Raw genomic sequence first — 285,569 nt, forward strand, 5'->3', positions numbered from 1 at the left:
GTCATACAATGCACCTAAAAATTCGCACTGTTTGGGGTGCGATTTAGAGGGGGGAAGCCTTGCTGCGGTTAAGAACATTTAATTGTTTACACATGTTTGCTTTGTCATAGGCAGGCTGTAGTGGCTTCTGAATAATAATCGTTCATATGTGTGCAGCGTTCTAGTTCTACGTATATACCAGCAGCTGTTCAATCTCCATTGTGGCCATTATTACGTATCTTTGTACCTTGAAACGCGATACTTTTCGAACAGCTGATGGAAAAAAATTGCATTGCTACGCTTCATTTAGTATGACGTCATAATGCAAGCATTGATTTGAAATCTATAGCCGTTATTCCATATCATTTATCGTAGAGTATCTGGCGTTATTTTGAATTGCTATGAAAATAACAAGCAAGAATTACTTTCACAAATGCTTTTTGAAACCGGAAAATACCAAACGATTGTATTTGAAGCTTCTATCGTGGAAAGTTCTAAGTGATTGTGTAGGGACAAATTTGATAAGCAACACACCTCCAACTCACATGACGATGAACATAACACCCCCCATCATAATTCAATGAATCAATGAACTATAGCCACTGAAGGTAATATTAGACCATTAGATTTTTTTCTGCAGAGAGCTTTTCAGACAAGTTGTTACTCATTGATTTGCCATGAAACTATACCAATTGCTTTCAGTAAATCAGTTGGTTTAAACAGTACAATCAGTCCACAAATCTATCGCCACTCCTACAGGGAAATCTATCAACAAAAAGTTTAATATATTAGTTATTTCCGAATAATTCATAATTCTAATCAAACATAATTGAAGCCAGAACGGCGTTAAATTCTTCATACAAAAAACTGACCTGCAACTTAATTACACCAGCAAATACCTTAATGAAGCTTGCAAACATTCGCGCGGCATTTAAGAACATTAAGTTGACCGTGAAGTGCTGATATTTCTTGGCTTATTAAGTGCATCATGCATTTTCCAACCAAAACGTCAATTCTCTGTATTAAAGAATATTGCATCGATATACCTGGTCAATGCATCACTAAACTGAAGTTAACCTGCTTAATACATTGTTAGTCACCTTCATTATTCTTCACTTACTCTTAACTACCAACCAACCACTTTAACTACACAAGTCAAATGAATGAAGGACGAACATTGGCAATGAAGGTTCGAGAATCGCGCGCAAATTCCAGAGCTGATTAGAGAAGCACAGAATTTGCCCTAAGTTGAATTTCAAGCGAAAATCTTTAATTGCCAGCATCTTGCTCAAAATGCCTAAAATTTTCTCCGCTAAGTGGCAGAGTTGAGCTGCACCAACAATATGAAACAGAGCGCCCATCTCGATTTTACTGTTGTCGACACTTACCTGCCGAGAGTCTGCATCTAGATCCAGAAGATGGAGCATTTATGAAGGAGATTTTAAGCTGACGCTACTTTGTTTTCACTCATTCAGAAAAAACATCTTTAAACATCTTCACAAAAAACATTTTATTTTGAAAAAAAGCGAAAGAACGTGCTGATCACGGACACCAGGATTGTTCGTATTTAGATCATGTTAAAAAGGTACAAGTTAAACTAAACCTATTCTGTGACAACCAGAATTAAATTTGCATAAATATATTTTCACAATTTTTACTTTCTGATCCCGCTTAATATCCCCAAAATCTTCATTTAAAATAATCGCTAATTATGGGAATTCCCCTAAACCGAAAATATTAAAACAGTTAGATTCACAGCGGTGTGAGAATTTTCGTTCTTTAAAATATGCAGTTTTGCACTTGGACACTGCTGGCCTAAAATGAACTTCTCGCGATCGTAATCAAGCGTTTCGTTCTACGATTAGAGGTATTAGCTTAAGGTAAACTTCAAAGATTCCGCATGTTAATGTAGTATTTATTGTTTGTCGCTAGATGCTCTATGCATGTTTTGCTTACAAGGAAAAAAAAACATTTCAGTCGTGAAAGGAGCAGCTCAAAAGCATCGCTCAAAGCATCACCGAAAATATCGCTAAGTTTGGGAATTCCTCCAAACCGAAAATATCGAAACAGTTAGATTCATGACAAATTTACAACATTTTTTGTTTAATATTCTTTGAAATTTGACGCAAATAAAATTTTTTAAACATCTTCACATAAAACCTTTATATTTTGCTGTGTTATGCTGCAACAATCACCGCTAAACAAGGTTTAATGAAATTCAACAATGATTACATTATGGCAAGGTAAAAGCTTCATAGTCAGTACTTACTTGTTCACAACATCACCAACCAATTCAAGTCTAAAATTATACAATAAGTCAGAAATAAGTAAAACCAAAATATATAACATCAAAAATTAGGAATACAAAATTATTTACGGAATTAGAAGCTCAAGAACGACTAAAAACATTTGACCCAAAGTTTTTACACATTTTAATATTTTTAAGCCAGGTAGTAAAATTAAAAATTTTAGTAAACGTCAAGTATTAACGCCAAGTTACCAAAGTAAGTGAGCAAAATGCAGCAGTTCAAGGTCTCATGACAGTGGATTATAGAAAATGACAAAAGTCTATTAAAAGTTGATAAATCTTTTTTTAATTTGATTCTTTGTTAAGTTTTATTTATGTATGAAAAATCTTTTGACTCATTATTATGAAACTTTTAAAAAATTTTATAACGCAAAAGATAAGGCTTCAGATTAAATATTGGTAGGAACCGTTGATTTTAGTACTACACTGAATCATTGAAACAAGTATACAAGAATAACAAGAATACATAAGAAACAAACATACAGTGTAAGCCGGTAATGTTTCATCAACACTTTTAATTACGCAAAATAAGCTATAGTTATCCAAAGTTAAACGTTTTGCTCATTGCTATAGGTAATGCAGCCATTTCAGTCATTTACAAATGCGCTTAAATCCTTTATAAGTCATTATTGGCACAATAATAACGTAGCCAAAAAAGCATAAAGATTAATATACTGTTAGTCCATTATAGCAGTAATAAAGCAAACTTGGACTTGGTGATGCGATGTTGAGAGCACAAATCTTGACCAAGTTGTGTTTTGTGAAAGAAAACTGCGTTGGTTTCAACTTTCTAGCAATGAAACAACGAAAGATGGTATTCAACACTGATAATGGTAATAATACTTTCATTAAAATGAATTTAGTGTGAAAAACAGAAGTACCTTTGTGTCGTCACTTTACGTCTGTGATCGGAGTATAATTGGAACGTTATCGTCGTCAAAGCCAAGGTAGACCTCTAATAGCTACAAATCAAAAGTTTGAATAAAAATTCTGGGTTAAAATTTACACAAACGTGACAACTAGAAGAAAAAAGTACCGGATTATTCAACTGATTTAACATCTCTTGAATTTGAGATGATTCATCTTTGTTTACATGTCGCTTTTTTTTCCTTGTTCCATCATCAGGTGCAGCGAAACAATTCCACATCCAAAGTTCCTCTTTGATTTTTGCAAAGAATGAAATTGGAGGAAGCTCTGAAAGAATACTGCCACCAAGCCACAGCACTCGAATCTGCGATGTAAAAATGATTTTACAATTTACAACTTAAATTACACCTTTTTGTATTTCTTACATAAAACGACTTGACTTTGACCGAACTTAAACAAGTTGCCTAAAATGAGTCCCAGTCCGCTAAAAAAGACCTTAAATAACGATTTTAAGTAGCTACAAAAAAGTAGATTTTAGATCCATTTAATATAATCACGGCAGGTGTTAATCACCTTATTTCAAAATAATTTTTAAATTCTAATTTAAATTTAAAACAATACCACGGCCTACGCTGCGTAGTGATAATCAAGATGAACTTGATGCCGGCTTTACAAATACCAAAACTTACCTATTATGATGTAGTAGATATAAGAAAGAAGTTTTATGCAATGCTACCAAATGTTTAAAAACAATCAACCACACAAACCCTTCCAGGCATTTTCATAATTGCAGAAATCACTTGTTGCGTATCATCAGGTGCAGAGAGACAACCGATCAAATAAACCTTGTTTAACGTTTTCTTCTGCCGAGATAAAACTTTACACAAGAGGGCGGTAGTGGTAGAATTCAAAGGCATCGACTGCAGGTCCAATTCTTGGGGAAATTTTTCAATCGCTTTTCTAGTCAATTGATTGTTGTTGCACTCAGCTATGTCAGACAAGAGCGACATATATCTGTGCTTGTCGTCTAAATGAAAATATTAGTTATTTCATTCTCTGACGAACGGCAAAAATTACGCGTTGTTCAATCGACCCCAATTATCTTTGTTTAAATTTTAAACAGCTTTTGCTGTAAATCTGTTACGTTTCGCATTCTTGAATAATATTAAACTCAAAAACGTTCTTTATTGTATCATTGAAGCATCTCAAACATGCAATAGCCTACTCTAAGAGAAACACATATGCAATACTATAACATTAACTTAAGGATCAGCAGAAGATTTTACAGTTTGTTACTTCTTTGAATTTAACGATAATAACAATGATCATTGTAATATTATTTAAGATTGTATCACCTTCTCTCCACGTCTCTAATGGAGTGAAATACTTCAGTTGTGACTCTAGTGCTTCAGTCAATATTCTGCTCTTTTTCTCCAAATCTAAAAGAAGTGATGGTCAGTGAGTGACGTGAGATGACAACTGAACTGAACTGAACTGAGAACTGTCAGTGTACGAGAGACTGATGAGTGTATGAGAACTGATGGTCATCCTAGCGTATGCAATCAAGAAAGACTAAACCAAACTGAGTATGTTTTAATTGAAAGAAAATAAAATTTTAGAAATTTGTTAATATATTTATATCTTCTTTATACTGTGAATATGTACGAGTAAAACTTTGGTAAGAAAATTTTTCACTGTCCGGGTTTGCCATAAACACTTCTCGAACTTTAGCGTAATTTGAGCAAATCTGAAGCTAAATATTCGATTTTATTAATTTTTGTAGGTTGGGTATTAGTTCGGTCCTTTGATGATTCAAGTTACAATAATAGAAAAACAAACTGGAAGGAAAAATGAAAGCTGAAATGAAAAGAAACTTCAATTGTTCAACTTCATTTGCAAACCTGCAGTAATTTGAAGATCTTCATCATTTTCGTAAATCCATTCCAAATCTTCATCATCTTCACCGCATAAAACACACGTATGCTTGTAAATATTTGTTCCAATTTATATATAATTATATATAATAATTTATATACAATTTGTATTTAATTTACATAAAATACAAAATATGAAACAAAACACATAAAACCAAACCTTTTTTCAAAGCGATGTCCAGCATGACCCCGCACGTGAACTGTCTCACCATCGACCAATGATCCAAGAAAAAAATACTTTCGGCAAAATCTTGGAATTCGATGACACTCATGCCCTGCAAGATGTGAAGAGCGGCGAAACACTCCTGTACGGTCTGATGGGTGAAATGCAACTTCCTTTCTCCTTTCATAATCTTCGCGCTTGCACCTTTGCGGTTGTGAAACACAATCACTAGATCCTGCACAGTGTCTACGTCTAACCCTTCCTGTACAAGCCTTCGTTCACTAATCACCACGGTCGAATCTCTTGTCGCATCAAACGCCACTTTAGCCATTCGTTGCATGTTTTGTCTCAAACCTCGTTGTCTGAAATTGCTGCAGTGCTGGAGGTCGGACAGAGCAGTGATGTAAACTCTAGTGATCGAAATCAGACCCGCAACAGGGATCCCAGACTCAGTAATGCATGCTCTTGCCACAAATTGGAGAATGAGTGGACTGAGGCAGAAGCTGTGCAGTTGAGGGGCATCTGACTTGATTTTATTCCATAGATTGTCATCTTTTGCTTTAATGTAACAGCGAAATAGCATCTTTGCATCTTCAGGAAGCAAATCTTGAAGATAATATGTGGCGTTTGGTCGCATTGCTTTGGGGATGGAAAGAGCTGCGTGAGGCCGTGAAGTGGCAACAACAAAAACATCTTTCAAAAAGTTTCCATTCCACACACTCGCAACCAGTCCACATGCACTCATTTTTTGCTCAAGATCAAACTTTGGAAGCGTTGGAGGCAGATTCCAGTTTACCTGGTCGAGTGCATCGATCAGCAGCATGCACTTATCTTGATTTGCAAGGACCCAATCCCAGATCAAATTCCTGGTTACTTTAGGAAGTTCTGAATATGGTCGGTCTATGAGAAGTTCACGAAGTGAGAGTTTATCATCATCACCATAGTCAATGTCAATAAATCTAGTATTCAGGCAGATGTGATGTGGAAATTTATCACATTGTTTGGACAAACGTTTGTAGGCAACCGTCTTTCCAGATCCGGGATTCCCCACCACCAGAATAAACCGATGTTCTTTTCTTTCTTCAATAAGTTTGTTGAAAAATATTTCCTGGCCTAGATTGAAATCTTTCTGCTGCTGCTGGACTTTCTTTTTTGACGGAACATAAATATCCAACATAGAGCTCTGCATCGTATAAATGTCCTCCTTCACCAACCGGGGATATACTCTGGGAATCGGGGAAGGATTAACATTTTTAAAGGACACTTCGAAGTGAACATCCTCTTCATCCTCATACTTCTTTTTGTAATCTTTAAGAGCTTTGATGGCTTGTTCACCTGCGATTAGTAAAGTGAAGAAGTTTAATTGAAATATATTCTTTGAAAAGTAAAGTTTAAATTTTCTAATAAACTTAAAATGTACAATATGCACAAAAGTATGTATGTCAAGTATAATTTGCTTTTAAGTTGAACTTTTAATCGTTCGCTAGCTTATTGGTGTCACTTATACTTCCTTAAAGCTAACGTGCATATGATATGTATACAAATATTCAAAAGCGAAAGAATTTGCAAATGATAAGTATGATACTTCACAAAACTGCCAATTTAATATCAATAAGAAACCGGCTTTGTTTGAGCAAACAAACGTAATACAAAACAACATCTGACAAAGCCTGACCTGCGGTTATGGCCTGACCAGTTTCTATTGAACTGGCGTGGGGTGATCCCGTGTGTTCAGTTGGAACTGCAGCTGGTTGTTTTGGCTCTGTCAATTTAGATTGGTCTAGTAAAAGAATACAACAAGTTACACAAGTTACAGTTTGTTAGTTTAACTTTGCATCACAAATGAGCAGGAAAAATCCTGTAACAATTGCACTTGAAGTTGATGGAGTAGATGAAATAGATGGAGCTAAATATACGTAAAAACTTAAATCTTCACAAGGAATTCAAGCTTCGAAACAATATAATAAGCCCAATAAAAACTCTGTAATACCATCTGAATCACTGATGTCCGTCTGCTTATATTCTCTGTTGTCTTGGTATTGTCTTCCATCGTGATGATAAATTCGAGGAGCATTGATTATCGTAACTGGTCCTGCGTCACGCAATTAAAAGCAAAGATTTTTATAAATATAGGATAATTTTGTTTCACTTTAAATCGTGTTGGTTTTATATTCGTAGAATCACTAATGTCCATTTTACTATATTCTCTGTTGTCTTTGTATTGTCATTTCTGGTTTCATTTAAAGATAAAAAATGTAATTTGCGTAGTAGCAGGAAATTTACACTGAATATCTTGTAATGTATTAGATACGCAGCTACAGCAAACTGGTTTTCATAAAATTTACCAACTCTGCTTTCAGCTACTTTGCTTGCAAGCTCAATCAAGTCTGGACGCATTGTATTAACAACACCCTGAGAGGATTCAGCACTTCCCATTGTTTGCGAGTTCCTACTTCCTCCTTCTGCAGTTACTGGATCTAAAGCAAAAATAAATGAAACCGAAAATCTTTGCCCTCATAGCGTCACATTTAACAAGAAATATCAAATCATGAAGCAAATACACAGAATTTATTTGTTGATTTCACACCCCCCACCAACAGGGATTCCTGCTTGCATCTCACCAGCACGTGATGTTCCCGGTTGTTCCCCTCTTCCACCTGATAAAATATTTCCATCGCCATCAGCTTGTACAGGTTTAGATTTATCTTCAGACAAACTCGGTTCTTCTGGCATTGACATGGTTTAAGGTGGCAATAATTATCTTAACTTACGTGCATTTGGTCAAACTTTGAAAATAACCGACCTTTCATGACAAATAAGCTCTGAATACAATCTAACTTAATTCATTTTGCAATCCAGTCTTCTTTAGGGAAAGCCACTTTTACACTATTACGTAGAAGCTTCTATTTGGCTGAAGAAAAATAATAGTAAGCTGTTTGATATTTGACAGCAATGGAAGCTTGTTGCGCTCTTAAAATATCAAAACGAGGCAACAACGCGTATCGCCTCGAGCGTATCGCATCGAGCGTATCGCAGCACGAACTTAATTTTGTTCCAAAAAATGACGTTTTCCATCGTCTGGTAATTTTAATGTAATCGATGGAAACAAAACGAAAACCGACGTCACAAAACCCACACGCGAAGCACTAATCTTGTTGTGGTTGAGATAAAATATGGTTGACATGGATTGTTAATTGAAAGAGTTGTTTGGAAGAAGTAGTTTTGTTTGATTGACAGTTCTTAAATATGTACAAAATCTTGACCGATGTGTGCGTAATATGGTTTGCGTCACTATGTTCGTTTCGAAGTCAACCAACAACAACTGGGAGATGTCAACGGGCAGATGCAGAACACAATAGAGTTTGAACTTTTTTTGTAAAATTATAAGTTATTTTCGTTAGATAAAGGTTTGGAAGTTGCTGCATACTCTGGTGACGTCACGATGGTTTAGCAAGTAAATGTGTTAAAATAGTTTCAGGAAATGACGCTTGTTTTATCAAACGATGGTTTCCAACTAACTCAGTATTCATAAATTAAACGTGACGCAAAAATGTCTTATTGGTGTTGAGATTTTATGGTAAACGTTCGCGTCAGATACGTGTCGTGGCTTGAAGCCGTAAATATCTTCTAAATACATAAAGCGCAAACAGCGACATAAAAGATTTTAAGCAAATGCAATTGTGAAAGCTTCTTTCAGACTACGTTTATGACTCTGAAATAATCAACACACAGATTTAGTCCTAAACCGAAGGTGACTTTGACGCTGTTGTTGTGCTGGTCTTGAAATTCTTGTAAAAACAATCTATCATTGCCCGGACTATGTTATGTGAAGTCATCTCACGATATTAAAGTGGCCTGTTACGTCATTGCTATTAATCCATGACGTACTGCCCACTCCTGAACTTGTACAAGTTGGCAAGCTATATTGAAGCTCTAAACTTCACTACTACGCTATATACTTTTTATGCTGTTTTACCGCAAAATGTCAAAAAAACAAATCCTGTTGTGCTCTGTGGTTTTACGTAAATATCGACAGATTTTAAGCTATTAAAAGCACGTAAAGGTATTAAGCAATTATCTCGTTGGAATACATAATATTCGTTACTTGACTGTATTATGCAAGTTTCAATTATCAGAAAATTTAAAAAGATCAGATTCTTATAAAAGATCACTTTAATAAAATTAACATTTTTTCTAATAACTCAGTTGTTTTCATAGTTCGACGTCAGAGGATGATTAGATTACGTAGCATAATCTGTCGCCACAAGTATCTGTAACGCGAGTGTTTTAAACTTCTTTGCGACCGGTCAGATGAAATTATCAACACTCTAACGTTAAAAGTTGAATAAAATTTGTGTTAAATAACCAAATAAAACATTTCCATATCAACATTTTTATAACTGGAATGTCTAAACTTTGTCTTTGACATCGCCCAAACAACACAAAAATATGCGATATAACATGGGATGGTCACATTCCATTAACAGCGCAAATAATTAATATACTGATGTCTTTGCGCATTTCGTGGTGAGCATCACTGCGCCCGCAAACCACGCTTTGGCTTTTCAGTGGAAACCGATTGACGCATGTTGCGGTAAAATTAAAATTAAAACCTGTTCTTTTCCAACAGCTCAAAAATTGCCAAGCGCTCGACGGTTAAATTGAAGCAAGTTGCAAGTTTATGATTGTGGCCTCGGTTTCATCAACTTCGTGGTTTGAAGGTTCAACACCGTGGTATGCGCTGCCTACACTAAAGTGGTCATATTTTTAACAACGCTAAATGTTCTTGTAAATATTATAGGCACAGCCTCCTAAACAGGCTAAGCTAGTCTTGGCTTAGTCTGTGGGCTATATTTTGTTTCCACAATTATAATCCAGTAGTTGAAATACTTTTGATTAAAATGATGATTTTGTTATTGTACAGAACACAGTCTTGCTGAGCTACTATCCTATAAATTAGCTCCTGCTGTACAGGTCTGGCTTTTTCTAAAATTAATCCCATTTGTGTTTTTTTAATCTATGTTGTTTGCAAAAATTAAATCATTTGTGTCAGATTATTGAACTCAATCTTTATCTGTCCTTATGGACGAATTAAGAAGATTATTTTGTGTAAAGACATGGATGAAACGAAGAATTTGCTAACACAATATATGGCAAACATGGTTTTTAACAGTGTACCTGCACTAAAGTGGTCTGAGTTTTTACAACGCGCCCCTAAATATTCTTGAACAATGCTTTAGTAATGTATGCTTTGTGCTGAAAAAGCATTGTGTCAGCTTTGATGGAAAAATAAGCAAAATTGTTTGCCAAAAAGTTGTCTTAAAATACAACAATATGAAATAAAAATTCTACCAAATTATTACCATTGTTAACACCTTTCTTGATTGTAGAATATTCTTATTACAAAAACTTTTTGGCCTATTAAACCAGAAAAACTACAATTGTGCGCCCATATTGTTATCTAGCTCCATGTAATTTGCAAACTTTATGACAAATATGTGTTATTGTGGCAAAAAGACAAGAGAATAGAATAAAATCATATACGGTAATAGCGCGTAACAGTTTGATCTTATTCTAATCCATAAAATGCTTTTGACTTTCCTTCAGAAAACACTTCATAAAATAGCAACACTAGCAATTACATGCGCGAGTGGCGAATATTTATGGCTTAAAGCGTTCGATTGATTTTTGGATGTCAATTTTCGTGAACACAGATTAAAAGTGCCGCCGGGAATTTGTTAATTTTAAGTTGATTTTCACGCCGCTGAATTACCATGACTAATACAAACTATTACAGAAAATAAAGACTATGTAATCACCGCTCGGCTGGAAAGTGAGATGTATGAGATGCAGCTAATTAATGATATATCAATTAATGCTGAAGCTATGGACCCATCCACCCTGTTCAAACGAACTTAACAAACACATGACAATGAAACGCTAATTTTACCAACAAAAATATGGGATTGCCGCAAGAGTAAATCACTCCGTTTATTTGGTAAATCTTAGCCTTGTCCTCGATGCACATTGGAAAATCAAAGCGATTAATTTCAAAATATTAATTCGTGACATCGTCTGGTTTGTCCTTTGTTAAAAAGACAACAACTTCCATCCAAGTCTTCAAAGACTACAACTTGCAACAAACTTTTCGCAAATTAATACCAGTATTGAGAGAGATTTGAAATTCTTGGACGTCCTACACCACACTATAAAGGAATCAAAACATGATCATCTTGTTAGAAATTATGTCAAACCAGCTGCCAGAGATTGGTTATATTTAAACGGCAATTCACATCACCTGAATAGAGTTGTCAGGGGAATAACTTATGGCAAAGCTCTTAGACTGCGCAGATCAATGAAAAAACGAAGGTTCTACAAAAACTGTAGAAAATCTTTAAAACAAAATGCCTTGCATCAAACTTTCTAAAAAGTCTAGTCTAGAAAATAATTCAAGACGTTAATGACCGGTCAAGAAGGTTTAAGACGTCAAACAACGCGGAGAATATGGACAACCAAGGACCACTGCGAGTTATCTGTGCTACGAGTTTTCTTAACTCAGTAAAACCAACAAACAAAAATAATACTCAAGTCACGAGCAAGAATAACTTACGAGCGCCCACGTTCACTCGGCACCATCTTGACAAACAACCGCCAGCTGGCACACGGAACATCAAACCTGGACGATGCACCAAGCTCATCTAAACCACGAAAGACCCGAACAACACACCAGAGTAGTTTAAACCATGCGGTAATTGCGTTTTACGTGGACACTATAGTGACCATCAAAACATGGTCGCAGAAACTAGAGTTGTAACTTCCCAAACCAGCACATTAAGTTAAGACAAGATGCTACATGTGGGAAATATAGCGCATTCGTAGCATCGTGTAAAATTTGTACCGCGCTATATGTTGACCAAACTAAAAACAGCTTCTCTACACGTTGAAATGCTCTTAGAGTATTCTAAAATTCTAAAAATTCTAACAAAATCTAAGCGATGGCAAAGTTGCGCCAAAAATACATCGCAACAATTCCCACAGGAAAGTTGTTGTTTATTGAAAAAAGTCCAAGTATTGCAGTTTGCTGCACGGTCACCATTATAAGACAGACACACCGGGAATTACCGTTGCGGAATCTAACCGGATAAGCAAGCTACTAACAAAACCAACAACCAACTAACTAACTGTTAACAGCGAAGGTACGGTAAAGGCATATTAAGATGTCGCTAATTGTTTTACGTTGATACCCAGATAAGATAAACAAACACTGTACGTAAGTTGTAATGAAATTGCAATGAAATGAAACGTAGTTAGGGTTTTCTCGGTTTTATTTTGCTTGATTTAGCCGGGACATAAAAGTTATATGGTTTTACCGATCTCCTTTCTGCTAATAGGCCAATTTACTTGCAAAACATAGGAACTCGTCTAACTAAGATTACGTCATCGACTTAATTGCATGTGTAATTTTACAAGGCAATAGATAAAGATATTCAACAATTCTAAAAAATACAAAAATGATCAAAGAACACAGAATAAAATGAGAAATGAAAAATTTTTTACTAAGCCTTAATTGGTAAAATACAGAAGGTATAATAAGATTTCGCTAATAGTTGTGCTTAGATACCCAGATAACATAAACAAACACTGTACGTAAGTTAACAGTTAAATGAAATGTAAATACAAAGTACAAACAATATTATATTATCAATAAAACAATCACACGTTCGAACATTTCCCACGATAACAGAATAATTGTAACTATAGAAAATTGATCATAATGTCGTTTACTCAAAATTGATCTAAACTGAAAATTTATTTATTTCACTTCAAACTTTCTTGGCAAGCTTCGACATTGATTTTGGCATCTTTCATATTTTCATCAGAATCTTGTTTCTCTCTTGGGACAAACTGACCTCTCAAAGCAATTTCTTTGTGAAAGAGTTCAACAGATTTTTGATATTCACCTTTGTTCATGTGACACAAACCTAATAATTTATAACATTCACACATTTTGTTTAATGGAGCGTTGTGTTTTTCGCCATGTCGAAGGGATGTCTTACTTTCATTTATTGCCTCGTCATAATCGCCAAGTTTGTATAAACACCAGCCAATGCGGTAGCAGCATTCTGCTCTTTGTATTTCCTTCAACGGGAAGTCACGTTGGTCTATATAATTTCGATAGACAATAGATTGTTTGTAGTCCTTAATTGCTTCGTGGTACTGTGCTAAATTTTGTTTACAACAGCCACTAATAAAAGACAGGTCGGTTCGAATCCGATAACTTCTACTTTCAGATAAATTTAAACTTTCAATTTCAGGTCTAACTTGTGCGATGAACTGAAGTGTTTCATGTAAGTGGCCCGAGTCATACAAACACCGGGCTTTGTATCTCATCACTTCTTTTTTCAACACTGAGTCATCAGAATTTATTTCAATCCACTCCCACAAGTGGAGTGAATTGCTGTATTGATGTTTGTAGTAATGAGACTTAGCCACACGATATCGCATCCATGATTCATCGTGAAATGACACAATTTGCGTTTTTTCTTGTAAAAAGCTTTCCCAGTCACTTATAACGCGGTCGTAGAGTTGAAGCATGTACAGCATTTCAAACTTGTCAACCGGTTCCAAAACAAGAGAGAATTTACGATCTTGCAGTTTTTCTTCACATCGGAGATTTTGCTGGAACTTCTTTGCGATTGCAAAGTAATTAACGAGACTTCTTTCTCCAACAATTCCCACCAGCTTGGTGAACACTTTGTTATTCCACTCGTCATAAAACTGATCTTCACCAACATTATCATTTTGACTTTCTTTTTCCATGTAAACAGTCAGACGAACTTGACAGCTCACGGCAATGGCGTAGGATAGAAGATGAGATGTTTCATCGTCAATTATCTTGTTGATTTTCAGTTGATTGATGATGACGAAAGACGACCCTTCATCAATTCCATGTAGTCTACCTAAAGCAGATATGAATAAAGTTGTGCTGCGATAGACAACTCGCTTAATGTCACATTGGCTAGATCTTCTCAGAGCATGGAGACTCCGAAATGCATCTACATTTTGCAGGTTTTCTTCAAGTTGTTTCATCAATGTTTCATGATGAGAATTTTTACCCTGGTGTAAAGTGACTCTAACACCATCTGCAAATGCTTCATATATTGATTTATCTCCAAACACGAAGCAGTGTTTCATTAAGATATCTGCCAAGTGATACCCGTTCTTCAGGTCTTCATCGCTGTCAAGATATCGCAACATTTTACTCACTGGTTTGATCAGTTCAGTTGTCCACGACTTTTTCTCTGTTTTTTCTATCCTGCCAAGGGGCATTTTGCAGGCATATGGCTTCATACCGTCAAATGAAATTCCACATTTTGTATGGACATCGTAGAACCAGCTGCTGCCGTCTTTCTTACTTTCATCAATTAAGCTTGGAATGCCAACACACGGTACAATTGTTTCCTGTAAGTTAAGTACGATGACATGGAATATGACAGAGAACCAACGGAAATACTCCAACACTTCTTGATAAATTTCTTTCTCCTGCGCGCCTTCCTCCAACAGGATAATATGCTCAAAGTCAGAGTAAGGAGTGATCTCACATCTGGCTAAAGAACCCATTCCAGCAATCGCGTATTTGCAAGGTGGTTCCCCCATTGTGATTTCGCATTGTTCAGCAATAAATTTCATCATGTTGTTATACATCTGAGTTATTTTTATTTGAACTGTTTTCATTTTTTCAATTTTCTGAATTTCTAATTTTCTTTGTTCATCTTTTTTGACGTCATAGGAAATGTTTGTTAAAGCTTGCAGGTCTTTTTTGGCTTCTTTTCTCATTTTTGAGATCAGCTTTTCAACATTCTTGGTTATTCCAAGTAAGTCTACATCAAAGTTTTTCGCGTTTGCACATTTCAGCAAATCGGCGCAAAACTTTTGAAGATCTTTTTCAAGTTCCCCATTTGAAGAATGCCTTGATAGCGCCGCGTTAAAAAGCGTGGCACTCCTTATCAAGTGCAATTTTCTTGTCATGTAGTGAACTTGCTTGCTTCTTTCCCAATAAATCAAAGCCATTTGATGGAAAATTGACGCCGATTTGAACGGATTTTTTTCTTTTCCTTTGTTGTCGCAGTTTTTTCTCAATTCCTTTGTTAATTTGAGCTCCTCCTCAGTAGAATGTTTGCTGGAAGAAACTTCCATTGTTTTGGTCCTGTTTTAGGTTGAAAACAGTTTGCGTTTGCTTATTTTGTCTGTTGTACAAAACTTTTGATCGCCGATTTCCTCAAAAGTTTGTGGCTTTGTAAATTTGTTCTATTTTGTCTTAAAACTGTTTGCTCCATTTACAAAAGTAAAACCAATAACAAGAAACGAAATTAGAATCTACACAACAGTTGAAAAACTTCTGTAAATGCAAACCTTCCTTAACCAAAATAAAAACAAGGCAACAAAGAGAAATACCAATAGCGGTATATGCTGAGCATCAGAATTGTAACAACCTTATTTTTAATATTTTAGGTTAACAGAGATTTTCAAAAAGATGTAAGAAGGCAAATTGTGCTTTACCTCGCCATGGCCTTCATAATGGTATTCTGTTGCATTTATCTCTGCATATGTAGCCTACTGGGTGTACTTTGCAAATCAGTCGACAAACTAAAGCATTTGCAAGGTCAGTGTACTGGGACACTTCAAGCAGTCAAGGCCATTGCTTTTAAATATTTTAATTAAAAATTAATTATTCACCTGCAAAACGAAAAGTCATTATCAAATAATACCAAAAATATAAGCCAAAACACTGTCAAAAAGAATCTCCAATGCATTTGAATTTCAATATCTGGATAGTCATCTCCAAAGTTTTTTAGTGTTTAATATACTGTGTGCCAACAAACATTTATATCCAACACCTGCTTTATTTTGGCTGTAGCTTCATTGCTTATTATTACGTAATAAATCATTTCACTCTAAGTAATAACTATCCGCGATAAGATCTGTACACGCCTTACCAGTCTTCTGGCCAACACACAGCATCAACTCTGCAGTCAACTGGCTGCATAGTCTACTGAAACTGTACACAACTTAAGCAATAACAAGACACAAACCATTGTATGATGTAAATGTTAGTTAAGAGTTCGGATTCTACTATTAGGGGTCAAACTCTAACATCTTTTTGACCACACAGCACCAAAAAGCTCAGAGATCAGCTCAGCTTTTACAAGCTAAATAACGGCTACCAAGTCTAACGAACGAAAAAATTACGAAGTTTCATCACGTAACGAAGTCCGCAACTCCCTCGCTCTTCAAACATTTCATGCTGATTTGCAAAGTCACTTACTGAAAATTTTGTTGTTTGCATTTCGTTTCAACCAAGTCGAGAAATATTCAGGTATAAAAGCACACTTAGTCATTAATGAATAACCACCGGGAAAGTGGACGGATGCGTGCTTTCATTAACAATAACAAAAAATGCTTCACTGGTGTACAAGTTCAAATCTAGTCAAAGTTTGGTTGGATTAAAAAGTCTTACACTAGAAAAGCATCTTCTATTAATTATCGATACATTATGCCTTCCGTCAAACATACTATAATATTGACATAATTCACATCACTGATAACCTTGAAATAAATCAACTTTGTTGAAATACCAGCCTGCTGTTTATCCAGGATTTGTTTTATATTCCATAGTCATGGCAATGTGCTTCGTGATTTTGTGACGTCATTCATTTGTGACGTCATCATATCACTTACATATGTGACCAAACCAGTAGTTGACCAAACTACTTTTATCTTGTCTAGTTCTCAGGCAGCATTTTCAAACATTAGTTTCTGACATCTATAGCAATTTTTAGCGCATTTAAACTGGGTTTTTCTGTTTAGATCAAAGTCATTAGATAAAAGACCCTTGAATATTCAGTCTGATTCTTTCTTCTATTCTCGCGCGCGATCATCGAGAAATTTCGATTTTCCGAAGCACGCTACTTGCGAATACGCTCATTACAAGAAGCTTCCATGGCTAATTCACCCTCATTCTTACATTCGGTTTGCGTTTTATGCTTCTGGTGCAAACAACGACATCCCTGTTCCGTGTTTCGTGCGTTATGACGTCATTATAACTGTATTCGCGTCTCACCGCGAGTTGCTCGAAGGCTCCATCAAACACAACGTTATAATTAGGGCCATTTTTATATGACCTTAAAAAATCAATAATATGACTTTATTTTTTGGAAAATATGACTTTATGTGAAAATCGTGTATTTTTACATGCGAACAACGTCACTCTTGGAAATAAAGAGTAAAACATACGCAACATAACAGTAATACACATCCATTTTTATTTTAAACCACTGTTGTAGTACAGTTTCATGTAGTGTGGAATGTTAGAGTCTTTGAAGTTACAATTTGGACGTAAAAATGACTTTAGTAAGGAAAATGAGCGCTCCGCAGACGCTGATGTGGGTTGACACTTCTGCAGTTTTGCATAAAGCGCTGGTGAAATGTTTTGTCTTTGAAGCTCCATAATTTGTTTCACATCGTTTTTGTCCAATCGCTTCTTAATGTAATTTTTGAGCTCAAGCGGATCTTTTCCGAAATCAAGGGCATTTAGATCAGCATGGCCCTCTTTGATGGTGTACGTACAACTTTCCATTTTGAGTATTAAGTTTGAAATATTGTTGTAGTGGAGGCATATTTTTGTTAACTGACTAGTCAACTTTGGATCGTTGACTGAATTTTTGACGCTCTTTACAATAACTCCTTCACCTTCCCATGCATTGACTATTTCTTTCACTTGTGGAAGTCTCTCGGCATAATATTGAGCAGCATTCAACCAGCTACCCCAACGAGTAGCTATGGGCTGTGGTGGTATGCCACATGAATCGAAATCGGCAGCTCTGCTTCTGTTCTTTGAGATACTTGCTTTCACTTTTGCAATCAAATTGTCTACTTCGGGGTAGGAGGCTTTTATTTTCAAGGCGCAATTGTGCAGTAGATGCGCAACACATGTTACATGCAGCAGTTTAGGATATACCTCTTTTAAGACTTTTCCAGCGCAGCACATGTAAGCTGCTGCGTCAGATATCAATAAATTCACTTGCTCTCTGTTAATTTTGAGTTCTTTCACCACATCGTCAAGTTCATGTATTATCTTCTGACTATTTGGCGATCTGTCTAGCACAGAGCATTTAACCAGAAAACAAGATTCAGGCTTGTCCAGTGTACCACAAAGCGTGTGCAGAAATTTTTTGCCTCTTAAATCTGTTTCATCCATCACAAAAAAACAATTATTTTTCACTCAATTTATCCAGCAGTTTTTGATTGTCTGCTTCACTCAATTCAAATACTTTTTGGTGACAGGCTGATTCAGAGGGTACAGTTTTTCCCAAATCTACAAACAGCTTTCTAATTGATGGATGTTGTACTTTTACCAATGGAATCTCACTTGATGCAAATGCCCGAACAAGTTGACTGGTAAAATCGTTTAGTTGCACCGGGTGAATGAATGCTTGTTGCAGAGCTGAGGAGCGGATCGTTCTTGCTTCAATCCCTTTCTTATGCTTGAGTGTTGCAAGATACACTTTTGGCATGCTGAACCAGATATTCTCTCTATGTCTAAGTCTCTGTATATATTTAACTGTTATATTCTTCGGTTTGCTACTAGTTGTACTGTATTTGTATATAAGTAGACCAAGGTTGAGCTTTTTAGCTTGCCTACCCACTGACTGAACTTCACATGACGTCCCACTTCAATGCACAGAAGTAGAACAGATTGTGTTGCAACACAATGCAATGTGTGACCTCATAAAATATAGGTCTGTGAGTGTAAGTGTTATGTATGCCAGTGGTCCCCAACCTTTTTGTCTCCGCGGACCGGTCTACGTTTGATAATTCTACCGCGACCCACTAAAAGGGTGGGGGAGACGCAGATTTTTTTAAATTTTCTTGTATTTGAACATGCATTCAAAATGAAATTGAAATTGAATTAAAACGAATATCAAGTGATTTAAATTTGCAAAATTTTCAATCCATCATTAAATCAATGAGAACCCTGAGCTTGTTTCTCTGCAACGAGACGATTCCATCTGGGGATAATAGGAGATAATGACACTCGAAGTGTCTTGCTAACGTCCAGGTTATTCCGTTGCTTTGTTTTGGTTGCTGCCATTGCAGAAAACCCCGCTTCACACATATAGGATGTCGGAAATGGTAATAGGCTTTTAAGCGCTGTGGTGGCGATCTCCGGGTATTCCGCCATGACCTTAATCCAGAACACTGGCAGAGTTGTTGTGTGGAACATAGCTTTAAGGCTGGCGTCATTTGCAATCTCCAGCAGTTGATCTTCTTCTTGCACAGACATGCTAGATTCACCTAGTTTGCTGGCAAATGGGTTGCGCATCCATTCTTTACCAGTTCGTCGGTCTTTTGTGCTTGGAAAGTAGCGCTCAAACTCTTTCAAAAGCAAAGACAGATGATCGTGCACCAACTTCGAAAATGAAGGCTCAGGCTCAGTTTCGCCCAACATCCCCGCTAATGTTTGAAACATATCCAAAATACCATTATTCACGCGCCTTCCCCACAACTCCAGTTTCGCTTTAAATGCAGCTACTTTGTCTGCCAACTTGAAAACTGTTGTCATTTTCCCTTGAAGGGAGAGATTGAGTTCATTGAGCAGCCTAAACATGTCACACAGATAAGCAAGTATTGCGACCCATACCTTGTCACTGAAATGTGCAACCAGAGGTGACTTCTTTTCTGAAAGAAATCTTTGCAATGGCTCTCGTAGTTCAAACACTCTGGTTAGCGATTTTCCTCGGGATAACCATCTTATTTCTGTGTGCAAGAGTAGGCGTCTGTGCTCTGCATCCATCTCCTCACAAAGTTGCTCAAACAAACGCGAGTTAAGGGCGTGTGCTTTGATGTAGTTAATAACTTTAACGACATCAGTCAATACGCTGTTCAATTCCGGAGACATTTTTCGACTTGCCAGCATTTCTCTGTGAATGATGCAATGAGTAGATTCACTCTCAGGTGCAACCTCCTTAATCCGAGAAATTAAACCAGACAATCGTCCGGTCATGGCAGCAGCTCCGTCTGTGCATATGCCGACACAAAAAGACCATTGCAATTTTCCTGATATATAACCATTCAGTGACTTGAATAGTTCTGCTCCTGTGGTGTTGGTTGGTAAGGATAGCGCACATAACAAATCCTCATGCATATCTTCCTGATAAAGATATCGTGCATAAACAAGTAGTATTGCGTTGTTGTCGACATCTGTAGATTCGTCAACCTGGAGTGCATACCACGGTGATGTGTTAATCCTCTCCAACAATTGTGCTTCAATGTCTTCGGCTATTTCTTCAATGCGCCTAGTCACAGTGCTCGCTGACAAAGGCACAGATATTATCTTTTTAACAGCAGCCTCCCCTAGTAGCTCACGGCAAATGTCTTTAGTGGAGGGCAAGATTAATTCTTCACCAATGGTGAATGGCTTTTTCGCCTTAGCAATACGGTTAGCCACCAAAAATGATGCTCTCAAAGCATTCTCATTTATTGTTGTAGTGACCCTCAGAAATTTTTCCTGTCCATTGTGTTCCCGTTTTTTTCTTTCAAAATACTCCAGGGGCTTGTCTTTTGATCTAGCGTGCTTGCTGTTCAAGTGGCGGAGCAGTTTTTACGGTTTCATTGACTCATTTGAGAGCCTGTTACCGCAAAGTATGCAGAGCGGTGTTGGTGCGTGGGTATCACCTGTCGCGATAAATCCATATTTCAAGTAGGACTCATGGTATTGTCTGTTAAAAGTTTTCTGTTTCTTTGATGTTGAAGACTCTTCTTCTGTCTCTTCAATGGACCTTTTCCCATTCACAAGAAAGCTTTCTAACGACGTCTGTTTGGTACTCATGTTTGATAAATTTCGACACTCAATAACTGACTGTTATAAAGATTTAATGAGATATAGCTTCACTAAAAATAGCTAAAATGAGAATAACTTCACCAAAAAAAGAAAGCTGAATTATCCTGGAGCTGCAATGCAGAACACGTACCAGAATTAACAAACAACTGAGATACTAAAACTGTACTGCTAAAAAAGAATAAAACTGTGCTCTCCGTAAATGTCCAGGTTCAAGATCATGCCAAAGCTCAACACTAGCAAAAATCAAAAACCCTGAACCTCAGCAAAAATACTCTTGAATACTGGCTAAATAACCCCAGCCTGTGAAAATAAAAGTTTGCGCGCCTCCTAAAAAACTGAATGTAACAAACTTACTCTCCTGATTAAAGGGCATCGGGCAGTTAGAATGGGCAAGGGATACTAAATTAGGAAGACTAGCTGATACACTCAAGATAACAATTCAAGAATTTTAGCATAACAAGGGCTTGTGATGTAATAAACTAAGGTTATTATGCGATAAAATGGCCTCTCCAGACAATCGATTTCGAGAACTCAAGCGTGCCTACGCAACAAAAGGGGTTCCCACACTAATTAACAGTACCCTGTGCGGACCGGTACCAACTGACCTACGGACCGGTACTAGTCCGCGGACCGGGGGTTGGGGACCACTGACTACATTGTAGGCTAATCCTAGGGGGTTGGGTTGGGAGCCTACATTGTAGGCTAATCCTACAGTTTGCCTTTGTTCAATCAGAAATTGCCTTACTTTCTTAGCTTAATTGCTTCACCGCTTAAATTGGTAGCCTACTTTTTATTTAAAGTATACAACGATATGACTTTATAACTCAAAAATATGACTATATAACTTAAAAAGCTGATTTATGACCTAACCAGGAAAATATGACTTTATATGACTTCATAACTTTCTTAATATACCTCATAGGGATGCGGTTTTTGCGTTAAAATTGATTTCACGACTTACTGATGCATAGAAAAAAATATGACTTAAATGACTTTAAATGGCCTTAGTTATAAAACTTATAATACATACCCGGTTCAGAGCCTACGAAACAAATAAACGCTTATCAAAGCGACTCTATAAGTTTAATCAAACAGAAGCAATGAAATACAAACCGACCTGACGAACTAAAGAAATCAACCTTGTCAGAATATTTACCTGGTTACTGATTCATATTCTACCCACGACAATGTATTTCGGGGATTTTAACCTTTTTACTCGTGTCGCGGAGTTTGTGTTTTCAGTTGATGAATTAATTTGTTTGTTACCATGTGCACCCGAGCATGACGTCTTTTGAACGCGCATACTTTACCTTTGTGACCATTGTTATAACTGATTAACCAAACGTGGATGGAATTTCGTTTTTGACGTCACTACACAAGATGAGTCACCTTGACTATTGTTCTTAACGGCAACGAGCTACAAGAAATATCCGCTTTTGAAACGTCAAGTTTTCAAACCTCTAAAGTCTAAAACAAGGAGCGCCTTCACTGCGTACCTTCAACGCCACCGTGCGACGGAAAATTTCATCTCACACGCGCTGCACCATGTAATATAATAATTCACTGTTTATCAAGTCCACCGGAACTGTTTAGCTGTGATCAACCAATAAATCATATCACGGAAACAGCAAATAAACACCAGATTAATCACAGAAAAGTATATTATTTTTTAAACATTGATAATTTAAAGTAGTAAAAGTACATAAAAACTGGCAAAACCTTGTCATTTTAATCCTGTCGTTGCATGAGAACGGAAAGTTGCGCATACGGGTAATTGTAGATCCTAGCACACAGGCCAACACTTGATAGCTAGCATGGTTACCTTGTTTAACTTTCGAAAAAATATCATGAGGCCTTTTATCTCACTCTGCCATTGAGTATAGAGTCCCCCAAAAATACGTTAAGTGACACTTGTTGCGTTAGACCTCAACATATCATCAAAAATTACAAAATGTGTATTTATTATAAAAAGTTGTTACGAAATTAAACCATTTCACAGTGGCAGCCGAATGAAAATCATGTGAATGCTGTAAACGACATAAACATAATAATCTAACAACATAACTGGAGATTTGCTCGAATCACGATAAAGAACACACTTCAACATTGACGTGGCATCAACTACACAAACTTCTTTCCGGGATAGGCCGTCAGCACAGGGTTGAGCGGTCGCTTCTCGATCCCGAAATAATGGTCGGAGTTAAGAAGGGGGCAGTCGCTAAACTCGATGACGTAATCGTAGTACAAGGTTGCAATGGTTGGCTGGCGAAGTGGTCCACCGGTCAAACCGTTGTCTTCCAGGGTCGTGTAGGGGGGCAGTCGTTGCTCAATGACACAATCCCTGGACATATTCAGTTTGAAGACAGAATTTACAATTTTTCACTGTTTCCGGGTCAAAGTATCGTGGGGATGGCGGTGTGGCTTGCTTTTAGGATGGCCTAAAGCCAAGACTATTTGTCTTACTGCTAGACTCCTATAGACAATTGTCTTTGACTCCGTTGCGTTTGCTGTCTCTATAATGTTTCTTCAAATCAACACCAACTTCATAAAGTCTAATTGTTATATTGTTCGAATAGGTTGTATCAAATTAGAAACATTTACACCATCTTTCCACATTTAAACCAAGCTATAACTCAAATTCAGTAATGATTCCAATTCCTAATAATTCAGCAATAACTTCAATTCAGCAGAACAGAAGAAATCTAAGAGGGACAAAAGAGAAGAGAAAGATTTAGACCAAACATTAGCTTTTATACTCCCATAATTTGACCAATGGGCGAGTGCCAAACTAGCCATACAATGACACGTATCTACGTGTCCATGTTACATTCTTAGCTTTTATCACAAAGAATTAAAATCGATTTACATCGGGTACAGAAAACCACTTGACACACTTAACTACGTCACATGTCGATTTGTAATTAAGATTGAATACGGATTACTAGGAACAATACACTTCAAATTTGCATAGAATTTAACTGGACACACAAAAATTGCTTAACAAATGCCAATTATAGAACTTGTTTATTTTGATTATATCCAAACGCCACAGCACCATGCCGCAGACTGATGTTCGTGGTTGCAAGTCTAAAGCATGCGATGTGCCGGCTGCAGTGTATATGCGTTATCTCAGGCGTGAAATCGTTCGCCAGGGTTTTGATATCACCGTAGTCGGTTTTGATTTGCTAGGACTTGACCATATAAACGTCAATTTCATGAAAGTTGTAATTAATTTCAGTTTCGTTAAAGACATGACGTTGCATTGCAAGTCACATATTAAGAGATAGATACTTGAATACCAAAACATTCGAAGCATTGACTAACACCAAATTGTAAACTAAAGGAAAAAATATTTTAAAGGCCTATAGAATAAAATAGAAAAACGACCTCACTCTCAGACTGAACAGGAAATTTCCGACTACAGTCAGGCCTAAACCGACATTTTATGACAAATTAAAGTGTTTCGGATTTCCTAGGTCTGACTAATTTGAAGAAGCAGAAAAATATGGTTTGTGTATTTTCTTTGCTTTGTGCTTTACTTTTGTGCCTCATTTTTATTTTGCTCGTGTGCTTGATTTAGTTTAAGTTTACAACACAAAACATGAATGAGATCTGACTATAACGGGATATGATTGCTAAATAACAACCATCGGCCAGGCTTGCTTGTTACCGACCGCAAAGTTTCACTTGCAGAGAGAGCGCGTGAGTGAAAGAATACTGGGATTCCACCCTGGTTTAAGTTCAGTGCAAATCAATATTGTTTCGACTGGTAAATTTAGGAAATCATCGTTCGTTTTAGTGTTGCCACTTGTTTTACTTTTTCTGATAGCACCTTGTTGTAGAGAAAATACGGACAATATTATAAAGGTGAAAGGTCAAAGGTCAAAGGCTAAAGGGTAATGAATTAAAGTTTGCTTGAAAATGTTGCACAGCTTTATCTACATGTCTTTAAAAATTGTATTACATAGAGAACAGTATATTTTGTGTAGCAACAGTGGTAACTGCATTCCCCAGCCAACACAATTAGACGACAGTCTGTGTAAACTAAATACGGTGAAAATGTCACTTCAAAGTAAAATTGAATGTGACTGACTCAGACAAGCTAAGCAAGTAACTACAGAAATGTATGTAACTGGCTTCAGAACTAAAACAGAGAAGTAAAAATATGAATCTTACTGCCCGCAATGCTGGCATGGCTTCACAGCAAATGGAGGAAAACCTTTGTGAATAAATTTATATCGGGACAAGGCCTGGAGTAGCAGGATTCGCCACAAGGGTAGATCCTTAATTAAACCACCTCAATCTGCTTACGCTAATAAGGCAGCTCACAATATAGAAGATTTGTAAAACAATGTAAAATCTGCAGTTCCGTCAATCAACGACTGTCGCTTGTTGCTTCTTTACATTACAACACAATGCAAATTGGTGGGGAGGAAATTCTTGTTAACTTTGGTTTATCTCTTGCTGTTAAAACAATAATGAATCATCACGGAACAACTTCATGGGGAAAAAGCGTGTGTTAGCGTCATAATTAACTCTGCCATGTTCGCAGCGCTTTAAACACGAACTGTCCACAACGCATAAGTAAACAAATAAATAACAAGAACATGGTTTCTATTTACAGTGATACCTCGTTAATCCGGACCACTTCGTTTCGTCAAAAAATGTCGGTTTAGCGGGGTATCCGGATTATCGGAAAGTAAAAAAATCAATCAATCTTGCAATCAATGCAGCACCGTGTTCAAAACGCAGTATGCACCTTACTCCAATTCTAAGTACCGACTTTCTGGCTGGACAGCAACTAAAATAAAATTATATTTTTTGTATGATCCAACCCAGTGTCGAACCCCAGAACCACCGTATTTAAGACGAATGCTCTAAGTCAGAAGTGACGAACATGCGGTCGCAAATCGGTTTGACAACCGCTCTTGCATTGCGAAGCAAGCAAATACTGTACAATATTTCATAGTATGACTAAAAAGCTGTGCGGCTGACTCAGCTGTAACTGACAAAGTGGCTTGCCACAACGAATAGGTTCGTCACCCTTGCTACAACGTTATTAATTTATTATGCAACGCAAGGTAATTGACCGCAACGTTATTATGCGTAGATAATCGGCTATTGTTTCGTCAACTAACTAGATAGTGTATTAGGACAATGGTGAATCATTTTCGCTTAACTGTTAATAATCCGGTTTATCGGATTTTATTGCTATTGATTTAGCACATTTGTTCCAAAACTTTTGTGTCGGAGTAAGACAGCGGGGTTTCCGGATTAAAGGGGTAAAATGCATAGGAAGAAATCCGTTCCCGTCAGTTTTGTGTCGGATAGCGGGGATTCCGGTTCATCGGGGTACGGATTAACGAGGTCTCACTGTACACTCAGAGTGTAGTTTCTTGTGAATTTATTGACAAATCGTCAACACATTACACAAATATGTCTACAAGTATAGAAGAAAATTGATTCAAACAAGAAATATATCCACACGCAAGATATAAACCAGGACATTTTCATAGTATGATGATAACTCGTTGGACAGGCAATGGACAATGCATACGGTCGATTGAGATGAATTTTCACAAACAGATAAGTTGTTCCTTCAACTGACCTCAACTTGACAAGGAATGCTTGTTTGCAGTTTGGTCGCACATGAAATGACACTTAGCAACATCTCATAGTAGTCAACGAAGTAATCAACAGTGGAAATGTTAGATATGGAAAGTCAATGTGTTTTGAATCCAAAATATTTAAAAAATTAACCGACTGTGTTTCAATTGTCCTAAGTAATTTTTATCTTTTAACGCAATTCTTGTGCAGATTTAATAATATTTTAAAATTCTCAATGATATATTTCGTTCGTATATGATCAAACGCCCCGCTACGTTTCGGTCCTATTTAAGGAAGCGATACCTTTCAATTACATCTGGATTACGTAAGCTGTTTACGAGTTTATTAAAGCCACTTTACCTTACTTTACTTACCACTTTACTTTACTTTTAAAGCCACTTTACCATGTGCTGTGCGTCGCGGTGTAACAACCGTCTGGTGTCGTGAGTGAGTCGCTTTGAGTTGAGATGATTGACGCAATACATCACGAAAATAGAGGAAGCGTTCATATGAAACGGCACGAAAGGGTTGATGAACTGCTTGTACAAGACTATATATGTTAAACTAAATACATTGTTTGTTATAATATACTTTTTTACCTACTGTAATCTGAATGCAGAATTAAATGGGTGAAGCCGTCAATCATGATAAATGCAGCAGAGGTGGCGAATTATTAGCTAGTAACTGGTTTTGAGTTATAGCGTTATTGAAACACTTTTAGTGTAAGTTTTTGTGAAATTTACAAGTTTCACCGTTTTATCTATTGCATGACAAACATCATGGCGTCTTCATGCCAAAAGTAGTACTTTGTGAAATTTACAATTAAAAATAATGTAAATGGAAGGCTGGAACAAAATTGATTTTTTTTGTTTAACACAAAGCTATCTATTTACGGATTTAGTTGCCGTGCTAGTTGTTACCTTCAATTATTACCTTAATTATTTTTGAGAACGTTTTAAGCATTTTCCAATTGGCACTATTTCCCATTCATTGACGTTCAGTGCTCTTCAACCATTTTGCTGTGGATCACCTTTCACTATTTATCAAAAACTTTGTATACCTCAAAAATAGCGATATTTAATTGCGTACAGGAAGTAAAACAAGCAAAAAACTAGGTGATTGGACAAGTGATTATATAAGTCTTATTTTGGGTTCAGAGAATGTAACACGCAAAAGTGTAAAAGCAAAAGTTGATTTGTCGTGTATGTGTAGCCTATGTATGTTGATAAGTCGTGTATCGCTCTGTGTGAGCACGTACTAAATCATATCGTTCGGAAGTTACATCAATTTGTTACGGACGAGTGATAATAGCACAACAGTAGGTCCGGTGAGAAGTTTACAAAATGTGCTGAATTGTAATCAACATGCCAATATATTGTTACAGTTGTGACTTCCACTAACACTGACTTAAGCTAAATACCCTTTGTGTATCATTATTCGTTTGTACCTACCCTAGGTTTGATCCGGTTGTAAATTGTAATGGATTGGGTTGCTGGTTACGATTGTCCAAATAACACTAGGCGACATTTTTCAACTTCTTTTTTATTTGTTTCAAATAATTAATTGAGTTTACCTAATTTGACTATGCTGATTCCAAATTTGCAGTCAGAATCCACCCATCACGTCACACTTTTTTGCAAAAATTGAATGAAAATTTTACTCAAAAACGGTTGTATTAAGGGCGCTTGTGCCCTATTACAGGCCAAGAGCTCCGTACGTGAAACGAAACACAGCCTACAAGGCGCTTAACTTTCTCAATTGGATTTGAGATTTTGTTAGCTTAAACCGTAACTCTCTAAACCTAAACCCTAGACCCCAGTAGCAAATAATTATGTTCATTTGCTCAATAAACTTTTGATTCAAACAACTTTTCTTTCTTATTTCTTATAGGTGCTTGGCATGAATTTTCTTCTTTTAGCTTTTCTTGCAGCCTCACTATTCTCGCAGTCGCGTTTCAGGCACCAACAGTAGTCCGCCATCATCGTTACATCCCATCGCCCTTGATACCGCGTTTCCATGGCTTTGATGTTCTGGTGAAAACGTTCACCATGCTCCTCACTCATGTCACCCAAAATTTCAGGAAAATTGTCCAAATGTGCGCGTAGAAAATGAACCTTTAAACTCATTAGACATCCAAGTGCTTGATAAGAAACCAACATGTTTTCTACAATATTTTGGTAATCCGGATCTTTAGTATTTCCAAGAAATTTAGATACAACTTCGGTGAAAGAGAGCCATGCTTTTTTTTCCACATCCGTCATGGTAATAAGAAATTGGGGGTCTTTGGTGAGTGTTCTGATTTGAGGTCCAACAAATACACCCTCTTTAAGTTTCTCGGCACTCAAGTGAGGAAACTTTTCCCGAATGTATTTAAAACATACACCTTCTTTGTTGAGAGCTTTTACAAACTGTTTTATGAGACCCAGTTTAATATGTAATCGTGGAAGTATAACATTAAATCTGTCGATAAGAGCAGGCTGTAAAACATTTTTATAGCCTGGTGTAAGATACTCCCTCAACGGCCACTCACGTTTAATCCAATGATTTCTCCTGTCTCGGCTGTCCCATTCACACATAAAACAAGGGTACTTTGTAAATCCAGATTGTTGACCCAGTAGCATATTTAGGACTTTAAAATCAACGCAAACTTTCCATGTATGAGTGCTATGTTGCAACTTCGAAAGAAAAAGTTTTATATTTTCGTAAGACTCCTTCATGCTAGTTGAATGAGCTACAGGGATAGAACCAAATTGATTTGTATTGTGCAACAATACAGCTTTTAGGTTTGACTTTGATACGCAAAAGCTGGCATAATGTACTGTACATGTGCTTGTATGTAGCCTGGTTTACTCACAATAAAATTATTATGACGTCAATATGATGTATAATGGCTATGACAATAGTAACTATGACCCAATAAGGAGGAATACTTCATAGAACAGGCTGTTATTAGTAGTGAAGTGCAAAATTTTAAATCACAAATTATAAAAAATCTTGACGTGATAGAAAAAAAGCGACTTCATATTCGTAATCAGCGTGAGCAAATTATCTTAGAAGTCACTATTTTTGCCAGAAAATAAAAATCATGTCGACCAGTGTAATCCAACCATTACAATGGTCATATCCAGGGCAAGTAATGAACTGGCTATTTAATGAGTGTCAAATTCTCAAGTAGTTAATATCTTTTCACGGCCAGGTTAATCTACTGATGTAGAAATATCAGATCAATTCCAATGATATTGAAACGTCAGCGTCAACTTCCAATTGAGACCTGGATGCGTGTTGTGATAAGATTCCTGACAGATCTCGGTAGCACTCTGATACTCTTCTTTCAATGGTTTTATTGATAAGTATTGCTTACAGAAGTACTGATAACTATAGACTTGATTACATTGCAAATAAGCCTATAAGGCTATAGCTAGCCTACTGTTGGTGGATGAACACAGAAATTTATCGTAGAACAATCTGAGTGAATGAAGAATGAATATACTGACAATATGTACCAGTATATACACGTACTACAGCGATATAATCGGTGGGCATTTCTCACACACATCGGAAGCTGGTCATAACAATTCTTCGATATAATTGGTACAAATTTGCTGAGATTAATCGGAGAAAATATACCAGAGCCTGAGAAACCTGGTGCTGAAACTTAGCAAAATTGTTCAAGTAGGTCCTTTACACCAACAATGCAACATGTAGCTCACCAGGCAACACTAGCCCCAGCCTTATCAAGTCCAATCTGCAACCAGCGACAACCCGTTCGCGGAACTCAAAAACACTCTTCCCCATCTGGAGACATTCGCTTTCCTTGGTTACTACTCAAAGGCATTCACCATGACAGGTTTCGAGCCACCAGTTCCTGTGAGACGTCACTCTCCACACATACCTGCAGACACGGGCAGCGTTTAACTTATTCTTAATGCGTTGTTATCTTATCGTATTGTAATTGTAGTTGTAATTTCCTGTAACCGTTAGTTATGATTTTTTGCTCACAACTTTAGCTATAATTGTATTGATAACTAAAAACGTTTCATGTGTGTAATTCGTATTTTGTTCTTAACGTTCTTATACTAAAACTCCTAAAACATTGGAAAATCACAAAAGCGTAAGAAAAAGCATTCTTTATTAATCTTTGGTAAAAATAAAAATATCTTGTCGCTATGAAACAAAGTTACGTCATGCATTTTGGCAATCAGCAAACAATGGAGTAAAACGATGATGACGTGAGCACAACAAACAAAAGTTAAAGCCACTTTACCATTTGCTGTGCGTCGCGGTGTAACAACCGTCTGGTGTCGTAAGTGAGTCGATTTGTAACTCTGCTTCCAGCAGAGGTGTAGAACTATTATTAGAGGTGGAGAAATTTTACACAAATAAATTCGTTATTTCCTTTACGTCATTAAAATGTAGGTAAACAATTAACTAATTGTAACCTTTGTTTATTGATGAAAACAATTTTTTCAAATGCGGCTTTAGTGGTCTAACTGTGGTTGTTTACTGGGATCATTGAATGAGTTGCACAGAAAGCGATAAGAATAACTTCCATATATTGATTACGTCACGCACTATATAACTAGATTGCATTGGGTTTTCGATTTGAATTTGTGTTGACTGATAGGGAATTGTTAATAATGGTTATAGGAAAGCGGGTAACGGTTCAACTGTATAGCCCCTTTTTAAAGCTTTTCGAAGGTGATTAGGCCCCAAGTTAACATGAACAGTTTATTTGGTGGACGAGGAACCGGCTTAGGCTAGTAGTATACATCTCTGATAAAAGCACTGTCATTTTAGTGTCAAAGCAGTCATATTGCTGTTTGACTCAAGTCCAATTAAAGCAATGCGTTTGTGGTATTCTGCAGATGATGCCGTTAACAAATGTTTCTTTCCGCAACATCATCCAACGAGCTATGCCTGCATCGCGAAAGAAAGCTTTAAAGATGGGTAACAAGGATTTCAAATCGTTGTAGATAAGTTCAAAGTTCCATGATGACGTCATATAAGTAAACAAAATGCGTTTAACCAGAGACTTAACCAAATTTATTCTATTGTTATGTTTGCGTTTGGCTGTCGTATTCATTGTGGTTTTGCTGATTGCTGGAAATGGGCTTGTTTGTAAAAAGGAAACTATTGCAACAACTTGATAAAATATTGTGTAGGCCTATAGTGATACAATCTTTACACTTTGCAATATTTCGCTTTAGTTCGATTGCAAGTGTTACACTTTGTGACTATGACTTTTATCCACTTGTGACGAAGCCTCCTTGGACCTTAAACTTAAAGCCTTGTATCAGCATCTACAAAATTGGAGCTTCGACAGAAATAAACTTTGGTAAAACAACAGGAATAAACTGCAAATTGATCAGAATTATGCAGATAAATGAGGACAACATTCGCTTTATATCATAAGATTTATTCTTTGTAGTTTTGTCGATCATTGTGATTCAAGTCAATTGATCGGAAAGTGTGAGTCGGGTCGCCCAGAGTGCACCATGCAGCTGACTGATGTTCGTGGTTGCAAGTCTAAAGCATGCGAATAAAATAAAATAGAAAAACGACCTCACTCTCAGACTAAACAGGAAATTTCCTACTACAGTCTGGTCTAAACCGACTTTTTATGACGAATTAAAGTGATTGGGATTTCCTAGGTCTGACTAATTTGAAGAAGCAGAAAAATATGGTTTATGTATTTTCTTTGCTTTGTGCTTTAATTTTGTGCCTCATTTTTATTTTGCTCGTGTGCTTGGTTCAGTTTAAGTAAACAACTCAAACATGAATGAGAGCTGACTAACGTGATATGATTGCTTCGAAACAACAGTTGGCCAAGCTTGCTTGTTACCGACCGCAAAGTTTCACTTGCAGAGAGAGCGCGTGAGTGAAAGAATACTGGGATTCCACCCTGGTTTAAGTTCGGTGCCAATCAATTCTATTTCGAGTGTTAAATTTAGGGAATTATCTATTCGTTTTAGTGTTGCGACTGGTTTTACATCTTCTGGTAGCATCTTGTTGTAGAAAAAATACAGATTTTATTAGAAAGGTGAAAGGTGAAAGGCTTAAGTGTAAAGAATTAAGGTTTGCTTGAAAATGTTGCACAGCAATATGCGCATGTCTTTGAAATTGTATTACACAGAGAGCAGTATATTTGGTTGGTTTATTTTGCATTGGCTTGATTTGAGTAAATTAATGTTTTTATATGATGAATTTCATTGTAATTTTCCTGTTATTGATCCGAGTTGAAATTATTAAATTTTTTGTATTTAGAATGTTCAGAGTTAGCTTTATACGTAACCAGCTTTTTACGGTTTGTGTTCCTTTGATAACAGAAAGCGTTTAGCTAGAAATTGAGCAAATTTTAATATTGTAAAGACTGAAATATTATCGTCGGACTAAAAGAAATTCGTATAATGACATTTTAGCATAGAAAGGCGCAGATATTTATGACTTTAGTTGATTTAACTTACTTAACTCTTCTATTACCTGGTGTTGTCCATGTATACCCGTCAATCAGTTAACGTCTTTCATTTTTAAAGAACAAACACTTGTTTAGTTTTGTTTGGTCTGTTTATGTAAATTACATCATATACGTGGATAGACCCACATGTATGATATCAAATTAACTTTAATATCATGGTGTTAAAAGCAGCATGTTTCTTATTGAGAACAGAAAACTGCAGTCCCAGTAAAGTGTAAGCTTTCATTTTTTAGTTTTGTTAGCACATAAATGGTTTAATGTATATGATGCCTATAACGCTTTGCTGATCGATAAAAAAGGACATTAACCGTTTATGTTTTTGTGCATAGTTGAATCGAATAGACGTCGTTTATAGACTTGAAATGCATCCATGAAATCGTTCTGACAAATCATATAATCTCAATAGTGTGACAAAAATGTAATTCATAAAATAATTATTTACTCGATTTGTTGTATTATAAAGTTGTGGCAAGTTTTAATACGATATGAAATTGTCTTTTATGATGTGAGTTGATTAATCGTCATGTTTACTCGACTGCTTGCGCAGTTTTATGACGTTGACTTTGTTGTTCTATCGTTGCCCGAAAGTGTTTGATTACATAATGTTTGATCACGTGATACACACTGGTCACACGTATAACTGATAACGAACTTGCTGCCACATTTCAAACTCTCGCCAGTGATTTCGTTGTCTTGCGGTGTCCCATAATTTTCTATATTTTACCTTTGTGACTTGGGAATTATTAAAGTATGTCATTCGTTGTCACCGCGAGCGCGTTCACGATGTAGGCGACTACCTAGTTATAGATATTTCGAGTTTCCTTTCCACATGGGTCCAATATATTTGAGCTGTTTCTTTTCATTGGTGTTAAAAAGTTTTTATTCTAGTGGGAACGGTTTACGGCGTTCACATTTATGACATGTCTATGTAGAAAACTCGAAGCCTTTTTTGTAGAACCAGATTTCCGCTGGTTTGATGTTGTGCCGAGTTTCCACCGTGAAGTTTCACGTTTTGTTCCGGGTTGTACAACAAACAATAGAAACACTTTGAGTGGACAGACTTGCGAAATGATCGAGAGTAGGTTGTTAAAGTTAAAGTGATTCAAGTTCTACTAATAGCGTAGTTGTTAGTAGACAAGGCATATTCTTCTGCGACATTTTCCCTTACAGCGACCGTTAGTGGTTACGAGAGAACAGAGACAATTGAACGAAGAGTTATATAAATGGGTAATTTGTTATTTCAGTGTGGTCACTAATAGTAATTACTCAGTGGTTTTGAGTTATAGGATTATTGAAGCACTTTTAGTGTAAGTTTTTATGAATAACTGGTAACCATTGAAGATCGCACTTCACGGTTTGTTGATGATAACAGTTGATGATAACAGTTTTTTCAAATGCGGCTTTAATGGTCCAACTGTGGTTGTTTACTGGGATCACTGAATGAGTTGCGCAGAATGCGATAAGAATAACTTTCATATTTTGTTTACCTCACGCACTATATAACTAAATTGTATAGCGTTTTTTCGATTTAAATTTGTAGTGACCAATAGGGAACTGGTAGTAACGGTTTTAGAAATACGGGTAACGGTTCAACTGTACAGCTTTTTTTTAAAGCTTTCAAGCTTTTCGAAGATGATTAGGCCACAAGTTAACATGAACAGTTTATCTGGTCGGTGAGGAACCAGCTTAAGCCTAGAAATATACATCTCTGAAACAAGCCCTGTTATTTTAGTGTCAAAGCAATAAAATTGCTGATTAACTCGAGTCGATTTAAAGCAATGCGTTTGTGGTATTTTGCAGAAGGTGCAGTTAACAGATGAGTTATTAGGTTATAAAATGCAGTTAACAGATGAGTTATTAGGTTATAAAATGCAGTTAATAGATGAGTCTTTCCGTAATTTCATCCAACGAGCTATGACTGCATTGCGAAAGACGACTTCAAAGATGGCGGACATGGCTTTCAAATCGTTTTGAATAAGTTTTAACTAAAAGGATAAATTTTGATAAGCTTAAGGTAAGGATAAGTTTTTGGTTCAGTTTTAACTTTCTCATCATGTATGCTGACGGCATATAAGTAAACAAGTTGCTTTTAACCAAAGCCTTAACCAAATTTTTTCTGTTGTTGGGTTTCTGTTTAGCTGTTGTCTTCATTGTGGTTTTGCTGATTGTTGGAAATGGGCTTGTTTGTAAAATGAAAACAATGAACATTATTACAATTATAGTATCGATTGTAACAGCTTGATAAAAGAATGGGAATAATGATACAATCTTTACACATTGAAACATTTCGCTTTAGTGCGTATGCATGTGTTACACTTTGTGGCTAAGACTTTTATTAAACTGTGACGAAGCCTCTTTGGACCTTAAACTAAGTTTAATAAACTTATATATACAAAGTTGGAGTTTCGATAGAAATAACTTTAGTGAAAACAGCAGGAATTATTTGCAAACTAATCAGATTTGTAATTATGCAAACAACAGAGGAAACGTTTTGGCAAGTTATTTGTTCTCCTCAGGTACATCTTGTCCTTCTCAGATAACACTCAGTTAATTCTCCGCGCTGTTAACAATGTTCAGAACATTTGTGGATAAAAGTCTTCCACATATAAGCTGGCAAAGAAATTGAAAAGAATCCATGATGTTTTTGATCGCCCTTACTAAACAATAAAAATTGTCGACCCACTTTGATCATTACGTCGCATGCTTCGTTGACAACGTAACCAGACGTCAAACCGAACAAGTCCAGTGCGTAGGATTAAAGCCGCTGTAAAGTAAGAATTAGGCAACATATTTTATAAGCGATCGAAAATATCTTGCCAACCAGACAGTAACTCGGCAATGGTCTATTGATAATGAATCAGCTATACGGTATAGCGGTGTATAGTTTGATGAGTATAACCTATACCTATTAAAACTCAGCAAGAAAGCAGGACAAAGTGTATGAACACTGGAATAGCATAAAATCAAGGAGAATTTCTTGGATGTAAATGCTTACTTTGTTTATATTTTGACTCAATTTTATACTTATTCTAATAACTCACAAAGTTTGTAATTCATTTAAACTATGCTAACTCAGCCTTAAAATATTTATGCTTATTAAAACAAATTTTGGCTCAGTGTGAAATTTTCTTAGAGGGAACACTGCATAGAACATCAATGTGGCTTAAAACCAAAATGTTGGAAAAAATTAGCATTTTTATTTCTACTTAATGTTTGTGCAGATCTAATAATGTTTTTAAATTATCAGTTATATATTACGTCTATTTATTATATCAAACGCCGTGCTATGTTATGGCCCTTGTTTAGGATGCGTACCGTTCCAATTACATCCGGGTTACTTAAGCTGTTACCACAACACACAATGAGTTTCTATCTGTGGATCAGAGTTTATTGTTACAGTGACGTTAAAGAATCCCTTTAAATGTGGTCTGAAAGCGGTGATTGCATTGAGGCGAGTAAATAATACATCAACATCAACGCTGTGAGCTTGATTAACGTAATGTGATGCTTAACCAGCTTTAGCGGTCTAAGGAATGTGAAATCCTCGCAGTCACATTAACCAACATCCTGTTTAGCTTTAGGATTGCACAGTTAAGTCACAATCGGTTTTTTGAACTGAGAAACAACATTTATCAGACTCTTAAACCCAACTACAGAGCACTATGAGTTGAATGGGCAACAAGGCCTTCGCAAACGAGCGTCGGCCGACGATTAAGCAATTCTATTCCGGTGAAGTATTGAAATATTACCAGTTTCCAGTGAAATTTTGCCAGTTTGTAAGAAAATGCGCAGATGCATTAAAGGTTTGTAAAACAGAACAACAGAAAAGCTTGGATCTTGTTCTAAACCTTGCATGAGTTTGTGTGTTCAAAGAAAGGTTTGAACAAAACGAGCGAATATTACTGCAGGTAGAAGATTAACATGAGCGGCCCCACCTTGCCAATCTTTTAATCTTGACTTCACCCACATAGGTTAAGCTTCCTGGACATCCAAAACCATATGAAATAACTCTGCCCAATCATAGAATTTCTGCAAAAGTGATTGACGTGGCTTTTTAAAGATACACGACAGCTATCAAATGTGCGGATAACATGTTCCGATAAGATGCTTTTCGTAAAATAGTTGCGGGTATGACTGCGGATCAAAATTAAATGAACCGAAGTATACAAACATTCCGGTGTGTCATGTAACATTTTAAATTGTATTAAGTGTTTTTGTCGTATTTATCTGGTTGCCTATGCGGATAAGAGGGCTTATGCATGCTCAATGTAGTAAGCTATATATTGTATCAGAACCTTTATTTTTGGGCCTGGTAAAGTCTTTCTCAACTTTTACCAACCGATGATTCCCAACCACTCGAACCCCAGTTACCAAACTTTTCTTGGTTTAAATTCTGATAAACTTAGGTTGTATTTATTCCTTTTTGTGTCGCATCATCTGAATTTGAATCTGTGTCCTAGGACGATTAAACAGATAAAAGAGTCTTATGTTACCGCAATCGTGTCGTTATCAGCTTCCTGATATAATTTCACTGTTGTCGTACAAAAGGCGATATTTTTTTATTCAAGTGATGTAATTATGTAATTGTGTACTTATGTAATTTTTAAAATGTAAGTACGTGATGATAATGTGATGACTGAAAACGTCATATGAATATAAGTTACTTCACACAGCGGTGATTACAAAAATCATTGCCAACATAACAGTAACATCCTTTTTGTGCAGGTCCTAAAAGATTTACTCTTTTGTAAGATTAAAAATGAAGTTGAACATTTTATTCCTGGTGATGCTTCTGACCTCAGCACAAGAAAGACCTCAGCTTTCATTTGATCAGACTCTTGAGCTTAGTAAGTAATTTGGTTTAAATCGTAAATTTATTGAAATGTTTTTTTGACCACGAGATCCGGATAGATCATTGGTTTCAATATAAGGATCATATAGGAAACCTACCGAGTAGACTAGTATACAAGCCTACATACAAAATACTTTAAACTAGCCTACTGTGATGGTGATTATTGAGTCACTGACTCATCGGTAAAAATTGTAACAATGGCAATTGAGATGTCGACGTCGAAGAAAGAAAAATTGGTTATCTCGGTTTCTGTATTTTATCTTGCTGGAAATTCAAGCGTACCGCTGCTTTTGTATGTCGCATCATGGTTATTTAAATTTTTGACTATGATTTTTTTGTTGGCTTTTAAATTTGGATTAAGTACACAATTTGTGCTCCAAATTGATTTCTTGAATAGAAAGAAATTATGACGTAATAATAAATCGAACTTGATTTTGATGTTTAGCGCTCGGTGTAAGGAGCAGAATTTTGTAATTATTATCAGTATTATATGACGTCTACCCCGTATAGCCAATTAAGAATGACCACGTCATGAACACCTCATACTTGTTGGGCAGGTGGGGATGGCGGTTTATCAGGAGGACTTATTATTATGACAACTTTTTGCTTTTCTTATAAACTTTCACATTTTCACTTTATGCTGATTGTTCGGGGGTGTGGCTGCCTGTTAAAGACAAGACATCAAGAATTGGACGTAACATACTTTCCTGCTAGCACTAGCCCGGTTTATCAATTGCGTGTTTAGAAAATATTGGTCGAATAATTTTGTGTTTGAATAAATTCCAGCTTTAGTTAATTAGTGTCTGGTATTTTGTTTAAAAGCTTTTGTAACATTCATTACAATTTTAACAAATATTTATATAAGCTTGATTGACGTCATATGCTCAAACAACGACATGTGACGTCACATATTATTGAATTTCGAAATAGGCGGTGTGCGTGTGTCTGTCCCTTGTCCGTTAGCCCTGATGACATGTGATGTAATATATGATAGTAAGATATAACGGAGGAAATATTCCATGCATGGTGATATTAATGCAAGAATATTTTGTTTGTGTTTAGATTATTGCCATTATTATTTTCCACGCTGCCAACCATCCGAGTTCAATTGAAAGTGTAAGGGTGATGCTATCATATATTACGTCACATGTCTATTTACGGGGATAACATTAGACGTAATATGATAGTAATACACACTAGCTTACAGCCGAAGCGTGGTGATGATTATACAAGAGTATTTATTTGTATTTAGGTTATTGCCATTATTACAGTCCACGCTGCCAACCATCCGAGTTCAACTGCAGGTGTGAGGATGATGCAATAGGGGATTCCCGTAAGTGCATACCGCAATCATGGGTCTGTGACGGGCAACCAGATTGCTTGAATGGAGCTGACGAAATTGATTGTAGATGCGATCCTGGCGAGTATCAGTGCTATGCGGGAGTTGGTATGAGGTTCTATCAATGTGTCAATGACAGCAGAGTGTGTGATGGAAATGAGTTGGATTGCGTGAATATGAGAGATGAGTTTAATGAGAAGTGCGTGAGAACATTCCAATGCAACAATGGTCTATATATACCAGTATTATGGAAGTGTGATAGATTTGATGATTGCAAGGATAACAGCGATGAAGATAATTGTGGTTATGCTGAGCGTAGGCCTACTCAAAACAGATGCGATTGTTACAAGGTAGGAAACGACACTTGCGGAGATGGAACGAGAGGCTACGATGATGAGGGTAAGTTGAATTTGTTGTCGTTGATTAAGCAAAATTATTAAATGTGTGCGGAAATTTAAATTATTTACTTGGAATTAAAATGAAAGCTATGTATCGCTTAATTAGATTTTGTTTGAATCATACTTTCCGTTCGACGCTAACTCATCAATAACGCATTAAACTTATTATTAACTGCTTTGTCAAATGAGATTTTTTAATAATATGACTTACTCTTGTTAAGGAAAGGGTCATATAATAACCGTACTAATTAAAAAAATATTGAAGTAAAACAAGAAACAGGGTATACTGTAGTTTGGAACTTTTAAGATTAACTTTATATTTTTCGATACGAGCTCTCGCAAGCATAAGCTTACTTCTTTAAATGTACAGTGAAATGGCCATAAAAAACATTATAAAAATTATAAAAAATTTAAATTATATTATATAATATTATACATTATATTATTAATATAATATAGTAAGATACATAATTAAATAATAATATAAGTTATTAAATATATAACAATATAAATATAAATAATTATATATTAATATTATTTGATATATTATATTATTAAAATATATAAAAATATTAATATAAAAATTAAAAAAATGTTGGTGAATGTTTGTTAATAACTTTTCTTTAAGTTTAATCGGCATTTCTCTATGTTGTTTGGCAATAATTCATTGTGACGTCATAGTGCTAATTGTTATTGATTGTGAAATTTTAGCCAAGCACAATATTGTGAATTAAACTTGTGTTAAAATTTATTATTAATTTGTTTGTTGAAGTCGGTTTATGTTTTGTATTTTTTTTATTTCGGTAAAAATAAGTCACCTGCTCTGTCGTAACCATATAAGGTTGACTCACTTTTTCCCATTTCCAGCCGATGTAAAGGCAAACCGGTTTATCCTGCGCCGAAATAATCCAAGCTCGGTAATAAGAATCCAAACTTAATTTGGCTGGGTTCCAAGTCATACCATTGATTTTAATTAGATTAGAATTGATCAGTTTTGTAAATGTACGGACATATTTGGCAGTTGGAGTGTTGGCAAGGGAATGTCTCCACCTATTCAGATGTGCCGGGTTGTTTTCTTAAATTTAGGAGGTTCCTAGGTTGCTTGGTCATGCTTTTGATATGAACTACAAACCCGTATCTAAATATTTCAGCAAGTAAAGCTCAGTTAAGTGACTGGTAACATGCACGAGTTTTTCACATATCTCTTAAGCATATTGCAAACGCTAATATCCGCCTTTAGTGTTGTCGAAACAAAAACTGTTTCAGAAAATATAACAGCAGTAACAGCTAGTTTGATTTCTAAAGTAAATTTTAACAAAGGACAAATAAAACAAATTGTTTATTGGCTTTATACCTGATGCGTAATTATTCGCAGATTTTCAGATATATCTGATGGTTTCTGACCTTTTTCTGATCATGGAATCATTAAAAGCATTTTTAAGACTACAGAACTCGACTTATAGGATTGAAAAATCAATAAAAGTTTAAATTTTGCGAGTCGTGATAGAGAATTGTTGCTAGAATCAATACAAGCCTTGTACAAAATAATAATATGCTTTTTAATTGTTTACTTTCGTGCACTTTGCAACACAAAACTACCTTCGTAGAAGCCGTTGCATGCGAACGTTTGTGAAAGTTCACTCATGTCCGTTACTTTCAAACAATTCACTGCTCAACGATCGGCAGCGTACATGTTCAATCTTCAGAACAATGATAAAATCAAGAATAGCCAATATCCAGAAGTGTAGGATTGAAGTAGGACAAATTTCGTACAAGGTCTTATTTACATCTACAAAAGAAGTTAAATTTCATACAAAATCATTCGTAAACCTGGAAGGACACCAATGTTTTCCCTGACTTGCTCACGAAAGTTTAAAACGAATTGTCTGGGGGCAACATCATTCGTGTACAACAGTAATCTCGTTAAAATTTGTGCCCAGAGTTTCTTTGTCGGACTGTTTAATATTACACCGCTAACAGGCGGTATGGGTACAATTGTACCCACATACGTTTTATATTGAAATTCCCAAGTTAGTTATACTTTTTGTACGGTGTGCCGTATTTATTGGTCGGAATGTTTAAATACTGTGCTCTACGGAAGTATCACACGTGTTGTTAGGCCACGTAGACAGTGGACAACGCCATATGATATGTTATTTTTGTGACCTCGATTATACTCAGACAAACAGCTCATTATGCCCCTGTACTCAACTTCCATAAATTTCCGCTGATATTGCACGGCATTTCACTCAGTCGAAATTTAGCATAGATTCATTAGCATTTATTGGAATCCTTATTGTTGCTGGTGTACACAGAAATAACAAAGATAATCTGGAAGATATGTGGAAAGTAGATGCTTTGCCTCTTGTACCTGCAGCTATGTCTCGAAACCGCTTCAAGATGATGCTCAAACAGCGAACGAAGACAACGAAGATACCCGTGCAGGGCGTGTGCAAAAAGATAAAGCTGCACCAATAAGAGATATTTGGCTCATGCTGAATAAAAATTTGGAGAGAGCCTACAAACCACATGAATGCATCACCATAGATGAACAATTGTTTTTATATCGAGGACGTACTAAATTTACACAGTATATACCATCTAAACCGGCTAAATATGGAGTCAAGGATTCCTGGGCTTGTCATGCATCTAACTTCTACCCGCTACATGGTCAGCTTTATACCGGAAAACCAATAGATGGTCCAAGACAGGTAAATGTTTGTGAGCGAACAGTTCCGGACCTGGTCTGTTTGTATAAAGGCTCTGGAAGAACTGTCACCACAGATAATTTCTTCACAGGTATGCAGCTAGCTAAAGTATTAAACACATGGGACATGACTTTAGTTGGAACAGTCAGAAAAAAACAAAAGGCTTTTGCCTAGCAACATGCAGCCTGCCAAGGAAAGGGCTGTTTACTCGACCAATTTCGTCTACCATCAAGATGCAACAGTCTGTTCATATGTGCCAAAGAAAAAAAAGTCAGTTGTGCTTCTATCATCTGTGCACATGACTGGAGAAGTCGAAGCGACGCAATCAAGCAAACCAGAGATAATCATTATAACAAAACCAAAGGTGGGGTGGACACGATGGACAAAATGCTGTGTGAGTACACGTAAAAAGACGGACATTGCGTTGGCCTTTGGCGTTTTTCTATAACATGATCGACGTCACTGGCTTAGCGTCGTTTATCATCTACACGGAACACAATCCAGAGTTTAGGAAAAAGGACCAACGGAGAAAGTTTCTGAAAGATCTTGCGAAACAGCTATGTATGCCTTCAGTGGAAGCACGCTGTAACAACCTGATGGTGATGAAAAATCGTTTCCTTCGAGCTACAGTGGAAATGGTTCTAGGACGACACACTGCGACATCGCCAGAAGGGACAGCAACTACCTCCAAAGAACCCCATGAAAGTCGTGGAGCTACACCGATTGTTGGCAGCTGCTATGCCTGCAGAGACCAGAAACGAAAACCACGTAAGACCAGGAAAATAAAGAGTATTACTTGTGAAACGGACTAAAACCACCTCGATTAAGTTTTCTTTCATATTCCTGTATCAAATAAATCATTTCTGTAAACTGTTTCACTCAAAATTCGAAAAATTGTCTTTGTGTTTTGTATTCTGGCGTCATTTCGATACAAAATGTGTATGGGTACAATTGTACTCATGCCACCTCTTAAGGGTGTAAAAACAACTCGATCCTCAATCTCGGTAACGTGTGAAGATTTTTTGCCGAAATTTATTCTGCATAATCTAACACAAAAATGTAGAGATGTCAGGAAATTTCAGGTCTCTCAGGTTTCTAGAAAAAAGACTGTCTTAATTTAAAATTGGAAAGGTTACAATTGTACCCATGCAGTCGGATGAAGATTAAATCTGTCCAGAGATTAAACCATCTGTATCTGTGCATGACTTGACACTATGATCACCAAAGCAAATGGATCAAGAATTGCAGCTCTCTGAATGTTTGTTGAGTCTAAGACCAACTGAACTGAACAGACAGTTGTAAATAATCGTATTCTAATTGCACAGCTTTAAGAGACAAAAAACTAAACTAGGCTGAAACACAACAAGTAAAATTAAACAAACCATAAAAGGAAACTGGTAATCTTAAAATGATGAATCGCAATCACGCAACTGAAAAGAACTGAAGAGAACTGAGGGGCTGAACTGAGAACATCATGGACGTGATTACGAGATATGCGGCGGAGCTACACGGGGCGTTGATTAATGATTGCGCGGGGCGTTGCATTAATCATTACACCAACCAATTCTGAAAAAGACTTTCACACTTGATGCCGGAAAGGACACAAACGTGTCGAAATATATCCGACATATACGAAAGAACTGATTCACAGAGAAGTGAAAGTACACCTAGAGTCCTAGACGATCGGGCAGACTAATGAACCTGTCAGACCGGTTGCGATCGTTGCAAAACGTGTTTTATTCCGACTTGTCCGTACACAGCTTTGCGATAACGAAGTAGGCTGACCTCTGATTAAATTTTTGGTGCATGGTTCTCAGTGAGAAAGGTCTGGTCACCATTGGCCTGGAACACCACTGCATGGTGTATATAAGACACAAATTTGTGACCAATACGTATATAGCGTTAATGTCAACACAGTATCTACAGATTAGTGGTAAAAGTGAAACAAAACATGTGATATAACTTATTATGTTACAAAAGCTAAGACCAACGAATGTGAAATACTATGTTCATGTAACGCGGTGATAACACTGGACAACAGCAAAATTATTCCTCAAATGAAAATAAACTGCCTAGACTAACTTTGGGACGCTGATTCCAAATCTGAAATCAGAATTGGTCTATCACGTCAGGTTTTCAAGATATGAAAATTCACGAAATTCGGATTTTGCATTGATTGGCACTATATTATAAGGTTCTACAGTACAAGGTATTGTGCAATTTTCTTTCCCAGCGAATTGTTGGTCATATTATGTCACAATGCATGTTATGTAAGATTAATATTGACATTATTTTGTAAATGCAATGTTCTATCTTTTCACAATTAATGCATTCTTGAATGTTCTTGGCCATGACTATAGAGGGGGGGGGGGGGGGGGGGGGTAAAATCGAAGACTCTGTGTGTTTTTGCACTGATGTTGATTCATTCATGTATGAGCTTGGCCACCAACACATTAGCACTGAGTGGAGACTGTTCATTGATTCTAGCAAAGCTAGTTTGAAAGCTGTCCTACTGCACAATGGGAATGAAAAGCCTTCTGTCCCTATTGCTCATGCTGTCGATTTGAAGGAGACGTACGAGTCTATGGAAACCATCCTACGGGTCATTAACTACCGGGCTTATAACTGGAACATATGTGGAGACCTTAAAGTTGTGTCACTTTTGCTCGGATTGCAGTTGGGTTACACCAAGCATATGTGCTTTCTCTGTTTGTGGGACAGTCGAGACGATGCAAACCACTATGACACAACTGAATGGCCAATGAGAACGGACTACATTGTTGGAAGATATAATGTTAAGTGCCAACCCCTAATTGATCCGAGCAAAGTGTACTTGCCACCACTTCACATTAAACTGGGCCTGATCAAACAATTTGTGAAGGCAATGGATTTCAATGGAGATGGATTCCTGCATATAAAAGAAAAATTTGGTGCAATACTAAGTGATGCTAAACTGAGAGCTGGAATATTTGTTGGCCCCCAAATACGTGATTTGATCCGTGACCCAGTATTTCCATTCAAGCTTAATTCAATTGAATTAAAAGCCTGGAATGCATTTGTACAGATTGTACAAAATTTTCTTGGGAAGTACAGGGCAGAAAATTACTCGGAACTAGTGGACAATTTGCTGGAATCATACCGCGAAATGGGCTGCAGAATGTCGGTTAAACTGCATTTTCTTCATTCACACTTGGAATTTTTCCCGCCAAACCTGGGTGATGTGAGCGACGAGCATGGGGAAAGATTTCACCAAGACATCTCTGTGATGGAATCGCGGTATAGAGGTCGATTTAACCCAAACATGATGGGGGACTACTGCTGGTTTCTTCAGCGTGAAACTGACACTGAACATACTCGAAAGAGCAAGTGTATAAAGCACTTTTGAGGGAATATAATGTTATTTTTGTCTGATTTAATTATCCTGGGTTGTGTTAAATTGTGCAGTATGATAATGCTGTTATTTTCAATAGAAATTACTGGGTTGATTACATGTAATGTTTTGTTCCGCTCAGCCAAAATTAGCCAAAATCACAGTTATGGGTTGTCGTGAGCATATATCATATCTCAAAAACGTGACGTGTTAGAAAAAATCTAAGACCAGATTTGGATTCAGCATTGCAAAATTAGTCTAGGTAAACTTGAAATGAGCGAGGAATAAAAAATAAGTTGTAAATTGTTGTCCAGTGTAATGGTTTTGTAACACGTTAAAGTAAAAAATGATTTGGCTGCTTCAACGTCGTAAAATTGCAAAGTAAAATTTCTTCTGTAGAATAGATTTCTCAAAAACGTTTTACATCTTAAAGTTAAAAGTTAACTTGGTTTTCAAATTATCTTGATTTACTACAAATATCATCAAAATGTCATTTATAAAAAATATTATCTGCACAAAGTGTTTCTAATTAATTAAAAATACCTTATACAGATAAATGCGATGGATATGCAGTCTGCCCAGATGGTAGCGACGAATGGAATTGCTCATCATGTCCCAAATGGAGGCCATTTCCTTGCCCTTGTAATAAAGTTGATGATTTCTCTTGTAAAGGAAGAGGACTTGTATGTTATAAGCATGATGGTTGGTGAAGTTTAGTTCTAAAGCGTGACAGTATTTAAAATAAGGTTAATTTTTAACAAGGTGTAAATCTTTGTTTCATGTTTTATTTTGACAAAATAATAATGAAGATTTAGACATGATGTTATGAATAGCTAGAAACTAGGTTCATTTACTAGAAAATATTTAGCTATTACACTACGTAACACAATTTTTGTTTGGCTACTTTTTTTAATGCCCCTTTATGAATTTTTGGGTGCTGAGTTCAAAAATCTAGTTAGTTTTTTCGTACCATCATTACTTTTTGAGATATTCAAATTTTGATGTAGCTGTAAGTACAGCAAATCGTGTTCTACTCTTGCAGTAGATTTTAGCTCCACATCAATGTTTTGTTTGGTTTATTAAACGCAAAAACCAGTTTAAAAACGTTAATAAGGAAGGCTTGAAGATAAATGTAACATAGTTTTGTCAAACAGTAAGAGTCGTTCAAAAATGTACTTTTGAGCGAGTTTTTCTTTTATGACTACTCCTGTCTTGCCTTACTAAGGACCAAATGTATTTTCCCATCATTACACTATCCCAGCGGCCTTTATATCGTTTTTCCATTGGCTCAATATCCTGATGAAGTCTCTCACCGTGCTCCTCACTGAAGCCACCTAGATTTTCTTGAAAAAAATCTAGATGCGAACATAAAAAATGAAGTTTGACAGACATGCGACAATCCATGTTTTGGTAACTTTTGATCAGTTTCTTCACCAACTCTTTGTAATTTCTGTCCCTTTTATTTCCCAAAAATTCATCAAACACACCTCGAAATGCTTGCCACGCTTCTTTTTCTGTTTCATTCATTTTTTATTCCAAGCTTTTACACTTTAACATTGTGTTTATCTGGGGACCAACAAATATTCCTCCTTTTATTTGGCAAGTGATGGTCTGGGAAACATTGAACAGATTTCTTGAAAAATTTGTCCTTGAAAATCCAAAGATTTGACAAACTGTTTTACCAGACCTAATTTGATATGAAGTGGAGGCAGTAAAACTATTTCCCGGCTTACAAGAGGTTCCCTAATAACGTTGTACATTCCTGGGTTTAGTTTTTCCCGTGTCGGCCATTAATTTTCTCATCTGATAGTGCTCACCGTCAGCTCTACTATTCCACAAGCACAGAAAGCAAGAGTATTTTGTGTAACCACCCTGCAGACCAAGCAAAATTCCCAACATTTTAAAGTCACCACAAACATACCACTTAAACTGAGTGTAATTGATTTTAATGAGCAGTTGCTTGACGTTTTCGTAATCTTCTTTCATCTGTAAGGAATAAGCAAGTGGAATTGATGGGTATATGTTGCCATTGTGAAGTAACACTGGTTAAGACTTTTGGTAGAACTGTCAATGAAACGCCGCCACTGAGTAGGATCATGATCTATTCCAACAGCACCAAACAGGCCTTCTACGTCTTTGCAATAGCAAAGGTCTTCAAAAACGTCAAAGTAGACAGAAAACCCCAAGTGCCTATTCCTGTGGGGGAGGCAGTACTCTTACTTAAATTTTTGCACTGTCTACTAGACATTTTGATTTCTACTATTTAAAAGATGAACTGAATCTAAGATTTACACAAGACTTAACTCTACAAAATGTAATCATGTGGCATACATCTCTTTGTAAACACTAAACATGACTTTCTAATGAGACTATACTGAATTTAACAGGCTGAGATAAAATGAAAACTGAGATAAGAAATAAAAGCACATTTGTCTGCATTTCAAACTTCCACTCCCATTCACTTTCTCAAGTAAATAGGACGCCCATTTACAACATGATAGTACTGACAGACACAGACCATAACCGTATAAAATACCTACAGTTAATGGAAAATCACAAAAACGGAAATTTTTGTATTTTGAAAACGATCGATGATAGAAAAAAACTGATAGCATTTTTGAAATCAGCGCTTGAAAATCATACAGATACACTTAATAAATGTAGCCAAACAAAAATTTTTTCAAATTTTGTTACGTAGTGTTATTTGATGTTTATTGTTTATTCTTGTTTGTTCATTCATACAGTTGTTTTTATGTCGTCATACAGATGCATAATGCAAATATACATCAGCTAATCACAGATAAAATCAACATGCAGTAAAATACATAATTGTTACGTTATTTCGTCACATAAGCTCCTATTATCCACAAGATCACGTAACACTGGTCATTATCAGAATATCTTAGGCTTGGTGCGCAATAATACGTTTCAAATCCACGTCTTCATAAACCAACTTGTCAGCGCTGACTTAGCAGTATGTATGAAAACCTCAGTGCATAGATTTAAAGCAGAGGTACCATCCATATAAGGAATGGTAGTGGCGGCCTCATCCACAAAAAGGCAAGTCTTGAAAAAGAGAATACTGAATCTGTTCAAATCAAATAATTGTTATCACTGTGCCGTAGAAAAGGTTAGAGCTGAAGAAAAAATATTGTCACAGGTCTGGTAGTCTTCCGGTGTTGTCGGAGGAATTATCGCTTAGCTCTCGTTGCGTTTTTCCATTGTGAGTTGTCGATGTTCTTTTAAATACGGTCGAGTTGCCTTTTATTTACGAGCCAGCGAATGCCACTTCCGGGCGTTTTTTTTTTCTTTTGAACTTACAGTGTATTGGACGAGCTATTTAAAGAAACTTCTTTCTATTGAGAAATCTTTTTGTTGTCGGTTGCCAGTTTTCTTTCAACAGGTATGCTGTACAGTCTGGAGTCTTTCAGGGCATTTGTTTTTTTATTACTGATGGCAACATGTCATTACTTGGCCTTGGTGGCTACTACCACATTGAAACTACGTAGATATACGCAATCACAATTCCGTCAGATGTCGCTTCTTGACCTTGCAACTTCATCGTCCCATCTTTAATTTCTTGTATGTCTTTACCAAGCGTTACTGGACTTGTTTTGTCTCGGGCTGCAAGGATTACGTTCAATCAAGATCTAAGAAACTTCCCACTCCGTTTAGTTGCTGAGTAATTTGGTTGAGTAATGCGTTGAGCAACGATCGAAGGTTAATGATTTGTGGACTTTCTTTTATCTTCAATGTCCGATGATGACAACAAGTTGATAAAATGTCCAGTTCAACACCAATGCCATTTGAATGTTATTTGATGGGTACATCAGATGGGACAGAACATCAAGCGCACTTATTCATTTTGTGTACGAATAGAAAGAATATGAGTTAAACTAAAATGTGCTAATCGAATTTCATTGTGCTTATGAACAAATAAATAAAAGACAATTTGTTTATTTTCACATAAATTTTGTTGGAATATTTTTAACCTATAGACTTATTGATAAAACTAATACATTGTTCATCAAAATTTGTCGTCTTTGTTTTTATAGATAGATGTGATACAAGTAAGGATTGCGCAGACTCATCAGATGAAATGAACTGTTCTTGTCCTGAAGAGAAATTCACCTGCTCTTGCTTCCGTAACAACTTTCCTACTTGCAATATGGAGAAAGGATGTATCTCGATGGATTACGTCAACGATGGACACTTTAACTGCCCTAGTCATAATGATGAACAATATATCAAATCATTTGATAAAACGAGTTGGGGCTTTTGCAATTTCGATGTTATTAAGTTAGAAAATGAAAGCTTTTGTATCCCACCTTGGTGTGACAATTCTACTTGTACAAATGTACCTTCCTTAGAATGTAGTAAGTATGATTGCAACATGACTGAAGCGGTTTGCTTTTCTTTCTGTTCTGATAAAAATACTTCAGCTAGCAACGCTATCAGAATATTCCAATGCACTGACCAATCCATAATCTTGGACCAAAACTTCTGCAATGGAAAGAAGGACTGCAATGACGGAACTGATGAAATAACTTCTCAACCTGGATTTAAGTGTTCTGCCAAGTTCTCAACCATTCTATGCGTCCTTCCTCAATGGAATCTATACGACGACATCGCACAATGTTACGATAATTCTGATCTTTGTTTCAGCAGTGATGGCTCCTTTCATTGCTTTAAGTGTCTCGACGATCGCCTGATCATCTCGCCTAAGCAAGTCTGTGACGGTATCATTGATTGTTTCGACTTTTCAGACGAATGTCTCTGCGAAAATCCATCTTTACCAGAATGTTTGGATCTCCTCTCTAGGTCATCGCAATGCAACTTTTTTAAACCCTGGAGCATTGATTCAAATGACACTTCTAGTACTTTGCCTTGTTTGCAAGTAGATAAAGATTTAAGGATTTGCAACAAAAAACATGGTGACACACTTGCTGTTCAGTGCGATGGAAGACCAGAATGCATCGACTTCTCAGATGAGTGCAAATCATGTCCCAATCCTCCAGCATTTTGTAACGATATTTGCCGCACTTACTTCACAATGGGAGATCGATACTGCGACGGTTACATTGATGAAGCATGGAAGTACTTGCAAGACACAAACTGCTCCAAAGGATTTGATGAAAGAAACTGTCCAAAACGATTTCAGTGCAAAGCTGGTGAAAAGGATAGCATCGACATCTTACAAAAATGTGATGGTAAGGAAAACTGTGATGATGGAATTGACGAAAAAAACTGCCCCAACAGGTACTACTGCACAATAAAGGTAGGAAATCTGGAATCAATTCCAAAGTCTTCAGTTCTTAATGGTAAACAAGAATGTGTTGATGGATCTGATGAGTTTATTCCTGGGTTATTCTCTTCCGCTCGTAATATGATTGACAACCTCGGTCTAAAAACATGGCTGTGGTTTGTCACTATACTTACCATTGTGGGAAACTTTTACGTCGCCATTATTTCTGCTAAAAATCTCAACGAACGGAAAAACAAAGATGCTTCTGTATGCAACCATATTTTAATCATCAACCTCACTGTCTCTGACTGCTTAATGGGTGTATATTTGATGATTATTTTAGTGAAAGATGTTCAGTATTCAGGCAGATATTCCGAATTCGATTATAAGTGGAGATCGAGTCCGATTTGTTCACTGGCGGGAAGTCTGTGCGTGATTTCCAGCCAAACTTCTTGCTTTTTCATGGCTATTCTTACTAGTTACCGCTTGTATGCTGTCTTATATCCATTCAAAGCTCGTCATGCTTCTGCAAAACCTTGGATTGTTGCTGCAATGTTTTCTTGGATAATTTCTTTTGTTATTACTCTCGTATCTAACACCACACGTTACTTTAAATCTAAAGTTCTTTTCCTTAACGAGTTTTCTTCATCTGATACAGTCACTCATGACTATGTCACAGACTTTGCTTGTCGTCTGGCCATTCTTACAAACACGTCACAGGATCTCGATGAAAATTCTTGGAAAAGTCTTCAAAGCTTTTTGAAGAATAAATTTCCTCAGTATTCTCCGAGAGGCGAGATCGGTTACTACGGAACTACAAGTGTGTGCATGCCACGATTATACGTTAACGGCAGTGATAGTTTCTGGATCTATTCCATTGTCATAGTAACTTTCAATTTCCTTTCTTTTCTTTTTGTGCTCTCTGGATTTACCTTAATTGCCTGGAATATGAGAAAACGTCCAATACAAAGTAACAACGCGCAGAAGCAAAATGACAAAATGAATCAACGAATCGCTCGCATCATTATTTCAGATTTTCTTTGTTGGGTTCCCATCTGCATAATGGCTTACGTAAGCGTGAGTGGAGTGAAGCTTCCAGGTGGAGTTGAGATATTCACTGCAGGAGTGCTCCTCCCAATCAACAGTGCATTTAACCCCATCTTGTACTCACCCTACATCGAAATGAATGTGAAATACTTGTGGAAAAGACTTCGCCCCAACCGTAACCAGCCCCCCAAAAGCGATGCGATTGAGCTTAACGTCATTTCGTAAGTATCGAGTTTACTGGATCAACTCCACCTAACACTCTCTTGAACATCTTATTTGCACTTGATTTCTTTACTAGGGTCTAATAGTGTGAGTTTAAGCTTCCAGGCCGCTGCTATTTTTCTTTGGTAGAATTGATTTGACTGAAGAGATCATTTTACAAAATATTTTGCCTCATATACATATGACATAAGAAAATTTTAAACAAAAGCAAACAAAGCAAAGAAAACGTATCAAATTTGCAATCATGCATTCGTTGTACAACGTACAGTGTATTTGTTTAAGTTGTTGCTGTAAGACGTTTATCAGAAAACCTGTAAATTTGTTGCTTTGCTTTCGATCTTATGTCGCTCTTCTTGTGAAAATCCTATGATATGAACATTTCTATGGTTTAGTTGTGTGTTTTATCATAAATACTTAATTATGTTATCGTTATTTCGGTGACCAGGTCAACCCTTGTTTAAATCTTTGCTTTCAGTTTCACGCATTCATTCATTCTTCTAAAGTATCGTTATAAATTTTATGGAAATAATTGTTTTAGTACTAATCAATATGATTAGTCACGACACGAATTTTTATTTGCTGACTGTAGATTAACGTTGTCTGACAGTTTGAAGACTAAAGATTTGTAGCGTTTAGGCGTTTCCTTTGTTGAACGAATATAAAGTTTCGACTTAAGTTTTATTGCAAAACCTAAGTGGAAAAGAAACCTGTCTTCTATATGGTATATATACATATTATATACCTATATACCTATATATTATATACATATATATATGTATATTCTATATATACGTTTTCGTTGCTTTTATTTGAAAGTCTATTTATTGGTATTTAAGGATTATGCGGTCGCCGAAAGTAGCTGACCCAAGCTGTGTTGTTTAAGTATATTAAGGATAGGTCTCCTTCGACTGGAGTCTGTCATCACAGCTTTTCAGAAAGTCAAAATGAGTCTAGACAGGTCCATCTGGCCGCTATTTGTTGCCGGTCAATCGCATAGTCATAGCCGTTTTCCACATTGATTATCTGGTTGGTCAAGAATTTTCTAAGGCAGGGAGGTTCCAACCTTGGTACGAGGAGATCAGGTCTCGGATACATTTCGTGCGGAAAATACTTTCGGTGTTTTGGTGCGTTGTATTATGCAGTGCAATCCTCGCAGCTGTTACAGTAAAATACACCAGAGTTTTATTTAAATGGGCTGCATTGCTTAAATAGCCACAGCATGAGATAAGTCGCACATCATTGAAGTGCAAGTCGATATGTGATTATTATGAGGTGATAATGCCTCTTTATGGCTAACGTCACAATATTGTGTGACGATACACACATGCAACGATTTCAGCTTTTTGTTGTAGGCACAAGGAGTCAAGGAGTGCGTTATTAGTGGTGCAGCAAAGTACCAAGTTGATAAGATCAGTAAATTATGTTCTGTGCTAATATTGGGGTTTCCTCTATTTGCGGCTCACAATGTTTTCCCCAAACCTTAATGTTGTAGCCTTGGCCTTTTATGTTTGCAGTTTTGGACTATTTTATTACAAATAGAAGTCGACCTGTCGCAGATGACCACAATCCAGACAGTCCATGATGGCTGGACAAATTAGCGAAGGTAAAATACCTCAGCCCACACAAGCACACGTAAATCGATATGATATAAGTCTAAGCAATACACTCAAACTGTAGTTATAAATATTAAGATGATATTTCAAACATTCCCATGAATAACGTTGCTATTTACTATCATCTTGGAAAGAGAAATTTTCTTGAAAAGCTATAAATTTCGACATTTATCACGCATTAAATGAATGAATTTAAGAAGCGCCATCTATTATTTATATCTTTGTATCTGGCCAATGTTACAATAATCTGTCTTTGTGTGAAAAATTGAAAAGAAAACTGATTCCATCTCGATCTAGACGTAAGAAATCTGACACGTCAGCACAGACGAAATAAAGCTGTTGTTACGTCATAGTACAGCGCACAGTTTCTATTGAAATGTCAATTTAATATTAATGTTATTTACTCTATGCAGGCAGATGAAAGCCATGAAAGATAACCCAGGTTTCTATTATTTGGAAGTCCGCTGTTGATGTTTGGAATATTTACTTCTTTATCTGACCTCTTACCTGGCAACGTTTGACAACTCGACACCAGATTTTATTTAGTTGCGTTATTTTTTGGAAAACCTTAAAACTGAAGAATAAGAATCAGCCATTTAAGGTTAAACACGTGCCATAAAAGTGCCAGTGTTTGAGACAAGCGCAGTAGAAAGCAAATTCTTTCATTTCTGCAAGCACAGACACTGGAACAAATGTTCTGCAGCTTAATATAGGTCAGTCTTCATATGTACTTCTTGACTGTAGCAAAATGTATTTATCTGGCTGCCTGTTCTCAATTATTTGCTGGGGCAATTTTTAAGGGTTTTGATTGTCTGGTAAGTTTGAAATAAATTTACCAGCTACAGGCGCAGATACGCCATTAATTAATTAGTGTTTATCTTGATAGGCGAAACCGGTGATTATGTATTACTGTCACGGGATTATTTTTATGCACCCGTTTTAGAGTCATCACATTATACACTGTTTTTTTCGCACCACTCTTATAGGTTGATTTGGTATTGTAGAAAAATATGTGGGCCAACTTCTATTTTTATTCGCATTGTGTCATTTATATGCATGCTCGTCAAGTTTTATGTTTGCTCAGGTGCTACCTTATTTTACTTGTTTATAAGTACAAATGTTTTTTTAGTCGATCTCTTGTGACGTTTTACATCGCTCCCTTTAGGGCGTAATCATTATTTAGCGTCCCACGTATTCACTCATTGCGTGGAATTTGTTTTGATGTGGTGTTGCGCTCGGCTGGTAAGTGCTGGTCGAGTGTTGTTTCAGTGTAGGTTTGGGTTTTATATAGGTAAGATGGGTGTTTTCATTGAATAAAATGATATTAAAAGTTCTTAAAGCAAACAGAGTTAATTGACTAGCTGTGAAGCGGCAAGATTCCTGGCTGAGAAAAAGTTTGGTTACAATACTAGCTATAACTTTTAATCTATAGTTAGCCGAGTGGAGCTACTAAAAGAATTTCTTAATTAGTTTCAGCAGTTTTATTTAACAATATTTTGTGGCTTGTGCAAAGCAGCTACCTGTAGTTAAAGAGAATTACAAAACTAACAAGGTGTTATTTAATACCATAACAATTACAAACGACTGGCAGAAACATTTACAACACCATGAAATAGTTCACTTGTTTTGTTTATTTCTTGAGCGTTCCTCGTTTCCCAGCTTTAGAATAAATTTTTTCTTTACAATAAGACGAATGCAACGCGCCTTGCTGAGCGTCAACTCAGTTGTAATTTTAGCAATTACAAGCTTGAATGCTTGTTCCAATGTCGACCTCGGCCCACAGAGGAGTCATGTCAATGCTTTATTCTCATTTGGGCGCCTTTCAACACGGAAAACATTTTTGTGAAAATCGATGGCAGTGTTAGACCTTCGGTAGCCTATGGTTATAAAGATTTTAGTACGAAGTCATTGCTAGGACAGATGCAGTGAAAAGTGGGGACTCCATTGATTCAATCATTAGTTGCGTGCGAACAATCAACAACAATCTATTGAAGTTTATGAACAAAATCGAAAACAATCTTAAGAAATTTGGTAAATACCTTATGGTAATGAATATTTGTGCACAGTATTTTATTAATTTTTTATTTTTCTGAGTAATTGCAGTGACATAAGATAGACTGTCTAGTTGCAATGTGCTTTACACAAGGAAGAGCGGTTTTATTGGTCGCATATCTGCTCGCGTTATATTCGGACGGTTGCTACATTGCGAATTGTCCGGGTAAAGACTATTACATCGGGAAAAGAATTTTGCCGGAAATGTTTTCCGCAATCGACAAAACCGGTTCCTCTCAGGATCATCTGTTGGAACGTGGGATAGCGGAGGTAAAAGCAAATTTAAAGTGAGACACCTCGCAATTTTTTTCAATATTTATTATTGCAAATTATGTTACTGCCTTCAGCAAACAAGTCCAGACTAAGTATTTTTATCAGAAATTACTGACAATTACAGGCCTACTTTAAGCTGTAAATAATAGACTATTCCCATAAAATGTTACGTGATGACGTGACAAATGAATTCTAAGGAGAATAGCCTACGTCATCACATTTTAGAAGATTTCTTTTTTTTTAATGTTGAAACTTTGCTATTAATTTTTAAGATCAAAATAACGTAAAGTAGATTTAAGCAAAACATTTACGTCATTGAATATTTTAATTAGAGGACTTGAATATAAGTTAGCCTGTATCGTTAAAGTTATACTATATTAGAAAATATTTATAATGGTTTATTTTATTTTATCAAACGAAAAATATTTGCAAAAAAATCCGGTTTCAACCCTTTCTTCACGCAGTGTTTGGACAATCCCCGTGCCCTGATATCGAAGCGATGTGATTTCTATGGAACGAAACTGTGCTGTCAGCTGGAAGACAATTACGGAGACATTACGTGTGATGTGACATCATCGTCCAAGGAAGACGCCTCAGAGATGAGAGGGATGTTGGAAGCAGCTGAGATTAGAATGAAGAAGCTCATCTTCCAAAGAGGGACTCCTCCTGGAGGAAAATATTGTCTGAAAATAGGGATCTGCTGCGTGGAAGGTATCTTCATCCCTAAATACTCAACTTTCAATCTTTAATCAAATTCCAATAAAACGCAACCAGACAAAGCATGTCCAAACTTGGTGTTATTTGCAAACAACTCAATGACCTTGATTGTTGATTATTTTGACAGACAAGTGCAAACTTGACCTCTCTTGCAGCGCTGTGACGTCATCGGTGGAGGAAAAGCATTCCGGGTTACCACTGTTGTTGAGCAAGTTGTTGGACGGGGAGCAAAGCTACTGAGCAACCGCTATGCTCTGGTTAAATGTTCAGGTGTTATTTGTTGTTCGATTTAAAATTTGATGATAAAAGCGAGCGTCAAAGTTGATTGTCTCTCTGCTGCTGCTTACTGAGCACGACATAAATAATTTTGACGTCGTTAGACAAAAAAGGGTTAAAAAATTTCACAATCGAGTGAATTTTTTGCGTCATAATGAGCGATTGGTAACAAAAACTTCCATGGAGCGAAGTCAAAGCTGAGATTGCTCTTCCATAAAATATTTGAAACACGCCGACATTTGGAACTCCGAACGCGGCAAATTAAAAACACGACCCCGTTGACAGTTGCCATGAATCTTGACAATCAAGATTAAACAAATGATGTCTGCAGTCGTACATTTATTCTATTTATACGAGTAAGTTCTCCTCGCCAAGCACAAGCTTTAAATATTTAAAAGCAACAATCACAAACATTATAGAAAAGATGTCACTCAAACACTAGGGTATGGCGAGTCTTATGATCTGTGCAAGGGACCGATCTAGAAACAACAAACACGTTTCAGTCGGCCGTTTCTACGCATCACAACTATTGTGCAGTATTTTTGTTCGACCATGGCACACGTAGTATGTACTTTAGCTAATTAGGTTACTCAATCCAACACTGAGTTAAGTATATGTACAGAAGGAGTAGGCTACATTGGTAGGTAAACTAAAAGTGCCCTAAACGTTTCTTATTTGTTTATATTTCATTATTACTGCTTTATACGGTATTCTAATGTTATTTTTTGACATGTTATTTTTTGTTTTCTACAAAGTTTTATAATTTTCACTGAATCTACATACACCTCTTGCATGCTGCTCCGTATTTATACTTTGATTGTTAATCGCCTTAGAAGGTTTTTTCGTATCGGATCAGGGAGCTATAGAAATTTTATTATTAGATTTTTACAATCCAGTATTGAAGTGGAACATCTTATTATTATTATACGAAGTCTCAAGAATTCTGTCCCAACAACTTGTTCCCGAAGATTAATTCTTTCAATTATTTTTAACGAGAAACAGCTTTGTTGCTTCGTAGTAAGGCTACCACTTTTATGTTCTGGTTGCCACAAAAGTAGCCGGTTAACTTTTTTATAACCTGCTTTCAAGGCAAGAGTTAACGTTTTACTTACTACTTGTGTTTAAAGGTTATGTATCGTGGGGTATTTCCCCGTCTTTGGCAACTTTGATTGAAAAATTTTTTTTCTGAACATGCTTTGGATCTAATGACCATGGTAACTGGGATCACGTCAATTGACCGTGAACAAATTCACCGGCGACAATTGGTCGTGGTCAACTGACCGGCAACAAATTGGCCGGCGACACAAATCAACCGCTACGCATTTTATTTTTATTTTTTACGCAAATTAGCATTGTTGTTTATTCAAATTATATGATTTAAGTGATAATATGATTTAAGGTCAGTTGGTTCTAGGTAAATTTACGTCACGGTCAGTTGTCCCCCGGTCAGTTGTCCCCGGTGAGTTTGTTCGCGGTCAATTTCCCACGGTTAATTGTCGTGGAACCATGGTAACTAACATTTGCCTGTTAGATAACTTGCTGCGCAAACTTTTGTATTGTATTAACTTCTGACCATGAACTTGAAAGTCATCGCAACAAAATACTTTCAAGTTTAATGCAGAAATGCAAAAAAGGGAAACGCCACAGCTGGCAGATTTACGAAAATTCCTTCTGCGAAAGTTGTGGTTGAAGCAGAGAGATGCCTTTAAAGTCGAAGAAAATCAAAGTTACCACAACATTTAATCACTTAACTTTGTTTGTTTAATCTGCTACTTGAAAAGTTACGAAGCTTTAAATCGACATTGTTCTTTACAAATAATTAAGATAGGTTTTGTGGCAAAAATTAATGGTATAGTTCTAACCCGTTTAATATTAACATAATGAGCATAATATAACTAAATATCAAGCGATTTTTGCAGAAAAGTTTCATCTTCTTGTATAGCACAAATGTGTATGACTCTGCTTTCCATTCTGAATCTATTTGAAAACTTTATCAATGAGATTAAATTGGAAGAGTATTATTAAATGCTGTCATTAAATTTTGGGGTTTATATCACCACAAATTTTCTTTTTGCGTAATTCTTATTTTAATCTAAATGTTCGGCCCCGGCTGTAGCCCTGTGTTTGGTTTAGGTCATTTTCTAATATATGACACCTTAGGTCCAGTATATTCTTGTCAAAAGGCCTTATTTCTTTGTTTATTTTGTAATGAAGTTAATTTATTTAAAAGAGCAATTAATCGAAAAATCATGCATGAAGCTCCCTGAATTTTTGTCTGTCACTTTAGCATGCCTTAGGCTATTATTTCGTAAAATCCTAATAAATTTACATATCACCAACTCTTGCAAAAAAAGACTGAAATTTTGGGCAAACAAAGTCAAATTTTATCAATTTAGGCTAACCAAAACATGCGACCTGCAAGTTTTTAACGCGCCATTTGCTAAGAGTAATCCCCGCACTGAAAAACTGCGGCTTCTTGATTGGTCTAACACATTTCAACAATTACGTAAGAGTGCAACAAACCATGGAAATCGCAAAATGTCAGCATATACAGCTCCTTAATCTATCCAAGTAATTATGACAAATTGAAAGATATTTTTGGCGGGCACTGTAGGATCATGCTTCTATAGGATCCTTTCGGAAATCATGTACGTTTTCGCTCTGATGGCTCTCATTTCTTGTGAAAGTATGCAGACAGAGTTAACATTTAAACATGATAGTGTTTTGTCATAGTTAAATCTTAGAATCAAAAACTGCGTCGTCAAAAAAGCAAAAAGTTCCCTTCCGTCATTCAACTGGCTTTAAAATTTCCAACACTGATCACACTTAAGCAATTGCGAATGGTCAGGATGGTCAGGATTGCAAAACTCAGAACAGGCCCTAGAAGCGATTGCTGATAGTGGTAACAAGATTTTTAGCAAAAACTTTTGTTAGAGTTGGGTTAAGGAAACCAAAATTTATAACACTCCACTGAATATGTGAGGAAGAACTTTTCTCAAATCTAAAACAATATCACGTCGAGGAGAAATCTGCTGTTTATTGAAACCAACGCAGAACTTGACCAAAGACTTCATTGAAAAAGCTCCCCGCATCAAAAGCTGCATCACCATTGCAACTTTCAACCATGAAGATGTAAAAGTTTGTGATCCAGTGTTAATTGTTTTATATGAAATCTAGCAACAGTGGTAACCTGATTCCACAGCCAACACAATTAGACGAAATAGTCACTTCAAAGAAACGTTAAATGTGACTGACTTAGACAAGCTAAGCAGGAAACTACAGAAAAGTATGTAACTGGCTTCAGAATTAAAACAGAGGAGTAAAAATATGAATCTAACTGCCCGCAATGCTAGGATGGCTTCACAGCAAATGGAGGAAAACCTTTGTGAATAAATTTATATTGGGACAAGGCCTGGAGTAGCAGGATTCGCCGCAAGGGAAGATCCTTAATTAAACCAACTCAATCTGCTTACGCTAATAAGGCAGCGCATAATAGAGAAGATATGTAAAACAATGTAAAATCTGCAGTTCCGTCAATCAACGGCTGTCGCTTGTAGCGTCTTTACAATACAACACAATTCAAATTGCTGAAGCGGAACTTCTTGTTAACTTTGGTTTATCTCTTGCTGTTAAAACAATAATGAATCAACGCAAAACTACTTCATAGCAAAAAAGCGTGTGCTGGCGTCATAATTAACCTTGCCGTGTTCGCGACGCTTTAAAGACGAACTGTCCATGACGCATAAATAAACAAATAAATAACAAGAACAAGTTTTTTATTTACGCTCAGAGTGTAATCTCTAGTGGATTTATTGAGACATCTTCATCACATTACACAAATAAGACTAAAAGTATGGAAGAAAATTGATTCAAAAAACAAATATATGCACACGCAAGATATAAACTCCGACGTTTTCATAGTATGTTAATAACTCTTTGGATAGGCAATGGTCAATGCATAGAGTCGATTGAGATGAATTTTCACAAACAGCTAAGTTGTTCCTTCACCTGATATCGACTTGACAAGGAATCCTTGTTTGCAGTTTGGTCACACATGAAATGACACTAAGCAACATCTCATAGCAGTCAACGCAATAATAAGCAATGGAAATGTTAGATATGGAACGTCAATGTGTCTTAAAACCAAAATATTGAAAAAATTAACCGACGGTGTTCTAATTGTCATAATTAGTCTTTGTCTTTTTGTCATAATTCTTGTGCAGATTTAATAATATTTTAATATTATCAATGACATATTTCGTTCGAATATGATCAAACGCTCTGCTATGTTTCGGTCCATTTTAAGGATGCGATACCTTCCAATTACATCCGGACTAAGTAAGCTGTTACCACAACCCACAATGAGTTTCTATCTATCAATGATCTATCTGTGAGACGTCACTCTCCACACATACCTGCAGACACGGGCAGCGCTTAACTTATTCTTAATGCATTGTTATAGTTATCGTGTTATCGTTATCGTTATCGTTATCGAGTTATCTAGTTGCGTTGTCTTATCTTATAGTAACTGTAGTTGTAATTTAGTATAACCGTTAGTTAAGATATTTTTTAACTATAACTCTAGTTGTATTGGTAACATTTAATGTTTCATGTGTGCACTTCTTAAGTTTCTCTTAACGTGCTTATACTAAAACTTTGGAAGACCATAAAAGCGTTTGTTTTGGGAAGTGAAGGAATGTCTTACATCTCGGGTTTACGTCATTTGACAGGTCTATTACGTCGAAACTCACATTACATAGTCTTAGAGATACCAATCCATCAATCATATCTTGTCGCTGTGAAAGAAACTTCCACCCTGTGACAAAAAGCCGACATGAAAGCGATCATCCGCACCAGCTCCTGCAAGATCAGTAAACGGAACAAAAGAAAATTAGCGGCCAGAAACACCACAGCGCTTCAAGCCGTGGTCATTCGGCTAAACACAAACCACAGCAGTAACCATCATCACAAAGCTACGTCATGCGTTTCGGCAATTAGCAAACTATGCAGTAAAACGATGATGACGTGAGCATAATAAACAAAAGTTAAAGCCACTTTACCATGTGCTGTGCGTCGCGGTGTAACAACCGTCTGGTGTCGTGAGTGAGTCGCTTCGAGTTGAGGAAATGATTGACACAATACATCACGAAAATAGAAGAATAGTTCACATGATAAAACACGAATGGACTGATGAGCTGCTTGAACAAGACTATATGTGTTAAACTAAACACATTATTTGTTATAAACACTGCACTACCTACTGCAATGGGAATGCGGAATTAAATGGGTAAAACCTTCAATCATGATGAATGCGGCAGAGGTGGTGAATTATTTCAGTGTGGTCGCTAATGGTAATTACTTAGTGGTTTTCGTTTATAGGGTTATTGAAACAATTTTAGTCTAAGTTTTTGTGAATAACCGGTAACCATGGAAAATCGCACTTCACGGTTTTCCGCTGTACAACACAGTCACTTCAAATTACACAAAAATGATCTATCTGTAGCTTCCATGTTTGTTTGTCACGATTAATATCGTTATTTCCTTTACGTCATTGAAATGTAGGTAAACAATGAACTAATTGTAACATTTGCTTATTGATGATAACAGTTTTTTCAAATGGTCCAACTGTACTTGTTTACTGGGAGTCTGGGACCATTGTATGAGTTGCGTAGAAAGCGATAAGAATAACTTTCATATATTGCTTACGTCACGCACTATATAACTAAATTGTATACTGTTTTTTTATTTAAATTTGGAGTGACCAATAGGGAAGTCGTAGTAACGATTTTAGGAATGCGGGTAACGGTTCAACTGTACAAATTATTTTAAGCTTTTTGAAGAGTATTAGGCCACAAGTTCACATAAACAGTTTATCTGATCGTCGAGGAACAGGCTTAAGGCTAGAAGTATATATCTTTGATAAACGCCCTGTCATTTTATTGTCAAAGCAGTCAAATCGCTGTTTGACTCGAGTCGATTTAAAGCAATGCGTTTGTGGTATTCTGCAGAAGGTGCAGTTAACAGATGAGTCTTTCCGTAATTTCATCCAACGAGCTATGCCCGCATCGCGAAAGACGACTTCAAAGATGGCGGACATGGTTTCCAAATCGTTTTAGATAAGTTTTAACTATAAGGATAAATTTTGATAAGCTAAGGTAAGGATAAGTTTTTGGTTCAGTTTTAACTTTCTTATCAAGCGTGCTGACGTCATTTAAGTAAACAAGTTGCTTTTAACCAAAGATTTAACGAAATTAATTCTATTTTTGGGTTATTGTTTGGCTGTTGTATTCATTGTGGTTTTGCTGATTACTGGAAATTGACTTGTTTGTAAAAAGAACTACTTTACTTTGTTCATATTTTGACTCAATTTTGTACTTATTCTATATTATTCTATCCTATATTATTTTGACCATTGAGCAGAAGCGAGATTTCTTATGTTATCGCAATCTTTAACGTCATCAGTTTCTTCGTATAATGTCATTGTTGTCGTATAAACGGCGAAATATTTTGATTCGTGTTTTGTAATGTATAAAATGTAAGCACCACGTCACTTCCGCGTTAATCTAAAGATGAGCGATAGATGTGTCTGAAACATGTCAGTGTTTGTTCGCAAATAATGAACATTGGAATCTTTCTGCTGAATGCAACACTTTGATGCACTGCATCAGTTTCGACCCTTCCCAAGTGGAATGGCCCATACACTTGTCACGGTCAAGGTTGCCCGCTTTTTACTCACTCTTCGGCTGATGCTTTTTGTTGTATACGGCCAAACATCGAAACGAATTTAAACTCGCTCGTTTAATAGTTTTAAATTGTGCTTAAACGATGCCAACATGACTGCGTTACAAAAAATTTAAAAATTCAGCTGCAACATTTATCAGCAGACGTAAAATTTTGTGCAGCATCAAACGAACAGTAAAACTGTGTTTCCCGCAAGCTAGCAATAATACAAACAATCATCTACAAATATTTAGATTGGATAATTAAAGGCTATGCAAAACTATTGTTTACTCGACCTTAGATGATAAAAAATTAATTTGTATTTAAAATGTCTTGACGCCTTAAAGCAATATGTAGATGATTCACGTCAATCGTCTAAAACGAGCAGAATCTAAACATCGAAGAAAAACTAGAAAGCACATAAAACTCATAAATAAATTTGTCGTTTCATGCTGCAGAATATGAATGTTGTCGTTGTGTCGTTGTACTTTGCTCGACAAGGCCTACAGTATTTTAGCCATGATCAATATTGCTCACTCTTATTTACTTACTTTTATTCTGTCATATTTAGATTAATGCGCTAATTAGCATTAATGGTCGCAGAAATTTGCAGAAAATCTGTCATAAGCTTTGCAAACAAGGCCGGTCTTAGCAAGCGCGGAGCTCAATGCAAGACCTGGATTTTGCCAATTTTAAATAATTTATTGTCATATTAATAATAAATATAAATATAAATGAAACATAAATATATGAAAAATATTTGTGTGATCTGCGCAAAATGAAGGCTAAATTTTTGTTTTGCTGCTAAGCAGCCCGGTGCCCAACGCATTCGCATCGCTTGCATTGACCTAAGGCAGGCCCTGTGCGCCGGTTAATGAACCGTTCGTTATTAAATTGGAAATCGGTTGAGACCAAGGACTAGATTTATTAAACAACGTCTATTGCATTGGGTAAGAAAGTACGAACTTTTTGACCTTTCGAATGAGCGCCATTGAACCCAAACTCAGTTGTTTAAAAATGGATACTTAAGAACCAAGATGACGAACGAAGCCTTAGAAAGTTTATTTCACTTATAATTTACACATGTCAAGTGAAGCATATTTACTTAGATTACATTGTTAGACGGATATTTACAAGAAAATCTACCAAAGTACGACTAAGTTTCTCGTTCAGCCATTTATTTTCAGTTTTAAAGACATTGCAAGACGACTTTAATTTAAAGAATTGCTTTTGTAATATGAGCGTGCGTTGTTATTTATTTTAGCTTTTAGCTTTTAGTTAGCTTTTATTCGATTAATTGAAAATAATCTCCATATATCAGAAGCCAAACAGAGAAACCAAACAATCAACCATCTGAGCACAACACAATAAGGTCGTCCTTGGAACTTGCTTCTTCGTCAATGAGCATATTTTACTTTTTACTTTTTGTCTGTTTTTGTTCTGATTTTCTTTGCTTTTCATAAAAGATAAAGAAAGATGTCAAGAAGTTTTAACTTTCTTGTATAAGTGTGAGTGCGATATAATGATGTTAATGTAACATTTTCTTTGTTCCTAAACTTGTTCATTGACTGAATGCTTTGGTTTTCTCATTTTATTGCTTTTTAGCTTCGCTTATGTTTCTATTAATGTCTGGTAAGATGGCTGCTGCTACCATGCTGAGTCAGTGCTGAGGCGTCGCGTCGACGAAACAATATGACCTCTACATGACCTCTAAACACCAGCATTTTTGGCAACCCTGTTTGTAAACGCGCTCGCTTTGCTGGTTCCCTCATTGGTGTGAAACTATGCCAACTCTTGTCCATTCCTGTGATGTGTGGTCGCGTGGTATCTCGATTATCACGTCATATGGTATAGGCTACTTCACACAGCGGTTATTACAAAGATCATTATCAACATGAAAATAATATCTTTTTTGTGCAGGTGCAAAAAGTTTTACTCTTAGGTAAGATTAAAAATGAAGTCGATCTTTTTATTGATGGTGATGCTTCTGGCCTCAGCACGAACAAGACCTCAGCTTTCATTGTATCAAATTGGTTATTTACGTAAGTAATTTGTTTTAAATCGTAAATTTATTGAAAAGTTTTTTGACCACGAGATATTCTTGGTGGATCATTGCTGGTCAATAGAGGGACCACGTAGGAAATCTACCGAGTAGACTAGTATATAAGTCTACTTATAAAGTACTTTAAACTAGCCTAGTGTAAAGGTGATTAATGAGTCACTGACTCATCTATAACAATTGTGACGATGACATTTGAGATTTCGACGTCGAAAGGAGCAAAACTGACAAGTTCGGTTTCTGTATATTATCTTGCTGGAATTTCAAACGTACCGCTGCTTTCGTATATCGCACAATGGTTATTTCAATTTATGACTATGATTGTTTTGTTGTTTTTTAAATTTGCCTAAAGTACATAATTTGTGCTACAAAATGAATGCCTAAAAGGAAAGAAAATATGACGTAATAATAAATCGAACTTGATTTTGATGTTTAGCGCTCGGTGTAAGGAGCAGAATTTTGTAATTATTATCAGTATTATATGACGTCTAACCCATATAGCCAATTAAGAATGATCACGTCATGAACACCTCATACTGGTTGGGCATGTGGAGATGGCGGTTTATCAGACGGACTTATTATTATGACAATTGTTTGCTTTTCTTATAAACTTTCACATTTTCACTTTATGCTGAGCGATCGTGTATTGGCTGCCTGTTAAAGACAAGACATCAAGAATTGGACGTAACATATCTTCCTGATAGGCGGTGTGTCGTAATAGGCGGTGTGCGTGTGTCTGTCCCTTGTCCGTTAGCCCTGATGACATGTGATGTTACATATGATAGTAAGATATAACTGAGGAAATATTCGATGCATGGTGATATTCCTGCAAGAATGTTTTGTTTGTGTTTAGGTGTTTGCCATTATTACCGTCCACGCTGTCAACCATCCGAGTACAACTGCAGGTGTGAGGATGATGCAGATGGGGATTCCCGTGAGTGCATACCACAATCGTGGGTCTGTGACGGGCAACCAGATTGCTGGAATGAAGCAGACGAAGTTGATTGTAGATGCGATCCTGGCGAGTATCAGTGCTTTGATGGAGTCGGTATAATATTTTATCAATGCATCAATGACAGCAGAGTGTGTGATGGAGAGTGGGATTGCGTGAATAAGAGAGATAAGTATTATGAAAAGTACAAGGGAGGATTCCAATGCAACAATGGTCTATATATATCAGCATCATATAAGTGTGATGAACTTGATAATTGCGGGGATAACAGCGATGAAGATAATTGTGATTATAATTGCCCACAACACAGATGTGATTGTTACAAAAAAGGAAACGACACTTGCGGGGATGGACTCAGATGCTACCGTGATAAGGGTAAGTTGAATTAGGCCTATTTCTTGTTGTTGATAAAACAAAATTATTAAAATCTGTGCAGAGATTTAAATTATTTACTTGGAATTAAAATGAAAGCTATGCATAGCTTAGTTAGATTTTGTTTGAATCATATTTTCAATTCGACGCTAAATCATCAATAACGCATTAAACTTATTATTAACTGCATGGTCAAATGACATTGTTTAATGAAACAATAAATACTTAAAAGAATGTTGGTGAAAGCGCCGGTATTACTTTTTGCTTTAAGTTGAAACAACGTTTGTTTACATTTTTTTGCAATACCCTACTACATTGTGACGTCACTGTGATAAGACCTAGAAATAGGCCTATTAGTTAAACACAGTATTGTGAATTAAACTTATGTTAAATTATATTTTTAGTTTGTTTGTTGAAGGCGGTTTAAGTTTTTTTTTGTTTAAGTTCGATAAAACTAAGTCGCATGCTCTGCAGTGTACTCTTTTCCACTCATTTCCAGGCTATGTGAAGACAAACCAGTTTCTCCTGCGCCGAAATAATCCAAACTCAGTAATAAGAATCTCACCTTAAAGTCCAAGTGAGACCATGGATTCTAATTAGAATAGAATTGTTCAATTTTGTAAATATACGGACGTATTTGGCGTTTGGAATGCCTTGCCTCTTGTCTCTTGCAATCTCGTATAAGCAACACAGCTCTTGGAGAATATTTCACTCGATTTTAAAAGTCCACTAAGGAAACGCTATCTACCTGCATCTGGCACCCAGAGGGCAAAGAACCAACTGTATCTGTGCATGACTTGGCACCAAAGCAAATGGGTCAAGAATTGTGGCCTTCCAAATGTTTGTTGAGCTCGAAAACAACAAATTATGAAAGATACTTTCGCACCTGCTGCCGCAGAAGAAACCAGTTAAGACACAAATAAGACAGAAATTTGTGACCAATGCGTATAAAGCGCTAATGTCAACACAGTATCTACAGATTTGTGGTAAAAGTAAAACAAAACGTGTGACATAACTTATTATGTTACAAAAGCTAAGACCAAAGCATGTAAAACACTATCTTCATATAATGCGGTGAAAATGTTTTTGCAACACATTAAGATAAAGAATGACTTGGCTGCTACACAGTCGTAAATCGGCAAATAAAATATTTTCGGTAAAATAAATATTTTAAAAATATTTTATGCCAAACGGTAAAAGTTAATTTGCTTGTCAAATTATCCTGATTTATTAAAAATACTTTGTGCAGTTGGGTGAAGTTCATTGCTAGTGTTAATAGTTTCGTGATTATTTACAAAAACATATTTTCACATTATCCTGACTAATTAAAAACACATCGTACAGACAGATGCGATGGAGCTCCAGACTGTCCAGATGCGAGCGACGAATGGAATTGTTCATCATGTTCCACATATGGACCACTTCAATGCGCTTGTAGTAAAGTTGATGATTACTCTTGTAAAGGATCCAGACTTGTTTGTTATAAGCACCGTTGTGGGTGAAGTTCATTGCTAGTATTAATATTTTTATGACTATTTACAAAAAAATATTTTCACATTATCCTGACTAATTAAAAACATATCGTACAGACAGATGCAATGGATTTACAGACTGTCCAGATGGGAGCGACGAATGGAATTGTTCATCATGTCCTTCACGACGGCCATATCATTGCGCTTGTAATAAAGTTGATGATTACTCTTGTAATGGAGGAGGACTTGTATGTTATAAGCACGATGGTGGATGAAGTTCATTGCTAGTGTAAATAGTTTTATGATTTATTACAAAAACATATTTTCACATTATCCTAACTAATTAAAAACACGTCGTACAGAAAGATGCGATGGAAAGGCAGATTGTCCAGATGGAAGCGACGAATGGAATTGTTCATCATGTTCCAAATGGGGGCCACTTCAATGCCCTTGTAATAAAATTGATGAATATTCTTGTAAAGGAAGAGGATTTGTATGTTATAAGGATAATGGTAGGTGAAGTTTTAGTTTTAAAACGTGACGGTATTTAATATTAAGCTAATTTTTAACGATGTTTAATTTCTTGTTTTAAAATGATTTACTTTGACAAATTATTAATGAAGATTTAGACATGATGTTATGAATAGCTGAAAACTAGGTTCATTTACTTGAAAATATTTAGCTATTATTTCATGTTTATTGCTACTCTTGTTTAGTCATTCATCGACTTGTTTTTATGTTGTCATACAGATGCATAACGCAAATATACATCGATTAATCACAGATAAAATTAACATTCAATAAACATGCAGTAAAACATGTAATTGTTACATCAATTCGTCACATAAGCTCCTATTCTCCACAAGATCTTAGACTTGGTAAACAATAACACGTTAATTCAATTGCACGTCTTAATAAGCCAGTCCGACTGCAATAACTCAGCCTTATGTATGACGACTTCAGTGCATAGATTTCAGGCAGGGGTTTCCATTCGTATAAGAAGTGGTAATGATAGGCTTACCATAATTTTGTGGCTTCAAAGCGGGACGCTTTTGACATATGACGTCACAATAACATTTTTATCGAAAACAATGAAATAAATAATAAACAAGATCACGAACTCTTCTTCAAGAAGTACCGGTACGCTAAACAGCAAAAACAATAATAAGAACATGGTAATGTTCGTGTATGGCTTCTATGCGGTATGCCTATGCTGACTGAATGCCAAACCGGGACGTTTGGCCGACCGATCGGGACGCCGGGACAAAACGTTAAAAAGGGGGACTGTCCCGGCTAAAACGGGACGTATGGTAAGCCTAGGTAATGGCAGCTTCACACAAAAGAAGGGAAGGCTAAATTCTGAAAAAGAGGAAACTAATTCTGTTCAAACCAAATTATTGTTACAACTGTGCCGCAGTAAAGGCGAGAGCTGGAGAAAAAACATTCAATCAGATCTGGTGGTTTTCCGGTGTTGTCGGAGAATTATCTCTTTGCTTTCGTTTTGTCTTTCCTTTTGTGAGTTGTCGATGTTGTTATGAATCCCTTTCCGGATGAGTTACTTTTTATTTACGAGCCTGCAAATACCACTTTAGGGCGTTTTATTTTCTTTTGAACTTAGATTGGACGAGTGCTTTTAAAAAATTTCTTTGAATTTAGATGAATTTTTGTTGTCGGTCGCCGGTTTTCTTTCAACAGATATGCTGTACAGTCTGGAGTCTTTCGGCGCATTTCCTTTTTTTATCACGAATGACAACATGTCATTTCCTGGCCTTGGTGCTTCAAACTAAGTTGTAACTAGGTAGATATACGCAATCACAATTCCGTCAGATGTCGTTTCTTCATCTTGCAGTTTCATCGTTCCATCTTTAATTCCATGTTTATTTTTATCAAGCGTTACAGGGCTTGACTAAAAACTAAACCTACCCACTATTCTCAGTTTGGTTTCTGAGTAATTTTAGTTGTTTAAGCTAAGCAAAGGTTAAAGACTAATGATTTGTGGACTTTGTTTTATGTTCAGTGTCCGACGATGACAGCCTGTTGATAAAATGTCCGGTTCAACAAAATCTATTTGAGATTGGAATGTAAGTAGAGATGTTTGGAAACTTGCCATTAGATAACCTATTTTGCCATAATCTTAAACCGTCGTTCAACCAATCACTTCCTCCATTGCATTTAACCCTTGACACCGTCCTTAACTGAAGTGATCGCCAGTTATACAGTCGGCTTTTTTCTCTTAGTTACGGTTGGTTTGCCGTTAGTGAACTTTAAGCTTAGAAAGTTTCTAAGCAAACTTTATTTAACTTTATAGGATAATAAATTTTCTGTAAGAGCTTGCTAGAAGCAAATTAATGTCAAAATACATCATCAGCTAACTTATTTTTGCGATGTGGAAATTTTAAACATCGCGTTTGGTGGGGTAATTTCCAGTCTAAAACAACATCGACATTACTGACCAACGATGGACCTATTACGCTTTTGATCTTGCGTGACGTGAAGCGTGAGCTTAAAACCTTACGTTTTCACTTCCTGTGTCGTTTGTTGGCTCAAAGTCGGCGTATTATGGTCGGCTGCGTGGTCTTGCAATAAAGAGGCAAGCCGACATCCAACAGGTTGTCGGTTTAACGATCACCGAGAAAATAATGACGTGTCTTAGCAAGACACTTAAACACGTGACGAAAAGAGCATGGAAGTTGACTTCACTCGGCTTCCTGTCCACTTAGTATAAATCATTCCATAAATACGATGAAAAAGTGCCAAGCGTTACAAGTATTAGGCAAATAGTAAAGAAGTAAGTAAGTAAAATTAAGTTATACGTACAGCTTACACTTCTGAATATATGATGTGTCCGGAACATCAAGCATACTTATTCATTGTGTGTACAAATAGAAAGAATATGAGTTAAACTTCAATGTGCGGATCGAATGTCATTGTGCTTAAGAACAAATCAATAAAAGACAGTTTGTTCAGTTTTCACATAAAATTTGTTGGAATATTTTTAATGTGTAGAAATTTTAATAAAACTAATACATTGTGTATCAAAATTTTGCGTCCTTTTTTTATAGAAAGATGTAATTACAAAAAAGGATTGCTCAGACTCATCAGATGAAATGAACTGTTTTTGTCCGGAAGACAAGTTTACCTGCTCTTGCTTCCTTAACAACTTTCCTACCTGCAGTATGGAGGAAGGATGTATCCCGATGGAATACGTCAATGATGGAATAATTGACTGTGATAGTGGTAATGATGAACAGTATATCAAGTCATGGGACAAACTGAGTTGGGGTTCTTGCAATTTTAATGTAAATAGGTTAGAAAACGAGAGCTTTTGTATCCCACCTTGGTGTGACAATTCTACTTGTACAAATGTACCATCCTTAGAATGTAGTAAGTATGATTGCAACATGACTGACGCGGTTTGCTTTTCTTTCTGTTTTGATACAAAATCTTCAGCTAGTAACGCTAACAGAATATTCCAATGCACTGACCAATCCATAAACTTGGACCAAAACTTCTGCAATGGGAAGGAAGACTGCAATGACGGAAGTGATGAAATTACTTCTCAACCTGGATTTAAGTGTTCTGCCAAGTTCTCAACAATTCTATGCGTCCTTCCTCAATGGAATCTATACGACGACATCCCACAATGTTATGATAAATCTGATCTTTGTTTTAGCAGTGATCGCTTCTTTCATTGCTTTAAGTGTCTCGACAATCGCCTGATCATCTCGCCTAAGCAAGTCTGTGACGGTGTCATTGATTGTTTCGACCTTTCAGACGAATGTCTCTGCAAAAATCCATCTTTGTCGGAGTGTCTGGATGTCTTTTCTAGGTCATCGCAATGCAACTTCTTTAAATTCTGGAACATTGAATCAAATGACACTTCTAATACTTTGCCTTCTTTGCAAGTTGACAAAGATTTAGTAATTTGCAAGAACAAACAGGGCGACACACTTACTGTCCAGTGCGATGGTAGACCAGAATGCCTGGACTTCTCTGATGAGTGTAAATCTTGTACCAATCCTCCATCATTTTGTAATGATACTTGCCGCACTTACTTCCCGATGGGAGATCGATATTGTGACGGTTACATTGATGAGGCATGGAAGTACTTGCAAGACACAAACTGCTCCAAAGGATTTGATGAACAAAATTGTCCGAAACGATTTCAATGCAAAGCTGATAAGAAGGATAGCATCGACATCTTACAAAAATGTGATGGTAGGGAAAACTGTGATGATGGAATTGACGAATTAAACTGTACCAACAGGTACTACTGCACAATAAAGGTAGGAAATCTGCTATCTATACCAAAGTCTTCAGTTCTCAATGGAAAACAAGACTGTGTTGATGGATCAGATGAATTTATTCCTGGGTTATTCTCTTCCGCTCGTAATATGATTGACAACCTCGGTCTAAAAATATGGCTGTGGTTTGTCACCATACTTACAATTGTGGGAAACTTTTACGTCGCCATTTTTTCTGTTAAAAATCTCAATGAACGGAAAAACAAAGATGCTTTTGTATGCAACCATGTTTTAATCATCAACCTCACTATCTCTGACTGCTTAATGGGTGTATATTTGATGATTATTTTAGTGAAAGACGTTCAGTTTGCAGGTAGATATTCCGAATTCGATTATGAGTGTAGATCGAGCAGAATCTGCTCATTGGCGGGAAGTCTGTGCGTGATTTCCAGCCAAACTTCCTGTTTTCTCATGGCTGTTCTTACCAGTTATCGCTTGTATGCTGTCTACTATCCATTCAAAGCTCGTCATGCTTCTGCAAAACCTTGGATAATTGCTGCAGTCTCTTCCTGGATAATTTCTATCATCATTGCTCTCGTATCTAACACTACACGTTACTTTAAATCTGAAGTTCTTTTTCTTAATGATTTTTCTTCATCTGATACAGTCACTCATGATTACGTCACAGATTTTGCTTGTCGTCTGGCCATTCTTACAAACACTTCTCAGGATATCGATGAAAGTAATTGGGAAAGTGTTCAAAGCTTTTTGATGGATGAGTTTCCTCAATATGCTCCAAAAGGCGAGATCGGTTACTACGGTACTACAAGTGTGTGCATGCCACGATTGTACGTAAATCCCAGTGATAGTTTCTGGATCTACTCCATTGTCATGATAACTTTCAACTTCCTTTCCTTTTTCTTTGTACTCTCTGGATTCGCCTTAATCGCTTGGAAAATGAAGAAACGCCCGATCAAAAGTAACAACGTCCAGAAGCAAAATGCCAAAATGAATCAACGAATCGCTCGCATCATTGTTTCCGATTTTCTTTGTTGGGTTCCCATCTGCATAATGGCTTACATAAGCGTGAGTGGAGTGAAGCTTCCTGACGGAGTTGAGATATTTACTGCAGGAGTGCTCCTCCCCATCAACAGTGCATTCAACCCCATCTTGTACTCGCCCTACATCGAAACGAAAGTGGAATATTTGTGGAAAAGAATTCGCTCCAACTGCAATCAACGCCCCAACAGAGATGCGATTGAGCTTAACGTAATTTCCTAAGTATTGAGTTTACTGGATCAATTCCACCAGGCAGACTCTTAAACATCTTCTTTGCACTTGATTTCTTTACCAGGGTCTAATCATGTGAATTTAAACTTCCAGACGTCTGCTCCTTTTCTTTGGTAGGTATTATTTGACGGAGGAGATCATTTAATAAAACCTTTTACATTCACAAAATATTTTTATGTAACTTCTTTAACAAAATTGTTTTGTTGTTGTTTTGGCTGATGGCTTGTATTGTCGTGTATATAATCAAATTTTGTCAAAACTATTTATAGAAAAATTAAAAATTAAACAAAAACAAAAACAAAAAATAACAAAACAAGAAAAGTTTATCAAATTTGCAGTATTTGTTGTGGAGTATGTTTGTACAGTAAGTATACTTGTAAGTATATATTATATTTATATTTACCTTACAGTATATCCGTTTGTGTTGTTGTTTCTGTAAGACTTTTATTGGAAAACCTGTAAATAAGTTGCTTTGTTTTCCATCTTATAACGCTCTTCTTGTGAAAATCTTATGTTATTAACATTTCTATCATTTTTAAAATATCTTATGTAATTATTATCATTAGAATACGTTCGTGTGATTGGACTTACTATTATTTCGTTGTCATCAGTGATGTTGGTTGAATAATTCCCCATTCTTATATTTTATTCATACTCTCCTGAATTTACAATCATTTTATTCAAGATAATGTGGATGTCAAACATTTAACGTAACAATGGTTTGTGTCGATTATAAAGTGGTTCAGTAACGACATATGGTGTCTGTATTGAAATGTAAGAAGATTGTTTATTGGCATTCGACATGTTGGAGTGACATGATAGTGTATATCGTTTTTGATTTATCAGATGGCGTGCATTGCGTTATAATTATATATATTTCGCACAAAAAAATGAAATAATAAAAAAATTGACAAATAACAAAAAAAATTTAAATAACAAAAATAACAAAAAAGTTTTTTAGAAAGTATTAAACCAAAAAAATAAAAAATAAATAATTAAATCATTATTTGCAAAAAAATGTTAATTTTTTATTGTGTTTGCTTTGGAGTATGTTTGTTTAACAATTATTGTTGCTGTAACATGTTTATTATTAAACCTGTGAATAGGTTGCTTTACTTTTTAAGTTACGTTGCGCTTTTTAAAAATTGCTTTAAATGACTCATAAAACAATCATAGTAATACGCATAATTTAAAGTAACCAATCAAACAGAAGCATAGATAACTAAGCTACATCATTTCAACTTATGGAGATTGTTTATATAAGAGACGTCACTTCTATAACAAATTGTTTTATTTTTCATGCTTTGTTGCTCTTACTTGTCTTGCCCTGTATTTAATCGGATTTGGTTGAAACAATTTTAAAACATAAAAGAATATTAACAAACAATCAAAGAAAGTTAATCAAATCTGCAATCATGTATTCGTTGTACAATGTACTGTATATTTAATTTATTGCTGTAAGACGTTTGTTAGAAAACCTGTGAATACGTTGCTTTGCTTTCCATCTTATGTCGCTCTTCTGGTAAAGAACCTATGATATGAACATTTGTATGATTTAGTTGTGTGTTTTATCACAAACTCTAATTATGTTATCGCTATCGCAGATAGCATGTTTGCTGATCAGGTAAATTCTTGTTTAAATGTTTGCTTTCATTTTCACGCATTTATTCTTCGACAAAATTATTAAAAGATTTTGGAAATAATTGTTTCTGCACCAATCAATACAATTTGGCCACAACACAGATGTATATTGTCTGATTGTAGATTGACGCGGTCTGACAATTTGAAGACCAATGATTTGTGGCCTTCGTTGAACGAATACAGAGTTTCGATTTTAAATTTATAACAAAGCTAAATTGTTAAAGAATCAGGTCTTCTATGTAGAGTATGTTACGACTAAATCATCTAAAGCTCTCCTAGACTTCAGTATTCCGTAAAAAAGGAGGAATTGTTAAAAAGTTGGTTTTGTTTGAAAGTGTATTTAATGATATTTAGGGAATACCCCATCGCCGAGAATAGCTGACCCAAGCTGTATTGTTTAAGTATATTAAGAATAAGTCTCGTTCTACTAGAATCTGTCATCACAGCTTCTCAGAGAACCAAAATGAAGGTTCTATCTGGCCGCTACTTATTACCGGTACAAACGGCAATAACTAGCGATAACTTCGAGAACGATAACGGCATTAACTATGATACAAACACACGCAGATGTAACTACTACATGCTAATAGTGGAACAATTTGGTAACGCAAGGCAATATATCTCCGGACAAACAAGCATGATCGGCCGGAAGTTAAAAAATAATTTGACCAGGATATGATTTATAAAACTTAATTGCTTTACAACAAACCCATCGTGTTGGTTTAAAAGGAAATCGACGCTTATCGTTTTTGCAAGAACTTCCGCTCATTAGAAAAAAGTGTCCACGCGGCTAAACTGCCGACAGGTTATTGAGGCAAATATAATTTACATAACAAGGAAGTTTTTTCCACTCTTGAATTGACGAGAGCCCTTGCTATAACGCCAGTATAGCACCTGAAATTTCAAAACCGATTTTTCTACAAATGGCAAATCATAGACTTTTCTGCAAAAATTGTGCTCTAGTTAGATAATAGCAAGTCGGCGTATTTTTAATATTTAAAAAGTGAATTGTTTGTAGGAAGCCTTTAGAATCGTTTTGTGGGTTTTATTCAGACCACATCTTTATATCCAGTGAAATACAAGAGCAAGTCTTCGAACATTTGCGCATAACCTCGGGTAAGTAAAGTTGGTATCAAGCCCACGACAGAGTGGGTAAACGCAATTTTGAAATGGCATCGTCCAAAACATGCAAAGATTTATAAGACAATACCTGAGCGTTTACATGCGTTACCATCGTTACCTCCCCCATATAGTGCCATCGGCTGGGCACTTACACGTGATTGCAGCCAAACCGTAAGACTAAATCGCAAACTTTGAATGAACTGAGCACGCGATAAAAGATTTTGAGACCAATAAAAACAAAATGGCGGAAGCAGCACTTTAATGTTCCCGATCGCCGGATCAGAAACAACATCGACAGTCGACGAATACGGCTCATGGTAAACAGCGTGATCGTATCGGATCGATCGTCATCGATCAACGAATGTTTTTTTTCTGGCTTCTGGTGATCTAATCACGTGCTGTAACACAAGGGCAATATATATCACAGAACAAGCAAAAATAATTAATCGACCAAAAGTTAAAAAATAACTTGATCATGGTACGATTTATGAAACTCAATTGCTATTAGACAATCTCTACTTTTTTTTTTAAAAGGAACTCAGCGCTTGTCGTTTTTGCAATTTCTTTCACTTGTTTCTACTCTAAAACGAAAGCTGAATTTAAAGCTCAGTACCAGCTTGTTTCCAACCCCAACTTGAACAGTTTCTGACCTTATATTAAATCGGTATAAATTAAATTTTGGTTTATGGTACCTTACGAAAACGCTTATCCTTTAGTTAATTAATTATAATTAATGGTAATTTCTGGTAATAATATACCTTTAGGGTAACTACAGGTCACCTGATGAATCGATGATTAGCATTGACTTGGCTGCTTTTGAAACAAGTCTCACTTTGCCTCAAATCTGTTTTAATCTAACTATTTTACTTCTTTTAATTTCCGATGGACTTTACTTGACTTAGTCCAGAATAGATTTCGACTTATTCGCAATTCTCTCAATTTATATTATTTATAGTGCAAGGAATTTATAGTTTGGCTCGATGTTAAATTGTAGGATAGCCAGCCAACAATTTATTTTTCAATATAACGCGTTCAAAGAATGCGCCTTTGCCGCTAACACTAACTAAAGCCCACTAACACGACTTTTACTTTGTCTGAATGCACGTTGTGAAATAAAAGATGTCTTTGTGTGACTAATCGTACCTACGCCTCACAGCGGTTGATAAATCAATCCTTCACAACAGTTGCTATGGACGCTTTTTTGCGTACGTGTTTAGACAATGCTGATTCTTTAAACCCTTGAAACAGATCTTTCAAATCTTCTAACACCGATAAATATAAGTATCACCTAACTAAAGGTGTGTGTAAGGATTATGACGTAGAAGTTATAGAAACATGCGCATCGTTAATAAATACGCATTACAGTTGAAATTATGCAACCTGAGAAATTGTGTTTATGTTGTAATCACAAGTCCCAAACTTCCCTGAACCTTTTGAGACTAATAGGCTGCAGGTTCACACAATTTCCTGTCTTATGCAAAGATGTGCACAATGTACATGACACAAGTCATAAGCGTTTACCCATATCATTTCTTCCAGTCTAACTTGGATTGTTTTCTTCGTGCTGCTCAAGTCTGTGTGTGGTGATTTTACTCTAGTCTTTAGTGGACTTATAACAAATTGTGAATTAAATGAAATGAGCGTTTATATGCATATAAACTACAATAATATATAATACTATATACAATAGTATACTGCAATATTATCAGAAATCTGCTTGCGGAAGATTTCACGACCGATAGATACGAGACTCATTGAATAAAGTCAGAACAACTCATGCTATAACCACGTATCCATGAACTGTAAGTGTAACCCAACACCAACCGAAAAAATCCTAGTAGGCCTCTTGTCGTCACGTTATTATTTCCAGTAACTGTAAAACTTTTCCCAACTTCTATGCCCAACAGTGGTGGTACATCAGCCTAAACCAGCGCTTCCCAACCGGTGGGCTGGGGAGCTCTTAAAATATTACTATTTCTGGTAATTAACTGATATTCTATAGTTTCCTATTGATTAGTAAATAGTCAATAACCGTAAATAATCCGTGAAATGGGGACCATGAATCTGCCCATCGTTGCCCATCAAAACTACGAAAACTAAAAATAAAATTTTCAGTAAAAGTGGGAAACACTGGCCTAAATAACCTACCTTACTTGTTTCAGGTATTGGATATGACCTCATACAACGCAGCCAACAAATCTCGCTGTTTAGGGTTTTTTTTTTGCGGTGGTTTAGAACTTTTAATTGTTTACACGTGTTTGCGTTGTCATAAGCTGGCTGTAGTGGCTTCTGAATAATACTCGTTCATATGTGGGTAGCTTTAGAGTTCTACGTATATACCGGAGGCAGTTCAATCTCCATTGCGGCCATTATGACGATTCTTTGTAACTTGAAACGCGATTCTTTTCGAACAGCTGATGGACAAAAAGTGCATCGCTACGCTTCATTTACTATGACGTCATAATGCAAGCATTGATTTTAAATCTATAGCCGTTAATCCATATCATTTATCGTAGAATATCTGGCGTTATTTTGAATTGCTATGAAAATGACAAGCAAGAATTACTTTCACAAAAGCTTATTGAAACCGGAAAATACCAAACGATTGTATTTGAAGCTTCTATCGTGGAAAGTTCTATGTGATTGTGTAGGGACAAATTTGATAAGCAACACACCTCCAACTCACATGACGATGAACATAACATCCCCATCATAATTCAATGAATCAGTGAACTATAACAACTGAAGGTAATATTAGACCATTAGATGTTTTTCTGCATTAAGCTTTTCAGACAAGTTGTTACTCATTGATTTGCCATGAAACTATACCAATTGCTTTCAGTTAGACAGTTGGTATAAGCAGTACAATTAGTCCACAAATCTATCGCCACTCCTACAGGGAAATCTATCAACAAAAAGTTTAATACATTAATTATTTCCGAATAATTCATAATTCTAATCAAACATAATTGAAGCCAGAACGGCGTTAAATTCTTCATACAAAAAACTGACCTGCAACTTATTTACACCAGCAAATACCTTAATGAAGCAAACATTCGCGCGGCATTTAAGAACATTAAGTTGACCGTGAAGTGCTGATATTTCTTGGCTTATTAAGTGCATCATGCATTTTCCAACCAAAACGTCAGTTCTCTGTATTAAAGAATATTGCATCGATATACCTGGTCAATGCATCACTAAACTGAAGTTAACCTGGTTTTATAAATTGTAAGTCACCTTTATTAATCTTCACTTGTTCTGAACATTCTTCACTTACTCTTAACTACCAACCAACCACTTTAACTACACAAGGCAAATGAATGAAGGACGAACACTGGCAATGAAGGTTCAAGAATCGCGCGCAAATTCCAGAGCTGATTAGAGAAGCAGAGAATTTGCCCTAAGTTGAATTTCAAGCGAAAATCTTTAATTGGCAGCATCTTGCTCAAAATGCCTAAAATTTTCTCCGCTAAGCGGCAGAGTTGAGCTGCACCAACAATATGAAGCAGAGCGCCCATCTCGATTTTAATGTTCTCGACACTTACCTGCCGAGAGTCTGTATCAAGATCCAGAAGTTGGAGTATTTATGAAGGATATTTTAAGCTGACGCTACTTTGTTCTCACTCATCCAGAAAAAAACGTCTTTAAACATCTTCACAAAAACATTTTATTTTGAAAAAAAAACGAAAGAAAGGATGATCACGGACACCAGGATTGTTCGTATTTAGATCATGTTAAAAAGGTACAAGTTAAACTAAACCTATTCTGTGACAACCAGAATTAAATTGCATAAATATATTTTCACAAATTTTTACTTTCTGATCCCGCTTGATATCCCCAAAATCTTCATTTAAAACAATCGCTAATTATGGGAATTCCCCAAAACCGAAAATATTAAAACAGTTAGATTCACAGCGGTGTGAGAACTTTCGTTCTTTAAAATATGCAGTTTTGCACTTGGACACTGCTGGCCTAAAATGAACTTCTCGCGATCGTAATCAAGCGTTTCGTTCTACGATTAGAGGTATTAGAGTAAGGTAAACTTCAAAGATTCCGCATGTTAATGTAGTATTTATTGTATGTTGCTCCATGCTCTATGTATGTTTTGCTTACAAGGAAAAAAAACATTTCAGTCGTGAAAGGAGCAACTCAAAAGCATCGCTCAAAGCATCACCGAAAATATCGCTAAGTTTGGGAATTCCCCCAAACCAAAAATATCGAAACAGTTAGATTCATGACAAATTTACAACATTTTTTGTTTAATATTCTTTGAAATATGACGCAAATAAACTTCTTTAAACATCTTCACGTAAAATCTTTATATTTTGCTGTGTTATGTTGCAACAATCACCGCTAAACAAGGTTTAATGAAATTCAACAATGATTACATTAAGTGCAAGTTAAAAATAGAGTTTGTAGTTTGTAGTAGTTTGTAGGGTAGTCAGTACTTACTTGTTCACAACATCACCAAACAATTCAAATCCAAAACTGTACAATAAATTAGAAAGGTTTACAACCACAATATATAACATCAAAAATTAAAAACACAAAATTATTTACAGACTTGAAAGCCCAAGAACTACTAAAAATATTTGACGCAAAGTTTTTACACATTTTAATATTTTTAAGCTAGGTAGTGTGGCGAAATAATATTCCGCACTATTGTTTGTTTGTTTTTCGTGCATCTTCCCACGCTTTTGTTTGCTTAAGTTATCAGTTAACTTTTATTCTGTTTGTTGTTTCTCTTGATGATCTGATTTTATTGATTTTGCTTGTCCACTGTTTTTCACGTTGTATATAATGCCTCAAGTGTTTCGATGTGGTCCAGTGCACATTCATACGTGTCCTGTTTTCGGTTGGTCTCCCGCATGGGCTGCAGGCGGTAGAGGTGAGCTGGCGAGAAAAGGTGGCTTTTCATGGCAGTCGTGGTATGGGCGTTTAGGAAGAGGACCTGTCGTGTTTGTTGGTCACTCAGAACTGCCCTGGTTGCTTTATTATATTTTACCATTTTATTGTAAAACGTGTGCAACGAAAGTCAAGCCCCAAAAGCAAAAGCGGAGTGTTTTAATCTGTTATCGAAATACAATCGGACTTCATTAAAAGAGGCTTGTTGGCTTTGAGTGGGCCGTGAAAGCGGTGGAGAAGGACCTGGCAACAGAAAATCTGTAACAGTAGTAAAAGTAAAAGTTTTAGTAAACGCCAAGTTTTACACCAAAGCAAGTGAGCAAAATACAGTAGTTCTAGGTCTCATGACAGTGGACAATAGACAATGAAAAAAGTCTATTAAAAGTTGATAAATCTTTTTTTAATTTAATTTTTTGTCAAATTTTGTTTATGTTTGAAAAATCTTTTGACCCCTTTTTATGAAAAGGTTGAAGAAAAAATCAGCGACAATGACGATGTTAGTGTTGGCGCACGTTTGAAGCTAGCTAAGGATATAACGCCAAAGATAAGGCTTCAGATCAAATATTGGTAGGAGCTGTTGATTTTAATATTACACTGAATCACTGAAACAAGTATACAAGAATAACAAGAATACACAAGAAACAAACATACATTGTAAGCCGGTAATGTTTCATCAACACTTTTAATTACGCAAAATAAGCTAAAGTTATCCAAAGTAAAGTTTTGCTCATTGCCACAGGTAATTCAGCCAATTCAGTCATTTACAAATGCGCTTAAATCCTTTATAAGTCATTATTGGCACAATAATAACGTAGCCAAAAAAGCATAAAGATTAATATACTGTTAGTCAATTATAGCAGTGATAAAGCAAACTTGGACTTGGTGATGTGGTGTTGAGAGCTCAAATCTTGACCAAGTTGTGTTTTGTGAACGAAAACTGCGTTGGTTTCAACTTTCTAGCAATGAAACAACGAAAGATGGTATTCAACACTGATAATGGTAATAATACTTTCATTAAAATGAATTTAGTGTGAAATAACAGAAGTACCTTTGTGTCGTCACTTTACGTCTGTGATCGGAGTATAATTGGAACGTTATCGTCGTCAAAGCCAAGGTAGACCTCTAATAGCTACAAATCAAAAGTTTGAATAAAAATTCTGGGTTAAAATTTACACAAACGTGACAACTAGAAGAAAAAAGTACCGGATTATTCAGCTGATTTAACATCTTTTGAATTTGAGATGATTCATCTTTGTTTACATGTCGCTTTTTTTTCGTAGTTCCATCATCAGGTGCAGCGAAACAATTCCACATCCAAAGTTCCTCTTTGATTTTTGCAAAGAATGAAATTGGAGGAAGCTCTGAAAGAATACTGCCACCAAGCCACAGCACTCGAATCTGCGATGTAAAAATGATTTTACAATTTACAACTTAAATTACACCTTTTTGTATTTCTTACATAAAACGACTTGACTTTGACCGAACTTAAACAATTTGCTTAAAATGAGTCCCAGTCCGCTAAAAAAGACCTTAAATAACGATTTTAAGTAGCTACAAAAAAGTAGATTTTAGATCCATTTAATATAATCACGGCAGGTGTTAATCACCTTATTTCAAAATAATTTTTAAATTCTAATTTAAATTTAAAACAATACCACGGCCTACGCTGCGTAGTGATAATCAAGATGAACTTGATGCCGGCTTTACAAATACCAAAACTTACCTATTATGATGTAGTAGATATAAGAAAGAAGTTTTATGCAATGCTACCAAATGTTTAAAAACAATCAACCACACAAACCCTTCCAGGCATTTTCATAATTGCAGAAATCACTTGTTGCGTATCATCAGGTGCAGAGAGACAACCGATCAAATAAACCTTGTTTAACGTTTTCTTCTGCCTAGATAAAACTTTACACAAGAGGGCGGTAGTGGTAGAATTCAAAGGCATCGACTGCAGGTCCAGTTCTTGGGGAAATTTTTCAATCGCTTTTCTAGTCAATTGATTGTTGTTGCACTCAGCTATGTCAGACAAGAGCGACATATATCTGTGCTTGTCATCTAAATGAAAATATTAGTAATTACATTCTCTGACGAACGGCAAAAAATACGCGTTGTTCAATCGACCCCAATTATCTTTGTTTAAATTTTAAACAGCTTTTGCTGTAAATCTGTTACGTTTCGCATTCTTGAATAATATTAAACTCAAAAACGTTCTTTATTGTATCATTGAAGCATCTCAAACATGCAATAGCCTACTCTAAGAGAAACACATATGCAATACTATAACATTAACTTAAGGATCAGCAGAAGATTTTACAGTTTGTTACTTCTTTGAATTTAACGATAATAACAATGATCATTGTAATATTATTTAAGATTGTATCACCTTCTCTCCACGTCTCTAATGGAGTGAAATACTTCAGTTGTGACTCTAGTGCTTCAGTCAATATTCTGCTCTTTTTCTCCAAATCTAAAAGAAGTGATGGTCAGTGAGTGACGTGAGATGACAACTGAACTGAACTGAACTGAGAACTGTCAGTGTACGAGAGACTGATGAGTGTATGAGAACTGATGGTCATCCTAGCGTATGCAATCAAGAAAGACTAAACCAAACTGAGTATGTTTTAATTGAAAGAAAATAAAATTTTAGAAATTTGTTAATATATTTATATCTTCTTTATACTGTGAATATGTACGAGTAAAACTTTGGTAAGAAAATTTTTCACTGTCCGGGTTTGCCATAAACACTTCTCGAACTTTAGCGTAATTTGAGCAAATCTGAAGCTAAATATTCGATTTTATTAATTTTTGTAGGTTGGGTATTAGTTCGGTCCTTTGATGATTCAAGTTACAATAATAGAAAAACAAACTGGAAGGAAAAATGAAAGCTGAAATGAAAAGAAACTTCAATTGTTCAACTTCATTTGCAAACCTGCAGTAATTTGAAGATCTTCATCATTTTCGTAAATCCATTCCAAATCTTCATCATCTTCACCGCATAAAACACACGTATGCTTGTAAATATTTGTTCCAATTTATATATAATTATATATAATTATTTATATACAATTTGTATTTAATTTACATAAAATATAAAATATGAAACAAAACACATAAAAACAAACCTTTTTTCAAAGCGATGTCCAGCATGATCCCGCACGTGAACTGTCTCACCATCGACCAATGATCCAAGAAAAAAATACTTTCGGCAAAATCTTGGAATTCGATGACACTCATGCCCTGCAAGATGTGAAGAGCGGCGAAACACTCCTGTACGGTCTGATGGGTGAAATGCAACTTCCTTTCTCCTTTCATAATCTTCGCGCTTGCACCTTTGCGGTTGTGAAACACAATCACTAGATCCTGCACAGTGTCTACGTCTAACCCTTCCTGTACAAGCCTTCGTTCACTAATCACCACGGTCGAATCTCTTGTCGCATCAAACGCCACTTTAGCCATTCGTTGCATGTTTTGTCTCAAACCTCGTTGTCTGAAATTGCTGCAGTGCTGGAGGTCGGACAGAGCAGTGATGTAAACTCTAGTGATCGAAATCAGACCCGCAACAGGGATCCCAGACTCAGTAATGCATGCTCTTGCCACAAATTGGAGAATGAGTGGACTGAGGCAGAAGCTGTGCAGTTGAGGGGCATCTGACTTGATTTTATTCCATAGATTGTCATCTTTTGCTTTAATGTAACAGCGAAATAGCATCTTTGCATCTTCAGGAAGCAAATCTTGAAGATAATATGTGGCGTTTGGTCGCATTGCTTTGGGGATGGAAAGAGCTGCGTGAGGCCGTGAAGTGGCAACAACAAAAACATCTTTCAAAAAGTTTCCATTCCACACACTCGCAACCAGTCCACATGCACTCATTTTTTGCTCAAGATCAAACTTTGGAAGCGTTGGAGGCAGATTCCAGTTTACCTGGTCGAGTGCATCGATCAGCAGCATGCACTTATCTTGATTTGCAAGGACCCAATCCCAGATCAAATTCCTGGTTACTTTAGGAAGTTCTGAATATGGTCGGTCTATGAGAAGTTCACGAAGTGAGAGTTTATCATCATCACCATAGTCAATGTCAATAAATCTAGTATTCAGGCAGATGTGATGTGGAAATTTATCACATTGTTTGGACAAACGTTTGTAGGCAACCGTCTTTCCAGATCCGGGATTCCCCACCACCAGAATAAACCGATGTTCTTTTCTTTCTTCAATAAGTTTGTTGAAAAATATTTCCTGGCCTAGATTGAAATCTTTCTGCTGCTGCTGGACTTTCTTTTTTGACGGAACATAAATATCCAACATAGAGCTCTGCATCGTATAAATGTCCTCCTTCACCAACCGGGGATATACTCTGGGAATCGAGGAAGGATTAACATTTTTAAAGGACACTTCGAAGTGAACATCCTCTTCATCCTCATACTTCTTTTTGTAATCTTTAAGAGCTTTGATGGCTTGTTCACCTGCGATTAGTAAAGTGAAGAAGTTTAATTGAAATATATTCTTTGAAAAGTAAAGTTTAAATTTTCTAATAAACTTAAAATGTACAATATGCACAAAAGTATGTATGTCAAGTATAATTTGCTTTTAAGTTGAACTTTTAATCGTTCGCTAGCTCATTGGTGTCACTTATACTTCCTTAAAGCTAACGTGCATATGATATGTATACAAAGATTCAAAAGCGAAAGAATTTGCAAATGATAAGTATGATACTTCACAAAACTGCCAATTTAATATCAATAAGAAACCGGCTTTGTTTGAGCAAACAAACGTAATACAAAACAACATCTGACAAAGCCTGACCTGCGGTTATGGCCTGACCAGTTTCTATTGAACTGGCGTGGGGTGATCCCGTGTGTTCAGTTGGAACTGCAGCTGGTTGTTTTGGCTCTGTCAATTTAGATTGGTCTAGTAAAAAGAATACAACAAGTTACACAAGTTACAGTTTGTTAGTTTAACTTTGCATCACAAATGAGCAGGAAAAATCCTGTAACAATTGCACTTGAAGTTGATGGAGTAGATGAAATAGATGGAGCTAAATATACGTAAAAACTTAAATCTTCACAAGGAATTCAAGCTTCGAAACAATATAATAAGCCCAATAAAAACTCTGTAATACCATCTGAATCACTGATGTCCGTCTGCTTATATTCTCTGTTGTCTTGGTATTGTCTTCCATCGTGATGATAAATTCGAGGAGCATTGATTATCGTAACTGGTCCTGCGTCACGCAATTAAAAGCAAAGATTTTTATAAATATAGGATAATTTTGTTTCACTTTAAATCGTGTTGGTTTTATATTCGTAGAATCACTAATGTCCATTTTACTATATTCTCTGTTGTCTTTGTATTGTCATTTCTGGTTTCATTTAAAGATAAAAAATGTAATTTGCGTAGTAGCAGGAAATTTACACTGAATATCTTGTAATGTATTAGATACGCAGCTACAGCAAACTGGTTTTCATAAAATTTACCAACTCTGCTTTCAGCTACTTTGCTTGCAAGCTCAATCAAGTCTGGACGCATTGTATTAACAACACCCTGAGAGGATTCAGCACTTCCCATTGTTTGCGAGTTCCTACTTCCTCCTTCTGCAGTTACTGGATCTAAAGCAAAAATAAATGAAACCGAAAATCTTTGCCCTCATAGCGTCACATTTAACAAGAAATATCAAATCATGAAGCAAATACACAGAATTTATTTGTTGATTTCACACCCCCCACCAACAGGGATTCCTGCTTGCATCTCACCAGCACGTGATGTTCCCGGTTGTTCCCCTCTTCCACCTGATAAAATATTTCCATCGCCATCAGCTTGTACAGGTTTAGATTTATCTTCAGACAAACTCGGTTCTTCTGGCATTGACATGGTTTAAGGTGGCAATAATTATCTTAACTTACGTGCATTTGGTCAAACTTTGAAAATAACCGACCTTTCATGACAAATAAGCTCTGAATACAATCTAACTTAATTCATTTTGCGATCCAGTCTTCTTTAGGGAAAGCCACTTTTACACTATTACGTAGAAGCTTCTATTTGGCTGAAGAAAAATAATAGTAAGCTGTTTGATATTTGACAGCAATGGAAGCTTGTTGCGCTCTTAAAATATCAAAACGAGGCAACAACGCGTATCGCCTCGAGCGTATCGCATCGAGCGTATCGCAGCACGAACTTAATTTTGTTCCAAAAAATGACGTTTTCCATCGTCTGGTAATTTTAATGTAATCGATGGAAACGAAACGAAAACCGACGTCACAAAACCCACACGCGAAGCACTAATCTTGTTGTGGTTGAGATAAAATATGGTTGACATGGATTGTTAATTGAAAGAGTTGTTTGGAAGAAGTAGTTTTGTTTGATTGACAGTTCTTAAATATGTACAAAATCTTGACCGATGTGTGCGTAATATGGTTTGCGTCACTATGTTCGTTTCGAAGTCAACCAACAACAACTGGGAGATGTCAACGGGCAGATGCAGAACACAATAGAGTTTGAACTTTTTTTGTAAAATTATAAGTTATTTTCGTTAGATAAAGGTTTGGAAGTTGCTGCATACTCTGGTGACGTCACGATGGTTTAGCAAGTAAATGTGTTAAAATAGTTTCAGGAAATGACGCTTGTTTTATCAAACGATGGTTTCCAACTAACTCAGTATTCATAAATTAAACGTGACGCAAAAATGTCTTATTGGTGTTGAGATTTTATGGTAAACGTTCGCGTCAGATACGTGGCGTGGCTTGAAGCCGTAAATATCTTCTAAATACATAAAGCGCAAACAGCGACATAAAAGATTTTAAGCAAATGCAATTGTGAAAGCTTCTTTCAGACTACGTTTATGACTCTGAAATAATCAACACACAGATTTAGTCCTAAACCGAAGGTGACTTTGACGCTGTTGTTGTGCTGGTCTTGAAATTCTTGTAAAAACAATCTATCATTGCCCGGACTATGTTATATGAAGTCATCTCACGATATTAAAGTGGCCTGTTACGTCATTGCCATTAATCCATGACGTACTGCCCACTCCTGAACTTGTACAAGTTGGCAAGCTATATTGAAGCTCTAAACTTCACTACTACGCTATATACTTTTTATGCTGTTTTACCGCAAAATGTCAAAAAAACAAATCCTGTTGTGCTCTGTGGTTTTACGTAAATATCGACAGATTTTAAGCTATTAAAAGCACGTAAAGGTATTAAGCAATTATCTCGTTGGAATACATAATATTCGTTACTTGACTGTATTATGCAAGTTTCAATTATCAGAAAATTTAAAAAGATCAGATTCTTATAAAAGATCACTTTAATAAAATTAACATTTTTTCTAATAACTCAGTTGTTTTCATAGTTCGACGTCAGAGGATGATTAGATTACGTAGCATAATCTGTCGCCACAAGTATCTGTAACGCGAGTGTTTTAAACTTCTTTGCGACCGGTCAGATGAAATTATCAACACTCTAACGTTAAAAGTTGAATAAAATTTGTGTTAAATAACCAAATAAAACATTTCCATATCAACATTTTTATAACTGGAATGTCTAAACTTTGTCTTTGACATCGCCCAAACAACACAAAAATATGCGATATAACATGGGATGGTCACATTCCATTAACAGCGCAAATAATTAATATACTGATGTCTTTGCGCATTTCGTGGTGAGCATCACTGCGCCCGCAAACCACGCTTTGGCTTTTCAGTGGAAACCGATTGACGCATGTTGCGGTAAAATTAAAATTAAAACCTGTTCTTTTCCAACAGCTCAAAAATTGCCAAGCGCTCGACGGTTAAATTGAAGCAAGTTGCAAGTTTATGATTGTGGCCTCGGTTTCATCAACTTCGTGGTTTGAAGGTTCAACACCGTGGTATGCGCTGCCTACACTAAAGTGGTCATATTTTTAACAACGCTAAATGTTCTTGTAAATATTATAGGCACAGCCTCCTAAACAGGCTAAGCTAGTCTTGGCTTAGTCTGTGGGCTATATTTTGTTTCCACAATTATAATCCAGTAGTTGAAATACTTTTGATTAAAATGATGATTTTGTTATTGTACAGAACACAGTCTTGCTGAGCTACTATCCTATAAATTAGCTCCTGCTGTACAGGTCTGGCTTTTTCTAAAATTAATCCCATTTGTGTTTTTTTAATCTATGTTGTTTGCAAAAATTAAATCATTTGTGTCAGATTATTGAACTCAATCTTTATCTGCCCTTAGTGACGAATTAAGCAGATTATTTTGTGTAAAGACATGGATTAAATGAAGAATTTGCTAACACAATATATGGCAAACATGGTTTTTAACAGTGTACCTACACTAAAGTGGTCAGAGTTTTTACAACGCGCCCCTAAATATTCTTGAACAATGCTTTAGTAATGTATGCTTTGTGCTGAAAAAGCATTGTGTCAGCTTTGATGGAAAAATAAGCAAAATTGTTTGCCAAAAAGTTGTCTTAAAATACAACAATATGAAATAAAAATTCTACCAAATTATTACCATTGTTAACACCTTTCTTGATTGTAGAATATTCTTATTACAAAAACTTTTTGGCCTATTAAACCAGAAAAAACTACAATTGTGCGCCCATATTGTTATCTAGCTCCATGTAATTTGCAAACTTTATGACAAATATGTGTTATTGTGGCAAAAAGACAAGAGAATAGAATAAAATCATATACGGTAATAATGCGTAACAGTTTGATCTTATTCTAATCCATAAAATGCTTTTGACTTTCCTTCAGAAAACACTTCATAAAATAGCAACACTAGCAATTACATGCGCGAGTGGCGAATATTTATGGCTTAAAGCGTTCGATTGATTTGTGGAAGTCAATTTTCGTGAACACAGATAAAAAGTGCCGCCGGGAATTTGTTAAATTTAAGTTGATTTTCTCGCAGCTGAATTATCATGACTAATACAAACTATTACAGAAAATAAAGACTATGTAATCACCGCTCGGCTGGAAAGTGAGATGTATGAGATGCAGCTAATTAATGATATATCAATTAATGCTGAAGCTATGGACCCATCCACCCTGTTCAAACGAACTTAACAAACACATGACAATGAAACGCTAATTTTACCAACAAAAATATGGGATTGCCACAAGAGTTAATCACTCTTATTATTTGGTAAATCTTAGCCTTGTCCTCGATGCACACAGGAAAATCAAAGCGATTAATTTCAAAATATTAATTCGTGACATCGTCTGGTTTGTCCTTTGTTAAAAAGACAACAACTTCCATCCAAGTCTTCAAAGACCACAACTTACAACAGACTTTTCGCAAATTAATACCAGTATTGAGAGAGATTTGAAATTTTTGGACGTCCTACACCACACTACAAAGGAATCAAAACATGATCATTTTGTTAGAAATTATGTCAAACCAGCTGCCAGAGATTGGTTATATTTAAACGGCAATTCACATCACCTGAACGGAGTTGTCAGGGGAATAACCTATGACGAAACTGTTAGACTGCGCAGATCAATGAAAAAAACAAAGGTTCTACAAAAACTGTAGAAAATCTTTAAAACAAAATGCCTTGCATCAAACTTTCTAAAAAGTCTAGTCTAGAAAATAATTCAAGACGTTAATGACCGGTCAAGAAGGTTTAAGACGTCAAACAACGCGGAGAATATGGACAACCAAGGACCACTGCGAGTCATCTGGGCTACGAGTTTTCTTAACTCAGTAAAACCAACAAACAAAAATAATACTCAAGTCACGAGCAAGAATAACTTACGAGCACCCACGTTCACTCAGCACCATCTTAACAAACAACCGCCAGCTGGCACACGGAAGATCAAACCTTGACGATGCCCCAAGCTCATCTAAACCACGAAAGATCAGACCCGAACAACACACCAGAGTAGTCTAAACCATGCGGTAATTGCGTTTTACGTGGACACTATAGTGACCATCAAAACATGGTCGCAGAAACTAGAGTTGTAACTTCCCAAACCAGCACATTAAGTTAAGGCAAGATGCTACATGTGGGAAATATAGCGCATTCGTAGCATCGTGTAAAATTTGTACCGCGCTATATGTTGACCAAACTAAAAACAGCTTCTCTACACGTTGAAATGCTCTTAGAGTATTCTAAAATTCTAAAAATTCTAACAAAATCTAAGCGATGGCAAAGTTGCCCCAAAAATACATCGCAACAATTCCCACAGAAAAGTTGTTGTCTGTTGAAAAAAGTCCAAGTATTGCAGTTTGCTACACGGTCACCATCATAAGACAGCCACACCGGGAATGACCGTTGCGGAATCTAACCGGATAAGCAATTAAGCTACTAACAAAACCAACAACCAACTAAATAACTGTTAACAGGAAAGATACGGTGAAGGCATATTAAGATGTCGCTAATGGCTTTACGTTAATACCGCGAGTTGCTCGGAGGCTCCGTCAAACACAACGTTATAATACATACCCGGTTCAGAGCCTACGAAACAAATAAACGCTTATCAAAGCGACTCTATAAGTTTAATCAAACAGAAGCAATGAAATACAAACCGACCTGGCGAACTAAAGATATCAACCTCGTCAGAATATTTACCTGGTTACTGATTCATATTCTACCAACTACAATGTGTTTCGGGGATTTTAACCTTTTTACTCGTGTCTCGGAGTCTGTGTTTTCAGTTGATGAATTAATTTATTTGTTACCATGTGCACTCGAGCATGACGATTTTTGAGCGCGCATACTTTACCTTTGTGTAACGCAACTGTAAGTTGCCGAACCGAACAAAACGTTTCACTAATATGTGCACCCGAGCATGATTAACCAAGCGTGGATGAAATTTCGTTTTGACGTCACTACGCAAAATGAGTCACCTTGAATATTCTTCTTAACAGCAACGAGCTACAAGAAAAATCCGCCTTTGAAACGTCAAGTTTTCAAACCTCTAAAGCAAGGAGCGCCTTCACTGCGTGCCTTCAACGCCACCGTGCGACGGAAAATTTCATCTCACACGCGCTGCACCATGTAATATAACAATTCACTGTTTATCAAGTCCACCGGAACTGTTTTGCTGTGATCAACCAATAAATCATATCATGGAAACAGCAAATTAACTTTCGAAAAAATATCATAAGATATTTACTCACTCTGCCATTGAGTATAGAGTCCCCCAAAACATACGTTATCAAATGACACTTTTCGCCTTAGACCTCAACATATCATCAAAAATTACAAAATGTCGATTTATTATAAAAAGTTGTTACGACATTAAACCATTTCACAGTGGCAGCCGAATGAAAATCGTGCGAATGCTGTAAACGACATAAAAATAACAATCTAACAACATAACTGGAGATTTGCTCGAACCACGATAAAGAACACACTTCAACATTGACGTGGCATCAACTACACAAACTTCTTTCCGGGATAGGCCGTCAGCACAGGATTCAGCGGTCGCTTCTCGATCCCGAAATAATGGTCCGAGTTAAGAAGGGGGCAGTCGCTAAACTCGATGACGTAATCGTAGTACAAGGTTGCAATGGTTGGCTGGCGAAGTGGTCCACCGGTCAAACCGTTGTCTTCCAGGGTCGTGTAGGTGAGCAGTCGCTGCTCAATCTCACAATCCCTGGACATACTCAGTTTGAAGACAGAGTTGGCAAATATACATCAACTTTTAAATTTTTAACTGTTTCCGTGTCAAAGTATATCAAACTTTTGATGAAAATGTAAAATCCAAATTTGAAACCTTGTTAGCATACTACCTGGATGAAATACGATTACGTACTTGTCTTTATAAACATGCATCTGACCACTAGTCACTTTCGACACCTCCCCCACCAACTTGACCAGGGAGCCGACGGGTATATGGCTGTGAACCGTCACCCGGAAGTGGCACGGGTGGTTGGCGACCGCATCAAACGTGGCAAGCCGCATGTTCAGTTGGATATATCTAAAACATACAAAGGTTGAGGTTAAGCTTCAAATTCTGACCAGATAGAGTTTGCTCTGTAACTGAGTTAGGCTTAAACTTGAGCGCACTCAAATAAGATCAACAATCCTTGCCTTGGATGAGCATGTTGGAATGGGTCGGATAAATTCTCCTTCACCGAATTCTCTTTCACTGCGAAGATCTCAGGAGAGAAATCGTCCGGAGTCAAATTGTGTTCCTCTCCATCCACGTCATCAGCGAAGACTCTGTCGTGGATGCCGCGTTTAAATTCGCAATATTCGATGAGTCCAGAGCCTTCCGGATCAAGCTTTTGACAGAGCGCATGAACCTCAAGGTCAGTGATTGGACAATGCAAGTCGTGCAAACCTGGAATTAAAGTTTTAAACGATAAATCCCATGAAATATCTTCCGAGTATTCGAAGCTTACCGGCGCGAAACACTTGAAAGGTCACGACACCATCCCCTTCTTGGTCAAAGTTTTTGAACAACGATTCAACTTCGTTGCAATTGACCATCATCCAATGATCGATCTTATCCAGGAACTTCTTGTAAGCGGCCTCGTCCAAGATGAACTTTTCAAGTTTCTTCGCAAGTTTTAACTAAAACGCGGAAACAGTCTCCAAATACTCTTTGGTACAAAAACACAAACAATATCATCAGCGCACTTTTATCAGAAGTCTTACTGCCGCTTTATCTTCTTTTGTTAATTTCGCTTTTTTAGCTTTCTTCTTCTTGCTTATACCGAGCTGTGCTCCGTCGCCATCTAGCTGGAGATCTTCAGGTCCATCGGAGGGAGTCTTTCCGGATGACTTCTTCTTTGATCTGGAATTTTAAAATATTATGATGTCTATGTACACTGTCACCCTCAGCAAAATTCTCCGTGTTTTATCATTTGAGACAATTATTAGCAACCAGAAGAGTGAAAATGATGGATGAAATAGTACAAGTGTTGTACAATGATGTAATAAAAATAATACAATACAACAATACAATGATGTAATAATACAAGTGCCAGACCACAAGTGAGTTGAGTTTATCGAATAAAACGGGAAAAATGCAAATCTACGCTCACTTTTTTCCTTTCTTTTTCACCATAGTGGGTCTCCTTCACTCTGAATAAGCAACAACCTAAATCACCTTAACATTCTGCATTATAAGTGCATAAGTTGTAAATTAATATTGCAGAAGTGTTTGCTTCTACTGTTTATAGATTACACTACAGTAAAAAGAATAGAATTATCACCAATTTAATGCAAATTAAATGCAATTAGTCTTACATTTTCAGCGATCAGAAACTAAGAAAGAATTTATGAGTAAAAGCATGAATAACATCAATAACTTGTCACCATCACACAAGACTGTGAGACATTTCATTTCTATGAAGTATTTTTCATCAGTTTGCAGTATCATGAACTTCATTTTGACTTATTTACATTAAAATCACGTCGAACAACAGGTTGGTTATGGGTGATATGAAGTGATCGATACATTGACCTTCATCTTGCATCCCGTCTTATATGAATTATTAAAGTGCAGATATTATGAATAATATGAACTTATACCAGCAACAGGTATAAGTGGTTAGATTGAAATCAAAAGTTACAAAGCGGTTGTAAGAGACAAGTTTACGAGGTTTTGATTAAAGACTCACAAAATCAATGTGACATCACAAGATGGCAGGCTTGTAATTAAGATAAAGCACACTTCACATAAACAACTAATCACTCATAACGACGATAACTTAATGTTGTTCCGTAGTTCATTAAATGCACTTCCCCTTAAACATGAGCAACTTTAGAATAACTTCTAATATTTATCGACAGTAAACGTATTCATATTTTGAACAATTTACAATGCATATGAGATATATTCTCATAGCATGAACACCTTGAAAACACCTTTACTACCGCAGCAATGCAAAGAATTAAACCTGAAATTAAAACCTGGCTTAAACTAAATTTAACCGCTACATGTCAATAAGCAATACAAAGGACTTTAGGAGCCATTTCACTTTAAGCAATTTTCATTTCATCGACCCAAGCCACAATCTTATTAATGGCATCGACTGTTGGTGCACAAAATTTCTCTAAAAATGAGTCGTCAAAATCTTTCGCTCCCAATTCCTCGCTCGCAGTTAAAGCAGCTGCTCCTGAAAGGAAAATGAAATATCTCTGCTGAATGTTCACGGAATCACCTGTTTGGACAAATTGTTCCATTTTATCACATTGGTAATGATTCTACCACTGGAACCACAACACATGAAAACATTAGCAACAGCTAATGCAATATTAGCATTAGCAACATCGACATTAGCTTGTGAACTACGACTTGAAGATGTGGAATTGAGAGGGATTGGGCTTGGGTATAACCACTTGAGCATTACTAAAAACTTCGCAAAACATTTTCGTTTCGTCATTTTCTCATTTTCGATACTAACAGGTTTTACAAAACCCACATGAAAAGATTTTTGTAATAATTTACCAATTGGTCAAAAGCAACTGAATATCGAAAGTATAAAACACCACAAGTAGTATTGAAATAGTATTACATTGCACACAAAAGATATTTTCTCACCATCAAAATTGACGTAGCACAGTCGCACTGTTAGGTCTTCATCTCCGTGCAGATAAGCCGGACCACCTGCCATCACCTGTCAATGCACATCGTACTTTGTAATATTGTCACTAACCAAGCTAGGTAATAAATAACCACAGCAGTTATTCAAAAATACAAATTACGAGTAGAGTCTAAATAGTTGATGAACAAATTGCATGAATCGAATTTGAAGCATAAATACGAGAGTTAACGAACCAGCTATTATTTTATTTTGCAAAGTACTGAGTTTATGCTCGACTCATTAAAATTAAAATTCGAAAGGTTCGCAAAATAAAATTCTGGCTGGTTTGTTGGCTTTCGTATTTATTCTTCAAATAACCATGGTTCTTATTTCTTTAGCAATTTCTTTAAACAATGTGTAATAGTTAAGACTCAACCAGTCACTCGTGTTGAAATCATTTAACGCAAGTATCCACGTCTCACCGCAACTCCAGTGTCCTCGAGAAGAGCAAGACACATCCCCGTTCCTGTGGTGACCCCACGAGCAGTTAGACCGGATCGGATCGTCTCAAAGTCGGGGAATATATAATAACCCGAGTGTGGTTCCCGCACATGGACGCCATGCTCTTCAAGTGTCCTGTGTTTCATCACAAGCACATGATAACGTATTATCGTTACGACAATTTTATTTTTGTTAATTACCACATGATTGGTGACTATGCCAAATGTTAATAATCATTTTTAAGTTCTAGAATCGAAAGGACTTAGCAAACATTGATTTGATTTTACCGGCAACAAAACTTAGCCACAGCTTGTAAAATCCTCCTGCAGTGGAAGACGTAGCTCCTTGAGTTATCACCAAACTTGAGCAACTGTGAGGTAGAAAATAAAGTGAAAGTTAAACTGTCACGAGAAAACAAGAGCTAACAAAATGAAATAGGATCAGTCAGTTTGTTGTGATTGGAAACAATAGACAACAAATCAAAACAAGAATTAACGAGTAAAATAAAATTTCGTTATAACTTTTCAAGGTCAGGATATTAAACAAACAAACAAAGCTGCAAGTAGCAACCTCAATGGCGGCATATTGGATTGGGGCAGAAGCTGAGGTGAACGTCTGACTTGCTGCGCTTGCAACCGCGTCTCCAACAGCTAAGAAATAGGATTTCTATTGAACTTTGTCCACTCTATTATGGTAATAACAATAACTGCCTGGCAAATAATTTGGATACTATAAACCCGACGTCAAATTTAACTTAAATTTTACTGTAATAAAACATGTCATCACTGATAACTCACCTTTGAGGTGTGGAGGGTATAAGTGATAACCTAGCCTCCATCCACCGCAACTTGCCCACTTTGAAATTCCGCACGACACCACGGTACCTTCTGGATAGAACTACGTGGGGGTACAAGGACATAATGATCGGGCGAGGAATTACAAACGCTATGTAACATTTCTACGGCAAACTTCGTACGCTGAAAACTTTGAATAATTTGAACCATATAGCACTATAAGTAAGACTTGTTCTTGTATTGGATTACAATTAAGTACTTCAATAAATATTAGCGAAATGCCGAATCAAATATGAATATTTCGCAAGAATATCGAAAATTTCTGTTTTTGTCACGAATTTGAATCTTTTTAACAAATCATCGTATTAAAAGTCCACAGTCAAAAACTCTTATTCGTCGTCAATCAGTTACCTTTGCAAGGCTCGTGTATTGACCCGAGAAGGAAAGTCTTGAATAGATTTCATCACTTACGACCAATAACTTATGTTTACGAAAAACCTCGCTGAAAAAAATAAAGAAAACATTAGAATAAAAATAACAAAGCAATATCCCGAAATCAACGGAAATAAAATTACCTATTTCTGTCTTTCAAATGACAGGAGACAAATATACAATTCTGAGGGATTAAAATAATTTTGTTTGTAATTCTGGTTAAAATAATTCACGCCATTACAAGAGTGAGTAAAAAATAATTAGAAGACGTATAAATATTATGTATTACAAAACTAAAAGCAATTAACACTAGCACCAGGATTAAATCCCATATATAACAAAAAGTAAAATAACCATTTTTTACATCAAACCAAAATTGAATGTCTAAATGTAGTACAACTATTTGCTTTTATGTTATTGTCACTTTGGTAACGATACGACATGTTACTTGTTCAGCGGGACTAGCAGCATAGATCAAGCGTACACGTTTTGCATGATGATGAAAAAGAAAAGGTCAGGAGATATACTGTGAAAAACAGGGTCATGCTAAGGCTGCAGTTAGTCAATCAAAGAAACTTGTTTTTCATGAATATTCAAGAAACCATCCACTCAGCTTATACTGTATTATGAATGTGGAAGATGTGAAGACTCTTTTTTAGGATGCAGGAAAAATGCTTCACTTTCCGGCCTATACATCCAAAATCACTCAAGCAAAACCATTTTCTCTTTCGCATTCTAAATACAGAGTGAAAGGTGCTGCCGAGAAAAAGAGTCAATACCAAAGGTAGTCAAGCAACACATTGTGAGCAATAGGAAGACGAAGACAAGCAAAAAGCTGTAATTGGCTGCTCGAGAAAATCCCAGAAAGGAATTAGACAGGAAGTGGAATGAAGTCTGAGCTTCACTTGGTATCTAATGAAAGACTCTTGATTCAAATTTACCCGACAAATTATCTGGTGAAATATTTCCGTTGACAAAAGCATTAGAGTATTTCACAATTCAAACCTAACTTAACCTAACTTAAGTTTTATAACATTGAAACCTAAGTCTAACCTAAATCTACCTTTTAATCTAAATTTAAATAAACATCGATTTTGTTTTTGTGTTATTTTGCTTTTTTGTTTGTTGTTTGTTGCTATTTTGTTATTTTGGGCGATAAACACTTAAACTCTAAAAAAGATTAACGATTAAATGGCATTAATCAAATCATTCTTCTAACCTTTTACCTTTAATTTGACCCACTTACGAAAAACGACTCGATTTTTGAACAAAAATGCAAAGTGGCTTAAATTACATTTCTAATTGCATAGAACACAGTATTTTAGAAGGATTTAATTAATTTGCCCATGCGCAAAGCAGCGGAGAGCTTGGAGGCGTGCAGAAGTGCAGAAGCAATACCTGAGTGACTTCAGTTCATTTGCAGAGTACGAAGTCCCAGCTAAAGAATAAATTTTATGACACAACTTTGTCTGCAACTTCTACAACTTGCATCGATGAGATAATTAAATGTATGATAAGGTGGAAATAATACGACATGTAATCACTAATCATTCAAACAATTCTTCAACAAATATAGAGGGACTAAACTATCGGGTTTAAACAACCACTTTTGGGGTAATTCTTCGTGTCTTTCTGCAAGAAATCAATGGAGACTAAGTAAAGCTTAAAATAAATAATTTAATCAAACCAGATTTAGTTGAGTCCAAGAATACTTCTGTATTTGTCCCCAGTTTGTGACCACACCTGATGCATATGGGTGACCACAGTTAGCCCCACTGTGCTTAATATAATAAAAATAAAATAACAAATGTCATACTTGGGTTGTCTGGGTTGCAAAAGATGAGTACGCTGTTCTTTTTTACTTTGTTTTCCTCAAACACCTGTAAATCGATAAATTGTTTCAGCATTCATGGCAAAAAAGTGTGAATAAATAGACCATATTGCAAAATCAATTGTCTAAAAAGGATAACTAAAATAATCAACAATTGCACATTTTTTCATAATTCACCATCTCCAGTCTTTCTGGAGTCAACTTCCATCCCTCCTCGAAATTTGTGGGTATCTTGTGGACGGTGTGGTTGGACAGAAGAGCCTGTGGTTTGTATGTAGTCCACGTGGGAGCCAGCAGTAGTACGTCTGCAAAAAATTAAAAATTCTTCACCAAATACAACTTGCACTGAAAATTATTGGTAAACTATAAAGCAGTGCAATTTTACAGAGGTTCCGTACAAACGTGATATTCCGCATAATATTTAAAAGGCGTGAGTTGTAAGGGTTCAGCTAGAGTAATTCAATTTGAGAGCAAGTTGTCAGAACAATAAAGGTTACATCAATACTCAGTAAAACATTTCCAGTTAAACTCTGCCATATTGCATAAAAGTGACAAATCTCAGCCCATATTTCTACACTATTAATCAGTTGGAAGTGTGATTAATAACAGTTACAGCAAATGACCCATAAAACGATGATGTACAAATACTTATATTTTTATGATAAATATATTATGTTTCAATTAAATTTCGAGTTACGTGCAACACTATCTGTGATGTAACGGAAGTAATGGTTAACAAACATGTCATTGATCAAACACGCCAAACAGGAATTATGGTGAATGGGCTGTTTAATTTTCCTGTCAAGATCAACAATGAATGTGTGGTTAATGATAATGACACACGAAAACCAGCCACCATATTGTGATAAAACTGATTATATTTGACATCTCACAGTATGATGTACAATGTGACATAATATTAACAGCATGACTGATAACATGACATACAAGCAACAACAATGCAATAACAATACTAAAGAAATATGCTGACATCATCATAATTGTCACCTTGTATAACACAATATATAAATATAATGAAATGAATGAACAAACTGGACTTCACCTCCGTTTGTTACAGCCAACAGGAGGAAGATGAGCTCTTTTGATCCAGGTCCCACGATGACATCGGATGCCTTGAAGTGATGAAGATCGTCTTCCCTGCTGTGGAGTTGGCACACAACTTCCCTCAGCTTCAACAAACCTTGATGCAGCAAGAAAGTATTAGTTAAAGTATAGTATTAGTATATAGTAAGTATTAGTATTATAATATTAGTTCGCAAATATTGCAGCTATAAATAAAACATTGGAGAGTTCCATTTTGAGTGTATTCCAGTGAACCACAACCACAACATGCTTTTTAGTGTTGTTTTGTGTTGAAATATGTTTAAAAAGGCCGAATGTGTGCATTTTTCATCATAAAACACAGACACTAGAAATGTCACTAGACAAAAATATTGGAGAGTTTCCTTTTGCCGACGAATCTATTTCGTTAATGTCATTGAACAAAAAACTTTTCTTGGAATACTCAAATACAAAAGAATTTGCAATAAAGTTGAATTGCTTAAATCAATCAAGTCTGATTAATTACCAGGTTACCTCTGATTGGCAAATATTCCCCGACATGAGAATATCGCTTTAACTCATCTTGCGCAAATTGTGGGACAGGGAATGGGGATTGGCCGAACCCTAAATGATGAATTTTCACTCCTTTTTCCTGCAACGATCTGATGACGCAAACCAAGCATGGTGAAAAATGTTTTAAACAATATTATCATAACTATACTATAACTGTATATATAAATAACTATACTTATCAATGGCATGTATATCTGTCAACTTTTCCCATAAAGTAAGCCTGCTTATGTTATAAGCATGGTCTGGTTTAGGTTATTATTATTAATGAGTAGGCTACTGCTAGTTATGGCATTTTTATTAAATTTTAATAAGCATTTGTTAACATAAAATGAGGGTTGAAGTATTTAAACAGCCAGAAATATCTCGACCGGATATTTTAAACTATCAAATAATTAACCATAAAACATCTCACTTGATATGTTCATGAAACTGGAGGTTGGATGCTGATTTAGATTGCTTCAAACTGTCCTTCAGAAAACATTGACCAAGTTCCATTTTGTAAAGTTGCAGGGTATCCTTATAGGCTTAACTACACAAACAAGAAATCCGGAAGATTCTTAATATGATGCTAAGCAAATGACAGGTTAGGTTATATTTCAAGAAACTGGGCAAAAGAGTGTAATGGAATGGGTGTATATGGCCCACTTCACTACAATGTTTGCTTGTTGAATTGTTTATTGCGGTGGATGATATATGAGTCTCATAAGGTCGTTGTCTGCTTTTCTCACCCTCAGTGACAACAAAGTTGTCTAACTTGATACTGAAATTCTTCAAATTTAATTCAACAGTAGTTTTCACAAGAATGACAACTGTATAAATTGATTTTTATGAAGCTTCTTTAAACGATTACATTTAGACAAAACATTGGCAGAGCAGCAACAGCAAAAAGCTGCTGCTGCTATTTTCTTAATACACAAAATGAATGAATAACTCACATTGCACGTACGATAGGCAAGAACAACATTAATGTCACAACTTTAAACAGGAAACAGGATGTCATTGGCACATCATGCTCATCACAAGAGTTTAGCTAGTCTAGACTGTACATTTATTAAAACAGATTAATCTATGACAGGCCAAGATATTGTGCTGTCATGAGGGCCCAGATTGGAAAATTTGCTGTTTTTGGGTGAGAAATCAACAGTAGTAGCCATTTTACTGTACACGTTATTAATTCTTATCCACCGCGCACTTAGCAAACTTTTAAATCTGGATGTTGGCCTGTTGCTAGGCTACATGAACAAATAAACTCTTAACCTATTTTAGTATCCTTACTGAAATATATGTAACTCCAATAGCTTTTTTTCTATTACCCACAATACATGAACATTTTTAAGCATGTCGTTGATTCTCAGTAATTTGCATACGACTTCATGGCTGGTATAAATATCATGGTCTCTGTATCCCTGTCATGTTTATTTCATTTTGAGGTTTTTTCTGTTCTACGCTACACTAGTTCCTGTTACTGGCAGGCCTCGATTACAGTGCATCAAAAAATCAATTACTAGGCTATGTCCTAGGCTACAGAAAACAACCAAAAAGGTTCGCTATTATTTGTCCTATGCCTAGCCAGGCAGCCAGCTATAGCTTATCTGGCCTAGTTGGTTGCTGTTGCAGTCACTGCTAGCGCGTGCGGCTTCGCTGTGATTCACTTTTGTGGTCCAGAACCGGAAGGTTTAAAAACAGATTAAGCTGATGGCTTTATTTCGCCTTAGACGTGAGCTGATAAATAGGCATGAAGGCTAAAAACTTTTATTTAGAATTGCCTAACTCCATCAACAAGCTCTGGACTTGAACTTTCGACCAATCCTTCCATGGTAACGACATTCTTAGAAGTAGGGAGTTTCCCTAAGGAGTGCTTCAGGAGTCGCGTTATTTTCAATTCAGCGTCGTCGCAAGATTGGGCAAGAAATATTAGGTTTCACAGAGGCCACTACAATAATGTTTAATTACTATAGACGGATATAATGCCTTAAATTCCATTTAAAACGTACGTGGCTTTCCCAGATAGTTCGTAGATATTTGTTTCACCACTGTATGTTAAGGATAGGTTTGTTGAAGCAAAGGTCATTCGATCATCGCCGACCGGAATTGGGTCATGCACAGTTCACAACCGGAATATGAAGGTTTAAAACAATCAATTTGGAAGCTTAATATGGATACTTTTACATTACACCACGTTTCAGCTGTAAGAGTATAGCGTATTTGAAGATGCAAGCAAAACAAACTATAGGCTATACCTACTAAATTAGTCCCTGATAAAACCCGTCTTGCTGCAGCCATAGAAAGCACCGACTAACTAAACGGCGTGTTATGTTATAGGCAAATTTTTTCATTGCAGTGAATAACTGGTTGAATTTTAGAATAAATAAACACCGAGTGCCGAAATACAGTGACCATAAAAATCCCAAGATAAAAAGATATATCCAAGAAACTATCTTTCCACAATGCAAGTTGCATGGAAAATGAATTCAGAATAAACACGAAACGTTTGCTAATAAAATTGCTTGTTAGATTTTTGGTTCTGTTATTTATTCTTCGAAAGTCCAAGACAATAATGCAACATTTCTGCCAATACTTCAGCGGAGATTCGACAGTGTTCCACTTGGTCGGAGTGCGTGTCTCCGATTTAAAACTAGCTATAACATATTTAACTACTTACAAAGCGCAGCCAAGATTGCACTTCACACGCGAATCAGCGTTCACCATAAACTTCCCCTTTCAGCAGCGTATCTAGAAGGTGCCTTATAACGTCATATTGGTTGTAAGAATCTTCTGGGTATTCAGCGTCAATATGCAACCGAAGATCAACGTTAGGCTCCCTGTATACAGTTACCACTACCACTTCTTCACTACGGTATAACGTTATTTAATGTGACGTAATTTTAGTGTGTGTTGAATGTGGTAATTGGTTTGTCTGGTAATTGGTTTGTCCGGGGGCAATTCCAAAGTTTTATATGCTCTCTTTCTTAGACAATAATTTCTAAAAGAACATGCATTCACAATGCAAGCGGGAACCACTACATGCCAGCTACTGCTATAGTTCGTTGTTCTTGCAAGCTTGTATTCCAACTACTAATAGCTGTTGTTCCTAGCTTGTATGCCAGCTACTACCAGCTGTTGTTCCTAGCTTGTACGCCAGCTACTACCAGCTGTTGCTCTTAGTTTGTATGCCAACTACTACCAGTTTTTGTTCCTAGTTTGTATGCCAACTACTACCAGTTTTTGTTCCTAGTTTGTATGCCAACTACTACCAGCTTTTGTTCTTAGATTGTATGCCAACTACTACCAGCTTTTGTTCTGTAATGGAATGATTGGTTATTGTTGTTGAACTTGACTGTACCAGTCACTCCAATACAATCTTTGATTGTCTGAATGTTTATTGTCTTCGATATAATGAGTCTCAAGGCCGTTGTTTGCTTAATCAATCCTAGACTCGTCTGTTCAGCTAAAAGCTGATTGTCTTGTAAAGCCAACAAGCAGAGTTGTCTGACCTGACACTGAGCTTGTCTTAAATTGTACTGTTCAATAGTTTGCACAAATTGTTGATTGTATAAACTGGTTATATTGATTCTTCGTTGTATGATTACAAATTGACAGAACATTGGCACATCAACAGTATTTCATTTAACAGTTAATGTAATAGCATTGTGGCTTAGCTATATTCAACTGCATTAATTTGCTGATTGCTGATTATTCCCAGACTTGTTAATTCGTACTGCCATACGCTAACAAACTTATTTTCGATAAACTGAACGCATACGAAAAAGGCGAAAGTATTACGTCACAACAATGGTACAGGAAGTGATTGTGGCTCGTGTTACTCTTAGCTAAAACGACACACAAGTACTAGAATTGAAATCTCACATAATCTGTATATTAGTTTTGGTTATAATCACAATATTATCACAGTTCCTAGCTTGTATGCCAACTACTACCAGCTTTTGTTCTTAGATTGTATGCCAACTACTACCAGCTTTTGTTCCTAGATTGTATGCCAACTACTACCAGCTTTTGTTCCTAGTTTGTGTGCCAACTACTACCAGGTTTTGTTCCTAGCTTGTATGCCAACTACTACCAGCTTTTGTTCCTAGTTTGTATGCCAACTACTACCAGCTTTTGTTCCTAGCTTGTATGCCAACTACTACCAGCTTTTCTACCTAGTTTGTATGACAACTACTACCAGCTTTTCTTCCTAGCTTGTATGTCAACCAGGTTTTTTTTTAAGGTTTGGTTTGGGTGACCGCTAAGTAGTTTTAAGAGACCGCAAGTGTTTCATTTAAATACTAAAAAATAGCCATATTTGCTTAAATTTGCTTAAACCTAAGCATATTTGCTCAAATTTTGGGAAACCGCTGGAGAAATTTGGGGGACCGTTTCGGTCCCCCAAAACACCTTAAAAAAAACACTGATGTCAACTACTACCAGCTTTTGTTCCTAGTTTGTATGCCAACTACTACAAGCTGTTGTTCCTAGTTTGTATGCCAACTACTACCAGCTTTTATTCCTAGTTTGTATGCCAACTACTACCAGCTTTTGTTCCTAGCTTGTATGCCAACTAGTACCAGCTTTTGTTCCTAGCTTGTATGCCAACTAGTACCAGCTTTTATTCCTAGTTTGTATGCCAACTACTACCAGCTTTTGTTCCTAGTTTGTATGCCAACTACTACCAGCTTTTATTCCTAGTTTGTATGCCAACTACTACCAGCTTTTGTTCCTAGTTTGTATGCCAACTACTACCAGCTTTTATTCCTAGTTTGTATGCCAACTACTACCAGCTTTTGTTCCTACTTTTTATGCCAACTACTACCAGCTTTTATTCCTAGTTTGTATGCCAACTACTACCAGCTTTTGTTCCTAGTTTGTATGCCAACTACTACCAGCTTTTATTACTAGTTTGTATGCCAACTACTACCAGCTTTTGTTCCTAGCTTGTATGCTAACTACTACCAGGTTTTGTTCCTAGCTTGTATGCCAACTACTACCAGCTTTTCTTCCTAGTTTGTATGCCAACTACTACCAGCTATTGGTCCAAGTTTGTATGCCAACTACTACCAGCTTTTGTTCCTAGCTTGTGTGCCAACTACTACCAGCTTTTGTTCCTAGCTTTTATGCCAACTACTACCAGCTTTTGTTCCTAGCTTGTATGCCAGCTACTACCAGCTTTTGTTCCTAGCTTGTATGCCAACTACTACCAGCTTTTGTTCCTACTTTGTATGCCAACTACTACCAGGTTTTGTTCCAAGCTTGTATGCCAACTACTACAAGCTTTTGTTCCTAGCTTGTATGCCAACTACTACCAGCTTTTGTTCCTAGCTTGTATGCCAGCTACTACCAGGTTTAGTTCCTAGCTTGTATGCCAACTACTACCAGCTTTTGTTCCCAGCTTATAAGCCAACTACTAACTGCAAACACCTAACTGCACAAGAAAATAGTTATGTTATAGGCTAGCTTATTAATTATGGGCCTACATCTTGTTTACAAGGTCCCCAACATTATTTGTCATGATATTTTACACTGCTCCAACAGAGACTTCCCGATTAAACAAACACACGATAGTCTGACATATAATCTAAGCTCTTGAGCCATTCAAAAGTGATGGTTGAGAGGTCACTCAAAAGTGGTTTTAAAATGTCTAATTTTTTTTATCGTGAAAGATTTCTATTTTGGGATGCTGGATGTTTGTGCCACACTGAGTGACGGCCACGTTATGAAAAATGTTGGTGGCGATTGCTTTAATAACTAGGTGTGACAACGAAGTCAAAAACCATGAATAAGCCAAATGGACCTTAGAGTTGATGACATTGTGATGCGCCACACCATCCCAGAATGTAACTGAATTTGAAATTGGCTTAAAAAATTCACCATCACGTATCACAAGATTTAGTTAATACCAAAGATTACAAGAATGAAGTAGATTTCAATTGAGACAGAGTTTACATCATTTTTACTTATAGAAATCTTACTTCATAAATGAATGATACGTATCTGCTGTAAAGTTATATCATAATAACTGAAAATGCAATGGATCATTTATTAATAAAAATTTAAAAAATCAGTTTATTGAAATTTAGAGACTAAAAGCATATTTTTGTTAACTTAGTTTGATTGTGCGCGACAAGTTATATCGAATATTGGAATAAACTTTTCTTGCTGATTATTTTTACAATCTCATATCAACCACTCCCTGGCGCAATGCGTTATTTGAAAAGTCGTCATAGCAACACGAACAGGCATGAATCTAGGTTAAAGTGACTGGGCTAGGGTTGGGTTAAGCTACTGTGTTAAATTCAACTTGAAACGTATTTCATTTTGTACAGCTATTAGAGTGGAAAATTTGCCTACCATCTGTGAGTAGTTTGTACAGTGAATACCAGTTGCAATATTACCGTTACGGTTTTTGCGTGAAGCCAACTTTCTTCACCAGAGAAGTCTGTGGCATCGTGCAAACTTTCCAGTAGGCCACATGTTCATGCGTGCATGTGTTCCGCTTTTCTACTACAACCTAAATGTTTTTAACTAGTTTTAAAATATTAATGCAAAGACTGAAGGAGACTGCTATTACTGGGAAGCGATTAAATAATGTATGAATATTGGAGGAAGCAATATCCTGTATATATATAATGGTGGTAATCATTTTGACTGATTGGTTTAAGTCTTTAGGCTTTTTATCTGTTTTTTTTTATCTGAAATTTGTGGAAGTCATGGATGGAAGTGATGACCCTGCTTCAAGGCAAAAGAGAAAAAGCCTGAAAGCTGCGACTCACATCCTGAAAAAAGTCGCGTTACAGCGCTATCGTATGAAGCTGGGCAACGCCCAATCAGAGGAAAGCTCCTTGCCTGATGTTTCTGCTGTTGACACGTCCGAGACACAAATTAAAGCCACGACGAGTCATGATGACAACTTTGGTACAGAGAAAATATCAATGTCTGATTGTAGTGACAGTGATGATGATGAAAGTGATGTTTCTGCCGACATCACAAATCGAAGCAAAAATATTTCTGAGTTTCATTTTATTCCTGGTGCATTTAATCGAGGAGAAACTTCTTCCACCTCTGTTAAAAATTTAGCAGCTGCAAATGGTATGATGACAATTTCATGTCTGCTGCATCAATGCATGTCGCTGCACTCCACAAAACCGAAGATTGTTCCCCACTCGTTGCACCATCGTCAGTGTTGTCATACCACTCAGCATAATCAAGTGCATGACGTTGGTTGTCTTGTGTTTGTTCATAATTTGCACATATTATCGTCATTTAAATTCATGTCACTGTGTTGGGCATTTCTGGACTAAAGGGATATGACTTGAACTTTTCTTTAATAAATCTTTAAAATTCTTGCATGCTGCTTTTTTCTGTTTCCACTACCAACAAGTGTTTGGGCTTATGCAGTAAGTTGTAAAAAAATGATAAAAAGCACAGCATAGAAATATAATAGCCAAACTGCAGAACTAGCGCTTATATTCGTTGGAACATACAATAATTTTGTAATATATCAGTGTTGTATGCTAATGTAAGTGGAATTACATACATTGCTTTGTTCGCATATTTTCATGTCACTAGCATGTTATAACTTCATTTATAAGTCAGCATGTATAAATGAATTTGCACGACACACCCGGCACAACATGCTTCTGTTCACGTCATTTTTTACCATTGTTCGAATCGCTTTATCATATAAAATGCTTCAATGCTTAAACTTTTTTATGTCAATTCAAACTTGTGGCTTGTTTGCCGAAGCTTCTAGTGCAGGGGCTTGTAGCTACTGGATTTATCAAAATGGGCTTCAGCATACAAGAGTAGCTGAATGTCAGACAACAGTTAAAATTATTTAAAAATAATGGCTACTTGAGAAAGTTTGTGCGGTTGGTCTTCCACATAAGTAGGTAGCGGGAGCTGTGTTGTTTCCTTCGGGCCGTATGTTGCACGCCTCTGTTCTAGTGACTTTGTAGCCACATGTAGCTTGCCATTTGTAATTGCATCTTGTATAATGTCGTTTGCTGCAAGAATTGCTGCCAGTCTTAATTGCATCACAATCAAAATGATTCATCATCAATATTATATCGATCAGCACAAGCCTCGTGGGAATTATGTTAATGTTTATTTTTTCTCGATAAGAAGCTTAAACACTGTCACAATTGCTCTGTCTGATTTCTTTCGTTATTAAATTTCATATAAACTTAGTTTACTTGTTGATTAACGTGTGGGCAGACTAAAGTATTAAAATCTGTCGTATGTAACGGGGACGAAATATGTGTTAAAGTTCAAATGAAACCTAAACCCACCTCAAATTTAAGAGTATGTCGTCTAGAAATTGACTGCTCATAAAACTGAAATTTTAAATCAGTTGAATAAAATACATTCTTTTAGATTCTGCCAAATCATACTCAAGAAACATTCCTGTGTTTGTTGGTAAGAGGAACCAAAAAGTTGATCCTGGATCAAGAGAGAAGAATCACATGGAAGAGATGGATGCAGAGGATGAGAAACCCAAAGTTGCTCCAGGTAATGATGCTAAGGAGGAAGTCAATAACTTAGGAGAGTCTGAGGGAGTGATTTCTCTGGACAAAAATGAAGACAAGAGTGGAAAAGATGCAGTGGCAGCTGATGCTAAGGAAAAAGATGAAACACCATCTTTAAGAGAGGAGGAGGCTAAAGTTGAGGATGCTCTGACAAAGGAAGAAGATGCACAAGCTAAGGTTAAGGATATTCCAGCAAAAGAAGAGACTACATCAGAAGATGCTCACGGAACATCACAGGAGGTGGCTAAAGTTGAAGATGCTCCAACAAAAGAGGAGACTAAGCCAGAAGATGCACAAGCAACATCCCAGGAAGAGTCTAAGGTTGAGGATGCTCCAGCTAAAGAAGAGAACACACCCCAAGAAGATGCACAAGCAACATCTCAGGAAGAGTCTAAGGTTGAGGATGCTCCAGCAAAAGAAGAGAATACACCCCAAGAAGATGCACAAGCAACATCTCAGGAAGAGTCTAAGGTTGAAGATGCTCCAGCAAAAGAAAAGAATACACCCCAAGAAGATGCACAAGCAACATCCCAGGAAGAGTCTAAGGTTGAGGATGCTCCAGCAAAAGAAAAGAATACACCCCAAGAAGATGCACAAACAACATCTCAGGAAGAGTCTAAGGTTGAGGATGCTCCAGCAAAAGAAAAGAATACACCCCAAGAAGATGCACAAACAACATCTCAGGAAGAGTCTAAGGTTGAGGATGCTCCAGCAAAAGAAGAGAATAAACCACAAGAAGATGCACAAGCAATATCACAGGAGGAAGCTATGGTGGAGGATGCTTCAGCAAAAGAAAAGAATACTCCACAAGAAGATGCACAAGCAATATCACAGGAGGAAGCTATGGTGGAGGATGCTTCAGCAAAAGAAGACACCGCACCAGCAGATAAACAAGCATCTGAGGAGGTGGTTAAAGAAGAAATTCCCGCAGTAGAAAGTGGATCCCATAGGCAGAAGGATGAGGTTGCAAAAGAAGACCAATCTGAGGACTCTGCTGGCCGGGTTGAAACTCCCACTGAGCAACCTTCACTTCCATCCGATGAGAGCGAAGGAAAAGATCTTCCTGATGGACCACCTAACAACATAGAGCAATCACAGGATGATGTCCCTGTTGATGTTGAGCAAGTTCAACCCACCGGAGATTCCTCGAAAAATCCCACTGTTGATACAGTCGCAACAGAACAAGATGAAACCAAAGAAGATGTTCAACCACAATCTGCTGAATCCTCATCTGAAGATAAAGCTGAGAAAGAAGAAGAAAGATCCCCTGATGCTGCAGAGGACGGAGACAGAGCCAAATCACCAGCAGCGGATGAGGAAAAAGTGAATGCTTCTGATGAGAAAGAGACATCCGATGCTGTCCAGGATGAATCTCCTCCTGATGAAGAGAAGAAAGATGATGAAAAAGATGCAAAGCCATCATCAGAAGAGGAAATAGCTGGCACACAACCTCCAATCATTGAAGTTGTCGCAGATGAGGAGCTAGCAACATCCGAGGGTAACAGAGTAGTCTCGCATGCCACGTCATCATCCATCCACCCACTTGCATGCTTTGTGGTCTGTAGTCGTTGTGCATGAGTGTTGCCTAACAAAATGAGTTTGTTCAATCATGGCATTACTCTACCTCAATTGTCGCTTATATTTGAGTAGCTGTCAATCAGCGTTTGCCTGAATCATTCGCATCTGAAAGTTTTTAACCTCATTTCTGGTATATGTATGTGCGTAGGGATCATTTAACCCATTGCTGTGTGTTGATTAACCTTTTGCTCATACAATGCTTTGCCGTGCATGAGTAACTTATGACTAGGGCTGGGAATTTGCTTGTTAGCTGCCGTACTTGCTAAATGGCAAGTCAAATTGTTAAATGCAGGCAAAATTGCTGTTTAATCTTAAGAAGTGTGACGAAAAATGTTGTATTAGTAACGTATGTCATGCTAGACTCCAAAATTTACCAAAGAAACAAAATATTCAAGCATTAAAATGGTTTACAGAGAAGCACTTTTGTACAAGTTGACGGATCACCAAACATTTAGCTCCACATTTTCTTCCATGTCTTCAGCTAATCGTTAACAAATTATTTAGTTGCCAAGAACCTTTAGTCATTTGCAGCTATTAGCCTTGTAGAGTATCCCAGCCTTAATAATGACAATAATATCCTCAACATAATCGTTTCACTAATGAGTGTCATTGCATATTGTTTCACTCTGTAATTCTACTTACTTTTTCATTTGGTTTAATTTATTATTACACAATTTTGTGATCCTCTTTGTAAAAGTAGTTAATGAAGCAGTGACTGGTGTGTTCTTGGAAATAAAGGTTTATGCTGCAGTCATGGCGTATACTTATGACTTTGACTGTTAACTGCATGACCGCAATAACTAATTTGTTGTAATAGCACTTGATAGAGATCGGTAGTTCATTTAAAAATATGAAAGTGTACTGTACCCTACCGAAAATGCTAGTATTTAAGTCATAGATTATATATCATGTTATTATCAACATTCACTAGAATAAATCTTCGTCATGTGATTAACTGATCGTAAAACTTTTCTTTGTAGTTGCAGTGTCCAAGGAAGAAGGCCCTTCTGAAGATTTCTATTACGAGTCCGAGGTAATTCATTGCTTTGTGTATCTTTAAATCTATCAGCAAAAAACAGCCTAAATGTTACTGGTACTTTGTAGTGAATTTTTGCATACTGTTACACACTAAAATATTTGTGGTAAATTCTTGGTGTTTTCTGCATATTTGTTGATTTCTTACTAAATCTCATGAAACCTCCTTACTTGTGAAACTATAATCAGTATCGTTTCGATCGCTAGACACTAGAAGAAGCTTATTCTATTCAAGTGCGTGATCAGCCCATTACCAGATTTTTTCCATTTAGTTCTGAGTTGAATTTAAGACTCTTTCCAGGAATATCAATCCCGCTCAGTTGTGAGCACAGACTCGGGGATTCCCCTCAACATGTTGCAGTTCTTCCATTCGTTCGGTTACGATTGCAAGAAGAGATCCAACCTCTATCTGCTGCACGGACCAACCGCCCTATTCGCTGCTGGCAACCTGGTACGGTTGCAATTAAATGTGCAAACAATGATTGTAGCCTGAAGATTAGATTTCTTACAAAAGATTCTTTCCCTCGTCTGATCCAGGTCCACTTGCTCAACCTCGCATCCGGAGATCACCAGTTTTTAAGGAGCTGCAGTGGTGGAGGTGTTGGAGCCCTGACTGTGAGTTTCTCTTTTACAGTGTCCTGGGCTATAAACATGGCATCATGGGGCTGCTAAATGAACAAGTTGTAATTGAAGGTTACGGGTTAACGACTTGATTTTTTATTACTCTCGATTATAATGTATTTGAAGGATTGATAACTGCCACCCTGGGGTAACACATTTGACTGATGTTTGATACATTTGACACATTAAACCTCATTAAACCATACTAGGTCCATCCTTCTGGCAAATATTTTGTTGTTGCTGAGAAGGGCGTCAAACCATATCTACTGATCTACGAGTTTCCTTCGTTGAAATTGTATCGGATTCTTAGAGGTAATTGCCTGTTAGAAGCGCTCATTATTTAAGCTAACGACTGATAATTACGTAAAGTATATCAGTGGTGCATAAAGTTGTTGGACAACGTCCTTAGCATTGGTTTTATTCTTTTTTTAACCTTTCAATCGAGTTAAAGTTTGTTATAAATGACTATTAATAGTCAGCGTTCAAGTCAGCTGTTTTCTAATTTAAAATGAATCACACGCATGACAAGTCCCATCTTGGCAAGCAGATCACCTTTGACCTTTATGACTTGCAGGTGGCACAGAGAGAGCTTATTCGTTCGTTGATTTCGACCCGAAAGGCAATTTGCTTGCGTCGGTTGGTTCCGCACCTGACTACATGCTCACCGTGTGGGACTGGAAGAAGGAGAAGATCATGCTCAGGTCTAAGGTACATCTCCTGCTCCAGCATCTGCATCATCTATTGTTTTGTTATTCACTGTAGAATTACATGCTTTAGAAACGTTGTTTTTCACTAATTTTGTGATTATGTTCTATCTGTTTTGTGCCGAGATCTTAGGTTTGTTATAGTTTGTGTGTTCACTTACACTGTATGTCATATTGTAGGCTTTCTCTCAAGAAATTTACAGGGTGACGTTTTCCCCCGAACAGGAGGGCCTGCTGACCTCGTGTGGCACCACACACATCAGGTGATTTATCTCAGCTTGCTTGTTTGTTTGGAGAAATTGGTCGGAGCACAATATTCTGCGGAGTCGAAACCACTTCATAATTAACATGGCAGCCTGTGTTTCTTCCAGGTTTTGGAAGATGGCTTGGACATTCACAGGACTCAAGTTGAAGGGAGAACTCGGACGATTCGGCAAAACCTCCCTCAGTGACATTGAGGGATACATTCAACTCCCGGACGGGAAAGTTTTGTCCGGATCAGATTGGGGGAATTTCCTGCTGTGGGACGGAGGTCTCATCAAGGTTTCGAAATTATTTGAATTTTTCTCAAATCCATTTGAGACCTTCCTCACTCTACTGTAGTGATGGTTTGCAGGAGCTCATCTCTTCACTCAACACTGCTGTTAAGATCTGGAATTGACAAACGCTGCAATATTAATCATACATGAAACTTGTGACTGTCAAACTTGTAACTTTTACAAACTTTCAACCAGGTGGAGATTTGTCGCAAGAACCAGAAGCCGTGCCACGTCGGGTCCGTGCAGCAGTTAGTGATAGACGAAGGAGAACTCATCACCATCGGGGTCGACGGTTACGTCAGGGTACGTTGATTGTACGTCAGGGTACGTTGATTCTTGGGTCAATGCATGCGTAGCAATGTTTTGCGTTATAGGGCTGGGTTAATCCGGTTAAAAGCGGAATATTGTGCCGATGTTCGTGACATGACATGTCTCGTTCTGATAAAGACTATTCCTTAATTGTCACTCGTTTTCTACATTTTTTAATGGTTGCGTAACAAAGCCAAGATAAACAATTTCGTTACCTGGTAATTAAGAAAACTCTAAAAAACACCTTTTTCATAAAATCTATTAACTGCTGAGTTGAGTTAATAAAAGTTAACCCTAAAAGCATCTGATTGATAACTAGGTAACCAGTAACCACTATCAACTACTACCGGTCACCAATTTATTATTATCTTTAACTTTGTTACCATCTAGGTCTGGGAAATGGAGGCGATAGATTCCGCTGACACGACTGATGACTCAGACTTATTCGAGGTTGAGCCGATGAATGAACTTAAAGTGGGCAACGACGTACAACTTACCTCTATGGTTAAGGTAAGTTTATAATAATAGTATAAATAATAATATAATATATGGAATATAAATATAATATAGTAAAAAAACTATAAAAAAAGTATGTAAAAAAGTACTATAAAAAGTTATGATTTTTGGTCCCGATTTATTTTCTTTTTTAACATAAAATCCTACCAAGTAAAGTTGTTTCTTTCTGAGCGTAAATAACCTTCTACCTCACTTGCATTGAGATATCCCGGTCGTATGTTTCTTGTCGCAGGCGAGTCGTGCAGAGGATGATAGTTTGGAGGAAGGAGCATCGATATGGTTTGCTCAGGATGCTAATGGCGGGATCTGGAAGCTGGACCTCTCTTTTTCACACACAGTGAGTACAGGAGACTCAGATGAAGAAATGTGATGTAACATGATATAAAAACAGCTCCAAGAGTCCTCTAAGGAAGTTTATGCTATGTGCTACTTGACGGAGTTATAATATGTTACTTTATTTTATACCAATATTAACATGGCTCCTTGACATTTGACCTTGACCACTTGACCTTGACACGGTGCCTTCACATTTTGAAAACTTTGTAAAACTACTGCTTTCCAGACAAAACCCCCAGAGATGCTTTATTCATGCACGGCCGGTGCCATCACGGGTGTGTCATGTTCACCGACCAGCCACCTAGTGTCCATGACTGGGGACGCGTACGTTCGAGTCTACGATTATTTGACAAAGCAATTGTTATGTCATTATCACTCCCCCACTCCACACACAACTGGCACGTCGCTTTTATGGCCCAACAAAGTGGTGAGACATTAATCATATTAAATCTGACAGTTGAGTGTTTCTTTATCGTTTGTGTCTCGATCAGCCGATTAAACTTTGAACCATTACGGTCAATTCAGATCGATCCGAAGGGAACGACAATAGTTGCCGGATTCTCCGATGGAATTTTGAGACTTCTCAACCTACGTCAAGTCGATGACACCAACGAGCTTGTCTTGAAGCAGGTGATGAAGTTCCAACTCATACATTGACTGCTATTGCCGGCGCACAAAACGGTGCCGCTGTTTATGTGGAATTAAAAGTATTGTTCATGGTAGAAATGAATTTTTACTAACTAGGTTATTGTTAAATAAATCTTTTCTGAGCATTTTTGTCAATAATTTGCTGTGGTCGTTGACAACAGGCAATGAAACCTCATTCGTCGAGTATAACAGCGATGGCATTCGACAATAGCGGGGAAATTTTAGCAACTGGAAGCACGGATTGCACGGTTTTTTTCTTCTCGGTAGATCACGACAAATATGACCCGATCGGCTTCGTCAAAATCCCTGGCGAGGTCACCAATATGAAGTGGACTCCTCCAGGATTTGTGAGTGTTTGGTGGTTAACATCATCACTTTATTGTTGTTTCAATATTCATGGTTTGACTTCAAGACGTTGTATAAGCTTGCTCTGATGTTTCATTTTAGTCAAAATGTTTTGAGATTTTTTTCACAATGAACTTCACCTATTGAACGTGTTCAATTTATGGCAGAAATTTAGTCGCCATTAAGTAAAAACAACGAAAACAAGTTAAAATGTGAACAAAACTTAATGTTTCAGCCGGACACAAGACTGCTGGTGACATGCAGCAATGGTAAAGTGGTGGAGGTGGAGCCACCAACATCCACAGACACTTCCCACTCATTCATGCTCGACAATGTAGCTATGAAGTAGGTTGTATGCTTTATATCGGATGTTGAAGGTTCACAGGGGTCTGTGTGTGTTTGTAACATTACTTGAAAGCAGAGAATTACTTTAGTGGATACATTATGGACTCAGTATGTGTATTTTTAGTTATAGTACTGTTTGATGTTATCTGTAATTTGGGAGTATATACACGTATGGAGTATGAATGGGAACCATAGACATAACATTTACCCCTAACCATCTTTTCTAGAAAATTGTTCGTCTGTCAACGGCAAACTTTTATGGAAGAAATCTGATTATCCATGTGACTTTCTTTTGCAGATATTTCACTTTTCAAAGTGTCAAGTCCCGTCTGCGTCGGGATGAACAAAGAGAAAGAAGAGAGAAGGAGAAAGCACAGAGGAGGAAAGAAAGAGAAAAGGAACTGAAAAGAAGAAAAGACAGAGGTGGGTTTCACAAAAATTTGATTTTGTGCTTTATAGAATCCAAAAGAAAGTGTTTCACTGTTATAAGAAGCACGGCGTTATTTTAACCAGATTTGTATTCTCCAAAGTTGTGTTGTCATCGCAACTTGTGGCGGCAAAAGTTTTATTTGAAAGTGCAAGCAACAATGCTCTAAAGCTTCCCATAAAATGCATAAAACTATATTCAAAAGTGCTTCGTAGATGTCCGGACAGTTTATCACAAATCACAGAATATTAGCTTTCAGTGTTCCCTAACTTCTTATATTCCTGGAACCCCTGGAACTAAACTAAAGTTAAGCACTTTGGGAACCAAATAATTGATTTTCCTCAGTTTCACATTCCTTAAAAGGTTGGGTCACACACCTCGTTCGGAACCCCTGGCTTAGCCGGTGTTGTTTAATGATCGAGATTCTTGGTTTGCACAAAGAACTGATCAATGAATTGATCATCATTTCTGATCCAGGTGAGGAGATAAGCGAAGAGGAAGCTCAAACATTCCTGGATGAGGATCCTCAAGCTGATGCTGAAAATGAAGAGGAGCCTCTCTACATCCCACCGGATCCCTGCCCCGTACTCGAAGCTGTCTACACCATCCCGGGAAGATTTTTTGTGTCTATGGCAGACTACGACGCAGGTTACTTGTACGAGTGCGCGTTCCCCGATGACGCAAGTGACCCAAATGCAATGATCGAGCCTTTAAGAGCCGTCTCTGTGGAAGGTCAGTTCGATTGTGAGGTCACTTTCACTTTATTGGTTGTATGTTTGATGCAATCTTCCTGCTTGAATGATAAACTCAATTTTTATTTTGCCTTGAAATGATGTAAATTCTGACATAATATAAATGTTCTGAGTTTAACCTTTTGAAATTCCTTCTTCAAACAACATTTCACTGCATTGCGAAATGACTTGAGATATTCACTCCAATATTCTTAGATTCCAGCGATGTTCCTCTTACATCGATTCGGTTCACGGCTGATCGACGTAAGCTCGTTGCGGGGTTGCAGAATGGTTTGATCCGCGTCTATCCACTAGAAGGCGATCCTGAGACCGCTTTTGATCTAGACATGCTCAAAAGCCACTGGGACTTGAACATGCACGACAACGATAATGGTGAAAAGTTAATGAGTTAACACTTACAGATTGTACCAAGCCATGTATTAGACCAGTAGTTTCAATGTAGGGACATGCTGCCAGTTATGATGTTAACTTGTTGATTTATTTTGATGCCTAAAGCAAAGAGCTAATTCAAAATAGAGCTACTACAACTCAAAGTCTCCACAGAATGCACAATTGTTTTGTCATAACAACTTCTGCTTTTGTCTCAATCTGTTGGTTATGATGTCATAGTAAACCACGTCAAACTGTGCTAACTCCAGGTGCCGTCACCCACATTGTGGAGAGCCATGACGGGGCCCATTTGTTCAGCAGCGGGTCAGATGGAAATTTGTTTGGTTACTTGTCGCTGTCTCATGAAGAAATTGCGAAAGCAATGGAAGGCAAAAGAGCAAAGCTGCCTACACCTAAAGTACAAAATTTTATACTTTCCTGTGAATTTAATAATTCTGTTTCTTGTTTGCTTGTTTTAAGAGAATTTATCGTCTCCGATTCGTATTTTAGTCAAAGTTTCCCAACCCTATTTTTGCATGAGACAAAATAGTTTGACATATTGCTTGCAACCAAATATTTAAACCAGTAACTGTCCAACTACTTTGCACGGCTGTTGTTATAAGTAAAACACTCGCGACACGTCAGTGATGTTTTGATCATTCTCGTTTGGCTCGTAGCAAATGATTTGTACGATGCTAAATTTTGCTTCTGACAAAAATTTTTAATTGGTTTTAAAAGCTTGTGATATTCCGACATCAGGATAAATTTATGCAAAAGCTCTTTTCAAACTAATCTCCCGTTTGTTAGAAACGATCTCCGGATGACAGATTAGTGGATGACATCGATGATCCACACGCATACAGCATCGAGGACGCCAAGCTAAAGGCGGAGCACGACAAGATGATCCGAGATGCCGAGGCAAAGAAGTTGGCGGAACGCAGAAAGATTGGAAAGCTGAGAAAAACGTTCCTGGAACTACTTCAGAAGAATGAAGAGCTCCCTCCATCAGTTCAATTGCAACGAAATGTAGGTTTTAAAATTTTATTCGGAACATAAATCCGGTGACATATTTTCTTATATTTTGTTGGCTAATTGTTATTGTTAACAACTGCGCTATTACATACTAGATTTAGCAACTGGTAACCGATATTATATAACCAAGGCAAAATAACTTAAACACGAAATTAAAAGCAAAATTGCAAACTTAATGCGATAAAAATTCAGGAATTTGAGTTGGATCCATCACTTCGAGGAAAAATGGTCGCTGAGACTCATGAAAAGGTCAACCGAGTCCGACTCGAGATGCAATGGGACAAGGCAAAGCTTGCACTTACCCATGACAAGCTTCATGTGAGTCATATCTCGGATGATAAATAGATGTATTCTGTTAATATTCAATATTGGTAAATCAGTCATTCCACGAAGTATAAGGAAGCCGTATGGTCTCTATGTGGTTATTGATGTTGTTCCAATGCTTGCATTTGAAAGCATGGCAATAATTTATTTCTAATTTTTGTTTTTCATCACCGTTTTTAAACTTATTTTCATCTGACATTTTATGGTTCATCGCACGTAACCACCTTACCAGGTGTTTAATCGGACATCTTTGCCTGCAGAAACGTTTTCGCTCCCAGTTAGAATGCGACAGAGTAACCGTCCATTCTTTCAACACCAGCCACGTGGTGTCCTCGTATCGAGTGGGCAAGCTTGCCGACGAATATCATTCGCTTCGTGAAACTGTCGAACAGCGAGTACGAGCTGCTAGTCTTGCGTCAGAAGGTGGCGCTGTGGGGCTTCTAGATGGCGCCACCGCTTCCCTGGCTTCGGACAAGCAAAATGGTGATTACTGACGTTGTTACATGAAATTTGAGAGTGAAAGCTGTTGTTAGATATGAGCGCTGGTAGATAACTTTTCAAGCTTCACAATTCAATGTGTGGCAATGGTGAAAAAATATGTCACAGTTTAAACCATGTTCATGGATTGATTAAATATGGGTTCCCTCATCATTGGAAAGCAAATTAAAAGCCTGTATCGCGCACATGTATGCACTATACACTGCGCAGTTTGTCCTTTCAGAGCATAGAGATCTTACTATGTCGTTGATAGATAAATTTATGCTAACATACTCAGCAAACTTACTCACGACTTCCATGATGTGTTTACAGCCGACACAGAGAGCATCGAAGAATCATTCTTGAACGGGGCGAAGCAGAATAGAAGACAAACAATTCTTCAAGGAAGACAGGCGGAGAAAGTTGCAAAAGCGATCAAGAAATCGGAGGAAGTGAAACTAAAGCGAGAGAAGAGACAAAAAGAGGTTGGACTCCTCATCGATAGGATGACGTCCAACTAGATTCATTCATTGGACTGTCTGCTTAACTGCTGATGGTCATTTTTGAAAAATGTTCAGCCTTAAGAAGGAACTGGTTAATTAATAATAACTTATTAGCTGATATTATTATTGAATAGTTATTGTTATTAATAACAGTCATATTTAACACACAAATGGCGCAGTGACATAGAAGAAAACTATGCCAGTCTTCAATGTGGACCGACAAACTAAACCAACCCTGCAAAACGATAATAAAAACTGAAATTTCCACTAGTGGGAGGAGTTGTACAAGAGCAAGCCGGACGAGCAATTTGAGGACCCGGCTGATGTGGCGGCCATACGAGAAGCCCAGGCGAACATGGGGGACTTTAAATTGAAAACCGCTCCGGATTACGTGGTACCTGAGCATCTGAGGATGGACACCGAGAAGAAAAGATACCAGATATTGGTCCTACAGGGCTTGGTGATTGCTGCGTTCTATAGTATGACTACAGTAGACAATACAGTGCAACTACAGTGTGTTTGTTAACATTATCGTTGAAATACTGTGTTTATCGTGTGTCGATTGTTCTGTGGCAAATGCTTTCCATTGGTTATCAACATTTTCAAAGGCTTGAAGAAGGCACAGCAGAATTCACGCTACGGCGTATATTGTTACCGCAAAAAATTATCTTTATTAAAGTTATAATATGGGGGGAAAGATAAAAGCTAAAACACAACCTTTGTTGCAAAGGTCCATCGAACAAAATCTGAATTTAACGAGAAGTTGTTGGCGCTGAGAGACGGCAAACTGTCAATGATCGACGAAATGAAAAGTTATGTCGCTGACTTGAAAACACTTCAGTCGAAGATGGAAAAGTCAGACAGAGTCGCTCCACCAGTTATACCACGTCCGCACCCAGATGAGGAACCTCACAGGTTAGTTATCAACTAACTTATTATTAATGGTAACTTCATTTGTTATTAGAATTATTTGTTATTAAAATTGTTTGTTATCAAAATTATTTGTTATTGAAATACTTGATCTTACGATTGATTTGAGGTGAAACTTTGCTGAGTCAATTTTTCTCTTCCAGGAAGTTTGAATACACGCGAGCGTCACTCCTCAGGTTTGAGGAAGAGGAGAGACAGCGCGAGATCGATGCGGCAAAGAAGAAGAGGACTGGTGATGGTGGACTCTTTGGAGGATTTGGAGATCAGGTTACATCATGACGCAATCACGACCTCATAAATTGTGTTGTGTAATCGTCATTATGCACTTATCAATTGTACTGTGCGTCATCACTACGACACAAACGAACGTTGGATGACTAAGTAGAAGTTTGTTGTTGTGGCTTTTCCGCTCATACGTAAAATACCACAGAGCAGCAGCAAGCGATTAGAAGTGATGTGCGCTTAAATATTGTGCGCCATCGCTGCTAGTAAATTAAACGCCACAGAAATGCGGTTTTTGAGCCCAGTCGATAACGCCTGGTTGATAACTGAAGACGTTTTGGTTTTAATTCATCTATGGCGTGTAACATTGCGCCTTGTTACATCATAATAAGTAAAACAAACGATTCAGTTGACCGAAACTTCGGATAGTTATGACGTCCAACTGTTGTCGGCGGTCCTTTATGACTGACACTAACTACAAACAATAGATCATTGTGCTTGTTATTATGACGTAGGACGACGAACAAGAGCCGACGTCAAAGGCGGGATACGAGTCGAGCAAGAAAGGAGCGAGCAGCATCGCCAGCAGCGCTCTTAGCAAGGCACCGGTAACGTATTTCATGTGTCTTCGATGCAGCAAGACAGTGTGTTTATATTGTGGTTAACTTTATAATTTGTCTTTGATTCGTATTAACGACCCTAACTTTGTTACGTCATAGTTAACAAATCGATTAGTTAAAGCTGGTAGTTAGTGAATAGTTAACCAGGAGCGATTGATTAGATGACGTTGACTTAATTAAACTACCACTATCAAAGTACAGTTAATAATTTGACAACTTTTCATAATTTTTTCCCAGAAAATGGCACAAGGCAAAGTCGCCCCCTCACCGACCGCCCTTGAACTTCAAGTCGCTCAGATCGAGAGGATTCGACTCAAATATCAACGCGATCGATTGTTACGCTTGATTGATAAAAATATGACCTCGTTTGACGCTGAACTCCGTCTGTTACGTCATAATAAATTCAAAGTTGACGTCAGTTTGAAAATGGCCGACCTAAGGTGGAGTATTGACCATAAGAAAATTGTGTTATGTCGTCATGATTACGTATTGTTGTGATGTCATTCAGGCAAGTGACGTTGTTAGAGGAATTACTGCTGTTGAAGGAGTACGAGAAACGAGAGACGACTCTGTCGGGACGTGTCGTCAGCAAAAGAATTGAATTGACGGAAATTAACACGAAGGTCATTCTATAGCTCTCACTTCCAAGCTATAAACTATTTCATCTAGTCATCGACGTTTTAATGTGATTGACATGTCCTTTTGCGTCTTATACAGGCGGCTGACATGCAAATCAAGTTGGAAACCAAGCGGCGAGACATTGAGCGTCTTTCTGACCGCGAGAAGGCACTATATGCCTCGTTCGCTGCGTCACTCGGCGAAAATAATAAATTCGCGGATTTCTTGAACAAAGTTTTCCGGAAAAAAATCAAACGAGCCAAGAAGAAGGTGGTTGAAGGTGAGATTTCATAATTAATCAACTATTTATGCAGACTTGTGCTTCGAAATTGAAATTTTAAAATAATTCCGAAGCAACTCTTGAACCAACAATGATTTCTAACGAACTATAACACTCCCACCTGTTGGATATCCAGCACACATCAAACTCACACTAGATGGCGCTTTATACCACCATCTGGCTATTGCCTCTTATGCTTTCGCTCGTCTGGTTTGGTAATATTCACGTTTGTAACGTCATAGAGGGTGAAGAAGCGGACAGTGACGTTACATCATCGGATGAATCTGATTGGTCGAGTGAAGAAGACGAAGACGACTCCGTGGAAGGAGGATTCGATGATTCTATGTGCCCTCCGGGATGTGATCAGGTCCTCAGGATAAGATCTGTTGATAACTTGTTTGTGTTTAAATTTGGTGTTTTTCGAAATCCCACCGACTCATATTAACACCACTCTTGTGATATTCCTGAAAATGTTGCGTTTTTTGTGTTTCCTGCATTTTAAAGCAGATTTTACATTTTCATGAAATCTGCTGAATATTTTTGTGCGCTATTTTTGTGGATTTATTTCCATCGTTTCTCATCTTCCCAGGGACGTTGCATTTAATGATGTCCTTAAACTTCTCAGATCCTCTTTGATTCGGCGCTGGCCCTCCGCGAGAAGAGACTTGATCTTGAAGAAGCTCTCGTGGAGGAGAAGAAAGTCGCCGAGACTCTGAAAAAAGACTCGGACGCGCTCGGGAAGAAAGCGAAAGTGATGGAATCCCAGCTTAAAACCGCGCTGGCGGATCTGGAAGCGTTCCAGGTGCATCATCGCTGTAATTTGTTTGTTTTCTCGACTTGGGGTTTGCCGTTGTTTTGTTCAAATCTCCGGAGAAAGTGCGCAGGGGTTCTGCAATTTAGCGTTACCCGTGTCAAATAACCGCAGACACTCGACTATAGTGACGTCACAATGCGCATTGTTCTTCCCAATGGTCTTCGGTTGTTGAAAAGAAACTGCGACCAGAGTAGCTTCGGGTTTGGTTGTGAATCGCGAAATCTCCTTTGTTTGTTGCGTCGAGCTCATAGTTAGCAATTAGTTATTAACTCATAATTAACAACGGTAAAAGACGTGGTTGATGACGTTTCTCAATCTAATGACGTGATTGATGACGTATTCGCAGGTGGAGAAGCAAGGCAAGCTGAACGAGCTTGACATCATCGTGCCTCTTCGGCTCCACCAAGTGGAGCACGTGTACAACGCGATTGTTCCTTCCGACCTCAGCCAGTGCCTCATCTTCGCCAACAACTCCCTCACCTCGCTACAGCGAAGAATAAAGGAGCTCCAGCAGGAGAAGAATGAAGAAAGGAAATTCTACAAGTGAGTTGAGGAATTTTTATTTGGAAAAACACGAATCTTTAACTAGTAAGTGAATGGTTAATTATGACGCAGTAATTAATTAATATTAACAACAGTTGAGCCCATTTTAATGGTAACGATGAAATTTAGTAGTTAGCTATGACGTCAGTCACGAATTAGCGCAATTATTTGATCTCACTGGTACAAAACGATTGCGATTCCATAACCACGTCATATATACGTCATAATTTCTTATATATACGTCATAACAGAGAGGCGAGGCAGCAGCACGTCCATCTGATAAAGAACAGGAGGATCATGGAGGAGAGGATCGAGCAGATGGAGGAGAAGTGTGAGCACATGATGATGCTCAAGGTGAGAGGAACGCTCAGATTTTTCATTTTCATTTCATTTCATCATTTTCATTTCTCACAAATATTTCATTTTTTGATGAATTTTACTCCAGTTTGGTCGGATCGTTGATCTTGAGAAGCTGGATGCGGTCACCATCAACAGGAACGTGGAGGAGCTCAAGGAGCAAGTGAGGAGGAACGAAGCGAAGAACGCTCAGGAAATACTGAAGCGAGAGGTCTCAAAAATAAACTTGTTCTAATGAAGAAAAATATGATATAGGAAAAACAGCTAAATCTTTTCTATTTCTTAAATAAAAATGGTAAAATGGTGCAACAACAGATAATTAAATCGGGGCAACATGCAAGGAATTTTGAAATGCATTTTTAATACATTTCTAATGTTGAAATGTATCAATGAAGTATTTTAAGATCTCTTCTATATTGTTGTTTATTTAAACATCTCTTGCCACACCATGTTGTTTGCTTTAAACTCTCTCCTCGTTTTGATTCAAGTTAAATTAACTTTGACACTCGCAGAAACGCATCAACAGGCTGAAAGATCAAGTGACCGACCTGACCCGAGCAAATACGAAGAGACTTGAAGCTCTCAATGTCCTCGTCAACGACAAAGATGAACTCGAACAAGAACTTGACAAGCGGCAGCGTACAATGGTATGACGTCATCCCCATGTCATGCAAGTTTTTATTATAATCTGTGACCTTTTGTGCTTGATTTCAATTTGGAAAAGTTGCGCCACGTGGTACTCGGTTTTTGACTCTGACACTTTGACATGAATTGATGACGTTTGCATCGTAGGACCTGGGGCAGGGAGTGAGACGCAAGCCGGACATGAAGGAGCAGCACAGACTGGTGCAACTTGTTCAACTCCAAGCCCAAGAAATTCAAGTAAGACTTGAGAGATAATTTCACAGCTTATGGTGGTTTGAATACAGTTAGTTATTTATTTTGTCATTAAAGATATTGAAATTAGTTATCACCAATTTATCACTAATTTATCACCACTTACATATATCGTGTCATATCATATCATAATATTTCTATCACTATAAGATAAAAGTGTTACAGTCTCAAGTAATTACAGTGATGGTAGCAAACTTATGCACCCACGTGTTGTATTTCATGACCCTGTCCAGGCTTTGAAAGAAGAGATTGGATTGTTATCCCGGAAAGGGGGCCACATTCTACCCCCAGCCCAACCCCCGCTCGGCCAAGACCCTGACGTCATGTAACATCATTGATACGTCACAGTTTGCTTTTTGTTATTAGAGTTTCTTCAACTTTATACATATATTGTTTTATTATGTAGCATTAAATATGATGAAATATGAAACAGTTCGCGCGCTTTTTGTCAATAAAATTTGAAGTGTTGACAATTATTTTCTTCCACTTTGACCTGAAAGTTTTCAATTCTGTCATTTCGATGACGTTTTAATTATATCCCGTGAGAATCTAATTTCGAAACATCTGGTTTGTTGACGACCTGTTACGATCTAATCTAAGGCGGATAATTCGTAGCAGATAGGCCATAGAAATCTAATTTCCTTCGATTTATTCGGAGCGATGAAACGACCGAATGAAATTGTTTTCACTTTTCATATCAAATATCTGAATTATTCATGGACGGAGACAAAGTACTTTTGATTATCTTTGATTCGTTGCTGAGTAGATCTGAAGCTAGACACCTCCAGTTGGTCAGTAGTTTGGTGGCTGCTTCTGCTTTGAACAAATAGAAAGGTTTGAAAACGTCATAGTACAAGATAAAGCTGTTAATGCAGGAAAAATATTTTTGATCAACGATTTAGCTTGTTTTGAGTCATTACTTTTCAAGGGAGGGACGGGGTGGTCGTAAAATCAAACATTTCAATTCCCATAATTTTAAGGCTTTGTTTTATCAGCATTTTCGCTACTGCTTTAGGCATGAGTGTCAATACGCCGTAAACAAAGACGATTATTTAAGCGCAGGCTTAATGTCAATAATTCCTCCCCAAATGGTTCTGGCGCCGCAAAGGTATTTTCCCTGTCTGAATTAGAGAAATATAAACAAAAATCGTCGTGAATTTTCCTGATCGCTTGAGTATAAACAGGAAGCTTTTATCGTGTTCATTCGACATAAATTATAAACAATATGCATGTAATAATATAAACATGCCATATACATACAACTATACTTACGCGGAAAATAACTCGCTTATTAGCTGGCTTTTCGTGACAGCCGACATAGAAATTTACGCCCATTGATTAATTCATTTTTTATTTGACTTTGAAACTGCAGCTGCACTTTTCTTTATCGCCCATTGAGCGTAACTACGCCCTGGATGTTTGTTTTACAGCGTCAACTATTCAATGACAATGACACGTATAAATACGTCAGTGATGCAGCACCCATTTCAGTGCTTACAGAGTTATTCAAAATGTCAACTCGATTTTCTTTGAAACGTTCAGCAGATGAAGCAGCAGAAGCATCAGCGGTATTTCGTTTAGGTATCGGCCATTTTATAAAGCCAGAGTTTACAGATGACCGCTACAGTATGGGAAATTATCTTGGTTTAATGCAAAGCTTGAATTCGGTGATTGAGTCACGTGGTCTGCTATGTGGTTTAGTGAAAACTCCATTAAGTCTTTCAATGCTTTGTTTGCAGGAGATCAATCTTCCTTAAACTCTGTTTATTATATAACTTACAATGTATATACTTATACGACTGTTCATGCTTATGTTTAGGTAATGGACGTCGTGCAAATCATTCATTAAAATTTTCTCTTCGTAACTGTTACTTACGAAGACTGTGATAATAGGATGACTAATTTAACATACAGAAGTACATATCAGTTGGAAATTTAGGCTTTTAAGTGTCGTATCAGCAAAGCTTAACACTAAGTCACGGCAGCTTCCTGTTTGCCGTTGTAAGTTATGCGATCATATTTCGTCTAATTGCCTTTTTCCGTACGTGTTTGCCTGCTGTCGAAGTTTTTCAGTTGCGTTAACAATTACCAGTAACCAGATCCAGTAATGTAAAACAGTTGCCATTAATAAGCAAAAAGTCTTTATGCTGTTGATGTGCCAATGTACTGTTTATATGTAAACGCTTAAAGAAGAATCAATATAATCAGTTTATACAATCAACATTCCTGTGCAATCTACTGATGATTACAATTTAAAGAAGTTCAGTGTCAAGTTAGACAACTTTGTTTGTCGGCTTCACAAGACAATCAGCTTTTAGCTGAACAGTCGAGTCTAGGGTTGATAAAGCAATTAACGACCTTGAGACTCATGTAACAACATCGAGCGCAACAAACATTTAGACAATCGAATCGAACATTGTATTGGAGTGGCTAGATCAGTCAAGTTCAACAACCATAAACCAACCATTCCATTACAAGACTAATAATGTTGCGTCTTTAATCATTGTGCAGGAAAAATGGTGACGCAACAAAGAAAATGTCGCCGTAGTTGAGTCATTCGACTTGAAAGCACCCAGTTTTAGTTTTTAGAAATGACTCGTCAACGAAATGCAGTTTTTGGCAAAATATTTCTGAAACATTAACACAAATGGTTAAGTGGGGCGAGAAAATAAGCGAAAAATTGGCTTAACTATCGGGATCTTTTTCCGTTTCCTCCGCAAAACGTTTTGGCGCCGCAAAATTTCGTGCAGATGATTGACCAGGCACGATTTGAAGAGCGGGATACAAACAAAGATCGCCGCAAATTTTTCTCGTCTTAAACTTGAGGGTAAACAGGAAGTTCTTGACGTGTCCATGTAACAGGGATTGCAACGAAAATTCCTTGTTAACTCGCCTCGTTTTATCTTAATTATTTCTTGTTTTTTGTATCTGCTTCGAGCAAGCATGTTTTTCTGCGTTGTAGACTACGACTACTTCACGGTTTGTATTGTCACAAACGAACATCTTTCGAGCCGTGAGGTTGTGTTGCTTTTCTATTATTATTGCTTTACTATTATTCTATTATTTCAGATGAATGATTTTACGTTAAATAAAGCTAAGCATAACGGCATCATTTAGTATAGGAAGCTGTTCCGTTCGTTCGCTGTTCGTGTTCATGTGACGTAATATCAACACCCACAGTATGTGTTTATACGCATAAAAGAATTTTCCTCAAATTATTTGTGATGCCCATTCACTTTCTTAATCCATTCGATTTTCTTAAATTATTTATCGATGATGTGATGTCAATGGCGAGGCCTAAATTAATTCTTTCAAAGTCGATCAAGGAGCAATCTTCTTTGCAATTTATTGTGATGTTGATGGCGCGTTATATTTGGCTTCGACCACTTACAACAGCTTTTGGCTTGCAGACTTTTGATAGAAATTTATGAAGAAATATTTTAAGCTTGTCATTTAACGATGTTTTCCTGTTTCAAGCTAAGGTACACACAAGTCGCTGATTTATTTATCAAAGTCGAACAAGATCAAGAACATCATAAAAATAAACTTCTGGTAATTCACTTCAACTACTAACCATGAAGAGATTGTTTGTTTTGCTCCTCCTGCTCTTGATGGTGTTAGGAGCGCAGTTAGATGCTGTTACGTCACAGTGGAGAGGTGCTAAAGAACGCTTTTATCTTCTTTTACTTTTCGTGTTAAGTCGCCTTTAGCAACATTTTAGAGGATTTTTCTTAAGCTTCAAATATTCGTCACATACCGCGAGTTGACTTAGTCCACGACTTTCCTTTGTTTCATTAAAATACAAACTTTGTGTCAAACATGTTTTTAATTTTTAGACTTTAACAAGTTGTCGCCACAGTTGAAACTACGAAGTTTCCTTCCATTTTTGAGCGACGTAGATTGCAAAGTGCAAAGCAAAAGTCCAGCCAAGTTTCTTATTTTTAGTCCACCCTTAATGCGAGACATTCGTCAAAACGCCCGTATATTGAAATGTTGCCAATTTCTAGACGGGATATTCTGCAACACAAAGTGCTCCCAGCATAAGATAATCGATGAAGATGGATGTTGCAGGTGTATCTGTGATCGTGGTTACTCGCTTCAAGAGGATAGAACCAGCTGCGTTCAAAGTAAGATATCTATGGCATTATTAATCTAATAAATACCGATGGTAACAGTTTGAAACTTTGTTGCATTTCAAAGTATTGTTTTAAAAAACTCCAAATTACTTGAAATTGGTCCGCAGGGTTAAGTAAACTATGCTGTGGACCAATGTTAATAGTAAAAAGGTTATGTTGCCTTGGTTAAGTGAATAAGTTTGGTCGCAAAATTTTCCGCAGGCAAAATTTTGATTTGTCCGTGTAAATGGTCATTTTCTTTTCCAACTCCACCAGAATGACGTCATGAGACACAGACCTTGACTTCACAGCGTTCAAAGCACAGGGACGTTTGTTGTAGGCGGTATAAGTCGGTGTGTGGACGATAAATCAAAATACTCATTCACATAAAGTTGAAAATCGTGCACACTGCTATCTAGGGCAGGAAGTTGCGTTTGCAGAAGAATTAATTGTAAAACTTGAGATGCTGCAGATACGACTAAGGATGTAATAAAATATTTTCGTGGAAGGTCATATGAGTTTAGGATACGATGAAACATACTGATCACGATTTCACTATTATTATTGACACGATATAATGCAATGAGTTTACAATTATGTAGCTCAGTAAAACTCAAACATTTTCACTTATCTAAAGTAGAATACTGCTATTTGTCATAAGTGTATTAACACTTGTTTTTTTCCCAACGTCTGTAGATTAGTTGACTTAATAAGCTGTAAAACGTCATAACTTCATGCAGAGCTCGAAATTCTTATCAGGGCTCTTATCGTATCTTGCTCGTATCGTATCGTATCTTATTCTCCTCGAACTAATCTTAAACTCTGCTCGGACTAAATCTCGTGACCCATAATTTTTACCACAAATCCTGTCTAGGTGGATGGGGGGAGTGGTCCAGTTGGACTCGGTGCATCAGGAGCGACTGGGGAGGATTGCAACAGAGGACGAGGACTTGTCTGACTGGAGGAAGAGTCACAAACGGAAGATGCAAAGATGAAGGGAGCCAGTGGAGGTCGTGCTCCGAGGTGAAGAGAGGTTTGTGTTCCAATTCAACAGCCACGAAAATTTATTTAAAAGTTATATCACATAAACTTCTTCATCCTTGATTCGAAATCGATGATTAATAATAATAATCGAATCCTTGATTCATCGATTGATTCGATTCGATTGAGATTGGATTTCTCATCAGGGTTTCGCATCCGGAAGAATATTCGCTATCTCAACGACGAGGAATTACATGATATCTTACAAGCTTTCGCTAAATTCAAGAACGACCCAACAGAGCACGGATACTTGGTACAGCCAAATAGCCTATTTGGCTTCCCAGCAATATTCTATGCCATCTGTGTTAAAAGCAAGCTTGCCAGATGAAGTAGAAGTGTTCAAGCTCATTACATTTTACAGCACATCAGCGGCTGGCACGGTTGGCCATTTGTGTGTCCTTGGAACAAAGCTTACAAGAGCGAAAACAAAACCCACTGTAGTTGGCATCATCACCCATTGTTCCTGTCCTGGCATCGTTTATTCGCAGTACAGTTTGAACTAGGTGAGTTGTGATGTGATTTCTATGGTAGAACGTCTATAGACCAAAAAGATATCGATTAGCAGAAGTGATACGAAAATTTCCTCATCATTTATCGCGTAATTGAAATTACAGCGTAAACAAAGTTCAAAGTTAAACAAAGTTCTCGCACCCTTACAAATGTCACCAACAGCTCAGCATAGAAATGGTGATTTACATGTAAGTTATAATAATGCTAATTATAGCCTAAACAATTATTTTTTTCATTTAAGGTTTAAACCGCTACTTGAAGAATAAGACGCTGGGTCTCCCCTACTGGGACTGGATGGAGGATGGTTGGACGAATCTTCCTGACCTTGTTCGACTTCCAACAATTTTTGATCCCGTTCTTGGAAAGATCATCAAGAATCCATTTTTCCGGACATTTATCCCCTCCCATCCAAAGTACAAGAATAAAACATTGTAAGTTGATTAACACGCTTTGCGGTTCACTGTGTCTGCGTTTCCTATCGGTTTTCAAAGTGATGGGACGCAGGAAAATATTGCGTTTGTTGCACAATTATAAAGTCATTGTTTACTGCGCTCTTTGTAACAATAAACTGCTGCCTAAACATAGAAGTATTAATCAATCGATGTAAAATCTCATAAAATATATTTTCAGAACATATTTTCTTACCATCGATTCAGTAACAAATATGTTTGCTAAAAGTTTATAACCACTCTCCACCAATCATCACTGATCCAATAGTGACGTCGCCACGCACGCGCATTTAAGTGTTTAACCCCACGCACTTTCCTTATTCATGCGTTGATGAATTAACTTATTCCGCTGGTGTCGCTGGAGCAGGTACAACTACAGACACGTTGATGGAAGAGGGATCCACAACTACAAGTTATTACTGCGCAGTATGCTGCTCACCATGAACATGCCAAACTATGCCACCTTTGATGATTGGCTTGAGCGAGTCCACGACCAAGTGAGTGGTGGAAGAGGTTTCTTTGGAGGACCTTTCTCTTGTTCATCTTTAACGTGAAGCTTTTCACAGCAGCGAAATTTATTCACAATAGATCCACACGTGCATCTGTCCACCATACAGACAAGCGTTGATTGAAGACTGCTACTACAGCATGGCTGAGGTGCCCTTTGCCGCATTCGACCCAGTCTTTCTACTGCACCACAGTCAGTTGGACAGGTTGTTTGTTCTTTACAGAGAACTCCACGAACTGGCTGGGGACCAGGATTGGACTGAAGAAAGTTTTGTTGGATCTTATAAGGAGGTGGTCTCATTATTTCTTCTGTCTTTAACAACCCTCATATTGTTATTGTGTCTCTTTTCATGGTTCGTCGTCACCATGTTTCCATTTTATGAATGGCAGCGAGTTTTCTTGGTTTTGTTCTTGAATTGCGGAAAATCTTTAAACTGGATCAAACCGGATCAAACCGGATCAAACTGGATCAAATTGATCCGCGGACAAAATGCTCTTATACAAAATAAAAGAACTTTTTTATTTTATGTTGATTTTATATCGGACTTATGAGACTTATCGTTTATATTGACAAAACGTTAAGTAACAGTAACTCTGTACCAACGCAGGTCATAAAAGGAGATAGCGTAGTTGTTACTGGAGCTGCTCACCAAATCGGCCAGTGACTTACCTACATTGTATAACTGAGATAAATTCCTGTTTAATTTTATATTAAGCCTACTTGAAATGATGATGTGTATATCTAAGTTATAACAAACTTGCTGAATGTTCATTATTAGAAATTTCCATATATCTTCGCTCATTAATAATTCAAACTGGTCCCTTTGTTTCAGAGCAATGGAGCGTTACATCCGGAAGTATTGGGAGCTTTTCATTGGCCGCTTTCCCCTTTTTCAAACGTCACAATGAATTCTAACCCCGTGACTTCAAACAATGGAGTCTGGACAGTGGCGAGTGCCTTTCACCATGAACAGCTGTTTGGATACAAATATCAGAACTTAGACATTGGTGGCCACTCATGGCAGGGATTGCTCACAGACACACAATTAAGACACAAAGATGCCACAAGGCAGAACCCAAGATTTGGTTTTATTTCAAATGCAGCGCCCTCCTTTGGATTCGTATCAACAAGTAATGTTCATTTTGTGTCAAAAAATTGCACGATTCCTTAAATTTTATTGCAAATTTGCTAAACTTGATTAAAAAGCTTCATTAAACAGCTTCATTAAACTTGATTGCACCACTGTTTTCAAAATATGTCACCAACCATTGAGAATTCGTCAAATGTTCTTTTGAAAAGATGAGTTATTTTTTGATAAAAATCGTCTCTCTTCAAATGCAAGATTTAGTGCAATAAAACTCAAACCGCTTCTTTTTCATTTGGCGCTGTCGTTGTGTTGGTTCGTTTTGGAACTATTATTGCTTCTAATATTTCACCTACAAGGGCGCCATCTTCCGAATGATCTAAAATATAAATTTTTTCGATTCTCCATCCTTGACAAACAGAACCAAGGAAAGTAGAAAAAAAGCAATTAAACAATTAATGACAACCTTCTTCATAACCGTCTTGCTGACCAAGCTTCCACAGCTGGCTTGTTCCCTGTTTCACACATTTCAACAGAGTTACGCTCAACTTCTTTATGTTGGCTGTCAGGCAGAGGTTAGTCTGGGGATGGTAGATGTGTCCGTCCTTAAAAGATTTATCAGTGTCATTAGAAAGCTTCAAATTTTATACAATAAACAAATCATCAACAACAGGTGATAACAAGTGAGATTTTTACTAGGAAACTATGTCAAGTACGTCCTTTAGCGTGTTATTAAAAGTAGGTTAGCTATTAATAATGTTCTGTGTTAGAATTCCAAAGAATTTACGGAGGCAAATGCCTCATTGGCCTCAGCCTGGCTACAGCCTAGTGATTTCATTACTGGCAATAAAATCCACTTTTGAGATTCTGGAACGTCGTGCCAGGGATGTCGACACTTCTCAGTCCAGACTTCGCAACCATGAGCAGTCAGACAGAGTTCTGATATTGTATTCTGACGTATCTCCCCTTCGTCTGTGAGCTCATAATACTGAGATACAAAAAGAACTTGGTAAAATATTTTAGGTCCAATGTTTCGTAAAAAATGTTTATCCACCCACTTGGCCTTTTCCTGTTCCTCTGCACTTGGTTATATCGACGACTGAACCCGGGTTGCCGTGAATATTGTTCGACTCAAGACAATAGACCTCGTTGCTCGAGCATCGGATCTGTTTGAAAGTCAAGGGTTGAAAAGATTTTGAGTGACGTTTCTTTTTATGACATCATACAACTAAGCTACAAACGACGATTCAAAAGATTATCGCTATTTTTTTGCCACGCAGCGGAACCCAAGAGCTTTCTTCAAAAAGCAAGGTCACGTGACATCAAAACGAACCTCTCCGTGCAAGATTATCTCCTTATAAGGTACGATGTAGAGGTCAGGATAAACTTCAGTCATGAACCACTCAAAATTCCCGCATCCCATCCCTTCCAGGAACGCTTTTCTTTCGCTGACGTCAGGAATTTCCAATTGTCTTGCCTGAAACGTCACAATCACTATCACAAAATAATTAAAACCAAACAGAAGCACATTATTCATTAGCATAGATAGATTGTATCATAGTTTTATTGAAATTATTTTCTTCGGATCAAAACTTTCTTCTTCATTGTAAAGTCGCTTGATCTCTTAAAAGGAAGTCGGACACTGAAGATGTAGATCCAAGAGCTCCTCACCCGTGGAGACCTCCTGTAGAACATCCACTTGTATTGATCCATCCAGGTCTCTGCAATCGTCATCTTGTTTCGGATCACAGCATCTTCCTCTCCTCCTCTCTGATGCGGCTTTCGCTTCCTCCCGATGTGTCCCACTCTGGAGCACGGATTAATCTCGACGCTTCCACCACAAATCCAAACCTAGGTCACAAATATCGAATTGTTTCTATCATTGTTACATCATAGTACAACTTTCATCGTAATAAGATTGTACAGTGCTGTAATAAAAACAATCACAAGTGGCCTCAGTACTGTAGCTCCCACCCTGAAAGACAACTCGATGTTTTCTGACCCGATTCCATCCATGGCAAGGTCGTAGAGTCCAATGTCATTGAAGTAATCTTTCTTGATTGTAAAAGCTGCTCCTGCCATCACCGGCGTTCTATGAGAAAGCTCAAAGTTTCACTCCTGGAACGAGTATCAGGTTCTGTACTTTCCAGCCCTACTCACGTGAACGTCTCATCTCTTTTTCTCTTCTGGATTTCCATTCCTTTATTTCCGGGTTGGGTCGCCCACCGAAACTCTAGCCCCCAACCAAACGCCCCGATGGGTACATGCCTGTAAACTACTGGGGTTAGATCATAATAATAATTTGCTGATGTCAATTTGAAACTTGTAGGATGACGTTCAGTTATGGTCATGGAGGTTTCTCGGAATTTGATTGGGTACGAAACATTGTTTGCGATTCATGGAGCATTGTTAAATTTATGTCATAAAAATAACCGAAAACTCGTAGAAAAGTTGACCTTGAATGCCGTGGATATGATGCGGCTTAAAATCCCATTTTACTGGAAATATCGAAATATCTTTATTTGACAATAATGGGTCGTTGTTAACGCGCATCAGAACGCAACAACAGTGCAATAAAAGCAATTGGAAATAAATAAAAACAGATGGAAGGCGTCGTAACAGAATCCACAGTGCAAACAGCCACAGATGGTGATGAATTTATAAGTCACAGTGCCTACGGTAATGAAGCTAATGGAGGAGTGGCAGACAACTTTCTTGAAGTCCCCATCCTAAATGAACCGGTATATGACGCTTGGCCAATATACCACTGCCATGTGCACTACGTTCAACCGCACTACTAGATACTAGGCTGGCTGGCTGGGTCAGGTCAACGGCCCTGTAGACTCTTTATCGTCCATCGTTGGGAAGGACGGTCGTTGCAAGGCTGTAGAAGAACATTGGTGTCGACGGCTTCCACACATTTATTTGACATCACGTGTTTAACTTGTCCGTCCTAGTTGTTGGAGAATTACAGTTGGAGAGTTACAAAATTAGACACAAAACTTTGCTTAATAGATATAATTTTCAATCAAGCTGCCAATCCAGCTGCGTTGACAACTTACCGGGGTGATGACCCACTTCTGTTCTACAGGGACCGCTGATTTCGGGTAAGGACAATTTTTGGTCACCACAGAGGAACCTTCCGGTTGAAGACAAAGTTCTTTGACGTAATTGTGACGAATTTCACCTTGCCTTGTATATTCGAAGTCCTTCGTTGTAAGAATAGTAACTGAATAACTTCTGATGACAATGGTAGGTAATAATGGTAGTTATAATGGTAATAATGGTAGCAGAAGTGGTAATGGTAGTTAGCAAGGACAACAATCTCTCACATATGACCCACAGAACTGTATCGAGGGGAGGTTACCTGGTTCACACCCATTCCATGGCACACGTACATATTGGTTTTGATGCCGATCTTGCCCTCCGCGTTGCCCGAATCCAGACAAAACTTTCCGCCCTTTTCCATATTATGCCACTGCAACAAGGTGAGGTGTTATGATAGAGAACCTTCTTGCATTGTGTAATGCAGGAACAACACAGCGCTAGGTTGGTGGCAAAGCTATAGAGAAAGTGCAGCGGGCCGGTACCTCGCCGCTTTTCAAGATGTCTTCCTTAGGCGGGGCGTACAAATCGGGATAAACGTTCTTTAAGTACCACTGGAACTTGTGGCATTTCAAATCTTCTCGAAGCTTCTGTCGATGCGAAAGATCGCCGGCGTCGACCTTTGAAATATTAACATCATTATACTATGACGACAAGTTCTACTTTTGACATTCGATGACGTATAAATTACGTCAGATTAACGTCATAGGAATCATGCACCTTCCTTGCCCGAGCTACTCTCTTGTAATATTGCTCCTTGTACTCGTCCAACCAAACCTCCGCTACCCTCTTGCTATTTCGCGTTATGATGTCACTTCCGCCCGGGTGGGAGTAGGGCGCCCTTTTACGAAACACGTGACCGACATGAGAGCAGGGATGTATTTCCAAGGTTCCACCGCACGTCCACACCTGGAGTTAGAAGAGATCGTGAAGAGTTTAGTGGCGGACATGTCAGGTTTCAACATGTCAGGTTTCAACATGTCAGGTTTCAACATGTCAGGTTTCAAACCCGACCCACCCTGATTGACATTTCAATGTTCTCTCCTCCCCACACCAGCATATCGCGGTCGTACGTCCCGAGGAACTCAAAATATTTCTTGCTCATTGCGAACAATCCGCCCGCCATCGTCGGAGATTGAATGGCGGCGTCACTCTCCAGGCCAGATGGCCGTTCCTGTGGCGCCCAGTTGAAGTTGAGACTCCAACTTAATATTCCGCGTTGAACAGATCTAGGCCGGATGAGGACAACCAAAGTAAAGTTTTCATTATGAAAAAATTGTTAAAATCACATATTTTTGCTATACTATAGCCTACGAAAGTAAAGCAATATATGTCGGTACATAAATACATTTATGATGACATAATCGCTTTCTATTAAGAAGTTCAATGGAGCGTGAATGCTTTTAACCAAGCGCAAATGAAATAAAGCCACCACTAATGTGCTAAGCTAGGTCTTGAAAACCTTTCTGGCAAATTTGTTGAAAGCATCACTTAAATTGCACTGCTATTCAATTCTGGCGCATAGCAGGTGTCCTTAGGGTTTGAAAACTGGACACAGCTCACGTTTAGACAAACTTAACTCAACACCACACAACTATTTATTCTTGATAACGACTAAAGTTATTTCATTCATTCTTAGAACGTTAACTCAAGGTTTCAAACCTGGCAGGTGTCAAACTCATTGCAAATGTGTCGGCGTCAATCACTTCTATGACGGGACAAACGACTCTCGTTGGATCTTCCGCGATCCTTTCTAAAAGTGGCTCCAGCCAGTTGGGGGCGCACTCACCTAAAATATTCCGGATTTACAAGCAAAATAAAAGCTCTCCTATGTCACTCAACTCTACTTAAATATATTTTAAAGAGGATCCTGTGAAAACTAGGAACAGGACCTGGTGTTAAAACAATTTATCATCCCCTTTTGCGCGGTTTACAAAGTCACTTTGGATTATTTAAAGTCGTTTCCTAAGAACATGGTCGGCTGGTTAAGTGAGATGCAAGCAATTTGCATTTGAACTTCTCGGTGCTTAAGGAACAACAATCAGCAGAATAAATGGAGCAAGTTGCATCCAAGAAGCACAAAAGTTGCGATAAATGCAAGTCCGAGATGAACCGGATGCTGCCTTTATGACTCACAATGGGAATCGAGGAAGGTCAATACGTCACCCTCGGCCGCTCCTGCTCCTGCCAGTCTTGCTCGTATTAATCCCGCTCTCTCTGGGAGTCGGATGATATTCACTATCTGGAGATCTTTCACGTAATCGTCAAGTTGCTTCTTTAGGTCATCTGTGAGGTCATGATTACGTCATAACAATAATTTGGTAATAAAGTCTGACGGTTTGTATGCGGTTCATACCGAACGTGCTTGCGTCATCGACCAATATTATTTCCTTCAGCGCGACCTTTGGTGACGTTTCGAGCACGCTGTGAACTGTCCGCAAGAGGGCGCACCATGCTTCGTTATGAAATATGATGATGACTGACGTAGTAGGAATCGGCTTCCTCCATCTACGTTCTCTGCATCTAAATAGGGTTTGTGACGAAAAAAAAACAACTTATCATGGCGGTCCGGTATAGTAAGTGCTCGCCATTGTTACAATCGCTTTAAACGTGGCATTTCACGATAGAAATAAGTGACATCAACACGACAGTTAAAAACAAAACTTCTTTCGAGCAAAGAGCAAGGCTTATACAGAGCATAAATATCTTCAAACTTGAATGCTTTTAGTCAGACTTGGAAGCATGCTGTGTCTATAAGATAATAAGTTGAAGCCCTAATAGACAGGTTGACCAACATCGACTTACTCTTTGTCTCTGTTATCCTGTATATGGCGGTGTAGTGAGATCTGGTCGCACGCGTAATGGTTGAAGGCGTGCTTCTCCCAGCCCTGCTTCACCTTCCGGGATATCTCGTCGTTACTGGCAGCGACGCGGAAAGCTTTTCCGTATTCTCCGGCTCCGGCGGGATTTGGTGCTGGTTTTTCAAACCAAGGTCGCAGCTCTTCGTCATTGAAATATTCATAAACCTGATGGGGTTAGAATGTCGGTTAAACAAGTTCTTATCGTTAGATGCCGCGCACAACCTGATGATCATTAAAGCTATGTGCTAGCTTTATGGCGTCACAATATGATTTGAGGCTCATTTTGGGCAAAAGATGCAAAGTTACGTTTTATGCAAAGACATGGTTGAAGTATCTCATATATCCACAGCTTAAAATTAACCATACTTTGGGATCTAGAAGTGGTTCCAGCGTGAAGTTGGACCCAGCTTCTTTGCCGGCTAACTTCTCGGCGTTTTCCGCTCTGTGCTGTGCCGGCGCCACCGCCTGTTGCGAATCGTCGTCGCCTCCGTAGAGAAACTTTGTCTCATCCAAACCCAGGTCGCCATTTTCTTCATAATCAAATCGAAACAAGGATTCGTCTTCTCGGCCTGTGCCTGTCAGTGACTGGTCGCCAGACATCAACAAACACAATCCTATAAACGCCGTGGTGGCAAGCGCCACACGTAAAACCGTCGTTCGATATTTACGTGGCACATACCTTGTCAGAGCACGCATCATGACTTATACGAGATGATTCTGTAAAAATTAGAGGAACGGTTTAATAACAAAGTGGTGTGACAATTGAGAAAGGAGACACCATTGTGATGTCTTTATCTCACATTATGACGTCATACAGATAAGCCAGGGTGCGTGACAACAACCTTTACTACAATGCATGAACTAGAGTGTGTTGCTGAATTTTGTGTGGAATGAGGGCTTGTACATAGAGATTGGCAAGAAGTTTGCGATTCACAGTCTAGTATGTTACAGTAAGGATACTATATGCTAAGCGGCTTAGATATATAACACTAGGCTAAAAGTCTTTGTTATAAGAACGGCTTCAATTTACTGTCCAGTATAGGCTTACTGTGCAGTAGTGAAGGGAGTAGGCTACATTAATGGATCGTTACAAATAGCCTAACACATTGCGTCAACGCGGTTAGGCTACGTGAATTGCAGGTTCTGTTCTTTTGCTGTTTATGATGTAGGCCTAGGCTAGATTTTGTTTGCACATGTATAAATCATCCAATACACTCCTGAATACTATGCCTATTATAACATTAATATTATTAACACGCCTACTGTTTGTTATCCTTTCGTACAACTTAAAAACTTGGTCAGCACCTTTGCGAACAAACATCCTGTTGTCACGTCCACCGTTTTTCCTCTATAACGTCACAATATTTGCTTTACATAATATAATAAGCGTAAACTTTGGCGATAACCACCAAACAAATTCGACTTCTTCAAACTTATTTTACCAGGTTAGGTGAATAGTGCTCATTGAAATAAGAAGAACTTGTTTTTGCGCTGAGCAATCTCATATTAAAGCAGTGATTACCGAATAAATTTTAAAGCTGCCCTTTTTTTATAATTTTAAAACCTTTAATCGGCCTTATCAAATGAATACGTAGAGAGCACCTTTAAAATTAAAATGCAGCGGCGTTCTAAAATGAAACTGATCGTAGTTTCAACTTAACAAAAAATTGTCACGCAATAATGATGCATTGTTATACAAAACAATGGTGGGAAAGGATTTCTCAAAAGCTTGCTACAAACTTGCTTTTAATCGTTGGAAAAAACAAAGTTTAAGTTCTGAGACCAGATTATCCTTTGGCGACTAACACGACGGCCACGCAGGGCGATTGATTAAGACTCTTGCAAGAACATAATAGTCATATAAGGACATTATGTGTTATTCTTGGTCAAAAAGCAGCCTTAGGTACCCTAATGCTAAGGACGTGGTAATGCATATAGCGTCCACAATTCTTGTTAAACCGATTTTGAGACTCGCGCTATCCGAGGCCGAGCAGTTATATATTTAGTGCAAGCACAAGCCATCAATTACAAGCTTTCTTATTTGACCATAACAGCACTTGCTAGCACTACGTGTAAACAGATTATATTTGCTGCCGAACGTCAGTAACCAACCAGCCGAAGTATAAATCTTGCTCTCATTATGTCGGTATATCTGCTGATTGAAGTGCTTTCTTTCCCATCAGATCCGGTTAATCCGATCAAATGAAGCCACGATCGCTACAAATTCAATAAAATCCTGATTTGTGTATATTTTGCTGGTTCTACTAAATTGCGTGGTTGGTAAGTTAAAATTTCTGATATTTAAACCCTTTCTTGACTAAAAACAATTGATAACTGCTCTATATGGCTTTCATTGCTCTCAGTGCTACTGCTAGGTAATTTGTGAAGAAAGAACCGCCAATATAACCCACCGGGGAATAATCGTATATCGCTTACAAGGGAATTATGTGCAGATATTGAACAACTGAAGTACTTTCGAAAGTCTCCACATATTCCCATAATAACACTTTCATACGCGCACCACTTATTCCTATGACGTCATAAAGTTCTTACGCCGAAGTCGTTCAGAATGAAGCGAGTGTAACAATAAAAATTGATTTGTAGAAATCGCCTAAATACTCACAGAAGAATATAGTAGCATAGCGCTAGTGTGCAATCACGTTACCGTAAATGCAATAAGATTGTGGACCTACATGGCATCAGGATTCGTCACAAATCGATTTAGCCGCAGTTAAATAGCCTTATCTCAAACCCTATCGCTATTCTAAAATCAATAATACAGAGCCATGGAAAACGCATTTTAAATCGTTAGTCGAAGCGCTAATTCAATTTGTAGTTATACACAATACGTCATTATGTATTGTTCTTAACAGTGCCAGATTCGAGTGCAAAGCAATCAAGTCACCAAAATTCTATCCATGCATGATACGGCGTTGGTTCAATTGTAGCTTACTACCAGCAATAGCTAAAGCTCACTTTGACTTGACGTCTGACCTTCAATTCAGCAGAAACTTTAAAAATCTCGTTCAACCGTAGCTTAATGCTGAACAGTTGGATTAAAAAGACGGATTACTCGTCGTTTGTTTATACACAGCCCCGCTTAAGGTGATTTATCACAAGACTCGCTGCAACTCTCCAACAACAACGTTCGTTTTTTCTGAACAATACGTGGCCACATGAACCCGGATCTCACTCTCACCGATCTCCATAAACGTCATCAAAACTTTTCCCAACAACGACCGGGTGGCGGAAGTCGTTCGCATTGTTCTCACAGCGCCGCTACTCTGTATGGCGAGGCCATGTTTGGTCGCCAAATCCAACCTTTGCCGCTTTGGTTTATTCTGAGTTTAAGTGACGTTAGATCCCGCCTGATACGAACGTAATTTCTCGCCATGTTCCACAAACATGGTGAATCGTTGAATCCTACAAAGCTTTGTTGCGTTTAAAGACGATATTTCCTCTGAACACGCTGCTGACGTTTCAAATATAATTCTACGCGGTCTTAAATGCGTGAAAGACGAAAGGTGTTTTCTGATTCATTTCTGCTCACAGAAAGCTTATTAAAACCTACGTAATCGTCTTAACTGCACGAGCCAGGTATTCACTTATGACGTCGAAACCGCACATCACCACAAATCCATCTCACTCGTCGTAATTCCGTAGTGTTTTCTTCATAGCCATGTATGTTATTTACTCTGCGGCAATCGCAATACAAGTAAACTCTCTGAACCTAAGAAAATTTAAACTATCATGTTCCATATCGTTTTCTCGCTTTTGCCCTTACGTTCCAACGGAGTTGTTTATGGTCTTGCTACTAACTGAGAGCTACGTCGGTATGCCAAGCCGACTGGTACGTCATGATACAGCACGTAGTCTATTAATGATTAATCACTATTTGCTGGCGTAATATATCCAACCAATGGCTGTGCCAAGGTTCTATGCTTTATTGTGGCTTGCAATCATGTGTAGGATTTAAGCGACTCGCCGAGGGTTGACCAGTTTGTTAAAATGGATTTATTTGATGTCTATCCCCACAAATGTGCCAGCGGTTAGCGCCACCACGCGCTGAACCTATTTGTTGGACTTTTCACTTTCCGTCTTTAAATAATTTGATAGCTGGCTTAGACTTGTATAACGCAAAAGGTTTCTATTATACACTTAAGTATGCTTTAATTATACCTATTACTATGAAAAAATCTACCTAAATTTTGTACATTGCTGTTATATTATGACGTAATAAGAGTCGCGATTTCCTTTATGAGTAACGAAGAACTTGCGTTTTTGCCGCTTATTTGTGTCAATAACCGCTTATCCACTACGTATCAGTACAAATCCTTTCACTAGTATGTTTACCGACAACTACACTTTGATTTAAGACCAACTTGTTTTTGGAGTCGCCTCTCACTTTAACTTTGATTGTGTCACCTATTAGGCGATAAATTCAGCAACTTTTTGCCTCTCAATCTGTCTTTCAACCGGCGCCAACGAAATTTTAGGCTGTTACATTTTAACTAACGGTATCATACCAAGCTTCAGTTGATCGTGACAAAACACAATTTCGCAAATGCTGCCACATGCCGCTGTTAATATTTTCAAGCATACACAGTTATCTCACCGGCAAAATAACGCTGCATGTAAATGAATGTTATCTTTAATAATTACTACATTTCCTATAAATATTTAAATAAAGCTATTTGGAATTTTTTACATTTTTTCCTTTATTGTTATTCTTTTAAATAATAAAATATATATATATATATATACATATATATATATATTGTGATGTTTTTATAATGTAAACAGTTCCAGTTGATGTTTTTTTAGTAAATTGAAAAACTCGTCAGATGCCACAGAAAATAAATATTTAACAAAATCTCTTTTAAACACTTGGGAATGAAGATTTTATCAACCATGGATTATTATATTTGTACCGCGATCTAGTAAAAAATGTATTACCACGTCATAGAAGATTTAATAAACTAAGTCTTATATGACGTATAGAACTGCATATGATTAATTAAGCGATAAGATGTCATAGCATTGAGTTTAAAGTTACGGTCATGACCAATTTTACGGTCAAAAACCAACTAAACTTAAACGAATAATTATAAATCAGCTATAGTATTTTATTCAAAAAGGTCAAGCAAAAGATTTTGTTTAAAAGAAATTATTTATCAAAAAAACGAATGGTTTTGAATCTATGGTTGACGATTCTGCTCATCATCATCAGCGCATTGGCCACGCACCGAAGCTTTTACAAATGCAAATACTTCACAGAAATGTTTTAAAAGACGAATAATTTTTTACCAGTTCTGTTTTGAAGTTTTTTCGTGACAGGCGCCACATGAAAGTAAACAGTTTTACTGAAAATATTTGCTACGAGAAAACCCAAAAACACGGATTTACTTTGCAATAGTTTTATTCCTGCGATGATTAGATTAATGACGGGATTTTTTGAATGCGGTGAATCACGATAACGAATTAGTGGAAAGTGCATACAATCTTCTCTTGCCCAAGGGCTGGGCACGTCTGCTTACGTGCTTTCCCTCTTCTAAGCTTATACTTGCTTACGTAAACCGGGGACCAAGTCTGTATGAATCGATCGTTCGTACAAAGCCATGAGAACTTGATTACAATTTGGTATGAACCATTGCCAACTTTGTTTTCTACATGGTGCGGATCTATTATATAATAAAGCTATGTATGCATCATAACAACGTGTTATTACATCGACAGTACAGCGGGTGATCTCGCTAAGCTCGATGAAGTATTAGTTAATTTCTTTGCCCAGGGCAACAGCAGCCTTCAAGTGTGTCAACTTTGCCATGAGTTATTGTTGCAGCAAAGATTGTCGGCTTGTTAGTTCACCTCAAAATAAGTTCGAAACAATCCATCACCACAGCGAACAAGTGAAAACACAACAAATTAAATAAAACTGAATCCAACGCAGTTATTTTAATGTAGTTTTATCTTTGTTAAGTAATTTTATGTTTTGCAACTTTGATTATGATGATTATTTACAACTCTCCGCATTTAGACAACAACTGTATATTTTCAGACAGAAGCAAGAGCGTATCTACGCGGCAATGACTCATTAAAGTCAAACAACGGTCAATTATACCTCAGGGGAATATGAAGAAACAATGTATATCACTTCAGGCAGTTTATTGAATTAGAAAAATTACTCCAAAGTTATTCGATCAAATTTTCCTGGTCACGATATTTGATAAAAACTTTCTTTAGCGAAGCAGATTCCGGTCGAATCGTTCCGTAAAAAACAACTTGAAGTTTCATCAAACTTTAACAAATTGCAAAGTCATTCAAGTGGGGATTTTATAATGACGACATGAATCAAGCTTCGTGATGAGGAGACAAGTACTTACAGTCTCTAATTGCCTGTGGGCACGCCATAAACAGCACAAAAAATAGCCTTTATTTCTCCAAAAAAAAAATCGAACAGCTCAAAAAAAACATTGTCGATATATAACATGCTTCGAAGCCAGCTTTCAACTCATTCATTCTACGACTCAACCTACGAAAGATGAAGATTATTTCATTGTGCGGAGTTCTTGTCTTAATGTGCTGCGGCGTTGATGCCCAGTTCGGATTTCCTGGGATTTTTAAATTTAGTAAGTACAACTATAGCAGCTTTTTCATGTGCAATAAGTTTAAAGTGATGTTAACTGTTATGAAAAACTTTTATGTTACAATAGTGCTTTAGGTTTTTAAAACATTTCAGTAATAAAAATATAAAAAAAAAACTCTTTTACATCAATTTTTTAGCTTGTAAAAGGCCATCTAACCCCGCCAATGGGAAATTTACCCCCTCCAAGTCGAAATATAATATTGGACGAAGTATAACTTATTCGTGTAACACCGGCTTTAAACTTTCATCGCCGAAAAGCAAAAGAACTTGCGTTATTAATACGTTTGTCCCTGGACCACCTAGCTGTGTTGGTAACTGGATTTTTTCCTAATTAGTTTTAATTTGATTTGTGTTCGCTTGAATGTTATTCTTGCTTTAGTGTAATTGCTTTTAGCTCACCTCAAAATCTAAGTTAATTTACTTGTGCTGACGTTGATTTTCGATCCCTTACAATCAGACATCAACGAATGTGAGAATAATCCTTGTCACAGTGATGCGACTTGCACCAACACCAAAGGAAGTTTTAGATGTCGATGTAAAACCGGTTATTCTGGAAATGGAAAATTTTGCGCTGGTGAGCAATCAATCATGAAAAATTGCGATGGCACTAGTTGTGCTAGAGTCAAGACATTTTCTTAATCACTGCTTGACCGCACCTTTGAAGCTTAATCCCATAATTTTATAAATCTCATTTCTTCACAGACAGAGACGAATGCAGGAGCAGACCTTGCCACCCTGATGCAAATTGTCGAAACACCAGAGGGAGTTTCACCTGCAGATGCAAGTCCGGATATAGTGGGGATGGATTTCGGTGCCGAGGTAAAACTTAGAAAATTGCTGAAATCATTTAAACAATTCACAAAATGCATGTCATGCTACAGATGTCAACGAATGTACAAGAAGTCCCTGTGATGAGAACGCTGACTGCACCAACATCAAAGGAAGTTTTAGATGTAGGTGTAAAGATGGTTTTATTGGGAACGGGCGTGAATGCGGTGAGTTTCATTACAATAATTTACCAAGTAAGTAAGATAAATAAGTAAGTAAGCAAATAAGGAACTAAGTAAGTAGGTAAGTAAGTAAGTTAAGTAAGTAAGTAAGTTAAGTAAGTAAGTTAAGTAAGTAAGTGAGTGAGTGAGTGAGTGAGTGAGTGAGTGAGTGAGTGAGTGAGTGAGTGAGTAATGTTCGTGTATGTGCGTACGAGTTCGTTCGTGTGAAAGTTTATGTGCGTGTACGTGCTAGCGCGTATAAGCTAAGCGAAGAAGTTATCAAAAATAAAAAATGACCATTTCAAAGAGCTTTAAATTGATTTAAAGTGTTATTATTATTATTGTGTTATAAAGTGTTAAAATGTTATTATTCTTTTATATAACTGCAACATGTGCTTGTAGTAAGAAACTCTTGTGCGTCCAATCCCTGCCACTCTGACGCCGACTGTACTAACACCGATGCTGGCTTCCAGTGTGAATGTAAAGCAGGTTATACTGGGGATGGAACAACATGCACAGGTAATAAAAATGTGACTTATTAAACAAAAAGTTAATTTTTTCAGCTCGCAAGCTGCCAAAGCAAACTCGAAGCAGCACAATATCAAAAAACAAATTATTATTATTCATTAGATGTCAATGAATGCTCGAGCAGGCCTTGTCATAATCGCGGCGCCACTTGTACAAACTCCCCCGGAAGTTACTCTTGCAAATGCAGGAACGGATACACAGGAGATGGGAAGCAATGCTCAGGTTATTTTAATTTCGCGTAACATTTGGTCGGTTATAAGACGCACACACTGTACTCTATACAGCATGGACAGTGCACTGTACACAATGTACTGTGCATACTGTACTGTACATACTGTACTGTACATAGGCTACTGTACTGTACATACTGTACTGTACATACTGTATTGCAGAGGTCGGGAACTTATTGCTCGCGAGCCAGATGTGGCTCTTTTGCTGACGATCATCTGGTTGGCAGATAAATCTAAGCTGGCATTTTTTTGCACGATTGTCACGAATAAAACTTTTTCTGTATTTGTAAATCGTATTAACAGTAATAAGCATGTTACATACGTGCTTTAAGACTTAAGTAAAAGTATAAGTTGCAATGTCCTGTTACTGCGCATAGACATCAACGAATGCCAAACTCAACCCTGTGATGCCAATGCGAGATGCATTAACACACCTGGAAGATATTTTTGTAGCTGCAATCTTGGCTACGGAGGGAACGGACGAACCTGCACGAAACGTAAGTGTGGAACGTGAGATAATTTACTCAAAAAGTGGACTAATTAAATGCAATAAAACATAACACTTCAACCATAGACTTACTACGATATTTCTTATCATCTTGTTTATTCTGTATAGTCGCTGAATGCCCTACCCCTGATTTGGACATCGCAAATGGACGCGTATCTGACAACCGGTTCGGAACCTACTATGAAGGAAACGTACTGCGAGTCATTTGTGACGTAAACTACAAACTCAATGAATTCGTGGTGTTAGGGTCAATCGGTAGATTTGATCGAAATAGTTATCAATGTGGTAGCGATGGAGAATGGGCCGGGGAAATTCCAGAATGCATCGGTGAGTGCATGAACGTGCTAGCTTTGTTATTTGTTTGTTCATAGCAACCAAACATACCAGAGCAAAAGTAACTTGTTCGGAATTCTTGTAAACTTAATCTCGAGGTCGGAAGATTGAAAATGTTGTAATAAGGATCTTACTTCGATTTCTTTTGTTCAGTAATGTTGCCCAAACTCTTAAAGTTATTCCAGAACTTTCAAAACGCCAATAAGCTCCTTCGTTTAACCTGCTATATGCTGCGTAGTGGGATAACACCTGTGTAGGAGTGTTGCTGGTTCCGTGACTACTTACTACTTGTCTTGATCTCCAGGCTCCTGTCTTCATGCTTGCCGGAGGGTTCCCGTTTTCCCACCCTTTCCTGGTGCGCCCCCACCGAGGCCAACACCCACACCTACGCCACCTTGCGGATGCCTAGAGTCGTGTAAAGACGACGAGAGCTGCTGCGAAGATTATGATCGATATTGCAACAGTAAGTATGTTCGGTTTATTGCTCTCGCTTGTTTATGTTAAAGCATTAACAAAATTTTTTAAAGAACTCCCGTTTCCGGGACCACAACCGCCCCCAGGACCATGAGAACCAACTTCTGGGTGCTTCGACCAATCAAGCCACGTGTTTTCTTGTATAGAGAGAAATTTTATCTGGTATATATGGACCAAACATAAATAAACTTTACACTCTAAAAACTAAAGAATCTGACAAATCACTTCTTTAAAGAGTCAAGTTTTGTATAGAAAAGAGCGCTGTTTTACTTTGTATGAATTGACCAGACATAAATAAATGCTACATTTGAACCGGGGTGATATTACTCTATATCGTATTTGTTTGAGTTTCGCATTAACAAGCAAATTCAAATGATTCTAATTGGCCTGACGTTTAAACAACGACGCTTAATGGATAAAATCGAGCAATTTTAATGGTCTGTGTATTTATGTTTTAAATATTATCACTTTTAAGTAAACTTCATTCTTATCTGATAAATATTTCGCGAAACACGACTCAAAATTTCCGCAAGAAATTGTCGGAATGTGGATTGCTGTATGTCAGATCAACAATGTAGGAATGTCAGACCTACCTCAATCTTGTTATGTCATAATGGTAACAATCATTTTTCAATAACTTCAACAATTATAATTTATATGATGAAGCAGTTTGCCAAGTCATTGAGAGCAGATTTAGATTTAATCAGCACCAAGTGGCCTTTAATGTAGGAATATGACGTCATATCGTGTTACCTAGATACTGTCATATTCTGTACGATTTCTCGTTGAACGCCATGAAGTATCGACAGTAGATAAAAAAATTTCCGTCATCTCAGCGCTTGTAAATATTCTTGGTTTTCTGAGCTTCAGCCAGATAAAAATTTGTTTCATTTCTGGTTTGTTATGTATCAGATTACTGTTCATGATTATGACACAATAACTTGTATTGTTTTGTAAGAAAAATATACAAGTTTTTGAAAAAAAAAACAGAACGAAGGCGTTCACATACGCTACATAATATGCAAACCTCCTTAATCATGAAGACAATAATTCAGTGACATATGCGCCGATGTAAATGACGGGTATACAAAAAAAACAGCCAACCAACGTTGGGGCGGTGTTGTAATTTTCGGCGTCATGTTATTGAGGCAAACCTTCAATTAGCAAGAACATGTCTATCTTTTGAATGAGTCTGATTACAACGTGTAATTACATCGGTATTACATCAGGTGATTCGTTGATCGCGTCTGAATATTAATTAATTTATTTGCCTAGAGCTACACCAGTCTTCACATTTGTCAACATAGCTATGACGTCTTGTTAAATCAATGATTGTTGGCCAATTTATTAAGATTTAAGATGTGCTTGAAAATCGCGTCATCACTGAAGCACCGTCTTCATTTTGTAACGCCATCCTATATTTTAGTTAGTACATATGTTGTGTTACGATTTGAAGGCGAAACACAATAAATAGAAATAAAACTGAATTTAACACAGTTATATTAGCTTAGTTTTTGTTTGTTTAATAACTGTGATTGTTAGGACTTTGGTTGTGATGTGGGCTTAATTCCAGCTCCAATAAGTTAAAGAGCAGTTTTGTACAAAAGCAAAACGCGATGTACACGGCAGTGTTTCATTAAAGTCACATAACTGTCAATTAGAGCTCAGGGAAATATGAAGAAGAAAACCGCGGTGCAATTTGTTAAATCGAACAAATTGCGCCAAATTTATTCGAGCAAATTCTCGGGATACGTCATGGTCGCGACATATCCGAAAACTTTCTTTAGGGTTTCAACTGCAGGTGAAACTGTTCTTTGAAAAACAACTTAAAGTTTTGTTCAAGTCTCATCCGACTTTAGCAAATTGCAAAGTCATTCAATGGGGGATTTTTTAATGACGATATGAATCACGCTTGATGAAAAGGAGACAGGTGCGCTCATTTTATTTTTTCCCTGCGGGAACGCCATAATTAACTCAAAAAACATTGTCGATATATAAGATGCTCCGACGCCAGCTTTCAACTCATTCATTCTACGACTCAACCTACGGAAGATGAAGATTATTTCATTGTGCGGAGTTTTTGTCTTGTTGTGTTGCGTTGTTGATGCTTGGGTTCCTCTTCCTGGATTTCTTGGATTTCGTGGATTTCGTGGATTCCCTCGTGGATTTACGGGATTTAGTAAGTAGGCTTACAACTATAATAACTTTTTTCAGTTCACATGTAATGAGATTAAAGTGATACAAATACAAGAGAGTTATGCAAATAGTAGGCCTACTTATAGGTTTTTAGAAGATTTTAGTTGAATGCTAATTATTAAAGCTATGTTTACATCAACTTTGAAGCTTGTAAAAGACCATCTGACCCCGCCAATGGGAAATTTACACCCTTAAAAAGCAAGTATTCGGTAGGACAGAACATAACTTATTCGTGCGACACTGGCTTTAAACTTTCATCATCAAATAACAAAAGAAGATGTTTCGTGACAAAGTTTGTCCCTGGACCACCTAGCTGTGTTGGTAAATGGATTTTTTCCTAATTAGTTTTAATTTGATTTGTGTTCGCTTGAATGTTACTCTTGCTTTAGTGTAATTGCTTTTAGCTCACCTCGAAATCTTAGTTAATTTACTTGTGCTGATGTTGATTTTCGATCCCTTACCATCAGACATCAACAAATGTGAGAATAATCCTTGTCACAGTGATGCAACTTGCATCAACACCAAAGGAAGTTTTAGATGTCGATGTAAAACCGTGTGACGGTTACGTCAAGAGTCATGGGTTGTTTTGTAAATGCTGGAATTTTCTTTTGGGATCTTGTGATTCTGTTGTTGACCGGGCTTGAATTCTCCTTCATGACGTTCAGATAAATTACCTCGCTTGAACTGGTGTGCCATATATATACTGTTGTAATGTTTACAATCTTCCCTTTTCACCGTTCTCACATGTTACTACAGCGCAATGTAACATTCAGTAAGCTTTGCCCAACGGCAAAAGCCTTTGTGTCTGATAATAAATAAAAATGGGAACTTTATCATTTAGTAATATGCATAGACAGAATTTAAGCAACTAACAGTATAGTCACGCCGTTTGAGGAATGAGAACTCATACCATCCAAGCAGAAACAAAAATAAGTTATCAACCATCACTCGTCCTCGCTCATATTGTAACAATAGCCGCCAGTGTACGCGGTCTTTATGGCGAATATGTTTGTTGTGTAATACTTCACACAAGTAATACAGCAGCGAAAATACTTATTTGTCATAACCGGTTATTCTGGAAATGGAAGAGTTTGCGCTGGTGAGCAATCAATCATGAAATATTGCGATGGCACTAGTTGTGCTAGAGTCAAGACATTTTCTTAATCACAGCTTGACCGCACCTTTGAAGCTTAATCCCATAATTTTATAAATCTCATTTCTTCACAGACAGAGACGAATGCAGGAGCAGGCCTTGCCACCCTGATGCAAATTGTCGAAACACCAGAGGAAGTTTCACCTGCAGATGCAAGTCCGGATATAGTGGGAATGGATTTCAATGCCGAGGTAAAATGGGTACAATTAAGATTTATTTCTTTACATTAGCGGAATCAGATGTACTATGGAAACATCTTGCTTTTACTGATCGTATTTCATGCAACAGATATCGACGAATGTTGATATCCCTGTCATCACCACAAAATAAGACAGGCCTCTTCAAAGAGCTTTAAATTGATTTAAAGTGTTATTATTATTATTGTGTTATAAAGTGTTAAAATGTTATTATTCTTTTATACAACTGCAACATGTGCTTGTAGTAAGAAACTCTTGTGCGTCCAATCCCTGCCATCCTGACGCCGACTGTACTAACACCGATGCTGGCTTCGAGTGTGAATGTAAAGCAGGTTATACTGGGGATGGAACAACATGCACAGGTATGCAAATGTGACTTATTAATCAAAAACGTAATTTTGCAGCTCGCAAGACTTCAAAGCAAACTCGAAGCAACACAATAACAAAAAACAAACTATTATTATTCATCAGATGTCAATGAATGCTCGAGCAAGCCTTGTCATAATCGCGCCACTTGTACAAACTCCCCCGGAAGTTACTCTTGCAAATGCAGGAACGGATACACAGGAGACGGGGCTCAATGCTCAGGTAATTCTACTTTCGCGAAAACTTCGTCTGGTAATAACACTTGTATACTGTATGAAGTAAAACTATAAATTGCAATGTCTTGTAAATATGCATAGACATCAACGAGTGCCAAGCTCAACCCTGTGATGCCAATGCGGGATGCATTAACACACCCGGAAGATATGTTTGTAGCTGCAATCGTGGTTACAGAGGGAACGGACGAACCTGCACGAAACGTAAGTGTGGAACGTGAGATGATTTACTCAAAAAGTGGACAAATTAAATGCAATAAAAAATAACACTTCAACCATAGGCTAACTACGATATTTTTTATCATCTTGTTTATTCTGTATAGTCGCTGAATGCCCTACCCCTGATGTGGACATACCAGATGGACGCGTAGAGAACAATCGTTTCGGTGGAAGTTACTATGAAGGAGAGTTGGTACGAGTCGTTTGCGACGTAAACTATAAGCTCAGTGAATTCGGGTCCCTCGCTAAATTTGATCGATATATTTACCGATGTGGGAGCGATGGAAAATGGACAGGGCGACTTCCAGAATGCACTGGTAAGGCTTCTGCATGACAGTGCTAGCTTTGCTGTTTGTTTGTTAATAGCAACCAAACATATCAAGACAAAATTAACTTGTTTGGAATTACTAAAGCATTTTTATGAGCTTAATTTCAAGCTCGGAAAAATACAAATTTTATATTAGATCCTAAATTATTATATAAAATTATCGTTCAGTTTCGTCCATTTTATTGATTATTTTCGTCCAAACTTTCAAAGTTTCAAAACTTTAAAAATATCGAAAATCTCCTGTCTTTAACTCGCTTTATCTTGCGTAGCGGGATAATCCTGTGGAGAGGTAGACAGTAGGGATGTGCCGCGAGGAAGATTATTCGGGTTCGTGCGAACCCGAATATCATGAAGGTCGACACGAACGAATCCCGAATATATTCGTATTAGAACCAAACAATAAAATTTCCTCCAAAAGTTGTCAAGTCTTGCTTCTAAAATGACGTAATCGATAAACAAATCGCTTTCTTTCGAAAAATAGTGTTTAAAAAACGATCGAAAAAGCAAAATCGTTAGGAAAACGATCTTCATTGTAAGTACTGCTGACTCTAGTTTAGCATTGTCGGGAAACTAGATCATCATTTTTTACGAAAGTCAGTAAATTTATAAGTAATATTGTATTCGGGTTCGCCATTGTTGGTATTCGTGTTCGCCCGAATCTTCCATAAAGGCGATATTCGGCGAATCTATTCGGGTTTGGGTTCGTATCGGCCCATCCCTAGTAGGCAGTCGGTACTTTGAAAGGGTCGTCGGTAACGGTACCGGTACTTGGCAAAAAAATTACCGAAGGTTCCGGTATTCGGTTTTATTTTATTATACTAATTTTAAAGAGTACCGGTACTTTTTGTGTAAAAGATGCTGCTGCAAATGCAATGTTTGCCGCTGTTATGCCCTCGGTGAAGGTTACTCCAGGTCAAAACATATGTGACGTTAATCGCTTGCAACTTTACTTGACATTTCTCGATGAAAAAAGATCAACAAATTCTAAGATTAGTGTTAAAGATTAATTAACATGTATTTTTGAAAACACACTTGTTAAAATTTTGAAATTATCGCGTGAAAAGCACCGAGTACCGGGACCGACAGATATTTATGGAAAAAAGTAGTTCGGTACAGAGATTCGGTACTTTTAAAAAAAGTACCGACGGTACCAGTACCGGTACCGGTATCGGTACTGCCCACCTATGCTCATGTGTAGGTGTGTCACTGAGTTCCATAACTACTTTCAACTTGTCTTGATCTCAAGGCACCTGCCTTCATGCTTGCCGGGGATTTCCCTCTTTCGCAAACAATGCTGGTTTAACCATGTCTACGCCATCTTGCGGTTGCGAAGTGTCGTGTAAAGACGACGAGAGCTGTTGCGAGGATTATGATCGATATTGCAACAGTAAGTATATTCGGTTTATTCCTCTCAGTTGTTTATGTTCGAAAAATTTTAACAAAAAATTTAAAGGGCCCTGACTTGTTGGACCACGACCACCCCCAGGACCATGAGAACCAACTCCGACCAAGTATTGTCTTGTACGGAATGTATCAGACCTTGTATATATGGACCAGTTACAAAATAAATGCTACATTTGCAACCGAATGCTTTCAGTTGATAAATAATTGTTTTTTTTTTTATTAACGCTAGCCTCAAATGTTTCCAATCAACTTAAAACTGAAACGAGAGTGAAAAAAGTTGAACAATTTCTAGGTTCTGTGGATTTTCGATTTTGATAAAATTTCTTATTTTCATGTCACAATTATTAAAAAAATTATTATTCAAAATATTTGGAAATAAACTTTACCTTACCTGCACCAATCTTGTAATAATTTGACGAAACCCGACTAAAAATGTTTAATAAAAAAGTTATATAATGTGAATGATTTAATGTCAGATAAAATCCCGCCTAAACCTAGCTTACGTAACCATGGTAACAATTACGTTTCAATAACTTCAGCAATTAGACCTTGTGAACAAGCAGCGATGATGATTGCGATGAAAATTGAAATCCCAGATGCTTCGACCACACACAGTTCACGTAGTATCTTGAACAGAACAAAAATTAACCGAACTGAAGTCAATGTTAATAAAAAATAATGGTTTCATTCCACACTTACAATAGTTATAATTAATCGACTTAAAATTTGGCCAATAAATTCATGAAATTGAGCTGATCTTCGTCGTGTTTCTGTTTCTATGGTTACCAGTATAATTATTCCAGATTTACTTAAAAATGTATTTGGAAAAGAAAATTTTCCGTTTGTGCCTATAACCTTAGACTACTGTATAGTGCCTATAACCTTAGATTACTGTATAGTAGCAGAATTGTTTTGTTCAAAATGCTATTTCATATAGCTTATATCAGTTATGCTAAATAACTTAGAAATAAAATATGTAAAACAGGTAAAGTCAGAGTGCTATTGGAATAGCTAAGGTAATGCAATAATAGTTTAAGTTGTTTTATTAACAAGCAACTTAAAAAGGTTTTGAAAGATTTAAATGTAGATGGCACATTTAGTTGCAGAATTGAGAAATTTATATATTTTTATTTTTGCCAATTTTGTGTCTGTTTGTTTCTTTGTTTTCTAGTTTAACTATTGGGCCTATTATTTATAGAAAAACGTTAACAGGCAAATGTAACTTAAAAATAATTTAACAAAACAGACTTAAACTTTTTACAAAAGTATCATTTTGTGATCAACAGCTTTGTAGGGTTCACCGTACAGCCGCTCCGCGGCAGGACGCCACGTTTATTTGCATAAAGAATTATATTTTTTTTCTTTATTGCCTGTTCACATTTCGCACTCGTCTTTTAGACAAGGAGGCATACAGCGGCTATTTTGAGAATAAAATAATAGGACCAAGTTAGCAGCAATCATGGATCAGGGACAGCTCAACACATATATATGGCGTAATGTCCTTTCGTTGCGCTATGATTTCTGTCTCGGCTGACTGGTGGTTAAAGCAGTGGTTCTCAACGGGGGTGCCATTTACGTTTCGCCATTTACGTCCAGGAAAACGGTTGCGAAAATTAATTTTGTTGAATGCAGAAACTTTTTGGTTTGACTGTGGGTGCCGCCAAATCTTTTGGTTATTTGCAGGGTGCCGTAAGCCAAAAAAGATTGAGAACCACTCGGTTAAAGTAACTGGTTGGTACCGGTATTATAATGGAATCGGTGTTCGATACCCAATTCCGCTATCTTTGTACTGGTATTTAGATAGGCAATAACACAACACTTTTTCCTATTCAGTAGATCTGGCGGACTACACTACAAAAAACAATGATTCTCAAAACTGCGTGTATCGATGAGAACTTTCTTAAAAACAAGCTTGGTAACGTTCTTGTCGGATTTATAGAAAATTTCCTAGAAGATAAAAAATACGATGAGGATTCATCACCAAGTTTAAGTCGTGCAAAGAAGTTACGACAAACTCGGTCCCAATATACAGGTTAATCACCATGTTATAGGAAATTGAAATAAAAAGCGTTTCTATGCAAATATATAGAAAAATAATGTCTTTTTATCGTGAAGTTAAAGTCAGAAATTCATGCATTTAGCATTGGAGTAGGCTATCCTTCAGATTTGTTAGTCCGTAAAGGTCCGTACGGTTTATATTTTGGTCTAACCATGCTGGAGTAGTTTAGTGGAGTGATGCGAAATTTGGCGTTTGTTAACTTGGCGGGCATTTGTTCGGCGCTGAAAGCGAACTTTCCATCTCAGACGAAGGTGTAGCATTATCTGCGAGTGACTTTTTCACTCAAACAAATAACCTGCAAATACTCGATTTTAATTAATATTTAGGGTTTAACTAGAATTAAATTTAGACTGGAAGGTGGTGTTAGGGTAGGTTTACGTTAATACGTCATAACATTAATTCAAGTTAAAGGACAACAAAAAGCTGTAAAACAGAAAAAAGAACTTAGAACGTACGCTTTTTTTCACATGAGTTAGGCCTAGGCCTATTAGTGGTGGCAGCTTTATTTTAATCTGACTAAGCCTACATGACGTGACGACCATGTTGTACAGTTGTAAGCAAGGGTTAAATAGGCCTAGCTTACCGTCCGGTATGTTGTGAGCAGGTAGCCTATGTCAGATCTTTCAGAACGCCGGCACGCCAGAATTGGGTGGAGCCAGGAATTTTGTAATTTGTTGTGAGTAGAAGTTTAGAAATACCGGAAATCTTGATCTAACTTGCAATAGTTAGGTTAGAATCTTTAGACACACCAATAACTCTATAAGGCTTACATTGAAAACAGTGTTGTGTTCTCAACTATAGGCCTATTTTCTTCAGGCTTTTAGTGAGATCCAAAATGTTGCGTTGTGATGTTTATCTGTAATCTGATTGAGCTGATCTCAGATCAGATCAGATCAGATCTCAGATCAGATCAGATCTGTAATCTGATCTGATCTTTTTAAATAGGATAGACTCAGAGTTTAGAGTTTGACACCAGGCACCAGCGAGCCTCAGGCTTCATGTTTGTTTGTGTGTTTTCGTACTTCTTGATAACCCTAGCAATACATAAATAAATGAATTATGTATGTTAATTTTTGTAGTATGCTGACAAGCAATTAGCATTCTGCAATTTTATTAGTGCTCAGTAATAATTAATAATAACATCTATACATTGCCCTTATCTGATAAACAAAACCGCTTTGACACGCTTTACACTCACAACTTGGAACATGAAGCAATAACAACCTTCAATAGGTCATACCAAATTGGAAAGTTTACTAAGTGCGATGGGAATAAAATTTAATTGCACATAAAATGGCTGTTTGTTTCATTTTGGTTGGGTGGCGAATTTCTCATCCAAAAACAGCAAACTTTTCAATCTGGAGTCAACTTTACTTGAAAGTACGGCAATTTTCGACAAGGAACCATGTTTGCAAACATGCAAATATTGGCCTGATGGCGTACACTGAAATCTTAATTCTTTTTTAATTTGTTATTGATTAGCGTTCAAACAACCAGTTTTTGTTGGATTTTTTTTATTGTAAATCACTGCGATTGGTAAACTATTCAGTGTGCAGTATGGGTGTTGGTGCCCCGTCTTCAACTGTTAAAGAGATTATGAATAGTTGTTACTGCATTCCGCGAAAAGAAGATTAATGCCCATTAATATGGGGTTGTGCTACAAATAGATTGTGGTACTTTCAGTCTGTAACAACAAACCTAGTTTTGTCCTTGAATTAGCATCGCCATCATCAATGGCTACATGAGAGAGTTGCACCCAGCAGTTTAGATGAATCGCCCAAATCTTTTTCTTGTCATTTAGTACAAAAGATTTTTGGGTTTAGTGGCAGTGCTGACCATTATTCATTAAATAATCATTCAGTTACATCATACTTGCACGATTTAGGCCTTTGGGTTTTGCTGCTTTTTCCTGATAATTGTTTGCTGATAGAGTACCGTATTTTATGGGCCATAAGGCGCAATTTAAATTCTTTTTTTTCCTCATAAATTGATCGTGCACCTTATAAGCCGGTGCGCCTAATGTATGGATCAAGTAGTGCTTTATTGCCTACACTCAAAACCAGTACCGATACTATTATTATATATATATAAACCACCGTCTTACACAATAAACTATGGGAAAAGCAACTAGCAACTGTGATATTCACTAGGCTCATTTTTTCTTTTGCTCATTGTACTATTGTGACTTGCTTACATTTATTACGTAACAAGTAAACTTTTATTTCTCTTGCTCCTCATAATTGTATAATGCGAATACTGCTGATATCACCATTTTTTTACAGTACCTGCTGTCCTTAAAATGGCGCCAAGGAGAAATGCTTACGAAGCGAGCTTAAAGCTTAAAGCAATCGAGTATGCAGTAACCCATGGAAATAGAGCAGCTGCAAGAGAATTTAATGTTAACGAATCGATGGTACGAAAGTGGACGAAGCAAGAAGATGCGCTGCGCCAGGTAAAAAGGAACAAACTGAGCTTTCGAGGGCATAAGGCAAGGTGGCCACATTTGGAGGAAAGAATTGAGCAGTGGATTATTGAGCAGAGAAGTGCAAGTAGAAGTGTCTCTACATTCTCTATTCGGCTGAAGGCAAAATCGTTAGCATGCGAGTTGGACATTAAAGACTTTCAAGGTACCCCTTCTTGGTGCTTTCGTTTTATGAAGCGGCACAATCTTTCCATTCGCACCAGAACTACCGTTTCGCAACAACTACCAGATGATTACCGAGAAAAACTGATGTTGTTTCGCACCTACTGCACAAACAAGATCAATGAACAAAACATCCAGCTAAAACACATCACAAACATGGATGAGGTTCCCCTGACCTTTGACATCCCCGTAAACCGTACCGTCGAAAGAACAGGAGCCAGTGCTGTAAGTATACGGACCACAGGAAATGAGAAGTCATCCTTGACAGTAGTTCTTGGTTGCCAGGCAAATGGCCAGAAGCTACCGCCCATGGTCATTTTTAAAAGAAAGACTTTACCAAAAGAAAATTTTCCGGCTGGTGTCATCATCAAGGCCAACCCAGAGGGCTGGATGGACGAAGAGATGATGAGTGATTGGTTACGAGAGGTTTACGTGAGGAGGCCAGGAGGATTTTTTAATAAATCGCCATCTCTGTTGATTTATGACTCCTTGCGCGCTCATTTGACCGATGCAGTTAAAGCTAAAGTTAAGAAAACAAACTCAGAGCTTGCCGTTATTCCGGGTGCGTTAACCAAAGAACTTCAGCCGCTAGATATTGGTATCAACAGACCATTTAAGGCTAAATTGCGAGTTGCAAGGGAGCATTGGATGACAGACGGCGAACACACGTTTACTAAGACAGGGAGACAACGACGGGCAAATTACGCAATTTTATGCCAATGGATCGTAGATGCGTGGGCAAAAATATCAGTATCCACTATCATGCGATCATTTAGGAAAGCTGGGATAATCACTGGACAATTAAATACTGATAATAGCGATGAGGCAGACTCTGACAGTGACGAGACAGATCCAGGAATGCTTGATGTCGAAATCGCACAACTGCTGAATTCCGACACAGAAGATGAAGAATTTGATGGATTTCCGGAGGAGGAATAAACTCCACTTGTTTTAAGTTTTTAATTTTTGATCGTTTCTTTGAATAAAACGCAATAACCATAAAAAATATTGAGCATTTTTGTTTAATGAGCTTTATACGGTAAACCATACTCCTTAAAATACGTTGCGTTCTATAGCCCGGTGCGCCTTATGTTTGAACAAAAAACTAATCAAAGCAATTTATTGACAGTGCGCCTTATAATCGGGTGCGCTTTATGGTCCGTATTTGTTTTGTCCTATTTTTAGAACAGAAGTTCCTATTTTGGGCTTTTCGACCCCTTTACTATACCATTTTGTACCAAAGAAATACCAAAATTTAGAACAAGCAAATACTGTCTCGTCTTTTGATAGGAACATTGATTGCCTTCTCCTGTTGTACACTGTTTAAAGTAGAATTCTTCTTTCGTTTCCTAGTCGTCCTAATTGTTGAGTCCAGACCGATGGCAACCCTGCCCACAGAAAATGATGAACAACACAAAGAAGTTTTGGAAGACGATATGAAAATTATCAAATTTGATTTTAATTTTGGGGAAAGCTCATTTTATCAAACACTGTCTCCCCCTTTCAGTTTTATCGCCTTTAATGAGTTATTCTGCGTCAATACCTATATCCCCAGAATGTTCAGAAACTTCAATAGTTTAGTTTAATAATGTACATGATACTACTTTCATTGGACATTATAAACCTAGTAAAGTCTTAAGAACGATATCAATGAACAACACAACACATTTTTGTGCTGGGTTGACATGACTGTGAGTGGCATGACATGACTGTGTGCAACCGCGCAACGAAAGTAACCTTTTTAATAACAACCTCACAGAAATTTTTGGCACCAATTTCTGAATCTACCCCTGGCAGGATATCGCCTTGGCCGATGTTTGCTGCAAAAATTATAACCAATGATTTTCATATTTATTTAATAATTACTGATTTATTAGTGTTTATTTTGAATATTTTTAGAAGCAATAGAAATACTGAAATAGGCCAAACCGTCTAAACGCAGTCAACTGCCATTTTGCTGTGTCATTGCGTCAACTCACAAACATGGACATCTCTGCTCATACTCTGTCTCTCCAGCAGACTTTGAAGGGAGTTGAAACTAAACTCCAATTCCTTGGGCCTGGCCCTCACGCACAGAAGCAACTTGAAGAACTTCAAACGTTAACAAAAGTTAAACAAACACTTGTTGAGCAAATACAAGGTAGGCTACTTACAATAGGTTCTTGTATTGTGTAGTTGGCATAGTGTCATTTATGATTCGTTGCAATCCACGGGGCTGGCAGTATTAGACAAACATAGACTCTATATAATTTATCTCACAATCCACAAGAGGTTTTACTTAAAAATCTTGTAACTTTAAAGTGATCCAAAAAATGTAAAAGTATAGAAATGAAGGAAGATAACAACCATTTCATTGGCAGGTGTAATAACTTGTGTAAAATAAATTCACTTGGTTGGTGACGTTTCTGTATTGTGCTATGATTCACCCATTTTGGTTTTGCTTTATGGAGTAACTCACTTCACTTTCCACTATTTGGATACTATTTTACTCCAGGTGCCCGATAAGTTGATCGCGCATCATTTACAACTTATTCAGATGTTTTCGTTTTGCCTAATTTTACTTTTCAAATCAAAATGATTAACTATTTACGTACAAATTAATTGGGTAAAAGTAATAAAGTAAAAACTTTATGGATGATCATTTTAATGTTTCTTTGCAAAGGTTTCGCAAGCTTAAAATACTTGAGCACCTCTGTTTTACTCATTTCAATTTTACTTCATGGGAAAACTCACTTGTTTTCCAGCATTCGACTAAATTAAGCTCCGGCACTCGACAAGTAAATTATTTTCAAATTGTTCCAGCGTCCATTCAGAGCAAGTCGTCAAGTCCAGCATCTGTCCTACCTCAAGGCACTCCACTTGTCATTGCCAAAACAACCCTTGCAATGCCACAAGCCACTCCACCGTCAGTAAAGGCCCAGCCACAGGTCGTTCTGAACAAATCACGACCAGGCATGCCTTTCATGATGACAGCTCAGAGAGAGACCAATAACAAGGTGACTTAGTTTTTAATTTTGTCGCGAATCAGGTCACGTAACAATGTGTGCTACACGAAGTGTGTCATATGTTGGTTGTTGCTGGGGACAACTTTCACAGATCTATAACTGGATTTCTTAATTATCTGCAATTATATACAATAGTTATGGCTTAAATTACCCAGAGCTAATCATAGACTCCCCCTATAGAGATAAAATTTTAATTGAATATTCTGGGTAACATTACTATTGCAACTGTGTTTAGTTTAAATCAGATAATTAATTACTCTTTGCTTTATGACATCATTCCCTTTAATAAGATTTCTATGTTCCAGATATTGAACAAGCAGAGGCTGCAGGAGCTAGTCAAAGAAATTGATCCATCCGAGCAACTGGATGAGGACGTCGAGGAGGTGAAGATTTTATTGTTCGGACAATAATACACACATTATGACGTCACAATACACATAACGCAGTTAACATAGCAACAAATATATGTAAGTTTATATAAGCACAGTATATTACATTTGACAGATGCTCATGCATATCACTGATGACTTCATAGAGAGCGTTGTGGCGGCGTCCTGCAACCTTGCCAAGCACAGAAAATCCAACACTTTAGAAGTGAAGGATTTGAAACTACATTTGGGTAATTCATTGCGGTGCTGGTTTTATTCTTAGTGATGCCTCCAACTAACAAGTGATTATTTCCAGATAAACACTGGAACATATCAGTGCCAGGCTATGGCACGGACGATATACGACCGCTTAAGAAAACCACATCAACAGACGCACACAAACAACGACTGGCAATTATAAGAAGAGCGGTCAAAAAATAAAGGTCACGGTAGAAAATATAAGATTTCTATGACTGCTTAATCCCAGAGCTCTTCTGTCCTCCCAAACTTGAACGTTAACGTGGCAAAGAAAATGAACGCGTTTTGCAGAAAAACTGCCACACCTGGGTAAGGTGACAGCATCGTGGCTGAAGAAAAAAATCTTTCTATGACATATGTTTGGTCACATGCCAGCTAATGTCAATAGCAACTTACTGTTAACAACGTAGAGACCAAACAGAATCCACATGGATGCAATGAGTGCGCCAAATGCAAGGAGAAATGCAAATAACATCCATATTCTTGCACCTGGTGGAAAAAATTCGTTGAAGGCGACTCACACAATACAAGTGTTAGATATAATTATAGCACAAGAATACATGCTAGGTTAGCTATTACATCATCATACCAAGTTGTCCCAGACACCCGTCGGTATAACTGTCTCCTCTCACTTGCCCATTGGAGACTGCATTCACCCTGAAATTACGAAGTTGCGTTGTTATTGTAGTGTAAATATTTCAACAATTAACTACATATGTTGGACTCACATAAAGAAAGCTAAAGAGGCAACGGCACCACAGGCATGTACAGCATGCGGCATCTCAGTGGCGTTATTGGTGGCCGCGGCATCAATCACAATCCACCATCCAGTGAAGAACTAAAACACACAAAGATTTAATATTGTCTAAATTTTGACTTGTTACAAGCAGGCACGAAAACAGCATTTGTGCCGGTTTGGTGAGTTACATGCAAAGTGTGCTATTATGGGGTTCTTAACTATTCATTGCATTTGAACTTACAACTGTCACCTTCAAAGAGCTTGTGTGTGCAGGAAATGTGCTGCAAATACAATTGTACTTCAAAAGTTGTGTATAGAGTGCAATATTGGGCTTCCAATGTTTCTATTTCAGCGAAACATTTTAAGCACATCTCTAAGAGATGCAGGAGTGAATTTTTTCCCAGCAAGTTAAATTAGTATTTTAATTGTTTGGCCAATTTTTCACAAAATAGTCCCAGTAGTCAGTCCCCTTTTACAAGCATGGCTACCACTATAGCAGTTAACATAACCTTTACACTGAAATTAACTTTAGTATAAACGGATGTGGGAAACGTTAAATGGTCGTGTTAGCGATATATATATATACCAGTATAAACTATTCAGCTGTAAATATTTAAACTGTGCTTTTTAATCCTGCAATACTTGATCACAGGTTAGAATTGGGCCAATCCCTACATATAAAACATCTAGTTAATAAAAAAGAAAAAACAAAGGACCAGCAGAGAACAAAACATGACAATAAATAAAAAGCTGCCCCATTTCACCGAAAATCATCACACGTTCAACGTTATTTTCCACAGGTTTTTGTTAACCTAACTTAGAGGTTATAAAATAGCAACCTAAATCTACCTTCTAATCTAATCCTACCCTAACAGTTAAGAGAATGGGTTCTATCTTCACAAACAGGCTGTGTTACCTACTTACGGTGAACTAGTCACTCTAAATAAAAATCTTACTAAGTGGAATTGCATTAGAATAGCAAGTACTTTTCACTGATATTGGATTTACTGTAAAATTTGAAATTGTTCCTTTAATATATAAACTTAAGCCAGATTGGAAAGTGTGTGGGAGATAACAATTAATAGCACGTATAAAAGCAGATGAAGTTACAACTTGAGGAGCTAGGGTCTAGTATACAAACGTATCTTGTGGTTGTTTACTTGCTGCGCGAGAGATTTCTCGCCCAAGCTTTCCGATCTGGGGCTTAGGTGGCATATCATACGTCATAAAAGACTTAAAATTGGACTCACCAATCCACCGGCGACAATGGACGCCACCATGTTTCTTTTATCACCAAGTTCGATGCATTCACACTCACAAGTCGGGCATCGGAAGTTGTCCAATATCCCGGCCATATTTATAAGCTGTGACTGTATGCAGTATGAGAGATGACCAATATCATAGGACTATAAGTTAACAATTTAAAAATAACAGATTAGGACGGTATAAAAATAACTCGCGGACTCTATGCTTTGCTTTACTATGCTCACCGCTACCATAACCTACATCAAACACAACTCCTGTAAACAAAGACTGGGCTTGCACAAGAAATGGCATCATTCAGTCAGGTGATTTCCCTATTAATGACGTCATGTTTTATAACCAGACGCCACTTGGAAAGACCTTTCAATATTACGCCAACTTAAAAAACAACTGGGTTTCGTAAATTAAAATATTCACAAGACTTGTGGAAAGCAGTACTCCAATAAACAATAGCTAGGGTTTCGAAATAAGTGTTAAAATTTGGTTTAGTGAGTTTTGGTTAGTGAGTGAGTTACATAAGCTATGTAAACATGGTCGTATAGAACTGTGGATGTGAGTTGCTCTATTACCATAACCAAGAGTACAATTTTATAAACAATATTCTTTCATTTCGTTTTTGCAAATTAATCGAAGTATTTTAAATATTATATTTATACTACCACTTCCTCCAATCCCTTCTTGGATTCAAGTGAATTACATTGCGACGTTTCTAATCTTTTCAAAACCATTTACTTTCAAGTTTTATCATCATATCGTCATGTTTATTCTTCGCCATTGACGGTGGGGAGCGAAAACGTATGGTGCTAATCTTTAATGTGGTTGTACTGATCAAAAATAAATATGCTTACTAACAATCAATGACCAGGTAAAGCGACTTACCCCCTAGAGCTAAAACGTGCAAGAAGTAGCCTAAAGCATAGCAGGTGCTAATGCTACCACGGTGGAAGGTTTTGCTCAGCCGCTAAACCCAAACACCTAAAAAAATGCATAAATCATCTCATATTTGCCAATCGTTTACTGTATTTTCAAGATAAGGATGAAATATTACTTATTGACAACTTCATTACAGTAGAATTGATTTTTTCATGAATTTTAGTTTACTTAGCTCGTAATTTACAAAAAAATGCTTGAAAACTATCTCTCTATCTTACAATAATTTGTTTTTTAATTTGGTGGTTACATTTTAATATAATATTTTGTTGCGTCATTAGAAACAAGAACCTTCCTACAGGTGTTTTGGGTAAAAATGGAATAAAACTAAAATTAACTGTACATCCCCGTTAGAATTGTTGACTCGATTTAGCTTTTGACAAATCGATTATTTATATTTGTTGCATTGTGAATTACTAAGCTCTGCAGAAGTACATAATAGTACAATTTCGTATATTTTTTGACGTTTGAGTATGCGATACTCAATATACAGATTTTTAGATTATGGATGTTTTGTCATAAATTTAAAAACACTAGAAGAATAAAATTCTTTAAGCTTTGCTCGGGCGTTTATTTATTTCATCTTACAACAAATGTTCATAATATAGGTCTATTGGTTTGACTAACATTATGAAAGTAAAGCTTGAAAGTATTAAATAACTTATACATTAGCCTAGTATAGGCTATCTTATCGTTTATTTTGGACATTTACTGATTCGCTTTAAGAAACAAAACTTGTGATGCTAAAGTCGTGATAGCTTAATGAAAAACTCTTACTCATAAATAGTAATTACTAATAGCAGAATGTCAGTTAGCATGGTTACCTGCCCCAAAATTTGTATATGTTTTGCGGATTTAAGCTCTGAAAATCTGTGAATTGAAGTTGGTGGTCTTATGATGCAGCCATTTAACTGCTTTTAAGTTTTCCATAACTTTTTCTTAAAATTGTGCAACTTTTTGCAAAATGGGATGCAATGTGTTATATTTCTATGAATCAATCACAATCAGTCAAGCGGAACAAGATCGTTCCCGGGGTTACGGTTAGAAAATTTATTTCATTTTGAGTTCGCTGAAGTTGGTAGGTTGGCCTGTCATCGACTTACAGGCGCATTGTAAAGAGTTTTTGATAAATTAATTACTTTTCATGCATCGCAACTGTGGTGTTTAACACAGTATCTTAATTAGCCAGATTGGGGCGGAACATGTAGGATTCTTTGGTCTTAACCAAATGATGAGTTCTCCCACTTATACTGCTTATGAAGTGTGCCATGATATGCGCAGTTAATGTTAACCCCCCGCTTACTTAGCAAACTTACCAATTTCGTCGCTTATAACTTGATCCTGAACTTAGACATGCCGCATTACCGGAGAGTGACCTATGGCGGTATTTAGCAACATCTTTCATTGGGTGAAGTGACAATGTCCAGTTTACCTGCGTCCATTTACCAAGATTTCCAAATCATAATATGGTGACCGAAAGATTCACTCACGGGTTTATGACTCTCGTTTTTGACGGGAAAAAGGAAGCAATGCGCTGGCATAGGCCTAGTTGTTAACGATGGGGTTCGTATGCTGGAGGTGTCAGGTCTGAATCTCTTTATTTGTCCAAATTTACTTTTGATTTAATTTAATCGTGCAGGTGGAAAGGATCATCGTCACGACACTTGCACATCGTCTCAATTTTTTCTCAGTGCGAAAGTAAATAAGCACAAGGAGGTAAACGTGCTTGTTAAATAGTTTGTTTTAATCTCTATGATTTAATGTGATTACTTTTGATTTGATATGATTTAAATTGGTAAATATCTTAACGTGTATGATATCGCAGCGTACTTTTCCATAGACTTCGAGTAACGTTAATTTGCCATCGATAACAATACATTTTGCCGTGTAACCTGCCTTTCTTGGATGCGTCAAACAACCAAAAATGACAAGTGTGTTGTGCAAAAATACTTGGGTGGACGTAATTTAGGTGCGACCTTAGACATAAAGTATGGCACCTGAACGCACGAGATTAAGCAGCATATACACTGAAATTTTATCTTTTCGCTGATTTATAATAAACAAACGTATAAAAAAGGTTGTTTGAATACCAATTTATACTGGTAATAAATAAAAAGGAATTGAGGTTTCAGTGCACGCCATCACAACGAAATTAGTGTCTTTTCACACTAATTTCTTTTCGATTTCTTTTCGAAAGCTGCTACTTTCTAGTCGTGGCCTTAGGTTAAATTACAAAGTTTGACATATGTAAACTTTAAATAAATTAAAGATTGAGTGCACAGAAGTTCTTTCCCTAAAGACTCTAAGCACCCTTTTTTTTTTAAAAGGACCAAATTTTAACATCAACATCGGGAAAAGCAAACTTGACGACAAACAGGTCGAAAAATTTAACTAAAGATGTCAGGGTTTGTTTTTTAACATGATTGATAGCAGATGATAGCTCAGGCTAAAGCAGAATTTTAAATTATGGATAAGTGTTGGAATGTTAGTAAGTTCTAGTTTCACTAGGAAATACGTTGTTATGTATCTAAGCCATATGTACCATAGCCAACATAGGGCTATGTGTAATAGGTACCTTACGACTACGGCCCACCAAGTGTTTAAGCTTGATAGGTTACATGTTAGAGCACTTGGTTTGCAGTAATGTGGGCCATGTTTGATACGTGTTGGCTCTGCCGTTTGTATGACCTCATTAATGACACTTGCTACTGTTCAGTGGAGAATAGTGGTGGACACTGGACAGTCTAAATTTAGACAATTCGATATAAAAATTTCGAAAAGAAAAACAAATAATAAATTTGTGTTTATCGGAACTTGTACCAAGGTTAGCTCGATAAGCGATGATCAGTATCAAGCGATCAAAAATCATCGTCGGGGTTTAAGTTGTGCTGAGACTTTCTTCAGGTGGAGGATAAAGATCACTGTGACAAGGTGATTCAGTGTGGCCCTCCGCTGAGCAGACATGGAAGTCAAACAATATTGCACACCAGCTGCCTAAAACCACTTTTACTTTCCATTACAGCAAGTAGAAAGTGATTCCTTTTGACTTTGCTTTTCTTCATAAAAAGAAACAGGATGAAACATTTTTTTAAAGCAAACTAGGAAAGGTAACTTGCCATTATTGTGGTTCGAGTGTTTGAAGGTGATTCACCAATGAAATCTTGCACATTCCTGTTTTAAGCTAATTAGATTTTCAGTGTAAGAAACTTTACACATCCCCGTTTAAAAATGGTGGCATGTTCTCTAACAAGTATGCTGCTTTCTTATACTGCATCAGGCTACAGCAATCAGCAAGAAAAATTATAGGGCATGCCGGAAAGCATGGCGCTTTTAGACAAGATTTTGAGGGCGCAAAATGGCTAAAATCTAAAGTTTGGACCAAACTGAGACATGTCGGCTTGGTGGCAAAGTGGTTAGAACACCTAGCTAGTAGAAATCCATACCGAGTTCGATTCCCAGTGGTGCTATTGTAGCGGCCGTTGGGTGTTTTGTTTGTTTTGTCGCTGGATGGTGCTCTCACAATGCTCCCAGCACATGTTTATTTAAGCACTGTTAGTTCGTTTACCGACCTCTTTTCGTTTCGCACTGTCTGAGCGCAGGACATCAGTTCGATTAAAGACTTGAAGTAAGAAGGTCGTGCTTGTTTTCCTTTAATATATGAGCGAAGGTAACAGACAACTGAGTAGCAGCCTTCTGAAACAGGAGTCAGCAACAGATCAACAACGCAGCATCGTGACAGCAACGCAACAACGTACTAGCGCTACCTTCGCCATACTATTATTACTACTATTGTTGTAGTAGCACCTTTGAGCTAGATTTGAACAACGTTTGTTTTTGTTTAGTGGATCTGTCGGACAGTTCGATGCTAAGAGCAAAGCCTGAAAAAATCAATATTTTTGTTGGTGAATTTGCGACCTTTGAACCATTTTCGTCGTTGCTTCCAAAAAAAACATGGAGTTCTTGTCTTTATTTTGTTTCATTTTAAGGGAAAGATGAAAATGAGCAAATTTTTAAGGGCAAGGTCACATTTTTCTCATCCTGAGGCTTGACTTAGGTCAGTTGAGATTGTGATGCAGCAAACACCACTCTTAGAATACATCAGGGCTGCAGTGGTCATGCTTTCCACTATGGTTTGTTTGGAAAAAATGCAGAGTAAAACTTCAATTTTTGGTCTATTGTGAATTGGTTTATAACCAACCGATTTTTTCCTCGTTATGTTTTCAATGGACACAAATATGTGAAAGTTTGGTCAATTTCTTTTGGGAGAAAGTGGAGATAAGCTTTTGATACTTTGCTTGTCCATGTATGGTTCATGTTTGCCCGAATCTCGAACTAGGTTGCCGACCCGCAAATATATTTGCATTAGAGTTTATTTCGTGCCATCGTTCAACTGATATTTCCTGGATGCGTAACAATCCAACTCGAATGTACTTGTTTATTTTATGTGATTAAACATAGAAGATTTCTCCGGATATTTTTCAATTTTGTTTTCTGATTATTGAATAAATTGTTGGAGTGCATCAGTAAACACTGGTGTTTGCTTAAATAAAGATTAATAATTAACAAATTGAAGACTCGATTTAAAATTTTTAGAAAACACGACTGTAATCTAAATAGGCTATCACTGTTTTCTGCTTGGATAAGGTTTAAATTTTTCTCGTTCAGGTTTTATTCAAGTTTTTGTTTTAATCCGTAATAAGTTAAAAGTTGTCTAGAATCAACATTGAAATTTTTGTGTCAGCTCGACTGAATTCATTCATCGCATTTAACAACAATGACATCATACAGGGTACGTGACGTACAGCATTTCTAACCTTGTGTATTTATAGCCTAACCTTATGCCTTACTTCATGTGCAAATCTAGTTATTTCACTTCCGTAGTATTTAATTTTCTGTTTAAAGTTTGTGTGTTGTTGGCTTCTAGGCTGCAGACTCGAAGCGTGAAGAGTTCAGAAAATATTTGGAGAAGGCAGGAGTGCTAGATGCACTCACAAAAGGTGGATGGCGTTATATGTAACATAGCCAGGCATTGCATGTTGTTACGAAACAAACACTGGGGTGTCTTTGTTTTTAACTTTGGTCCACTTTTATGAGATGTAACAGTTTTTTGATTTCTCCACAGTGTTGGTGAATTTGTATGAAGAACCAGAGAAGCCGAACAATGCATTAGAGTATCCTTTCTTAGCCCAATTTTTATGATTTATTTTTGTCGTCCTGTTGTTTGGTTTCATAATTCTGCTGTTCAGTATTCCTTAACCATTCCTCACAGGTTCTTGTACCAGCATTTAAATGGTTCCGGGCCGGACAGCGCCGATGTTGAAGCGTTGAAAGTTGATGTTGTTGAATTGAAAGCAAAAGTTGCGCAATTAACAGACGAAAACGAAGATTTGAAGAGTAGAGTGAGTGCAGCCATCTAGGGTTAATGGCGCTTCAATTTGAAAGCGGGAATTTTATTTATTAAAAAACTTTTAAACTGAAATTTTCTTTTTAGCTTGAAAAATACGAACCTTCGTCTGTCGAAGAACCAAACAATTAGACGAAATTTGATACCGCGTTTACGACGTCATAATGATTGTAATTGTTATTTTTCTGTCACTGTTCACTCAAAAACAAGTTCAAATTGATGAATTGTGACAAAACAAAGTAGTAATATAATACACATGGTGGGGCAATCCCCTTGTTATACTTTTATTGCATTTTATGCCACCTGTTGTCACGACTAGTCTAAACTATAAAATTAGCCAATTCTTTTAAATATTTCGTGGAAGTTGTTACACTTTTAAACTACTTTTCAAGAAGAACAGATTTTATACAAATTGTTTTGGAACTTTTAGATATTTTCTAGTCATTTAACCTAGTTCTGATCAAAAATGAGAATGTCTCCGATCCACCCAGTCTTAGTCTTGTTATTAGCCCGTGTTTGCTCCTTGTACATATCGTTGGTGCGTGGGTCGTTTATGGTGAATGTGTGTGCTTTGTCTTTCAATTGTTTTTAAATAAAATCCATCAAAAATATTTTTCTCGTTTTTTTGACCCGTTTTTGGTCACAACAAAGAACCACAATTGCTTCAATAGCTCTGCGTATAATTCCACAAATGTTTGGTTCAAAGCGCAGCGATTTAAGAGAACACAACATCTGCATCAACGCAATATTGTGCAAATGCTGCATTTTTGGGATGACTTTTTTAAACAAACCTCATTGAACTTGTACCATCACATGTGATATAACAGGAGTGGCCAAACTGCGGCTCTTTAATGAATTAGCATTGTTGAATTAGACATGCATTTTCCCGGTCTAGACGAGTTGTTTGATCAGATTATGAAACAATGCGTTCTATCACATGTAGTAACAATGGACTCATTGTTAGTAATAATGAAATTACACTCTAAAAAGTACATCATTGTACAAAAGTGTGCTAACTTGTAGACTGTAGTTTAGTAAACTGTCAGATTGAAGCTGTACGTCAGGGCTGACCTAGTTTTAAGTCTTGGTTACGGTTATAAAAATAATTGCAAAAAGAGTTGGTGAAGCCCAGGTGGAGACTCATAGTATCACCACGCAGCACTAATGTTTATCAAATAGCTACACTTCGTTGTGAGTGAATAAATTCGTGTGTTTTATTGTGTTTGTGTTGTGGCTCTTTTAAAACTGGAATTTGTTATATGCGGCTCGAGCATGAAGCAGGTCTGGCCACCCCTGTGATATAAGATGTCGATAGTTGAGGTAGATCATTGAGATTGTGACCCAGTGAATGAGTTTAAATCGATCACTTCTAATAGTGCCACCGGGTATAGAACACGGGTCTGAATCTTGCTTTCAACTGCGGTTGAATAAAAAATTTCATTTATATTATTCTTATGTTATCGGGATTTCTATAGCCATTGGCTTGAACCACTACCAAGCCGATAAAACCAGAATAAGTTGTCACCCAAAGTGATAATCTCCAATTGTGACGACTTGTTGTCTGAATAGAACGACATTAATGTAATTGGTGGTCGTGAAAGCTGGTCTATGTCCAAACAAAGCCGCTAATCCTCTAACTTTGTTATTTTAATGCTCCCTTCTAATCTATTCGTCTTTTTAACACGTCGCGTCAGTCAATTGTAATTAATAGCGCCAAGAGATTAGAAAGACAGACACGAGTCCTTTTGTTTGCTTCTGGTGAAGTGTTTTCTGCGCCAACATGGTGTGTTATGTCATTGTTGCGTCATCACCTATCCACCTTGTTGATCGCCGTGACACCGAGCAAACCACTAGCACATTATGTGTCGATGTGCTGAGTTTATTAACAAGCTGTCCTCGGCATTCAGTTTAAAGACACTTCTAAGGGTTAAATGATATTTGGCCGGTCCTAGATCGATTGTTATTTATGCAGTCCTCGAGCCTGTCCAGCTTTATCGCCGATAAAATGAACCTAAAAGTCCGCTAGAATTTTCTCTCCTTCTCGATGTCCGTGTTAAAACCGACATCGCAAACACTTTAAGAGATTCTTGCATCTAAGTGTAGTCCTATAAGGCTTCGACTTTTTCCTTCTTATACTTATCGTGAAAACTTTGCAACTAATCGCTTTAAAAAAAAACAACAAATACTAAGCATTGGAAAAATGTTGTTCTGGTCAAAAAATCTAAGAAACATCGCGACACTTTGAGTTTTATTAAAAAGACACCAATGAAAAAAATTGCAGGTCTATTTCCCGTAAGGTTAAGTCAGTTTGCTGACAATTTGTGTCTCAGTTAACATCTGGGCCACGGACATAATGCGACAACAACATAGGCAAAAAAATCATCTCGTGCCAAACAATAAAATAATGTGTCACAGATAGGTAAACTGCCTTAACAAGCAAAAGCAAGAAATGCAAAAGTTCGACATCAAAGCAACCAGGGCAAACACCCAAAGTTATAGTTGAATCGTGACGTAACAGAATTTCTTATTGCGTCACACTTAAGTCATAATTGCCCCTCAGATACTCAGGGTTTAAGGCTAAGACCGTGAAGTAGAGAGCCAAAAGCGTCAGACCAATGATGGAAACCAAGCCGAATACCACCTTGCATGACAGTTCTGAACACATCGCGTTTTCATCGGCGTCTCTGTCTTCCCTGCCGGGCTGGTCGTGGTCCACCACCACAACATATCCTCCTCGAATAGGCATCATTGTGCTTGTTTGATGACGTCGAAATAAGCCGTACGTGCTGGTTTTGAGAATTCTGTCGGCGAGATTTTCCACTTCACTTAGTTAAGAAAGTTTCACTCAGGCCTAAACAGGTTTAAACGATACTCGGACACTTTCTGCAAAATAAAGCTTTAGTGCAATCCAAATCTGCAAAATTCGTCAGCAAATAAAATATACAGACTGTGACTGGATCCACTAAGTCTATAGCTTCTGTTCTCTGAGTTTCTAATCTAACTCGCTTTTCCCAAACTTCAATGCAGAGCAATAGACTATAAAAGGGCAGAAAATAACCACCCGCAGAGCGAGACAAATAAATTTAATATTTAAGATATCGATGATGTATGAGCACATTCGTCATGCTGCTGATGACGGAGTTTAAGATTCTCTTTTCCGCTACGCCAAGTTGTTGATTTTTATTTTCATTTCTGCTGTATCGGTCGCCTGCAGCCTGATAACGATTACCGATGTAATCTAAAAAGTGACGTCATATCCTAAGAAACAGGGCCACTCTTTTGTTTGTTCGTTTTTTAACCAGAGTTCTTTCCCCACGAAAATGCAACTTTCTAGGTCGACGAGGCCGATACAAAACATCTGCAGATGTTCTTTCGTTTTCGACGAACAGCCGTTCTCGAACGCAAAGGGCGTTGTCAAAGTTTTTCGTGCAAATGACTTCATGTTTCAAGATCTTTATCAAAGCTAACCTCTTGGCTGTAAGCGGCAGAGCTCCTATTGATACGCGATAGGTTTTAATAAACAGCGATGTTAATTGTGACGTAAAAAGTAATTAATTATGACGGCTCTTAGGTATGTAATCTTAAAATATGTAATCAGGCAGGCGAAGTCTTGCTTTTAATGATACATTTGAATCATTCAAACCCGCCATCTCCAGTGACAATTATTCCTCAACATATCAATGACATATTATTTTTCCACTACGCAAATTGCCCTTTCTCGGTCTTGTAATTTGCAAACTTTCTAACTGCTTTCGCTTCAGAAGTTGTAGACAGGAAGTCGGTTTTATGAAATTTTGAGTACTTCTGGTAAAACATTATTAAAACAAATTTCGAAACATTCACGTATCGATAGACCGAGCACATAAAATACGCATACCTCGAATAAACCGAACGAAACACAATTTTGCTCGGGCGTCTTTTAAATAGATGTTTTGAGCTGTTACTTAAACGGCGCTGCGATGGCCGAGTGGTTAAGGCGTTGGACTCGAAATCCAATGGGATATTCCCGCGCAGGTTCGAATCCTGCTCGCAGCGGTTTCGCCTTTTTGGCGCTGGCTTTATAAAACTGCCATCCATGTCAAATTACCACATTAAAAGGAAGTGGTCTGATACAAGATTTCTCTTCGACATGAAAAGCTGGTTATGATATCAGATTCGCCTTTTGTCCTTTGTGAACAATAAAACAAAGCCTACCACGCTTCGCTTTTATATGCTACGCTGGTGTAGAAAAAATTCTTTTATGTAGATTGGGCAGTGGTGGCTGAACTTTGTCAACTCAACATATAGCAAAATGATGTAAGATGACACTCTGAGGTGAAATTTATTTTTGATTCTTTTATGCGAGCTTTCACAAGCATAAGCTTGCTTCTTCAGGTGTATTTAATGTATTTTATTTCAACACTTTGCCTTGCCCACCAAATTTTATAAACACCAGCGCCTTTTACTTTTTGTAATTATGACGTAACATTTCGACCTTACTTTGTGATTCCATACATGCTGCTCCTTATAACAAATCACTTTTTTGACTCCGCCGTAAACCGAACCACCACGGTGACGTCATACCCACTTCCCGCACAGATTTTATTTTATATTATACTTTCAAATCTGGTTAACACGGTTCAGACAACATTAACAGCACATGTAACAGTACAACATGTACATTTTTCGCAGTACACCTGAAGGAGCAAGCTTATGCTTGCGAAACCTCGTATCAAAAATATATAAAGTTAACCTTAAGAATGCCAAACTATATCCTCTTTCTAATTTTGCTTTAAAATTTGGTTAACACGGTTTTGATAATATCAACAGTTTTATAAAAACAGTTTTTCCAATAATTTGTAAAAGAAGATATAAAAATTTCGCCTACATTTTCGGAACCATCGTGTTGTTATATTTAATCGAGAAATAACTTCAAAATTATTTTAGTTTCACTCTAACTTCAACCTTAAAGTGCTTTGCCTTGTTCTATTGCTGTGATTTGCAGCCCGTTTTAAACTTCTCCTGACGACATATATCAAGTCTGATGGTCATAATAGGCAGAATGCTTTACTATGAGTCCATCTTCTTTATGTAACTTGGTTATTACCATTGAAAATGCGTGGTATTTGAACCCACTTTAACTCTTTTCAAATCATGAGAAAAGTTATTCGAAATAAAACGCGTAAATATCAGCTTGGATAATGTAAGTTGTGTTGAAGGGGCGGAATTAATCCCCAAGCGTGTTAAGAACTTATACCTGTGTAGGTAGTCTACTGTAGCGGTTGTTAAAACATTATTTACTCGACGCTGGACGGTGATATAGAGCAACTTTACCTTTTACTCTGCATTCATTTGTCGATTATATTTCATTTTAAGTTTGCAAGCAAGTTTCATTCGCTTGATTTGAAGTGATCAACTGATCATATGTAATATCAAAATTAACCAAATATATTCGTCATATCCTCAAAAAATATAATTATTTCCTCGATGAATTATTACACCACGATAATTTACAACTGCAGCTACAACCAGCCAACTGTCGCTGAATCAGATAAATGAAAAGAAGTTGATCGAACTATCTTTAAAAAATAATAAGCTGATAGTTGACATAGAAATTGGAGGCAACGTGATGAAATATCTGCAAATTTTATTTCGTTCAGAAAATGAACAAGTTTTACAGAAGCTTATCCGACAAACTTGCATCGAATTTTACTCGAAGAGAAATGTGTGCGGTGAGAAATACGAGACCAAAATGCAAAGCGACAGATGAGCAGAAGACACCAGGAACCTTCCAGCAATCTTCTCACATCGCGACCGGGTTGTTGCAAACTAAAAACTGGTCGGCGAGCATGTTCGCGCCCGGGGAATCCCCTTCGTCTTGCCACAACGTCATGTTGTTGACGTCATTGATGATGCAATACTGCTGCGGGCTGCCGGCGAGAGTCACCGCGTCTCCAAGTAACTCGGCGTTCAAGACAATGTCGAAGTTTTGTGCAACGTTTGTTGCGTAAGAATCTGCCGAACTATTCACAAACAATGGGATAATGATTGCGAGCATCGATCTCACAAATGCTCGTGTCAACAGCTTGAAACGTTCAACAAGCTCCAATATTAAGCACGGATGTTAACAGGAGCCAGGAATGTCAACAGCCACAAATTAATTTAGCAAGTTTGCATTACAATATCGCAAGTTGAATTAACAAGTCAACTAGCTAGTGGATATGTAATACACTAGAGGTCGCTTTATGAAGCATAAAATATATCTCACCACTTGTTCTCCTCTTGGCTGGCAAGCAAGGACACGTCGTCTGTCACAAGGGTACTTGGCTCCACAAGGTAGCTTGGGTTTTGCGGAAACGCCTCAGTGCACATTGACGTCATATCCGCCTCGTTCAGGCATTGTGGGGACAAAGTGACGGCATAGTTCTGACCGCAATATTCATAATTATGTTTAAATGGACAATCAGCCAGTAAAAAGCGATCGGAATTAGATTACAGCCATGACATTCGCGATAAGACGAAGGGCAATAATAATATTTAAAACAGGGCGAATGCTACCTGCCACATATCCGGACTCATAGTGCTGGCGACGTTAGGGGGCGCCACAGGTGCAATTTTCTTGGAGCAACCTTCCCCACTTTGGCCTGCATCTAAAGAAAAATAAAAAAATTGAAATTACAAAACCAAAACATGCTTCACCTGACCGTCATTCTATCTCGAGTGTATCGCGTTCACCAATGGTGTTGGTCGATGGAAGTTGTCCTTCGAACTGAACATTGTTCCAAACGTTTCCCACGAATTGAGTGATTGGGATTGTCTGCACTTCAACAGGGGCCACGTAGCTTTGCATAGATGCATAGGTGTACGCTGGGACAAACTGGCCTGAAAATACAAAGCGGATGAAACCGTCCGAATTTTTTTCAATATTGGTTCTGTAGCTCTAAAGTAGCAGTGTTTTAAACATTTGTTGAAGCATAATTAATGGCCTATGTAAAAGAGAACCAAAAAAAGCAACATTTACCTGGTTGCACGTGCGACTGCAAAGCGCTTGCTTGAAGCAACTGATTGCGTCTGCTTTTGTAGTGACGTAATGCTCGCAGCGGACGATATTTCGGTTTCGGTCCTTTTCGGGACGGTCTCATTCCTCTACAACGAAAATGTTGGGATACGGCTCTGGAAAAACATGTGACGTCATTTGAAAATAACGTAACAACAGCGCCTCAAAAATATCTTGATAGACCTACGTGTTATAACCCCTCATCGCTTCAGCCATTAAGGAGTTTCCTCTGTCGCATCGGCTAGCTGTCTGTGATGACGCAACTTGCCGCTTTATCCTGTCCAAGTAGTCCATTCTACCCCGAATAAAAAACGCATGCGCATAGCGTTGCCAATCACGTGGGTCGACATGCTTGTCGCTATCCAAGGTGACCTTAATACAGAAATAACTGAGTTTTGTTTGTAGATGAGGACTTCATTTGAACTATTATGTAGAAGTATGCTTTCTTAGAGTTGTCCTTTGCAGCCACAAATACAACGCGGTTACATGCATGTCCAAATATAACATTCGCGATGCATTGTAGGCTATTATGAAATATTTATCACAATCATTACGATTACAGTTTCGTCAACTATATTAGGCTACAAATTTATTCACTGCTGTGAAGTCATTTTAGACAAGTAGTACCAGAAAATTTTGAAAAGCTTAGAGGCACATACAAAGATAAAAAATCACTTCCCTGAAAGCTAAATGCAAATTGCTTTGAACCAAGCGAGCTTTCTGATACAGTATATGCCAGAAACCTTGGCAACTACTGTTTGTGGACACTGGTCGGTCAATTCAACCCACGGACGTTATTTAAGTCATTTTGAGCTTAATCATCTGTCGTTTGAGTTGACATGAAACCACCTAGGTAGAGTAGCCTAACAAGCGAAAGCTGAGCATGTGATGCTATCGGTCACTGGTCAGCTCTTACTTAAACCGGTATAAATTCTGACTGAAAAGTAGCGTACGGTACTACCGCACTTGTTTTCTAAAAAAACGGTAAGAAGTTGATTTTGTTAGCCTCCGTGAGTGGCTTAATTTGACCTATTGCCAACGCGCCGCTTCTCAACGTGAAAGTTAGCCTTGGAAAATCAGCCGCCCAAGCCTACTTCTACGAATACAGTTTAATTTCAACTCTTTGTGTTGTTAGTTTGCCCGCATGGTAGTCGCTGGTAAACATTTATGTTTCATACTGTACTTGTCTGTAGGCTACAGAGTAACTATTTCACAGGAAGTATATCACGTAGCCTATATTGTTAAAGATAGGCGATTAGGTTACGAGAAAGGATGTATGCAAAAAGTTTATTTTAACTGTTTACGCTTATTTGCACCTAGGTTTAGACTGAAAAGAAGATTTAGGCCAGTAGCCTATAGTCTAATAGCCTATTTACGCAAGGTTTACAGGAGACTGGGAAAAATAGCTTCAAACGCACGTTTTTTTCCCAATAAAATAGTCTAGTAAACGTCTATCAACAATTACCTTTCGAAATCCATATAAGTTCAGCTGTCGAATGAAACTGGTGAATGTGATTGTTTTGAAACCGTCAGCTTCAGGAACGCTGTCATTTCGCAGTATTTCTTGCTCAAACCGAGGCACGTCCACAACAAAGTGGTTACCAGTTTCTGACCACCAAAGTGAACTGTATTTCTCATCACTGACAAGTCTAAATAGCTTTACAGGAAAACACGTGTAGCTTAGCTCTTTTGTTGTTTCACCGCTCCTTATGGTGACGGTAGACGGATGCATATCAACCAGCAAAAATACCTTTGAAGACCAATTCCAGAATTAACATGACATTCCCGAACATGACCAAATTTAAAATGCGGTTTCAATTTTTCCTTAGACAATAGTCCATTATTGGACTCTCTATTGCGTCATTGCGACAAACTGCTGTGTGTGTAGCCTAATGTTAAAACAAAAAAGGCAAAATAGATGATTGCATTTTAAAGGTAAGCTTTTAATTGATAAACACGAGCTTTCCATTTCATAGTACTGTATTACCAATGAAGCAATGTCAAGCTCGTGTTGGTTAATTGGAAGTCGACCATTATAGTCAGGGTTGCCATCGGTCTGGACTCAAAAATAAGGACGAACAGGAAGCAAAATAAAAATACTAGCTTAAGCAGTGCACAATAGGAGAAGGCAATCAACGTTCCAAAAATGAAAAAACGAAATACTATTTGCATGTTCTCAATTTTTGTATCTCTTTAGTACAAAATGCGCAAAATACGAACCCTCTGCCCTAAAAATAAGACGAAAACAAGGACGCAAGTTAAAATAAAGACATTTCTGAGAAAAAAAGGACAAGCATATTTTCTAAGATACGGACCTTCAAAATAAGGACAAATCTTAGAAATAAGGACGGTATGGCAACCCTGGTAATGTGAGTAGGCTATATACTTGGCCAAGTTAAAGTTGGTCAAAGAAATGACATTTGCCTACCTTAGAAAACATACGCACCCCAAATTTTCTTGTTTGTTGTAATGAGACCTAACCCATTGCGCAAGTTGCCAGCTTCGACAACCATAACACTCGATCAGTATGTTTGGGTAGCTTCAGCTTGCCGTGCTCAGTATTGAGGTCCATTTTGCAAAATAAGCAATAAATCACCAAAATATTGCAAAAGCTGTGGACCATTAACGGTTTCAGGAAAACATCTTTGTCATGACAAGAAACTTACCTTTACATAGTAATCATAATTAATGTGAAATTTGGTGACACAAGTATATATTGTTTCACTTTTTGCTTGTTACATTTATATTACCAAACGTATAGTATCACAGTGAGACGTGTTCTCTTTCTTTAAGCTCATTTCTCATTCGTGTTCTCATCAAATTTTCCCTTGTGTTGGTAGAAACGCAAAACGTGACTTTCGTAAACGTTAAACTTTTACAGCAAAGCAGTAAGAGTTCTGTTGTGGCCTTCACAGATTCCAAAATTGATTTACGTTGTTAATGTATGGGTTTGAGTTTGTGGTAAAATAGCTTTTCGCTTATTCGACAAAGGTGTTAAAAGTTGCCATGGCGATGGTAATTGACGGCCAGTGTAGAGCCACCTTGTTTGATAGTGTGGCGTCTAGCTGTGACGCCGTGATGCAGGATAGATTTTTTTTATTATTTTTACCTCACTTATGTGTTATGGCCGGCTTGTAAGTTAAAGTTTGGAAAAAATTGCTTTACGATTTAAGAACTAAACGATGGCATCTATCAACGATTTATTTATTACACCTTAGCAATGATGACATGTAACGGAAAGAATGTTGCAAGAATGATTGCTTTGCAAACCCTGATGTGAGAATAGTGTTCGCGTAGTTAGATGACAGCCGGCATGATTGACATTGATTGATTGACAGGCGGCATGATTGACAACCGAGTCTCAAGGTTTTCTCACAGTCACGTTAACATGCGTGTCATGACCAATGTTCCCTCTAAGCTGCGCACTGCTGAAACGGTCTCCGCGCACAGAAAATCTGTGCTGCGCACAAGAAAAAAATCCAACCTGAATTGAAAATAAAATAAACGCATAATAATGGGCACAGTGCGCACGTGGCACGTCTGATGTTGCTCACAGTGGTCCAAGGGACCGCTCAGGGAGTTAGTGTGTTTGCTCAGACTCGTGAAAAATTAGAGGGAACATTGGTCATGACCAATATAGGACATTGATAAAGCGGCAAGATATAGTCGTTAAGACAAGTTTGCGGTTCGGTACAACCCTAATTTTTATAAATCATTTTACATATGAACACATTCGTACAGTTTCCTTTAATTTTTTGATTTTATATGCAATTTTTTCGTTTTTTTTATAATTGTACTTGAATTTTTATAAACAATATTTGCTTTTTTATAAATTAACTGGAATTTATTTGAGTTTAGGTTAATTTTAAAATTTGTTTAAAAATATTGAATGCTTTATTTATATTTTAAATTTAACTGCTGGTAAGCCACTGGAACAGCAAATAAGCAATTTTACATTCAGTTTATAACAATTATTTCATACATTTTCATACTCTTGTGTTCAAAGCATTTCTTTCACTTTTAATGAACCACAGACTTAAAAAGATTGAATACAACTGTAGACAAATAAATAAAACTCGTTTCCCTTACACAGTCTAACGTATCTTGTTGTGATTAACTTGTCTCTGTTGTCTGGTAAAACATAAGCCAACGCTGTAACAGGAGTTATTCAAAAGAAGCGCTGTAATTTGAGATTTATAATTTAAGCATAAATCAACTGGTGCCTTTTTAAAACTGAAGAAACAGCATCGAATTACGTCAATAAAAGGTTCCAGTCTAAAGAACAACTAGGAAACAAAAGTAAAATGCGTAATTGCTGTAGAATAGGCTAAACGTTTTTGATTTAATTAATACACCAACGGATGTCAAGGAGGCAACACTGCCTAAGTTGTTGTAAAACAGCCTTGAGCTTGTTGAAAGTCGGCTTAAGCAAACATAGACATCAATCTTTTATTTTAGTTCAGTTCTGGCAAGAATTTGACCATTGAAATATTGATGCGTCACGTACATGTTTTGTTTTAAGTGAGTGAGTTAATCCACGTGAGTGGATTTCCTGCAGGCAAAAATACTGACCCTTATCTATTGCTTCAGTACAGAGTTTTTACGGCAGATAAGACAAAATGTTCTCTAATTATTCTTCATTCAAACTATTTTTGACATTGTAATTTTAACTTACCGACGTGAGTAAGTACAGTATTTTCAAACATGCTGTACCGAAAGAATATGTCATATGCATAGAATATGAATTTCAAACGTATAAAAATTGCAACTTCGAGAAGACGATTGTGGGCCCTTCTGGCTGGTGCAGTAATCGGGATTATTTTGAACGCGTAAGTCATGTTTCGGTAATATTAAAGCAAGAATCTGGAATCTTAAATGGTAATATCATATGTGGAATTTTTCAGGAATTTGAAATGAAATATATTTTAACAGCATCGTTAACTGGTTATTTGTGAGTCCGCTTTGCTTCAAACGTATACGGGACCTGACACTCGTCAGATGCGGAGAACAACGTTTTGATGGAAATGTGATTGCTAAGTTGTCAGCCACGAAGGGAATCTACATGCAAGAAATGCCAGAAGAGAGATCACCAATCAGTTTCTTGCTGCGCCCTACAGCGGTAGAAGAAATAGTTGAAAATTGTGAGTTTTGTGACAGTTTTCTCAGAAATGTTGAAGCTGTTTTCCGAAAACTACAAGATCCTGGTTTTCATTAGTTTTGGTTTCAGACAACATTGTATACAATCCATTACTCAGCAGTTGAATCGTCATGTTATGAATTAGTAATTGTTTCTCAACCTTCAACCTTCAAACAAACGTTACACAGTATTGGACATACAATAGTAGAAAACCAAACAGTACACTAATTATCAACCCTTATGCAACGTTAATAGGCGTTAACCAATAGTCCAACACCATCGATTATTTTGTGTAAACGGACTTTTTTCACAGTGCATCTCGCACGGTGGAACATGGTCTACCTGGTCAAGTCCGCGGTCTATAACTGGGACAGGAGAGACGCTATTCGTCGAACATGGGGGTCGGAGAAAGTAGTTAACAGCGCCATATTTCAGGTGGTGTTTGTTCTCGGTAAAAGTGTGAACGGGACTTTCACGGAGCAAATACAACTGGAATCTGAAGAATACGGAGATATCTTGCTGTGCAATGAGACAGACTCTGCTCAGTAGGTGTCTGTTGTTTGATATAGAATATATTTGTAATTTGTGTTAGTTTTTTGCTTCCCTAGCTAATCTGCGTTTACAACTCAGCTCGACTCAACGTAGCACAAGACTTGACAAATGACTAAAACTATTTTATTTAAAATCAACTCGTCGTGTTCCAGACCTGGGCATGAAAGATTTCGTTTCGTTTTCAATGCCAGGTTCTTTGTTAATTTGAGTCAGTTACACACACATTGATTTACTGTACATGTTTGAAGGTTTGTGTCCGAAAAAGTGGTAGCTGGCATGCAGTGGGCTTCCGAGGTCCTGCCGGAGAACTGGTTGTACGCTTCTATCGATGACGATTTTGTCGTAAATCCGTCCACTTTGACCGGGTACCTTGATTCTCTTATAAGTACCCACACGACAGTAAGCGGTGAAATTTGCTTCGGTGATCTTCCCATGGCTTGCGTCTATAACTACCAGTCCGCGGATCCTCCGGCCCGGGATGAAAACTCAAAGTGGTACATGCCGTTTGAAAATTACCCGGGAAATTATTGGCCGGTTTATTGCCGCGGTGGAATGTACACTACAAGTAGCAAAATGGTCAAAAACTTGTTCGAAAAATCGAAAAGGACTGCTCATCTTTATCTCGATGACGTATGGATCACTGGATTTATGCGTCGAAAGCTGAACAAGGGGGACTACAATATCGTGGTATGTATGTTCTGGTACAGCGTACATTTAAAGTTAGCAGCAGTATAAACTGCATGTATTTGCGCTGCTTGCACGACAAAAACCAAGACCGCCGAGATGAAACTTTTGCAAGGTTTAGTTCCTCTTAAGGTTCAGGCCTGTAACTAGCATGGGGTTAGGCAAGACTGGACCCCTCCTAATTAGAGACTGGACCCCTCCTAATTAGAGACTGAACCCCTCCTAATTAGAGACTGAACCCCTCCTAATTGGAGACTGAACCCCTCCTAATTGGAGACTGAACCCCTCCTAATTAGAGACTGGATCCCTCCTAATTAGAGACCGGAGCCAATAAAGTATCAACATTTTTGTCTATAAAAAAGTATTTCTAAGTTGTGAACGCCTCCTTAAATTTGTTGAGTACTGCTTGGACAAGAAAGCTACTGGTATGTTAAGGCTTTACAAGTCTTCACTTTTGCGACGAACCGATAAAGCTCCGGCTTAAAACAACATGGTGTTGTTTTTAATTCCGAAAGTTCGGTCAAATACTCCTTTGATTTGTGGTCGATAAAATTAGTTTTCAGTGAAGGACGTATTCATTTATTACACGTCGGATTGGTGATTGTGATATGAATAGCGTAAGACGAGCTTTTCCTAGTAGGCTGTACGGTTTTAGATATTCGACACTTCTTTGTTCTTGCTGTGTAGCTATTTGCAAAGACGTTTAAATAAATAGTGTTTATTTACTCTTTTTAGCCCGCTCCTTTGTCAGTTATGAGTGATCGTTCTTCCCACGGAGACCACGCGCTTGCAACGCAGTTGGTTAAACATTTGTGGGGAAATATCAACGACATAAAAGTCAATGTGACGAAAAGAATCCTGGAGGTTTGGAAGACTTATTCATTGAACAGAAGAGCACCGATGTGCGGTTAAACGGGAGCACAATATCGGTTCAGATCGTTTAGAAACGCAGTAGAATATGAACGTTTACATTTTGATTACACAAACTGTTTGGTACACCTCTCATTATTGCAGTATAAACTATGCACAAATTTCATAACCTACAGTACTGTATGTCTGTGTTTGTTGTTACACGAAAACATTCCGTTCTTGCGTGTTGTTCCAAGTGAACGTCCTGCGTGTTATGGTGTTTTTACTTAAAAAGCTGTGACCCAAAGCCCCATCTGGATTATTAGCCCGGTTTCTCTTGTAATAAAAACACTTTGTTTAGGGTTGCAACGCAATAAGTACATATGAATATAAAACCCTTAATACATTCGACTTTTTGTGACGTTCACATTATTTATTCGTAAGTTACAAATAGAAAGTTGGTAAGAACTAAAGAAAAATGTGGTTATCAAAGTTTGCGATATGGACCAAGGTGGATAAAATGATTCTCGTCCAAGCTTCCACCTGAAAACAGTCGACAGGGAACTTCGAACATAAAGTCTGACATTTTTCTACAACAGCCTGCTCACTTTTTTGCACGATACCTGTAAACTATATATATTATTTGTATGACGGTTACTACTAAGATATATGTAGGAAACATCGATATGGAATTTTTTCAATATGATTTCTTGTTGCGCTTTTCTTGCTGAAGTTGCACCGTTAACTTTATTCATGTTGTTTGAAGCAACGCTCTGGTTTGACCCACATTCCTTTATCGATTTTTCCCGCGAGTCGGCTAAAGATAGAAACCTGCAGTATTTGATCTTTTAACTGTTTTAATTCGCCCAAACCGCATAGTATTTCAGCTTTTTGGTACCATTGCTTCCTAATGCAGTTAGTTTTTATTCGATGAGCGTTGAACGATGCCCCCAATTGCTGCACTTCCTCTACACGGTTTTGACAATAGCTTGACGACAACACTACAAGGCAGGCTTTGGAAGTCACTGTTACTACAGTTCGACCTACGTACTGGTTACAAGCAAAACTTCTATGCATTTTGTCCGCTTGTATTTATAACTTGCCACGAAAGAACTTTTTCAAAATAACGGACATAATGACCGACGTGATGACGGACATGTAGACATCTTTTCTCAAAAGAAAATTGAATTGACTTGTAATTTGAAAACTTCTTCGATTTCGGGCCGATGGTGGTGACATCACGAATTAACAACTTAAAACTCCTTCTCATGCATCATACAGCAGCATAACTATGGGACATTCCGTGGTGCATCGGCTCACATTCCGAAAGAACATCCACTGGGAGTATTTGTGCATTGAGCGTCTCATCGTTTGAACTTAATTTTAATGCACTCCTGCAACGTTAGAGATGTGCGGCAAGCCTTGAAAGCCTGATGGAATTACTTTTTTCGGATCGTCGGAAAAACGTCAGGCTGGTTTCACGTCTGCCATATCGTCCCAATTTCAAAACAAAATGGCCTCGACAAAATTATGTTAGACCCGTTGTGTTGAGAGACGCCGTGTACCAAGTTTCTGAAAGTTTTCCCTTGTGCTCTTCAAGCGCCAATGCAAATTGAAGAATTTCTTAATAGCACAATATGATGTTTGTTGTAATAATAATACAGTACATTGGCCCAAATAACTAAAACTTGTCTCCCTCTAGACATGTGACAAGCTTGGCCTAAGGATAGGTTACAATAACGTAACAATACAACAAGGTAACATGTAAAATATGGTTACGGTATTAACTTGCCATTGAATTCCCGTTTGGGGAAATATTGCAGTTGTTATTACCTTTCAGTATGGCCTGATAATCTCTATATTCGGAATGTCTTTGTTCCAAGTAAAACCGTACGAGCCACGGTTATCGAGATGGCTTTTATTCCAGTTCCGATTGTCGCACATTTTTTATTTGTTCTATTAGTTTTTCTATCTACCTAAATTTAGAACTATTCACCACTAAAACAGAAGCACGGGTCTTTAAGGCCTTGCCTAAGGGCATTGCACAATAAGTGCAACTGAGTATGGAACATTATAGCAAGCACTACGTAGAATTTTATTTCGGTCTCAAAAAGGTTATTTCATCTGTTCCCAGTAGGCTAAACGGCTTAAGGGCTTGCCTAAGGGCTGTGACGATTACGTCACGACTCACGAGTTGTTTTGAGATGTTTGGAATTTAATTTGGGATCTTGTAATTCAGTGTTTACCAGACTTGAGTTTTCCTTAATGACGTCAGATAATTTCCTCGCTTGAACTGGTGTGTCACATATAAATACTGATGTAATGTTTTCAATCTTTCCTTTTCGTGTGACCGATTTCACTGGTTACTACAGCGCTATGTAACATTCAGTAAGCTTTGCCCGAAGGTGAAAACCTTTGTGTTATAATAAATAAAATGGGAACTTTATAATTTAGTAATTTGTATAGACAGAATTAAGCAACTAACAGCATAGTCACGCAAATTTGAGAAATGAAAACTCATACCATCGAAGCAGAAGTAAAACAAGTTATCAACCATCAATCGTCCTCGCTCATATTCAAACAATTACCGCCAACATATGCGGTCGTTATGACAGATATGTTCCTTGTGTAATACTTCACACGAGTAGTGCACAAATGAATTCTTTTTGTCATAGGGCATTGCACAATAAGTGCAACTGAGTATGGAACACGGGCCACATTATAGCAAGCACTACGTTGAATTTTATTTCGGTCTCAAAAAGGTTATTTCATCTGTTCCCCGCAGGCTAAACGGCTTAAGTTACTTTCGTTCTAGGGAATCTAGGCTATGATACCGGTTTTGTGCCGTAACCTCATGCCTCAAGAAAGTTTCCTGTTTATTGATATACTGTAGTTTAAAAAACCTCTCTTAGTTGTAAATGTAGTGAGAGGGCATTGAGAGAGCTATTTAACACCAATGCTGATAGGCTTACGGTACCATAAAAGATAACAATAGATAACTTTTCGATTTCAGACCGAGACCAACAGCTACACAAATTATACTTTCGAAGCTCAGCTCCCAAAACGACCTCGTAGATCGAAATATAGATAGACCCGATCCCACGAAAAACGTTTTCTATCGATTGACGACCGGAAAACAACATTTTTAATTATCAAAAGTAGAAAGCAGTAGACCTATAGATCTATCTGATCAAGCTTGGGAGAAATATATGTTGCTGTTCGTCTTTTAACTTAAGCGGCGACAAAAGTAAATTTGCTCCAAGTTTTCGAGTCTCTCGAGATAACATTACAACGACCAGTCTTGTTCCAGCTTGTGTTTAGCAAGCAAGCAAATGTTTCATGTTATCAGTCATTGGGTGGAAGTCACAGGCGAGTTGCAAAACGAAGCCTTTACCCAAGCAAATCAATACTGTTGGTATGATACCCATAGTGCTATCACATGGGATTCTACACGTGGGTTTCTTCTAGCCCTTATTCCCACGGAGTTCTCGTGCAGACTTGATGATATTTGTGTTCCATTTCGTGTGTTTAACAACAAGCGCTGCACTTCATTTTGACCGTGTTTATTATACACGACCCAGTTTTGACTACTTCCGAATTACAACATTCGTACTACAGCACTCAGCGCGTTAGTTGTCAGTCGTTAGTTAGTACTTAGTAGTAGTAGTTGATGTTGCAGTCTGTCATTTACAGTCTGTGGAATGCAGCTTTATTCCGTGTCCTGGAAACAGTAACTGTTTCGTTGAGAGTCAAAACAGATCAATATTCAAGACATTTGGTTCTGGTACTGTGATGCTCAACTAGGCTATCAGGAGTTAATGAACGCGCTATCAATGGAGTCAGATTAGCGAACAATCGTTCAACATTAGCGAACAATTAATAATTAACAACAACTTGCAAACCCTAAGAACAGCAGCAGCACAGCACCATGACTCTGTAGCTAGCAGCTTAATTACTCACGCGCACCAAGTTTAAAGTTGGACGATATAAAAATCTCTGAACCCTAGCTACAGGAAACCGCCGATAAATTCGAGCTTTATTTATTCTATTGTATCATATTCTGCAACATAAACATGAAGCTAGACCCACTCATATTGCAATTATGCATATACGCGTACTTACTGTAGCATGCATACTTGCACATGCTGTAAATAATTGGCGCCTATAACTTTGCAAAAGTTTGGCGTACATACTTTACGAATTTCAGCTAAGGAACAAAATCAAGACAAAAATTTATTCAAAAATATTGGAAAAGGATCAACAACATATTTACGCTTCGAACGATTCATTCAGACTATTTTGAGCTTATTCTAATGATGGCATTTTTCTGTGGATCAATTCAAAAACAATTTTCCAAAATATTCAGAATATATGGCGACCAAGTTCAATTATATTAAGTGTTAATTATTGATCAAGTCGCGAGATCATTTAAAACCGGAAGCGGTTGCAGCTATTTGCAACCAACTTTGTATATGTTCGTGTTTCACGCAGGCAGTTGTCAGACACTGGCGGAAGTCACTTTTTACTAATTTATTTAAGTTTTAAAATAGCTGAAAGATTATTTAACAAATTTAGGCTGGAGCAAGATTCAGTAAAAGGAAGAAATATTGCATCTATTTGAAAAAGAAGTAAAATTTCAACTTATTGTGTAAGTTGAGTTGTGAAATGATTTTGAAATCTTTCATCGAATCATAATGAGATTCATTTTGCTTTCCAGCAGCTCAGTACAAGACGGAACCACCGACATATTTTGCGGACTCACCTTCACATTATGACGTCATACGGCGATCTGATGAAACTAAACAAGTGGGGTGTTATGGGGGTGTTGTTGATGTTGGTGACTCTTCTTGTATTTGCCGTCAACGAAAGAGTCAATGACAAGTTCGTTTATGACACCATCATAACGGCGACAACGAATGATGAGACCGACATAATTTTGACGGTATGAGGAAGCTAATTTCAATATTTCCGAGTCAGTGTTTCACCTTTAACCTTTTCTACAGACCAATCAGAATGAGCCGTCGACGACACAGGCAGTGACGTGCGAAAAATGGCGTCACGTGGTTTATATCAAGACCCACAAAACAGGAAGTACAACAGCACAGAAAGCGATTAGTCGCTTCGGGGACAAAGGGTTTAAAAAGGTGACGTCACGGAAAACATCAGGGCTATGACGACGTCGTCATATTAAGTACATTAAAATATTTTTCATCTCATCTTTCATCTTTCTTAGATGCCTCGTCCTCGATGCACTCCTTTCGGAGGGGGATACCCGGGCCGCTTCAACTTCGATTTTACGCCATCAGGAAAGTTTGACGTCATAGATGGACACTTCCGGTACGATCCGGTAGAGTTTCAACGTCATATGCCCGAGGATACCAAGTATGATGTCATAGTGGTGATCAGTCGTCATATACATGTATGACGTACGTAGGCTCTAAAATACTTAGAGATCTTGTTAATTTATGCATAAATGAAGGAGTCGCAAATCTTAGGAAATCAATCCAAAGATTATCTAATTTTTTGAAAACAAATACCAATTTTTATAGATTTAACCCCATTATAGAGCATGTGAAAGCAAGATTTTTCAAAAAATTTGCATATTTATGTGGGTGGCAAAATTGGTTACCTTCTCAAATCATAGATCATAGAAATCATAGATGCTTTGATACGAATCGTTGAATCCTGCTACGACTTAACTTTTGTCCGCAGATACGTCACAATAATCCGGGAGCCGTGGAGTCATTTTCAGTCTTCGTTTAACTTCTATAAACCACAAGGGAAAAACGGCCCACAATGCCACGACAGCCCTATCAATTACGTCACAAAGGGTCGCGACGTGGACGTGCGGACGTTTGTGACGATGGCGGAGAAGGAACTCGGACCACATGTGGCGTGGCACTTCAGGTAAACATTTGTGTGTGGTTTGGGATTGTTCATTGACAGTTCACTTTATAAGGAAAACTTTGCAGTCGCAAGAGGGAGAGAGAGAGAAAAACGAGATAACAAAGAGAGAAGAAAGAGAGAAAAACGAGATAACAAAGAGACAAGAAAGAGAGAGCAAAAGTGAAGAAAGAAAGAAATAGTTGATGTCTAAAATTCAAAACGTCCAAGCAGGTAATACAGTGGAATTTTTGTAAAGGATCGTTTCTTGTGACAAGTCAGTCGAAGTGGGCAGTACCCCACTGCCAAATCGCGGTAAACCGCTGTGGTTTTCCAGCACCAGCGCCGGTGCTGTCGGTACTTTGAAAGAAAAGTACTAAATCCATGAACAAAATTATTTTTCAAGGATTTTTCGTCCAGATACTCGGTCATTTTCACGCGATTACTACAAGGTTTCGAGAAGTGCAATTATAAAAGTTTATGTTAATTAAAAATTACAGCAAATTATTAACAGTTTTTCCTACAAATGTCTCATAAAGTCGCAAAGAGTGAAGGCAAATATGTTTTGACTTGGAAAATTGAAAAAGCAAAATTTTCACCGAGCACCGAGAAAATACCGAAATACTTTTTTGAAACGGTACGGAATATCGGAACCAACGGTACAGTTTTTTCCAAGTACCGGTAACGTTACCAACGGTGCTTCCAAAGCAACCTCTGTAAGTAAATAACAGATAAATTCACAAAATCAAATTTCTTGACAAGCTTAAACTTACTTTTCAAGATTCAAAAATTATCAAGGTCATGACCTTGGCCTTGACCCCATGATGCAAGATGACGTCATAATCGATCGCGAGATTCGCAAATTAGATGACAGCCTGGACCTTGTGATGATCATGGAATACATGGACGAGTCCTTTATTCTCCTCAAGGTTAGAAATCGCTCCTTCGAATCTATTTTCCCACGCCTGGGAAGAAGATGACTTTGGATGTTTTCGTCACAGAAGGAGTTCTGTATGGATTGGAAAGATATAAATTTATCGGGGAGGAATGGGAGGAGGTACGAGAAGACGGCGCTCGATGCCAACCAGCAAGAAGCTTTCGACCGTCTTGAGAAAGTTGTAAGCCTAAAATACCATCCGCTGAACACAATGAACAACTTCATTCTTCTTAACACTCTTACTCTTGTTTAAGGACATCGCTCTCTACAAACACTTCAATGCCACCTTTTGGAAGAAAGTTGATGCGTATGGCCGCCAGCAGATGGCGCAAGACGTCGCCACACTTCGATCTCTAAGAAAATCCCAAAAAATCAAGACCAGCCTCCAAAAAGAGCCGGGATATGGTCCACGCCAGTACAAACCTACCACCAAGCTAGAACTGACTGCGCGACTCAAATGTTTCGGCGCAAAAGCTTCTAAAGTGGCCGACTACATGCTGAAAAACGCAGGCGGTTGTTACGAGGAAGCATGATCGCCCACCTCAAAATACTCAAAGATACTGCTGCGTGTGACGTCATAATCGAAATAATGTCCTTCAAACTTTGGGCTCAGACCATAAATATCTTGTATATAACAACTAGATATCCAACTACCTTGCGCTTGTGCTTTAAGAAGTGAAGCCAGTATGTTATATATAAGATATCTATCGCTGAGACCCTTTTCCAGTTGTGGTCGCATAGACATCATAGTACAGGTTGATTTTACCACCAGACATCGGTAAATTCGCACCAGGACGCAAAAATAAAGTTTTTTAACAAATGGGAGAAAGTTTTCTGTGCTAAGTTTTTATGTACGACTAAGATGTCTATGGTTTGGGAAATCCATGTACGTCCGTGGTGAGCTTTTTAAAAATGTTACAACGGTTACAACTTTTTCGCAACTTTCTTCGATCTGTGACGTCGCTTTTTTCTGTGGGTTTTGAAAAGTTGTAACGAAATCTTATGGTTCAGTCTGGGTTAAACTAGAACTAAGTCGTCCGTTAACTTTAAAGTGAGGGCAAGTCCAAAAACAAGTTGGCCTTAAATCAAAGAGGAGTTATCGGTAAACATATGGTGAAAGGATTTTTAATAATACATGGTGGTTAATCAGTTGTCGCCTTAAAGCAGGGGCGGGCAACTTCTTCGGTCGGCGGGCCTGATATGAGAAAATGAAGTACTTGGCGGGCCGGATTCCTGAATAGATTGGAACGCAGCTTTGTCTTATTAATGTTCATGGTCGAAAATGTTTGCTCACAAATGTATGTAGACCCGAACAGAACAAGTAGATTCATGGCCATCTTTCTCAGGTTGGCAAACTTGGACTTATTCAGTGACGCAATACAGGGATTGCGGCAGAATGTGGCCGCAGGCCACATTATCATGTAAGACCGGAAACTGTCTGCGGGCCGCTCAAAATCCCGTCGCGGGCCGGATCCGGCCCGCGGGCCGTATGTTGCCCACCCCTGCCTTAAAGGCTTAAATAAGCGGCAGAATCGTAAATTCATCGCTTAATTGTGATGGCTCTTATTACGTCACAATCATATAAACAAAAGCATATAAAACTAATGGGTTTGTTTTTTTATTCGTTTTTTTATGGTTTTACGTTTTATTTTAGTAGATATGGTTTTTTCGTACGTTTTTAGGTGATTGCGCTTTAAAAGTGAGTTTAAACCAAGCGATTGCTGGTTAGTGGAGTACACAATGCTCTATGTCGGGTTTCCTTTATTGAGCCACGACACATGTTTTACATTAGAAATGTCACGCCGTACACCACCGAGCAAACATATCACAAAACAGTATAAATGACAACATGAAATAAAAATGTAGTCTCAATTTACCAGCTCAGTGTGAAAATCTATAACATTTGTCAACGAATAATTCCCAAACTATTTCCACAATAACTTTTCCTGATGTATATCAAAGCCAGGGAACCGGGTGTAGGATGACGAGCACGTTTTCGTGATTAATGAGTTGTAATGACTTCCCGGAGTTCCGGCACAAGGACACAAGGCAAGATTCGTATGTTGCAGCACGAGATGTCCTTCTATGAAGGCTGGAGATGCATTTACGGTTAGATGTGAACCCTCGAACATTCTTAGGGAAATAGCTAAGAAACATAACGCCACTTGTATAAAAACAGTAAAGTGAACAGCACTTTATAATGTGGTGAAAGTGAATGTAAAAGATTGGTGGCCAATGGGCCTAGCTACCATTTTGTAAGCTTAGGCTGTAGCCTACATTCCTACAGAGATTTCACGAAGAGGGTATTATTAGAAGAAACAAATATTAGCCAGGGAAAAGGAAGCATTCGCTCGAAAGATAACATATGCGGCGGCTCACAGACTGTTGCAGACGTAATAGGAAAGTTGAGCTTCATAAAACTTTCATATGACTAGAACTGTACCTCTAATGAGATACTGGACAGGTTCAACAGTTTCGTGAAAAAAATGATCATTTTGCCAATCCTTGAGGTTGATCGGATGATGAGGTTGACGGCGCTGCCGTCTCCTGTTTAGTTGAAAAGTTGCCTCGTTTTGGCATATTGGGCTTATTCAGCAAGGGGTAGCGTTTCAACGCAAAAGTTAGACAGTTTTTTCGCTTCTTTTTTGTAAATGCTTAGTCGGTTCAATATTGAAGCATGCAAACCGTGACGTATAACTTGGTTACAATTTATGATTAGCCTATCGACTATGATAATATTAACCAGATTTTCTTATTAGGCTACTTACAAATGCGTAAAGGCCTAAGCTAAAACTATCAGATACAACCAATTAAGAAATTAAGTTGAATTTGACTCATTTTAACAAAAAAATGACAGAAGGAAGAAATGAAGATGATATGCAAGAGAAAGAAGTAGACAAGATGAAAGAGGAAGTCACAGATGACATAAACAGCGTGGAGCTTGCTGTTTACACGAGGCGATGGGTTATCCTGCTCATCGCTTGTCTAGCCATCTTTCTCAGGGGATTCAACCAATCCTGTTATGGACCGATCAACAACGTCTTCGTCAAGTTTTTCCACATACAGCCGTGGCAGGTGGACTGGTTTATTCTCACGCAATCTGTCGTTTTCCTCAGCATGGCGTTCCCGCTATCATTGATAACTGCGCGCATCGGCTTCAAGAACTCTTACGTCATGATGTGCGCCGGATTGTTCCTCGGCTTCGCGCTCACTACGGTCGGGGTTTCAATGAGAACCGGATACGTGTCGGTGATCGTCGGGCAGTGCATTATGGGTTTCAGTAACATCATCTCGTGGTCGATACCGCCCCCAACTGCTGCCATATGGTTCGCGTCCAACGAGGTTGCCACCGCCGTGGCACTGCAGGTCGTTGGCAGAGGCATCGGCGAGTCAATTGGATCAATTTTGACGCCACAGATAGTAAATCCTACGCAGACAGACGAAACAATTGCATTTCGACTGATGTGGACATTCGTTGCAGTAACTTCCATAGCTGCTGTCATCACCTTGGCCTCGGTGTTTTTCGTGAAGGACGCTCCTGCCCTGCCACCTAGTGAGGCGCGCGCCCAAGCGATCTCCGCGAAGGAAAATCAGGGCAATATGCAAACCGATGATTTGAAGACCACCCTGAAGCAGTATGCCGCCGTGGTCAAGCAACTGTATAAAGACCCTTACTTTGTGGCCGTGTGGTTCGTATTTGGGGCTGTTAACCCGGTTTTGCGAAACGACAGCGTCCTACTATCGTCCGTTCTACACAGCACCTTTAAAAATATCCCTGATCTCGATAAAAAGTCCGGCTATGTCTTAATGGGCGGTTGGATCGCTTACACAGTAGGTGGCTTTATCGCGGGACCGATTATAACCAAAACTAAAAAGTACAGACCGGTTGTGCTGATCAGTGTTGGCCTCGAATGTGCTGCGACGTTGGTAGTCATGCTCGGTATAAAATATCGGGTCTTGGATTGTGTTTACGCTGGAGTTGTAACCACTGGGCTCTTCCTAGGGATGGCCAACACGTCCCTATTCGAGCTCTTGGTCGAAGTTACCTATCCAAAGCCTACAATGCTGGTCACCATGGTCAATATCGTCGGAATGGGATTTTTTCGTCTTATTTATCCCATCATCGGTCGAGTCATGTTGGCCAGAGTCGGACCCACCGCCTCTTGTGCATTTCCCTTCGCTCTCACACTTCTGTCAACTATAATATTAGTCATTATAAGACCGCAGTACAAACGCCAGATGGCGCAAGAGTCCGAACTACGACACTTATTAGAGCCAGAGGAATCTGAGTCATAATCAATTTCTGAATCTGATTAATATTATTAAAGATACCTCCAGACAAAAATATATTGTCTTCTAAAATAAGCGACCTGATTTACGTGTTGATATTTCAAAATGGTCATTTTAGCTGAACCTGGTAGTAAACCAGTCCAGCGTGACCAAGGTCATCTTACTTATTATTCAAATAGTTTAGGTAAAGATTTGTTAAAACTAAATCTTTGTTCGTTCTTGCCGTACTTTGCGTTCTTTTGTTTGAATGTTGTGTGAAGAAAAGTTGCTTTGTGTGATTGGTTTTTGCACTAAATTTACTCGGTGATAATTTTGTTTCGTCTTTTGCTTGCTGGCTGCAAAGTTGGGGAAATAAAAAGAATGAGATTATTTTTCTATACTCGCTAAACACAAATACGTTGTGAGCGTAGAATGTGAAAAACGCAGACGGTTTTGCACAGATAGACTATGCCAGCCAGTCAGCAATTAGCTGTTCAATTCCTTGGACTTGGACGTATCGTTTTCCGGCACAAACTGCACTTCTTTCGGGACTTCTTGTCGACGTCATAACACTTGAAATATAAAGTCTAACACTACAATTGTCGATATGTGATCTGATATGCATATCACATGTGAGCGAGTGATATGTGTTGTCTATGTGGCCTCAGTGAATATTCCAAGCGGAGGTTAGAGCTCCAAGCAATCATAGTGGACATGTAGCGATCCAAGCCAACAGGCGCAGGCTATTTCTGCTGGAGGCACCCATCTTTAATGAAGACCGTGATACACTCTAATGATACACCATGACCATGATAATGATCTAATGACCATGATACACTCTACACTCTTTTTATTTATTTATTTTTTTGTATTTATTATTGACAGTAGCTATTTTCTTGCACAAAATTGTGTGAAACTTAGCACATAAAACCGTAAAGTAAATGAATGCATTTATTCTACTTAATGAGAACTATGGGCTTTGTGTTAAAATCAATAAATAATAAATAAATATTAGTTAAAATATTTCGCGACCCAGACTGGAAGGTCTCGCGACCCATTATTTGCGGACCCCTGTCGTAGGCAATCTAGGCTTTGGACAGACAGCAAACAGTTTATTGTGAGCATGATGTTGGTTATTGGTTTATATAAGCCGAGTTGGCCAATTGGATGCGAATATTTAAGACGCAATTTCATTGAAACTAGAATAAAAGGTAAAAGTTAGATTTTTAAAGAAATTAAAATATTTCTGCCTGATAGTTCAATCCATCGCTCTAATTTTTAGCATACAAAGGTAGCAGCAACCTGGTGATGAATATATTCATAACCCCACCTGTCCATAGATTACTAGGCCTACATGGTAACTTAATAAATTTTATGTTATACGATTTCCATGTAGAAGAAGACACGATCAAAAAATGTCTGAATAATCCATCTCTTTGTTATTTAAGGTAAATGAGTACCACTAGGCGTTCCAATTATAAGCATATTATTAATATTTGTCATATAATTTAGTATAATTTGGGAAGAGTTGAAACGGCTTTATGATTGTCTATTTATTGTATTTGTCTCATAGTCATGTATTTCATTGCATACAAAGAAAACCGGCATTTTTTTCGGTTCTGTGGCAGAGTGGTTCGAGGGTGATAATGCGCGCTATGATCGGCACACAGTGACGCTTCTGTGGTAATGATTTTGGGCATTCTCTTGTTCAAAGGATCTGGTTGACAATTCCAAGTTCGGGCAATAAAAATATTTCATTTTAACAAAAACAAATAAACATTGTGTGCGTCGGAATTTGCACCACAGCTGGTTCGGTAACCGGGGCTGGAGCGATGAGGAATTATCGCCGGGTCTAGATCGTGCAAAGACTTTCCTCAGTCCAAGAACAATTGCCTTGGTAATTAATTGAAATTTGTAAATTTTGGCACAAAACAGTTTTAGTGCTAAATTACATTTATCCGTGTTTAACCGTGTTCTTATTTGACATCTATGGCTCTATAAAGAACAACAGCTTTCATACGATATTAAAAGTAGAATATTGTATTAAAGATATCTATAGCATAAGTTTGTTTGACTATACAGTAAATGTAATATTTCGTATTGTTGACAGTGAGGAGGCGGAAAAAACGGCGCTAACCTCGACATTGCCAAACATTACAAGAAATACGCTTACAAACAAACATGTCTACCGAAAAGCAAATTGTTTTAATTTTTGGCATATAGCATTTGTAATTAAAATGTTTAATCGATCACTGAAGATTCGTGCGCTAATATACTCCTAGTCATAATATTGATAATTGCATATTTTGTGTTGTGACGATTACGTCACGAATCACGAGTTGTTTTCCAAGATGTTTGGAATTTAATTTAGAATCCCGTAATTCAGTTGTTGACCAAATTTGCGTTCTCCTTAATGACGTCAGATAATTTCCTCGCTTGAACTAGCTTGCCACATATATATACTGTTGTAATGTTTACAACCTCCCTTTTCCCTTTTACCGTCTCACGTGTTACTGAGCGCGATGTAACATTCAGCAAGATTTGCCCGAAGGTGAAAACCTTTGTGTTATAATAAATAAAATGGGAACTTTATAAGTTAGTAATTTGTATAGACAGGATCAAGCAACTAACAGCATAGTCACGCAAATTTGAGAAATGAGAACTCATCAATCGAAACAGAAGCAAAACAAGTCACCAACCATCAATCGTCCTCGCTCATATTCTAACAATTACCGCCAGCAAATGCGGTCGTTATGACGGATATGTTCCTTGTGTAATACCTCACACGAGTAATGCACAAGCGAATTATTAAATGTCATAGTGTCTCCGCATAATCTGGCGTAGTGGTCTAAATAATTTTAAAGGTTTAACTGGATATGCACTTTCTGTTTTAAATTAATCACATGGTGATGATCAGGTCACATTGGTCAAATAGCTCCTACATTAATTTTTATTGCCTTTAGGCAACACGTTTGTATTTGTTTTTGGATCCATTAAACAAAAGGATAATTGTTAGATGTCTATGAAGCTTTAAAATTAGAAAAATGGAAGACAAGCTTTGGGATGTTGAAAAATTTAGAAATGGAATGAATGGTTTTAAGTTGGTCCAGGTTTAGTTTATTTGAGCGTTGTTAGGATTCTTCTTGTCAACAGTTTGTGGGTTCTCTTGGCAGCAGACTGGCCACTGGAAAGTTTAGGCTATGCCACATGGCTACTGCAGTTTTCCAGGAGAATTCGTTCGTACAAAGACGCAAATTTTGCTGTGATAGGCTGTATGGAAAGCTTTCATTTAAGTACAGGGAGATTTACTCAAAATAAATTATAGCCTATGTCTTACGCCACAGCAATATTAAAATTCTGTGTCTAGTGCAGAGGTGCAGAACAGCAGAGTTTTTCAGAGGCTGTTTTCAGCAAGATTTTGGGTGCGCCCAACAAAAAAATTGACAAGTGCTGTGCGCAAAAATGGTCAGACGCAATAGAAAGTGCGCAATTAAACAGTATGAAGTTTGACGTAGTTAATCTTTAAATTAATTGAGAATTGAGTGCACAGAAGCTCCGCCCAAGACATTTCGTGCAGAATAATGCACTTCAAGTGCTGTAATGAAGTTCATGAAAAGCAATATTAAGTGCGTCCAAGCCTAACTCTGCAGTCTGACCAAACAGCCAAATGACGTCATAATATGTAGCTGGTAGCTGGGGTCTACCATATAAATGCATTACACATGCACTTGATCCAAAATTCTAAATATTTTCCGTGTACCAGATCTGTAGAGGTTGGGGTCGTTTAGAATGCAGAGGTTGATGCCGACAGATGCAGATACAGAGTTTTATCGGTCTTAGCTTACGTTATTGACTTAGTTAACCTACTACATTAGTATCTGACTCTATTGTTGCGTGCGGTTAGAATTCTCTAACCTTTCTGACAGCCGAACGTTCGTATTATATTATAACAAATACCGTTTGCCAGAAAAGGCTTTTATTGTAGGTGCTGTACACTTTCTCAATATTACAAATAACCAAGAACACAAGTCATACGACTGTTTACGCGATGTCTACTGATTTGCAATCACCACGACTACAGTAGTACCGTATTACATATGTCTATAACTTCACGTCTGCGTCAGCGTTTGTCTGAGGCTCTGAGGGAGTCTCGGGCAGAAGTTCAAGCTTATAAAACGTGCTGCGATGTGGCGGAAATATATGACAAAAAAGGCATGAACATTTCAAGGCGTGTGGACGTGAAAAACAGTGCGTTTGCAATGCAAATTACATTCGGTTAAGTTGGAAACAGCTTCTTGGAAGCGACTTGGTAACGTACAAATAAGGAGCTTTCACACGAAGTTATTCGTAGCAAGTTTTCAAATATACCAACGATAGTTTGCAGTGTTCTGAAAAGGCAAGTTTATGAACTCCAATTACTAGCTGGAAAACTCTTTCCTAAGAATGATGTGGCGGGACTGAAAGTTTAATAACTCCAATTGTTCTGGAAAACACATTTCTAAGAATGACGTAATGATTTTACAAAAGCCACCCAGGCCGCCACAGATCAACTGGTTTGCTGTATTTCAGTCTGTATCTCTTAACAAGATTCGCCAAAATCTCCGGTGTGCGGGTGTGCTAACTCAGGTGTACAATGGTCAGCCAAGTGTGCACCTATTCAATTTTCCTCCAGTGCATTTCCAGGCTAACACTTGCAACTATACATTTAGCAGTTGATTTATCGTGCACCAGACAAATTTTCATGGACTTTTATCGAAACTTGGCGAATCGTTATGACTAAATTGATGAAGCCAGCCTTACTAATTTTTCATGCTTTGATGATTCAAAAATTTTTATTTTTTGTTGCTTGTGCTTGTCTCTGCTATGATTATATTTTGTTTCGCGTTTCGTTGATAATGTTCAAAGAGTTTTTACCAACTTGCAACATGAGAAAAACTAATCATGGTTGAATATGTACATTAATAAGCTGCGTAGGCTCTGTGTTATTTGCTCCCTTCTTGAAATAATAGCTGTTAGCAAGTTGCCACGAAATACAGAGCAGTGTTTTTGGGTGAGAAATCTCCCACACCACAAGATAAATCAACAGCTATTATGTGCTCCAATAATTTTTATCCCCCGTGCACTTAGAAAACTTTTCCATCTTGGTCATGTCAGCTATCTTTGGTGCTGGCTGTTCATAAAAATATACCATTAAATTTTTATTACATTTATTGGCCATGCTAGTTGATACCAACAATGGTTATCTTAATTATTTTTGAGCATGTTGTAAGCCATCTCGCTTCTTTCCCGTTCATTGGCGCATGCAACAACTGGCTTGATCTTTTTGTCCCCACCGCGGTTTTGACGAAAAATAAAATGATTGATAGATCGACATTGATTGACTGATCACTGAGCTTTCAGTTTACGCAAGAATTTAGTAACAAGTTAAATAAATAAATGTCAGCGTAGTGACTAAACCTGGTCTATCATTTGGATCATTGTCTGTCATCAAAAAGTCACGGTGGTCGCTGTTCCTAGATTAGAATGCGCGTTCACAAGTTGAAAAAAAAATCAGGATTTATAGTTAGGTTTTGTAGCGAAACGAACTTTAAAATACTCTGATTTTTGAAATTAAATGTGGACTGTGGTTTCGAAAACACTTTCGATGGAATATAGTAAACCAGTGGTTGTAAACTTTGCAAATTACACCTATGCATTCATGGATCCCTTGATTAAATCAAATCATGCATCATATTTATGGACTGACTTTCTTCAATCGTTAGAGAGACTCTGTGACTCAATAAACCCAGTGTAAAACAGCAATATTCGTTTCCTTTTTGTGCTAATTTCTTCATGTGTGTTATAACTCAAGTTACTATTCTGAGCTAGTGCATTATGATAATACTAAATAATTCAGCAAAAACAGTTTAAATTATCGCCACTTAAAACACCACATGCCATGTCATTCTCCATGTCACACTCCATGTCTTGTAATTCATCTTTGATATGACTTATGTTTGCCAGCTGTCTATCAAATGATAGCTGATGCCAACGATCCAGTTCCACCAAATTTATCTAATCGCTTCACATTATCGGCCAATTTTCTTTGCAATTACATTGATTTTACCAAGTGCACATCTTGGCAGGAATGCAGAATGCACATGTCTAAGCATTTTTTGTCATTCTGTTTATGAAGGATACTGTGCACCAGCATAAACTGCTTGGTTGTCGTGCATATATATATATATATTGCCTGTATTTTATGGTAACATTACTAGCTAAGCCCATACGATTAAGCACATTTTTTTAATTCGAAAATATTGAGTTCATTATTGTTTCAGTGTTTTAGGTGCAAATAATTTATTGTGTTGTGATGTGAGTGATGTAATAATGGATTTAAGATTGCTTTTTCTGAGTTGCCTCGTGTCCCATGTTTGCTCTTACAACTTGGTGATCAAAAATTCCCTTCCACGAAATCAAAGAGTTTTTGATTTGTCCAATATTAAGCAAATTTATGGCAAGGAATGGAATCATCGGTTAACAGTTAATGAACAAGTTTCCAAAATTGACAACGTACCGTTCTACTTTGATAAAAGCGATAGCACTTTGCGTTATTCTCCAGTGCATCAGTCGCACAGCCAGTACAAGACTTATATATTTCAAGTTTGTTCTCAAAGCAATGATGGTGGACATGAAATTATTACTCCGTTTCAAATTGCTGTGCTGCCTACGAAAGTTTGGGAATTTTTTTTAAACACTAATTTTTCTTCACTTCCATTCAATGAATTTCCTGATGCAAGTGCTATGTTGAATGGAGATAGATTGCTCATCCGATACCAACTACTCCTCCAGGGACATTTCTGTCCGCATCTCTTTCTCTCCTCCTCGTTGTGCAGATGCGATGTTGAAGAAAATTTCCTGCCAAGTGTTCCACCTCTCTTGGTAGTTGAGCAGAAAATCGGCGGCTGCGTTAAAGATGATATCGCCATCCCCAGGCAAACTGCAAGGATCTCTCTGCATCATCGAGTGACACACTTTCTCCCATCCGAGAAGGTGATGTTAAGACGAAGACGGAGCTCACGTAGACGACTGTATTTTCCATTACAGCACTACCCTGCAGACATCAATGAAAATGAGTCTGCAAATACTCGCGTCATTGACATGGAAGTGTCCGATAACAACGGTGTTGTGAGGACCAATGATGTCAGATACAGTCTTGAGGCGTTGGAGAACAAACAGAGTCTAAACTTGTTCACGATTAATCCAGCAACAGGAGTTGTAAGAACAACTCAGAGATTGGACCGTGAGGTTATGTCTGTCCACAAATTTTTGGTACGGGCAGTTCGAGGCAACACACAAGCGAGTTGCAAGTTGTTTATCACAGTAAATGACGTAAATGATAACAAGCCAAGGTTTGAGCAGTCGTCTTACCGGACTACGCTTGACGAAAACATTCCAGCTGGATCTCAAGTGCTACGCATCACTGCCTCTGATATTGATAGCGGAGAAAATAGCAAGTTAGATTTCAGAATTATTCCAAGCGTGTCGGTATTCACCATCACCGACGATGGGGTGCTGCAGGTGGCTGGGGTCGTTGATCGCGAGCATAACAGCTCATTTTCACTCCAAGTCAAAGCGTGTGATCGCGGCACTCCCAGTTTGTGTAATAGCGTGCCAGTAACCATAACTGTTCGAGATCTAAATGACAACAGGCCACAGTTCTCCAAGTCTCTTTACTCTGTTAGAATTCCAGAAGATACACCCGTCAACAGAACAATAACAACTGTCCATGCCGTGGATCGTGACAGCGACCTAAATGGTCTCGTTAATTACGCGATCATCCACGGAAGCAGGAAATTTGAAATTAACTCTCGAAGCGGGGAGATAAAGCTCGTGTCACGGCTCGATTACGAGGAAGCATCTTACGAACCTGATGGGGTTTACACTCTGCAGATAAAAGCTTCGGACAACGGCAGCCCCCACCTTTCAAACAACTCCGGCCAGGTTAAAGTGAAAGTGGTTGATGTCAATGACCACGCACCTCAGTTCCTCAGTCCCTCCTTCCACCTCTCCATCCGTGAAGATGTTGCGATCCCGTACGAGGTTGATTCCGATCCGATAGAGGCTTATGACATAGACGAGGGGGAAAACGGCCGCATCACATACAGCATCCTGTCATCTGGACAGCGCCTCCCTTTTCGCATCAACCCCAGCACCGGCGTCGTCAAAGTTGTCCAGCGTCTTGATTATGAGCAAACAAAGGTCTATCGCTTCCGCGTAAGAGCATCAGACAATGGACCGATACGAAAATCAGCTTCTGTCCAAGTTACTACCAATGTGGTTGACGTAAATGACAACGCACCTCAATTTAACCAAAGCTCGTACTTTGCCAAGATATCGGAAACTGCAAGGCCCCGATCATATGTTGTCAATGTCCAGGCAATTGATCCCGATGAGCAAGCTAGCTCGGGTGGTTATGGAATAAGATACAGAATAGTCGCTGGAGATCCAACGAAAAAATTTCGAATGTTGAGTCGTGGCGGCATTGGCGAGATCAGCCTTCTAAAGAAATTAGATTACAATGAGAAGTCAAGCTACAGGTTAACAGTCACTGCTACAGATGGAGTTAATACAAACGCCACTGTTGTCGATATCACCGTCATTGACACCAACTCTCATCGCCCAGTGTTTGACCAAGCGATCTATTCTAAGACGTTATCTGAAAGCACATCGGTTGGAGGTAAAGTCTTGACTGTCCATGCCACTGATCGCGACGTTGGAGAAAACGCAAGAATAACTTACTGCTTTTACACTGAAAATGTCATGTAAGTTAGCGTATTGTGTATATTTATAGCTATGCTGTGTTTTGACACAAACTGCAATTTCATTCTCTTATTGGATCAAATATATACCAAGCACACCACATGCTAGCTACCTGCTATGTCTGCTCAATAATACAGTCATTTTCTAGTGAATTGGGCATCTTGGTTTTGTGTTTATATGTTGGTTTTTGGCATTTTGTTTATCTATGTTTGACGTGCAGTGATTTTGAAATCGATCGGGAAAGTGGCGAAATCACCACACGGAGGACTCTAGATTATGAGAAGAGCAAAGTCCTTGAACTTGTCGTTCGCGCTCAAGATAACGGGATTCCCCAGAAATATGATGACGCCACGGTGAATATTTACCTGCGTGATGCCAACGACAATGCACCAAAGTTTGGTCAATCAATTTATAAAGGTAAAAGACAAACATCATGTGCTGGCACGACTGGGTTGATGTTTTGTTTTGTCTTTCTTAACCTAAATTTCAATCCTCGGCTTCTTATTTACACAGGGAGCGTATCTGAAGATGCCAAAGTTCAAACCAAGGTCGTCCAGATCCACGCAACTGACGTTGATTCGGATAAAAATGGACGTGTTCTTTACACCTTAGCAGATGGTGATATTGGGAATGATTACTTCAGCATTGATAAGAAGAGTGGCATTATCAGAACAGCGCAAGTGTAAGTTCCAGGCCATAGCAGTTGCCGTGTGTAGCTTGCCATGTTTGTGCTGATATTTTACTTTAACAAACCTCTAAGCGGTACCAATTTAAATTCATCGCTTCCGCAAATTTATCAGATCATTGGTTCTTGCAGTTTTTTTCACATCCGTATTCGACTACAAGAAAATTTTAAAGAGAAATATTTTCACCACCCAGGTTGGACCGAGAATACATCCCTGAATATCACCTGGTTGCGTACGCCACAGACGAGGGAGAGACGGCTTTGAGCTCATCTGTGATCGTCCACATTGAGGTGACCGACATTGACGACAACCCACCTCGATTTCCCGCCGATGTCATGACCAGAAGTGTCAGCGAAGATCACAAAATATCGACACCGGTCACCCAAATCTCCGCAACCGACCCAGATGAAGGGAATTCCCCCATCCGGTATGACCTGGGTCACGATCCGGTTGTGTTGAACCAGTGGCGGCTGGATTCGCATACGGGCGAGTTGTGGGCGTTGTACGAGCTGGACTATGAGAAGAAGACCAACTACACCATCAGCGTATCTGCCACCTCCAACGAACTAGTTAGCCAGGTGACTCTATAGCACTTGTCTTATTTTATCTCTGCCAATTTTTGTTACAAAATGCTTCTACTTTGCTGCAAACTAACCATAGAAATTGTACAAATGCTCAAAAAGAATTTGCAAAAACTGTAAATAACAATAAGAGTGTTTTTATTGCACGGATTCATCTGCTGAATTATTTTTGCGTTGTGCCAACCTTCTCGATATTAAGAATTCATTGTTTTGTCGACATCGAGTAATTCATCGATTTTTAACCAGGCAACTCTCGTCATTCTTGTTGAGGATTGCAACGACAACGCTCCCGTTATCAACGACTTTGAGATCATCTTCAACAACTACGGCATGCCCCACATGAAATCTTTTCCAACCGGGGTGATAGGGAAAGTCCCTGCTTATGACCCAGATGTCAGCGACAGGCTCACGTACACGTGCGTCTCTATTTCTGTGATTTATCCTCGTTAACGAATATGTTCATTGCTAGTTGCTTGTCTGAACTTCCAACGTCTACAGCGACATCATATTTTTATCCCTGTGCGGCTGAAGTTATAGCCTCTTCAACAAGCACTGTCAGACCCAGCTAGAAAATATTGTTTCCTTCAGGTTCGTCGCCGGCAATGAAGGCAACCTACTCAAGATGGACCCGGTCACTGGTGACCTTCAGTTGAGTTCATCTCTTGGTCACAGCAACCGTCAGTTTACAACAAAAATCACGATAAGAGTCACAGGTAGGCTTCTATGTATATAACAGACTGGCTGTGTTCAACGGTGGCGCTTAATGTGTGTGTGCTATTCTCACATAGATCACTTACAATGGAAATGTGTTCAGTTAGTTTTATAGGAACTTTGCTTCCATAACCCGGCAGGTTGCATTCGTGTTTTGTTTTCAAAGGAAGTTTTTGTAATTGTCATTTTTATGAAAAGTCGATGCATTTAAACGTTTTCATTGATCACCGCAAAGTCTGCATTCAGTTCAATTTAATGGCTTACCATCGATGTGTCCATGTAGATGGGAAGTTCCACGCAGAGGGCGTATGTACACTAAAGGTGGCAGATATATCGGATGAAATGCTGCAACATAGCATCACTGTGCGAGTGCTTAATATGAACGCTTACACGTTCCTATCCCCTGTCATGTATCAATTCATCGACGGATTGGCCGAGATACTGAACACCACATCTCAGGTAGGGCAGGTTTATTCGATCAACTTTCAATCCAAGTTTTTTTTAAGTTTAACAACTTTTTCAACCATTTCAGGATATATTTGTGTTCAACGTACAAAACGACACCGATGTTGAAAAGGTCGTCCTCAATGTCAGCTTCTCAGCAAAAAAAGATCACCAGTTTATTCCATCTAAGGCTCTGCAGGACCAGGTTCTTAATCCAATCTGTGTTCTGTGGTCACTCAGATAATTTCCATATTTAGCCATTGTTTATAATACTGGCCACCAACTGTCAAGCTCTTTTTGACAGATTTACTTAAACCGACTGAAATTGGTGAATCGAACCACGAAGAATGTGCTGCCATTCGATGACAATATCTGCCTTCGTGAGCCGTGCCAGAATTACAAGCGTTGCACGTCGGTGCTGACTTTCAACAGCACTGCGCCGTTCGTGTCGTCCCTGACCATGATATTCCGACCAATCTACCCCGTCTACAAGCTAAAGTAAAATCACATCCTTGAAAAACACAATCGTGGTTTAAAAAATGCTTTGTCAGTTCGTAAGACACTGATGCTTCATTGTCATTTATTAAGGTGTGAATGTCCAATCGGTTTCACGAATGATGAGACGTGTGCAGATGAAGTCGACCTCTGCTATTCCAGCCCTTGTGTGCATGGCAGGTGCATGTCCCAGGAAGGAGGTTACACTTGTGCCTGTGATAATGGCTACGCAGGTCACTTGTCTTTCTTATTTCTAAACATATTGTCCCTCTTCTCAACCAGGGATGTGTTGTGTTACATGTGGTTATCATTATATAACGAGCCAGATAGAGTGTTGTTATCAGCTTCTTTATTTTGTCATAATCAGATAAATGTAATTTGCATTGGAAAGCTAATTTTCTATATGGTCTTGCTTTAAAACTAACTGGGGCTCATAAATAGTTTTGCCACCAAACTGGAGCCATAAAAGCAAACATTAAGAACTTCATGGCGGAGCTGAAAATACTTCCAAGCTGTCATTATGTGATATTCCTTCTTTTAATTGAGTTGGTCTTGTTTTAGGGCGAAATTGTGAAATTGGTCTTTGGAAAGTTAAATGCAGCGATCATCCGAACATTTGCAAGAATGGAGGCATTTGTGTCGACGACATCGGCAAGTTGTCCTGCATTTGTCCGAAGAGCTTCAAAAAAACAGACACAACCGATCTCTGTGGTTTAAGGTCAAGACACTTTGAACTCGGAGACTTTTTAGTGTTGCAAGGCATCACCAAACAGTGGCACTTTAAGCTTTCAATAAGGTAAGACCTTGTGACATTGCACGACTGTGTACAAGCCCTGTTCAAACAACATAAACCTGTGGTTGTGGATTCAGTGCAACCTGCATGTTGTTCTTTGAGCTTTGTTTTACAGCTTTGCCACCGTGGAAAGCGATGGGTTGATATTTTATAACGGTCGCTTGAACCACGAGCATGACTTTATGGCACTGGAATTGGTGGACGGACAGGTTCAATTGAACTTTTCAACTGGTGACTCATGGACAGCAGTGAATCCAGTGGTCAGCGATCGACTAAATGACGGTCACTGGCACACAGTCCACATCCAATATTTTAACAAGGTACGTCTGAACCCTTCTATGTTTCTGTTGGTGACATCACAATGTGACTGTTGCATTCACTCATTTAATACACGTAGTAGGAAATGTTTGAAAAGCTGCTTGTGATGTTTGACGTTGCACAATCAATTTCAGCTCTCATCAGGCCCCCTTCCACAAGGTGTCTCAAACAGGGGGGGCCCATCCGCTACCAAGGTTGTCGTGGTAACCGTGGACCCAGATAAATGTGATTTTGTTGTCGCTTCTCATTGGAATACAACCCTGGGCTCCTACTCATGTTCTAAGCTGGTCGAGCAAGAGGGGACCAAGAAGTGAGAGACATTTATTAATCATCAATTCATCCACCAGCGCTTGGCATTGTGCATCATATGTCTATGCGCTTGTCAGGAGCAATTATCAGTGTTTCATATTTATGAAAGCAGTCGTATTTCTTGTCTTCATGCATATGTTGAATGGATGGATGCTCGTGATTATCTCCCCTCAAAATAGGATTTCTAATAATTTTAACAGATCATTAACATGTCGGCACCTTCCTTGCTTTAAACTTTGACCTTTTCCATTCAGCTCTCTCGACCTTACTTCACCCCTGCTGCTTGGGGGAGTCCCCAACCTTCCCGAGGCGTACCAAGTCCACTCGAAGGCGTTCAGAGGTTGTCTGCGTGACCTCATTGTGGACGAAGAATTAGTGGATTTTGAGGACAGCATCGACAACCACGGCTCTGGAGTTGGCTGCCCCCAGATGGACACCCAATGCCCCGCCGGGTGGTGCTATAATCAGGCAAAATGTGACTTCAACTGGAATAAGTACAAATGTAAATGTGAGGATGGCTTCACTGGAAGCAGGTGAGTCCACGCTAACAACATGGGTTCATATTTAATGGCGGGTTTTCCGATAAACCCTATTATTTGCTAAAACATTTTTGGTTACAGTCTGTTTGCTGTAGTCTGCTTTCCTACAAGCATTACAGTACTGACATTAATGTACCAGGTTGGCTGCTGTATAGATTTATATGATTAGTATTAAGTATTGAGACAAGGCAGACAATGAAGGATGGTCATCACAGCACTATAAGCTTTGCATAGTTGTTGTATTCAGCAAGGCCCAGTGTATTGTATTTCACCTCTAAGTTAAGTGCTCAAGGCAAAATGAGCCACGACCATGTCTGACATCAATCTTTCTCATCTCGGGATGTTATTACTCAAGCGTGACGTGCGTTTGTTCAGTCACTTGCTCGTGAATGACACACTTAAATTACTTCAAACGTTCTTGTTCTGAGAAAATATAGCAAAAAATTAAAAAAGCTTTTTACATTCTTCTGCTGGTCTCGTGTTACTTTCCAACTTTTCCACTGTTTGCATAAGCCATAGACACAAAAATACGAGCGATGTTAGTGGACACTTGTATATGTTCATATTTGCTGGACATCTCCTTTCTCTTTTGTATACTTGATACAAGATAAAAATGTTGATTATCGAAGACACAGCAATCTGTCGCATAGTTGTTGAACTTAAATGCTAGCTTGACATGTGTCAATGTCATATCATTTTTCCTATGACAGTGATATGCAATAACCCGAGGTGTATGAAATATATATATTAATGTATTTATATGCGGTTGCTTGTCATAAGTTTTAAAACCTTCGAGTACGAGTGAATGTGGTTGAACCCAATATTATTTCTCACCATTGTAATCTTTGCGCTACATCATATACTTATCATGCTGATGTTTATAATATATATCTTGTCATGATGATGTCATAGTAACCACTCCATTTGCGCAAGATCTTAATAGAGGGTGGCAGTTTATACTTGTCATTGCTCTATGTGTGATTGCACCCTGTACATATATTAAATTGTGCAGACTTAAGTGTTGACTGTGTTGTGCAGATGCCAGCACGTGAGCAGCTTTGTCATTAAGATGAGCGGAGGAGGCTGCTGGTATTATGCGGTCGGTCGCTTCAAAAACTTTGTGTTGCCATGGCAACAGAGCATCTCATTTCGTACGGTAGACGATGACGCGATATTAATGTACGTTGGGTTGGGCACTTCGTCGTCCATGAGTTTAATCTTAAAGGTAATGTGATTTCTATTTTTTCGCCCAAAACGGTACGGGCTTGTTGTCGTTAATGTTAATGTTGATCTTATTACAAAATCTTAATATTAAAATTGACTGTGGATAATATCACGCAATAATGGTTACAGATATTGCAAGGTCATCTCTACTATGTTGTGTCTATGAGATCATCGACAGAGCAGGTGAGTTTGCTGCGAACTCGCGTCGACGATGGAAGTTGGCACGAAGCGAAGGTGACATGGGTTGCCAGCGGAAACAAAGTTATCGTGACTCTGTCTCTTGACTATGACTCGGAAGAGGTGACTAAATGTGGAGATATTCCCCAAATAACGTTTATTGTTGATGATTCATCTGTGACAACAGATGCTTTATGACACAAATGCTGTTTCGAATTGAAAATTACACATGATTCAGCAAATTAGAACCCATATTAGTGGTTACTGAATCATATCGTTTAAATTAAGGCTTCTGTGATATTTTCCGCTCCGTATCGAAAAGACGTCAACAAACTCTACATAGGAGGCAACCATATTGGCGGGACTGTCGTGCAACATCCCTACGATGGGTGCTTCCAGGTATCTACTGTAGAAGGATCTGTGTATAACTTCATGTTACTTTGTCAAGCTATAAGACCATTTTTACTTATAAACAATATTTCAATTTAATAATTGTTTATCATTTTCACCAAGTATATGGCTATCCATCACTTTGTGATGTCACAATCGTGATTGTGTTTTCACAGAACATAAAGATAGGACCAAGTAATAATCCACATCAGGTTGATGTGAAGGCGTTAAGTGTTCGCGGCAAGGTTGACTGGGTGAAAAATTGTAACGGTCAAAACTTTTGTAAATCAAACCCGTGCCCGAGCCATAGCACATGCACGGACAAGTGGGACAGATATGAGTGCAGCTGCAAGCCAGGTCGGTAAATTGGATCAGTTTTCCATTTTTCTGAATTTGTCTAAACATCTTAGACTAAAAAAATTTGTAGTTGTACTTCCTGTGCACTTAGTTGTTTACTTGTGCACTTCCCGCTCATGCAGGATATGTCGGCGAGGATTGTGTGTCTGTGTGCTCACTTAATCTATGTGAGAATGGCGCCACATGCATGCTGAATGCGTCAGCCGAACACGGATATCAGTGCAACTGCTCAAGTGGTTTCTATGGCCAGCATTGCCAGTTTCAACACACCGAGACGTGTCCCGATGGCTGGTTCGGAAAATCAATCTGCGCACCGTGCAATTGCTCCTCCCGTGACAACTTTGACCCTGTCTGTGACAACCTCACCGGAAAGTGTCGATGCAAGGTGGGATCTGTGCGTGCGTTTGTCTGCAAATTGTTTCTTTTCCTTTTGCATAATTTGTTAAAGATGTCGTAATAAGCTTGTCACTTTCAGAATCAGTTGCACACTTTGATTCGACAATTATACTTGAGCATAACACAACTGTAGCCAAGACGTATCTTAACTAGTTGTATAGCAGAGTTTGTGATTAGATTCACATTAGTTGTCCACACTTTCCACAAAAGAGTTTACCAAAGCATGAAAAAGCTTGGATTCATGTGGATAGGAACTTTCAATATGTTACATCACCTCAATGTTTCATTTGAGCAGACATTCCACTACTTCCACCCGAGCACGGGGACGTGCAAGTCGTGTGATTGCTACCATCTTGGCTCGAAAAGTTTCACGTGCAGCAGCCCTAGTGGTCAGTGTTCATGCAAGCGAGGGGTTTCGGGGAAGCAATGCACCTCCTGCGCCAGCGATTTTGCTGAGGTCGGTCGACTTTTCAGTTGTTACTAATTATCGCTCATCAACAATAAACTTAACAATAACAATAAACATAAAATTGTTATTCAAGAAAAGTTCACGTTTTGTTGTGTTACAATCCTACCGTGCATTGAAATAAAGACAACACCACTTGACAGGTGCGGGAGAATGGTTGCTTGGTCGTCTATGACCGATGCCCAGACGCCAAGTATCAAAGTATCTTGTGGAAGGGCGTCCCATATGGCGCGCATCGTCCTGTGAAATGTCCCGACTCGATTGGAACTGCCACTCGTGCTTGCGTGAAGGACCAGGGCTGGCTGGAACCGAATTATTCGAACTGCACGGCGAAAGAGTTTTATCCATTCGCTGTTGAAATGAAGAATTTTAACGAAAATACATCGTTGACAACAGAGATGTAATTGCATGTGTTTCGACCCTGTTGCATAGACATTATTGAACAGACAATTTCAACGCACGTGTTGTTTTAGGAGCATGCAGCTCGCTTACGATTTGAAAGAAGCAACAAGGAATGCAGAGAGTTATTTTGAGAAGGACGCGCTTAATTCCTATCTCCTTATAAGGCATCTGCTCGATGCCGAGAGCAACAAGACCGGCTTCGACCTCACAACAGCGCAAGACTCAAACTTTACAGGTGCGTGGATGGCGTGAAGATGTTAAGATTCTCACTGAGAGTTTGATTTAAAAGCAAATGGCCGCACCAAAGTAAATGGTAATTTGAAGCGGAATCACAAGCGCCAGAGTGGAGGCTTTAAATTACTCGATTCTCCCGGCATTTTGCCCCTAAGTGAAAGATATTCTTCACAGTAAAAGTTTTGTGAAACGTAAACGTAGGTTTGTTGTGAAATAAAGTCGAGTAACTGAGAATTTTCTAATAACTTTCCAGACAACCTCGCGCAAGCGACGTCGTCATTGTTGGACAACTCGACCGAGCAATACTGGGAGGAAGGCATGACATCCCCGCGCGGGTTGTCTGCACCGCGGCTCGTTCAATCGTGGGAGAGGTACACCGAGAATCTGCTCAAAAATCTTCATCTGATGCTTTATGAGCACATCGTCGTGAACACGCCAAATATGGACGTCAACCTTGAGAAGGTGGATACCAAGATACATGGAGGGGAAGGTAAGAAGCAGCACTGACAAGTTTCGAATATAATTGCACAGTCAAGCATTGTAACAACTGCACAATTAAGCTGGCAAAGCTGGCATTCCAGGCAATGAGTTGAGGTATCGAGACATGAGTGTTGTTATTTGCTTATTATTTATTTCAAAGGCTTCTCATATTCAAGTCGGTCCAAAGGTTCCTCGCCGACCCAGGTTGACTTGCCTGCCTACCTCTTTGCTCCTAGCAGGTCAAAAAGGTCAAAGTCGAACGCAACCGTCCGCAGTTGTACGTGTTGATTTCTATGTTTTCTTGTATTTGTTTACTTCAGGCATGTGCAACCTTTTTCACTGGAGGGCCAAATACAAAATTTTGAATGACAAGGCGGGCCACATGATTTTTTTCAAAAAAAATTAGTATCATAAAACGACTTTCCTATGCAGTTTATATAGTTAAGAAATAGATTTAATTCAGTCCACGACACGAAAATGCGAAAATTTCGAAAATTTCCATTGCTTTGATGTAAACTGCATCAAATAGTGATGGCTAGTATGAACTTCTAACATTTTGCTGAGCACCACGCGGCCCGTGGGCCACTGGTTGCACATGTCTGGTTTACTTCAACACATGGTTGTGCGAAAGTTTGTTATTTTTCCCTCAACCCTGAGTATAATATGATGTTTATGTTTGTAACCAACAGCACAAGTGAGAGATGACTCGGTGAATGTTGGAGTAGTGACTTATAACAAGATGAACCGAGTCTTTCCCAAGTCATTCGCATACGACAGGACCTTCCGAGTCCCCGAAAAGTCAGTAAAGTTATGATTCTGTCAACGAAAAAAATGTTTCGAATAAATGAATCAATTGTCAATTTCTTGCTGTCGTTGATGTTCCTTGTTCCTTGCAGGCCAAGTGTGAACAGTGACGTGATATCGGTGCAAGTTCACCGCAACACCTCGCACTCACCAAGCTCAAATGTGAAGGAACTCGACCAGCCGGTGGTCCTCACTTTTCGTCTGATCGATGAAGATGCGATCGAGCCACAATGCCTGTCGTGGGACTTCACCGCTGGGTGCTTTATCTAATACTGTAGCATTACTTTTCAGCATTTCGACAAATTTAAATTACCTGAAGTTGGTGCTGGTAAGTTGATGTCTATTGTGATTGATATGATTGACAGATCGACGAAGGGTGCTGGCGGGGGCTGGACGCAGCAGGGGTGTACTTCACAATCCAACAAAACCCACGTCATCTGTCGGTGCTACCACCTCTCCACGTTTGCAGTCATCACCGACGAAGGGACTCCCAGGTAGTGCTGATAAGGAGCTGAGTGTTTCAAGTTATTTGAAGCCACCAGCTCGAAATAGTATGTTCGTGTGACCCGCTTTGACGTTGGTCAGCGCTGAAGAAATTTCAAGTGGCCACCCTCGAAGACTGGCTGCTAATTTCTGCTGTTATTTGATTAATCTGGAGTATTTTCTAATCTGTGGTTGCTTGTTGGACGTTTGTGTTTCGCTCATAATAACATTAGTTAACATTAGTTAGTATAATAATAACATTAGTTAACATTAGTTAGTATAATAATAACATTAGTTAGTATAATAAAAACATTAGTTAACGGTTCAATAATTTAACGATTATCACGACCCCCAGCATAACAGCTCGGATGTCGGTTCGCATTGCAATGGTCATCGGGGTCACCATTTCATCGATCTTCCTCCTGGCATCGATCTCAATATCTGCCTTCCTTAGCGGGGTCACCAGTGTGCAGGCAGCCGTAAACAAGAACCTCGACATCGCGCTCCTACTCTCCAATATCTTATATGTGGCCGGTATTCAGGTAAATTCTATGAATTGGTGTTCCAATGTCTAGTCTGACACTTTTCTGACTTTTTCAAAACAAACATGTCTTGAATATTTGATGTTGATGTGTTTGTTGAAGCGTGTCGATTGTAGCAAGTTGTTTAACCAAAATTTTCATCATCCAGCAAACGTCGAATGTTTACTCATGCATGGCGATAGCTGTCTGTCTCCACTTCCTGCTACTCGGCTCATTCGCTTGGTTGTTCGTTAGCGGGTTCCATCTATACCGAGTGCTCACAGAACGACGGGACATCAACCACGGAAACGCGAAGTAAGCTTTAAGACTTTCAATAGTTTGTCAGTCGTTTTGTTTGATGTTGATGGATATTTTCCAATCATTCCAAATCGACTTTGGCAACATTGTAGATCTAGCGTTTAACTGAAAACATCCAGGTCTTTATACAAAACATACCAAAGTGTAGCAAAAATTTTTGAACTATCCAGTTAGTTGTAAATTTTTTTTCATTTGTATATTGACCCAAAAGTTAACCAGAAACTCGTCATTCTCAAAAAACAATGATATTTTGGTTGTGTCCATTTTTCACTCATTCCTTGCAACTGCTCCACATCACAGGACCTATTACATCCTTGGATGGATAGTACCGGCCATTATAACAGCTTTATCGGTCGGTCTTGATGCCAAAGGATACGGCAATCCATCCTTCTGTTGGATCTCGTTCAACGACGCCCTTATATGGAGTTTTGCAGGTCGGTGTAGTTGTAAATTCCCCTGCAACTTTGATATCATATTACACTGGTAGTAAGTGATTTGCCTTATTACGAAACAGCGTCATTATTTACTCTTATTATGACGTAATTAACCGCAAACAATCGCGTCTTTAATGCAGCGCCGGTGATTATTTGCTGCGTCGTGTACCTGGTGCTCTTCGTCATGTCGGTGCAGGTTTATCTCTCGTCGAAGAGGGTGGACATGAAACGGAGCGAGCTCCTCTACCAGATGCGCACTTCCTTCATTGTGGCCCCCGTCGTCATGGGAACGTGGGCGTTTGCCGTGTACGGGGTCAACCTCGACTATGCGTCGTTCTTGTACATGTTCTCTGTCGCCGTAGCCCTCCTGGTGAGTTATGTGTTGTCGATGTGAGCTGGTGCGGAGCTTCGTGTCGTAGCTACCGGGTTAAGCTTTGATAAGAGGCGAGCACGTTTCATGGGATTATTAATCAGATGTCTATGGTATAACAAGCGCTCATGTCGCAGGGCGTGTTGGCCTTCCTCTTCCACAGTTACTTCAGCAGGGAGGTGAGAGAAGCATACAGGAAGTACCAGTGGAGGGCAGCACAGAGGCCTGCCCATAACACCACGATGCAGCAACTTCTGCACCAGGTGAGGCTTCTCGCTGACTTCATATTTCATCTTTGCTAGTAATCCATGTCAGGCTTAGTTATCGCTTTATTATCATTGCTAGCATTAGTTACCACTGAGTAGTGACCGCGATTAACTTGTTGATAGTCTGTTGGGAGGACTCCCGAGTCATCGTTACGTGAAGGTGTCATCCGTCGCTATGACAACTCGACGTCTGAGTCGCTCTCCCTCAACCACTCGCGATCTGTCAGGGTTGGTTACCATGGTTACGATTTATCAACTTATTGTTCTCGTCATGAACAAGTTTAAATTAATTTACATATCAAACGTGTGTGTAACGGCTTTGTGTCGTCATTATCCCGTAGAACCAGTGAGTCGTGCTGTTATATTAATGATTGAATATTCCGTTGACAATGTTCTAGAAGTCTCCACTCGGTCGCAGTGGCGGGTACGACTCTGATGCCTCCGACTCATACGATGACACGTCATCAGACAGCTCCATGTCGCTTGATTCGTCGTCGGAAGATGAACAGGTCCAGATCAACACCTACCACAACATCTGCAACACCAAGCCGGACTACGTTCCTAACCGAACCGATCACTTGCCGTACTTCGAGACAAGAGGTTCGCTGATGATGACCAAATATTAGTTAACACTACTGGTTAATAATTAACTCATTAACGCTCTTATCGTCGAAGGTAATGGCAAACTGCCGGGGAACGGGCATTCCCGCGTAGACACGGTCGAACTTTCTAAAAGAAATTGTGTCGAAGAAAGTTCGTCAGAGTGAGTACAATTATTTTCCTTACTGCTCAACGCTTACAAGTTACCGATAGTTGTTAATTAGAAATACTAAAACGCAAATTTTGAAAACCCTCTCATATTTGTCCGCATCATCTCAGCGGTAGCAACGAGACATCTATGTGAACCGGCCTCAACCGGAATTATCCAGTTACACCGCGCCCAAGTTTATCTCGGAAAGCAAACATCACAGCATCAACGTGAACCATCCACAGTGGTGGAATATCACTTGCAGATGTGTAGGAGAAGGTTTTTATCTTAAACCATCCAAGAAACTGCCCAGGCTTTCATAAGCCGCTGGTTTAATCATTGAAAGCGATTCATCGCTGCTAATGTTTTCTTTATTATTATCTGTTGTAGATTGAATTTATCGGGCGGTCACAGTTGCTGCTTTTATATTTTGTTACTAAGCTGCACAAATTAGCGTACTTTCTTTATCTTTGTACATTGGTCTTGCGTCATCAGTGACGCCTGTGTCTAGTTGTGACATCATAGTAGCTTGGCGATTGTTACTTATCATTATCATTATGGTTACCACAAACATATGAACCAAGCATTTTGCTACTTTGTTGAAATCCTGACATATCGTTTGTGCCGGTCTGTTAAGTTGAATTTCTCTTCATATTTCCCCAGTCAACTTGCGAGCGGCCATTTTTCGCTTTTTCATCGAAATTTGCCGCTTTTCTCTCCCCGTGGTCTTTGTTGTGAAGCTGTGTCGCGTGTTTGTTAGTTATTTGTGCGCTGTCTTACTCCAATAAGCAATCGACATCTCATAATCATGTTTGAAGACATCTTCGCCATCGTCGTATCTGGTGCGAGATCACCGAATTCATATATTTTTTAGAAATATTTTTAGAAACTTTTCATATAGAATAGTATTTTATCGCAATAGTCTATTTTTTCACGAAGTGAAATTGAGATATTTTCATATAAATTTCTACCTTGTATGTCTGCGCGTATTTCATCGGTGCTATGTCGCCTGCACATTCCTTAAATGAAGCGATTCATAAGTTATTTTCAACGCCAATATATCTCGAAATATTCCTGAAATTGATTTTTCTAGTTTAATCAGAAGTTGCTGATGCATTTTGCGTGGTGCTTTTGAGAGATCTCGTCTGCACTGTTTTTCTTTATCTTCTTCTACTTTGTGCCATACTTGCCAAATTTGGCATTTTCCGATCAAATTTTCACTTTGTCGCGTTTTTGTTCACAGTTTTATGAATAGTTTGTAGCGCTGTTGTTTTTGTTTTCAAAAAAGTAGCTCACACGAGAAATAAAAAAATTAAAGTTATGCGCGTGTGAACTGCGTGCGTGCGTGCAAAGTGGTTACCGCGCAACGTTATTTGACATTCCCGCGCATTCACCCCAGTTTCAAAGTTTGTTGGTTGGCAAATAATTGATACCAACAGATTTTGATTTATGAAAAATTGTAAATTACTCTAAGCATGATGACGTCAATATACACTCGCGCCGTTTAAGATCATTTAAATTTTAAAATGAAAGCAGTGACGTCAAAGGCGGTAACCGAAACCGGTTGAAATGCAACATTCCTTCACATACATTCGTTCTACCGATGACTCCCCCGCCCTTTATAAATCGACGTAGATCTTGTTGAATTACGTCATCGTGGTCTTGGGTGGAGTCAGTCACGTGACGCGCCGCGAAACTGATCTAACCCAATCACGTGACATAGCAGGAATCAATCGATGTCCGATTATGACGTAAATTTGAGCAGGAAACATCCCCAGCTCACACGGCCATGTCTGGTCCTGCCACAGAGCACAAGTTCATTGCCCGGGGCAAATCGGGTCTCGTACCTCGCTTCCATTCCCACCGCCACTGCATCAGTTGTCTGTGCTGTGTCACATATGAAGTCGAGTCATGCTGATGACGTGGGTGATAAGAAATTGCCGGTATCGTGTAAAACTACAAGAACGTTCCTATGTGTCACAAAAGTAGTTGGAAAGGTCAAAGGTTGTTCGTTTATATGAAAATCAGGAACTTCTCCGATCAATCACCATCGACCTAAACCCCTCATCGGAGGGTCATGTGCGGAAATGGATCGAAGCCCCAGCCGGCGACACGGCATCTACATTAGCAAGAATTGTACTTTCTTGCGCAACACCTCCTCAGCAGAAGGACACCAGCGCAAACAAACGTGCTTCGCCGAACTTAGTGTGTTCTTTGCCGGGTTACTCATTAACATGATCGCAATGTATCGACGCATCGTCCAATTTCTTCATGTTGTGAGTTATTATAACATGTATTATGCTCAATACGACGGGAGGAGTTTTTCAACCGTTTTTCGGGGGAGTAACGACCCTGTTTCCCTAACTCTTATTATGACTCATAATCATTATTGTTATGACGCCTAACTTAATCTTTTTAATAGAAATCAATTGAAATTACGGTTTAAAAATATTTCACATTAGTCGCAAAGCTACAGCAATTCCGCGCACATGGTTCATAGCAACAGACGCATTTTGTTTGATGGGTTCATTTATTCATGAAAAGTAAAATCATCATCATCGTTGTTATAAACTTAAACAGATGTTATGATGTCATATCCTGTGTTTTACGTCATCGCAATGCTTGGCTTTTTCATCGGTTGTGATTGGTCGCTTTCGTTGATCTCGTGTCGAAAGAGCAAGGTCAACTTTTGCAAATCATGCTGTGTGTTGACGTCATAATGCAACAGCACATCGTGATATTGCCAAAGCTAACATGCGCAAGCTTCGTAATCTCTCCATATCTGCATAAAAACAATATGACAGCAAACAATTTTTTCAGTTTAACGAAATAAGGACTAAATTATATAATTGATTTAAAATTTTTTACCAAACGTCAGCTCAAATAATAATCCTGACCACCAAAATCACCTCTTCATTGGAGTTCAGTCAAGGTCAAGCGCAGTTGTCTGCTCAAACGTCATCAACTCCTGCCGCTGCTTTCTTACCAACCGGTCGCTGCCTCCGCAGGTGGGTTTTGCGACCAAGGCCTTTCTTGCGTCGATTTTATTTCAACCAAATAATCTGCTTTGAGTGGAAAAAAGTGCGAACGTCCAACGAACGTGTTCAAACAATGAGCGCGCGTTGAAATGTTCAGTCGCTCTTCAAAAGTCCACCGACGAAGCTGAACTGGTCCACGCCCGGAAAATTAATCTTTCTGGCGCTTTTAGGGTCGCTGTGTTTGTGCTGTAAATTGTACGGTTACCTGGCACTGACATATATGTTTGTTCGTATAAATAAGCGAAATATGTCAATGTTGTCTGGTTAATGAGTGATGGTGAACAAACAGAGCTGGCTATTACCGTCTCCTACATCACTATGTAATATCCCGCCTGATCTCAGCGCTTCAAACGACAGACATGTCACTTTCTCTTTTAATGAGAAACCAGAGATATTAAAATACGTTCAATAATTCTCATCGGATAGATTAATACGCGAATCGTGGATTGCCTTCGTGGTTATGCTTCAGCAACAGAAAAGTGAACGTGGTTGTATTGACACCAGTATTTCTTGCCGCGATTAATTTCTTCGTCACCATGGAAACAAAAGCACAAGCTAATCTAAACTCTACATGTCAACGCCCTTTTACCATCAAGTACAAATTAGTTTTGGTCGGACGTCTTAAGCCCTACTTCAAACACATAGTTCTGTTGTCGCTATTCATGGATTTATTTGTTCCTCGTCAGAAGCTTTTGTCAAATGAGTTTCTAATTTAAGTATTTAAGTAACAATAAAATTTTTGTTGATTCGTTTGAAAGTTTTTGTCAAACACCTGGACTTTAAAATGAAACTTAATTCGGGCCCATTTATGTCGTCGTTCACCCAACGTTAGATTTAGTGAATATTTCGTTGGTGGTCTTGATGTACATCAGGTACTGTTGCAAGTTCGGGCAATATATTATATAAATAAATATTTGACAATCGGAACTTGTACGAATTCTAGCAGGGTAACCGGGGCTGGATTGGGTTTAAATCGTACAACGACTTTTCTTGGTCCCAGTAGAAAAATTATGACAACAGTCGATGACATCATAATTGATTGATCAAGCGCAACAATCAGAGAAAAAAATTTTAACCAAAAGTAAAAGATGTCTATGGATAACGCTAGGCTTTATGATTCGTTGCCATTTCGTTGAACAGAATGACGTCATTATCAATTGTTATGGAATGGACCTAATATGAGTGGTGGATATCTCGTCTAAAAAGTTTCAAATTAGGCCTAATCTTCTTGCACTCACTGTAAAGATCATTGCTAGCCTATAATCAATAACGCCTAATGCCTAACCTACCTTGTTCTATGTTTGAACGGTGCCGGGAAGACGAAAGATCTTGCAGTCGTGGTTACCTGGAATGCAGTTTGCGCCTCTGTTCCCCAAATACATGAGGTTGACAGTTTTTGCTCCATCGGCGCATATCTGCTCCAAAGCTCTTCCGTTGTTAGTTGGTTAAAAGTTGTCCACAGAGTCCAAGTAGAGCCACGTGGTGCAGTGATATTCGAATCTAACAAGAGCTGGGGGGTCATAGCTTTGTGCTCGCTCGTCATTCCAACTCTTTGTGATGTCATAGACAGGCTACCACATGTAGCTGAGTGGCGCGATTTCAGGAGACGGAGTCCAAGTCTCTGAGGACTAGGCTGGGTGATATGACGTATGACGTATGCCGTTTGTCCTAGCCAGGAGGAATGATTTGATTTGGGGTTTTTCTCTTCTCAACTTGACAGATGCAATAAACTCTAAACACAAAACTCACTACATTGGTGACCCCGAGTTAATTACGCCTTGAACCTTGGACGGTTTGTTGTGGCTTCTCAAAAACGCCATCATTGGAAGTATTGGGCTCGCTTGTCACTTGATAATATCCAAAGAGTTGCGATCGATTCACACCTCGCTAGTTATTACCAATGGTCGAGTAAATATACTAATAAAGTGCGTAGACTTTGCGTTTGTGGCGCCTTCCTCAAGTGGCAGCGGCAAGCAAGTCTCTACATCATGATGCAGGTGCATATGCCTGTGGCTTCAGAACCTTACAGCTCAACCTATGACACCAGGGTAATTCCCTATTCACATGTCACGCGCAGATGTGAATTTTACCAGTTTAAGTTTCTTGTGCAGGTTACAACCTGACCCAGCCAAGAATGTTGTAACTTTTGTCCAAGTTTGTTCTAATCCAAGACATCTTGGAATTTCTGACTTGTCATGAGCAGTTTTTAATTATCATTGTTACCATGAAATGACGTGACAAAAGCGTTTGATTATCAATCACTCAACCTTACATCACTAAAGGTGTAGTTTCAATGGAACTTATTGTCATTTAAAAGAGACAACATAAAAATAATTTTAAAAATTGACTTTTTTGACCGATGAGAAAATGTTGTCAGATATTCCAAGTCATGGCGAAGTGGTATCTATGAAGATTTTAAGCACATAATTGTACAAATTGTTTATTACATCAAGGTTCCTTGTAAAAGTTCTCGGGAAATTTGGAGCTTTAATTTAACTCATATTACTTTGAATCCCAGTCTTCCTTCCTTACTTGTTAACTATTTCTTTGTCAATGGTTTATTTGGATGTTGTTGTGGTGCTGAATGTCGAAAGAAGTCTTTGCATAACTTGAAATTTGGAATGATTTATACTGGGATAGCCCATGCAGTGAGTATTGTAGCTTACGAATATGAAGGCTGCAACGAGCATAGATATAGCAACAACGCACGTCACGCAAGGTAAGAAAGATTTTTATTGCGTTGTAGTTGTTTCGTCTTCGCCAAGCTACGTTTAATCTACGTTAATGTTTTTGTTTATCCGCTAAGTCGTCATTTCCTTAAAAGATAGAGGCACACAAATATGTTCGCATTCTCTCGTTCTCATGAGAGTTTCTTCCGTAAGAAGCAATAAACTCAGAACTAGCTGCGTTGTCGTTTTGTTCAATTAGAAAATCAACTCAAGGACGTCGTATTGTGACCCGGTTAAAATGCAAAAATAGCCTTATGTAGACTAAAGTAACGTCATTCTTGTGTTATAGTGAGATGGCGGCTGTAGGCTATAGCAGTTGTGCGCTGTCCATAATTATTTAGTATTTTTGATAAAAATAGCAAATACCAAAACTTCTCTCGTAACAATTGGTTTTTAAAGCGGATTTCTTATCGTCAACCTGTGACGCAAGCATCATGACTCATCAAATTAACTTGTTAAAATTGTTATTTTCAGAAAACGCAGTTAAAAATCGTTGGCCAAAATAAATTTGGTTTAGTCATTGCAAAGTCGTAACCAAGTCATCAAACTTGAGTCGCAAGTCAAGTCAAGTCATTTAGGAGAAGTGACTCGAATCATGTCGAGTAACTTGCTTAATAAGATTCAGATCAAATCTAAAGCCAATTAATAAGATCTGAGACCAAGCCATTAGAACAGTGGTTTCCAACCTTTTCAGGCTTGGGGCACCTTACAGAAGAGACAAATAGTTTGCAGCACCCAGCGGTAGGATATAACAACGCCCTATACCGCTCTAAAGCTCTCATGATAGGGAAATCCCCAACAAGTAATTTGTTGGAAAATAAAAACATCGTTTCTATTAACAGGGAAACGTTTAAAATACATCAAATTTGTTTCGTTTTGCGGAGCTCATCTCGTTTGTACACAAACAAACTTAATTTTAAGTTACAACTTAATGGTTTGGACGAAAGAAAGAGAAAGCTGTTTCACCTTGATACCAAAATGTATAATCAACAACGACCGACTCAAATCAGGTCAGGTCTTTTCAAATATTGCTTTGAGTCAATTGAAGTCTTTCAAGTTAGCTTCCAGAAAGGGTTTTGACCCAAGGACCGTTTTACAAAAAGCGATTCGAGTCACACACTCGAGTTATTACAACTCCGGGACATAGACATCAAGAACTCATTGCAGGAGAGAAAAAAGGCTTCTCGCGCTGATTTTTGGTCTCGATAAAAAGATTTACTCGTTTGAATGCCCTAACTTTGTAGGCATAAAACCTGAAGTCATAACTCCTACTGATAGCCACCCAACTACATAGAAAAATTTACACAGATCAATAAAGGACGTAACAGCGCTGGGTTTTGTTCAAATCTTTTTTGATGAAATTTGCAACTAGAAGTAAACAAAAAACGAAAGATAAAACCAGAAATTGTCATCTCAGACTACAAGACTTGTTGGAAGTCGGTCGTTTATGAAGTCACAATTTTAACATAGTTTCGCCTTTTCCGGTTTAAAGTATTTAAAGCTTCAGTTTACTTTCGCCATAACTTATATAACTTACAATGCCAAGTTCAAAATTAACATTCAAGTACACCGAACCGAAAGCCTAAATATATACATCAATATATATCAATATATTTACATCAATATAACCTGAATACCCTAATATCGCTACGTTACTAAGACTATTTTTACCAACTATTGAACTATATCGATTTTATTGACAAAAAGTTCCCAACTTAGAAACTCCGAAATAAAAGTATATTGCCTTATGGGGGCAATGCAGTTAAAGAACTTATAATGACAGCAGTTGGATGATAGGATTGTATGCTAGTGTCATCTGAACTTATAGCAAACCGAAATTTTGCTCAACGCTTTTACTGAGGAGTGAGGTAACATTTTTACCGGAATTTAACCGTTTCCAGCTTGTAACTGAAGGTTTAATGCTCGCCAGTTTAAGGCTAGACAAGTTTGTCTCTAGCCTTTTTCGCAACGTTAGCGCCACCTTGCAAACACTTTCTATCCCAGCTGACTAATATTTTTGACTTTCGCGTGCGCAAAACACAGGATCGTAGCAGTTTTTGGCGGACAGTGACAGAGTGTGAGTTTTTCTTGTCCTATCTAGGCCTACCCTAGAAATGTAAGCTTGGATCCAGGTTAGATATGTGGGCTAGCTTAAAAACCTATAGAAAATAACGTTTAAAGAGACTCATTCTGTCTGTCATTTTAAAAAGCATCCAATTTACATCCGCCAAGCTGCCAGCAAGTGATGCGGTCATAGAATAAGTACCGGTATTGTACTTGTGTAGACTAGGCCTATATCGGTCATTTTGTTGTACTTAGCTGTCAGGCTGTTGGAAACAGTATAGATTATTTTGCTATAGGCCTAGATAAAATACAGAAATAAGAATAATAATCAGTTAATAGCCTATTAGGCTATGAGACCAATGACAGTTTGGTAAAAACGGCAGTTTACGACGAGAGATCGTCCATGTAACTAGCTTACAAAGTACAAACACGCAAGTTTCAGCATATTAGCGTTCACTGCAGCCTCAATTCTATGTTAATTTAATATAAATTACAATTCAAACAACCACCTTTTTAACCAGTCATCTTAAATACTGTAATTTTGAAAAAAAAGCTTCAAAACTGTAATAATGTAAATATTGCACACCTGCACACTTGAGTTAGTGCATCTGCAAATATGGCACGAGTCCAAATGTGACTCATGTAACTCCCATCATGAGAGTCTGCATGCAATTTGCGCGAGTCGAAAGGTTATAAACGCTACTAATGTTTTTGTTTATTGTTTTAAAGCCTACCACATCACATTGTTGTGTAACTGCATCACAATCGCTTTTATTACGTGTTTCATTGTAAATCGAAGTTACCCAGCAAATACAGGCATTGTACAATATAGCATTGAAACCTACGTCTTTACGCTGGGAGTAAGATGGATCAGATTTGGTGTTGGTAATTGCTTTTATTATGAGTTTACTCAGTATAGTACGTTAAGGAAAGAACTAAAGTTACTTTTTTGTTTATGTTATATGTTGTTTATGTTAACGCCATAAAATGCAAAGCCTGTCGGAAAAATAAAATTTGAATTTAGGATTTTTTTAGGACCTGGTCTGGCTCTGGCTCGCGAGTCAGACTCGCGGACTGATGTCGGATTTCCCCTCATGCCTACTGGAAAGTTTTCTTTTAGTGCGACAGATAAATGCGCCAATAAATATAATGCCAGAATTTACGCCAACCGGCCAACGTCATACTTATATATGGTGTAGAATATTGGACAATGCAACAATTCTGCGCCAAAAACAATTAACTATTTCAATATTTTTTTATTACATAAACTGTAAGATATTATAGTTTGTTTCTTGATAGCTGTAGGAAGCAGTGGCAATGGCAACTCTAGGCGTAGTACTAGGGATTACTGGTGTAATATCAGCCTGTTGCGTCAACGTGATCTTCTTGGAACACCTGATAAATGCTTCTTCAAGCTCTGGAAACATGATTGTCTTCTTCCAGTATCTTTTTGTGTCTATGGAAGGCCTTATTGTGTACAGCAAGTTTGGACAAACGAAACGAATCGTTCCTTTAAAAAATTACCTTGTCATGGTAGTCATTTACTTCTCTGTGAGTTTGACCAACATAATGGCGCTCAACTGCAACATTCCCATGCCGCTGCACATGATCTTTAAGTCAGGTTCTCTCGTAGCCAGCATGTTCCTTGGTAGCATCTTACTCAAGCGCTCGTACTCACGACAAAAAATCGCTGCCGTTGGTTTCTTATCAGTGGGAATATTTATTTGCACACTCGCGACAAGCTTGCATTCTTCATCATCTAATGCTGTGGGGATGGATTCTGGCTCGATGTTGGTTATGATGGTTGGCATCACTTTGCTCATGTTCGCTTTGCTCATGTCGGCTAGGTTGGGTATTTATCAGGAAACGCTTTTCAAAACTTACGGACAGCAATCCCGTGAAGCCCTTTTTTATAATCATTTCCTGCCACTTCCACTTTTCGTAGTCGTAGCGCCGAGCATAATACAAAACATCGCAGTCTTGAATCAGTCGGAACTTAAACCTGTTCCTCTTCTGACCGAGGGGTACGCCCTCATCAGTGGAGATGAAGCCGCTTTTGAAACAATTGTTCTTCCAGAGCTATGGCAGTACATGATCGTTAACTTGTTCACTCAGTACATTTGTATACGTTGTGTGTTTTATCTTACAACAGTTTGTCAATCCCTTTCTGTTACCTTGATCATCACCCTGAGAAAGTTTGTCTCTCTCGTTATATCGATTATTTACTTTGGAAACCATTTCGGTTCGCTCCACTGGGTCGGAACGGCTTTTGTGTTTTTAGGGACATTCTTGTACATGGACGTTAAGCAAATGGTGTCGAAGATTACAAGTGGTGAAGTTGAGGAAACGAACCACCATGAGGACACAGTTCGAAATGGTTTTAGACATCAAACATCCAAATTAAAAGAATCTTAAGTCAGTTAGAAATTTATTGCTGCCTTTGTTACATTCCAGCCATGATTTGTTCTTTAGCATGAAGCGAGTTTAATTTTTAATCGTATAGGTTCATCGTTTTTTAGACAGATGGTTATAAAATTACGTAATTTATATATAACGTGTCATATAGAGAGAGAAGTCAAAAATATAACTTATTTTTACAAAAGTCATGTTTATTGTCAGTATTCATAGTTTATAACATTTTGATTGAAGTCATCTGCAGCTTAACATGGATTGTTTCAATGTTATTACGCTTTTTTTACTAAGCTTGTGTAAGACGCTCACTAGAATAACATCTAAGTATTGGGCTTCATAGTAAGCTTCTTAATCAAGCTTATTGTCTATATGTAGCTTGAGCCTACTAATAAAACATTTATTTGGCCTGTATATTTAGTGAACATTTCTAGATTAATTAGGCTTCTCTTTGTACATAATAGGTATGATACATAATTTATTTGTACTAATTTTTTCATCACAGTTTGCAATGTTAGTGCAATTTTTTGCTATTTTCCTATTTTTAACTTCTTAGACAATTCAGTTCGTCTTCAACTTTGCCTTCAAATTGCTTATTTATTCTTTTGCGTCAATAGGTTTAAATGTTATTACTTTAACCTACCTGATTGTCATGAAAGTTACAAAGTTGTCTCTATAAAATGTAAGTGCTCTTTATATTTTCTTTACAAAAACTAATTTGTGATGAGAGATTCTATCAAAATCAAAACTTTTGAATCCTGTTGTTTTATGGTTGTTGTCTTTTCATATATTTAATATTGCTCAAAATCTTCCACAATGCTTATTGTTTGCTCGTTCATTGTTTATTATTTCATAGACACTGCATAGAGAAAGAAATGAAATACTTAAGAGCATTGCTACCAGATAACAATTCTTCAAATTATGTTTAGGTGGTCGGAGGGCAACGTGGCTTAAAATAAAACGGTTGTGTAGAAATTCCTGGGACTTTGGTTTCAACTGAGCTGCCTTGCATAGACACTTCTGTGCTCAACAGAGAATGATAAAAGACACAACTATTCTCCCTGGAGGTTTGTTGAAGGTGTAAACAGCCATAGAATGCTTCATAATGGAGTGCAAGGAACACAACCACAATGTGACGCCATGTGAAAGCAAATCCTTGGTCAGTGCTTAACTCACCAAATATAGTCATGTGCTTTGCTTCAAGTAGATAATTTCTTTTTAGGTTGTTCTTGTCTAACTCTGGTTGAACAGTTTTACAAACTCATGGATAAATTCGAGATGTATCAAACCGTAAAAAACTTGTTTCATAGGTTAAGTGTAAACTGTTCTCTGAGGTGTTTTGTTGTAGGTTACATATAGCCCATGTTAACGTGTCATTCAACTGAACTGTTGAGGTCATGTTTTTGTATTAAAGTTACTAACAGTGATCCACAAGCAGTTGCTTGAGCATATGTTGTAGCCAGTTACGTTCATTTTATGTAAGACGTTGGCCATTTCCTGTTATAAACCATATTTAAAGCAATGATTTTTTTAAGGTTCTGTTGGTTTATGCTAAAATAAATCTTCTATGAATGTGTCAAATATTTTATTACCCCTCTTATTGTTCTATACCAAGAAGTTCTTTTGTGTAAAGGTATGAAATAGTTTTTGCCATCTTTTATGAGAACATTCTTTATTTTATTGCCCTGTCTTTCATATAAGCCTTTAGGCTCTTCATGAAAAGCAGCAAGATTGCCGGCAAAATGTCCAATTCTCTCATGGCTAGCTTACTGAATGCGCAAAGTATGTTGGCTTTCTATCGTTATTCAGCATCAGCGACCATAACAGGAAATAGTCGTTGAATGATTAATACGCTGCAGGAAGTGTGCGCTGTATGTTAGTACATTGCACCCACCCTACTTGCGCTTAATATAATGAACCAGCGCGGTTAATTCTTCACAAACATTTTCAAGGCTTGGAGATTGCTTGTGTGCATTTGTTGAATCATAAATAAGGTAACAATCACAGTGAGCTTTGTTATTCCAGACAAAAGTAGGGTAATGCAGGGTAGGACATAGACTGGCTCATCGACATGGAGAACATAATGGATTTAACCTTCCTCACGGAGAAGGAACGACAACTCATCCTGGAAGTTTTAAATCGAGATGATGAAGTACGACAAAAAGAAGAATCCCGGATTGAGTGAGTGCCAAGATTTAGAATTTTCAAAGTATATGTAATTGTGATTTTGTCGGATTGCACTGTTTCTCTTAACTTAGCTTTTAAACCTGTGTTTAACATTGAATATTAAATTAGCAAAATGATTCAGCTGTCTGTTGGATGGTTTTTGGATGGTATGTTATGGTATGGATGGATGGTATGGTATGTTTGGATGGTACCAGATAGTATGTTGGATGGTGTTTCGTGTGCAATAGGTGGCTGAGTTAGTTCGCCATCTCACTGTGCCATTTTATGGCAGCTCACTTTGTTTTCTTTTGGGGCGTTGCCACTTTTCTTATTTACACACAGCTCTTCTGTTGTATCATAATGGTTGCTGTTGTGTTTTTCCTCGCCTTGGCCAATAGTAAGAAGGATATCAGGATTGACTGTATTCATGTGATAAATATTCCTCATAAACTCGTTTGGATTTATATGTTGATGTGATTAAAAATTATTTGATTTCTATTTTGAAGGAGGTTGAAAAATAAAGCTGCCCGAACAAACAACCCAACAATCCAGAAGAAAATTAAGATGAGGACCGGTGAGTGGTTCTGGGAGTTGGCGGAGAAACAGGGATCCCTCAAACGAAACGGGACTGTAAATGCATCAGTTCGTGCTTCATTGAGATTGAAGCCAAAATCAAGTTTGTGTTGTTTTATTTCAACATAGCAGCACTGATATCAGTAAACACTACATATAATAAAATTGGAGTTACGGGTTTACGATTCACAAAGATTTGAATGAATCCACACATTCAACTGTGAATTTCATAGAAATAAAAAGAGTTTAAGTTTTTCTTTCATTTCAGGGCCTCCGTTGAAAGGTTCGCCACCAATTGTGGAAATAGAAGCCGTGAGTGACCCTGAACAATATGTAAGTTACATTTTAGTGTCTTTCTAAATATGACACCGTACCACCACTCACAATATTACTTCCTTGTTTAATTTACTGGTTTATTACTTTGTTTTAGGCACATTTTTGTTGACACAGAAGCTTTTCACAGACTATGTTATTTTCTATGTTGTATGATACTTTGTAAAAACAGCTGAGTTTTATGTAAAAGATGGCTGTATGGCTAAATTCAGACTCCAATTTATCTTTTCATTATGAGGTCACAAATGTATGTATTTCAACTTCATCCGGCTTCTCGAATTAGCAAGTTGTTGCAAGTTATACTGGAATTTGTTTTCATACATATTCGTGCGTCGCAATTGTGTGTTATTAGGTAATTAATGAGAGTATGCTGGAATACTGAGAAAAACTTTGTTATAGTTTGATCCTTTTTTATTCTTTTCAGGCAGAGAAGCCGTTAGATGAAGATCATCTGTCTGACAATGTGCATTACCTGTGAGTTATTCTTTTAAGATGATTGCTTTATGTTGAAATGAGCAGGAATCTTAGATTATAGAGAAGTCACAAATATCACAGTATGACAAAAGAAATCGTTTTAAGCTTAAGAAATGGAACAATGGATTGCCCCCATGTCCATTGTTTGCTACTGAAAGTCATCAAACCATGCTTTGAAATTATGTCTCAAGTGTATGGTCTTGTGCCACTGATTTTTGCTTTGTTGTATTGATTATGCTATGTATATACCTGGTCGCTTCTTCTGGTATAATATTGAGGTTTCTGAGTTAATATTTTACAAAGTTTGTCATTGGTCAGCCCAAAATATTGTCATGAAACTTAAAACGCAGAGCAAAATTTTTACGATGTATTTTTTTATTTTAAAAGGAATGACGCCTCTGGTGGAGAAGAGGGTTACATGACCATAGACAACAAAGGTTGGTTTAAGTTGTTTAAAAGTCAAGTTTTGTTGTCATTGTGAAGTCATAAATAATTAGTTTACGCCACGAGCATTTATCGTTTTCCAGCATAAATTTGGTTCAAATCAAAAAACTAGGGTCAAGGCTGAATGAATGCACTGACTGCATTATAATGAAAGTTTGTGCCTAATTGTATGAGCTACTTGCATTAGGTAGCTGCAGTGTGAGCATGACAAATCATTTGACTAACTGTGAATAATTTCGGTTTGAATAAGATTATGGAATACTAATTGGTGATAAGTTGTGTTCAATATTTGGTGAAAACTTGTTAAGCTTTATCATTAGAGTTGCATAATTCTAGAATGATATACGTACATGACTGGTGGTGAAACTGCATTTAACCTCTTATATGCTATGCTTGGTGGAACTTTGGGGTTTTAAGCTGAGTCTGTAATTAAGACATTCTTTGCATGGTGACATAGATAGAATATTGTATGATCAACTTTCAGGTTATTTTTTCATGGTTGAGATTTAATTGATTAGGTGCTCATTAGCCGTAATGATATCAGTGGCTTTAAACCTATTCATTTTAAACAGTCTGTTCGTGTTAGAATTTTATAACTGTTTTAATAGTTGCAAAATGAGTGCTTATTAATCATTGGTTTTGCCCCAAACATAAATAACCCAAGTCATTGAAGTAACAGCTGCTTGTGCCACGTTGGCATGTAGCAATGCTCTTTGAATCACTTTTGTCATTTTGCTGCCTGACATGCTGAATTGGCTGGTAGAGTGCTAGGAAAGAACATGATTTAGCACGCCAATGTTACTGATGCATTTGTGTGTCATATTGTGTTCGTAGTGTGGGTTTTGATGGTTTTTCAGGCTTTGGTATATAATTAACACATTTTTAAATAATTTTGTCTTATGTCAACTGCTATCGTAGTAGTGTCTATTTGTCATAATTCATTCACAAGCTTAACCACTCGGCATTTTGAGTTACCATTATCAGCCTTTATCAAGTAGACTTGGTTGTGAATGGCAAATATATATATGTAGCCTACAGTAACACACACAGGATGTAGATGTGGCAGTATTACGGCCGTGCATCTTTTCATTTGTTATATATTATACCTGGATAATTGCGGAGATGCAGTTGTAGTTATGTAATAGGAGGTAATGGCACTTGTGAAAAAAGCAACTTTCAAACCATGCTGCCTTTAATTTCTTTATTGACTTTCTTCCCTCCTCCAATAATGTCCATGCACCAGATATGTCAAACCGTTTAGAGATTTTGCTATTAGGACAGTTTGAGCAAGAGAAAAGCTTTTATGAGTGTGTCCCAATTTATATCAGTGAATGCTCTCTTGTCCTAGCTCCTAATCATGCTCACGACTCAATGATTCACCTTATATTCACACTGACACATGTGAAGACACCATCATCAAAGTGGCCTGCGCATGTGTCAGTGTGAATATAAGACATTCCTATGCCTTCATTTGTATTTCTTCTCTTCACTGGACCAGTGCTTGTTCTGTGCAAGTTGTGCCGGGCCCACGCGTTATTTTATATTTGCCTTCAGTCTTCAGACCATGCTCACTTTGTAAACGATGCGGTATTGACACGGTTACGAAGCATTGATAAATCAAAGAAAATATAATTTTAATTGTATATTTATCGACTGTTAATTGCTTAACTAATATATATATAGGTTATGGAAAGGTTTATTTTAATAAGCAGGGTTTGTTTTAAAATTAACTTACAACGATTTTGCAAGTCACACAAGGTATGTTCATTGCTGGATTACGAAATCGAATCTTTTTTCGGTACTTATATATGATTTCTAAAACGCAATACATCCGCATTTACGTAGAAGAAGCTACCAAAGGCAGTTAAGGTCAGCCTGTGTTTTTAGTTGAGGCAGCCAATCAGACGCAAGAGATTGAAGTGACAATTGACAGTCCGTTCTCGTCTGACTCTGACAACGATGATAGAGGTTTGTTGTTGCAACATTTTCATTGTTTTCTCGCCATTCCGGATCGATTTTTAATTTTTTGCTCGTTTGAAAGGCATCCCTGTGATAGCAAGCGCCAACGTGCATGCCCCGTCATCATTTACTGAAGGTGAAAGCCACGAATTGCCGCAACAGAATGGTGCATTTATTATTTCATCATATTTATTTAAAGTCATTAATTTCATTATACAGATAAAATTAATCAATTCTTGTATACGTCTGAGATGAATTTTCGGATCATCTGAGTGACTTTTCGCTTTAAATCTACTCATTCATTTTGACATTTTAGATGCCTCGTCATCGGAAGATGAATTAATGCAGAATTTTGTTAATCCTGGTCATGTGGCAGATGCGATGAGGCATGACTTTCATGTTCTGACTCATAATGATGGTAATTTTTGTGTGCCGTGTGCTGACTCATGTGTTTGGCCTCGCTGCAACCCTCCATGCAATAAAATAATTTCATCATCACTGTTGCAATTTCTGTCATGTTTCTTTGCAAGTAGGGGTCGGTATGTTGTGAATTACAACATATTAAGATTTCTATGCTCATTTGCATTCATCTCATTGCATCGCTCTATCTTGCGGCCATGTTTACGTTTTGCTGTCAGCTGTCTGACTTTAACACAGACATCAAACTTTTTCTAATTGCATTATAATGCCTTGATAATGCAATGCTGTGAGGTTCATTTACGCTGAGCCAGTCAGTGTTCTTGTCATGGTTGAAGTCATTTTCAACTTCATGTTGTTTCGGCAGATTATTACGTAACAATTGCTTGCGACTTTGCAAATGTAGAGTTTTATTGTTTTTTCCGATAAATTTTTATTCTCTCTTCTTACCACAGATGAAGGAAGACAAGTTTCGTCGAGCGAAGAGAACCTTCCTCACTCTGATGAGGAGAAAACTTCCAGGGATGAGGACTCCCTCCGATCGAACAGTGTCGAGATTGTGGTTGTCGATGTCCCTGTTGATGCGGGAGCCACGTCTACGACAGGCTCCTCAAGCACGACTTCCAACCAATTAAAACCAGACGAAGACCATCCAGCCAATCACACACTAGCAGGTGGGATGACGACATATTTTGCGCAAAGCTGGAATTTTTCGATGAATTTCATGGGAGACAATAAACATTATTCCTCCACAGAAGAGCAAGTCACTGCTCCGGATGTTGTAGAGGACGAGGAGGACGAAGACACAAAAATCCTCAATGAGTTAGATAAGGCGATGACATCACCGGCTTACCTGGATGCAAAGAGTAAGTCACTAAGTGGTTGAAAATATGGAGCAAGCGTATATTGTAGTTGTGCAGTTGCCGTAGTCAGGTGCAATCTCAGCTTAGTCTGCCCTTTTAGACAGACTTCCTGTATTTATACAAATGGAGCTTTTAATTAATGCTCTCTCCTCTCTGGCTGTTTTGGTCATTTTGTTTGACCTGGAAGTTGCTTTTATGCACAAACTTCCTACTGTATATGATTTCCGTCGCAAAATGATAAAATATTTTATCAAGATGACAACGAGCCAACAGTGATATGTTCGGAAGAGGCCAATAAGAATGATTCTTTGACTTCCTCGCACCCTGAGGGGGATGAGAAAGATGAGCAAGAATGCAAGGATGAAGAGCAAGGTATTCTTTCTCCAATTTATTATTTGGTTTGTTTTAAGTTTTGTAAATCATGGCATGGGTATGAGAGGAAAAATTACTTGTTGATTTGATTTAAATTTGCGATTATCGTTTAATTGATCACTCACTAACACTCATACACAGCTACTTGCAACTCATACTGTCAATGCTAGTTGACACTGAACAATAACATGAGAATATGTTGACAAAGTGCAATAAGTTTGTTGAGATTTGTGTTTTAGATTATATTTATCGGTAGTTTGAGTCGTTGTATCACATTGTAGGGATTTTTTAAAATTCTAAATATTGACCTAACAGAGATTTTGTTCATTGTGTTAATATACACTTGAACGTTGCTAGGATCTAGATTTAATTGTTTAGGTCCTCATTAGGCGTAATGGTATCAGTGGCTTTAAACCTATTTGTTTTGAACAGTCTGTTGGGGTTAGAATTTTATAACTTTTTTAATAGTTGCAAAATGAATGCTTATTAATTATTGGTGTGGCCCCAAACATGAATAACCCAAGTGATTGATCTAACAACTGCTTGTGGTGCCCCACGCTGGCGTGTAGGTCTCATGCGAGGTTAGGGTGTGCGCCAGGTGTAACAACTAGCACAGTGTGGTTGATATTGACGGAGTGCACCGAGTCAGATATCTATAAGGCAGTTGGTTGTTGTTGTATGTAAGGTAGCTTGGGTTAGCCGATCGTCAGATTAACAGTTTATTACGCAAGAAGAACGTTGATTGAAAGGATCATTTATAAGCATGCATGTGACACCCTGGTAAGTCTGTTACTTCTGGTAAGTTTATAATTCTCAAAATTTAAGATTAAATTTTGAATATTGTCATTTCTTAAGTTTGAAAATCAACTTTTTCGTCAAAGTTTGTATGTCTTAGGAGGATTAGGTGGTTGTGTGTGGTTTGCTTTAACTGAGATTTGCATGATTTGGTGAACAACAAAAGGTTTTAAAGTTTTTGTTGCGATTAAACAATATGCTCGTTTGTATGTTGAAGAGTTGTAATAATTTGTAGACCGTTGACAGGAATGTTGACTTTATCAGAAAACTCACACGTCTCCCAATCACGAGAGGATCAATCTGAGAATGTTTCTCATGAAAACGCCGCAATGTTTGTTGAATATAAGGAACCGGATTCTCCAAAAGATAGTCATGATATTTCTATGGATGAGGCGATTATTAACTACCAATCCGATCATGAGATGTCTATGGATGATAGCAAAACAGCAGAGATAGAGGAGATTAATATATCGGATGTCTGTGTTGAAAGTTCATCGGATGATTCAGGATTGCTTCAAGCTGGCTTGAAAGGTTGGTAAAATGAAAGTTGTATAATTGTTTATAAAAGTATATTTTGCACAAACCACTTCATGGTATGCTTGTCTATTTTGACAGCTTATGTGAAACTATTCTAATTTGATTCTTCTCTGCAACCTTCGTAGCATTAAGGTTAATAATGATAAAGGCTTTTTGAACGATACGTCCCAATTATGTAAAAGTTTGCTTAGATCGAAATCCTATGATTGGCTTAGACCACAGGTCATTTCATGGGCTAATGGTCCATGTGGACCAGTGTGTGTCGGAATCTCCAACATGTTAATGTTTGCTCCTACACGAAAACATGCTGTGTGTTGTAATATTGTAATTATTATGATGTCATAGACCAGGTCATTGTAATTGAGTGAATTTCTTCTTAGAATCGAAGGTTGTTCTTCCTGACTCTCCCTGCAGCATCCCACAGATCGTGATCACGGACACTGATCCCATCAGCAGTGAAGAGGAAAGCTTCGACGATGATCTAGAGTTCTCTGAAGACGATGATTATGACCTCACTGAACCCAACGAAGTGAAACAACCAAACAAAAATGTGGAAGCATTCAATGAAATTTCCGATGAGTTGATTGAGACAACTGAGCAGGATGAGAGCAAGGTGGAATCACAACCTCTACATCATCGCGATGAGGCCACAACTGAGCAGGATGAGAGTGAGGTGGAATCACAACCTCTACATCATCACGATGAGGCCACAACTGAGCAGGATGAGAGTGAGGTCGAATCACAACCTCCACATCATCGCGATGAGGCCACAACTGAGCAGGATGAGAGTGAGGTGGATTCACAACCTCCACATCATCACGATGAGGCCACAACTGAGCAGGATGAGAGTGAGGTCGAATCACAACCTCCACATCATCACGATGAGGCCACAACTGAGCAGGATGAAAGTGAGGTGGAATCGCAACATCCACATCATCACGATGAGGACACAACTGAGCAGGATGAGAGCGAGGTGGAATTGCAACCTCCACATCATCACGATGAGGCCACAACTGAGCAGGATGAGAGCGAGGTGGATTCACAACCTCCACATCATCACGATGAGGCCACAACTGAGCAGGATGAGAGTGAGGTTGAATCGCAACCTCCACATCATCACGATGAGGCCACAACTGAGCAGGATGAAAGTGAGGTGGAATCGCAACCTTCACATCATCGCGATGAGGCCACAACTGAGCAGGATGAGAGTGAGGTGGAATCACAACCTCCACATCATCGCGATGAGGCCACAACTGAGCAGGATGAGAGCGAGGTCGAATCGCAACCTCCACATCATCACGATGAGGCCACAACTGAGCAGGATGAAAGTGAGGTGGAATCACAACCTCCACATCATCGCGATGAGGCCACAACTGAGCAGGATGAGAGCGAGGTCGAATCGCAACCTCCACATCATCACGATGAGGCCACAACTGAGCAGGATGAGAGTGAGGTGGAATCGCACCCTCCACATCATCACGATGAGGCCACAACTGAGCAGGATGAAAGTGAGGTGGAATCACAACCTCCACATCATCGCGATGAGGCCACAACTGAGCAGGATGAGAGCGAGGTCGAATCGCAACCTCCACATCATCACGATGAGGCCACAACTGAGCAGGATGAGAGTGAGGTGGAATCGCACCCTTCACATCATCACGATGAGGCCACAACTGAGCAGGATGAAAGTGAGGTGGAATCGCACCCTTCACATCATCACGATGAGGACACAACTGAGCAGGATGAGAGCGAGGTGGAATTGCAACCTCCACATCATCACGATGAGGCCACAACTGAGCAGGATGCATCTGATGAGAGCAGTCCATGCAAGGATGAAATAAAAGAATTGATGATCCTTGAGGAGGGACACACATCTAATGTGAAAGAAGTTGATAACTTGGGGGAGGCTCCTTGTGGAGCAGCTGATGAGGATGATCTTGATTCTTCACACGAAGAGATTCCATCTCAGGAGAATGAATTTGAAGCGAGCAGTGGTAGGTGAAGTAGGGAGCCACTCATCCATAGATTTGTACCCACTGCACAGCTAAAGTCGGGCTTTCTCTGGTATTTGTGCCCTATTTTGTGCTGAGCAATTTGATGTTTGTTCTTTGTAATTCCAAGTTTATGAATTTTGGTTGATCTGCGATCGTGCCCCTAACCCTGTCTGACAAATTTCTCTTTTAAATAAACATTTTACACATCTCAATGATAAGCAACGTTTGAATCGTCGAGTTGTTTCCCAGGTTGATTTTTCCTTTGATTATTTTTTCAGATAATCAGCCTGTTGCTATTGTTGATGAAAACGCTACAACAGTTGTTGAAAATAAGGAACCTGACTCTCCGAGAGATATTCATGATGTTTCTATGGATGAAGTGGTTATTGACAAAAACTCTGATCATGAGATGTCTATGGATGAGGGCAAAACAGCGGACATAGTAGAAACGGAGATAAATATATCGAATGTCCGTGTGGAAAGTTCACTGGATGATGAAATTCCTGCTTCAAGTTCGGCTCAAGCTGACTTAAAAGGTTGGTAATATGATGTCAATTTTACGAGTTATTTAAATATTCTAAATAGGTTTTCATGCAGGATCACAGAAATAAAATTTCCAGTGTTATCAATTTTATTCCGGAATGTTTTTCTTAAGGGTTGAGCTTAAGTGCGTTGTTCTCTGCCATTGCAATTAGATACCATTGAAGCTTCAGTGCTTCTTAATTCTTCTCGTGATTTATGACCCGGCTTATTTGACCACCTTTCTCAAACACTCACCACCTATTGTCAATAACTTTTGCTACCTTGGGAATGTTTGTTTTACGGCCTATGTCACATACCCACCTATGTCGTTTCTAAAGTATGCCGTAGTGTCTGATTCCGTTTGTTCATACTTATTGCACTTTTCACTCAAACTTATTGCACTTTTATGTTATTTTTTAAACTAATTCAGAGATTGTCTCAGATGAATGCACCAAGCAGGACCCTCTAGTAGCTAGCTGTCAATCAAATCTGCAGGACTTGTATGGAACTGGGCCAGGTAGTGGGCCAGGTACATTTGCATGCTACAGGTGCACCCCGGGTGATATAAAATTCAACCTACACCGCTTAACATCCATGCATGGTCACTCCAGTGGAGGTTTAAATGCAATTGCCGGCTTCTTACTTCGATGCATGTTGCTGCTTTCCTGTAATTGAAGCAATAAAATACTGCGATGACATTTTAAGCCTGATTGTAATTGGAAGCAGTTTCATTATGACGTAACAAAGCATAGTCTTCAGGCATTGGTCAAAGTTGGATGCTTGTGTATAGGATTTTGCTATTTTTGTTATCATGTCCGTAGTATATTTATGCACTCTCGGCACAATTTAGGAGAACTCTAATAGTTTGACTTGAGTCAGCTTTTTGCATGCTACATAGGATGTGAACACACATACATGGTTTGAATAACTGTCTTGTGTATTTATGAATTAAACAGGTTTTGCTAAAATCTAACACAAACTTAATTAAATTTCTTCATAAATTTAGTTTATTGGTCAACACACATCATGTGTGGAACCACTTGCCGACAGTTACAGGCAAGTTGGTTAGCGTATATTCGAGACATGGAGATCATATAAAGTATTACTCACCACCAAGCATTTTACGTTGTAAAGAAATAAAGAAATAACAATGCTTCTGACTAATATCTGAGCCGGTTGAAAGTGGTGTTGGGCACTTAATTTGAAATATTATTCTTATACTTACTACAGGATACTTATATTTACTATTCTGATACTCACATTTAATATACTGTTGGTTATTTCAACTGCTTTTGATATCTGATTAAGTGGAACGAACTCAATGATCAAGAATGTTATTTCTTTAAGTCACCACTTGCAAATGTTTGAAAATCCTCAGCGGCGAAGGTTCAACATTTTGTTTTTCATTTGTTTTAAAATTATTAATTTAATATTTTTATAGAGGCAGACGCTGTCGCCCCAGTAACAAGCGACAGAGAGATTGAAGCCGGTAAGTCATTCAATTTCATCGCATTACTGTTATATTGATAGACGAAGCTCCTACTTGGTTTCATACGGAGCAGTTTCAGACAATGTTGGTGCTTTTCCTGTGTCAGATTTTGAAAATAATCGCTTTGTCGAATTTTTATTGCACAGTTGAAGAGCAACAGAGCAACGTCGAAAACCTGGGTGAGATTTCCTCTTTGTTGGAAATATTGAAGACTTGACGTGAGTGGATGAGTTATGATATTTCTATTGCAGTCCTCTCGAAGCAGATGCGTCGTCGTGGAAGCACGAGGAGGAAGAAAGATCACAAGCCCCCAGATGAAGAGGATGCTGCTCCAAAGGTGCAGGATGATGGATCCCCCATCCCGGAACATGGTGAGAGCAAGTCCACGAAGAAGAAAGTGGTTCGCAAGGTCGTGAAGAAGAGTCACAAGGAAGAAGGAGAGGAGCCAGGAAAAGTGAAGAAAGTCAAGAAGAAGAAGGTTAAGAAAGTGGCTGCTCCTGCTAAAGATGAAGTTTAAGTCGAAGTTTCAACCTCCGTAAAATCCCGAATTCTTCATCCTGACCTTTTGTTGTTTCATAATTTGTCACTATATGCAGATGCCAAGAAGAAATTATGCGTTGATGTGTTTTTCCAGTTTTCTTTGTGTTTTTCTTCCAGATTTTAGATAAGCCAAGTTTAGATTTCACTTTGTGCAATCCGTAAATATTTTGCGTCACAATTTCTGGGTATTTTTGCACGCGCGCTTTCAATCTTCCTGAAGAGATGCAGGAAAAGTAATCGTATGATATTAAACTTTAATTTTGCTTTTCTTTTTGCAAAGTTTTCAATTGGAATATTTCCAAGTTCTGTAAAACAGAAATAAAGAGATACATCGGTTCAATGTATTGTGTTTGTTTTGTGAGCGACAGTTATTACCGCACATGTCACCTCGCTCGGCGTAATGAATCAGAACGTGTTTGTTATTGTTCTATGCTAAGTAAATAAGCTAGGTTATGCAGCTTTAGTCATATTTGAAGTAATTGTATCGCTGTTTTTAACTGTTATTTATTTCCATGACCACCACAATATGTTTTGTGACAGACAAGGTGGAAGAACTCTCCAATGCGATGAGGTTCATTGAAAAAGTGGAGGAGAAACCCGGTACGTTGAAGCGAGCGTCATATATTGCATGTCTCCTGTTGACTAATTCCTTCTCTGTGATGCAACAGATGTTTTCTCGATCTGCTTTGTCAGCAGTGTCTCTCACTTTGTAGCAAAATATATCGAATAGCGATTATCCAGACTCGATGTAAAGAATGCTTCACTCTTCTGCCACTTCCCTGTCTTGTTTGTGTGACTCAGCTGTGCATGGTTGTGACTTAGATAGATCGACTGCATGTTTGTTTCAGAATCAGCGCGACTCGAGTCTTTTCGTCCTGACTTGACCGCTTGGGTGAAAACGCCACCGAGTGGCTGCATTGTTTCTGGAAAAAAAAGCAAGATTAAGATTTCAAAAGTTTGTGATGAAGCAGAATCGCTGAGGCGTGTCGTGCAGCTGATCGGCAGCAGAGGCGGAAGCTTGGATGCTGTGTTCGGGAGGATTGATGGAGGATCTCTCAACATCATTACTTCCTCCAACATTTCTGCTTCGGATAATCTCAGAAATGTCTCGTCGTTAAGAAAAGACTTCTCTGGTAGCGACAAGAAATTTCACGATATCGTCAGTGCTTTGCTGATTAGTGACCCGGTTGAAACCACAGCGAAAGAACAATGGAAACCCGAGCTCACCAAATCCAACCAATCACAATTCATTGCTGCTCTTGTTGCCCGAGGAAGTCGAGGCATGACCGGTTTGAAATAAGCTCTCGGTTGTAAAATCTGTAGACTTCAAAGCAGAATTTATCCGGTTAAGTTATACCAATGCTGGAAACTTTGACATTTACGTCTTCTACATATTTGTGCCTTATTTAAAGAAGCTTCCACAGTGTGAGCTCAGATGTATCAATGTTTATTTTGCTTCCTATCTGCGAGCTGCAGTTTTGTTTCTCTGCTTTCTTGTAACTGAGAGATTACCACTGATTATTATCACTGCAGGTGTTATGAGCTTGGAGATTATGACACTGTATATTGCACAAAAGGAGATTGTGACTTTATAATATATGGCGATAGCTTCCTGTTATTTGTCGTGCAGTGCTTATTTTTTATTATTCGGTTTCAAACGATTTATTGTGGAATAAATGCTGGTTCTGGCCACTTTATACTTTTGTTGCTTTTTACAACTAAGCTGACATACCACCCGGTCTCAGACTGCATTCATATTATTTATCATGTCCATGGCTTTAACCGTGAACTCAGGCACATAATCAGCCCTTGATACGGGGTTTTATGCAAAGGTTTCAGTTATTTTGCTTGTGCTTTATTTCAATATATTTCTTATTTCTGATCATTTGACATTTGACCTTTATACCATCTTTTATGCATGTCTCCTAGTTTGCAGCTTTCCAGTAGAACGCTCTCATAACTGCATGGATGTAATTTGCTTTTAAATTCTTCTAATTTGTGTTTTAATTTATTTGCAATGCCCGGCTTGGCTTATGTTGCTTTGAATAATTTCTGCTTCTTTCGTACTTTATTTTTGTGAGTTTACGGTAAGTAGAAAATTTTAACTTCTGTTCACTTAAAAGTGACAATTTTTCATGAATTTATCGCAAAAATTTATTTTCTAGGGAAAAAGAAGAAGAAAGGTCTACTAGGTGGCAGCACACCCAACCTAAATGCAATATCGGTGAGTTCTGGTGATTTAGGTTCATCTGAGTGCACTTCATTCTGTATGGACTTTGTGTTTGCAAGAAATTGTTCAATTTGTCTTATTCAGATTACGAAGCCATCGTTTGGAAGTAGTTGGAGTGTGTACAGCACCACTAGTGGCGTTGTGAGAGACGACATAGATGTGTCGGGCAGTGTCGAGATAGGCCTCGATTACAGTTATTCCACCGGTACCCTTAATGTACACGTCGGGTCGTGTCATACGCTCGCTGCAGCTGAGGGAAAGAAATTAAGTAATCCGTGAGTAAATTTTATGATTTCCATGTTGCTAATTCGCTGCTACTGTCACTGCCAGTTACGGATAGACCAGACTGGAACCACAAATTATTGATTCGCATAATGATAATTTATTGTCATTTAGACGTAAAGACATAATTGGTAATAGTTCATGTCAAACTCTAATGTTGCTCTGATATAATGTTTGTCATATTTTGCGTCAACAATGATGTACTCTGTCTTCATTTGCTGTGTGTTAACTACCTGCAATATAAAGAGCTAGATCACCACTTCTTAACCTCACACCACTTCCCATTAGACCACCTCTCATTGATGACGTCATTTATTTTTGCAGCTACGTGAAAACTTATCTTCTTCCGGATAAAAATAGCAAAAGAAAAACGAAGGCGAAAAAGAAAACCGTCAACCCGAGCTTCAACGAGACGCTAAAGTATATTTCTCGTTTAACTCGTTCAAGAATTGAAAGTGCAACACACAGTGTGAAATATCAATAACAACGTTGTTCATTGGTGGCTGCATCGATGCTCAATTAAGTGAATATGCGCTCTTACGAGTCACGTGATGTGCAGGTACGTCATCCCCGAGTCTGAGCTCGCCACGAGAACCTTGAACGTGGCTGTCTGGCACGACAAAGTCGGGGTCAATGTCTTCCTGGGAGAGGTCAACATCACTTTGGACCTCTTTGATTCCTCCGCTCCGAATAAGATGGAGGAGTATCAACTCCTGCCCAGAGTAAAGCTCATTTTGTCAAGTTGCAAGAAGTTGGGATTTTTATCGATTAAATTATTTGTGAATGTCGTTCGCAGGGAGCCAGGGTGGAGGAGAGTTTGAGCAATTACATGGGAGACGTGGATGTTGCACTCCGGCTCTCATCGTCGACGCAACAAGATGTGAGTTTCCTTCTCACCATTTTTTGTATGCTCCAGGTTCTCAAGATGGGGAATTACCGGCTGGCCCAGACTTAAATTTACTTAATAAATATTTCATAATGTTCTTTGGGAAATTTAGAACATGCTGAAATTGCAACCTGGGTTTCAAGGTTTTTGAATGAAGTTGAGTTTATGACGTCATAAAATACAAGTGTTCTTTTCGCAGGCATTCAACGAAGGTCAGTTGGAGATTGTTCTAAAGAACGTGAAGAACGTGAAGCCATCGAAAGCGAACGGGATGTGCAGCGTATACGTGAAGGGGTGAGCACGTCATGACCAGTCATTCGAGCTACAGGAGCTTGCACTTTACAGAATGAACATTTTCCAGGTATTTTCTGCCCGATCCATCCCAGGTCACCAAACAGAAGACGCCGGTCATGACGGGCACGGGCTCTATCGTATTCGACCACCTCTTCGTGTATACCAACGTCCAGGTCGCGGAACTACAACAACGATGCCTCGAACTGTCTGTGTGGCAGTACGAGAAGTATACCGCCAATAAGCTCATTGGCGGAGTCAGACTTGGCACCGGAACAGGTAAATATTGCGTCATCGTCGTCATATGGTGATGGCGTCGGATTTAGAGCTTTATCGCCGAGGTCCTGTTCGTTTTAAGTCGATCTCAAACAGTTGAATTTAAAGATAAAGTTTCTTATTATGATACTTCAGCAAATCTTGCTCGAAACCAGGCCCGACCTAAGTCCACTTTTGCAATTTTCATTGAGGTCCAGTAATGCGGGGATGACTACGTTTTAATGACATTGTTCTTAGTCTAAATTATACAAACTTGCCCAATTAAATTCTTTTTCAAACGATGCTTTTACAATAGCGCACAGGTTCGCACTGGCCCACTTCAAGGTAATCTATTTTTGCCGATAACATAAGGCGTTGATATAAACCCCGTCTCTAACCATGAGACGCAAAACTCCGTCTGAACCTGCTGCAAGGATTAACTCGGAGATCTGTGGCAGGTGAGAGCTTCAATGTCAAGGTTCCCTGGATGGACTCCCACAATGCCGAGGTCAGCCTATGGAAGAGGATGTTACGTCACACGGGGTCATGGGTCGAAGAGCAAGTTCCGCTGAGAGTCGTTGAACCTTGGAAGTGATCGATCACGTGAGCTCGTGCAATATTAACCCGGATGAAGTCAGCACCTTGGCGACCAAGTCCAGTCGCATATGTCGAGTCATTTATCTCGAGTCACTTGTGTGGAGTCATTATTATTCTTATCTCTTATTTGGTTATATGGTGATTATCTTTGCAACGTAGCAGGTGTTCCTATTTATTTCTAACTTTGTGCTTCCAAACGAAATACTGTGTTAATCGACCGCCGCTGTAAGCGTTCCGTGTAGTACACAACGTCACATAGTACAGTGTTGTAGCGTGCTTAGTATAGTGCCTGGCTTTATAACGTCGTGCCAATCAAGATGCATTAAGCCTTTTATATCATACCCCGTATAGTACTCTGTATAACCTTCCATGTACTGGCTGCGTTTCTATTTGCACATTTCGCCAACTTTTAATCTTTGTCTTGATTTATTCGATGGGAAGATGCTTGAATCACTACTGCTCTTGAGTGCCACCCTGTGATGAAAGATAATACTAATCGGTTGTAATTAACATTGTAACGTAAATGGACAAATCCACAGATACATGTATATGGGACTTGCGTATAACCTTGCACTGCTGTTAGATTAGTACCCTGTAATTATGACTGTATATTATGTGTATATTATGTTGTATATTATTATGTGTATATTATGACTGTAAAGTACCTACTTTGTGTGCCATGGTCGAACATAAATACTGCACAATAGTTGTGATGCGTAGAAACGGCCGACTGAAACGTGTTTGTTGTTTCTAGATCGGTCCCTTGCACAAATCATAGGACTCGCCATAACCTAGTGTTTGAGTGACATCTTTTCTATAATATTTCTGATTGTTGCTTGTAAATATTTAAAGCTTGTGCTTGGCGAGGAGAACTTACTCGTATAAAGAGAATAAATGTACGACCGGAGACATCGTTTGCTTTATCTTGAATGTCAAGATTCATGTCAACGGGGTCGTGTTTTTATTTAGCCGCCTTCGGAATGCCAAATGTCGGCGTGTTTCAAATATTTTACCGAAGAGAAATCTCAGGTTTGATTGCGGTCCATGGAAGTTATTGTTACCAATCGCTCATTATAACGCAACAAATTCAATCGATTGTGAAATTTTTTAACCCCTTGTTAGTCTAACGACGTCAAAATTGTTTATGTCGTGCTCAGGAAGCGGCAGCAGAGAGACAACCAACTTTGACGCTCGCTTTTATCGCCAAGTTTTAAATCGAACAACGACTAACACTTGAAAATTAAACCGGAGCATAGTGGTAGCTCAGTAGCTTTGCGCCCCGTCCAATAACTTGCTCAACAACAGTGGTAACTCGGAATGCTTTTCCTCCACCGATGACGTCACAGCGCTGCAAGAGAGGTCAAGTTTGCACCTGTCTGTCAAATTAATCAACAATCAAGGTCAATGAGTTGTGGCAAATACCAAGTTTGGACATGATTGGTTAAAGATTGAAAGTTGAGTATTTAGGGATGTAGATACCTTCCACGCAGCAGATCCCCATCTTCAGACAATATTTTCCTCCAGGAGGAGTCCCTTTTTGGAAGATGAGCTTCTTCATTCTAATCTCAGCTGCTTCCAACATCCCTCTCATCTCTGAGACGTCTTCATTGGACGATGATGTCACATCACACGTAATGTCTCTGTAATTGTCGTCCAGCTGACAGCACAGTTTCGTTCCATAGAAATCACATCGCTTCGATATCAGGGCACGGGGATCGTCCAAACACTGCGTGAAGAACGGGTTGAAACCGGAATTTTTGCAAATATTTTTCGTTTGATCAAATAAAATAAACCATTATAGATATTTTCCAACATAGTGTAACTTTCGATGTGTAACGCTAACTTAACATAGTGTAACGCTAACTTATATTCAAAAAATCTAAATAGGCATACAAGTTTTTTAAGTAAAATCTTCAATGAGGTAAATATTTTGCTTAAATCTACTTCAATTTGATGAGAGGTCTAACTTTAAAATTGCTTTTACCTCCGCTATCCCACGCTCCAACAGATTATTTTGAGGGGAACCGCTTTTGTCCTTTATGGAAAACATTTCCGGAAAAATTCTTTTCCCGATGTAATAGTCCTTCCCCGGACAATCCGCAATGTAGCAACCATCAGAATATAACATGAGCAGATACGCGACTAATAAAACCGCTCTTCCTTGTGTAAAGCACATTTCATCAAGACAGTCTATCTTATGTCACTGCAATTACTCAGAAAAATGATAAAGTAATAAAATACTGTGCACAAATATTCATTACCATGAGGTATTCACTCAAATTGCTTAAGATAGTTTTCGATTTTGTTCATAAACTTCAATAGATTGTTGTTGATTGTTCGCACACGATTAACGATTGAATCAATGGAGTCCCCTCTTTTCACTGCATCTGTCCTAGCAATGAATCCGTTCTAAAATCCTTATAACCATAGGCTACCGAAGGTCTAACACTGCCATCGATTTTCACAAAGATGTTTTCCGTGTTGAAACGCGCCCAAATGAGAATAAGGCATTGACATGACTTCTCTGTGGGCCGAGGTCGACATAGGAACAAGCATTCAAGCTTGTAATTGCTAAAATTACAACTGAGTTGACACCCAGCAAGGCGCGTTGCATTCGTCTTATTATTCATTCTAAAAAGCTCATTAGAAAAAGTTCATTCTAAAGCTGGGAAACGAGGAACACTCAAGAAATAAACAAAACAAGTGAACTATTTCATGGTGTTGTAAATGTTTCTGCCAGTCGTTTGTAATTATTTTTTGTATTAAAGAACACCTTGTTAATTTTGTAATTCTCTTTAACTACAGGTAGCTGCTTTGCACAAGCCACAAAGCCACAAATAAAAAATGCTGAAAATAATTAAGAAATGATTTTAGTAGCTCCACTCGGCTAACTATAGATTAAAAATTATAGCTAGTAATGTAACCAAACTTTTTCTCAGCCAGCAAACTTACCTCTTGACAGCTAGTCAATTAGCTCTTTTTGCTTTAAGAACTTTTAATAGCATTTTCTTCAATAAAAACATCCATCTTACCTCTATGAAACCCAAACGTAACTGAAATCAACACTCGCCCAGCACTTCCCAGCCGAGCGCAACATCACACGAAACAAATTCCACGCAATGAGACAATCAACGTGGGACGCTAAACACTAATTAGGCCCTCGGGGTAGCGATGCGTGACGTTACAAGAGATCGAATAAAAACATTTGTATATACAAACAAGTAAAATAAGGTAGCGCGTGAGCAAACATAAAACTTGACTTGCATGCATAAAAATGACTCAGTTTGAGTAAAAACAGAAGTTGGCCCACACATTTGACCACAATACTAAATGAACCTATATGAGTGGTGCGAAAAAAAAACAGTGTATAATGTGATGACTCTAAAACGGGTGCATAAAAATAATCCCGTGACAGTAATACATAATCACCGGTTTCGCTTATCAAGATAAACACTAATTAATTAATGGCGTATCTCCGCCTGTAGCGGGTAAATTTATTACAAACTTACCAGACAATCAAAACCCTGAAATATTGCCCTAGAAAATAATTGAGAACAGGCAGCCAGATAAATACATTTTGCTACAGTCAAGAAGCACATACGAAGGCTGACCTATACTAAGCTGCAGAACATTTGTTCCAGTGTGTGTGCTTGCAGAAATGAAAGAAATTGCCTTCTACTGCGCTTGTCTCAAACACTGGCACTTTTATGGCACGTGTTTAACCTTAAATGGATGATTCTTGTTCTTCAGTTTTAAGGTTTTCTAAAAAATTGACGCAATTAACTAAAATCTGGTGTCGAGTTGTCAACCGTTGCCAGGTGAGTGGACAGATAAAGAAGTAAATATTTCAAATACTCACGGCGGACTTTTTAATAATAGAAACCTGGGTTATCTTTCATGGCTTTCATCTGCCTGCGTAGAGTAAATAGCATTAATATTAAATTGACATTTCAATGAAAACTGTGCGCTGTCCTATGACGTAAGCTTTATTTTGTCTGTGCTGACGTGTCAGATTTCTTACGTCTAGATCGAGATGGAATCAGTTTTTTTTGGAATGGAAACGAGATGGAATTTTTCACACAAAGATAGATTTTTGTAACATTGGCCAGATACAAAGATATAAATAATAGATGGCTCTTCTTAAATTCATTCATTTAATGCGTGACAAATTTCGAAATTTATAGCTTTTCAGGGAAATGTCTGTTTCCAAGATGAACGGAAACATCAACGTTATTCTTGGGAATGTTTGAAATATCATCTTAATACTTATAACGACATTTTGAGCGTATTTTTTAGACTTATATCACATCAGCTTATATGTTTGCAGGTGTGGGCTGGGGTGTTTTACCTTCGCTATTTTGTCCAGCCATCATAGACTGTGTGGATTGTGGTCATCTGCAACAGGTCGACTTCATTCTATAACAGGCTGGTACAAAACTGCAAGCATGAAGGTCCAAGGCTGCAACGTTAAGGTTTGGGGAATACATTGCGAGCCACAAATATTGGAAACTCTAATATTAGCAAACAAGTGAGTTTAATGTTCTTATCGACTTTGTCTTGCGGTGCATTATGGGTTGAAATTATCTTAATAATGACCCACAAAGAATTGATTAAACTCACTTGTCTGGTTTACTCAGTGAAGATTTTATATGAATATCAAAGTACTGAGATCGCGCGTCAAAGACACGGCCTCATGATCCCTTGTCTCCTGTGTGAAGTGATAGCAATCTAGCACAGGATTACGACAGCCAGTAATTCCCAGGGAGTACAAGTACCTGCGTGCAACGCGGGGATCGTTTTCCCATCTTATAATCAATGAGACGTAGCGTATATACCGTATATGGCAACGTAGCTTAAAGAAATATTTTTTGTAATGTTTCTGTGGTTATTGTTTTTATTTTGCAGCGAGTAGAAAAATAGCAAATTGTTTTGTACTTAATCGCAATGTTGCGCAAATCGCAGAACCGAGCGTTATTTCCAAGGTGACCAGTTAACAAGTGGGTATGCGCGGTACAACTTGTGCGTTTCCCCTGGGTTCAATGAACAATGTCCGGCAGTGGGATTTTGTGACTGCGAAAATCGAAGTTTAAGTTAAGAAAGAAATAAACGTAATAGGACAGATGTCACGTCCGAAACATTGTAGTTGACGTTTCTTGTAAAATAAATATTTCGCTATGAGTCAAATGCCTTATATTTTCTGTGCTGACAACTGCATGGAAAATGATTAATAGACTAAAGAAAGTTTTACTGTTGCTCTTCATAGCTTAGATAATGGCCGCCATATTCCAATGCGCTGTTTGGTTTCGACTTTTCGAGTCCAAAGTCCAACTTCTACTCACAATCTCACATTGAAATAGAAATGACGTCAAACAAGGAAGTGAGCAACTTGATGAGTGACGATGCAGGTTAAAGTTGACAATAATTACGCGCTACTAAGGAGTAGCACCAGCGAAAATAACACTTAGTCTTAGCTATGTACTACGAGGACAAATACTTGGGCGCTAACCTCCACTGGAAATTGGTTAAATTTTATAAGACATGGAAAGTTAATTCAAAACATTTCCAGTTTCTTGAAATGGTGTTATGAAGCTTATAGCTTCCTGTTAACTTAAATCGTGTATTCAAGCTTTGACTATGCTTTGTAGGCGGTTGAACTTTGATTAGTATGAAACAGAAAACAATCACAACCTTAGCCAGGTTTATGAAGTTGCGGTTGCCCAAGGTTAACAAACTCTGGTCTCAGAATCAACTCTGTCTCAACCATTCATGACGGTCAGGGACGACAATGACCAAAATCTTGTCAGCTTTCCTTCAGTCATTCCAGCTCTTAATTTCCATATTCCGTAACTGTTGCACTAACGTTTTATTTTAAATGCCGGCTGCTATTCTTTGTATTTCTTTGTATTTCATTCAGCGCATGATCAGTTAAATCAAGCAACTTAGGACTGAAAATCGCTTCAATGCAGTGAATCAGTGGATGGAAATGTTTGGAACATCAAAGTAAAATGGAAACATTCTAGTGCAAAATTTCGGCAAAAGTTGTTACATAAAAGTTAAACTATTATATTGGAGAAGTAGCACTGAAAACTTCAAACCTTTTTCAGTCGATTTGAGGTTTTTTTAAAAGATTAAATCGGTATCTTAGAAAGATCAGAGAATAATTAAACACACAGAACGTATTAGGCTTGTGAACTGTTTAAAACTCAAGCAGAAGATTCTGTATCAATATCAGCTTACAAACTGAGGCTTATATGTTTGTATTTCATCCTGAGCGATGTTGTATTTAGACGTTTTATCAACGATTGTATTGATATCGCTGAACCAATTTTCAATGCTGTGGAATGTTTGTTGGAAGTTGTCTCGCGTAATCGCGCGTAATTTGCACCAGCATGAGGGGTAAGCATTGTTTGCAAATGTCAATGTTAAGTCTTGTAAGGGTGTAGTTCTCGTGAAATGGCGCGCTTGGGACACGGTATCCATGAATGAACCGATAACTCTAAATCTGCCGCCTCGACGCGGTATAGAAAGGTTTCGTTGAAAAGTTGGTGTAAGCTTTAACTTGAGTGATTATATCGACAGACAGTCATAATCCTCTTTAATGTGTCATTTATAAGTTAAAATACTTCCCGTTTGGCAAAGTCCTTATGTCACATGACACGACAAAATATAGAGGCGAAAAACGTAAGATTTGACTTTGCGTGTCTTTTCCTGCCGCGTCGGGTGTCAATGTCGTTTCTGTTCCGGCAATCGGGAACTTTAAAGCGCTGCTTCCGCCATTTTGTTTCTATTGGTCTCAAAATTCTTTATCGCGTGCTCAGTTCATTCTAAGTTTGCGTTTTAGTCTTACGGTGTCACTGCAATCTCGTGTAAGTGCCCAGCCGACGGCGCTATATGGGGGAGGTAACGATGGTAACACATGTAAACGCTCAGGTATTGTCTTAAATCTTTGCATGTTTTGGACGATCCCATTTCAAAATTGCGTTTACCCACTCTTTCGTGGGCTTGATACCAACTTTACTTACCCGAGATTATGCGAAAATGTTCGAAGACTTGCTCTTGTATTTCACTGGATATAAATATGTGGCCTGAATAAAACCCACAAAACGATTCTAAAGGCTTCCTACAAACCATTCACTCTTTTACAAATTAAATATATTTCTATTTTTAGACATTCGACTTTCTATTTTTCAACTAAAGCACATTTTTGCAGAAAAGTCTATGATTTGCCATTTGTAGAAAAATCAGTTTTGATTTTTTTTCAGGGGATATACTGGCGTTATTATAGCAAGGGCTCTCGTCAAATTAAGAGTGGAAAAAACTTCCTTGTTATGTAAGTTATATTTGTCTAAATACCCTGTCGGCAGTTTAGGCGCGTGAATGCATTTGTGTAATGAGCGGAAGTCATTGCAAAAACGATAAGCGTCGACTTCCTTTTTAACCAACACGACAGGTTTGTTGTAAGACAATTGAGTTTCATAAATCGTATCATGGTCAAATCATTTTTTAACTTCTGGCCGATCATGCTAGTTTATCCGGTGATATATTGCCTTGCGTTACCAAATTGTTCCACTGTTAGCATGTAGTAGTTACATCTGCGTGTGTTTGTATCATAGTTAATGTCGTTATCGTTCTCGAAGTTATCGCTAGTTATTACCGTTTGTACCGGTAAGAAGTAGCGGCCAGATGGAACCGTCATTTTGACTCTCTGAGAAACTGTGATGACAGACTCCAGTAGAAGGGAACCTATTCTTAATATACTTAAATAATACAGCTTGGGTCAGCTATTCTCGGCGACGGGGTATTCCCTAAATATTATTAAATACACTTTCAAACAAAAGCAACTTTCTAACAACTCCTCCATTTTTACGGAATACTGAAGCTTAGGACAACTTTAGATGAATTTAGTCATAACATACTCTACATAGAAGACCTGGTTCTTTAACATTTTAGCTTTGTTATAAATTTCAAATCGAAACTGTGCATTCGTTCAACGAAGGCCACAAGTCATTGGTCTTCAAATTGTTAGACCGGGTCAATTTTCAATAAGACAATATACATTTGTGTTGTGGCCAAATTGTATTGATTGGTGCAGAAACAAATTTTTCCGAAATCTTTGTAATAATTTTTTCGAAGAATAAATGCGTGAAAATGAAAGCAAACATTTAAACAAGGGTTTACCTGATCACCAAACATGCTATCTGCGATAGCGATAACATAATTACAGTTTGTGATAAAACACACAACTAAATCATAGAAATGTTCATATCATAGGATCTTCACCAGAAGAGCGACATCCGATGGAAAGCAAAGCAACGTATTCACAGGTTTTCTAACAAACATCTTACAGCAACAAATTAAATATACAGTACATTGTACAACGAATACATGATTGCAGATTTAATTAACTTTCTTTGAATTTTTTTTAATATTCTTTTATGTTTTAAAATTGTTTAAACAAAATCCGATTAAATAAAGGGCAAGGCAAGTAAGAGCAACAAAGCATGAAAAATAAAACAATTTGTTATAGAAGTGACGTCTCTAATATAAACAATCTCCATAAGTTTATATGATGTAGCTTAGTTGTCTATGCTTCTGTTTGATTGGTTACTTTAAATTATGCGCATTATTATGATTGTTTTATGAGTCATTTAAAAGCAATTTTTAAAAACCGCAACTTAACTTAAAAAGTAAAGCGACGTATTCACAGGTTTAATAATAAACATGTTACAGCAACAATAATTGTTAAACAATTATACTCCAAAGCAAACATAATAAAAAATGAACATATTTTTGCAAACAATGATTTAATTATTTATTTTTTATTTTTTGGTTTAATACTTTCTAAATAATATTTTTGTTATATTTGTGATTTAAATTGTTTTTGTTATTTTTCAATTTTTCAATTTTTTTTATTATTTCATTTTTTTGTGCGAAATATATACAATTATAACGCAATGCACGCCATCTGATAAATCAAAAACGATATACACTATCTTGTCAATCCAACATATCGAATACCAATAAACAATCTTCTTACATTTCAATACAGACATCATATGTCGTTACTGAACCACTTTAAAACCGACACAAACCATTGTTACGTTGAAAGTTTGGCATCCATATTATCTTGAATAAAATGATTGTAAATTTAGGAGAGTATGGAAGAAATATAAGAATGGGGAATTATTCAACCAACAGCACAGATGACAACGAAATAATAGTAAGTCCAATCACACCAACGTATTTTAATGATAATAATTAAATAAGATATTTAAAAAATGATAGAAATGTTAATAACATAAGATTTTCACAAGAAGAGCGTTATAAGATGAAAAACAAAGCAACTTATTTACAGGTTTTCTAATAAAAGGCTTAGAGAAGCAACAATTCAAACGGATACAATGTAGTGTTAATATGAATATAATATATAACTTACTTAAGTATACTTACTGTACAAATATACTCCACAACAAATACTGCATATTTGATACGCTTTTCCTTGCTTTTTTGTTTTTTGTTTTTGATTAATTTTTTAATTTTTTTATAAATCTTTTTGACAAAATCTGATTATATACACGACAATACAAGTCATCAGTCAAAGCAACAAAACATAAGACACAAAACAATTTGTTAAAGAAGTGACATTAAAACATTTTGTGAATGTAAAAGGTTTTGTTAAATGATTTCCTCCGGCAAATAATCTCTACCAAAGAAAAGGAGCAGTTGTCTGGAAGTTTAAATTTACATATTTAGACCCTGGTAAAGAAATCAAGTGCAAAGAAGATGTTCAAGAGTCTGCCTGGTGGAATTGATCCAGTAAACTCAATACTTAGGAAGTTACGTGAAGCTCGATCGTATTTCTGTTGGGGGTTTGATTGCAGTTGGGTCGAATTCCTTTCCATAAGTATACCACTTTCGTTTCGATGTAGGGCGAGTACAAGATGGGGTTGAATGCACTGTTGGTGGGGAGGAGCACTCCTGCAGTGAATATTTCAACTTCATCTGGAAGCTTCACTCCACTCACGCTTATGTAAGCCATTATGCAGATTGGAACCCAACAAAAAAAATCAGATATAATGATGCGAGCGATTCGTTGATTCATTTTAGCATTTTGTTTCTGGGTGTTGTTACTTTTTATCGGACGTATCTTCATTTTCCAAGCGATTAAGCCGAATCCAGAGAGCACAAAGAGAAAGGAAAGGAAATTGAAGGTTATCATGACAATGGAAAAGATCCAGAAACTATCACTGCGATTTACGTACAATCGTGGCATGCACACACTTGTAGTACCATAGTAACCGATCTCGCCTATTGGGGCATATTGAGGAAATTCATCCATCAAAAAGCTTTGAACACTTTCCCAATTACTTTCATCGATATCCTGAGAAGTGTTTGTAAGAATGGCCAGACGACAAGCAAAATCTGTGACGTAATCATGAGTGGTACTACGACACCTTATCGAAAGACACTTTATCGAAAGACACTTTATCGAACGACACCTGATCGAAACGACAGTTGATCGAAAGACACTTTATCGAACGACAGTTAATCGAGCCGACAGTTGATCGAACGACACTTTATCGAAACGACAGCTGATCGAACGACACTTTATCGAACCGACAGTTAATCAAAACGACAGTTGATCGAACGACACTTTATCGAACCGACAGTTCAAGCAAGATTTTTGCGTGTTTCTCAAACATTGAAACAATGAGCCATTGTGATGTGCGGTCTTTGTAATGGTGTGCATTAATGAATTGTGATGTATATATCATAAAGTTGACGATTTATATTTTATATCTATATTTTATATTTGTATCATAAAGTGTACGATTTCGCATGGCGGCCGGCCCGCCCACATATTAATAAGATATCACAAGAATACGCACGAGAATTACTAAGTACGAGATTGTCTGTACAGTAGACTAGACTAGTCATTATAGATACAAAGAGTAAGGAATTGAAGGCAAAATTTTATAGCAAGGGGCATGTCGCTGCCTGACTTTTACACAAAGTAGCTTCTTGAAAGTAGTCTTTATCCCAGCTTGACCGACAGCGCAAAATAAATGGCTTCGATGCTTGGTAGCACGTACACATGTGAACAAATATTTTCAACAATGAAATTCACGAAAAGCAAGCTAAGATCACGCTCAGCTAATACACCGAGGGGAGAAGCCTTCGTTATCGAGGAAGACGATGAGAACGAATTCTATATGTTTGCATCTCAAAAGAATCTGGATATACTGAACAACTGCGCTAATTGGTTTTGTGACGGTACATTTGATGTTGCCCCACTTGGATACCAGCTGTACACGATACACGCGCTGGTCGATGAAAATCGCACGGTGCCACTCGTATACACCATTACCGAGAACAAATCTGAAGCTGTGTACAATCGCATCTTTTGTTTATTGGAACAACAGCGACCAGAAATAGCCCCAGAAACCGTAACAATAGACTTTGAAATGGCAGCATATAATGCTCTTTCTTCCAGCTTCCCTCGGGCAGAAATTCTCGGCTGCCTTTTCCATTTTGGCCAATGGCCAATTCCGCTTCCTTCCAAGAACGAATAATAGCATTGAAGGATGGCACAATGCGTTCAGCAAGCGTGTCTCATTATCCCATCCGACGCTTCGAAGACTCGTCAAAAAAATTAAGCGGGAACAAGGTTCCAACGAAATGTTAATTGAGCAATTGAGTGCTGGAATCGATGGCCCACCTCGGAAGAAGCGCTACGACGCTGTCAACCAACGGCTGAAGAGCATAGTTGAAAATTATGACTCAACAAATATGGACATAAAAAGTTATCTTCGAGCAATTGCACACAACTTGTAATTAAATGAATGCGATTGAAATGTGCACTTCGTCAGTTGTCGTGCTTTTAACAGTGCATGTTGTCAGTTCTTTTAATAAATTGTCGTTCTTTTAACAGTGCATATCGTCAGTTGTTTCAATAAATTGTGGATCTTTTAACCCTATCCTAACCAGGCTCGCGAGTTTACTAAAAAAACTAGGTGTGGCCAACCCCGCACACACATTTGCAATCGTTAATTACTAGAAACCTATGCGTCGTAGACGATGAGATTATTACAGGTTAGTAGAAACATCATCTGGCTTCCTGTATACATCATAATTGTAAAACTAAAGAAAGTGAATTTAGTGTAAATTAGGTATTTCTAAAAGTGACACATTTCTATAAATTCTTCTTGTTACGCCGCGCCCCCGCTGTGAAAAGAGAACGAAAAAGAATAGTTAGTCAAGTTATTGGTGCGTAAATGAGTAATACGTTTCAATGCGGAGAGAGAGCAAAATTATATAAATATCACAATATCTCAAAAATTACAAAATCCAACTTTATCAAACAAACATGGACAGATAGCTGAACATCACAATGACCCATTGTTTCAATGTTTGAGAAACACGCAAAAATCTTGCTTGAACTGTCGGTTCGATAAAGTGTCGTTCGATCAACTGTCGTTTTGATTAACTGTCGGTTCGATAAAGTGTCGTTGGATCAACTTTCGGTTCGATAAAGTGTCGTTCGATCAACTGTCGTTTCGATCAGGTGTCGTTTCGATCAGGTGTCGTTCGATTAAGTGTCTTTCGATAAAGTGTCGTTCGATTAAGTGTCGTTCGATAAAGTGTCTTTCGATAAGGTGTCGCGTCACGATCATGAGTGACTGTATCAGATGAAGAAAAATCATTAATAAAAAGAACTTTAGATTTAAAGTAATGTGTGGTGTTGGATACGACAGCAATGATGATGGAAATTATCCAAGAAAATATTGCAGCAACAATCCAGGGTTTTGCAGAAGCATGACGAGCTTTGAATGGACAGTAGACAGCATACAAGCGATAACTGGTAAGAATAGCCATGAGAAAGCAGGAAGTTTGACTGGAAATCACGCACAGACTTCCCGCCAATGAGCAAACCGTACTCGATCTCCACTCATAATCGAATACGGAATATCTACCTGCAAACTGAACATCTTTTACTAAAATAATCATCAAATATACACCCATTAAGCAGTCAGAGACAGAGAGGTTGATGATTAAAACATGGTTGCATACAGAAGCATCTTTGTTTTTCCGTTCGTTGAGATTTTTAACAGAAATAATGGCGACGTAAAAGTTACCCACAATGGTAAGTATAGTGACAAACCACAGCCATATTTTTAGACCGAGGTTGTCAATCATATTATTAGCGGAAGAGAATAACCCAGGAATAAATTCATCCGATCCATCAACACAGTCTTGTTTACCATTGAGAACTGAAGACTTTGGTATCGATACCAGATTTCCTACCTTTGTTGTGCAGTAGTACCTGTTGGTACAGTTTTTTTCGTCAATTCCATCATCACAGTTTTCCCTACCATCACATTTTTGTAAGATGTCGATGCTATCCTTGTCATCAGCTTTGCATTGAAATCGTTTTGGACAGATTTTTTCATCAAATCCTTTAGAGCAGTTTGTGTCTTGTAAGTACTTCCATGCCTCATCAATGTAACCATCACAATATCGATCTCCCATCGGGAAGTAAGTGCGGCAAGTATCATTGCAAAATGCTGGAGGATTGGGACACGATTTGCACTCATCAGAGAAGTCCAGGCATTCTGGTCTTCCATCGCACTGGACAGCAAGTGTGTCGCCCTGTTTGTTCTTGCAAATCATTAAATCTTTGTCAACTTGCAAAGAAGGCAAAATATTAAAAGTGTCATCTGACTCAATGCTCCAAAATTTGAAGAAGTTGCATTGCGATGACCTAGAAAAGACATCCAGACACTCCGGCAAAGATGGATTTTCGCAGAGACATTCGTCCGAGAGGTCAAAACAATCAATAAAATCATCACAGACTTGCTTAGACGAGATGATCAGGCGATCGTCCAGACACTTAAAGCAATGAAAGGAGCCATCACTGCTAAAACAAAGATCAGAATTATCATAACATTGTGGGATGTCGTCGTATAGATTCCATTGAGGAAGGACGCATAGAATGGTGGAGAACTTGGCAGAACACTTAAATCCAGGTTGAGAAGTAATTTCATCACTTCCGTCATTGCAGTCCTTCTTTCCATTGCAGAAGTTTTGGTCAAAGTTTATAGATTGGTCAGTACATTGGAATATCCTGTTAGGGTTGCTAAGTGAAGTTCTTTTTCCAGAACAGAAAGAAAAGCAAACCGCGTCAGTCATGTTGCAATCATAATTACTACATTCTAATGATTGTACATTTGTACAAGTAGATTTGTCACACCAAGGTGGGACACAAAACCTTTCATTTTCGAACCTATTAACATTAAAATTGCAAGAACCCAGACTTCTTTTGTCCCATGACTTGATATACTGTTCATCAATACGACTAGGGCAGTCAAGCTTTCCGTCATTGACGTACTCCATCGGGATACATCCTTTCTCCATACTGCAAGTAGGAAGGTTCTTATTGAAGCAGGAACAGGTAAATTTGTCTTTCGGACAAGAGCAGTTCATTTCATCTGATGAGTCTGGGCAATTCTTTCTTGTATCACATCTTTCTATAAAAAAGACGCAAAATGGTGATACACAATGTATTAGTTTTATTAAAATTTCTTCATGTTAAAAATATTCCAACAAATTTTATATGAAAACTGAACAAATTGTCTTTTATTGATTTGTTCTTAAGCACAATGACATTCGATCCACACATTGAATTTTAACTCATATTCTTTCTATTTGTACACAAAATGAATAAGTATGCTTGATGTTCTGGAACCATCATATATTCAGAAGTGTAGGCTGCACGTATAACTTAATATTACTTACTTACTTCTTTATTATTTGCCTAAAATTGTAATGCTTGGCACTTTTTCATCGTATTTATGGAATGATTTATAGTTTAGACTAAGTGGAGAGGAAGCCGAGTGAAGTCAACTTCCATGCTCATCTTTAGTCACGTTTATAAGTGTCTTGCCAAGACACGTCATTATTTTCTCGGTGATCGTCAAACCGACAACTTCTTGGATGTAGGTTTTCCTCTTCATTGCAAGATCACGCAGCCGACCCTGATGCACCGACTTTGAGCCGAAAAACGACACAGGAAGTGAAAATGTAAGGTTCTAAGTACATGCTTCACATCGCCCAAGGTCAAAAGCGTATTAGGTCCATCGTTGGTCAGTAATGTCGATGTTGTTTTAGACTGGAAATTACCCCACCAAACGCTATGTTCAAAATTTCCACATCGCAAAAATAAGTTAGGTGATGATGTATTTTTGACATTAATTTGCTTCCAGCAAGCTCTTACAGAAGATTTATTATCCTATAAAGTTGAATAAAGTTTGCTTAGAAACTTGCTAAGCTTAAAGTTCACTAACGGCAAACAACCCGTGACAAAGAGAAAAAAGCCTACTGTATAACTGGCGATCACTTCAGTTTGGAGCGGTGTCAAGGGTTAAAAAAATGGAGAAAGTGATTGGTTGAACGACGGATAGATTATAATTATCTAATGACAAGTTTCTAAACATCTCTATTTACATTCAAATCTCAAATAAATTTTGTTGACCCGGACATTTTATCCGTGACGCGACACCTTATCGAAAGACACTTTATCGAACGACACTTAATCGAACGACACTTTATCGAAAGACACTTAATCGAACGACACCTGATCGAAACGACACCTGATCGAAACGACAGTTGATCGAACGACACTTTATCGAACCGAAAGTTGATCAAACGACACTTTATCGAACCGACAGTTCAAGCAAGATTTTTGCGTGTTTCTCAAACATTGAAACAATGGGTCATTGTGATGTTCAGCTATCTGTCCATGTTTGTTTGATAAAGTTGGATTTTGTAATTTTTGAGATATTGTGATATTTATATAATTTTGCTCTCTCTCCGCATTGAAACGTATTACTCATTTACGCACCAATAACTTGACTAACTATTCTTTTTCGTTCTCTTTTCACAGCGGGGGCGCGGCGTAACAAGAAGAATTTATAAAAATGTGTCACTTTTAGAAATACCTAATTTACACTAAATTCACTTTCTTTAGTTTTACAATTATGATGTATACAGGAAGCCAGATGATGTTTCTACTAACCTGTAATAATCTCATCAGTCTACGACGCATAGGTTTCTAGGTTACTCTCGTACTTAGTAATTCTCGTGCGTATTCTTGTGATATCTTATTAATATGTGGGCGGGCCGGCCGCCATGCGAAATCGAACACTTTATGATACAAATATAAAATATAGATATAAAATATAAATCGTCAACTTTATGATATATACATCACAATTCATTAATGCACACCATTACAAAGACCGCACATCACAATGGCTCATTGTTTCAATGTTTGAGAAACACGCAAAAATCTTGCTTGAACTGTCGGTTCGATAAAGTGTCGTTCGATCAACTGTCGTTTTGATTAACTGTCGGTTCGATAAAGTGTCGTTCGATCAGCTGTCGTTTCGATAAAGTGTCTTTCGATCAGCTGTCGTTTCGATCAGGTGTCGTTCGATAAAGTGTCTTTCGATAAAGTGTCTTTCGATAAGGTGTCGTAGTACCCATTTTATCAACAGGCTGTCATCGTCGGACACTGTATATAAAACAAAGTCCACAATTCATTAGCCTTTAACCTTTGCTCAGCTTAAACAACTAATATTACTCAGAAACCAAACTGGGAATAGTGGGCAAGTTTAGTCTTTAGTCAGGCCCACTAAAGCTTGATAAAAAAAACATCGAATTAAAGATGAACGATGAAACTGCAAGGTCAAGAAACGACATCTGACGGAATTGTGATTGCTTATATCTACCTAGTTACAACTTAGTTTGAACCACCAAGGCCAGGAAATGACATGTTGTCATTCGTGATAAAAAAAGGAAATGCGCTGAAAGACTCCAGACTGTACAGCATATCTGTTGAAAGAAAACCGGCGACCGACAACAAATATTTACTCAATTCAAAGAAATATTTTAAAAGCACTCGTCCAATCTAAGTTCAAAAGAAAATAAAACGTCCGAAAGTGGCATTTGCTGGCTCGTAAATAAAAAGCAACTCAACCGGAAAGGAATTCATAACAACATCGACAACTCACAATAGAAAAGACAAAAGGAGAGCAAAGAGATGATTCTCCGACAACACCGGAAAACCACCAGACCTGATTAAATATTTTTTCTTCAACTCTCGCTTTTGCTCCGGCACAGTGATAACAATAATTTGATTTGAACAGAATTAGTTTCCTCTTTTTCAGAACTTAGCGTTCCATTCTTTTGGGTTAGGCCGCCATTAACACTTCTTATAATGATGAAACCTCTGCCTCAAATCTATCCACTGAGGTCGTCATACCTAAGGCTGAGTTATCGCTGATTGGCTGGTTTATGAAGACGTGCATTTGAAACGCGTTATTGTTCACCAATCCTAAGGTATTCTGAGATAGCCAATTGTGACATGGTCCTTTGGAGAATACGAGCATATGTGACGAAATGAAGCAACAATTACGTGTTTTACTGCATGTTTATTGAATGTTGATTTTATCTGTGATTAATTGATGTATATTTGCGTTATGCAGCTGTATGACGACATAAAAACAAGTCTATGAATGAACAAATAAGAGTAGCAATAAACATGAAATAATAGCTAAATATTTTCAAAGTAAATGAACCTAGTTTCTAGCTATTTATAAAGTGTGTCTTAATAAATCATTTAAAAACAAGAAATTAAACATCGTTAAAAATTAACTAAAGTTAAATTCCGTCATGTCTAAATGTTCATTATTATTTTGTCAAAATAAAGCATTTTAAAACAGGTAATTAAACATCGTTAAAATATAGCTTAATATTAAATATCGTCACGTTTTAAAACTAAAACTTCACCTACCATTATCCTTATAACATGTATCTTTTCTTTCTTTACAAGAATAATCATTAATCTTATTACAAGCGCAATTTAATGGCCGCTTTGAGGGACATGATGAACAATTCCATTCGTCGCTCCCATCTGGACAGCTTGGAAATCCATCGCATCTTTCTGTACGATGTGTTTTTAATTAGTCAGGATAATGTGAAAATATGTTTTTGTAATAAATCATAAAACTATTAATACTAGCAATGAATTTCACCCACAATCGTCCTTATAACATACAAGTCCACCTTCTTTACAAGAATAAGTATCATTGTTATTACAAGCGCAATGATATGGCCGCCGTGAAGGACATGATGAACAATTCCATTCGTCGCTCCCGTTTTGACAGCGTGCATATCCATTGCATCTGTCTGTACGATGTGTTTTTAGTTAGTCAGGATAATGTGAAAATATGTTTTTGTAATAAATCATAAAAATATTAATACTAGCAATGAACTTCACCCACCACGGTGCGTATAACAAACAAGTTCGTATCCTTTACAAGAGTAATCATCAACTTTACTACAAGCGCATTGAAGTGGTCCATATGTGGAACATGATGAACAATTCCATTCGTCGCTCCCATCTGGACAGCTTGGATATCCATCACATCTTTCTGTACGATGTGTTTTTAATTAGTCAGGATAATGTGAAAATATGTTTTTGTAAATAATCACAAAACTATTAATACTAGCAATGAACTTCACCCACCTGCACAAAGTATTTTTAATAAATCAAGATAATTTGACAAGCAAATTAACTTTTACCGTTAAGGCATAAAATATTTTTTAAATATTTATTTTACCGAAGAGATTTTATTTGCCGATTTAAGACTGTGTAGCAGCCAAGTCATTATTTACCTTAATGTGTTGCAAAAACAGTTTCACCGCATTATATGAACATAGTGTTACATGCTTTGGTCTTAGCTTTTCTAACATAATAAATTATGTCACACATTTTGTTTGACTTTTACCACTAATCTGTAGATACTGTGTTGACATTAGCGCTTTATACGTATTGGTCACAAAATGTGTCTTATTTGTGTGTTAACTGGTTTCTTCTCTGGCAGCAGGTGCGAAAGTATCTTTCATATTTCCTTGGTTTCGGCACTACAAACATTTGGAATTCTTGACCTATTTGCTTTGGAGCCAAGTCATGCACAGATACAGTTGGTTCTTTGCCCTCTGTGTGCCAAATGCAGGTAGATAGCGTTATCTTAGTGGACTTTTAAAATCGAGTGAAATATTTTCCAAGAGCTTTGTTGCTTTTATGAGATTGCAAAGAGACAAGGCAAAATACGTCCGTATATTTACAAAATTGAACAATTCTATTGTAATTAGAATCCATGGTCTGACTTGGAACCCAGCGAAATTAGGTTGGTATTCTTATTAATGAGTTTGGATTATTTCGGCGCAGGAGAAACTGGTTTGTCTTTACACAGGCTGGAAATGAGTGGAAAAGAGTACACGGCAGAGCATGTGACTTAGTTTTACCGAACTTAAACAATAAAAACTTAAACCGACTTAAACAAACAAACTAAAAATATACTTTAACATAAGTTTAATTCACAATACTGTGTTTAACTAATATTTCTAGCTCTTATCATTCTGACGTCACAATGTAGTATTGCAAAACAATGTAAACAAACGTTGTTTCAACTTAAAGCAAAAAGTAATACCGGCATTTTCATCAACATTCTTTTAAGTATTTATTCTTTCATTAAATAATCTCGTTTGACCATGCAGTTAATAATAAGTTTAATGCGTTATTGGTGAGTTAGCGTCGAATTTAAAATGTGATTCAAACAAAACCTAACTAAGCGACACATAGCTTTCATTTTAATTCCAAGTAAACAATTTAAATCTCTGCACAGAATTTAATAATTTTGTTTAATCAACGACAACAAATTCAACTTACCCTTATCACGGTAGCATCTCGTTCCATCCCCGCAAGTGTCGTTTCCTTCCTTGTAACAATCGCATGTGTGTTGTGGGCAACCATCGCAATTATCTTCATCGCTGTTATCCTGGCAATTATCATCTCCATTACACTCCTGTGATGCTGATATATATTGACCATTGCTGCATTGGAATCCTTTCCCGCACTTCTCATTATACTCATCTCTCAAATTCACGCAATCCAACTCTCCATCACACACTCTGCTGTCATTGATGCATTGATAAAATCTCACACCGACTCCATCAAAGCACTGATACTCGCCAGGATCGCATCTACAATCAATTTCGTCAGCTCCATTCGAGCAATCTAGTTGCCCGTCACAGACCCATGATTGTGGTATGCATTCTCGGGGTTTCCCTGTTGCTTTATCCTGACACCTGCAGTTGAACTCGGATGGTTGACAGCGTGGAAAGTAATAATGGCAGTAACCTAAACACAAACGAAATATTCTTGCAGGAATATCACCATGCATCGAATATTTCCTAAGTTATATTTTACTATCCTTTATTACGTCACATGTCATCAGGGCTAACGGACAAGGGAAAGACAGACGCACACCGCCTATTACGACAGTCAGTAATATGTGACGTCACATGTAGACGTTTGTGCAGATGTAACTGACAAACCGGCCTAGTGCTATCAGGAAGATATAGTTACGTTATAGATAAGTTACGTCCAATTCTTGATGTCTTGTCTTTAACAGACAGCCAAAACACGATCACTCAGCATCAAGTGAAAATGTGAAAATTTATAAGAAAAGCAAACAATTGCCGTGATAATAAGTCCTCCTGATTAACCGCCATCCCCACCTGCCCAACCAGTATGAGGTGTTCATGACGTGATCATTCTTAGTCAGCTATACGGGTTAGACGTCACATAACACTGATAATGATTACAAAATGTTGCTCCTTACACCGAACGCTAAACATCAAAATCAAGTTCGATTTATTATTACGTCATAGTTTCTTTCCTTTCAGGCATTCATTTTGTAGCACAAATTATGTACTTTACCCAAATTTAAAAAACAACAAAACAATCATAGTCATAAATTGAAATAACCATGATGCGATATACGAAAGCAACGGTACGCTTGAAATTCCAGCAAGATATACTGAAACCGAACGTATCAATTTTGCTATTTTCGACGTCGACATCTTAAATGTCATCGTCACAATTGCTACAGATTAGTCAGTGACTCAATATTCACCATCACAGTAGGCTGGTTTAAAGTATTTTATAAGTAGACTTATATACTGGTCTACTCGGAAGGTTTCTTACGTGATCCTTATATTAACCACCAATGATCCACCAAGAATATCTCGTGGTCAAAAAACATTTGAACAAATTTACGATTTAAAACAAATTACTCACGTAAATATCTAAGTTTTTCCGATGAAAGCTGAGGTCTTGCTTGTGCCGAGGCCAGAAGCATCATCAGCAATAAAAAGATCATTTTTAATCTTACCTAAGAGTAAAACGTTTTGCACCTGCACAAAAAAGATATTACTGTCATGTTGATAATGATCTTTGTAATAGCCGCTTTGTGGAGTAGCGTATACCATATGACGTGATAATCGAGATACCACGTGACCACACTTCACAGAAATGGACAAGAGTTGGCAAAGTTTCATACCAATGAGGAGACAGCAAAGCGAGCGGGTTTACAAACAGGGTTGTCAAAAATGCTGGTGTATAAAGGTCATGTAGAGTTCATATTGTTTCGTCAACGCGACTCCTCAGGACTGACTCAGCACTGACTCAGCATGGAGGTAGGACCCATCTTACCAGACATCAATAGAAACATAAGCGAAGCTAAGAAGCAATAAACTGAGAACAAAACCAAAGCATTCAGTCAATGGACAAGTTTAAGAACAAAGAAAATGTTACATTAACATCATTATATCGCACTCACACTTATACAAGTAAGTTAAAACTTCTTAAAATCTTTCTTTATCTTTTATGAAAAGCAAAGAAAATCAGAACAAAAACAGACAAAAAGTAAAAAGTAAAATATGCTCATTGACGAAAAAGTAAGTTCCAAGGACGACCTTATTGTGTTGTGCTCAGATGGTTGATTGTTTGGTTTTTCTATTCGGCTTCTGTTATAAGGAGATTATTATCGATTAATCGATTAAAAGCTAACTAAAAGCTAAACTAAATAATAACGCACGCTCATATTACAAAAGCCATACTTTAAATTAAAGTCGCCTTGCAATGTCTTTAAAACAGAAAATAAATGGCTGATCGAGAAACTTAGTCGTACTTTGGTAGATTTTCTTGTAGATATCCGTCTAACAATGTAATCTAAGTAAATATGCTTAACATGACATGTGTAAATTATAAGTGCAATAAACTTTCTAAGGCTTCGTACGTTACCTTGGTTCTTAAGTATCCATTTTTAAACAACTGAGTTTGGGTTCAATGGCGCTCATTCGAAAGGTCACAAAGTTCGTACTTTCTTACCCAATGCAATAGACGTTGTTTAATAAATTTAGTCCTTGGTCTCAACTGATTTCCAATTTAATAACGAACGGTTCATTAACCGGCGCACAGGGCCTGCCTTAGGTCAATGCAAGCGATGCGAATGCGTTGGGCACCGGGCTGCTTAGCAGCAAAACAAAAATTTAGCTTTCATTTAGCGCAGATCACACAAATATTTTTCATATATTTATGTTTCATTTATATTTATATTTATTATTAATATGACAATAAATTATTTAAAATTGGCAAAATCCAGGTCTTGCATTGAGCTCCGCGCTTGCTAAGACCGGCCTTGTTTGCAAAGCATATGACAGATTTTCTGCAAATTTCTGCGACCATTAATGCTAATTAGCGCATTAATCTAAATATGACAGAATAAAAGTAAGCAAATAAGAGTGAGCAATATTGATCATGGCTAAAATACTGTAGGCCCTGTCGAGCAATATACAACGACACAACGACAACATTCAGATTCAGCAGTATGAAACGACGCATTTATTTATGAGTTTTATGTGCTTTCTAGTTTGTCTTCGATGTTTAGATTCTGCTCGTTTTAGACGATTGACGTGAATCATCTACATATTGCTTTAAGGCGTCAAGACATTTTAAATACAAATTAATTTTTTATCATCTAAGGTCGAGTAAACAATAGTTTTGCATAGCCTTTAATTATCTAACCTAAATATTTGTAGATGATTGTTTGTATTATTGCTAGCTTGCGGGAAACACAGTTTTACGACTGTTACAATTGTTTTTACAGTTTTACAAAATTTTACGACTGCTGACAAATGTTGCAGCTGAATTTTTTTAATTTTTTGTAACGCGGTCATGTTGGCATCGTTTAAGCACAGTTTAAAACTATTAAACGAGCGAGTTTAAATTCATTTCGATGTTTTACCGTATACAACAAAAAGCATTAGCCGAAGAGTGAGTAAAAAGCGGGCAACCTTGACCGTAACAAGTGTATCGGTCATTCCACTTGGGAAGGGTCGTAACTGATGCAGTGCATCAAAGTGTTGCAATGAGCAGAAAGACAACAGAAAGATTCCAATGTTCTTTATTTGCGAACAAACACTGACATGTTTCAGACACATCTATTGCCCATCTTTAGATTAACGCGGAAGTGACGAGGTGCTTACATTTTATAAATTACAAAACACGAATCAAAATATTTCGCCGTTTATACGACAACAGTGACATTATACCAAGAAGCTGATGACGTTAAAGATTGCGATGACATAAGAAATCTCGCTTCTGCTCAATGGTCCTGGGACACAGTTTCAAATTCAGATGATGCGACACAAAAACGAATATATACAACCTGGGTTTATCAGAATTTACAGCGAGAAAGTTCGTTAACTGGGGTTCGAGTGGTTGGCAATCATCGGCTGGTAAAAGTCGAGCAAAGACTTTACCAGGCCCAAAAATAAAGGTTCTGATACCATATAAATACGACAAAAACACCTAATGCTATTTCAAATGCAATGATGTTCGCACATTTAAGTCAAACCTTTCTTTGAACACAAAAATTCATGCAAATTTTGGAACAAGGTCCAAGCTTTTCTATTGCTCTGTTTACAAACGTTTAAGGCATCTGTGCAATTTCTTAAAAACTGGCAATATTTCATCTGAATAGAATTGCTCCCTAGGACTACCACAGGGGTCAATTGACCCTTTTGCAATTTTATTTTTTAATTTAACAAGAAGTGTTTTCTGCTAGGAACCTCAAACTTTTTTACTTTTATTCTTTCTGGGTATTTGACACATCATCAACACGACAATCGAAATTTTTTTTCAATACAGGTGTTTTGGAATGAAAAACGGTGAATTACCACAGGGGTCAATTGACCCCTAAGCCGAAAATATTCATTTGTTCAGTTACATTTCGAAACAACTTTTACACACAGGTGTACTACACGTTCCACAAACAAACTTTGAACAGTTAGAACATTGTACCCTTGTTTTGTTTGACTGGCATATTTTACATTTGGTTCTTTTATTGAGTGGTAATTATTCTTCAGCATATTCTCGTGTGCGTTTCAGATGAAAAACTTGGGGAACTGTACGTCTTCTGTTTTTCTCTGCTAGGCACAGCTTTTCAGCCAGTTCGATAATAAAATCCCTTCTCTTTTTAATTGTTATTTGCACATCTATGCATATTACGTATGCATCCAGTGTCACAATGTCCAACAAGTTGAAAAATGCAGCAAGTGGCCATCTTCGTTAACCATCTTCGTTAACAGTTAGAACATTGTACCCTTGTTTTGTTTGACTGGCATATTTTACATTTGGTTCTTTTATTGAGTGGTAATTATTCTTCAGCATATTCTCGTGTGCGTTTCAGATGAAAAACTTGGGGAACTGTACGTCTTCTGTTTTTCTCTGCTAGGCACAGCTTTTCAGCCAGTTCGATAATAAAATCCCTTCTCTTTTTAATTGTTATTTGCACATCTATGCATATTACGTATGCATCCAGTGTCACAATGTCCAACAAGTTGAAAAATGCAGCAAGTGGCCATCTTCGTGATGCTGCCTTAGTAGAGTAAGCGCGGAGCATTTCATCAGCGGTATCCACCCCACCCTTACTAGCGTTGTATTCTAGAATAGCCCTTGTTTTCTTCTTGGCTTTATCATCTACCTCCATAACATTGTGAAGTGAAGAAAGTAGATACACTACTTTATTCTTCTTCGCTTTATAACTGAGAAGCATAATATTTTCTTGGGAATGTGTGAAAACAAATTTTGAAGTGTACAGTGGCGTATTTTTTCCAAGCTGAACATCAGAGGGAATTTCTCGGCGATGGGATCTGATAGTGCCAATAATTGTAGTGTTCCTCTCAAGTAACTTCCTAGCAAGAGCCAATGATGTAAAGAAGTTGTCAGTAGTTACATTGAGCCCACAGTTCTTGTAAGCTTCCATCAACGACAATACCACATGCTCCCCAAGTCCACCTTCCCGGTCTTCTTTTCCAACATAAGGAAAAGCTTGCAAAACGTAGTAGGTCGTAGCATCGCACAACATCCAAAACTTTATACCAAATTTCGCTGGCTTTTGGGGCATGTACTGTATGAATGAGCATCTAAATGTTGATACGAATATAAATTGATACAGAGAGTACAGATATGGTAATTGTATGCAACAACAAGTATATGTAGCCTTACCTTGATCTGCAAGGGAAAAGTTGCTCATCGACTGTAACATGTGAATGAGGAAAATAAGACTTTTGGCAGTTGTGCATCACTGCATTCTACAAATCTCGAATTGCCGCAAACTTGTCAGATTGTCGGCGACGCTGCCTTGAAGTTTTGTCATCAAATCGTATGTATCGAATAATTGATTGAAATTTGCTCCTACCCATAGTCTCCGAAAACATAGGTCGACCATATTCTAAATCCCAGAAACTTATTAGCGGTTCATCCCTCTCTTTCAAAACTCCTCGAAGAAGACACAGGTCAAAAAACGCATCCAAATCTTCTTTCCTGAGGGAGAATTCGCTATCCCTTTGTCGCCGAGCTTCGGCTATTGTGAATTCCATAATGTGTTCAATGTTTCTATGACCCCATAACTCTTGAAACACATCTTTTGTATTGTCTACCCGTGCAAGAATGAACTGTTTAGTACCTGGCCTTGTTTTAATTATATTTCGTTTACTTGCACGTCCATTTTGTGTTGGAAACTCAGGTGCCCAAATGGTACCATCTCTACTGACTATCTTCTCTCTGTTTGGCGAAGTAGGGACATCATTTTCCGAACTACTTTCTTCTTGCACAACATCTTGCTCTATGTCAAACTCTTTGTCAATCTCACGTATGCTTGGTTCTGGCTCATCAAAGTCTTCTTCATCTGAGTCTTCATCAACTCGAAGAATTCGAAGAACTTCTTGTGAATTATACCTTCTATCTGCTGTAAACCTAGACATAGTAGATAACTGCACACTACAAATTACAATTTAGCATTTGCCCTAACAGTAGCAACAGCGTTAAAGTCTGAAACAAAAACCGGTGTCTGAGACTAATAGCTACAGAATGTCTGTAGAACACAGTAAAGGCAGTTATCTAACGCTCAACTATGAAATTTCAGATACTTGCTGGCTAGGACTGCTGTAAGATTACTGGTATCCTTCAAGCAACTTTACAAGGCTATCAACTAGATTAGTTTCTTGCTGCTTGTTATCAATGACAAATTCCTTGTCTTCCGCAAAGTTTGCGCCGTCAAAAAGTCACTGCATTTATCTCAAAATCACGATAATCACTTCAAAAAACTAAACAAATTATTTAAATCCAGAGAACATTGACTTCACACAATGATATTGTTAGTGTGCAAAGCGAAACAATTAAAACAGTGTGAGGTCATTAAAGACAAAGGTCACAGTGTCTAATCTAATTTCTATAAAAATATATGAGAAAAATGGTGATATTTCCTTAAAAAGCCTTCATATTAAACGCAAGGGTCAATTGACCCCTTTGGTAATTCTCGAAGTAAAAAATTCTGGTAGTTCTAGGGTTGTCGGCCGACGCTTTGTAGTTGAGTTTATGAGTCTGGCAAATGTTGTTTGTCAGTTCAAAAAACCGATTGTGACTTAACTGTGCAATCCTAGAGCTAAACAGGATGTTCGTTAATGTGACTCCGATGATGTCACATTTCTTAGACCGCTAAGGCTGGTTAAGCATCACATTACGTTAACCAAGCTCACAGCGTTGATGTTGATGTATTAGTTATTCACCTTATTGCAATCACCGCTTTCAGGCCACATTTAAAGATATTCTTCAATGTCACTGCAACACTAGACTCTGATCCACAGATAGAAACTCATTGTGTGTTGTGGTAACAGCTTCAGTAACCCGGATGTAATTGGAAATGGTAAGCATCCTAAACAAGGTCCATAACATAGCACGGCGTTTGATATAATAAATTGACGTAATATATCACTGATAGTTTAAAAATATTATTAGATCTGCACAAGCATTACGTAAAAATAAAAGGACAATTTTTTTCCAATATTTTGGTTTAAAGCCACATTGATGTTCCATACAGTGTTCCCTCTAAAAATTCACACTGAGCAACAATTTGTTTTAATAAGCATAAATATTGGATACTGAATATTGGATACTACACATTGAATATTGGATATTGGATACGGATAATAAGCATATATAATCTGGATTCGTGGTCAACAAAGCATGCAACGTAATGATCAAAGTGGGTCGACAATTTGCATTGTTTAGTAAAGGCGATAAAAATATCATGAATTCTTTTCAATTTCTTTGCCAGCTTATATTTGGAAGATTTTTATCCACAAATTTTCTGAACATTGTTAACAGCGGGGAGAATTAACTGAGTGCTATCTGAGAAGGACAAGATGTACCTGAGGAGGACAATTAACTTGCCAAAACGTTTCCTCTGTTGTTTGCGTAATTACAAATCTGATTAGTTTGCAAATAATTCCTGCTGTTTTCACCAAAGTTATTTCTATCGAAACTCCAACTTTGTATATATAAGTTTAAGGTCCAAAGAGGCTTCGTCACAGTTTAATAAAAGTTATAGCCACAAAGTGTAACACTTGCATACGAACTAAAGCGAAATGTTTCAATTTGTAAAGATTGTATCATTATACCCATTCTTTTATCAAGCTGTTGCAATCGATACTATAATTGTAATAATGTTCATAGTTTTCATTTTACAAACAAGCCCATTTCCAACAATCAGCAAAACCACAATGAATACAACAGCTAAACAGAAACCCAACAACAGAATAAATTTGGTTAAGGCTTTGGTTAAAAGCAACTTGTTTACTTATATGCCGTCAGCATACTTGATGAGAAAGTTAAAACTGAACCAAAAACTTATCCTTACCTTAAGCTTATCAAAATTTATCCTTATAGTTAGAACTTATCCAAAACGATTTGGAAGCCATGTCAGCCATCTTTGAAGTCGTCTTTCGCAATGCAGGCATAGCTCGTTGGATGAAATTACGGAAAGACTCATCTGTTAATTAACTGCATTTTATAACCTAATAACTCATCTGTTAACTGCATCTTATAACCTAATAACTCATCTGTTAACTGCACCTTCTGCAAAATACCACAAACGCATTGCTTTAAATCGACTCGAGTTAATCAGTAATTTGATTGCTTTGACACTAAAATAACAGGGCTTGTTTCAGAGATGTATATTTCTAGGCTTAAGCTGGTTCCTCACCGACCAGATAAACTGTTCATGTTAACTTGTGGCCTAATCATCTTCGAAAAGCTTGAAAGCTTTAAAAAAAAGCTGTACAGTTGAACCGTTACCCGTATTTCTAAAACCGTTACTACCAATTCCCTATTGGTCACTACAAATTCAAATCAAAAAACGCTATACAATTTAGTTATATAGTGCGTGAGGTAAACAAAATGTGAAAGTTATTCTTATCGCATTCTGCGCAACTCATTCAGTGATCCCAGTAAACAACCACAGTTGGACCATTAAAGCCGCATTTGAAAAAACTGTTATCATCAACTGTTATCGTCAACAAACCGTGAAGTGCGATCTTCAATGGTTACCAGTTATTCATAAAAACTTACACTAAATGTGCTTTAATAACCCTATAACTCAAAACCACTGAGTAATTACTATTAGTGACCACACTGAAATAACAAATTACACATTTATATAACTCTTCGTTCAATTGTCTCTGTTCTCTCATAACCACTAATGGTCGTTGTAAGGGAAAATGTCGCAGAAGAATATGCCTTGTCTACTAACAACTACGCTATTAGTAGAACTTGAATCACTTTAACTTCAACAACCTACTCTCGATCATTTTGCAAGTCAGTCCACTCAAAGTGTTTGTATTGTTTGTTGGACAACCCGGAACAAAACGTGAAATTTCACGGCGGAAACTCGGCACAACATCAAACCAGCGGAAATCTGGTTCTATAAAAGAATGCTTTGGTTTTTCTACATAGACCATGTCATAAACATAAACGTCGTAAACTGCTCCCACTAGAATAAAAACTATTTAACACCAATGAAAAAAAACAGCTCAAATATCTTGGACACCTATGGAAAGGAAACTCGAAATATCTATAACTAGGTAGTCGACTACGTCGTGAACGTGCTCGCGGTGACAACGAATGACATACTTTAATAATTCCCAAGTCACAAGGGTAAAATATAGAAAATTATGGGACACCGCAAGACAACGAAATCACTGGCGAGAGTTTGAAATGTGGCAGCAAGTTCGTTATCGGTTATACGTGTGACCAGTGTGTCGGTGTATCACGTGATCAAAGCATTATGTTATGAAATACTTTCTGGCAACTTTAGAACAACAAAGTCAATGTCATAAAACTGCAAAGGCAGTCGAGCAAACATGACGATTAATCAACTCGCATCATAAAAGACAATTTCATATCGTATTAAAACTTGCCACAACTTCATAATACAACGAATCGAGTAAATCATTATTTTATGAATTACATTTTTGTCACACTATTAAGATAATATGATTGGTCAGAACGATTTAATGGATACATTTCAAGTCTATAAACAACGTCTATTCGATTCAACTATGCACAAAAACATAAACGGTTAATGCCCTTTTTTTATCGATCAGCAAAGCGTTATAAGCATCATAAACATTAAACCTTTTCTGTGTTAACAAAACTAAAAAATGAAAGCTTACAGGGACTGCAGTTTTCTGTTCTCGATAAGAAACATGCTGCTTTTAACACCATGATATTAAAGTTAATTTGAGACCATACATGTGGGTCTATCCACGTATATGATGTAATTTACATAAACAGACCAGAAAAAATAAACAAGTGTTTGTTCTTTAAAAATGATAGACGTTAACTGATTGACGGGTATACATGGACAACACCAGGTAATAGAAGAGTTAAATCAGATAAATCAACTAAAGTCAGAAATATCTGCTCCTTTCTATGCTGAAATGTCATTATACGAATTTCTTTGAGTCCGACGATAATATCTCAGTCTTTACAATATCAAAACTTGCTCAATTTTTAGGCTAACCGCTTTCTGTTATCAAAGGAACATAAAAAGTAAAAAGATAGTTACATTTAAAGCTAACTCTGAACATTCTAAAAAACAAAAAATTTAAGAATTTCAACTCGGATCAATAACAAGGAAAGTACAATGTTTTAAGCATCATATAAAAACATTAATTTACTCAAATCAAGCCAATGTAAAATTAGAATTGCTGCTGCTGCACCAACTATACTGCTCTCTGTGTAATAGAATTTTTAAAAACATGTACATAAAGCTGTGCAACATTTTCAAGCAAACCTTAAATCTTGACCCTTAGCCTTTGACCTTTGACCTTTATAATACATTCCTAATTTTTTACACAAGAAGATGCTATCAGAAGATATAAAACCAGTAGAAACACTAAAACGAATAGATGATTCCTTAAATTTAACTCTTGAAATGGAATTGATTGGCACCGAACTTTAACCAGGGTGGAAACCCAGTAAACTTTCACTCACGCGCTCTCTCTGCGAGTGAAACTTTGCGGTCGGTAACAAGCAAGCTTGGCCGACGGTTGTTATTAAGCAATCATATCCCGTTATAGTCAGATCTCATTCATGCTGTGTATTGTTTACTTAAACTAAACCAAGCACACGAGCGATATAAAAATGAGGCGCAACGGTAAAGCACAAAGCAAAGAAAATGCTCAAACCACGTTTTGTTGCTTCTTCAAATTAGTCAGACCTCGGAAAACCGAACCACTTTAATTCATGATAAAATTTCGGTTTAGGCATGACTGTAGTCGACAACTTCCCTTTCAGTCTGAGAGTGAGGTCGGTTTTCTATATTATTCTATAGGCCTTTAAAATATTCTTTTCTTAAGTCTACAATTTGGTATTACTCAGTAGGTATGTGCCGCGAAGAAGATTATTCGGGTTCGCACGAACCCGAATATCATGAAGGTCGACACGAACGAATCCCGAATCTATTCGTATTAGAACCAAGCCATAAAATTTCGTCCAAAAGTTGTCAAGTCTTGCTTCTGATCGGTAATCGGTAAACAAATCGCTTTCTTTCGAAAAATAGTGTTTAAAAAAACGATCGAAAAAGAAAAGTCGTTAGGAAAATTACCTTCATGGTAAGTACTGCTGACACTAGTTTAGCATTGTCGGAAAACTAGATCATCATTTTTAACAAAAGTCATTAAATTTATAAGTAATATTGTATTCGGGTTCGCCATTGTTGGTATTCGTGTTCGCCCAAATCTTCCATAAAGGCGATATTCGGCGAATCTATTCGGGTTTGGGTTCGTATCGGCCCATCCCTATTACTCAGTGCTTCGAATGATTTGGTATTCAAGTTTCTGCCTCTTAATATGTGACTTGTAATGCAACGTCATGTCTTTAGCGAAACTGAAATTAATTACAACTATCATGGAATTAACGTTTATATGATCAAGTCCTAGCAAATCAAAACCGACTATGGTGATATCAAAACCCTGGCGAACGATTTCACGCCTGAGATGACGCATATACACTGCAGACTGCACATCGCATGCTTTAGACTTGCAACCACGAACATCAGTCAGCTGCATGGTGCAATCTGGGCGACCCGACTCACACTTTCTGATGAATTGACTTCAATCACGATGTGACGGAGCAAAGAATAAATCTTGTGATATAAAGCGAATGTTGTCCTCAGTTTTCTGCATAATTCTGGTCAGTATGTAGTTAATTCCTGTTGTTTTCACTAAAGTTTTTCTGTCGAAACTCCAACTTTGTAAGTGCTGATACAGGGCTATAAGTTTAAGGTAAAAGGTTTAAACGCTTTTAAACTAAAATAACAGTGCTTTTATCAGAGATTTATACTTCTAATCTTAAGCTGGTTCCTCGTCCACCAAATAAACTGTTCATGTTAACTTGTGGCCTAATCAACTTAGAAAAGCTTAAAAGGCTTTAAAAAAAGCTGTACAGTTGAACCGTTACCCGCATTTCTAAAACCATTATTATCAATTTCCTATTGGTCACTACACATTGAAATTAAAAACCGCTATAGGCCTACAATATAGTTATATAGTGCTTGACAAAAGCAATATATGAAAGTCATTCTTATTGCTTTCTGCGCAACTCATTCACAGATCCCAGTAAAAAACCACAGTTGTACCAGCCGCATTTGAAAGAACTGTTATCATCAACAAGCAAACGTTACAATAAGTTCATTGTATACCTACATTTCAATGACGTAAAGGAAATAACGATATCAGTCGTGACAAACAAACATGGAAGCCACGGATGGATCATTTTTGTGTAATTTGAAGTGACTGTGTTGTACAGCGCAAAACCGTGAAGTACGATCTTCAATGGTTATGGTTTATTCACAGAAACTTACTCTAATACTGTTTCAATAACCCTATAACTCAAAACCATTAAGTAATTACTATTATTAGCGACCAAACTGAAATAATGCACCACCTCTGATGCATTTATCATGATTGAAGGCTTTACCCATTTAATTCCGGTTTCACATTGCAATATGTAGTTCAGTGTTTATAATAAATAATCGTATCATAATCATATCTTTTTCATATGAACGATTCTTCTATTTCCGTGATGTATTGTGTCAATCATTTCCTCAACTCGAAGCGACTCACTCACGACACCAGACGGTTGTTACATCGCGATGCACAGCACGTGGTAAAGTGCTTTAACTTTTGTTTGTTGTGCTGACGTCATCATCGTTTTACTGCATTGTTTAGTGATTGCCGAAAAGCATGACGTAACTTTGTGAGGATGGTTACTGCTGTGGTTTATGCTTTGCCGAATGACCACGGCTTGAAGCGCTGTGGTGTCTCTGGACGCTTGTTTTTTTGTTCCGTTGGATGAGCGTTCAGGAGCCGGTGCGGATGCGCATTAATGTTGGTTGTTTGTCACAAGGTGAAGGTTTCTTTTATATCGAGAAGATATAGATGAAGAAGAAAATAGATGTTATTTAGGTTTAAATTACTCTGTAAATGAAGTTAACAAGGAAAGGCCAGTTGAATTCGTCATCATTATTTTCCTGCGTTGGCTGTAGCATACAGCCACAATTGCTAGATTTAAAAAAAAAACACAAGAACAGAGTCATCAGGCGCATTTTCTGAGTTTGGGAATGCTGAACCTTCCAACAAACGCTCAAATATGACCAGTACCGGAAATTTTAAGGTCAGTTTAATGACAGAAGGAAATTTACTGCTTGTTTGACGCAGCAGTTTTTGAGTCTAAGGCTCCAAGTATGACAAAACATTGACATCTTTAAATGTAAATCTGTCGGCAAAGTTCCACAAGAAATGAATGCATTAGAACGAAAACGTTCATAACTTTCTAGACGGTCTTGCGGAAACATGATCATGGTGGCCTAGACGTGAGCCTGGCCAGCTGGTGGCCTAGACGTGAGCCTGGCAAGCTGGTGGCCTAGACGTGAGCCTGGCCGGCTGGTGGCCTAGACGTGAGCCTGGCCGGCTGGTGGCCTAGACGTGAGCCTGGCCGGCTGGTGGCCTAGACGTGAGCCTGGCCGGCTGGTGGCCTAGACGTGAGCCTGGCCGGCTGGTGGCCTAGACGTGAGCCTGGCCGGCTGGTGGCCTAGACGTGAGTCTGGCCGGCTGGTGGCCTAGACGTGAGTCTGGCCGGCTGGTGGCCTAGACGTGAGTCTGGCCGGCTGGTGGCCTAGACGTGAGTCTGGCCGGCTGGTGGCCTAGACGTGAGTCTGGCCGGCTGGTGGCCTAGACGTGAGTCTGGCCGGCTGGTGGCCTAGACGGGCCTAGCTAGACTCCCCGTCTAGACCACCGACCGACCCAAGTCCACCGAATTTTCACTGGGTTTGAACCGTGAACCTTCGCCGTGCTGTTCACTGAATTCTCCACTTAGCTAGTGTGTGTAACCACTCACCCGGGGGATTTCTATCTTTTAACATGAAAAGTGCGGGACTGAAATATTTTTATGTGAGTAAATTTTTACTTACTTATTACACTGACTTTCAAAGTCTTTCAGGAATACATCGTCGTATCTTAAGATAGGAACACCAGCGCTTGCTCCGGGATTTGATCCCAAAACCTTGAGTTACCTAACTGGAAGTTGGAACTATGCGACTGTATCTTCTTAGGCTAGACTTGGATGGACAGAGGTTTGAACCGAGAACCTTTGATTTGCTGCTAGCAGATGTTTTCACTGCGCCATCGTTTACTTCACTAACAACTGGTACATTTATACCTTTTCACCTTATTTTATGGTGGGACTCAAATTTTTTTATGTGAGTTAAAATCTATTTTGTGGAGTCCTATCACACGCTTCGACTTTCAAAGTCTTGTAGGATAATTTCGTTTTATTTCCTAAGAAAAGAAGACCAGCCCTTGGGCAGGGATTTGATCCCAAAACCTTCAGTGGCCTACCTTCGAGTGGGAACTATGCGACAGAATCTTCTTGCACTAGGCTTGGATGGCCAGAGGCTTGAACCGAAAACCTTTGATTTGCTGTTCTCCGCTATTTTCACTGCGCCATCGCTTATGTCCAACCTTATCGGTAGATTTATACCTTTCGACCTTTTTCATTGTGGGACTAAAATTTTTGTGTGTTACTGAACTTCAGTTTCCTAGAGTCTTGTTGCACACTTCGACTTTCAAAGTCTTGTAGGATAATTTCGTTTTATTTCCTAAGAATAGACGACCAGCGCTTGGGCAGGGATTTGAACCCAAAACATTTAGTTTCTAGGAGTGGGAACTAACTGTGACGTTTGTACGAACCTTGAGAAATAACGCCATTAACATTGCTCTATTCCATTCAAGTTCGCTTGCTGGCTAAGACTAGACGTTATGTCAGCGTTGTCGGCAGGATTCGAACCTACGCGGGCAGATGCCAACAGATTTCTAGTCTTTCACCTTAACCACTTGGCCACGACAAATGTGCTTAATGTTCAATGCAAATAGATATAATCCAACTTTTCTCGAATCACTTATGAATACGTAATTTTATGTCAGCGTTGTCGGCAGGATTCGAACCTACGCGGGCAGAGCCCAACAGATATCTAGTCTGTCGCCTTAACCACTTGGCCACGACAACTGTGATGAATGTCAAATGCAAATAAAAAAATGTCACACTTCTCGAATCAATTATGAAAACGAAAGTTTATGTCAGCGTTGTCGGCAGGATTCGAACCTACGCGGGCAGAGCCCAACAGATTTCTAGTCTGTCGCCTTAACCACTCGGCCACGACAACTGTGCTTAATGATCAATGCAAATTGATAAAATGGCACACTTCTCGAATCACTTATGAAAAAGAAAATTTATGTCAGCGTTGTCGGCAGGATTCGAACCTACGCGGGCAGAGCCCATCACATTTCGGTCAATATCACGGTCAATATCACGGTCACGGTCAATATCACGGTCAATATCACGGTCAATATCACGGTCAATATCAATATCACGCGGGCAGAGCCCATCACATCAATATCACGGTTGTTTTACTCGTGGCTGTATAAAATTCACAGATCCAAGCAACGATGTTTAATCGAGGATAAATACAACGCACCAATCCAGATTGTTTCATTCTAAATTTACTTTATAGAAGCCGTAGACGATGATGTTAACGGTTTTCTCAATTTAAGATGAAAATATGTAGAGTTAAGTGATTAGCTTTTTAAAATATTAAACAAATCATCCCTGCCGGGACTCGAACACGGAACATCTGGATTAGAAGTCCAGCGCGCTAATCCGGCTAAGCCGAGGCTAAGGTGAGTCTGGCCAGCTGGTGGCCTAGACGTGAATCTGGCCAGCTGATTTAGAGATCACTGGGCTACGGGATTACCACGGAGTGTAAATAGAACCGCCGGTGATGCTATCGTGTCTATATTCCATCTTCCAACTCCATATATTCATGTAAAATCTTCACTAAGTAAATCAGACAAGTGAGTGTAATCAATTCTTTGTGGATCATTATTCAGTGCCCTCAAGCTTGATTAATAATGGAGTGGATATCAAGTGAAATTCTTTCATCTTTTTCTCGGCCGTCAGATGTCGCCGACTCTGTTTTCCAACTTGATCATTTGCGTTAATGTTGTGGCTTGACGCCATCAACCATTTCAAGATCACAATTAACTAATAAGTTTTATAAAATAATTCTAAAAACTATTGAAGTTTGTTTTTTAAATTAAAACACTGTTCAACCTGCCCCAAACAACTTTGTGTAAAATAAGATATTTATGCACGATGTATGACTATAAAGCACTTAAAGAAATATTTTTTGTAATGTATCTGTGGTTGTTGTTTTTATTTTGCAGCGAGTAGAAAAATAAAAAATTGTTTTGTACTGAATCACAATGTTGCGCAAATCGCACAACCGAGCGTCATTTCCAGGGTGACCAGTTAACGAGTGGGTATGCGACGTACAATTTGTGCGTTTCCCCTGGGTTCAACGAACCAAGCCAACACTGGGATTTTGCGACTGCGAAAAGCGAAGTTTAAGCTAAGAAAGAAATAAATGTAATAGGACTGGTGTCACGTCCGAAATATTGTAGTTGGCGTTTCTTGTGAAATAAATATTTCGCTATGAGTCAAATGCCTTATATTTTATGTACTGGCAACTGCATGGTAAATAATTAATACACCAAAGAAAGTGTTACTGTTGTTCCTCATAGCTTAGAGAATGCCCGCCATATTCCAATGCGCTGTTTGGATTCGAGTCCAAAATCCAATTTCCAGTTTTTTTCTTGAAATGGTGTTGTGAAGCTTATAGCTTCCTGTTAACTTAAATCGTGTATTCAAGCTTTGGCTATGCTTTGTGTAGGCGGTTGAACTTTGATTAGTATGAAACAGAAAACAATCACAACATTAGCCAGGTTTATGAATTTGCGGTTGCCCATGGTTAAAATCTCGGGTCACAGAATCAATTCTGTATCGACAACTCATGACGGTCAGGGACGACAATGACCAAAATCTTGTCAGCTTTCTTTCAACCTTGCCAGCTCTTAATTTTCATATTCCGTAACTGCTAGTACTAACATTTTATTTGAAATGCTGGTTACTATATTATTTGTATTTCTTTGTATTTCTTTCAGGCCGTGTTTAATGATTCGTCGATGAATAAAAAGTGACAAAGACAGAAAGTTCTGTAACAATATCAGTTTACAAAATGAGGCTTATATGTTTCGATTTCTTCCTTAACGATGTTGTATTTAGATGATATCAACGAGTGTGTTGATGTCGCTGAACCAATTTTCTGTGCTGCGGATTGTTTGTTGAGAGTTATATAAGGTGGTGATTTTTTTCAGGCGCTATAACAAGGGCACTCGTCAATTCAAG

At 37.9% G+C, this 285,569-nt stretch overlaps 22 protein-coding genes, 2 non-coding genes and 1 pseudogene across 39 annotated transcripts; 14 read left to right on the top strand and 11 right to left on the bottom strand.

Moving 5' to 3' along the window:
* Positions 1-2,127: 2,127 nt before the first annotated feature.
* On the bottom strand, positions 2,128-8,266 carry LOC143465704 (uncharacterized). 2 transcript variants are annotated; one of them, XM_076964138.1, is made up of 11 exons: positions 7,873-8,266; positions 7,597-7,728; positions 7,242-7,343; positions 6,927-7,031; positions 5,249-6,586; positions 5,056-5,112; positions 4,510-4,593; positions 3,922-4,181; positions 3,324-3,518; positions 3,169-3,249; positions 2,128-3,077 (listed from the first exon to the last, which is right to left on the bottom strand). In XM_076964138.1, exons 1-10 carry the CDS (start codon positions 7,988-7,990, stop codon positions 3,184-3,186), a joined length of 2,457 nt encoding a protein of 818 aa, XP_076820253.1. In that variant the 5' UTR covers positions 7,991-8,266; the 3' UTR covers positions 2,128-3,077; positions 3,169-3,183. The 2 variants fall into 2 exon arrangements, with proteins under 2 accessions (XP_076820253.1, XP_076820252.1); XM_076964137.1 differs by having other exon boundaries at positions 7,597-7,722; positions 7,846-8,262.
* A 3,113-nt stretch (positions 8,267-11,379) lies between these two features.
* LOC143465144 (uncharacterized) lies at positions 11,380-15,448 on the bottom strand. Its single transcript, XM_076963316.1, has one exon. It carries the CDS (start codon positions 15,446-15,448, stop codon positions 13,070-13,072), a length of 2,379 nt encoding a protein of 792 aa, XP_076819431.1. The 3' UTR covers positions 11,380-13,069.
* Positions 15,449-19,274: 3,826 nt separating this feature from the next.
* LOC143465156 (SCAN domain-containing protein 3 pseudogene) lies at positions 19,275-20,907 on the bottom strand (annotated as a pseudogene).
* Positions 20,908-56,148: 35,241 nt separating this feature from the next.
* Positions 56,149-57,310, top strand: LOC143465158 (uncharacterized). Its single transcript, XM_076963338.1, has 3 exons — positions 56,149-56,350; positions 56,818-57,064; positions 57,198-57,310. Exons 1-3 carry the CDS (start codon positions 56,159-56,161, stop codon positions 57,308-57,310), a joined length of 552 nt encoding a protein of 183 aa, XP_076819453.1. The 5' UTR covers positions 56,149-56,158.
* A 25,114-nt stretch (positions 57,311-82,424) lies between these two features.
* On the bottom strand, positions 82,425-88,277 carry LOC143465755 (uncharacterized). 2 transcript variants are annotated; one of them, XM_076964220.1, is made up of 11 exons: positions 87,877-88,277; positions 87,601-87,732; positions 87,246-87,347; positions 86,930-87,034; positions 85,252-86,589; positions 85,059-85,115; positions 84,513-84,596; positions 83,925-84,184; positions 83,327-83,521; positions 83,172-83,252; positions 82,425-83,079 (listed from the first exon to the last, which is right to left on the bottom strand). In XM_076964220.1, exons 1-10 carry the CDS (start codon positions 87,992-87,994, stop codon positions 83,187-83,189), a joined length of 2,457 nt encoding a protein of 818 aa, XP_076820335.1. In that variant the 5' UTR covers positions 87,995-88,277; the 3' UTR covers positions 82,425-83,079; positions 83,172-83,186. The 2 variants fall into 2 exon arrangements, with proteins under 2 accessions (XP_076820335.1, XP_076820334.1); XM_076964219.1 differs by having other exon boundaries at positions 82,429-83,079; positions 87,601-87,726; positions 87,850-88,272.
* Positions 88,278-93,314: 5,037 nt separating this feature from the next.
* Positions 93,315-95,251, bottom strand: LOC143465405 (uncharacterized). 2 transcript variants are annotated; one of them, XM_076963657.1, is made up of 6 exons: positions 95,110-95,251; positions 94,721-94,859; positions 94,465-94,636; positions 94,151-94,403; positions 93,873-94,037; positions 93,315-93,713 (listed from the first exon to the last, which is right to left on the bottom strand). In XM_076963657.1, the coding sequence occupies exons 1-6, from the start codon at positions 95,130-95,132 to the stop codon at positions 93,494-93,496; spliced, it is 972 nt and encodes a 323-aa protein (XP_076819772.1). In that variant the 5' UTR covers positions 95,133-95,251; the 3' UTR covers positions 93,315-93,493. The 2 variants fall into 2 exon arrangements, with proteins under 2 accessions (XP_076819772.1, XP_076819771.1); XM_076963656.1 differs by having other exon boundaries at positions 94,703-94,859.
* A 796-nt stretch (positions 95,252-96,047) lies between these two features.
* Positions 96,048-102,376, bottom strand: LOC143465403 (aspartate/prephenate aminotransferase-like). The gene is made up of 13 exons (XM_076963655.1): positions 102,200-102,376; positions 101,749-101,876; positions 101,216-101,353; positions 100,330-100,457; positions 100,138-100,201; positions 99,720-99,759; positions 98,301-98,391; positions 97,893-97,992; positions 97,666-97,745; positions 97,383-97,465; positions 97,077-97,230; positions 96,612-96,687; positions 96,048-96,186 (listed from the first exon to the last, which is right to left on the bottom strand). The coding sequence occupies exons 1-13, from the start codon at positions 102,280-102,282 to the stop codon at positions 96,050-96,052; spliced, it is 1,302 nt and encodes a 433-aa protein (XP_076819770.1). The 5' UTR covers positions 102,283-102,376; the 3' UTR covers positions 96,048-96,049.
* A 5,687-nt stretch (positions 102,377-108,063) lies between these two features.
* LOC143465007 (cilia- and flagella-associated protein 44-like) lies at positions 108,064-126,929 on the top strand. Of its 3 annotated transcripts, none has more exons than XM_076963107.1 (39): positions 108,064-108,870; positions 110,158-111,807; positions 112,868-112,920; positions 113,224-113,373; positions 113,460-113,537; positions 113,753-113,855; positions 114,118-114,251; positions 114,428-114,510; positions 114,619-114,790; positions 114,982-115,089; positions 115,486-115,605; positions 115,844-115,948; positions 116,174-116,374; positions 116,473-116,577; positions 116,757-116,942; positions 117,176-117,285; positions 117,584-117,708; positions 118,190-118,444; positions 118,660-118,836; positions 119,103-119,251; positions 119,641-119,859; positions 120,058-120,183; positions 120,450-120,672; positions 121,000-121,151; positions 121,441-121,629; positions 121,900-122,084; positions 122,243-122,366; positions 122,837-122,929; positions 123,179-123,381; positions 123,450-123,564; positions 123,659-123,839; positions 124,082-124,206; positions 124,465-124,641; positions 125,000-125,196; positions 125,448-125,550; positions 125,642-125,764; positions 126,066-126,200; positions 126,346-126,435; positions 126,684-126,929. In XM_076963107.1, the coding sequence occupies exons 1-39, from the start codon at positions 108,411-108,413 to the stop codon at positions 126,777-126,779; spliced, it is 7,380 nt and encodes a 2,459-aa protein (XP_076819222.1). In that variant the 5' UTR covers positions 108,064-108,410; the 3' UTR covers positions 126,780-126,929. The 3 variants fall into 3 exon arrangements, with proteins under 3 accessions (XP_076819222.1, XP_076819223.1, XP_076819225.1); XM_076963108.1 differs by having other exon boundaries at positions 112,874-112,920; XM_076963110.1 differs by having other exon boundaries at positions 108,067-108,870; positions 110,158-110,292.
* Positions 126,930-128,398: 1,469 nt separating this feature from the next.
* Positions 128,399-134,451, top strand: LOC143464523 (hemocyanin type 2 unit a-like). Its single transcript, XM_076962329.1, has 11 exons — positions 128,399-129,629; positions 129,928-130,107; positions 130,287-130,370; positions 130,458-130,577; positions 131,440-131,598; positions 131,753-131,859; positions 131,968-132,109; positions 132,358-132,547; positions 132,933-133,062; positions 133,154-133,363; positions 133,906-134,451. The coding sequence occupies exons 2-11, from the start codon at positions 130,026-130,028 to the stop codon at positions 134,242-134,244; spliced, it is 1,563 nt and encodes a 520-aa protein (XP_076818444.1). The 5' UTR covers positions 128,399-129,629; positions 129,928-130,025; the 3' UTR covers positions 134,245-134,451.
* On the bottom strand, positions 134,146-142,765 carry LOC143464522 (polypeptide N-acetylgalactosaminyltransferase 4-like). Of its 2 annotated transcripts, XM_076962327.1 has the most exons (14): positions 142,747-142,765; positions 140,490-140,840; positions 140,068-140,288; positions 139,619-139,785; positions 139,399-139,548; positions 138,925-139,051; positions 136,318-136,425; positions 136,132-136,249; positions 135,829-136,008; positions 135,491-135,634; positions 135,216-135,323; positions 134,999-135,145; positions 134,624-134,762; positions 134,146-134,536 (listed from the first exon to the last, which is right to left on the bottom strand). In XM_076962327.1, exons 2-14 carry the CDS (start codon positions 140,820-140,822, stop codon positions 134,433-134,435), a joined length of 2,046 nt encoding a protein of 681 aa, XP_076818442.1. In that variant the 5' UTR covers positions 140,823-140,840; positions 142,747-142,765; the 3' UTR covers positions 134,146-134,432. The 2 variants fall into 2 exon arrangements, with proteins under 2 accessions (XP_076818442.1, XP_076818443.1); XM_076962328.1 differs by lacking the exons at positions 134,146-134,536; positions 134,624-134,762; positions 134,999-135,145; ... (4 more) ...; positions 136,318-136,425; positions 142,747-142,765 and adding exons at positions 136,454-137,110; positions 137,220-137,366; positions 137,525-137,635; ... (1 more) ...; positions 137,983-138,171; positions 138,281-138,491.
* A 3,826-nt stretch (positions 142,766-146,591) lies between these two features.
* Positions 146,592-150,143, top strand: LOC143464524 (uncharacterized). Its single transcript, XM_076962330.1, has 11 exons — positions 146,592-146,752; positions 146,907-147,080; positions 147,227-147,343; positions 147,472-147,588; positions 147,651-147,764; positions 148,161-148,277; positions 148,389-148,508; positions 148,894-149,013; positions 149,133-149,351; positions 149,662-149,820; positions 149,885-150,143. The coding sequence occupies exons 1-11, from the start codon at positions 146,665-146,667 to the stop codon at positions 149,923-149,925; spliced, it is 1,386 nt and encodes a 461-aa protein (XP_076818445.1). The 5' UTR covers positions 146,592-146,664; the 3' UTR covers positions 149,926-150,143.
* Positions 150,144-151,848: 1,705 nt separating this feature from the next.
* LOC143464526 (uncharacterized) lies at positions 151,849-156,323 on the top strand. The gene is made up of 9 exons (XM_076962331.1): positions 151,849-152,010; positions 152,175-152,348; positions 153,255-153,371; positions 153,623-153,739; positions 153,849-153,965; positions 154,061-154,180; positions 154,300-154,512; positions 155,770-155,910; positions 155,977-156,323. Exons 1-9 carry the CDS (start codon positions 151,884-151,886, stop codon positions 155,982-155,984), a joined length of 1,134 nt encoding a protein of 377 aa, XP_076818446.1. The 5' UTR covers positions 151,849-151,883; the 3' UTR covers positions 155,985-156,323.
* Positions 156,324-162,508: 6,185 nt separating this feature from the next.
* LOC143465167 (transcription initiation factor TFIID subunit 12-like) lies at positions 162,509-165,306 on the top strand. Its single transcript, XM_076963347.1, has 5 exons — positions 162,509-162,770; positions 163,433-163,626; positions 163,941-164,018; positions 164,140-164,254; positions 164,320-165,306. The coding sequence occupies exons 1-5, from the start codon at positions 162,614-162,616 to the stop codon at positions 164,442-164,444; spliced, it is 669 nt and encodes a 222-aa protein (XP_076819462.1). The 5' UTR covers positions 162,509-162,613; the 3' UTR covers positions 164,445-165,306.
* Positions 164,011-166,534, bottom strand: LOC143465168 (transmembrane protein 50B-like). Its single transcript, XM_076963348.1, has 5 exons — positions 166,251-166,534; positions 164,990-165,099; positions 164,851-164,918; positions 164,658-164,750; positions 164,011-164,590 (listed from the first exon to the last, which is right to left on the bottom strand). The coding sequence occupies exons 1-5, from the start codon at positions 166,353-166,355 to the stop codon at positions 164,481-164,483; spliced, it is 486 nt and encodes a 161-aa protein (XP_076819463.1). The 5' UTR covers positions 166,356-166,534; the 3' UTR covers positions 164,011-164,480.
* Positions 166,535-171,821: 5,287 nt separating this feature from the next.
* Positions 171,822-173,208, top strand: LOC143466023 (c-Myc-binding protein-like). Its single transcript, XM_076964598.1, has 5 exons — positions 171,822-171,982; positions 172,118-172,190; positions 172,316-172,364; positions 172,463-172,592; positions 172,685-173,208. The coding sequence occupies exons 1-5, from the start codon at positions 171,968-171,970 to the stop codon at positions 172,727-172,729; spliced, it is 312 nt and encodes a 103-aa protein (XP_076820713.1). The 5' UTR covers positions 171,822-171,967; the 3' UTR covers positions 172,730-173,208.
* A 3,342-nt stretch (positions 173,209-176,550) lies between these two features.
* On the top strand, positions 176,551-176,632 carry Trnas-cga (transfer RNA serine (anticodon CGA)). The gene has a single exon. It is a non-coding gene; the product is annotated as a tRNA-Ser (tRNA).
* Positions 176,633-178,196: 1,564 nt separating this feature from the next.
* LOC143466162 (uncharacterized) lies at positions 178,197-181,456 on the bottom strand. The gene is made up of 7 exons (XM_076964788.1): positions 181,099-181,456; positions 179,821-180,005; positions 179,598-179,749; positions 179,312-179,458; positions 179,135-179,226; positions 178,845-179,002; positions 178,197-178,599 (listed from the first exon to the last, which is right to left on the bottom strand). Exons 1-7 carry the CDS (start codon positions 181,363-181,365, stop codon positions 178,380-178,382), a joined length of 1,221 nt encoding a protein of 406 aa, XP_076820903.1. The 5' UTR covers positions 181,366-181,456; the 3' UTR covers positions 178,197-178,379.
* Positions 181,457-184,203: 2,747 nt separating this feature from the next.
* Positions 184,204-187,467, top strand: LOC143465256 (beta-1,3-galactosyltransferase 1-like). The gene is made up of 5 exons (XM_076963453.1): positions 184,204-184,462; positions 184,566-184,774; positions 185,084-185,315; positions 185,571-186,009; positions 186,742-187,467. Exons 1-5 carry the CDS (start codon positions 184,374-184,376, stop codon positions 186,916-186,918), a joined length of 1,146 nt encoding a protein of 381 aa, XP_076819568.1. The 5' UTR covers positions 184,204-184,373; the 3' UTR covers positions 186,919-187,467.
* Positions 187,468-190,930: 3,463 nt separating this feature from the next.
* Positions 190,931-194,503, top strand: LOC143465283 (galactosylceramide sulfotransferase-like). 2 transcript variants are annotated; one of them, XM_076963502.1, is made up of 8 exons: positions 190,931-191,503; positions 191,576-191,797; positions 191,859-191,999; positions 192,089-192,237; positions 192,568-192,762; positions 193,520-193,667; positions 193,740-193,856; positions 193,930-194,503. In XM_076963502.1, the coding sequence occupies exons 2-8, from the start codon at positions 191,627-191,629 to the stop codon at positions 194,206-194,208; spliced, it is 1,200 nt and encodes a 399-aa protein (XP_076819617.1). In that variant the 5' UTR covers positions 190,931-191,503; positions 191,576-191,626; the 3' UTR covers positions 194,209-194,503. The 2 variants fall into 2 exon arrangements, with proteins under 2 accessions (XP_076819617.1, XP_076819616.1); XM_076963501.1 differs by having other exon boundaries at positions 190,932-191,503; positions 191,573-191,797.
* A 1,932-nt stretch (positions 194,504-196,435) lies between these two features.
* Positions 196,436-198,334, top strand: LOC143466074 (choline/ethanolamine transporter FLVCR2-like). The gene has a single exon (XM_076964677.1). The coding sequence runs from the start codon at positions 196,526-196,528 to the stop codon at positions 197,969-197,971; it is 1,446 nt and encodes a 481-aa protein (XP_076820792.1). The 5' UTR covers positions 196,436-196,525; the 3' UTR covers positions 197,972-198,334.
* Positions 198,335-204,259: 5,925 nt separating this feature from the next.
* Positions 204,260-221,013, top strand: LOC143464680 (cadherin EGF LAG seven-pass G-type receptor 1-like). The gene is made up of 36 exons (XM_076962607.1): positions 204,260-206,748; positions 206,967-207,163; positions 207,260-207,428; positions 207,626-208,010; positions 208,260-208,429; positions 208,602-208,726; positions 209,008-209,183; positions 209,257-209,373; positions 209,473-209,666; positions 209,757-209,896; positions 210,225-210,459; positions 210,572-210,776; positions 210,909-211,084; positions 211,338-211,616; positions 212,661-212,847; positions 212,976-213,146; positions 213,312-213,422; positions 213,590-213,770; positions 213,893-214,155; positions 214,462-214,623; positions 214,776-215,032; positions 215,106-215,269; positions 215,522-215,758; positions 215,909-216,025; positions 216,438-216,546; positions 216,645-216,809; positions 216,918-217,046; positions 217,391-217,577; positions 217,726-217,871; positions 218,175-218,308; positions 218,449-218,678; positions 218,816-218,941; positions 219,068-219,172; positions 219,343-219,544; positions 219,620-219,707; positions 219,824-221,013. The coding sequence occupies exons 1-36, from the start codon at positions 204,314-204,316 to the stop codon at positions 219,846-219,848; spliced, it is 8,499 nt and encodes a 2,832-aa protein (XP_076818722.1). The 5' UTR covers positions 204,260-204,313; the 3' UTR covers positions 219,849-221,013.
* A 7,775-nt stretch (positions 221,014-228,788) lies between these two features.
* On the top strand, positions 228,789-230,861 carry LOC143465819 (UDP-xylose and UDP-N-acetylglucosamine transporter-like). Its single transcript, XM_076964314.1, has one exon. It carries the CDS (start codon positions 228,841-228,843, stop codon positions 229,936-229,938), a length of 1,098 nt encoding a protein of 365 aa, XP_076820429.1. The 5' UTR covers positions 228,789-228,840; the 3' UTR covers positions 229,939-230,861.
* LOC143465818 (uncharacterized) lies at positions 230,498-248,858 on the top strand. 9 transcript variants are annotated; one of them, XM_076964308.1, is made up of 26 exons: positions 230,498-230,614; positions 230,862-231,091; positions 231,958-232,113; positions 232,605-232,774; positions 232,940-233,004; positions 233,429-233,478; positions 233,866-233,915; positions 235,810-235,890; positions 235,964-236,047; positions 236,198-236,299; positions 236,754-236,972; positions 237,054-237,164; positions 237,417-237,533; positions 238,575-238,859; positions 239,246-240,078; positions 240,139-240,859; positions 241,138-241,395; positions 241,812-241,910; positions 245,576-245,634; positions 245,725-245,915; positions 246,247-246,342; positions 246,482-246,644; positions 246,719-246,802; positions 247,008-247,102; positions 247,170-247,378; positions 247,813-248,858. In XM_076964308.1, exons 3-26 carry the CDS (start codon positions 232,004-232,006, stop codon positions 247,947-247,949), a joined length of 4,389 nt encoding a protein of 1,462 aa, XP_076820423.1. In that variant the 5' UTR covers positions 230,498-230,614; positions 230,862-231,091; positions 231,958-232,003; the 3' UTR covers positions 247,950-248,858. The 9 variants fall into 9 exon arrangements, with proteins under 9 accessions (XP_076820423.1, XP_076820424.1, XP_076820420.1 ...); XM_076964309.1 differs by having other exon boundaries at positions 239,246-239,958; positions 240,019-240,859; XM_076964305.1 differs by having other exon boundaries at positions 239,246-240,859.
* A 255-nt stretch (positions 248,859-249,113) lies between these two features.
* LOC143465820 (uncharacterized) lies at positions 249,114-250,696 on the bottom strand. The gene is made up of 3 exons (XM_076964316.1): positions 249,936-250,696; positions 249,431-249,677; positions 249,114-249,327 (listed from the first exon to the last, which is right to left on the bottom strand). The coding sequence occupies exons 1-3, from the start codon at positions 250,125-250,127 to the stop codon at positions 249,215-249,217; spliced, it is 552 nt and encodes a 183-aa protein (XP_076820431.1). The 5' UTR covers positions 250,128-250,696; the 3' UTR covers positions 249,114-249,214.
* A 32,710-nt stretch (positions 250,697-283,406) lies between these two features.
* Positions 283,407-283,488, bottom strand: Trnas-aga (transfer RNA serine (anticodon AGA)). The gene has a single exon. It is a non-coding gene; the product is annotated as a tRNA-Ser (tRNA).
* Positions 283,489-285,569: the final 2,081 nt, after the last annotated feature.

The sequence above is a fragment of the Clavelina lepadiformis genome, chromosome 7, assembly GCF_947623445.1.
Source record: "Clavelina lepadiformis chromosome 7, kaClaLepa1.1, whole genome shotgun sequence".
In the NCBI taxonomy this organism is placed as follows: domain Eukaryota; kingdom Metazoa; phylum Chordata; class Ascidiacea; order Aplousobranchia; family Clavelinidae; genus Clavelina; species Clavelina lepadiformis.

What these genes read in the sequence shown, in the direction of transcription:
- LOC143466074 (XM_076964677.1), top strand. Translation starts at nt 196,526, where the DNA reads ATGACAGAAGGAAGAAATGAAGATGATATGCAAGAGAAAGAAGTAGAC.
- LOC143464523 (XM_076962329.1), top strand. Translation starts at nt 130,026, where the DNA reads ATGAAGAGATTGTTTGTTTTGCTCCTCCTGCTCTTGATGGTGTTAGGA. An exon ending in TAGAACCAGCTGCGTTCAAA is followed by an intron (nt 130,578 to 131,439) that starts GTAAGATATCTA and finishes AATCCTGTCTAG; the next exon opens with GTGGATGGGGGGAGTGGTCC. An exon ending in TTGTTGGATCTTATAAGGAG is followed by an intron (nt 133,364 to 133,905) that starts GTGGTCTCATTA and finishes CCTTTGTTTCAG; the next exon opens with AGCAATGGAGCGTTACATCC.
- LOC143465403 (XM_076963655.1), bottom strand. Translation starts at nt 102,282, where the DNA reads ATGGAACTTGGTCAATGTTTTCTGAAGGACAGTTTGAAGCAATCTAAA. An exon ending in AATACACGAGCCTTGCAAAG is followed by an intron (nt 97,993 to 98,300) that starts GTAACTGATTGA and finishes ACCCCCACGTAG; the next exon opens with TTCTATCCAGAAGGTACCGT. An exon ending in TCCAATATGCCGCCATTGAG is followed by an intron (nt 97,466 to 97,665) that starts GTTGCTACTTGC and finishes TCTACCTCACAG; the next exon opens with TTGCTCAAGTTTGGTGATAA.
- LOC143465167 (XM_076963347.1), top strand. Translation starts at nt 162,614, where the DNA reads ATGGACATCTCTGCTCATACTCTGTCTCTCCAGCAGACTTTGAAGGGA. An exon ending in TGGATGAGGACGTCGAGGAG is followed by an intron (nt 164,019 to 164,139) that starts GTGAAGATTTTA and finishes TACATTTGACAG; the next exon opens with ATGCTCATGCATATCACTGA. An exon ending in GGATTTGAAACTACATTTGG is followed by an intron (nt 164,255 to 164,319) that starts GTAATTCATTGC and finishes GATTATTTCCAG; the next exon opens with ATAAACACTGGAACATATCA.
- LOC143465144 (XM_076963316.1), bottom strand. Translation starts at nt 15,448, where the DNA reads ATGGAAGTTTCTTCCAGCAAACATTCTACTGAGGAGGAGCTCAAATTA.
- LOC143465704 (XM_076964137.1), bottom strand. Translation starts at nt 7,990, where the DNA reads ATGTCAATGCCAGAAGAACCGAGTTTGTCTGAAGATAAATCTAAACCT. An exon ending in AGTAGCTGAAAGCAGAGTTG is followed by an intron (nt 7,344 to 7,596) that starts GTAAATTTTATG and finishes TGCGTGACGCAG; the next exon opens with GACCAGTTACGATAATCAAT. An exon ending in TGGTCAGGCCATAACCGCAG is followed by an intron (nt 6,587 to 6,926) that starts GTCAGGCTTTGT and finishes TACTAATCGCAG; the next exon opens with GTGAACAAGCCATCAAAGCT.
- LOC143465283 (XM_076963502.1), top strand. Translation starts at nt 191,627, where the DNA reads ATGACGTCATACGGCGATCTGATGAAACTAAACAAGTGGGGTGTTATG. An exon ending in GGGACAAAGGGTTTAAAAAG is followed by an intron (nt 192,000 to 192,088) that starts GTGACGTCACGG and finishes CATCTTTCTTAG; the next exon opens with ATGCCTCGTCCTCGATGCAC. An exon ending in CATGTGGCGTGGCACTTCAG is followed by an intron (nt 192,763 to 193,519) that starts GTAAACATTTGT and finishes TTACTTTTCAAG; the next exon opens with ATTCAAAAATTATCAAGGTC.
- LOC143465158 (XM_076963338.1), top strand. Translation starts at nt 56,159, where the DNA reads ATGTGCTTTACACAAGGAAGAGCGGTTTTATTGGTCGCATATCTGCTC. An exon ending in TGGAACGTGGGATAGCGGAG is followed by an intron (nt 56,351 to 56,817) that starts GTAAAAGCAAAT and finishes TTCTTCACGCAG; the next exon opens with TGTTTGGACAATCCCCGTGC. An exon ending in AGGGATCTGCTGCGTGGAAG is followed by an intron (nt 57,065 to 57,197) that starts GTATCTTCATCC and finishes TTATTTTGACAG; the next exon opens with ACAAGTGCAAACTTGACCTC.
- LOC143465405 (XM_076963656.1), bottom strand. Translation starts at nt 95,132, where the DNA reads ATGGTGAAAAAGAAAGGAAAAAA. An exon ending in CAGTAAGACTTCTGATAAAA is followed by an intron (nt 94,637 to 94,702) that starts GTGCGCTGATGA and finishes TCCGCGTTTTAG; the next exon opens with TTAAAACTTGCGAAGAAACT. An exon ending in CTTTCAAGTGTTTCGCGCCG is followed by an intron (nt 94,404 to 94,464) that starts GTAAGCTTCGAA and finishes CTTTAATTCCAG; the next exon opens with GTTTGCACGACTTGCATTGT.
- LOC143465007 (XM_076963107.1), top strand. Translation starts at nt 108,411, where the DNA reads ATGGTGGTAATCATTTTGACTGATTGGTTTAAGTCTTTAGGCTTTTTA. An exon ending in CCAGATGAGGAACCTCACAG is followed by an intron (nt 122,085 to 122,242) that starts GTTAGTTATCAA and finishes TTTCTCTTCCAG; the next exon opens with GAAGTTTGAATACACGCGAG. An exon ending in TCCAAGCCCAAGAAATTCAA is followed by an intron (nt 126,436 to 126,683) that starts GTAAGACTTGAG and finishes GACCCTGTCCAG; the next exon opens with GCTTTGAAAGAAGAGATTGG.
- LOC143464680 (XM_076962607.1), top strand. Translation starts at nt 204,314, where the DNA reads ATGGATTTAAGATTGCTTTTTCTGAGTTGCCTCGTGTCCCATGTTTGC. An exon ending in ATTATCAGAACAGCGCAAGT is followed by an intron (nt 207,429 to 207,625) that starts GTAAGTTCCAGG and finishes TTCACCACCCAG; the next exon opens with GTTGGACCGAGAATACATCC. An exon ending in CCGGAAAGTGTCGATGCAAG is followed by an intron (nt 214,156 to 214,461) that starts GTGGGATCTGTG and finishes TCATTTGAGCAG; the next exon opens with ACATTCCACTACTTCCACCC.
- LOC143466023 (XM_076964598.1), top strand. An exon ending in AAGCCGAACAATGCATTAGA is followed by an intron (nt 172,365 to 172,462) that starts GTATCCTTTCTT and finishes CATTCCTCACAG; the next exon opens with GTTCTTGTACCAGCATTTAA. An exon ending in ACGAAGATTTGAAGAGTAGA is followed by an intron (nt 172,593 to 172,684) that starts GTGAGTGCAGCC and finishes TTTTCTTTTTAG; the next exon opens with CTTGAAAAATACGAACCTTC.
- LOC143465819 (XM_076964314.1), top strand. Translation starts at nt 228,841, where the DNA reads ATGGCAACTCTAGGCGTAGTACTAGGGATTACTGGTGTAATATCAGCC.
- LOC143465818 (XM_076964305.1), top strand. Translation starts at nt 232,004, where the DNA reads ATGGAGAACATAATGGATTTAACCTTCCTCACGGAGAAGGAACGACAA. An exon ending in CTCTGACAACGATGATAGAG is followed by an intron (nt 235,891 to 235,963) that starts GTTTGTTGTTGC and finishes CTCGTTTGAAAG; the next exon opens with GCATCCCTGTGATAGCAAGC. An exon ending in TGTTCTGACTCATAATGATG is followed by an intron (nt 236,300 to 236,753) that starts GTAATTTTTGTG and finishes TTCTTACCACAG; the next exon opens with ATGAAGGAAGACAAGTTTCG.
- LOC143465755 (XM_076964219.1), bottom strand. Translation starts at nt 87,994, where the DNA reads ATGTCAATGCCAGAAGAACCGAGTTTGTCTGAAGATAAATCTAAACCT. An exon ending in AGTAGCTGAAAGCAGAGTTG is followed by an intron (nt 87,348 to 87,600) that starts GTAAATTTTATG and finishes TGCGTGACGCAG; the next exon opens with GACCAGTTACGATAATCAAT. An exon ending in TTATGAAAATGCCTGGAAGG is followed by an intron (nt 83,522 to 83,924) that starts GTTTGTGTGGTT and finishes TTTACATCGCAG; the next exon opens with ATTCGAGTGCTGTGGCTTGG.
- LOC143464526 (XM_076962331.1), top strand. Translation starts at nt 151,884, where the DNA reads ATGAAGATTATTTCATTGTGCGGAGTTTTTGTCTTGTTGTGTTGCGTT. An exon ending in TCGTGGATTTACGGGATTTA is followed by an intron (nt 152,011 to 152,174) that starts GTAAGTAGGCTT and finishes TCAACTTTGAAG; the next exon opens with CTTGTAAAAGACCATCTGAC. An exon ending in CGGACGAACCTGCACGAAAC is followed by an intron (nt 154,181 to 154,299) that starts GTAAGTGTGGAA and finishes TATTCTGTATAG; the next exon opens with TCGCTGAATGCCCTACCCCT.
- LOC143464524 (XM_076962330.1), top strand. Translation starts at nt 146,665, where the DNA reads ATGAAGATTATTTCATTGTGCGGAGTTCTTGTCTTAATGTGCTGCGGC. An exon ending in TCCTGGGATTTTTAAATTTA is followed by an intron (nt 146,753 to 146,906) that starts GTAAGTACAACT and finishes TCAATTTTTTAG; the next exon opens with CTTGTAAAAGGCCATCTAAC. An exon ending in TTATGATCGATATTGCAACA is followed by an intron (nt 149,821 to 149,884) that starts GTAAGTATGTTC and finishes AATTTTTTAAAG; the next exon opens with AACTCCCGTTTCCGGGACCA.
- LOC143465820 (XM_076964316.1), bottom strand. Translation starts at nt 250,127, where the DNA reads ATGTGCTTTACACAAGGAAGAGCGGTTTTATTAGTCGCGTATCTGCTC. An exon ending in TGGAGCGTGGGATAGCGGAG is followed by an intron (nt 249,678 to 249,935) that starts GTAAAAGCAATT and finishes TTCTTCACGCAG; the next exon opens with TGTTTGGACGATCCCCGTGC. An exon ending in GGGGATCTGCTGCGTGGAAG is followed by an intron (nt 249,328 to 249,430) that starts GTATCTACATCC and finishes TTAATTTGACAG; the next exon opens with ACAGGTGCAAACTTGACCTC.
- LOC143466162 (XM_076964788.1), bottom strand. Translation starts at nt 181,365, where the DNA reads ATGCATCCGTCTACCGTCACCATAAGGAGCGGTGAAACAACAAAAGAG. An exon ending in GCAGTCGCACGTGCAACCAG is followed by an intron (nt 179,459 to 179,597) that starts GTAAATGTTGCT and finishes TTGTATTTTCAG; the next exon opens with GCCAGTTTGTCCCAGCGTAC. An exon ending in TCCATCGACCAACACCATTG is followed by an intron (nt 179,227 to 179,311) that starts GTGAACGCGATA and finishes ATTTTTCTTTAG; the next exon opens with ATGCAGGCCAAAGTGGGGAA.
- LOC143465256 (XM_076963453.1), top strand. Translation starts at nt 184,374, where the DNA reads ATGAATTTCAAACGTATAAAAATTGCAACTTCGAGAAGACGATTGTGG. An exon ending in ATCGGGATTATTTTGAACGC is followed by an intron (nt 184,463 to 184,565) that starts GTAAGTCATGTT and finishes ATATTTTAACAG; the next exon opens with CATCGTTAACTGGTTATTTG. An exon ending in AGAAGAAATAGTTGAAAATT is followed by an intron (nt 184,775 to 185,083) that starts GTGAGTTTTGTG and finishes CTTTTTTCACAG; the next exon opens with TGCATCTCGCACGGTGGAAC.
- LOC143464522 (XM_076962327.1), bottom strand. Translation starts at nt 140,822, where the DNA reads ATGATGCGTGCTCTGACAAGGTATGTGCCACGTAAATATCGAACGACG. An exon ending in CGATGACGCAAGCACGTTCG is followed by an intron (nt 139,549 to 139,618) that starts GTATGAACCGCA and finishes ATGACCTCACAG; the next exon opens with ATGACCTAAAGAAGCAACTT. An exon ending in AAAAGTGGATTTTATTGCCA is followed by an intron (nt 134,763 to 134,998) that starts GTAATGAAATCA and finishes AAATCTTTTAAG; the next exon opens with GACGGACACATCTACCATCC.
- LOC143465168 (XM_076963348.1), bottom strand. Translation starts at nt 166,355, where the DNA reads ATGGCCGGGATATTGGACAACTTCCGATGCCCGACTTGTGAGTGTGAA. An exon ending in CCATTGTCGCCGGTGGATTG is followed by an intron (nt 165,100 to 166,250) that starts GTGAGTCCAATT and finishes TGTGTGTTTTAG; the next exon opens with TTCTTCACTGGATGGTGGAT. An exon ending in TGGTCTCTACGTTGTTAACA is followed by an intron (nt 164,591 to 164,657) that starts GTAAGTTGCTAT and finishes TTTTTTCTTCAG; the next exon opens with CCACGATGCTGTCACCTTAC.